Below are 213,689 nucleotides of genomic sequence, written 5' to 3'. Positions count from 1 at the left end.
GTGACCTAGAACCACCTTTTCCTAGGCTACATGCCAACTGCCAAGGGAAAACAAGCTTTCTCTTCCCCTCTCCCCATGTGCTACCCCTAGGGCGTGTGTTTTGAGGTGGCTAATTGTTGGAAATCCAGCTCCAGACAGCATCGACTTTTTGCACCAGTAACCCTAATGACCACTAGGGGCATTGAGAGTAGAGATAGTCAGTTAAAGTCTCCTTCTCTTTCCTGTTTATCTCAGCCTCTATGACCCTGCAGTGAATAGAACGTACTCAGGAACGTCCTGGGAGTGACTTCTCGGGATGTGCATGGAACTGAGCGGGGGAGGCTCGAAGGCGGGGGTGGGTGGGTTCTGCTTTAAGGGCAAGGGGTTCTGCTTTAAGGTCCACTTACCCTCTCTCCACTTTTCCACCATCGGCACTCCATGTTTTAAAAGTCCACCCAGGGTGGCAGCATACCTCCCTGCTGCCCAGTTGCCCCCTTTACCGGAAGTAGGCAGAAGTATCTGATGCGTCTGTGGGCGTGGGCGCGGGCACATCACCACAACGTGTTTGCACATGAGTCCAGTGTGCACAGGCATGTTGGATACTCCCGCCTACTTCCAATAAAGGGGGCAACGGGGCCGCAGGTACACTGCCGCCCTGGTGGACTTTTAAAACATGGAGTGCCAGCAGTGGAAAGGCAGAGGGAGGGGTAAGTGCACTCTCCCCTACCCTTAAAGCAGAACACACACTCCGCCTTTGAACTGGTGCAACTGCCCGCCATTCATACCGGTTCGGAGGGCCTCCAAACTGTTTCCGTGCACATCCTTAGTTACTTCCTTCTTTCCCCCGAAAGTTTCTATAGGTCTCTCTCTGACCACCATGTAGCTAGCAGCTAGGGTATCGGCCTTTCCTACCATCATATACTTCTAAATAAAGTAGAATAGTTTAACCTTAAATCAGTCTCCATGCTTATCATTTACAAGCTGTTGCACCAGAGAGCCTGTTAGCTTCTGCTGTAATGGGCGTAAGTTAGCTCCTGAAATATTCTGCTATGTATATATTGAAGTAGCCTGCCCATAAGCCCTTACAGGTTTGGGTGCCTCGGGCTCAAACTGTAAATATTACTTATCTCCAACACTAATGAGGAGGGTGTTATGGTGATGGTGAGGCTGGCAAAATGGGCTGGTCAGGAGGTGGGGTTATTTTCTGAACTCCGAATAAGTTCTAAGTTAATTTGAGACAAGCAGCAGAAAACTCACCCATCTCTAGCTGAAGCTACTGCTATAATGATTTGTTAATTACAACTCTTTGGAGCAAGGCTATCTGTAGGGTGCGTACTCAAGAACAAGACACAGATTAGTTACCCATTAAAACTAGGTCTTCAAGCTTTAATCGGTAGTTTAATTCACTAAAGCAGGGGTTTTCAAACTGTGTTTGAGGGAACCCTGCAGTTCCTTAGAAGCTTGTTCAAGATTCTTTGCTGAGAAGCTCAGTAATATCAGAGAAGCTTCCCTCAAAGACAGCTTTCTGGCCCTTATTGATTGTCCCTTAAATGTCCAGCCACAAGAGTGTGTCAGGTCTGAAGAATGGGCAACAGAACCAGGGGGATGAAGTCCAGGGCCAGGCCTGGAAGAGCCGGGTAGGAAGAGACAGGTTGGTAGCCCATGGGTGCCTGAGGTTTTTTTACTTGGGCTTTAACCTGGGTTAAAGGGCGTGAGTACACACTTTACCCCAGGTCTGGGATCGTGTGTATGCTCGGGCTGCACACAGCTCAAGCATACACATTGGTTTATTGGTTTTATTGTGTTTTGATAGTTTGATTTTAATTGTTAATTTGTTTTAATTGTCTTTATCATGCTGTGAACCGCCCTGAGCCATTTTGGAAGGGCGGTATATAAATCCAATAAATAAATAAATAAATAATACACAGAGTCAGGCACATAGAGCGCCCAGTTCACGGGGGAATCCCTACATGCACAGGGTGCATTTTGCGATTCCTGGAGGCATTTTCCCGGCCGCCAGAGTTCCGTGCTGCCAGGAGCAGCACGAATCGTGTGGACACACGAGTAGCGTGTCCCACACAACTGACAATACTGTCTGGGGGGAAGGTAACCTGGATCTTAAGCTGGATTCCCCGCCCACCACAGACAGTCGTGTGCATGACCTTAATATCTGTGCTTTACCCGCATAAAGGATGCAAGCCATTTATCTCTATTTAGTCTTCTGAAATTCAGGTTAACACTGCAATGTTCTGTCATTCACAAAACAGTTGCACAGAAATGCAAACCCGGTTGCATGGCATTCCTAATCTACTGGGAAGAGATTTATCCCATTGCTTTAAGTCTTAAATTGTAATTTGAGCTACAATACTTCTAATCTTCTTCTTGTACTAGAACTGTATAATATTTCAGTCTTTCTTGTTATTTTCTAGGGCAGATCTGTGGGGCACACTCCCCAAAAGGCCTGCCCTCCAAACTCTGAAGAGACATAAAGACGAAACATACCGGTTTTATTAAGGTCACCTGTCAAAATCTGATGAAATATGCAAAACAATATCAGACAGATGCTGGAAATGCTGTGGAGAAAACCTCTTCCAGCATCTTTTTACCCGCAGCTTGGGCCCTAGAAGCTAGGGCTTCTCAGGTCCCCAGATATAGTAGTGGTACAACTCCCTCCATCACCACTGTGGCTGAGGATGATGGGAGTTGTAATCCAACAACATCAGGGGCGGGGGGGGCTACCACACATGAGCAGAAAATAATTCCTAGCAGAAGAAGGCAAAGAATGAGGTGTTTCCCAAGGAAAGTGACAGATGATTCAGAGGTACCCCCACAAGTGCACACATTGTGGGGAGAATGAAGGAGTGATGGGAGGGGAATCTCAGAGAGGATGGGTGGGAGGAAAGGAAGGTGGGGGGATGGAAATATTAAAATCTCCTTTATGGAAGGAGCAGGGGTGGAATGGAAAGAGAGGCACTCTGTGTGAATGGTCCACAATGACTCACAAAAACATCTCTACTAGATCAGATTGCACAAGGCCTATCTAATCCAGCATCCTGTTTCCCACCGTGGCCCACCAAATGCCTCTGGGAAGCCCACAGGCAAAAGATAAAGACATGCCCCCCTCTCCTGTTGTGGCTGCCCTGCAACTGATATTCAGAGGCATCCTGCCTCTCGGCCTGGAGGTGGCCTATAGCCATCAAGACTAGACCTGTCCTCCATGAATTTGTCTAAGCCCCTTTTAAAGTCAACCAAGCTGGTGGCCACCACCACATCCCTCGGCAGAGAATTCCATAGCGTTATGCACTGTGTGAAAAAGTACTTCCTTTCGTTGGTCCTAAATTTCCTGGCAGTCGATATCATCGGATGACCCCTGGTTCTAGTGTTGTGTATGAGAGAGAAAATTCTCTCTCTCTGCAACATGCATCGTTGTATAGACCTCTATCATGTCTCCCCTTAGTCGCCTTCTTTTAAACTAAAAAGCCCCAGATGTTGTAACCTTGTCTCATAAGGAAGGTGCTCCAGGCCTCTGATCATCCTGGTTGCCCCCTTCTGCATTCCTATTAGCATTTATCACATTTCCTGGCACTATAAACCTCCCCATCTAGAAGACTTCATATAAGGCGAAATTTGTCTCAAATATTATGTTTTCATCGAAGTTATTGCTAAAAAAAATTGAAGACAATTCCTCTGGCACAACCCAGAGTGGGCCCGGCCTATGGTATGGAACCTATTCAGAAAGCCATCTCTGCCCAAATTCCAGCTCAGCAAAACAATTGCATATAACTTAGCACACTTCCCTTTTCCCACTGGAAGGTACTGGAAGGACCAGAGGCCAACTGGTTTTTCACTTCAGGAAACAATTAAGGGTGGCTTTATATGCCACACCAAATGTCAAGTTTGGCAGAGCTGACAGGGCCCCAGAAACATGCACCCATCCGGCTTCCAGTGTTGGGAAGGCTATGCCTACACGGAACGTGTCACCTGAATAGAACTCTTATTGTGTAGATGGTTTCTGAAAATAATTAAACTTTTGTCTGATATTCAAGCCCATAGAGACTTGAGAACAGGGAACAGAAGCTTTGTGAATGTGAACCTATTGTCTAATGAGGAAAGCAGATAGGGATAGTATGACAGGCGGGCCTTCAAACCAAAACAGAGTCGGCAAATCTACACTTTAGGCTTTGGATCAAGTACTTCTCCACATGAACATATTAAATGGCTTAAATCTACCTAAAATGATATATGGCAGACTGTTGGCCATAGCAATTAATTCTTGCTTTCATCTCATGATGTTAAATGTCAGGAATGCATTCAGAGCACTGAGGAGCACTCAAAAAGACTTGGATACTGTTTCAGATGGTGATGTCTGTCGAACCTCTCTCTCTTTCTTTTTTTCTTTTTTACCGTTTGAGCCAAGAGTAAGCTCCATCGTGGCATTAAAATTGTATGATTCTTTGTTCAAGGTCCAGTACAACTGCAGCTTGTCTTCTGATCAGCCATCTTCTTAAATTCCCCACATGCTTATCATTTCATCATCATCATCATCATCATCATCATCATCATCATCATCATCATCATTTATTCACACAGTCAGACAGGTGTTATTGACTGGTTTGTTTTATCCAGACATAGAGTCCTTCCCAAGGACCTGGGATGGCTGGATTTTACTGTCAGTGTTGCTGCTGTTGTTATAGATATCATCACAGAATATAGGCTGTTCCCAGTAAAGTTGCTTTTTGTAATTGGCTGGTGGTGATTTCTGTGGCCCCTATGGTGTTGAGGTACTCTTCAAGGTCTTTTGGAACTGCACCCAGGGCGCCAATTACCACTGGGATTATTTTGGTCTTTTTCTGTCACAGCCTTTCAATTTCAATCTGTAGATTTTTGTATTTTGTGATTTTTTTCTATTTCTTGTTCTTCTATTCTGCTATCCCCTGGTATTGCTATGTCAATTATTTTAACTTGTTTTTCTTTCTTCTCGACTAGAGTTATATCTGGTTTTTTGTGTGGCAGATGTTTGTTTGTAGTCGGAAGTCGGAAGTACCATAATATTTTTGCATCTTTATTTTCTACAACTTTTTCAATTTTATGGTCCCACCAATTTTTGGCTACAGGTAGCTTGTATTTTTTGCAGATGTTCCAGTGTATCATCCCTGCTACCTTGTCATGCCTTTGTTTGTAGTCAGTCTGTGCAATCTTTTTACAACAGCTGATTGTATCATCATCATCATCATCATCATCATCATCATTATCATTATCATTAATAATAATAATAATAATAATAATAATAATAATAATAATAATAATACATATTTTTATACCGCCCAAAACTTATGTCTCTGGGCAGTTTACAAGATAAAAACAACATTAAAACATTAGTTACATTAAAACATTAGTTCAACATTGGCATTGGATGTTTTGTTTCTCCACACACTTGCAAACCCAATACCCCATTGAGCTATAGAGAGGGATGTGCAAGTCGGCTCGCATCGTGCTGGCCCGGTTCAGGTGGTCCAAGTTCAAAACAGACTTCCCACTGTTCTGAAGAACCAGCTCGCGGGGTATACTTGTAAAGGGGAATCTAGCTAGGATTCCCCTTTACAAGTAAAGGGGGATTTCCTAGCTTAAGAAGGGGGGCAGCGAAAAGGGAATATTTACCTTTAGTTTCTCGCTGGCGGGGATGGCGGAGGCAGCTGTGGTGGCAGTGGTGACATAAGAGATGGTGGCGGGGACTCCTCCAACACCGCCCCCCTCCTCCCAAATGACAGGCCAGGCCTGCTGTGGCTCAGTCACTATGCAAGTCCTTCCTAGTTTCAGGAACCATGAATGTTCCTGTTCTGCAATCATGCAATTTTGCGATAAAAACAAGGTCGGAGGCGGAGAGCTTGATCATCTGTCAAGCCTCAGCCGGCTAGGACAATTCTTCCACCTACATCATTCAGAAACTGGGGATGGAATCTGGATATGGTGTGTTCATCCTACCCAACTGATGCTTGACAGATGATCAAGCTCCCTGCCTTCAACCTTGAAAATAGGGGGTGTGCCCAGAGCCCAAAACTGGGCAGGACTTTTCTCCTACCCAATTTATGGTCATATGAACTGCCCTTGAATGTAGTGCCTACCGTACTTAGAGAAAAAGAGAGGAGAGCTGTTCTTGTGGTAGTAAGCATGACTTGTCCCCTTAGCTAAGCAGGGTCCACCTGGTTGCATATACATGGGAGACTTGATGTGTGAGCACTGTAAGATATTCCCCTTAGGCAGGGGATGGAGCTGCTCTGGGAAGAGCAGAAGGTTCCAAGTTCCCTCCCTGGCATCTCCAAGACAGGGCTGAGAGAGATTCCTGCCTGAAACCTTGGAGAAGCTGCTGCCAGTCTGTGTAGACAATACTGAGCTAAGTGGGCCTATGGTTTGACTCAGTATATGACAATTCATGTCCAGAGGGAAGGGATACTGAGGCCCAGACCTTCCCCCCCACCTCGCCCTCTGCACTGCATAGGGATGTGCGGTTTGGTTCGGATCCGAACCGGTTCGTATCTGAACCGGTTTTGGTACGGCAGTTCGGATCCGAACCGAACCACCCCCGGTTCGGTCTGGATTCGAACCGAACCGGGGGTGGTTCATTCAAACCGGTTAGGACCAGTTTGGACACATGAAAATTGGTAGGATGGTAGCTGGCACCCAGGGGTACCTGTCACCCAAACCCCAAAGCAATCGGACACTCGTATGATTTTTTATGAATTTTTGAAAATTATTTTTTTTCTCATAGGATATAATGGGACTAGAACCAGGCCATTATTCCTTATTGTGGAGCACCCAAGGGTGCCAACAACCATGCAAACCCTGAAGCAATCAGACACCCCTATGATTTTTTATGAATATTTGAAATATTTTTAATTATTTTTCTCATAGACTATAATGGGACCCGAACCAGTCCATATCCCCTATTGTGGAGCACCTAGGGGTACAAAAGTGGGGTGGGTGTCAGACAGACAGGGGTGCCTACCACCCCAAAAATCCCAAGGCAATTGGACAGTCCTCTGATTATTGGTGAATTGTTAAAGTATTTTTGAATTCCTCATAGAGAATAATGAGGATTGCAGCAAATGTATAGCTTCACGTCGGGGGGAAAGGGGTGTCATAGAGTGGAGTGTGGTGGGTGGTAGTTCCTAGGGTGGGCAAGGAAGCTATCAGAATTATTTGAAAGGAATTGGGCAAAGGGGTGATTTTTAAGTGATTTTTAAAGTTTACTCATCTTTTTCTCCATAAAGAAGCATGGAGGTGTCAGCAAATGTATAGCTTCACGTCGGGGGGAAAGGGGTGGCCTAGAGAGGTGTGGGGTTGGTGGCAGTGCCGGGTAGGGGCAGGGAAGCTACCTGAATTTTTTCAAAGAATTTGGGCAGAGGGCTGATTTTTGGTTAATTGTTGAAGTTTATGGGTCTTTAAGGTTTCTCCTCATAATAAGTTATAATTGAGCTTTCAGCAGCCCCATAAGTGCACTTGGGGGGTGCTGGGATGGCCCAGAGCAAGTGGTGGTGTAGTGCACATAGGGTGCCAACCACCCCCATGGGTTTCTAACCCATGGGGGTACGGGGTTCTCTTGTTTCTGAGGTATTGAGTGTGGATTCTATGATAGCAAATGAGATTTTCAATGAGACACCATGAATCCACTCTAATATGCTATCATAGAATCCACACTCAATACCTCAGAAACAAGAGAACCATGTACCCCATGGGTTAGAAACCCATGGGGGTGGTTGGCACCCTATGTGCACTACACCACCACTTGCTCTGGACCACCCCAGCACCCCCCAAGTGCACTTATGGGGCTGCTGAAAGCTCCATTATAACTTATTATGAGGAAAAACCTTAAAGACGCGTAAACTTCACAATTAACCAAAAATCACCCTTTTCCCCAATTCCTTTCAAATAATTCAGGTAGCTTCCTTGCCCACCCTAGGAACTACCACCCACCACACTCCACTCTACGACACCCCTTTCCCCCCAACGTGAAGCTATACATTTGCTGCAATCCTCATTATTCTCTATGAGGAATTCAAAAATACTTTAACAATTCACCAATAATCAGAGGACTGTCCAATTGCCTTGGGATTTTTTGGGTGGTAGGCATCCCTGCCTGTCTACCACCCACCCCACTTTTGTGCCCCTAGGTGCTCCACAATAGGGGATATGGACTGGTTCGGGTCCCATTATACTCTATGAGAAAAATAATTAAAAATATTTCAAATATTCATAAAAAATCATAGGGGTGTCTGATTGCTTCAGGGTTTGCATGGTTGTTGGCACCCATGGGTGCTCCACAATAAGGAATAATGGCCTGGTTCTAGTCCCATTATATCCTATGAGAAAAAAATAAAAATATTTTTCAAAAATTCATAAAAAATCGTACGAGTGTCCGATTGCTTTGGGGTTTGGGTGACAGGTACCCCTGGGTGCCAGCTGCCATCCTAGCTACTTTTTGAGATCTGAACCAGTTCAGTTCAGATCCGAACCGAACCAGGGGGTGGTTCGGACAAAACCAAAACCGAACCACCCCCTCCTGGTTCGGACCCAGTTCGGATCTGAACTGAACTGGATGAACCAGTTTTGTGCACATCTCTAGCACTGCACTAATAGCAGCTCCTGGATTGGGGGGGAATAGATCTAGGAAATGAAGAAGGCATAAACACTCCATCTCCTAATACAGCTGCTCCAGGCAAATTTGGAGCTCCCTTGCACCTGTTTTAAAGTTTGTTTTTTTAAAAAAAGGAAATCAAAGGTTAAGAGATGCAATCACAGATGCCCTGCATTGCATGTGATCTAGCCTTAATTATCAACTGCCAAGAGACAGGTAAAGACCCCATCACAGAGTGGTCTTTTGTTTTTCTGGTTTTCATTTTTAATTTGTAGAGGTTGAAGTGCAATTGTATTTTATTAATATTGTGGGCCACTTTGGGGACTCTGAGGCGGGGAGTAGTTTCCCCCCATCCTTTAGTATTTTTAAATGGTTCAAATACAATGGCTGACAGCCAGACTAACGCTGCATGTAGTTGAGTGGATGTGCAAAGTTGCACAATCTCCAGTGGTCTTATTGCGCATGCTCAATGAGGATAGCAGGTAGCTTTGCATGATTCCCTGCAAAGTATATGGACTGAGGAAGAGGTCTCACAGCAGGAGGTATGCCACAGGTTGCGCAAGTACATCCTGTTGCATCTGTGCAACACTAGTCTGAAATTCAAGCTCAGAACTTAGTGGAACTAGGTTGCACAATATCCTTGCACAGGTGCGATATGTTTGCACGAATGCAGAATTAGCTTCTCGACACCAGCCACTATTTTCTTATAGTCAGGCCCTTTTGTTATTTAAATGTGAATGCAATATTTATTTTAGGAATAAGGACAATTCTGGGTTTACGAGTTGTAGTTGGTTTTACAGGATGTAGTCTTCACAAAACCAACATATTTTTTCAATTGCTACATTTGCTGAACTGCTAGCAGCAATGATGCTATTACTGCATTATTATAATTGCCTTTCTGTATCTTTGAAATCTGATGGTTCGCTCAACTTTGATACACACACTCACCCAGTCTACAAATCTAGTTATCATAAATTTCCCCTCCAACCACTTTCTCAGTGATCTAACTCATATAACATTCATTCTGGCAAACCATAAACACTAGGTTTCTTGAAAAAGAACAAGTCCTATGTCATGCTAAAGATTAACAATGTTATTGTGACATAAGCTTTTATGGACTTGAGCCCATTTTAGCTGTGGACTCTAGTCTATTAAAACTTAGGCTGCAATAAATTGTTTAGCCTTTAAGGGGACACAGATACTTTTCATTACAGTAGACTAACAATGCTTCCCTCTGAGATTGTTTTCTTGAGCTTTCTATGCTCCTCTAGTCTAGGGGTTCTCTACCTTGAGTCCCCAGATGTTGTTGGACTACAAGTCCCATCACACCCAGCCAGAATGGCTGGGAATGATAGGAGTTGTAGGCCAACAACAGTTGGAAACCCACAGCTGGAAACCTCTGTTCTAGCCACAGAGAATCTGTCAGCACACTCTCTGTTGGATTGTGTTCTACAGACAGTAGTACAGAACCAGATGAAAAGCAGCTGAAGAAAAGAACCTTCATCGCTTTTATTATTATTATTTCTGTTTTAACAGTCAGACAGGTGTTATTGACTGGTTTGTTTTACCCAGAAATCGAGTCCTTCCCAAGGACCTGGGATGGATGAATTTTATTGTCAGTGTTGTTGCTGTTGTTATAGATATTGTCGCAGAATATAGGCTGTTCCCAGTAAAGTTGCTTTTTGCAATTGGCTGATTGTGATTTCTGTGGCCCCTGTGGTGTTGAGGTGCTCTTCAAGTTGTTTTGGAATTGCACCTTTATTATTATTATTATTATTATTATTATTATTATTATTATTATTAGGTGGGAACAAACATAGGAACATAGGAAACTGCCATATACTGAGTCAGACCATTGGTCTATCTAGCTCAGTTTTGTCTTCACAGACTGGCAGCGGCTTCTCCAAGGTTGCAGGCAGGAATCTCTCTCAGCCTTATCTTGGAGAAGCCAGGGAAGGAACTTGAAACCTTCTGCTCTTCCCAGAGCAGCTTCATCCCCTGAGGGGCATATCTTGCAGTGGTTACACATCAAGTCTCCTATTCAGATGCAACCAGGACAGAGCCTGCTTAGCTATGGGGAAAAGTCATGCTTGCTACCACAAGACCAGCTCTCCTCTCCTCTCAAAGCTGAGGAATACACAAAAGGAGAATACTGTAGATCCCTAAGAGCCAGCTCACTGTGGCCAATGCCTCCCAAGGAGATACCTTGGAACTTGGAAGCATTCCGGGCCACTGGGCTCACAGCAAGGGCTTGCTCACATGGAGTTGCCATTTGTATACACTGGTGCCATATGGTGTTAAAAGTATCAGGCTGCCAAGTTCTCTTCCAGGCATATGTATACAGAGGAAACAATAGACGTCTTTGCCTGTCCATGCTTGGGTCCTCATGACCTATATGCTTTGATGAAGAAAAAGAGAGATGGCCTTGACATTTTATTTATTTATTTATTTGATTTCTATACCATCCTTCCAAAAATGGCTCAGGGAGGTTTACATTAAAACAACACTAAAATCAATTAACTGTTAAAATCGAAAAATGTAAAAATAACATAAAACCACAATTAAAACAGTTTTTAAAACCCTGGAAAACCAGGCCCAACTTTTACAGTTTAAAAACAGTTTAAAAACCCTGGAAGGCCAGGCCAAATAGGTAGGTCTTAAGGGCTCTCCTGAAGGCCAGTAATGAACTCAGATTACAGATTTCTGCCAGGAGTGCATTCCATAGCTCAGGAGCAGAGACAGAGAAGGCCCGCCTCTGAGTTGCCACCAGACGTATAGATTCAAAACCTTCTTCTGCAGCAGGAGAGAATACCAATATGTGTTGCAGAAGAATAACAAATGGCCCCTGTGATTGGCAGGTAGTAAGAAGCTTTGCTCCCTGGGTTGAGCCAATATCACCATGCTACATATATACTCACAACAGGTTATATCCAATATTAATCCAATAACTGTGTTGAATTAACATCAGATATGACCTGTTGTGCATATATCCCCCCACCCCACCGCCTCTGGAAAAAGTCCTGTGGATGTTCACGCTTTTGCATTTTAAGTTATGCCTTCTAGCTTAGGAAAGCTAGAACACAGAACATTAGAACATAGGAACATAAGAAACATAGGAAGCTACCATATACTAAGACATATAGTGCCATATAGTGAGCCAGCCCAATCTTGGAGAAGCCAGAGAGGGAACTTGAAACCTTCCCAGAGCAGCTCCATCCCCTAAGGAGAATATCTTACAGTGCTCCCATTCATGTGCAACAAGGGTGGACCCTGCTTAGCTAAGGGGACAAGTCATGCTTGCTACCACAAGACCAGATCTCCTCTCCCTGGCAGGGTTAAGGAAGGTAGCTTCCTCAACCCTGCCAGCTTCCAGTCCCAACTGACCTCAGGATTCTTGTAGAATGTATCCTGTTAAGCCTGAATTTGGGTCTGGCTGCCCACAATTCTAGCCTGATCCCAGGCCACAATGGCCTTTGTGACAAAGATAGGATTCAGCTCCAGTTCTCCAGTCTCTATCCACAGCATGACACTCAGGGGCGGATTAAGCTTTTTGCTGCCCATAAGCAAAAAGGCTTTTGCCACCCTTTTACCTTAAACAAAAAAGGTTTGCCTTTTTTTAATAAGGAAAAGGAGGGACTTTCTCCTCACCCACTCCACCCTTGCTGCAGTCACCGCTGCCCACAGAGAGGGGAGGCAAAATTTGCTGCTCCTCAAATTTTGCCGCCAAAGGCAAATGCCTACTCTGCCTCTCCGTTAACCCACCACCGATGACACTAGATTTACTCGCAAATCCATCTTGATTTAAATGAAACTCCTTTCCAGGTGAACCAAAACGCATTACTGTAAGCAAATTCCATTTAAACGTGTGCAAGATATTCAGGGCTAAATTTGTTTAAACACCATAAATCTGGCTAATGTATTTTTAGACATTTGCTTACATCTTTTGAAATTAACACACCAGACATCTGCTGCCAGAGGGGGAACTGCGTATCTCGGAGGACCAGTGTAATGATGACACATGAGTCTTTCATTCTGAAGCTGCTGGTTCAAATCCAGGCTAACCTGGCAGTGATTGAATGCTGTGACCATCTGACAGCTGTTAACTAGCCAATGTGAAATGAGTTAGTGCTTTCAGTCCATGGGGACAGATGTCAGCAGCACTAGAATAACCTCAGCCAACACCGTGGGAAATTCAATTAGCAGGCTTATCCAGAAAGCCAGAGATGTGCAGACTTGGCAGTGAGGGCATGTTGTATTGTATTCTATCTAGTAATCTTTTATGTTTTGTTGTTTAGAAGTTTGTCCCAGTGGGGATCCTGTAGAGACTGGGGCGGGGAGGGGGGGTAGTCAGAAAGGAAAAGGGAAGGGAAGGAGAAGGAGAAAATATAGTTGTTTCTGAATAAACTTTTAGTTAAATCTATATAAGATTACTTTGTGAGGGAAGCAGCAATAAAACAGGGCATGCCTTCTTTCTGACCCCTCTGTTGGAGGGTGCTTCTTCAGTGGGGTTAACACTCACTTATAATGTGTATGAATTATGCATATTTTCAGGAGATCTGTCCAGAATACATTTTAAAATATATTATGGAGGGAGTGGTCTTTTTGGTATGTGAAGGCAAAATTATGCCTTGGAACAGATGTCTATCACTGTGCATTCAGTTTCAAAATTATGTGGATACAAGTATGGACCTGCAACAAAGCCTTGCAGTTGGGCGTAGTTATAATTGAGTGGATAGGTTCAAAGAACCTTGGCACCCAAGCTCCTGAGGGTCCCCCAGCTCCATCCTTCCCTATTTTCTTCATTGTCTTCCTCATTCCGAGGGGCTGCTGGGGAGAAGAGTGAACATGGGCCCCCTCTCCCCTAGCAACGTCCTTGCTTGCAGTATATCTCTAACGTGAAAAGGCCCTAAGGGTAAGGTGCTAAATGCCATCTCACCATGGGGGCAGGGGTAGCTCAAGGTGCCTGAGAGGCTGCCTTGCACCACAACCCTGATGGGAGCCAGTACCCTTCCAACAGCAATTTCTCAAGCTTTGAAAATGGTGGGGGTGGGGGGCGGAGATGAGGAAGGTAACCAGCTGCCTCCTTTTCTCCCCTCATGCCTCTTGCAAGAGGAGAGATGATCCTTACAAAGCTTGCAAGAATCCGTTCAGTCCCAAAGAGCTGTTTTGATGGTTGCGGTGGTGGGCATCTTGCTGCCCTGCTGGCACCCCAATAATCTGCTGCTTAAGGCAACCGCCTCCTCCTGCCTCATGAAAGGACCGCCCCTGCCTGGCCAGCAGGGAGGGAAGGCTGATGGGAGCCCTGTCTTCTCACCCCCTGCCACTTTCAAAGCCGGAAGGTGTCAGATAAACTCCGGAAGATGTTAAAGGGCAGGTTGGGTGGCACCTGCAGGGGTGGGGCAGCAGTGCCTCCCCCCAAAACCAGCCGACCTGGGGCAAATACCTCACTGTGCTTCATAAGAGGCCCGTCCTTATGTAGAAAGTACCACATTATGAAGGCAATGAAGAAGAAAAAGCCAGCCACCCTGAATAGACACCAGGCCAAGACAATCCTGAAGCTTCTTACGCCCTGTCAATTTCAAGGGAAGAGATTTTACACATCTTGTGCTCAAGAGGCCTCTGAGGCCTGCAAACCCTCAGTGTGGGTAAGTCCCCAGACATAGAGTTCAGGTTCCCACTTCAAGCACCGGGGTCCCTGACTGAGGGCTGAAATAGGCAATATGTCTATTGCATGTTCGGGGCCTATGACTGGGCGAGGACTCGCCGAGCAGATTATATATTCTTTCTTACTTTCCCTAAACATAGATGGGCTTTTTCAAGGGCTCAGATGAATGTCCGCACTCCTGAATTATTAGCTGGGAGAGGGGTGGGGGAATGAAGTGCCGCTGCTGTTGCCACCGCGGGGAGGTGGCAGGGAAGTGGGGTGTGGTCCAGAGGGAGCTGCTTGCTGGAGGGAAAGTCTCGGAGGCAGCGAAGGGGCTTCGCCCTGCATGGCTTTTCCCACCCCCGGCTGGGAAAGGGTGCTTGATGCACACACACGCCTTTCAAGCCCCGACCGTGGATCTCAAGCCACATCTTTTCAAATGTTCAGCCTCCGCCGGCAGCGGCAGGATCTGCTCCCCTCCGCCTGGCTTGATGTCAGCGGGATCCTGCTGCTGCCCCGACAGCAGCACCCAGATAGCCGCCTTGTATTGTGAGGTGGTCTCCATCTGCAAGCCGCCCTCCTCCACCGCCCCTGCCGGCAGCAACGCCGTTTATCTGGTGCTGGTGGAAGACATGTAACTCCAAAGGAAAACCTGGTGCAGGAGCTGCGAGGATGGTGCCGGCAGCAAAGGCAGGCTCCAGCTTTTGCAAAAGAGCCCCACTCACTGCAATGGCGGCAAGGCCTTGCCAGGGGAAGCTGAATCGGTTAACAGCCAACCAAGACACCTGTTAGATTCCTTGGTGCTGAAGTGGCCAGAGGAAAAGGCAGCTTGCTTTATTTATTTATTTATTTATTCAGTTTCTATACTGCCCTTCCAAAAATGGCTTAGGACGCTTAACACAGAGAAATAACAAATAAATAAAATGGATCCCTGTCCCCAAAGGGCTCACAATCTGAAAAGAAACATAAGACAGACACCAGCAACAGTCACTGGAGGTCCTGTGCTGGGGGTGGATAGGGCCAGTTACTCTCCCCCTGCTAAATAAAGAGAATTGCCACATTAAAAGGTGCCTCTTTGCCAAGTTAGCAGAGGTAGCATTGAAACTCCTGGACCAGACCGCCTTGCACCATTTGAGTTACATCCCAGTGCACAGACAAAGAACCTCAAGATGTACCTGTTCTCCCAGGCTTTTAATTGACATTGAAATTTCAATATGTTTTTTCCTACTGAGACTGTTTTTATCTGTATTACAAAGTTTTTAACTGTTTTATATTATATTATGTTTTGACTTGTACACCACCTGGAGGTTTTTATATCAGGCAGTATAGAAATACAATTGATCGAGATACTGCCTCTGTAACTCAATGAGATCGAGTTGGCTGCACATGTGCTCTTGTGGTGTGCCTTTTACTCAGACATTAGGCGAAGGTTAATGGATCCCGTTCTAAAAAATTCCTGGGACGACTGGATGGATTTTTATGTCAAATATTTGTTAACAGACATTAATTCATCAATTACATATTCTGTTCAGAAATTCTGTTGTTCTGCAATACGAGTGCAACATACTCTGCTTGCTAATGGGGAACATAGGAAGCTGCCATATACTGAGTCAGACCATTGGTCTTTCTAGCTCAGTATTGTCTTCACAAACTGGCACTGGCTTCTCCAAGGTTGCAGGCAGGAATCTCTCTCAGCCCTATCTTGGAGAAGCCAGGGAGGGAACTTGAGACCTTCTGCTCTTCCCAGAGTGGCGGCTCCATCCCCTAAGGGGAATATCTTACAGTGCTCACACATCAAGTCTCCCATTCAAATGTAACCAGGGTGGACCCTGCTTAGCTAATGGGACAAATCATGCTTGCTACCATAAGACCAGCTCTCCTCACTCAATGTAGAATCAATGGTAGAATTAATGTATTGGTATGTAATCAGCATGCTGTGCTGTGTATCAATGTGCATATATTGCTTTAGGTGTACTGGTCAGAGACCGTAATAAAGACTGACTGTCTGATTGACATTTCTGATGTAAAACAGCAATGTGCGTGTGAGATCTGGAGTACGTCCCTGCAGTCTTCAGTGGCGTGGGGAGGCTTCATCCCTTCATTCCCCATGGCCCCAATCTGGATCAGGTCTATCCCGCTCAGCTAATATTCATCCCAGAAGAAAAGCTCATTGGCACTCATGCGAGTTTGCGTTTTCTCTTGTCAAATTGATTGAGTTTGAAGAACTGCAGTCTCTCTCACTCCTTTCCCAGCCTAGATACAAGACAGAAAGAACCACAATGGAAACAAAATCCACTAGGTGGAGCTAAAGCAAACTCTCTTGAAATATAAATTCTTCCTTTCCCCCAGATTAAGACATCCCTTCATATGGTGAAATGTAGGTCAAGAGTATTATTTTTCAGGGCAGAGCATATCGCAGACAATAAATACATAAAATATTTGGACAGCTAATGAACACGTTAATTTCCCTCAGCCTTTAGTTGTCTGCTTGTTAATTTATTGGCATGGCTGTTTTATAAATCTGTCTCCTTCTTTCACCAGGAGATAACAGTGGTTTCTCCTCCCTTGCCCTCTCCCCCATCACATACCTCCTAAATAATTGCTGCAAACAATGTCTCTGAGGGAAAATACTAGGTTTGATGGATGGTATTTAAGAGCCGGTGCTGGATGAAAGCATTTCAAGATATGAGGGTTGACATCCAATCTCTCTCTCTCTCTCTCTCTCTCTCTCCCTCTCTCTCTCTCTCTCTCTCTCACACACACACACAGAGCTGTGGAAGGGATATCTTCTGTTTGTCACAAGAATAATGTCAGAGAGCTCAAAGGCAACTCTTAAATCACCTAGCACTAGAAAATAAGGGGAGACAGCTAGGCCTCTCCATAGAAAGATCAAAGAGCAACAGAAACACAGTGGCCATTTATAGAGAGTCTCCCTTTCATCCGCTTGGTGTGTGACTAACATTAATGATCTTTGTCCCTGAGGAGGATGGTTAAATGTAAACTATCATAAACCAGGAATAATGGATTAAGGCAACAGGTTAGCCAAAGGAAAACAGAGGAGATGGAATATGGGCCGAAATGTCTGCATCACACACAAAAGTGAAAGAGGACTCAGGCTAAAGCGCTGAGATAACAGATGGTTGTGAAGGGTTGCTACTTCATAAGACACTTGTCTGAGGGCCTTGGGGACAACCCGCCATGACATTTGTTCCCCTGCAATGGGGGACGGGGCTGTCGTTCAGTGGCAGAACATCTGTTTTGCATGCATAAGGATTCAGGTTCAATCAATGGCTACTCCGGGTAGGGTAAGGAAAGACTCCTATCTGAAACCCTGGTGAGCCACTGCCAGTCAGAGTAAACAATACTACTACTAGTATTATTATTATTTATATACTTTATATTGTGATAGTAGACAATACTGAGCTAGATAGCCTAATGATTCGATGCAATATAAGGCAGCTTCCTATGTACCTATACGCTCCAGTCCACCACCACCACCACCACCACCACCACCATCATCATCATCAACAACAACAGAAATAGTTTGTTGCTTCGTAGGATGCTAATTAAAGGCCTTTTAGCTGGGAACAATCCATGGGCCCATGGAAGGGTCTAAACAAAATTCAGAAGAAAAGATGTGAGTATAGCAGAGGGGTTATCAGCCTCAGATCATCAGATGTTAGGGGGATCCCATCAACTCCCATCATCCCCACATGAAGGCCAGTGTGGCTGAGGGTGATGGGTGTTGCAGTCTGACGACATCTGGGGACCTAAGTTTGAGAATCCCGGGTATAGTACATGAAGACAGTCTAAGATTAGGTCGATTAGAGAGTCAGGGGGAAGCTGGGGTAGGGATGAAGGGAAATTACAGACTGAAAGTTAGGCATGTAGGTGGATAGGAAGGCCCAGAGGTGCACCTAGGTAATTTTGGAGCCCCCCCCCCAAATTAAGCATCATCATGCTCCTCTGGGCGACTACCCCATTTGGGACAGACTAAAGAGGATTGGGGGGCCCCCAGGGGCTGTGGAGGCCCTGGACTTCGGCCCCAAAGCCCAGGGGTAAGAGCACCTCTGGGAAGGTCTAGATACTGGAGGGCAAAGAAGCACTTACAAAGGCAAGGCCAGAGCCTGGTTGTAGCCAATGCAAAGAACCGTAGATGTCTTGGTAGGTATTGATATCTAGGGGGGAAAGGAACGGTATAATGGTTCTACCTCACTGGGCGATTCCAGTTGGTGTCGATTGGGGGTGATTGTTCTGTGCCCTGGCCCCTTTCTTGTGGGGTTCCACAGGGCTCGGTCCTTGCTCCCATTCTCTTTAACATCGATATGAAGCTGCTGGGTTTGGTCATCTGTCAGTTTGGGGTAAATTTTCATAAATATGCTGATGATACTCAGCTTTATATCTCTACCCTTGGCCCAACAGGTGATGCTGTTCATGTGCTGGCTCAGTGCCTAGAGGCTGTCAGGACCTGGATGGGCCTGGTCCCAAGCTCAGGCTCAATCCCTCCAAGACTGAGTAGCTCTTGTTCAGTTTGCGATCTGGCCAGTTGCCGCGTGTGTGAGTTTATCTCTTGACAGGGCTGCGCTTCCCTTGAGAGAGACGGTTCGTGATCTGGGGGTCCTCCTGGACTCACGGCTCCCGCTTGAACAGCAAGTGGAGGCCGTGGCCAGGGGTGCCTTTCCCAGTCTTCAGCTGGTTCGCCAATTATGGCCTTTCCTTGACTGGTAGGCTCTGGCAACAGTAACTCTGTTACCTCTTGTTTGGATTACTGTAATGCGCTCTACCTAGAGTTGCCTTTGAAAATGAGTCGGAAGCTTCAACTAGTCCAGAATGCAGCAGCCCACCTCCTCATGGTGGCTGTATTTTTGATAGTCTCACACCTCTTTTAGGTCACTGCACTGGTTGCCTGTTCGCTTCCAGGTCCAATTCAAGGTGCTGGTTCTCACCTACAAAACCCTTATGGGCTTAGCACCTGTATATCTCTGGGATCGCCTATCTCGGCCAGCTCTATCCTGGCCTGTGAGGTCTTCTCAGCTGGCCCTCCTTAGTGTCCCGGGTCCAGGTGTAGTGCGTGGTGCCTGGGCCCATAGGAGGGCCTTCTCTGTGGCTGCCCCTCTTCTTTGGAACACTCTTCACACACACCCATTCATTCAGCCCCCTCCCTGACTGCTTTTAAGGCCTTTCTTAAGATCCACCTGTTTCACCAGCTGTTTGCCCTTTAATCATTTTTTAAAAATTGGTTATTGTTGGTATTTCTGTTGTTCACCACCTAGAGTCTTTGGTGGAGGTGGTATATAAGAAGTTTCAATAAATAAATAATGGTTTATTTCTAAAAAGTCCCAAAATGGAATTCTTGCTGGACTGTGAGCCTTATTATTTTTATTGCTTTAAACTGTTGTTTGTATATTGTGTTTAATGCTAAACACAGCCTTGTGTTCAGCTGACAAAAAGCAGTTTTAAAAATATTCAGATAAATAAAATTATTAATTTCCAATGCATTAATCATAAGGACCACGCTCATGCTCTAAAGCTCCTCTCTCCACACATACACATCGCTTTCAAGAAACCCTTTTTGTTTTAATCTTCACTATTTTTCAAGCAGGGTCCACTGGGGCAAAAAACCTTCTATGTGAGAGCCATTTCCCACTGTGCTGACCCAGTGCTGTGCTTCTCTTAATGCTGGGAGGGCCTTTGAGAGAGACAGCTCCCTCTCTAAAGCACTATAGGAGGAAAGAATGGAGGTTACACTTTCCAGCATCCTGTGCACACCTTCGAAGATAGTGCAGGGGCTCAAGAGGGTTCCATTTCCCTTAAAGGAGCCTCACCAGCTCTGGGCAAAGTGCAGCACTGTATGGTGAGAATGGTCACCTCCACATGGTGTAAGGGGCACCATGCAGTAGGGATGTGCACGGAACCAGTTCAGAGACCCTTTATGGGCCTCGGAACCGGCAGTGTCTAACTTTAAGAGCCGGGGAGGGTGCACTTACCCCTCCTGCCACTTTCCTCTCCACTGGCGTCTGTTTACTTCCAAGCCCATCAGGGTGGCAGCGTACCTTCCTGCCGCAGTGCCGCCCCATTGTCCGAATATGACTGAAAGTCTCCGATGCACCTGTGCGTGCCGGCACATCGGAGACTTCCGGTCATATCTAGACAACTGGGGAGTGGGACGACATAGAGGTATACTGCCGCCCTGATGGGCTTGGATGTAAACAGACGCCGGTGGGGGGAAAGTGACGGGAGGGGTAAGTGAACCTTCCTCCGCTCTTAAAGCGGCACCCCCTCTGCCTTCGAAGCCCCCACACACACCGCGGATCCATGCACATCCCTACCGTGCAGAGCGTTCAATTTTGGCTAAAGGCAAATTGCACAGGCCCAATAAGCAATTAGGCAGCTACACTTAGGGTTGATGGGAGACGCCATTGGCTCCTGGGGCCCAACCATGAAGAAAATTGCCTTATTGAATTAAGTCGGGCTTCACAGTAAAATTGGTTGAAAGGCCTTCTTGCTTATATAATGGTTCAGTTAATACATATGACATGCCCTCATGACCCACTCGATCCAATACTGTGCCAGAGAGAAGGGAGCCTCCTCCTTCCTGCTACACATAAAAGAAGTTTGTTCATTATACTAAAGTTTTCATATAATTCCTATTGAAAAATGCAGCTCTAGGGCAGTGGTAAAAATTATCAAGGGAGAAACTTTTAAATAAATCCAAAACCAACAGTGAGATTCCTAGCTGTGTGTGGTAGGTGGGTGTGTTTACTGCCAGGAGATAATTACTAATGAAAAAACAGATTCACGATGCTTAGGCAACATCTTCATGAACAGATTTGCCAAAAATTGAAAACTTGATTCCATACTGAGTTGTGATGACATCCATCTCTGTCAACCATTGGTTGCTTATTTTAGCTGTCATTGTATCTGAAACTTTAATCCTGTTTCAAGAAGCTCCAGGAAAACAAAGTTCTTGGCAGTATATCTGCACATTGCACACTACTTTGAAAACAGTTCTGAATGTCCAATAAGGCATCTAAAAAAAACCCCAAAAAACCTTTTCCCAATCCACTCTAATGAATGATTCATAGTAGGATTCTTTGTAGCTGCTCAGAACAGCTAAGCTACAAGAAAGCATTCCAAAAACTGTGAAGGACTCCATTTGGCTTTGCTTCAGTGTATTCACAGATGCTTTGACAAAGAAGCAATCTGTTTAATGTCAGGGTGCTTCAGATGGTACTTCTCTTGTAGATGCTGGCATGATTCCCATGTCTGTATGCAGAGGAGAAAAAGATCCGTATTGGTAACAGGAAGATTTGGTGGATGAGTTTTGCTCTCCCTCATCATGTGACTGATTGCCATAATTTGAGAGCAGAAAGGAATTTTTTCACCATTCAGATTGGCTATGTCAGTCTAGAACAAGTTGTTCTGGTAAGAACTAATTTGCCTACTTTCCTTTCACTATAATCCTAATTGATAATTACCATCCTCACAAGTTAGCCCACTACAGCCTTAAATGTTCACACGTCCGCCATCTTGATTTGGGGTAGATGCTCCAGATGTTCACACATCTGCCAGCTTGAACTGGGATGGGTGACATCATTACAAACTACACCATTGAGGTGTCCCTATGTGTCCATAAAACTGTACCAAATTTGGTTAATATTGGTCCAGGCATTGCAAAGTTGGTGGGAGAGGGCATGCACATGGACACACAGAGTGGCAGGTGATCTCATAAGCTTACTTTCCTTAACGAAAGTAGGCTAAAAACTGTGAGGTCACACAACAGGACGGGGGGCTGCGGTGGCAGGGGAGGCTTTCTTTCACTCACCTTCTCCCCCGCCTAATGATTGCCAAAATGTTGGTGGGAGCACCATCCACACTCCAACACGATCTCTGTTTGGAGAGCTGGGACAACGCATCCCGGCCTCCGGGAATTCTACAATGTACTGTGTGCCAAGCACAGTCCATTGGGGGATTCTCCCAGGAGATGGGTGCTCTAAGTGCCTGTTTCTGTATGTGGCCGGGCTGGAAGCAGCCTGAGCTTGCACACGAGCAGCAAGCCTGGGTTAAGGGAGTGCTTTCTCCCTTAAGCTCAGCTAATGGCCAGGCCAGGTGGAGCTGCCCCACTGGAATCGGGCCCGATGCCGGAGGTTCTCATGCGTAGACTAACCCAAGCTGGGCTTCCCTAGCCTGGGTTTGGCTGCATGTGAAAACAGCCGCTGTGTTTTCTTATGGTTTTGTTTTTCCCTACAGCAGTGGTTTCCAAACGCTGTGCTTCCAAAGAACCTTACATTGACTTGTCTGCTGAGAAACTCTGAGCATCTACCCTGGATCCCTGCATGCTGCCTACGATTCTGAATCATGATCTAGAGTTCATGCTCAGCAAAAGCAGGGCACTGGCCAGAACTACTGGGACTGGAGTGTTTGCTCCAACACACCCAACACTTGCTTGCAGTTCCAGGTGACTACAGAAGTCTGCTAGTAATTGGGAAGCAGCCTTTCAGAGAGGTTTGCTCACCATTTCTGATCTTCTTATTAAGGATCCCTGATACATTTCTGTAGAGGTCCTGTTCCTCATAACACAGTTCAGAACTCACTATTTCCCCACACTTAGCATGGCTGACTTGCTTGAACCATCTAGTGCCGTTTTTCCAGGCCCAATCCAAGCTCCCAGATATCTGAGGCAGTATAGTGAACTGCTGCGTCCCAAAGAGCACACCACACATCAGTGCCCCCTCCCAATTTCCCCAACCCCGGACATGAACCCCGTTCCCCTTTCCAAATGGTGTCAGTAGCCGCAGCTGCTGCCTTTTCTCCACACCAGAGGCGGAGCCACCATTGAGCGAATGGGTTCAAAGAACCCGGGCCGCCAATGAAAAGAGCCGCTGGAGTCTCCATTGCGCATGACATCACGTGCAAAGGGGGCATGGCCTGATTGCCAGAAGGCCCACCTCAGCCCTCCCAATCTCATTTCCAGGCAGTGCTTGCTGCTGGATCATGTTCATTCCCTTCCTCTCGCTCACTGGGAAAAACTCACCCAGCAGCAAGCGCTGCCTGGAAATGAGCTCCAGAGAGCTCATACAGGCCTTCTCCTTTGCATGTGACATCAAAGGGGAAGGGCCCCTGCACATGACATCATGTGCAAAGGGGGGGCGCCAGCTGGGCGGAACATAGGCCGCCACTCCGCTGGCTATTATTTATTTATTTATTTATCATATTTTTATACTGCATGATATGCATATCTCTAGGTGATGTACAAAATTTAAAATATTTAAAAGTCACAAAATAAAATACATGACAATAAAAGCAATATAATAAAATTATTAAAACAAGTTTTTTAAATTATTAAAATTAATTCTAATTAAAAGCCTGAGAGAACAGGAAGGTCTTGAGGTTCTTCCTGAAAACAAACAGAGAAGGAGATGCTCTTATTTCAGCAGGAAGCTTATTCCAAAGCCCTGGGGCAGCCACAGAGAAAGCCCGGTCCTGGGTTGCCACCAAACGAGCTGGTGGCAACCGTAACCGGACCTCTCCAGAAGACTGTAACAGGCGGCAGGGATTATGACAAAGGAGGCTCTCTCCCAAATAGCCTGGACCCAAGCCGTTAAGGGCTTTATAGGTAATAACCAGAACTCTGTATTTCACCCGGAAACATATCGGCAGCCAATGCAGTTCTTTTAGAACCAGTGTTATATGATTCCTTCGTGTTGTCCCAGAGATCAATCTGGCTGCCGCATTCTGTATCAGTTGTAGTTTCTGGACTACATACAAAGGCAGCCCCACGTAGAGCGCATTACAGAAGTAAAGCCTGGAGGTTACCAGCACATGTACCACTGTTTTTAAGGTCATTCACCTCTAGAAATGGGCGTAGATGATGTATCAGCCGAAGCTGATAAAAAGCGCTCCTGGCCACCACCTCAACCTGAGAAACCAGAAAGAGCTTTGGGTCCAGGAGCACTCCCAAGCTACGTGCCTGATCTTTCATGGGGAGTGTAACCCCATCCAGAACAGGCAGATCTAAACCATCTCTTGGGTCCTGCCCCCCCCGCCCCCAATCAGTACCTCCGTCTTATTTGCATTCAACTTCAGTTTGTTATCCCTCATCCAGCCCATTCCTGCCTCCAGGCAGGCATTTAGGGAAGATATCCTGATGAGGTCAGCATGGAGAAGTACATCTGGGTTACATCAGCATATTGATAACACCCAGCACCAAAGCTTCTGATGATCTCTCCCAGGGGTTATGCCACTGCTTCTCGCACACCCTGCCTTTCCAAAAAGCAGGGGGCGGAGAACAGAGCAGAAAGAGTGTGAAGGACTCCACATTTCCACTCCATTCTTCACCCTCTGCCTTGCAGAGTGTGGACAAGTGGATGGAAGAAGATCAATGTGGCGGCAGCAGCAGAGGTACTGCCTCAGCTGCCATCACCAGGGGGGGTAGAGGGTGCCACGTGCCCACTAGTGGGGCAATTGGTGAAGCAGACAGCCAGAGCCAAAAAGCCAGCAGAAGTGGCTAATCAACCACCTCCACTAATCCGACATCTGAAGTGTCTATCTCATTGCATCTTCTTAGCGGATCTGGTGTTTTCTGCATTGAGTCTGCTTTCTGTTTGTGGCAAGCACCCAGGGTTGGTGTCAGCACAACACCTGTTGGCAGCTGCCAACAGGCCAATGCCCCAAGGGAACCCACTGCTTTTTACATCTGCCCTGGCCACCTGGAGAGGACTGGGCCAACCAGCAACCAATTTGGCCCCAGGTTGGGTGGGCCGCATCCCTTTACTGTAGTGGTGGACCTGGGTTTCTTTGATTCTTACCAGGATAGCATCAGCATTCTAGCCAGTGGCTACTCCCCACCATGTTTTTCTTTCATCAGTGGCCCATGTAGTGTTGTAATGCAAAAGAAGCAGCTCTTACTCCAATTTATTCTCTGGGAACACAGGACAAGGAATCAGAAAGCCACCTATCCTAGTCTCCTCTCTTCAGAATCCCAAACAGCTGGAGATAGATTCCAATCCCTGTAGTCCAAACTACAGCTCCTTAAGAGGGACAAATTGTTTGCTTCTCTCCTATGTCTCCACCCCATGCCACAGGAATGCAGAAAACACAGGAAGGATAATATCATGTGGGAAGTACCACACCAATGCATCCAATATTGTTGTGGTTCTTTCCATGTGATCTCATTGCATGTGGTTTCTCCATTCTTGCATCTTTGGAATGGTGTAGGATAGAGCCAATGGTTGGAGGGGGGGAGGGGCGGGGGAAGCAACCAAGCTGGTCCTCTGTGTGATAGTTTGTTTACACACCAGTGGAGTATGTGGATGGAAGCCCTCCTCCAGCAGTTCCGAATTCTTAAGGAGAGAATGGACTCCTTTCCAACAGTGTTTAGGGCAGTAGTACAAAATGGCTTAAAGCCCTAGGTAGATCAAACTAAATATTCTGGCATTAGAACTCAGACTCCCTGCACCACTTGGACAGCTCTCATGTAGAAGGGATTATTGGCTTGATGTTTGCCGCACAGCAGTGCCACCCAGATAATGGACAGAGAGGGTACTGCAGCTCATCAGCTGAAATAATCTGGGGAGACAATAGGGTTCTGTCTAGCTCCAAGTTGCTGGTGCTTCACATTTAACAACAACAACATTTATATACCACTTTTCAACAAAAGTTTCCAAAGCGGTTTACATACAGAAATTATAAATAAATACATACATACGTAAGATGGAACCCTGTCCCCAAAGGGCTCACAGTCTAAAAAGAAACATAAGATAGACATCAGCAACAGTCACTGGAGGTACTATGGATAAGGCCAGTTATTTGGCTCCAGGGTTTGAACTACAGGGTTTGAACTTAACAGGGTGGCCAGAGGGGGCCAGATCCCATGGGTTTTGTGCGGCCCCCTTAGCTACTGTTTTTAATATTTTAGATTGTGATCTAATTTAGATTAGATTGTTTTAGATTGTGAGCCCTTTGGGGACAGAGATCCATCTTATTTATTTGTTATTTCTCTATGTAAACCACCCTGAGCCATTTTTGGAAGGGTGGTATAGAAATCAAATCAAAATCAATCAATCAATCAATCAATGGCTTCAGGGGACATTATTTTGATAAACTTGGGGGACATCAGGGGGTGGGTCTTGTGGATTTCATTAACGGCCCGTTCCCTGCCCTTCCATAATTAGAGCTCTGCTGGCTCCTCAATCTAAGCAATGTGTCTTGATGAGTAGCCACACAGACAACTGGAAACTGCCTCTTGGTAGCCTGACACGGCTACTTACCTACATCTCGCCCCTCTGACTTTTGTTTACTGCTCTAGACCTTGACTTCTGCCTTTCCCTCCATGCACCTCTTGATTCTGGCCTTTCTGTCTGTCCACCTGAAGGCCCAACCTTGCAAACAGAGCCACAGAGGATATATCCATGCTCTCAAAATAAGATGCCACAGAGGATATATCCAATGCTATCACAATAAGAACTGGCCTTCATCCGAGGCTCATTCTTAGTACCCCACTTTGAACATTTGGCTCCAGGGATTGAACTACAGGGTGGCCAGAGGGGGCCAGATCCACTGCCATGCCGAGTCAGACCATTGGTCCTTCTAGCTCGATATTTTCTACACAGACTGACAGCGGCTTCTCCAAGGTTGCAGGCAGGAGCCCTGTCTTGGAGATGCCAGGGTGGGAACCTGGAGCCTTCTGCATGCAATTAAACTGTGATTAAACTTAACTGCATGCAGAATTAAACTGCAAAAGCTGACTCACTGATGTTTCTGCATTCATGTGCAGCCTTCCCACGTATGAAACAAATTTTATAATTACACAAATGGGTTAAATCACCTTAAGGCAATATAGCAGAGGTGGCCAACCTGTAGCTTGCTGGATGTTGTTGGACAACTCCCATCTCATGGGGAAATAAGGCTATAACTCAGTGGTAGAGCATCTGTTTTGCACACGGTGGGTCCCAGGTTCAATCCCTGGCATCTCCAGATAAGGCTAGGAGAGATTTCTGCCTGAAATCTTGAAGAGCTGCTGAAAGTTAATGTAAACCATCCTCAGCTAGATGGACCAATGATCTGACTTGGTATAAGGCAGCTTCCCATGTTCCTAATCTTATTTATTGAGCTTCGGGATGATGGGAATTCTCAGTGTGGCCACTTTTGTCTCACCTTCTTCCAACGGGACTAAATCAACTTAATTCCAAGTACTCTGTCTTAACTGGTTTGTCGGTTTGGATATATGTTGACTGTGAAGTCTTTTTTCACAGTGCAAAACCTTGCAAAGCCACAAAATGCACAGGAAATCCAAGTTTTGCAAAGGGCCTCTCTTTGTTTTAATTTGGCCACATGTGCAACTGCAGCAAGGCTCCCCATCTGTCATTAAATACTTTAGGGAAGCTTTTCTGCAGGTTTTGGCTTGCTTTTTATTAGCCAACTTTTCTATTGGTTAGCTAATGAGAAATAGCTATGAATGCTACGTTTATGGGCTCTTTGTCCATTATTGGGCGGTTATGGAAGCATCTGTTGCCACCTGCCTTATTCCACATGGCCATAGTTTTAAATTTCAAGACTTTCCTGAATCTCATATAGGATCAGCAAAGGGGCAAAGAGTTAGACTGCCCCTCCACATGTGCAGCTGCCCTGATCCAAATTGTTCCCCTGTGGCTGATTTTTGAGAAAGGTGGCAGCAGTTCAAATCATGGAACTCCTGCCTTGAACAGAGGAGCAGGGCCAGCGTTAGCGGTGTGCAGCACCACTTTGGATGCTTCATGTTTTGGTCTAGGATGTGCAGCACTCTTGTGTGGCACCTCCTGAAGGACTGCACCCTGTTCAGCTGCACACCCCTAAAGCCAGCCCTGGGGAAGAGACTGCTGCCCACCTCTCAAAGCTTCCACAGATGATGCCTTGACTCTCTGGAGTCCCATTCCTTATCACTCTGCAGAACATCCATCTTTTTAACCAACAGGCAACTTTTTTCACAGCGGCTTCAGGAGCAAACAAAACCGAAACATTAAGAGGATACAGACAGACTTTTAGAACATTTGTTTGCAGCAGGAAAGCAATACAGGGCATGGTAGCTATAATTGACTTGGGTGGGGGCAATGTCAGAAATGTCTCTGGACCCATGAAGGACAGCCCCCCTGTTGGCTGGGTGAAGACAGCCTGCTTTTCATTCTTCACTGCTGATGTATGAATATATGGGGTGATTGTAATAGATATATTGGTTAAAGAAATTAGGCATGTGCTGAAATATGATTTGGCCCGTGGGGCTCCAGCAAACGCATTACCAGACACCATGCTGACCATGCAAATGGCTGATGCACATGCACAGAGGCTATGTGCATGCCGGCATTATGCGCAGGGGCAGCTGGGAGATGCCCTGCCGGTGCGCGGGTATAGCGGGGGGAGCGCCATGGTGATGGCAAGTGGAGGAGCAGGTACACACCTGCTCTCCTCTGCTTTAAAGGATCTGTGTAAGCCTTCGGTTTTAAAGGGATGTGCCCAGGGATGCACCTATGATTCAGCCAACCAAATCACATTTCAGCACATCCCTAAAAGAAATGTTTCTTAGCCAGGGGAAAACACATGTGCTGTGTGTGTGTGTGTGTGTGTGTGTGTGAGAGAGAGAAAGTGTCTGTATTTCTATTATTATTATGTATGCATGGGAAGTGTGTGATATTATTTGAATAGGAGCAAGAAAAGTCATGCCAAAAATATTTTGTTTTTCACCATGCCATTACAGTTCTTCGGCAGCAAAGACATGGCAGTGAGGGAGGGGGAGAAGGCAAAGGGCCCAGGGCCCTTCACTTCTTGTTCCAAGATCCACTCCAATCTTGCTATGTGCCTGAAGCAAGGGCTGTTCCAGAAGGATGGGCAAAAGTCTTTTCAGACAAGTAGTTTGCCTCCCCCCGACCCCCCCTTTCTGTTTCAGCAATCTAATACGTGGGACGCAGCTTGCCCAGCCATAAATGCACTTTTGCCCCTTCTGTGCGCCCCCTCCCCCCAGCAGGAATATTTCTATGGTTTACCAGCAGCAGTTTTGAGTGTCTGTGAGAAAAGCAACGTAAATACTATATGTCACTATATACGCATGTGCTTTGGGCTGCCCAGCCCTGAGTACAGGAATGGCAGCCTGCGCGTCGTCAGAGGCACTCTTTCCCACGTCCCTGGGACTGAGCCCAGCTGAGACGCTCGGGTCTTTCCCCCCCCTTTTTTTTTAAAAAAATTAACATATTTGTATACGGTTAATACCGTCTTAGCGCCGCTTGTCCCTTCAGGAGAGCCGGCTGCTGCCTCAGCCCCTGGCAATCCGCTGCCTCGGCGGGCGCCGCTCCAGCGTCTGTTTACACGCCCCGAGCGAGGGGAGGGCGGTGCCTTCGCTCCTTTTGGGTCTGTCTGAGGCGCTTCTGCTAGCAAAGGGGGGCGGCCGAGGTGGCAGCATGACGAGAAGGTCGCTTGACCGCCCCCGCGGGCGGGTAAGAGCTGTCCCCCCACTGCGCGCCGACGTTGCTTAAGTCTGTGAAGGGAAACGCGCTGCGCCGAGAGTGGCGGAGCATCCCCGCTCCCAACAAGAGAGCCGTTTCCCGCACGCCTTACCCGAGGGGCACCTCGGAGCAGCGCGCCGGGAGTTTCCGAGGCGCAAAAGCGCAGCGTGAAGAAGGGCCGGCAGAAGCGCACTGCGCGGGTTAAAGGGAGCGGGGGGGGGGGCGTCATGCCCGAAAGGGTGCCCCGGGACCGCAGCTTCTCCGCGCCCCTGCCGCGTCTGCCCTGAGCGCAGCAGCAGCGCAAAGCGAGGAGGAGGAGGAGAGTATGACGCGGGCGCGGGATCCTGCCTGCCGCCGCCGGGCCTGGCTCGTCTTCGCCCTGCTCGAGGCGGCGCTGCTGCTGGGATTGACGTCGGGCCACCCGCAGTGCCTGGACTTCAAGCCGCCTTTCAAGCCGCCGCGGCCGCTCGCCTTCTGCGTGCAGTACTCGGACTTCGGCTGCTGCGACGCGGAGCGCGACTCCGCCCTGCTGGAGCGCTACTACAGCGTCAGCGGGCACCTCGACCAGGCCGCCTACGCCGCCTGCGCCAGCCACCTGCAGGACCTCTTGTGCCAGGTGAGCTGAGGCTGGAGGGGTGGCGTGGCGTGGCGGTGCTGCTTCCCGCCCGTCCACAAGCGTAGGCACCACCTCCAGTTCTCCTGGGGTAAATGGAGGGCGCTGCCCCTTCTTGTTTGCAGCCCTGTCTGTCTCATCTTCACCCTGCGCGAAAGGCATGATACCTGCTCACGTGCAGCTAGGCATATTTTGTGCAGTGTCAAAAAGCAATGTGCAGTGTGAAATGAGTTTTTGTGAAGTTGGGCATATGGGGTGGAACAGCATCTGTTTCTTAAATAAAATAGATGGGGAAAATGAACACTGTTTCCTTTCAGTCTACAAAGCCTTATACTAAGAATATAATATGGTACTAATCCAGCCCTGCAAAACATAGGCCTTGATCTGTAAAGTAAAGTTGTGCCATCAAGTCGATTTCAACTGCTGGCACCCACAGAACCCTGTGGTTTTCTTTGTTAGTATACAGGAGGGGTTTACCATTGCCTCCTCCTGCACAATGTGAGATGATGCCTTTCAGCATCTCACTATATCGCTGCTGCCTAATAATACCAGTGGGGATTTGAACCAGCAACTTTCTGCTTGTTAGTCAAGCATTTCTCTGCTGTGCCACTTGTGATCTGGACTGAACTCTATTTAAACGGCATATGCAGGTATACAACTGTTTCATGCAGTAAAAGCAAACACAGAAAAAAAGAATTTCTTATTTTCCCTTCCCTCCTTCCTGTTTTCTTTCTTTCAGTTCCAAAACAAGCAGGAAGTCCAGTGGTGAAAAAAGCTTAGGATAATCTCTGGTGGAAGTGCTGTGGGTGTCTGTGCAACACATAAGGCATTCTCTTATTAGTTCCTTTACTAGTAAGAGAATGCCATTGCTGTCCTAGATATTTCTGTATCGATTCTCTCTTTTCCTGTGTGTACATCCTTCATGCAAATAAGTGAAGGTCAGAGAAAGGGTATAGTTTTTTGAAGTAAATAACTGAAAGTTGAAGGCACTGTCCCATACCTCTGCTGCTAATTGAGCAAAGAGGCACCTTTCAAAGTAGAAAAGTCTTGGAAACCTATCTTAGAAACATAGGAAGCTGCCTTATACGGAGTCAGACCATTGATCCATCTAGCTTAGTATTGTCTACACAGACTGGCAGAGGCTTTTCCAAAGCTGCAGGCAGAAGTCTCTTGGAGATGCCAGGGAGGGAACTTGGAATCTTCTGCATGCAAGCATGCAGACACTCTTCCCTGACCAGCCACAGACTACCTTACCTATTTATTTTAGCTTAGCCCGCTCTCCCCGCAGACGATCAAGGTGGCAGCCCTGAGCGTCTGGATTGGCTGCCCACACGACTGACGACTCCATCATGGACCTGGCAGGGGCTGTGGGAATCAGGGGCCACGTGGCCCCCGAAAGTTCCAGGATGCCGAGTGCGAGCGTGTGGGGCATCCTGGAGAGACCCCCAGGGCCGGGAGGCTTGTGTCAGCCTCCCGGCAGGGGTCTCCTCATCTTACCACAGCGTGGAGCCACGCTGCAGCAATACATGATCAAATAGATGGGGTTAGCAGAGCACTCGCACCACTAACCTTGTCTAAGGGGAAGGCTACCTAAGTGGGTTACCCGCTTTGAGGACACCGGGCTCGCCTACGAGCCTGGTGGTTCTCACACTCGCCCAAAAGCAAGCTAGGCTCCCTTAGCCTGCTTTTTGGCGATCATGAGAATCGCCTCATTGTAAAGGTGTTGCTTGATTTGCAGTCTCCCTACACTTTTCTGAGGCCATCCCATGTCTCTTGCAACACTTGATGAGTGCCCAACACAAGGGAAAACAGCAGCACCCTTTATGTTCTCACTCTGTACCTTTCTGCAAAATGCTTTGGGACAAACTGTATGTTATACTAAAGGCATAGTTTGGCTCTGTGTGTTTGGGGTTTCCTATTTAAATAGCACTCATTTTAGCAGTTGCTGGAGGATCGGGCTCAGCACCACAGCATGTAGGAAGGGGGATTTTAACCCTTTGTTCTACCATTGTTTACATCTGGATTGGGCTCCTGTAGATGCTGTTTCCCCTTGAGAGAAACTCCCGTTAGTGGAGAAATAGCAACCAGAGGAAAGATCCAGATCAGGGCAACAGTGTGGCAAGGAGTTACATAGGAAGCTGCCTTATACTGAGTCAGATTCATTTGTCCATCCAGCTCAGTATTGTCTGTCCTGATGGGCAGGCTTTCAGGGAGGCTATTTCTCAGTCCTGTTTGGAGGTGTTGCCAGGAATTGAACATAGGACCTTATGCATGCAAAGCAGATACCCTTCTGCTGAGCTATTGTCCTTCCCCAAGTTGAGCTAGCAGAGAATGGCTTTGGAGAAAGGACTTTGGGAATGGCAGACAATGGTATGGGAGGAGAGCTGGTCTTGTGGTAGCAAGAATGAATTGTCTCCTTTGCTAAGCAGGGTCCACCCTAGTTGCATATGAATGAGAGACTTGATGTGTGAGCACTGTGAGATATTCCCCTCAGAGGATGGAGCCACTCTGGGAAGAATGGCTCCCTAGGAAGAAGTTCCCTCCCTAGCAGCATCTCCAAGATAGGGCTAAGAGAGTTTCCTGCCTGCAACCTTGGAGAAGCCACTGCTTCTGGGTAGACAATACTGGGTAGACAATACTGGGTATTGGGTAGACAATACTGAGGTAGACAATACTGAGCTGGGTAGACAATACTGAGCTAGATAGATCAATGGTCTGACTTGGTAAAAGGCAGCTTCCTATGTATGTTTCTATCCAGCTGGGTTATGGGCCTGGCATGCTTTTGTTGTGCCACTCTGCTTCTTGAAAAGCTGCTTCCCAACATGGGGCCCAAACTCACAACCTTGAGATTAAGAGTTTTATGCTCTAGTGACTGAGCTAGTCAGGCTCTGTTAAAGCCACCTCTCTCCATGTGTCAATTGCAATCCTGGAAACCTCTCCCCTGCCAGTCACTGCTATTTACAAGGGTAGCAGTAGGCAAACACACCCACTCAAACGGCATGCTTAGTGTAATGTGTAGTTCGGCCCCAAGTGCCAGTGATGTAGGTGCTTCTGCCTCGTTTGATCTCTACAGCACTAGGCCACTTTGGATGTATCCAACTGACCCTGCTGACAACATGATTAATGACATGAACACAATTGTCCTTCTCCTCCTCTCTATGCCCTGTTCCGTTTTTCACAGCTGCATGGGAGGCAAGCCACCCCATTCACACATAAATTAAATACTGCTTTAATTTAGTATTTAAGTTGCATGTGAGGAGTCTGTTCATACTAGGGATGAGCCCGAAGCATTTTGGCACCTCTTTGGAGAAGCTCTGAAATGCTTCGGCTCTCTGGCTCTGAAACGTTTCGGTGCAGGGTGAGGGGTTCCCTTAAGAGGAGGTGGACAGGTCCTACCTGTCCATCCTCCAAACCCCCGCCACCTTGCGCTGATGCTATTTACGTGCCAATGCCACACGAGGGATGCCAGGGATGCATTCCATCACCGTGGCACATCATTTTAAAGGGGAAAGTGGCACAAGCTGCCACTTCCACACAGGTATTTCAGTCTGAACAGTGCCGGCACAGGGCGATGGGGGTTTGGAGGATGGGCAGGCAGGACCTGCCCACCGCCTATTAAGGGAACCCCTCGCCGCCCTTGGGATGGCAACAAAGCAATTCGGTGCACATCCCTAGTTCATGCCCCCATGCAATGATGAAAAACAGAACAGCGTGCAGTAGGGATGTGCACGAACCGAGGTTTGTCCACCGAACTGGTTCGGGCCCGAACCATTTCTGCATTCTGAGGCACTGCCAGGGGGTGCGGAGCAGTGTTCCCTCTAGCAGGGATTCCCAGATGTTGGCTACAAGTTCCATAATCCCCAAGCAAGGGCTGTTGCAGCTGGGGATGCTGGGAGTTGTAGTCAACAACATCGGGGAATCCCTGTTAGACGGAACATGGGTGGGGAGCGGTGAACAGCATCTTTAAAGGGAGTGCAGGAGGTCCTAACCTGCTCTTTGCTGCTTCATGCAGCCTCTTGCTGCTGCGGCGCTCCCCCCAACAGGTGGTGCTTGGCGACGGCACAGCGCCAGCACGCACAAGGCATCTGTGCTTGTGTGGAGGCCATGTGTGTGCCGCTGTGCGTGGGCTGTTGGGCGGAATACCGCCTCCACAGGAAGCTGCATGGAGCAGCAGAGTGCAAGTAAGTAACTGCTGTACTCGCTTTTAAAGGTGCCACTTGCCACTCCACACCTGGCGGTGCCTCGGAGCGTCGAACCTGTGCATGAACCTTGGTTAGTGCACATCCCTAATGTGCAGAAGGAGAAATGGGACATGTGTGGGGTCAGTCGGACGTATCATCCACACTGGTCCACGTGTCCTATAAACTTACAGAACTGCGGGGTTGGAAGGGACCAAAACACCATCTCATCTACTCTCTCCCTTCCCATCCCAGGCAGGGATAGAGGATGTTGTTAACCATCTACAGGGTCTTAAATTATATTTTATTGTGGCCAGCGGCAGAGCGGGACCATCGGCGGCCCGTGTGTGGCCCTGCTGACCCTGCCCCCTGCATCTGATGTCAGATGCGGCACTAGCCACGGCCCCGCATCTGATGTCAGACGTGGGGGGGGTAGGGGTCTGGCTCCCGAACGGAGCCTTGAGGCTCCGTTTGGGAGCTAAACTAAGGCTGGCGTTGCGTTCGCAGTGCAGTCAGGAGCGGCTCTTCCCAGCCATAGCAGGGAAGAGCTGCTCCTGGCTGGCGGTGTGAATGCAGCGCCAGCCTTAGTTTAGCTCCCGAAGGGGCTGCGCAGCCCCCGCTCAGGAGCTAAACTAGCACCCCCGTGTCTGACATCAAAAGCGGGGGGCGTGTGGGGCTGCGAAGCGCGGCCCCTGATTGGGCGTGGCCCGGGTTCTTTGAACCCGTTCGCCCAATTTTAGCTCCACCCCTGATTGTGGCACAATAAAGCAGAATAAATTTGCTCCACACAACGCACTCTTTTCATTTAAATATCAGTTGCTGAGGACAACAGCGACTGGAAGTGGATATATGACCCCATGGCAGGCTTTTAATCTTTTGATAATTGTTAGAAGATTAACATTGTGTTTGCAGTGACTGTGAGAGTTGAGTAGCTGCAGTATGACTGTTTGGGGACAAATGAAGAGTAAAAAGGGGCATCTGTTGTAAATGGTAGATCAAAATGGATGGGTTGGTGGGTGTTTCTGAAACATCATCCTTGAGTGCATTGTTTATAGTACATTGCTTATCTTCATTGTGTGTCAAACAATGGCCACTTTGGCAAAAAAGTTAAATGTGAGAGCTATTTCCCACTGTGCTGACCTCTGCACGCAGTACTGTGCTTTTCTCAGTGCTGGGGTGGGGTACGGGACCCTTTAAGAGAGATGGAGCCCTCCCTTAAGAATGTTATGGAGAAAGCGCTGGGAAAGGACTGTACTTCCCAGCACTCTCTGTGCAGGCCTTCCACGACAGTAAGGTAAAGTGTGTCGGATCGGGGTCAACTCCTGGCGACCACATTGCCCTGCGGTTTTCTTTTGGTAGAATACAGAAGGGGTTTACCATTGCCATCAGTATGAGATGAGGCCTTTCAGCATCTTCCTAGATTGCTGCTGCCCCATATAGGTACCAGCGGGGATCCGAACTGGCAATCTCTGGCTTGCTAATCAAGTCACTTCTCGGCTGTGCCACAAGGCAGTGCAGGGTTTTTAAAGGGCTCCCTTAAAGGAGCCCTACTGACAGTGGGGAAAGTATTCCATTTCAGCTGAAGCTTCACACAGGCCAATACACAATTAGTCCTGGGGCCGCACTCAGGGTTGTTGGGGACCACTAGTGGTGCACAGGCCTTACAAAGAAGAACACTGGCTTATATAAAACTTAAGTATTCTTAGTGATGTGGCAAGCCTACAGTATGAATAGCTCTACAAGTTTTTATAGGCTCTGTAGATACGCGTAGCAAGTTGAGTTGTCTCATGTTACAAGCAGCTGCATCACTCATCCTTATGAAGAAAAACAATCTAAGTCTCACACTCTCCTCTTTTAGCCATTCATTATATTTCTGTTTTTGTGCTACTACAGATGGATAACTTGTAAGAATTCATTAGGATTGATTTAGGTCCTGCTTTTTAGACTCACAGATGGTAATTTCCCTCAAAATGTATTCATTAGTCACATTATTTTGACAAGTGACTCTGTGTATGAGATTGCAGATCCTTCCAATGTCAGCCCCTCCTATATTTAGTTGTGATTTCTTCCATCCCATTATTTCTGTTCCTGGAGTGGAATAAATATATCAGTCCCGTTCTTGGGTCTGTTTCCCTCTGCATTGCTGGCAGTAACCAAAAATAACTGTCAGGGCCTATGTTGGGGTAGCCAACCTGAGGCTCTCCAGCTGTTGTTGACTGCAACTCCCATCCAACATGATGCTTTTCAATGGAGACAGTTGACATGCTGAGCTCTGAGTTAGCAAGAGTTGAATAACAGTGTGATGTGTATGCGTGTGTGAATCAGCAGGCTTGCATGCTGAGAAAAGAAAGGGAACCTGCCTAGAATTTTATTCATTTTTTCTACATTTATTTTCTGCTCTTCCTCCAAGGAATCCAGAGTGGTGTTCGTGGTTATGATTATCCTCAGAACAACCCTGTGAGATAGGTTAGGTTGAGAGATAAAGTGACTGGCCCAGAGTCACCCAGTGAGTTTCGTGGTTGCATGGAGATTTGAACTCTGGTCTTTCTGGTCCTAGAGTCCAGCACTCTAACCACGACACCATGCTGGCTCTCTCTTTTTGTTTCCTATCTGTGTGTAACTCTCATTGATTTCAGTTAGTCTTGAATGTAGTATTGCAGCCTTGGGAAGCAATTGAGATAGTGGCTGGGTTCCAATATAATGCTAGATCATGATGAAACTATAGGCAGGTTCACACGCAGTGCTGAACCTGAGCTGCCGGAGGCCTGGGAATGTGTGTGAGCCTTACTTACAGTCTCAGGAAGGATATGCCGAGTTAGGACGTGTCATATGAACCCACCAATCTCAGCTTGCAGTGTGAATCCAACATCTGTCCCCCACTTAGAATCTTAGTTACAGGTGTTGAGTTGCCATACCTAAACCATGGTTGTGGCAGTGGCCAGAGGTGCTTTCTATCAGCTTCGGCTGATATGCCAGCTGCATCTGTTTCTTGAGATAAATGACCTCAGAACAGTGGTACGTATTCTGGTAACCTCAAGACTCTTCTTCTGCAATGCACTCTATGTGGGGCTGCCTTTGGAAAGTAGTCTGGAAACTGCAGCTGGTACAGAATGCGGCAGTCATCCAAAAGAGACCATATTTCTCCTGTACTAAAAGAGCTACACTGGCTCCCAGAAAGTTTCCAGGCAAAATGCAAGGTGCTGTTATAACCTATGAAGCTCTAAACAGCTTAGGCCCTGGGTATATTAGAGAATATCTTTTTCACTATGAGCCCCATTACCCATTGAGATCATCCAGAGAGGTTTGTCTTAAGTTGCCACCAGCTCATCTGGTGGCTACACAGGGACAGGCTTTCTCTGTTGCCGCCCCAAGACTCTGAAATGCACTCCCTGCTGAAATAAGAGCCTCCCCATCTCTGACAACTTTTAAAAAGGTCTCTAAAGACACATTTATTCACTCAAGCTTTTTAACTAGACTTGTAGTTTTAAATTGTTTTGAGGGTTTAATAGCAATAGCAATAGCACTTACATTTATATACCGCTCTATAGCCGGAGCTCTCAAAGCGGTTTACAATGATTTAGCATATTGCCCCCAACATTCTGGGTACTCATTATCTATTTTAATTTGTTTATGTTGCTGTAAACCACCCAGAGACAGAAGTTTGGGGCAATATACAAATATAATACAAAAAATAAATACCACAAGTAGGGTAGAATATGCTGAGATTGGTGGTTCGTAGGACACGCCCAGTCTTGGCATAGCCGTCCTAAGACTGGATGTAGGGATCAATCACATGCTTTCCTGGGGCTCCTGCAATTCCACTGAACTTCCGGTTTAGCACTGCTTGTGAACCTGCCCATATTTTCATCATGGTTATATTTGAATATAGCCCTGGATAGAATATGCTGAGACTGGTGGTTCATATGACATCCCAATCTTGACATATCTTCCTTGAGACTGGAAGTAAGGCTTGCACACATTCCTGAGGTTCTTGCACCTCTGCTGAAGCTGATTCAACACTTTGTGTGAACCCTTCCTATGAATGAGTGTTTCCAGTGTGAACCTTGGTCTCATGGGCTCCCTCCATTGACAAAGAGTTGCAAGAAATGGCAATAAATATTAAAGAATCTTTGATAGAAGCTCATTTCTGTCAAAAACAAAACAAAACCCATGTGTGTGTTTTTTAATCCATTTAATAAAAAATTCTCTTCCTCAGCTCTGTAACTGGAATACTTTTATAGAGATATGTGTAGAACTATGCATATTAGTCACTTAGCATATAAGATGCCTCAGCTGCATTTTCTCTCCACCCCGCAAGAATGTTCTCTTCAAAAGTTCAAATGGAGACTATTGTTCCTGGTGGTAAAGCTTGTTTATACTACATGGCAATTCCCCATTGCTGGGAGAATGTTTAAAACATGAAGTTGAACGCCACATTAGTGCTACAGAACAGCTGGGATGAGGAGGAGAATATGGTCAACCCAGGAGTTCTAACTTGGAAGCTGACAAAGAGAATGCAGGCAATAGCCCTCCCCTGCTGTTGTCTCCCCCTGCACCAGATACCGGATTCAGCTTAGACATGCTAGTTCAGCCCCATTAAGGAGGAGGGGGCTTCAGTTTGGAGGGGAAACTGGTGTTGCTGGTGTCTGTCTTATGTTTCTTTTTAGATTGTGAGCCCTTTGGGGACAGAGTACCATCATTTATTTGTTATTTCTCTGTGTGAACCACCCTGAGCCATTTTTGGAAGGGTGGTATAGAAGTCAAATCAATCAGTCAATTAAAAAAAAAGTATAGGCTGTTCCCAGTAAAGTTGCTTTTTATAATTGGCCATAGGGGCCACAGAAATCACCATCAGCCGATTACAATAAGCAACTTTGCTGGGAACAGCCTATATTCTGTGATGATATCTACAATAGCAGCAACAACATTGATAATAAAATTCAGCCATCCCAGGTCCTTGGGAAGGACTCGATGTCTGGATAAAACAAACCAGTCAATAACACCTGTCTGTTTTAAAAATAAATAATAATAATACAGGTGAAACTCGGAAAATTAGAATATCGTGCAAAAGTCCATTAATTTCAGTAATGCAAATTAAAAGGTGAAACTGATATATGAGACAGACGCATTACATGCAAAGCGAGATAAGTCAAGCCTTAATTTGTTATAATTGTGATGATCATGGCGTACAGCTCATGAAAACCCCAAATCCACAATCCCAGAAAATTAGAATATTACATGGAACCAAGAAGACAAGGATTGTAGAATAGAACAATATCGGACCTCTGAAAAGTATACAGTGTACTGTGCTTGATTGGCCAGCAAACTCGCCTGACCTGACCCCATAGAGAATCTATGGGGCATTGCCAAGAGAAGGATGAGAGACATGAGACCAAACAATTCAGAAGAGCTGAAGGCCGCTAATGAAGCATCCTGGTCTTCCATAATACCTCATCAGTGCCACAGGCTGATAGCATCCATGCCACACCGCATTGAGGCAGTAATTGCTGCAAAAGGGGCCCAAACCAAGTACTGAATACATATGCATGCTTATACTTTTCAGAGGTCCGATATTGTTCTATTCTACAATCCTTGTCTTCTTGGTTCCATGTAATATTCTAATTTTCTGGGATTGTGGATTTGGGGTTTTCATGAGCTGTACGCCATGATCATCACAATTATAACAAATTAAGGCTTGACTTATCTCGCTTTGCATGTAATGCGTCTGTCTCATATATCAGTTTCACCTTTTAATTTGCATTACTGAAATTAATGGACTTTTGCACGATATTCTAATTTTCTGAGTTTCACCTGTAATACCCTTCTCCTGGATTGGCCAGCATTGCATCAGGGATACACGGACTCTTTCCTTTGGATTCCAGAGCTGTCAATCTCTATAGGAGTGGGAAAGCCTTCCCCCTTTTTGTATCACTATAAAATAGGGGACGAGAACCAACCCCTCCATTTCATCATCAGTACAGTCTTGTGTTGCCAGCAGCTGGGCACTTTGTCACCAGCTGCTACTTGTGTCCAGAAGAGGAGATGCTGTAGGGATTAGTGGTTCATGGATTCATGGAATTGCTGACTGGGAACTCTCTTCCCTGCCTTCTCCAGCCACGAACCGCTGATGGAGGAAGGGCGACTCTGATGGGCCCCCTCCTTGGCATTGGCCCCGCCCGCTTGCATCTGATGGCAGATGCAGGGGGTGGGGCCAGTGCCCAGGGGGAGGATCTATTTGGACCCTCTCCCATCTCTCTATGTTCAGCGTTTCATTGAAACGCTGCCTGGCTGGGTGCAGGAGTGGGCAAGGGGTCCCCTGGCTGAGGATGAGGGGGTGCCTTGGTGGCCCCACCCCAGATGCTGGCGACTGGGAGACAATCATCACCCCCCTCCCCTTGCTCCATGGACCCTACTCCCCCATTTATCCTAAAGTTCCTGCCAGCTCATCCTGGGATGACCTCTGATTCTATTTTATTTATTTAAAATACATATATCCCTCTGGTCTTGTGGTAGGAAGCATGATTTGTCCCCTTAGCTAAGGAGGGGCTGCCCTGGTTGCATATGAATGGGAGACTAGAAGTGTCAGCACTGTAAGATATTCCCCTCAGGGGATGGAGCTGCTCTGAGAAGAGCATCTAGGCTCCAAGTTCCTTCCCTGGCATCTCCAAGACAGGACTGAGAGAGATTCCTGCCTGCAACCTTGGAGAAGCCACTGCCAGTCTGTGAAGACAATACTGAGCTAGATAGACCAATGGACTGACTATGGCAGTTTCCTATGTACCTCCTATTCAGTGCAAGACTGTTCAGGGTGACTCACAATAATTTTTAAAAAATATAAAATGAATAAAACCATCCTAAGATAAAATGATGGTCATTAGATCCCATTAAAATGAAATTTACAAATTAAAAACCCACTCAAACAGAAAAGAATAAAAAATTTAAAAGCCTCTCTAAAAAGATATGACTTTAAATATTCTAGTGTTGGGGAAAGAGGTAGGAAGAAAATCTTCTCTCTATCCATTGTCTCCACAACATGCATAATTTTATAAACCTCTATCATGTCTCCCTTAGTCTCCTTTTTTTCTGAACTAAAAAGCCCCAAACACTGAAGCTTTTCCTTGTAAGGAAGGCAAGTCAGACCAGTGGTCCACCTTGTTCAGTACTGTCTACACTGACTGGTAGCAGGTCCCCAAGGTTTTATTCACACCAGGGACTGAACCTTGGACCTTCTGCACGCAAAGCCCCTTGTTGGTATTGGTTGCCATCTTTTTCACATTTTACGATTCTGTAATATCCTTTTTTGAGATAAAGTGACCAGGACTGTACGCAGAACTCCAAAAATGGCTGCACTATAGATTTCTATAATGACATTACAATGTTAGCAGTTTTATTTTCAATTCCCTTCTTAATGGCCCCTTGCATGGAATTTGCCTTTTCATAGCTAAATGGAACGTCTGGCTATAAAAGTAATACACCCCTGAATACCAGAAATTAGAGACAAAATCACAGGAGCAGGCCATTAGCTTCCTGTTTGTGGTATTCTCACATCTCTGACTAGCTGCTGTTTTAAACAGAATTCTGGAATAGAGGAAACTTTGCTCTGTTCCAGCAACACAGTTCTTGTCTTAATAGGACGTCGTATGGTGTGTAGAACTAAATATTGTCCCTGCTTGCTCTGTTTACTGATATGGTCAAAACATTAGCAAATACAGTGGAAATTATTGTTTAGTGTTTGCTTATATTGCTACATTTCCTAGATGAGAATTGATAGCAATAATACTAGAGTAAGCAGAAATTATAATAGTTTTCTAAGAAATTTAAACAGAGCTACCAAACTGATACCATAGATCAGGGATTCTCAGTGTTGGGTCCCCAGATGTTTTTGGACTTCATCTCCCGTAATCCCCAGCCGCAGTGGCCTTTAGTTGTGGATTCTGGGAGTTGAAGTCCAATAACATCTGGGGACCCAACGCTGAGAATCCTTGCCATAGATAAACAAGTCACACTTCACAAAGATCAAGCCCATTTTGATTCCAGCTGCAGCAGCTCATTGCTTCAGGGAAAAAAAATCTGGAACAGAATGACCGCTGTTTTCTGGAGCATATTAACCAATCAAAGTAACTTTTTTTATTATACTGAAGCATCTCCTCCCCCCGCCTCCCCATTTCTAATCACAGTGTGGTCTTGATCTGGTGCCCGTCCAGGCAGTAGGACTCCTTCCAGTGATTTAGGTGAATCAAACTTTATTATTGCTCTGTGAGGGTTTTCAATGTTGTTGTTGTTTTAAAAGAAAATTTTACATCTTGTCCTCAGCTGGCTCAGCTGTATGTTAAATGCAGCCAACAATATGACTAAGAGCATCAAGTTACAGCCAGTAAAACAGATGTGAGTCTTCAATTGGTTGATTATAAGGAAAGAAATTTCAGAGCAAGAATTGCATACATTAGTACTTTATTATCTAATGCAGTTGTGACTGCTTGAGGACAGTGATTGCTAAGCTGTCTGCTAGTATACTGCTAAGATGAATTGAAGTGTGTCTTGAAAAATTAAGACATCTTGTTGGACAAATCCATCACTTTGTACCCTTGGAGGATCTATGCAGCATTGATTCTGTTTGCCCTCCTGGAATATGTGCACTGTCATCATGATGTCAGCATTCTTTTATTATATATCACTGGCAAATATTTGGAGACATGGCCTAAAGTAAAATTCTTGTTAATTGCTCTTGAGCTCATGGATGTATATCCTGAATTAATATCTTTCTTTTATTAAAAAGTGCCCTATATTGATGTCTGTTTCACACAGCCATCCAAATCTAGGTTTAATGTGGTCTACTGACCTTAGCATGATTATGTGAACGCACATCAAGGTGGTTTATGGCTCAAGATGAATCTGAGATTCTTGCCTTGGTGTGGGTTCACACCATTACACTAATGCTGGTAACCCACATTAAACCTAAATTTGAATGAGTGTATGAACCAGGCCAGTGTCTTTTGCAAATTCCTTATAATGTGCTTCAGGAAGGTAGCTGTGTATATCTTGGATTTCCACGTTTGTACAGAAAACAGCATGGAATGTAAAATGTGTACAAGGTTTACCATGCTGAGGGTCTCTGCTTTCTTTTTTTTCCCATTAAAAAAAAAGTATTCACATCCTTGACTGCTGGAAGTTTTAATGAGTTCTTCTCTGGCTTTGGAGATTAGACGTAGCCCTAATGTCTAATCTCCAAAGCCAGAGAAGAGCTCAGTAAAACTTCCAGTATTCATGGATGTGATTTTAGTGCCCTGAATAGCTTCATAGTCCTCCTCAAGATTATGAGAATCTGAATAAATTATGCAAAACAGGTAAAATACACACACACCTTTTATACAGGTTGCAGAATTTGGCTTTTCTTGGTGCAAATTTGGTGCATGTGTGTCTTTTGAGTACATACCACCCTAGCTGTAAGTGCTGTTTTTGAGCTTAATAGCACATCTGAAATGCAGCTTCTCTTGCTGTTTGGCATGAGCAATTGCAACTGGTTTCATTTAATTTCTTCTTGGAACATATCTGGATAACCATTTTTAAAAAGTTCATAGGAACATTGAAAGTTGTCTTATACTAAGTCAGACCATTGGTCCATCTGGCTCTGAATGGTAGCAGCTCTTCAAGATTTCAGGACAGGAGTCTCTCCCAGCCCTACCTGGAGATAGGGAACCTGGGAGTGTGCCCTTCCACTGAGCTATGGCCCTCATCCCCCAAAGGGAATATCTAACAGCACTCATATGAGTCATCTATCCAAATGCAAACCAAGGCAGACTCTGCTTAGCAAAGGGGACAATTCATGCTCCCTACCATAAGACCAGCTCTCCTCCCTGTTCATTCAGCACATTAGATCCTTATACCATTTGCAGCCTGAGTTGAGCCCACACCTCGTAGCAGAGGGAATGCTAGCACAATCACCACATTTATGTGCAGCGCTATTTCATAAGATCTCTGGCAAGGGTTCCTCCCCAGATGTTGTTGAACTACAACTTTGGCCATTGTTGCTGGGAGTGATGGGAATTGTAGTCCAGCAACATCTGGGAACCTAAGCTTGGGAACCACTGATCTAAGGTAGACCAAGATTGTCCTAGGTTGCTCCTTTTGCTAGGCCAAGCAGCATTTCATTTCTTAATGAAAATGCGGTGAGGTCCTTGTGCAGATCCACCATCTGAATTAGATCCTGAGTCTAAACATGTTCACTAATTCTGGGATGATATATACACATTCTTGAATCTTAGGAGATAGTAGTTCCATGACTGCACAGAGATTGTAAGGGAATTATTCATTATAAATCCAGTTACTGCAGACTGTTCTGGAGTCTTCAGTGGGACTACAAGTTTTTAAGTACACACTTTATTAGACTTTTCTGATTTAAGAGTATAGGTTTGTGCAACAATTGCCTTTAATTAAAACCTCAAAGAATGCTGTATGGCAGCGATTCCTAACCTGGGTTCCTCCAGATGATGCTGAACTACAGCTCCCAGCATCCCTAGCCACAATAAATTGTAGTTGGGGATGCTGGGAATTGTAGTTCAGCAACATCTGGAGGAACCCAGGTTGGGAACTACTGTTTTATAGTACCTAAACCAATCTCAGCAAAGAACCAGATCACCACATGGTATGGAAACGTTCTGAATATATGGTGTAACAATTACTAAATGAGTTCCTCTCCATATGCTTTATAGTTCTGTTTATAGCTTTGTGACTGAACAGATGACTAACGTCATCTTATTCTGCTGTGTACTTAACACTTACTTTCAGCTGTAGCTGCAAACAAATGCTGTAGAAAAATAGAACAATTAATACCCACTTCTATACCACTTTGCTTTTGCAGGCAGAAATGTAATATTATGTGCTGTCATCCATTCAGGGCATGCAGTGGCAGGGTTTTGAACGTATTTGTGTGAGAAAGTAGACGTTATGGCACACGAGGAAGATCTTTTGCACAGTTCATGTTTTAATTATGAAACATATTGAATTTTATTTATATTTATCAATAATATTTCCATGCCACTTTTCTAGAATTGCAGTTATACAAAATAGTTCACAATAAAACCTAAAACAAGAAATCCAGTCATGAAAAAGGAGAACAAAAGAACTACCAGCCAATAACAACAAAGCCTAAAAATTTTTAAGAACAGCCCTGCTGGATCAGGCCTAAGGCCCATCTAGTCCAGCATCCTGTTTCACACAGTGGCCCACCAGATGCCTCTGGGAAGCCCACAGGCAAGAGTTGAAGGCATGCCCTCTCTCCTGCAGCTGGTATTTAGAGGCATTTTGCATCTGAAGCTGGCCTATAGCCACCAGACTGGTAGTCATTGATAGACCTGCCTTCCATGAATTTGTCTGAGCCCCCTTTAAAGCCATCCAAGTTAGTGGCCATCACTACATCCCATGGCAGAGAGTTCCATAGATTAATTATGTGCTGTGTGAAAAAGTGCTTCCTTTTGTCTGTCCTAAATTTCCTGGCCTTCAGTTTCATGGAAGTTTCAATTTCATGGAAGCTTCAGTTTCATTTTCTCAATTAAAAGTTTAAATTAAAAGCTAGCTGGAACAGATGGGTTTTCAAGACCCAAACGCACAAGATCTGAAGACTCTACTCCGGTATAGAATTCCAAAAGTGCGATGCCGCTACTGAAAAAGTGGTCCCTAGAAGTCTGATGTCCCTAGAAGTGTCCGTGGTCCCTAGAAGTCTGATCTGTGACTACAATGGAGCAGAGAGCAGAGGGCTTTAAGGGTTGGTCATGTACATAAGGATGAAGATAGTAACTTGGTCCCAGTCTGTGTATGTTGGGCTTTAAAGGTAAGAGCCAACACATTGAATTGGAAAATCTTATAAAACCAAGCACATCTACTATATGGAACAGCAACTTTCAACATTTCAAACACCTTTGGCATTTTAATCTTACAACTTAGAAATAAAGTGTTTACAGTTAAACTGCTGTCCAAAGATCTAAAGCATAGAGCTATTCTGCTGCATAACCTTCATTGTTTTTATTTTGTCCTATATGTACATATAGAACGGCCTTAGACCAGATTGGTCCATCTAGCCCAGATGCTCTCCAAAGTTTCAAGCAGAGGTCTTTCTTGTTTCCTGTGACTGAACCTAGGACCTTCTGCATGCAAAGCATGTGCTTTACAACTGAGTGATGACCTCTCTTTAACTCACAGAGATAATGAAGAACTGATAGTAAATGAGGCTGTTCTTGTGAGTAGCCAAGACTGGCCTTGGCTGCCTGTAAGAACTGCCAGGAGCCACGTGGTTCCTGGTGGCTCTTCGGCGGCCAACCTGCTGAGGGAGCCTGCCAGTGTGTTAAAGATAAGGGCATGAGCCCACCCTTAGCCCAGGCTAATGGCTCGTGTGTTGGTGCTGGCTGCTCCCAGCTGGTGCTGACACAGGAGTGTGGGGTCCTGGCCATTGCCGGGGAATCTCCACAATGCACTGCACACTGGTGCTGCATTGGAGGCCTCTGCACTCCCTGGGGCAGCGGTGCGATCTGCACCCCCAGAAAGTCCTGGAGATCGTCTGTGGGGAAGGCTGTGGGTTTTTGCCGCCTTCTCTGCCACCTAGAACCGGATGGGCTCTTCCCCCTGGATGTTGGGGCCGAAGTCCAGGGCCTCCACACCCCCTGGGGCCCCCCAAATTCTCTTTAGTCTGTCCTGGATGGTGTGGTTGCCAGCCGTGCTGCTGGCCTGGGCAGCCAAGTGTGATTGTGACCTGCACCACCGGGTGCTTTAGAGACAGAGGGAGGAGTGGGGAAAGAAATGTGTGGGATATGTTAAGTTGCGTGTTGAAATGTTTCCGCTAATGCATATTTGCATCAATATACCCAGAGGCGTAACAAGGCTGGAGTGGGCCCAGAGACAAAATTTTAAAATGGGCCCCTTGCTGCTATACAGACACACACTTCACAATATATAGTCATGTGACTTGCCTCTGGGGGGGGCCTCGAGGCGTGGGGGCCCCCAGGCAGCCGCCTCCCCTTGCCTAATGGTAGTTACGCCCCTGAGTATACCTGTTTTATATTCTTACATGCTTGTGAGTTCAGTTGCTGTTTGTGCCCTCAAAAACTCGCATGTTAAAAATACTGTGTGTGTATGTAGAGGGATGATGCTTAACTTGCAGCGGGGTGGGGGCTTCATAATTACCTAGGTGCACCTCTGCCTAGGCCACTCATGGGATCGTAAGAAAGGGCTCAATGAGTGCTGTGTGCCTGCAGTTGAAGGGGGTGGGAATTGAATGCAGGTGTGGCTGCAATTGAATGCAGGGGCATTGAAATGTCCCTGCGTCTGTGAGGGAAGGAGACCTGCTTGTTGGGGGACAGCTTGTTCTCCGCTCTCCCCATTGTCCCTCTCTGAAGGAGGAAGTGGGGGAGCAGGAACCCATCTTTGCTGTTTGCCCCAGGGCTCATTCCAACTTTGCTGTGCCTCTGGCAGGATGCTTCTTCAGAAACCTGTGGGGAAATGACCTGAGCATAGAAATGAGAGAGAGGAATGACATTCTCCCTGGAGTTCAAATCAAAGACACTTTGCTGTTGTGCAACCCCTTGCTGTGAAGAAAGGTGTAACCGTATTCCTCCCTCTCTGCCTCATTTGTACTACTTGGGTCCCAGGGATGAGGGACAAAGCATTATGATCCAAACCATGTGACGATAGTTTGAAATCTTTATTCCTTCTCTAACTGATTATATTTTTAAAAGTCTCAGGTATTCCGGGGGTTATTTCACACATGTTTAAAAAGATGTACAGCTAAAATTCATAAGGGTGCACCTAAAAAAATTCAAGGTAAATTCAAATTCAAGGTTAAAAAGTACCAAACGTGATAGGAAATATAGTTATTTATTTATTTATTTATTTAATTTACATATTTTTATACCGCCCAAAACTCATGTCTCTGGGCGGTTTATCTATATATCTCCTTAGATATAACATATCTTAGATATGCACTTGTCAGGAAGCTGTGGTGGCCATTTCTGCAAGTCTGTTGCTATGTAACATGTGAAATGGAGTTAACTCTTATTGCTGATCTTTTCATTTTATGTTTTACTATTTATTTGTCAGCTGACTTAGGTCATTTTTTGGTGATAAAAAGGAAGGCTAAAAATATTGTCCAAGATCAGGTCTAACAGTTGCTCTAGCTAACTCCACTATGTCGGAAGCTTGTGTTCTAGATTAATGTGCTAGTGCAAAGATCCTTGTGCAACCTGGTGTGCAATCTCTGGTGTGCCACCTGCTGGGAAACATCTTCCTCCATTTACATTGCAGGGATCATTTGTGCAAGAGCACAACTTTGGGATTTCATGCAGCTACATAATTTTCTTCTAGTTGCACAACATTTCACAAGAGCTTCATTAGTCTGGATGTCAGCCATTTAAAAAAAAAAATGCTTATAAGACAGTCAAAGCCAGGTTTCCTGTTTTGTCTTCCTGACACAAGCTTCTTCTTTACCCATAGGAATGCTCCCCTTATGCTGCTCACCTCTACGATGCTGAAGACCCTTCTACTCCCGAGAGAACTGTTCCAGGACTTTGCCCAGATTACTGTGTACAAGTGTGGCAAAAGTGCAGGTCCATGTTCCGTCATCTCACTCCTGATAAAGAGTTGCTGGCCCTGGAAAACAACATGGCAAAATTTTGCCGCTATTTGTCCTTGGATGATGCTGACTACTGTTTCCCTCACCTCCTAGCCAATGAGAATCTTAATCAAAATCTGGGGTTAGTGACTGCTGATTCAGAAGGATGCCTGCAGTTGTGCTTAACAGAGGTCGCCAATAGGCTTAGGAATCCGGTTGCCATGGTGCATGCAAATGATGGAACTCACAGATTCTTCATTGCTGAGCAAGTTGGCTTAGTCTGGACCTACCTTCCAGATCGGTCACGGCTTGAAAAACCATTTCTGAACATCAGTGAAGCTGTACTTACCTCACCTTGGGAAGGAGATGAGAGAGGTTTTCTAGGTATTGTCTTCCATCCTAAATTCAAATTTAATGGTAAAGTGTATGTCTACTATTCAATTGAAGTTCAGTATGAAGAGAGAATCCGAATCAGTGAGTTCAGAATTTCCCCTGATGACATGAATTCTGTCGACCATGGTTCTGAAAGGTATTGTATACACCTTTATCTGTCAAACTTATTTAAGATGTTGGAGGGCAAACCTGCACTTCTAAGAATTATTAATAGCAGTGAATGAGATGTATTTGGCATGCAGCCTGAATTTATCTTGCTGTTGTCAGTGTTGCTCTGTTTTGCTGTGAGACTTCTTCTCTTGGTATGCATAGGGTTGCTGCAGCCTTGAACTTAGATTCAAACAGCAGGACCTAATTTACTACTTGTGCATGGGGGTCTCCCACTTTCGATGGTAGCTCCCTCCTCATACTCTGAGCCCCCCTCCACAGCATGCATGTTTGGAGTTGAAACCCTTTGGAATTGAATCATCAGCCTCCCTTTTGTGCAATGGAAGTATTAAATGCACATACTGGTCTCTTTTACCCTTAATCTAGTTCTTTAGCAAAGAAAAAAACCCTGAAAGAGTCCTCCTGAAAGGGAGCAGAGTAGATAGGGACAGAGGAGACGCTCAGACCTTTGCTCCATGGAAGTGCACATTTTATACTTTGGTGGGGTTCTTGAGCACTGAAGCCATTCATTCATTCATTCATTTATATACCGCCTGATATGTATATCCCTAGGCAGTGTACATAATTCAAAACAACAATTATAAAACAGAGTAAAGACCATTAAAACAATTTCACAGAATAAAAGTTAAAACAATTTCATAGGCTAAAAACAAGTAAACAGTTTAAAATTAATTTCAGTTAAAAGCCTGAGAAAACAGGAGTGTCATGAGGTTCTTTCTAAAACCAATCAGAGATGGAGATGCTCTTATTTTGACAGGGAGTATATTTGAAAGCCCCGGGGCAGCCACAAAAAAGGCCCGGTCCCAAGTTGTCTCCAAATGAGCTGGTGGCAACCATAACCGGACCTCTCTAGATCAGGGATTCTCACCGTTGGGCCCCCAGATGTTATTGGACTTCAGCTCCCATAATCCCCAACCAAAGGCCACTGGGACTGGGGATTATTGGAGTTGAAGTCCAATAACATCTGGGGGCCCAACGTTGAGAATCCCTGCTCTAGAATCTAGATGATTTTAATAGGCAGCTGGGTTCAAGATAAAGAAAGAGCTCTCTTAAGTACCTGTTACAGTATATAAAGGAATCTATACTATTCCTTTGCAACTTGCATAAACACTTCTCATAAATATACTTCTTTCTGGGCTGAGATTACAATAATATGCATCTTAGGAGGAAATACAGAATTTCTCCCCCAAACAACTGGGATTTATTTATTTACAATATTTATACTCCGCCCCTCTAGTACACTACTGTTTGGGTTGTTTCATATTGCAGACACCCATATCAATATCTGATCTTTGGTGAATGATGACATTCACATGTGAATGTTGGCAATACCATACAAATTTAGTGCATATCTAAAAACACCTGTGAATGACAGTTACCAAAATGTGCTTGCCAACACTTACTGTTGTATATCTTAACAAGTGGGGAAATATATATAAATATATACAATATCATTCATTTCCAGACATTTCCAGAAATAGTTTGGGATTGTCAGTATAATTCAACAAATTCTGTATGTGTTCCATATGTGAATGCAGTTATTGTTCTGGCTTTCCAAATCTGAATTTCATGACTGTTTTGGAAATGAAAAGGGAACACTGAATAAATGTTCTTTAGCTTTAGTGTTTTTTTCTGTTCTTTTACTGCAGGGAGAGCTTATGCTTCATTTTGGAGAAGAGACATTCATTCATAATTTTACAACCATGAAGAGCATTTGGTCGTAGAAAAAACATATTAGCTTCAGTTAACATATTGAATGGCTTTGTTTCGTGAATTAATTTTACAATGATTTGTAACAAATCTGCCAGTAATACTGAGTTTTTAATGAGGAAGATGGAGTATTGGTTTGTTGCTGAAGATAGTAGTCAGTAGAACTAATGTTCAGGAAATTGGGTCCTTGTCTTGGCAGGGAGGCCCCTTTTATGGACAGCTTTGGGCTGTGAGTGGAGGAAAAGGTGCACACACTGTGCACTTTGCCTGGGTGCCTGAGTGAGGGGGCCCCACTGACCTTGTGACAGCCTGCTCTTGCTGTCCCTCTCGTGCGCCTCTGAAGGCAGCGGTTGGCGGGGTACAGGGGTTCATCTTCACTTTTTGTCCCAGGGCCCACTCCAACCTTGCTACACCCCTGGTAGACCCATGGTAGGGGACCAAAGAGATGAGGTGCCTCCCTAGATGGGATAACATTCTGTTAACTGAACTCTATTCTGGAGTTCCCAAAGGACTATTCCCCATGGATCATATTAGTAATCCTGAGAATCTTTTTCTTTCTCTTCAGCATGTGGTTTGGTTGATTTGATTTCAGACATCTGGATGAGTTTACTAAACTGTTCAGTGTCTACAGACACCACTGGCATGGTGCCTTTTGCTTACTCCAACACTTGATGCTTTTGGCACATGATACTCTGGATAATGGGAGTTGATCTGCAGAAGAGTTAGTGTGTGCAGGCTCCACGGCCTTGATCTAGATGAGCTTCATTTTCCTTCCAGCTCTCTGATTGCATGAGTAGGGAGATCATTCAAATCACACTTGTTACAAACATTTTCAAGAGGTTGTATATTTTTGTAGAGAAGATTCGAATTGGGTCATCAGTTAGCTAAAACAAACCTCTTCAGTTAACTGAAAGTTGCCGTTCCTTTGATCATTGGCACATATATCCTTCTTGTTCTCCTCTTTACTGTGCATATGCCCAGTGAAGTTGTCACTCAAGAGGAAGGGATGATACAATACATGAGAAGTCAAACAATCATTCTACTTCCATCCCTTTGGAGAAGTATGGTAGCTTAGTGGCAGTGCCAAGGGGTTCATTCCCTGGTATCTGGTTCTCAGCTTCAATCCCTGGTATCTCCAGGCAGAGTTGGGAAATACCCCTTTCTGAAAGCCTAAAGACTCCGGATAGATCAGGGCTGCACAACTTCAGCCCTTCTGCAGATGTTGGACTGCAACTCTCATTATATCTTACTGTTTACCTCTGTGGCTGGGGATCATGGGAGTTGTAGTTCAAAAGCACTTGGAGGATTGAAGTTGTACAGCCCTGCTATAGACAAGACTGAGCTAGATGGACCAATGGTCTGACTCAATATGAAGCAGCTTATAGCAGCATTCCTCTGAATACCAGTTGTTGGGGAGCAGTAGAAAAGAGCACTGTTACCTTCATGGTCTGCTTGTGGGCTTCCCAGAGGCATCTGGTTGACTACTATGAGAAACTGAACCCTGGACTAATAGGCCTTTGGCTGGATAAAATGGGACTCTTCTTATGGAGCTGGGGTGTGGTGTAGCTGGGTGAGCAACAATACCCCTGACAATTAGATTCCCTTATAAAGGATGGATAGAAAGCGGTGGTCAACTGGCGGAGCTAGTTGGTGCTGGTGTGCAAATGAGGTTGAGCTGCAGGAGAGTCTATTGAATTTTGACAGGAGTCAGGAACTGTGGTCCACGCATATTTGCTTGGCTTTCTAGTAAAACCTGAGGGATGAAGAAGTGGTTGTCTTTTTGCTTTTGAAGAACCTCACTGCATTGCAGCTTCCTGTAAAATGCCATTGGGAACTAAGAAAAACTACCCCTTTCCCCCCTCTGTGTAGAATTGCAAGGATGAGTGCAGAAAGGAGAGGGGGTTTCTGTCCAGCAAGGAAGTAGTTGCATTAAGTGTTTGCAGGGGACACCAGTGATGAAGCTTGCTGCTGCATAGTGTGAAAACCTAATATAATGGGGAAGAGATTCTTCCCATTCTTTGTGGAGGAAAGGATGTAGTAGTTCCTCCCTTCTCATTTTGGTTTTTGCATGAAACAGCAGGGAGGCACAGCTGGCGTAACCTGTATCAATGTATGTGGAATGCAGATGGACACCTCTGCTATTTACAGTGTAAGTTAACAGAGGTGGAGGCAGCAGACAGGAACAATAACTCAGTTACATGCACAGAGGGAAAGTTCAGTTAGATGGAACTGCTACTAGGATGTGCTTGTGATTACAGGATGGAGTAGGAGCAGGAGGGATCTAGAGGATATTGAAGCTGACTTCTCTAATGAAGGACTTTTGTTATATAACTCCTGCTTGATTCTTGAATGCAAGCACCACTTGAGACATAACCGGTCTTGAAGGGAATAAACTATCTTTTCCATCCCCTCTGTTTGTGGAGCAATAGAGGGACAGGGTGTCCCCCCCCCCACCCTGAAGTCTGTATTTCTTTTGTAGAAAGTGCCAACTCTGCCTCACTGCTGTCTCCTCCACAAATCCAACAGGAAAGGGATGAGACAACGCATGAGGAAAAAAAGACACACAATTTCTTTTCATGCCAGTTGGGTGTTTGTGGAAGGCAGCAGCAGGATGCTCCTGGTGTTTTTTGTAGAATCCTACTTGCAAAAGAAAAGGGAGGTAAAGAAACATAGCTTATTACTCACAAGCAGGACCTTTGCTGGAATGGTAGGGGTGCTTGCTCGAAGTGAAGGGGCACACTAATGGAGAGATGGTGAGTAAGTTTATGGAAGCCTAGTAAGGAAGGACATTTGAAGAGATGTGTAGCTGTGGCCACTGACTAAGCCAAGATGGGCGAGCTGGAGTGCTTGGTTGCTAATGAAAACATAGATATAGTGGGCATAACAGAAACCTGGTGGAACAATGAGAACCAGCGAGGCACTGTTATTCCTGGATACAAACTCTACAGAAAGGACAGGGAGGGGAGGATTGAGGGGTGGGGGTGGAATAGCACTGTATATTAAAGAAGGGATAGAATCCAACAAGCAAGAAACCCTAGGTGGACCGGAGTCCTCCACAGAGTCATTATGGGTGACAATAGGAGGACTGAAATGAAATGTGTTACTAGGGTCGTGCTATCACCCTCCGGATCAAAACGCTGAGAGTGACCAGGAGTTGGAGAAGCAAATCAAAGAGGTGTCAAAGAGAGACAGAGCTATTATAATGGGTGACTTCCATTACCCTTACATAGACTGGGCAAATTCACATTTGGGTATTAACAGAGAGTCCAGATTTCTAGACATGCTAAATGACTGTGCCGTAGAACAGTTGGTTGTGGAACCAACTAGAGAGAAGGAGACCTTGGATTTAATCCTGAGTGGTGCCCAAGACCTTGTGCAAGATGTCAGAGTTATAGAACCACTGGGGAATAGCGACCATAGAGTGATCCAATTCAGCTTACATGCGAGTGAAGCATAATATAAGTCAAGCACTGGAACAAAAAGATGCACATCAGATCAAATAACCTTCCACCCACAAGAAGCCTCTTATATCCATCCTATCTGTGGAGGTGGGGGCGGGGGGCAGTGGCAGGTCTCCATGGCGCAAGAAGTTATTCACACATGGCTTCATGCCGTGGGGGTATCTGAAGAGCGAATCTGCTTCTCAGCAGATTCGCAGATGTTTATTCTGAGGGATTAAATGGACAGTTCACATAGGGTCGGCTCCTCTCTGCAATCCCTGCAGATCATTTTCCTGTGCGTGTTCTCACTGCTTTCTCCAGGGGTTTTTTATCCAACCAATCCCATCCCAGAGGAGGAGGCGAGAGAGCTTTTTTTGTTTTTTGTTTTTTGTTTTTGTTAGTTTGACAGTAAGCTACGGAAGGTCACAAGCCCGAGCAGCGGGTGATCAAACAGAAAGCTTAACCCTAACCCTGCCTTTGTGAGTGACTTCAGTCAGCTCAGACACAAGGGGCTCAGGTTACATCTTGCATTTAACTCAGGAATGTATCCATCCCCCTCCCCTTCTGGAGTCTCTCATTCTCTCTGTGGCCCCTCTCCCTTCCTCAGCCAGCCATTCTACTCCCCACCCCCCGTGGATGGTGTGAAATGCTGCTCATCTTCATAGCAAACCTTCCTGGCAACGTTCTGCAGACAGAGACATGTGCACCACAGCTGGGTCCACACCAGAGTACAGAAACGCTTCTGTGATTCAGCAGAGTTGAGGGTGTCTTCTGTGCTTAAAAGCATCTCCTGTGGGGAACCGTAGCCACTGTCTCACTTGCTCCTGGTTTGTGACCTCAGCACAGCACCCCTGCAGGGGCTGGAGAGGGCTTTCTCCACCCGAGGGGACAGCTGTGTGTGTATTATGTAGGCTGCCTGGCTCTAATGTAACCTGACAGAAACATGAGCTGAAAGGACCCCCTCCACAGAATTGCATCAGTCAGCCACAATCCCTCCCCCCGCCCCCAGCGCTTGCAATTGCAAATCTCCTTTGCTGACACCTGGGTGGATTTCAAGTGTGAGTTTGGAAAGAAGCCCCTCTTTCCAAAGCCCGCGTAATAGCCCACAGGGACTTCAGGGTAAATGCAGCGAGCTCATATGTGGACTGGCACACTCCATTCCAGAGTAGATTCGAACCAAAAGCCATTCATGTAAAGCTCGCTGGAGGCTGGATAAGTTCTGCAATATAAGGAACTAGCTGAACCCGCACAGAGCATCTGTGCAGCAGTCTCCTCTCCCTGCCGCCACCTTCTGCCCCAGTCTCCTCTTCCCGCCGCTGCTGCCTTCTGCCCTAGTCTCCTCTCCCCACCGCCACCGCCTTCTGCCCCAGTCTCTTCTCCCCCCACCCCCTTCTGCCAGGCACCCCATTTCCCACCGCTGCAAAGCAGGCGAACTTCGTGGCAGAGCTGCTTGCCTTTTTGCGGTCCATCAGTCTTCGTTTTGCAGTCCTTCATGTCATCACTCCCAGCCGTTCCCTCCCAGCTGCCCTCAACTGCCGAATTTCCTCCCACTCAAGGACGCTCCTTGAGACCGGGTGTCCATTGTCTCTGTGCCCTCAGGCAAGCTCCTTGGGTCTGTTTACCTCATAGAGGTCCAGTTTCCTTCTTTCTCCTTTCCCCTATAGTTTTCCTCCTTCCTCCTTTTCCCCAACTCTGCCGATGCCTTGCTAACCGCTCTCTCCTGCCTGCCTCCCTTGCTGCCGTTCGTCATCCAGACACATCCCCACATCCCCACGCCATTCCCAACGCAGCCAGCCATAAGAGAATTAAATATATAGATTCCCACCAGTGGCAGTGTTGAGCAGATACTTTGCTAACAGCAATGCTGACAACAAGTAGCATTAGGTCTTTACGTAAATTTGTACTTTGGCCAGAAGAGACTTTGGAAAATTGCATATGTGTGAAGGGGGCAGAATGAGGGATGAGTTTTTGTGTTCTGTTCCTTTTACACTGCAAGTTTGCTATACTTGCAAAAATGGCCAATGCAAAATGAAAACTTTCCTACAAAGAGAGCAACATCTGGTTTTCCAATTCTAGCAGGAGAAGAAAAGTCCCATTGAGTGACGTGTTACTTTTCTCCAAATATAACTGAACAAATATAATACAATTTTTAGGACCAAATAAAATGACACAATATAGTGATCAAGCTTTTTAGTTCCTCAGGACTGTTCTTTAGTCTTTACCTGTATTTACCCAAACGGTACAACTCTGAATTTAAGATGACCCCCTTAAAAAGTAGAGGTTAAAAATGGGTTATACCTGCATTTACTTGGAAGGAACAGGACTCTGAATTTAAGATGGCCTCCTGATTTCTAATATGAAAAAACTTGGAAAAAACCTAATCTTGGATTCAGATAAATACAGTGTGTTAAGCAAAACAAAAACAAAACAAGGCAGAGGAGGAGAAAAACAAGTTCTTGGACACAACGAAAATGCCCCCTTTGTATGGAGTGGAGAAGGTGTTATGCCAGCTTTATTAGGTGACACTGTGCTAGGAGCAAAATTGATCAGATGTTGCACAATGGACATTCTTCTTTTGAAAATATAAATGCTAGTAGTTACAGGGTTGGTATTAGGGGTCATCATTGTTGGGCATCTGCCGAGGGTCCCCAAAGGGCCCACTGCTAATTCCTGAAATTGCTTCTGTGTCCATAACCTTCTTGCAATGGGTGCAGAGCATCACTTGGCCGAGGGTGTTAATCTATTGCTGCCTTTTCTCTGCCATCCCCATTCTCCAAGATAAGCTCCATCACAAACCTTTAGGAGGATGATATGATAGGAACATAGGAAACTGCCTTATACCAAGTGAGACTATTGGTCCATCTAACTCATTGTTGTCTGCATGGACTGGCAGTGGCTGTCCAAGGTTTCAGGCAGACGTTTCTCCTAGCCCTACCTGGAAATGCCAGGGATTGAACCTGAGACCTAGGCAAGTACATAAGAACAGCCCTGCTGGATCAGGCACAAAGCCCGTCTAGTCCAGCATCCTGTTGCACACAGTGGCCCACCAGATACTCTACCACTGAGCTATGGTCACATCCCAGTGGTTAAAAAAAAACTGTCTGAGGTGGAAGTCCCCCAAGATAGCATTTTGTTCATTGTGCAATATTCTACAGACTTCTTATGCTCAGATTTCTTATGCTCTTGGCTACATTCTACAGCACTGTACTGGGAAGACAAAATGCTCCTTCAGGACATACTTGAATGCATGATTTCACAGAGTCATAATGGGTTTTGACTGAATTCTGGATGGATGTGTTTCAGGCATTGACAACTTTTCTTTGGATCTAGGAGCCCCCAAATTAGGAGCCAGACAATGGACACTTGACAAAATTACTGGGTTTAGTGACAGACTTTGTTGAGGCGGAGAGTAAATGGGTCTCTCTTTATCTCCTTTGTAAATAGCATTGTTAGAACAGAAACAGAGTTGCATGGGACAAATAAAGGTTTTATTAAAGAACTTTACCTCTGAATATCCTAGTCTAGGCACTACCATTAACTTTCTTGGCACCATGGCTCCCTGGTGCCTGGGAATTTTTCAGCCCTGATGTATTTAACCTAATACATTCAGCTGGGCTAAACTGCTCAGCAATGAGAATTCTAGACAAATGCTATATTTTGGTTTGAGCAAACTGAAGTAAATTAAATTAAATAAAGCCTTTTCTTTTGAAAGGGTCTGAAATGAATTGTGGTTTCTTGCCTTTATTTAGCACAGAGTGAAGAAAATCATAGAAGAGCTGTTCTTGTGGCAGCAAGCATGAATTGTCCCCTTTGCTAAGCAGGGTCTGCCCTGGTTTGCATTTGAATGGGAGACCACAAGTGTGAGCATTGTAAGATATTCCCCTTAGGGGATGGGGCCAGTCTGGGAAAAGCACCTGCATGCTTGCATGCAGCAGGTTCCAAGTTCCCTCCCTGGCATCTTCAAGAAAGGCTGAGAGAGACTCCTGCCTGCAACCTTGGAGAAGCTGCTGCTAGTCTTTGCAGACAGTACTGAGCTAGATGAGTCAATGGTCCAACTCGATATAAGACAGTTTCCTATGTTCCTATTTCTATTTTGTACCAAATGCAAAAGACAACTTTTATGATGTAGACGTACATTCAGTTGATCCACAATCAGTCTCAGACAGACAGTTGTTACTTTTTAAAATGGTAGTTTCTTTGTGTTAACTTTTTTGTTACTTGGATTCTTTTGTTGTCTCCTCCCCACCCCCAGAATAATTCTGGAAATAGATGAACCAGCTTCGAATCACAATGGCGGAGAACTGCTGTTTGGAGATGATGGTTATCTATATATCTTCACTGGAGATGGGGGGATGGCTGGTGATCCTTTCGGGTCATTTGGAAATGCTCAAAACAAGTAAGAATCTTAATTTCATTTAGGAGGGGGGCAAGTAGGCTGTACTCTATGTCATATAGATAAATCAGTCTAAGCTCAATAGTTGCCTGAATTCCTTCCTACTGCTTTTTTAGAGTCAGGTTGTATCTTGGACTATGCAGTGCACTAAGGTCAAATCTTCATCATGCCCTTATGTAAAAAATTACCAGGATTTTTGTGATCTCAGAAGTGTCTGCAGAATTTGGCAGTTGCTGAACAATTCATGCAAGGAAGTACTTTTGGTTCCAAATGCTGAGGCACTAGGTCATCAGTAATTGCCACCAGCAACATAACACTCTTTCGGGTAGTATTCCTCACTGTTTTTCAAGTGGGGGCCACTTGGGCAAAAAACTTTCAATGTGAGAGCCATTTCACACTGTGCTTACCTCTGCGCAGTACTGCACTTTTCTCAGTGTTGGGAGGGCCCTTTAAAGGAGCCCTCTCTTAAGACCTCTGTGGGGAAAGCTACACTTCCCAGCACTTCGTGCAAGTCTTCCAGAAAGGGACAGGGGCCCAAGATGGCTCTGTTTCCCTTAAGGAGCCCACCTCTAGGCAAAGTGAAGCACTGCACAGTGGGAATGGTCATCTCCACATGGCTCCAGGGAAACTCTGCAGAGTATGAAGCTGTGGTAGAAACTTCACACAGACCAAATAAATGATTCAAGAGTTACACTTAGGGTTGATGTGGACAACACTGGCCCCCAGGCTTACAATAAAGAACAATGGTGCATTCTTTCTGGGGTAGCTGTTGAGACCGATTTTAAAATGTCTGATTCCTATAATCGCAGATTCTGATAAACATATGAAATTGCCTTATATTGAGTCAGACAGTTGGTCTAACTATTCTATTATGGAGCATAGGGAAAGTCCAAGGAAGTTTCAGGCCTGTCCCCAAAGTTGTTAGAGACCAAAATGATAGGTTTTGGCATAACCCACTGAGATTTTCCCCTGTATGAAATAAATGAGGACTGCTCAGTATCCAAGTTTTGCAATTCTCATTCTGTTCAGTCTGATTTGCTCACAAGTTTCTGATAGATTATGCCCAGGGATTTTAGCATTCATGGTTGAGCTGTTAAATGCCCTGGTGTTCTGAACTGAACTTGCTACTTTGCTGGTAGCTTGATGCCCACTTCAGTCAATGGCCAATGAGATTTTTAATGCTCAACCACAGGTTTCAATGTGCCAGAGATGGGTGACCTCAGAAAGGCATATCCTTGGGAAAGCTGCTCAATAGTCCTTTTGAAATAAGATGGTCGTGTTCCAAGTTCTAATGTAGAAATGTCTAGAATAAGCAGACCTCAGCTTGGAAGTCTCACTAGAAAGCCAGTGATGACGTGGGCCAGTAGGCTGAACAAAATGAATGACTACCTTTTCCCAGATGTAATCCCATTCATTATCTCGAACTGCTGGTCTCTGTTGGAAGGTGTGCATTCCGTGCTACCTGTCCTTTGCATGTACAGAAAGATTTAACCTGTATTATTTTTCAACTGTGAGAAAGAAAAACTCATTTTATGTATTTCACATTTCTAGCCTGGCCCTTCTCCTGCCTACCTAGTAAGTAAGCCTACTTGTACCTACAACCTCTTAGGTAGTTTTTGCTGCAAGTACTTTCTGTTCTTACTGATATATTTTCTGCAGCTATTTCCTGGGAAGTCTGAAGAAGAACCTCTCTGTTGTTTTTAATATTGTTAAGATTTTTGGAGACAAAGTATGTTCTAATCAGAGATGTGGGCTTTCAAGAAAATTTTGGATTGGAAAATCTTCCCATGCAAATTGTCCCCTCATTTGCATAAAATTTGGATTAATTTTTCTCAAAAGAATTACTATACAAATTTTCCTGATGGCCTAAATAGATTGTGAACTGATTTGACATATTATTTGACCTATCTATACAGTGGAATTTCCTCCCACCGTATTAATTTCCCACACTGTATCTCAAAAGTTTTTCAAGTAGCCAAGCAGAAACTTTAGAAATAGAAAATTTTCCATAAAAATCTCCAACCACATTTTTCGTTCTAACAGAGTACTGTTTGTGTGTGTGTATTCTGAACATCTGTAGGTCAACGCTGCTTGGTAAAGTGCTCCGGATCAATGTCGATAACAATGACTATGGGCCTCTCTATCGAATTCCTCCGGACAATCCTTTTGTTGATGAACCAAAAGCCCGGCCTGAAGTCTATGCATATGGGGCGAGAAATATGTGGCGCTGCTCTTTTGATAGGGGCGACCCCTACACCAAAGAAGGGAAGGGACGGCTTTTCTGTGGCGATGTGGGACAGAACAAGTATGAAGAAGTTGACATTGTGGAGAAAGGGAAGAATTATGGCTGGAGAGCGAGAGAAGGCTTCAGTTGTTACGACAAAAAGCTTTGCACCAATTCCTCATTAGGTAACTTTGTGGTCTGATGAATTGAACTAGATAATGGCTTGTTTGGGAGCCAGCAGTTGATTGCTTCTTTCTCAAAAAAGGGGCTTAGAATCTGGCCTGCACAATGTGACCCACCAAACGGAACTCTGCCCACCAATTTTTGGGTGTTCACCCACAGTTTGATAAACCTCCTCCAGCCCATAACCAGGGCTGGGTTATGACATGCTGAGGCCCTAAGCCAGAGCTGCACATTTTTGGCCCTCCAACTGTTGCTGGACTACAACTCCCATTGCCCTCAGCCACAGTGGCCAGTAGTCAGGGATGATGCGAGTTGTAGTCCAGCCAGGGGCAGAGCTGTAATAGTGCACACAGGTTCCAAGGACCCATGCTGAGCTGCCTCCGGGGCCGCGCCTTCATTCCTTCTGGGGTCACCTCACTCGCTCCTCCCCGCCACAGGCAGTGGCACCCAGCGGAACCCCTCGTGGCAGCGGCAGGCTTCCTGACCCAGCAGCCTTTGGGGAGGCTGCTCTGCCACTCAGCTGGCCTTTGTGTATGCCTGGTGGCCAGCCGAATGTTGTGGGCAGGGTAACTTCTCCACGAGCTGCTGGGTCAGAGAGCCTGCCGCAGCTGTGGGTGGCTCGGGGCACCGGGCCGTGGAGAGTAGAAGGGGCGGACGAGGTGGGGAGTGTGCAGCTGTTGGGGAGGGGATGTCCATGAGGACACAGGCCGCCTATGCCCTCCCTACACCTGGAGGGCCAAAGTTGTGCAGCCCTACTTTAAGCTATGTCAAGTTTAAAAGGCCAATGAAAATAGAAATAATAAAGCTTTGTTTTTACATATATACTTGGCAGTGATGCAACAAAAAACTAACCATCTAACCAATTCAGAGGACCCTCATAATGTGAGGCCCTAAGCTGCACCTTACTTAGCTTGCGTCTCAATCCAGCACTGTCTTTCCCCCCCTGACTGTGTGAGACTACAGTAATAGGGGACAGGTTAGCAGCTCCTGGCCATATGTAGCTGAAGGACTGCCTTCAGCTTGAAGAGTCACAAGTTGCAGACTTCGCTTGGCTTGGTTTCAGGCCAGGAGTGAAGCTGTCTTGCAAAATGCATCGAAACAGAGCTGCTGCCCTTTGAATTATGCCAAGAGTAAGAAGCGGAAAATGAAACCAAGCTCTGATGGTGCTGCTGTGCCTTTTCTTAGCCAACTATGTTGCTAACGATGCCCCAGTGTGCCAGATTTTCATAGTGGTTGCTTTATGGATTGGACAAATATGCAGAAGGGGAAAAAACTCAGCTCTGCTATATAAACTATAATTTAATGAAAATCCACAAAGGCATAGATATTGCAGTCCTTCATGTTTTGATTTATCTTCATCATATATTGATGGCTTATATGTTTTTTATCATAATGAACAAAAAGAGTTTTGAAGCCCTAATCCTCCACTCATGTATTTGGAAGTAAGCTTCTTTGATTTCACTAGAAGTTGATTCCAAAATTGCTGACGCTCACAGCCTTAGGGCAACAAAACATAGTTTTTCTAAGCTATTAAATCTCTGCATAGACTAGTCATCCTGTCTGTTAAAAGCTACTTAGCTTGTTATTTTTCCTAAAGGAACACATTTATAATTTTTCTTTAAGAATTGCCATCACTTTTGCTCAATAGACAAGCCAACTGGTAGGGTGTGAAGTCTAGACTTCGGATCAGTCTGCCAGTATGCAAGTCTAGACTTCGGATCAGGCTGCCAGGAGTGTGCCAGTCTAGATTTCAGGTCGGGCTATTATCTCAGCTACAGTGGCATAGATGTGTGGATGGAAATCTGCATGGATCTACCTGGTAATGGCTAAAACTCATAACCTTTATTTATTTCATTTCATTTCATTTCATTTCATTTCTATACCACCCCAAACCAAAGTCTTAGGGCGGTTCACAACTATAAAACAACAATACAAATAAGTAAAACATTAAAAGCAGTTAAAACTCCAAAAGCTGCTTAAAACAACATCAGTTTACAATATTTAAAATTGCAAAAGTTAAAAGGTATGGTTAAAAAGACGAGTCTTCAAAGATCTTTTAAAAATCGCTAGAGATGGGGAGAGTCTTATGTCAGCGGGAAGCGCATTCCAAAGCATCGGAGCGACAACTGAGAAGGCCCATCCCTGAGCTGGAGGTAGCCATAGACAAGCCTCCCCTGACAAATTGTAGCAAATTGTAGTTTGCTTCCTTCCCTCTCATTGTAACCAAATTAAAGCATATTTAATTAAAATCCCCAATGTACAGAAATCAAAGCTAAAACAAGAAATTAAGACAGGGTTTTGTATGGGTATTCTGAAACAGAATGCCCTTTCTGCACTGCAGTCACTGAGAAAGCATTACTGCTTTTTCTGTGCAGTAGATGAAATGTTTGCTGCCTAGAAATGCAAGCTGTTGGTGACATTCCTGAAGTTTAGAAGTGCAGACCTTGTTAAGGATTAATGCATGTGTGGGGACCAGCCCTCACCCCAGATGCCCTGTTACCTGGAGGGTAACGAGGCAGGACGAGGCAGACAATCCGGGCAACAGGAGATCATTAGAGAGTCATTAGAGAGTTAGGGCCCAAGCAGCTGAAGCGACGAAACCCTGCCAGAGTTGGCGCAGCCACAAAGCAGTCTCCCGGGGTGGGCTATGTATCGAAGCTGAGAGCAGTGCTGACTGACGCTGCGGCTCGCTTTGCGTCAGAAGCAGCAGCCATGCTGGAGAACAGCCAGATGAAGGAGGAGGAGAGAGAACAGGACGCAGAGGGCTGGGCTGGAGCCTGGATGGGAACGGGAGGGAGAGGGGGCATGCAGAATAGCGGGAGGCAGAAGGGTTGGGCCAGGTTATTTGGGGAAGTGATAAAGACATAGGTCACAGGAAGGGCAGAGCTTGGATGGGCTGCAGTGGATGCTTCTCCCTATTTAAAGATGGTGGCGGCCAAGGAAGAGGTGGACAGAAGCCTGAGAGTGTGAAGCTTGGGACCTCCAGGGAAAGGCCAGGCCCAGATGAGGGCAGATGTGGCTACAAAGGCAGAAAGGTGACATAACCCACCTTGGGCCACTCTGAGACCTATACCCTTTCCACTGAAGGAAGATGGGGGGCCCCACCCTCGGTTCATCAAGGCTGGGTAGGAACCACAGCATATGTCCTTCTTCTGATGAAGGCTGTTTGTTTTCTCTTTTGCCCATTATGTCATTTTGCCTGTGATGACATTTGGGTTCTCTGGTTTATTTGCCACAATCAAAAGCTGCAGTTTTCAGACTGGCTTTCAGGCAGGCTATGGGGTTGAGACGGCCTTGGTCAGCCTGTTGGATGAGCTCCAATTAGGAATAAAGATTGGGTGAGTGTGACTCTGGGGTGTGTGACTTTGTTGATCCTTTTGGCTCTCTCGGCATGGTATCCTTCTGGGGCACTTGAAGGAGTTGGGAGTGGGAGACACGACTTTGCAGTGATTCTGCTCTTACCTCTTGAGTAGGTTCCAGATGGTGTCGTTTGGAGACTGTCGCTTTTCAAAACAAGAGCTCCGGTATGGAGCCCCTCAGGCTCCATACTGTCTCCAATGCTTTTTAACATCTACATGAAACTGCTGGGAGAGATCATCAGGGGATTTGGTGCAGGGTGTTATCAATATGCTGATGACACCCAGATCTATTTCTCCATGTCAACTTCATCAGGAAATGGCCTAACTTCCCTAAATGCCTGCCTGGAGGCAGTAATGGGCTGGATGAGGGAGGACAAACTGAGGCTGAATCCGAGCAAGACGGAGGTACTCATTGTGGGATGTCAAGACTCAGGAAGTGATTTAGATCTTCCTATTCTGGACAGGGTTGCACTCCCCTGGAAAGATCAGGTACATAGTCTGGGAGTACTCCTGGACCCAAGCCTCACTCTGATTTCTCAGGTTGAGGCAGTGGCCAGGAGTGCTTTTTATCACATTTGGCTGATTGTCCATCTACATCCATTTCTGGAGATAAATGACCATAAAACAGTGGTGTGTATGCTGGTAACATCCAGACTTGACTACTGCAATGTGCTCTAGATTGGGCTGCCTTTGTATGTAGTTCGGAAACTGCCAGATTGTCTCTGGGGTTGCCCAAAGAGATAATATTACACTCATTTTAAAAGAACTACGCTGGCTGCCAATAAGTTTCCGGGCAAAATACAAAGTGCTGGTTGTTACCTATAAAGCTCTAAATGGCTTGGGTCCGAGGTATTTAAGACAACACATTTTTCTTCATCAACCCTGCCGCCTATTAAGATAATTGGAAGAGGTCTAGTTGTGGTTGCCACCGCCTCGGTTATTGGCAACCAAAACCAGGCCTTTTCTAGAGTTGCCCCAGGACTCTGGAACACGCTTCCTAATGAAATTAAGAGTTCCCCCTTCTCTGAATGTTTTTAAGAAGGACCTGAAAACATACCTGTTCAGCCAGGCTTTTTGTTTATAGTTTTAAAGCTTTGGGTTTTAGAGTTTTTATTTGTATTTTTAAATAGTTTTCATTGTGTTTATGTTTTAATGGTTTTTGAATTATGAACTGCCCAGGGACCTTTTTGTGGGGGGAAGTATAAAAATGTAACAAACAAACAAAATGTCTCCTTTGCATCCTACAAGTATGATATTATCTTTTTCCCCTCTGCAGATGATGTGCTTCCCATATATGCTTACCCGCACAAAATGGGGAAATCAGTGACAGGAGGCTATGTCTATCGGGGTTGTGAGTCTCCAAACTTGAATGGGCTGTACATATTTGGTGATTTTATGAGTGGGTAAGTGACCACAGACTGGCCATTGGTCATTGACAGACTAGTGAACAATAACCAACTCCAGCTGGAATCCTTGGTTTGTTCTCTGTATGAGATGTGAGTGCTTATGCAGTCTAACCACTTTTGGTCTACTCCTGCTTGCTGATGCTCTGCTGGTTACCAGCTGCTGCTGCTGCGTCATTAGCTGATTCCTAGATCCCCATCGTGTTGTGTTCTTGTTTCATACAGTTGTACAGGTGACTAACACTAGGGCAAGCTTTTAATGCTGTATTATCATGATGCAACTATGCTTTGAAATTGGGCATTTCTCTTATGGATAAGTTTACGAGCAACTTCAAAACACATTGGCCAACCTCCCCCAAAGTGCTCACACAACGGATGGAGCCTAGTGGGATGCAAAGAGCTTGGAAAACTAGTTGCATTCCTTCTTTTTTCTGCAGCCCAGCAGCAGTGGAGGATGAGGGGGCAGCAATTTTTACTGCTTTCTCCTGCCTCCTAAAGCACTATTCACTCGCAGCAATGTGTCTCCAAGGGTTGTGCGACCCTCAGGGACGTATTCTTACAAATGAATAGTCATTTAGGAGGGAGCCTCAGGAGGGGAAAGCAGAGAAAATTGCCCCCACCCTGCTGCTGCTGGGCAGCAAAAGGAAGCACCCATCTGAGCTCTTTGCATCCCTACAGACACTGTTCCCTTTAAGTAAGGCGTGAGCATGTGCGCATGCTCACAAGTTTTTGGATGTCCGCTCAGTTCATTTTAGATCCCGCTCAGGTTGAATCAAGAAGGCCCCATTCTGCCTGCAGGTGCATACACACTGCCTTGATACCGAGGCCCAGAACAAAACTCATTCCTCACAGAGATGAAAAAAATTAGAGGGACCACTGCCTACAGGGCTCTTTCCGTTGTCAGAACACTGCAAGGAATGTCAGCCACACTTTGCCCCATGTAGTTTTAAATTATTATTTTTTTGTAAATAGCAGTTGTGGGGGACTCTGATCAGTATCAGTGCATGTAGGAAGGGACATTTAACCCTTTGCTGTCGTCACAATCCAGATCAGAGGTCCCAAGTCTGTTATTTACCAAAATATGTAAGGCTAAACAAAAGCCATGTCTATTGGCCACTAGCAAAGTTTTAATACCGTAGTTTATGATGGGGCAAAGTCATCACACAGTGAGGCTAGGGCAGCCCAGTCTTGGTTGGGCTGCTCATATAGAGCACCGGGATCACTCCCGATCCCGGAGCTTCTGCCCCTGCTAGCCCGACTTTTTAATCTGGTGTTTAGCTGAGGTTAAACCAGCCTGTGGTTCGTTTTACCTTGGCAGGCGATTGTGCGAACCATCTCCATCAGGTTAAAAGGCTTCCCCCTAGCCTGCCACCATTACTGGCAGAGAGCCGGGGGTGGGCGGAGGAGCAGCCGTGCTGAGCATGACAACTGTTCTAATGAGAGCAGCAGCCGCACTTGTGGTGCAGGGCACTCTGGGACGTGGGAGGGGGAAGTCCTCCCGATCCTAGCTTGGGCCTTCGCCGTGCCACCACTTGTGTAGGCACACGGCGGGGCGGAGGGAAAGACGGCTTATCTGCCGGGGAAGGTAGGTTTGCTTCTGCCTTCCCCATAGCCCTTCTGAGCAGCAGCTGGAGGTTGTGTGAACGACCTCTGTGAGTTTTCTTTGTTGCTATGCTTTGGTGAAGCGTTCGTGTAAATATGTGCCCCATGTGGTTAAATTCTTATTTAATATTTAGAGGAACTTGGGGGGGGGGGGAATGCTTCTCAGCGTTTCTTTAATGTTGCTGTAATTTCTTCACTGTCCTGTATCTCACATGTACCTTGATTTTAAAGCACCCTAAATGTTAGTATTCTTGAGCAACACAAGCTTTGTGTACGTTCCGAAGGTGATGTATTGTGGATGATGTCAAAATCCTGAGAGCCCCACCCAGTTTTTAAAAAAATAATATTTACTCTCTTGTCCTCATGTTTAAGATGGCAGAAGTGCTAAGGATCAGAAATAAGAACATTGAAATGGAAAAAATTACTATTTTTTCCGTCTTCTACAAGAAGGACTTTTTCAAAATGATATTATGCACTCACAGTCAGAGCTGCCAATTAATCTAGTTCATGACTGCATTTCAGCTGTACCCCTCCGTGCCCAACAAGCTGCCAATCCTTACATACACCCTCAATTCCCGTTGAATGTTGAGGACTTGTCGCGTTCTGCAGGAATTAAGGAAAAGACATATAAGCCCAATTGGATCAGGCAGGCTGAAAGTTGTTCTCCCAAGTTACATAATACAACATGTTGTGGTTGTTGTTTTTCTCTTTTTGCTTTACAGGCGCCTGATGTCCTTGAAGGAGAACCGTCTGACTGGGGAATGGCAGTACAATGAAATTTGTATGGGGAAAGGACAAACATGTATGTTTCCTGGACTTATCAATAACTACTATCAGTATATCATCTCTTTTGCTGAAGATGAGGCAGGTAATAATTGAATTGCTTAATGAAACGTTTGGCTCGGATCCTTGGGTTTTTGGATGAGCTTATTGGCTGACAGCCAAACTAAATTACTCATGAGTAGTCCTATTGAAATTAAGCAGTCCTTTAGAGAAGCCCCTGAATAGTATATTAAGTCAATCTAGATGCCAGCTGTTGTTTTTGTTTATTGTACCACTTCTCAACAACAAAAAATCTCCATGTGGTTTACACAAAAAAAGAAATAAGATGGTTCCTTGTCCCAAAAAGGGCTCACAGTCTAAAAAGACATCTGAGATAGATACCAACAATCACCTCTGGAGAGACACTGTGCTGGCGTTGAAGAGCGATAGTAGCTGTCCCCCTGCTAAGTATATAAGTCACTACATTAAAAGGTGCTTCTTTGCCCAATTAGCTGGGGCTGCCTTGGAGGCCATGTTCTTTGCTTTAAAGCAGGGGTGCCCAACCTGCAGACCTCCAGATGTTGCTGAACTACAACTCCCATTAGCCCCGGCCACAATAAGTTGTAGCTGGGGCTGATGGGAATTGTAGTTTGTGCAACTTCTGGAGGGCCGCAGGTTGGGGACCCTTGCTTTAAGGCAAAGGTTCTGAAACTTGAGTCTCCAGATGTTGTTGGACTACAGCTCCCATCATGCCCAACCACAATTATCCATTGTGGCTTGGCCCTGTCCATTGTGGCTAGGGATGATGAGGGCTGTAGTCCAACACAGTCTGGGGACCCAAGTTTCAGAACTCCTGCCATATTTAATTAATGGAATTCACTGCCACAAGATATAGTGAGGACCATTAGCTTAGGTGGTTTTAATGAGAATTTGGACAAATTTCATAGATAATAGGTCTATTCACAGAGGTTAGGTCAGATGTCTCTATTAGACAAATTCACAGAGGTCAGGTCTATCTAGTAGGATCAGTCTACTAATCATAATGGCTGTTGGGAACTTCCAGGTTCAGGGGCAGATACCACTGACTACCTGTTGCTGGAGAGCAACAGCAGGATGTTTTCCATACCCAGTGTTTAGGCTGCAACTCCTCCAGAATGGAGGTGTGCATTCACATATCAGCCAAATTTACTCCAAAGTCCCTGCGAGCTATCGGGGAGCACTTCACATACAATTTTGAGGGGTTTTTTTAATTGCACGTTAGAGTGTAGCTCAATTTATATCCAGGGTAAGAAAATCCACTTTTTGCCGCATGGGGGGGGGGGGGCAACTTTGGATTTTTAGTAAAGCCCTACATTGAATCCGGGGTAAAGCCTGCTGTCTGGGAAAGCTCTAGGAGAGAGCTATTACCTTCACACCCTACCTGTGGACTTCCCGGAGGCATCTGATTGGCCACTTTAGGGAAACAGGAAGCTGGACTTGATGGACTTTTAGTCTGATCCAGCAGGGCTCTTATGCATTCATCAAGAAGTATGAGGTTCGGAATCTACCCCTATTTGTTTATGTTAAATTTTATGACATGTCTCCTAATTACAAGAATTTATGAAGCAAATAGCAAATACAAAATGTACATTGAAATTTAAAAAAAAATCCAACTTCATTGGTGTGCTAGTGGTGTATTTAACTCCACTTGCTTGTAGTTATTGCTCTTAATAACATATAGTAATAATCCTGGAGCATATTATGTAGAACCAAATAAACTGGTGACATTCTGGTGAATTGGAATTATTTGTTCCATGTCTATGGAGCCTTCAAAAACAAGAGGAAGGACATGAGTGGTAGTGATGCTTGCTTGGTCAGTGTTGCTGATTACCTCGCCAGTATGGTTCATTTGAGAAGGGTGTACAAAGCAAAAATGTTTTTTTTAATCGTTTGTGGTCACAGGCAGACAAGCGTCATCACCCCACAAATGTTTAACCTTGTTACTAAGCAGCAGTGTTCCCAAATTTGCAGTTTATGAGTTTGTACTCACAGCTATTGTAGTGCAAGTCTCTTGGCATCCAGACATGGTGACTCTTTGCCAAATCCTCAAGGTTAACAAACAAAATTGTTTCCTGGACAAGCAAGCAGATGATACTTGCTGTGAACCCTGACTGAGAAGATGAAATAAAACTGGCTGGATAGAACAGTTCTTTTTGTTTTTAAAAGTGAACATCACTAAAAGAGGAAACAAATCCCAATCCTTGTTTGAGGTCGGAGTGGCTGGGTTCTCACAATCACAAGGGTCCTGGTTAAAAAGTTAATCAGGATCAGCAAGTCCCACAGACCTGGTTGTGAGAATGCAGAATTTTAGGGCAATCATGGTCAAACCACTCCAATTAACCAGCATTTTATCCAGGGTAAATAAATTCTAGTTAACTGGAGCGGTTTGACGAGGAATGCCCTGAAATTCTGTGTTCTCACAATCAGCTCTGCAGGGCTCACCGATCCTGATTACCTTTTTAACCAGGATCCTTGTGATGGTGAGAATGCAGCCAGTCCCAAGGCAGAGTGCATGCATGAGAGATCGGAGGTCTAATATTACAGGCATCTGATTAAAAACTGGTGTGTTGTGAACAGAGGCTGACATAATGTACAATGTTCCATCTGCCTTGCAGTGGAACATTGCAGAGTATGTCAGCCAGAGTTGAATTTGGGCTAAGGAAAGCCAATTCATCCCCCTGTAGAGCCATGGGGTTTTGAGATTATCTGCAGCCAGTTACACTTTCTAGGTCTAGCCCAGGGGTTCCCAGCCTGTGGTACTCCAGATGTTGATGAACTACAGCTCCCATCATCCTCAGCTACAATTTATTATTGCTGAGGATGATGGGAGCTGTAGTTCATCAACATTTGGAGTACCACAGGTTGGGAATCCCTGGTCTAGAATACTTCATAGAATAGTTGTGAGGATATAATGAGATAAACCCATGTATGCCACTGAGCTCCTTAAAGTAAGGGTTTAATGCAGATGTGATAAATATATAATATTTATAATATAAATATATAATATATATAATATCTAAAGGATTTATTTGACCAGCTTAGTGAAGATTATAACAGCACATGCACTGTTCATTACTCTGGGGTAGCCTCAGAAACCTTACTGATATGCCTGCCAGGCTGCCACATATAAAAATCACTTTCAACAATTTTTGAAGCAGTTCAGTTAAGATTATAGCTAGATACTTAGTTGTTAGCATTTTGTGGAATCTTGTAAATATAACAGCTGACATGCAGAGTAATACTGCACCAGTGCAAACATCACATTGCATTAGTGCAAGGATGTTGCACTAGCTAGCTCTAAGTTGAGAGCTTGCATTCAGACTCATGTTGCCCTAGCACTTTCAAATGTTCAAAGAGCTTCACTTGATCTTTTGTTTTGTTATCCTTACAGCAACTCTGTAGAGTAAGCAAGTATCATTATCCCCATATTGCAGCTGAGGCTGAGGGGGAGCGGCTTGCCATAGGCCACCTTGTGAGTTGTGAGGCATAGGGGAGATTTGATCCAGGCTCCTGGCTTGATCTTGCTTCAGAGCTCAGTCTCTTAGTCACTGTATTACACTGCACCAGCTCTCATAAAGATAAATTACATTAGACCTGCTTTAGAGCATTTCAGGTGCCACAGTCGTAGAGCTGTTTGCTTGGAAATGTCCCACTAAGGTTATACTGGAACTTACTTCCAAGTAGGTGTGTTTACGATTGCGGGGTAAAAGCCTGCACATTCTTAATTTGAATTAATGATCTGGTTAATGTATCAAAAGTCCCTGCACATCACTATGGAGTTTGTTTCTGGCAAATTTCATGTACTGCTTTTTGGTGCCAAGTAAGTTTGCCTGCCTCTCGGCTGCTCCACTGAGCAGATATTCATGCCTAATTTTTTGTTTCCTGAAGGAGAGCTCTATTTCATGTCAACTGGAGTACCAAGTGCCACTGCTCCGAATGGAGTCGTTTACAAAATGGTTGACACTTCACGGTAAGTTTTGGGACATGTTTGCTTCTAAAATTTTGCTACAGTGGGGGTAACTCATCCTTTTCATTTTGGTGATTTGGTGAGCTCTATTCCTTCTCACAATTGTTAACATTTCACTGGGGTGGAGGATGCTTCCTTATTATTCCTTTGTGTGTTTCTGGTTTTATCAGGAGGGCACCACCTAGGAAATGCCGTGTTGAGCCTCTACCAGTAAAAGTAAAAAGCAAGCTCATGAAGTTTGTTCCAAAGGAAAGTAAGTACTAGAGATGTTATTTTAATGAACGCTGTCTTTACTTAGGAAGTTTGTGGGGTTGAAAATTTTGGTCCATACAAAGAATTTCCTTCCTGGTTTCAAGAGGGTGAAATGAGCATATTGGATGAATATGCTTCCTGGTTTCAAGAGGGTGAAATGAATACAAACAAGCAATAACAGACAATAAAGGTTTAACCCTTGACACATGGGCTGGTTATTTGCTCGATTCACCCGCCAGGGCACTTTGCAGACTAGCTGCTCAGCAGCAGCAAAATGCCTCCGTTCGGGCAAGTCACATTCGAAATGTAAACAACAGGGGGAGCAGTCTCGCGGAAACAAAAACAGCAACTTTTTCACTGAAAAAACAGCAACTTTTTCACACTGGATATACAACGTCCTAGCTCTATATCGCAGCAATTAAATTCGAAACAAGGCATTGGAAATGTGAATGGCACCCTGCTGTCCGTGTAGGGACTGCAGTGTCACAATGTAGGAAGTGAGGAAGCACACTTCCGGGATACGTCCTGACCCCATTGGAGGGTCTAGTCTGGAAAGCACCCAGGTGAATAACATAGCTGGGGTTAACCCCAGGGTGGGCAAGACTCTGGGGTGGGGAGAGGAGAGCAGGAACGAGACACACTTGCAGCTTGTTTACTTCCACCACCTGCTCCATATCCCACCCATACTGGCTGCTACTATGCTTGTTTGTATGAACATACTGCAAATGCAGAATGAGCAAACCAAATTTAAACAAAAAGAATACCCTTTTAAGACTTTTTATAATATTATATATATAGAATAAATACTAAGAATGGAAAAAAGTTGAAATTTACTAGAAGGCTTCCACAATCATGATGGCAGATAGCAACATATTTAGAAATGAAATATTAAATGAATGTTGCGCTTGATGCCATTTTTTTACCTGGATGGTGGGGTGGGGTGGGCAGGGGGAAGTCCAAGCAAACATTGGTAGAAGTATTGTAAAGGTATTGACATTTTTGGAGCACAGCTGAATATTTAACCTTGTGATACTTCACGAAATGTGAATTCTTTTATAGTCTGTAGTGTAGAGGGAAATGAATTAAGGAAGCACTTCGCTGTTCTTAAAAACAACCAAATTGTGATATATGGTCTCTGGTCCAGACGGTCTTAGAAGAAACAGCACTGTATTGTTTGGGAAATCATTTAAAATGCAGTGCCTGAGCTGAGATTCACCCCTAGGCTGCTTGCAAATGTGCCTTTTTAAGACTGAGCACCATTTCAGGGATGGGGATGAAAAGTCTGCTTAATTTGGGGGTTGATGAATGAAGAATTAGTCTACTAGCGTTTGGAATCTGTTGTGATAAAGGAATATCTGTCCTCTTCCTATTGCCTTTCTTATTAAAAAACAAAAAGGAAAACTTCTCTTCCTCCCCCATACTCATACTCACACAGAGTGTTTTGTGTGTTGCCTTAGCAACTCTTCTCTTTTAACACACATTCCAATTACCAGAAAGAATAGGCTCTGAAAGCTCACAATTCCAGTCACCGATGAGAAAGCATCTGGTACAATAGACAAGCCAGGACCCTCACAGCTTATAACAAGCCCATCTGTAGTTGTGATGAAGATCACAGCAACTCACTCCTGCCCCCTGTTTCTGTAAAGCTGGTAGACACTGGCAGTGTAATGAATTGATTAACAATTAAACCTTGGGACTTTGATATAACAGTCATGAAAATATATAGTATTTCTGCTTGTGATGTTGGCATGATATCATTATATAGTTGCATCTCCCAGCCTAATCACTAGCATAGGAACCTGCCTTATGCCGTTGGTCCACGTAGCTCAGTATTGTCAACAGTGACTGGCAGCAACTCTACAAGGTTTCACGCAGGATTCTCTCCCAGCCCTACCTGGAGATGCCAGGGATTGAAACAGGGACCTTATGCATGCAAAGCAGATGTTCTGCCAATGAACTGTGACCTTATCCTCAAAAAGCAAGCCTTAAGCACAGATTTCTCAAGGAGGTCCAAAAGAAAACAATCTGTGGCATACCATTATCACAGGACAACATAGGAAGCTGTCTTATATCAAATCAGGCCTTTGGACCATCTGCCAAGATGACTGCCAAGAACTGAAGGCCTTGGTGTTTCAGAGGAATGTCATGCAGTGTTAGACCCTGTGATTCAGATATAATTCATGTTACTCCGGCCCTGATCATCTCTCCCTTCACTGCAAGAATTGGTGTTTCCCTGCTTCTGCCATGTGGCAGGGCATTCTGCTTTTCACAGTTGCATTTATAGAATTGCATTTTATATATGCAAACATAGAATTTAATTTAAAATAATGTTATCTGTATCCCTGTGCCAGCATTGTGACATGACACAACAACATCACACAACATGGTTATTTATGGTTTGCATCCAGTAGTGTAGTGCTACAGGGACGGGCAGGAACACAGTCCCGTTACTTTTCCCCCTCTAGGGTCTCAGGTTGGACACAAAGCCCTTGACTTTCTGCATGGAAATAATGTGCTGCTCTTGCTAATCCAACCATTTATTACCATTCTTCCTGTCTTAGAAACATAGGAAGCTGCCTTCTACTGAGTCGGACCTTTGGTCCAGCTAGCTCAGTACTGTCTACTCTGACTGGCAGTGGCTCTCCTAGATTTCAGGCAGGATTCTTTTCCAGCCCTTCCTGGAGATGCCAGGGATTGAACCTGGGATCGTCAGCATACATGTCCCATGGTGGACTAGTGTCCAGACATCCTAAAACAAATGACGGCGAATGTCCACTGAAATGCACTGGTTCCTCCAAATGCATTGAATTCCGATGGCCATTTGGAAATTCCATCCACTTGATCGGTGCCGAATGATCTCCCACAATTCTCAAATCTGCCTGTTTCTGGGGGATTCAGCACTGGGACCCTCACAAACAGCTCTGTCTTTCGTACCTTCATTATCAGTACCCATTTGGGGACTGACAGTGCCACCTCCATTGAAATTGACTACAGACATGCTCACAACACCAGCACCGTTGACTTGCTCTTTGACAGTCAACAATAAGATGCTTCCCCCTCCATTGGACATGCTGCAGCGGAAAAAGAAGTCTCATCAATCTGTTCCATCCAGTTCCACACAACCAAAGCTACCTTTACAGTCTATTACAACTAAAGCTCTTCTGCCAGTTCCCAAGATGAAAAGGCTGTCCTTGCCCCAGCTTCTGGTCCCAATGAAGGTTCTACCAACTTTACCTCGTACAATAATGAACAACTTGCCTTTGGTCCCTGTACCGAAGAGATGTACACAAGCAGAGTGCTTTGGAGAGTGAGCGGGCAGAGGCCATCATGAAAACCATGTATGGAACGTTCAGGGCAGTGATTCAAATAATGGCAGGTGGTGTCAGTTGAGGCAGTTAGGAATTAGATAGGGCCTGGTTGGGACAGAAGAAGGAGCTGAGAGCAAGAGCGCCTGTGAGAGACTGAACAAGGGAGTTTGTTCAGGGTGGTTTTGTGAGAAATCTTGGTAGTTTATTGTTCAGAGTTTGTAAGAGGCCAGTAGTGAACTGGAGCAGTACTCTGACTGTGGAGCCTGAGTAGGATTCATATGAGAGAAAGGTGTCTAGGGGCAAAACTCCCTGTTAAATAGACATGCAGTCTGGGTCATTACACCAAGTCCACAAATGACTCACCTGCCTCCTCTGTCTCAAGAGGCCATTGGACCACCCAGATGATGAGGTGCCAGGATCACGGGTGGACTTCCGCTCTAGAGATGACACTGAAGATTTTGAGGTTGCATCGGACACCTCACCACCATACTGGGTGGCAGACCCTAAGCCAGGCTCTCCTTCAGAAGACCTGATATCTATTTGGAACAAATGGCATGTATAGCACTCTTTGGGACTGGAAATACAGCAAGCCCAGAAACAATCTACAGACGCCATTTTCAGCCTCATTGAACCAACATCCAATATTCCAGTAGTCCTACCATGATATCAGCTCTTCTAGAGGTTACGTGGAATTGCTGGGACAAACCTTCTTCTGTTCCACTGGCAGCAAAGGGTTTAGAATCCTTGTACAGTGTACAAATTGACAAGTGTAAATTCCTGCAAAAGCATCCTGCCTCAAACTCTTATTGTGGTTGAAGCAGCGCAATCCAGGTCACAATCAAGCCCTGTCAGCCCCACTGGACCAGGAAGGATGCTTCCATCGGTAGGTGCATTACTCCTCCTCTGCTCTGTTACTCAAGGTAGTGAACTACCAGCACTTTGGTTTCTTTGGAAGAAACTGGCTCCTTTCTTAGATCTCCTGCTGCATGATAAGAAAGAGGCAGCCCTCACCTTTCAGAGGGAGGCATGTTATATTGCCAAGCAGCAGGCATGGCAAACACTCCACTGATCGTATAGCTTGAGCCATGGTAGGTTCTTTTGCCCTTCAACACCACGCTGGCTCCGCTCTTCTGGACTCACTCCAGGAGCCTGTTCCAGAATAGAGGACCTACCTTTCAAAGTGCTGTTTGGAGCCCAAACAAACAAAACAATGGAGAAGGCCCACAAATTGCAAACATGAGTGAGGTGAGCCTTTCCACCTCATCTTCTCAACCCAGTTGACCTGACAAGGGGACCCATTCTTCAAACTCAAAATCTTCCTTGCAGTCCCAGGTTTTGGATTGCTCCTTTCACTCCCCACCTGACAAGAAACTCAGTACACATTCCTTGTCCAAATCCTCTCAAGCTAAGCCCACACAGTCCCCTTGCAATGTGTACCCTCACAGTCCTTTTGAGTGTGAAGCCATCATGGACAAGATTGAGAATGGGCCTTGAAACCCCATATTTTCCAAGAAGCCGTTAGTTCATCCTCCTTTGGTCCACTCAGCCTGCTTTTTAGCAAATGTGCCTTTCTTTCTTGTTGCTCTTACAAATGGCTGCTTTTGGTTTTCAGCTGATACGGTTTATATACAGATATGTTTATATAAGCTGCCTTCTGAGGCATTATGCCTGAAAGGCAGGATAAGAAACTGGTTAAATAAATAACAGTTATTCCCCTTTAGGGGAGAGGCCCTAGCTTAGTGGCAGAGCCCATGCTTTGCAAGCAAAAGGTCCTAGCTTCAACCTCTGGCATATACAGGCAGGGCCAGCCCAGGATAAATAGTGCCCAGGATGAGGAGTACCATTGAGCTCCTGTCGTAAATCTGTTAGCTCGGCTAACCCAACAGGATTTACAACCCCTTTCAGCACTCCCCGGTGAGTTAACAGGAAGCGGCAGCAGAACTGCACGAGTGAAAAATAAAAGGCTCACAAAGAAAAAACAGTAAATGAATTAAGTCCCCTGAACTGAACTAGGTACCCCCCTCTAACAATAACTGAGTAATAAGTGAACAGAAAACACAGAGAAAGGAATGAAAATAGTGAAGGACAACAGAAGCAAGGAATTAACAGAACAAAGCAGGAAAGCATAAACAAGGCAAACTGGAACGCGGACAAAGTTTTGGAATTCAATAGCACACTGTCTGTGGACCAGCGAAAGTTGCAAACAGCACCTGAGCAATTGAGAGACTGCCAAATATATATGGCTCCAGAGAACCAGCAGCCAATGAGGCTTCCCTGAGTCAACACTTCGGTTTCCTCTCTAATGATCTCCTGTGCCTGCGTGACTTCCATTGAGCCTCCCTCTTGAGCCGTCTTCTCAAGACAGGTGAAATCCCAGGCTCCTTCCCATCAGAAATCATGTCTGGCAGCTGTTGTGAATCCTCAGCTCCAGAGTCTAGTCTCCCTGCCAACTCCTGTTGCTGTGCCTCTGAGCCCTCACTAGCAGGCAAATCCTCCCATTCCTGCTCTGACTCTTCTGTGTCAGAAGTCTGAGCCATGATAGCTCCCCCCACCCTCTATGCTTAGTGTTTTTCCTCCCTAGCTCATTGCAGACCTGAACATACAACAAACAATAAGCCATCAAGCTCAATTGGGTAGGTGCCCAGGTTGCCCACTCTTGAGGCCAGCCCTGTCTGCAGGCTGGGCTGGGAAAATGCCTATCAAACCTTGGAGAGCCAGTAGATGGACTAGTGGTCCGACTCTGAATAAGGCAACTTCATATCCTCACAAAAATCTTAAAGAGATTTGACTTGCCCGAAGACATTCAGTGAGCTTCATGGTTGAGCAGAGATTGGACCTGGGTTTCCCACATCGAAACTCAACTATATATGCCAACTACAGTATATATGTACTGCAATGGTTTTTGAAGAAAGGTATACACAACATCCCTACACACACTTTTGAGGCATTTCCTGATCTTATTTCTTGAGGGGCAGACTTGGGCCCAGAGGTGCCCAAGACATTTTGGTGCCAGAGGCAGAGAATCTAAATGGAACTACACAAATTAAGCTAAAAAACCCTGAGACTCTGCTGCCCTTCAGTGGTACTGAAGAGGAGAGCTGGTCTTGTGGTAGCCAGCATAACTTGTCCCCTTAAGCTAAGCAGGGTCCAATCTGGTTGCATATGAAAGGGAGACTAGAAGTGTTTGCACTGTAAGATATTCCCCTTAGGGGATGGAGCCGCTCTGGGAAGAGCATCTAGGTTCCAAGTTCCTTCCCTGGCAGCATCTCCCAGATAGGGCGGAGAGAGATTCCTGCCTGCAGCCTTGGAGAAGCCGCTGCCAGTCTGTGTAGACAATACTGAGCGAGAGTCAGACCTATAGTCTGACTCAGTATATGGCAGCTTCCTATGTTCCTATGTACCCCAAGGAGTATCTCACCCAACCCTGTCTGTGGAAGAGCAGCTTATTGTCTGAAGCTTATGGTTGGGTACTCATATATGCCTCTGCTTTTCCCCCCTCCTCTCCTGGGGGAACAGAAGATATACGGGCCTGTTGGTCAGGAGCTTTCAGTGAGCTTTTTTACACAATAGTTTGTTCCATATTTTTTCATGCTCCGCCTTACTTAGTGACTGGCTCTTTCAGAGGATCAAAATGCCTGTGTCAAGTTCTGAAGAAACCTGTTCTTCCAGAGCTCCATCCAGACACAGAGCACCTTCCTCGTGCTCTTTACTTCCCGTCTCCTTCCATGAAACACTTTAGAGTGGGGGCTTCTCTCCTCCCCATCTGGCTGGAACGCCAAAACTCACAAGGAGGCACAATGAGTTTCTTCACAACCAGATGCGGGCCCATCACTAAGTATGGCAGGAACTGGGGGTTGGAATTAGCCATTGTGTGGAAAGCTTTCCAGTGTTTCAGAAGCTTTTCAGCACATCTCAGCATTTCCCACCTAGCTTTTCACATCGGCGTCCAAGTGTCTTCCTTGGCTTTCCGTAGAGGAAGGGAGACAGTTGGGGCTGGGAGGAGGGGACTGCCTGCTGCTGGGACACTGAGCTTCAGCCATATGTGTGCCTTCATTAATCTTCCCCTGCCCCAGCTACCCGTATAAAGATAGCCAGAGAATATGGTGTGCACTCTCATGTCAGAGGGATGGCTTTTATTACACCAAACTATTTGGGCAGCCTTATCATGAGAGACACCCCCTCTTTCAGATCCCCCTCTGTATTTCCAAATATTGAGAAAAGCTTCAGTACAAATAGCTGTAGCTAAACTGAAAGTGAAATCAGTGTGGCTAGCTTTTTAAACACGACCTCCTCTCATTTTCATGTCTTGCATGCTGGTGAAGGATTCTGAGGAAGGGTTTCTCACCTGGTGTTGTGCCTTTTGTGCATCTGCTGTCATTCACAGTTCAGTACCTTCCCCAGATGGGCAATATTTGCTTCCCAAAAGACAGCAGAATGCCTGCTCATCTTGAACAGGGACGGGGGAGCGTATCTTTTAGCGTGTTCTCACCAAAATGCTTCTCGCCAAGCAGGGATGACAGTGTGTTAAAACTGAATCGTGTGTTCTCTCCTCACCTTTCTGAATGAATCATCCTGCATTTTCAGCTAAGGAGAGGTTTGAGTTCCGCCATCTACTGATGTGTTGATGTCAGGCATGAATGTGAAAAGTTGGAAATATCACAATAAGTGCTGCTTTTTCTTTAGCCTGATCTAGCTCCTGGCACTCCTTGTGGTGTATTTAACTTTGTGGATCTATGCAGATACAACACTAAACAGTGGTTGTCTAGCCAGCCTGATTCAAAAGGTTCTGAAGAATAAAAATATAATTACTATCTTCCAAAGAGCTAAGAAGGAACTAGCTTGATAAGCATCTAATAGCAGGGAGTTCCACAGTGATGGGATCCCCACCAAAAAGGCCAAGCATCTTCCTCTCCTGATCCTAGTGCCCAAGAATCTAGATTCTGCACATTCAAGTTGTATATCCAGGAAATTAGTGTTCTCCAAATATAGTTTAATTCAAGCTAAATAAATGGTACAAATCTCATTTTTCTCATAAGTGTGCCTTTAGAAGTTGCTGTATCAGGTCTATAGCCAGAAATTTCATTTTCAAACACAGGTGACCTTACATGCTGACGTTAGAAGTTAATAAATATGACTGAGCAGCATTTGGATAAGTCAATAATGATGAAGACCCATTTAAATTAATGGGATTAAATTCACCATGTCTCAGTTGTCTCATTGATTTCTGTGATGTGTAGCTAGCTAGTCTGGATGTTGCCCACTATCTTTTAGTACTTAAACAACAACAACCAATCATTCCAGTATGTTTGTATTTATTGGCCAGAGCATTAGAATTTGGAAACAGGTTTACTTCTAACTGGGCATCTGGAAAGGGTATGCCTGTATATTTTTCTTTATATTGCCATGGAATGAAAAAGACTAGAGTTGTCTTTAAAAACAAACAAAACTAAAGCTGAAAGTTTGTGGAAGGACTCCGAAAACACACGTCTAGGCCCCTTCAACCTCTTCCGCCTCTACTTCCATGTCCTATTATTGAATTTTTAATTTTTGGTGGAATGATTGAGTGACAGTGGTTGAAGCTCTGGGTTCCTGGGTGTCGCCAGAGCCAAAACTCAGATACTGAATGTAGAGCAACTTGTGAATGAGCCATTTATCCTCTAGTTCTTTTTGAACGGTATTCTTGTACGGTGTTCTTGAACGGTATTATACTGGGCAAAGAGGCACCTTTTACCGTGGTGATTCGCTTTATTTAGCAGGGGGAGAGTAACTGGCCCTATCCACCCCCAACACAGTACTTCCAGTGACTGTTGCTGGTGTGTGTCTTATGTTTCTTTTTAGAATGTGAGCCTTTTGGGGACAGGGAGCCATCTTATTTGTTATTTCTCTTTGTAAACTGCCCTGAGCCATTTTTGGAAGGGCGGTATAGAAATCAAATTAATAATAATAATTATTATTATTATTATTATTATTATTATTGTTGTTGTTGTTGTTGTTGTTGTTGTTGTAACACTCCACAGCTCAGGTTACCATCACATGTACTTGCATTTCTGCTGCCATTAACTAAACCGACTTTTTATATGGCACAGGCGGATGCAGAAAAGCACTGCCTATCCCAGTATTTGTTTCCATAGTAATGAATGCACTTCAGAGTAAGAGGAAAGATGGTAGCAAAGAAGGACAAGGGCAAAAAATCAAAATATGTGCAACAGCAAGTGCAAATACTGAATGCTTGCCTATGTTCTAAAGGTTTTGATACACAACAAAAGTTATTCATATGGGCAGCCCCACCCAGGCTTGCACAGTCCTACCCAGGTAGGGCTACTTGTGTGGAGCTGTAATGGATTCCCCTGACTCAGATGGCTAGATGATAAATTGGCTGGCCAGTGTTGGCTGGCCTTCTCGGTCACCTAGCTCATGAGGGAGACTCTTATCTGCTGAGTCACCACTCATGAGTGGTCTGAGAAGCTGCCTGGTGGTTTAAAATCTTTAACTTTCAAAAGCCCAGAAAGAAAAAAGATTCTAGTAAAACAGAGGTTCTGGTAGTTTAAATTTGCTGCCACCAAGCACTCCAAACCTTCCGAGATTGGACTGCTGGACTAGAGTGCTTTAGTCCAGGCTCTCTTGAACTGATTATTGGGCAAATATAGAAACCTGTCCCCCAAGTGTTTGCCTGCACGTGGAACTCATGATAGCTGAACTGAGCTCTTAGAGATGCTGTGCAGTAGTGGGTTCCCTCCCCCCCCCTCTGTTTGAGTTAATAACCAACTCTGAGAGGCTTAAAAAAAGAAAGGAACAAAAACAGTTTCCTGATCTGTATGAGGCTCTAGCTTTTTAGATGCACTTGAAAAATGCTTAACTTGGTTACGAGAATGTTTCAAAACACCCAGATCTTTCTTAGGTGGTATGTTTTGAAATCTTAGTTACTCAGTTACAAGAAACAGATATTCAGAAATTGCAAAAATAAAAATAATAATTAAAAAAAAAAATCCTGAGATCAAGCCCCTGCAAAACCTCTGACCCTCAGAGATTCTCCTGCAGCCTCTACCATGCAAGAGCAGTCACCATGTTGGTCACTGTCCCTCTGCACTCTCCTCACATATTTCCTGATTCTTCTCAGAAGCCCCAGAAGCTCTCTTGTCCCACCCACCTGATAGACTGATTGGTCAAAACCTGGGGGTCGCCAGCCTGTCAGTCAAGGATGAGTTCACTTCCTGTTCACTCTGTTGGGGTGGGGAGTCTGGTCCCTACAGGAGTGCAGGGATCGGGCCCAATCCCGGTGCTGCCCCTGAAGAGTTTGTTAATCTGCTATCCCAGTCCCTGGTTGTGTGCACACTCTAGTGGCCTGCAGCCTGAGCATGCACAAAGCCGGGCAGGAAGAGTGCCCGGCAGCTGGGGAATTCTCCAATGCACCACACATCCATTGTGGGATACCATAGGACTTCCTTCTCTGGCTCCTGGCTCTGCCGCTCGGTATGGCACAGCTCGTGTGCCCTATTGCCTCAGGAGGAGTAGGCCGGTAATGTGAGTGGGGAGGTAATTGAGACAGGCCAGGGTGAGTGTTTGGCTCAGGAGGGGCCAGCAATCTTTGGAAAGAAGGGTCAGGATCTGAGCCAAATCGGCTTGGAGCTTTTGTGGGAGAGATTGTGACTTTGGAATTTGCACTTCTGTATTCTTGGTGAGACAGTTAAACCTGCCTATTTAGCAGTAAAACTGAAAATCGAGCTAATGGCTATTGTGTCATATATTTCTGGCCAGCGTCTTCCGTCGAGTGAGCTTGTGACACATATGAGCAGCAGAGCTTAAAAGCTTTGATTGTGATTTAAGCAGAGATTTAAAAGCTTATTTTGATTGTGTGTGGTGAGGGAGGTGGGAGCCTGCCTCCCCGTCGGCCCTCCCAACCCTCATCATTTTCAGTTGGCCTTCGTGTTTTCTAAACTTGAGTGGTTTTTGTATTAAAGGTATTATGCAATAGAAAATAAAAGAATAGAAAGTAGTAGCTCAATAAAAAGAGGTAGCTATATCTCCTTATTAGCCACTCTCATCTTCAGAGAAGTAGCTCAGAGAACAGGGCAGAGGAGAGCACAACATTACAAATATTTGGATTGTTTGTAGTTCCTGTCCATTTCCGGTGTGACCTTGAAAACAGAGGAACAGTCATCAAGGGAATACAGGTGGACAGTTACCAAGGGATCACTTAACCACTGCATGTAACCCACATGAGTCAGCTGACTTTATTGTCCTGCCTAGTGGGTAGGGGGATTTACCACATGCCTCCTTCACTAGATTTCTAGGGCACGTGATGCAGCCATCTTGCTGAAGCTAAGCAGCTCTAGGTCTGGTCAGTACCTGGATGGGTTACTGCCTGGGAATCCCATGTGTGACACCTTGAGTTCCATCATGGAAGAAAAGTGGGGTGAAATTGAGGAAATAAGGTACAAGTGTGGTTAAATTCTCCTGCCACTTGGCGTTTATTTCTCAGAAATATTTAATTTTAATTGTGGCTTTGAATTGGTTCTATTTTAATTTCTGTTTAATTGGTTTATTTTAATTGGTTGTAAACCACCTAGATATATTACTATTATTACATATATGTGTAATAATATACACATAAATGTAACACATATTTTCGACCTGCTTTTCCACCTGAAAAAGTGGCCCTTGAGGTGGCTAACACACCATAAAACAAGATATCCTATAGCTAAAACCTGATAAAGTCAAAAAAAACAGCAAACAAACTTAATATTCAAGTGTCCACTCCATGTACATGAACTGTTGTGTTCCTTGAACTTCTATAATAGTATCCCTTCTAGAGTATGCTGTGACCTACCCTTCCCTGTGAAGTATTAAAAAGCCACCTCATTATTCATGAGTTCTGAGCATGATTTCCTAGAGATGAAGGAGCAGGAGGGAACAGTTTATGGAAAGGGATTTGAATTTTGGAAGAATTTTACAGAACCCAATAAAGAAGAAACTTTCTTGGAATTCATGCCTAAATAAAATTTAAGGAAAAAAATCACTGCCAGCTCTTTCACCATAGGAAAAGCTCCATAGTAGACTTTAATTATGGGTGCCAAAATTTTGAAACAAGGAAAAGAGTGTGGAAAAAAACACAAATTGCTTTTCTTATTCCTTGATTGGACTTCTCTGTGGTTTCCATATTCTGTTTAGAGTCTTGTCATAGACTTATCTGTCTGGCAAGTCAGAGGCCAGCATGCTATGGAATGTAGCCTTTTTGTCCACCCATGGATTGATTTTATTCTGAATATATAGAATCTATATGTCTGTAGAGCAAAAAATCAGATTTAAGTAGGTTAGGTAGGTTCACAAGCAGGAGCGTGGGGACAATTGAGCAAGTGGGGGATAACTGCCCCTCGGTTGCCAAGGCACCCTCTTGCCCCTCCGGCATCCAGCTGGCAAATGAAGCCCTCACCAGCTGGGAGGGCAAGGCGTGCCCCTCTCCTTCCCAGTCAGTGTTTCATTGAAATGCTGGAGGAGGAAGCGCAGCCAGTCAGCATTTCAACGAAACGCTGAGTGGGGAGGATGGACAATTGTGGACCCTTTCCTGGGCAGTGGCAGGGCGCCTGGCCAGTACCAGGGATGGGGCCCCTCAGACCCTATAGAGTTTCTCCAGTCAGTGATTCAATGAACTTCCCGTCCCCAGTACTGGCCACTTCCCTGCATCTGATGTCAGATGCAGGAAGCATGGCTTGGGCCAAGCACAATTAGAAATCTCAGGGAACAGGGGAGCTGCAGTGCCGGCAGGACTCCATCCTCCAGCCACAGGTGAGCTACCTACACCCCTGTTCACAAGGCCTACGTAATTTGGTATTCTAAAGTCGTTGCTGACGGGGAGCAAGTTTGGTCTTTGCCTGGAGCAGTGGTTTCCAAGAGGTCTGCCTAAGCAACCCTGGGATTTCTTGTTAGGTTATCAGTGGTTCTCCAATAACACAGTGGCAGCATGAAAACGGTGGTATTTAATCTTCCCCTGCAGTACACAACTTTTGGTCACATTCAAAGGTACCTGTACAGTTGACATGAGGAAATGGGAAGGCCCTCAGGCCTACTTGGCATGAACTGGTGGTGCATTCTGGAATACAACCCAGACCTCTAGGTACACAGGAAATTGCCTTCTACCAGGTCAGATCATTAGTCCATCTAGCTCAGTATTGTCTTCAGTGATTGGCAATGGATCGCCAAGGTTTCAGGCAGGAGTCTCTCCTAGCACTACTTGGAGATGCCAGGGGTTGAACCAGGGGCCTTCTGCATGCAAAACAAATGCTCTGCTACTGAGCTATCTCCACTTCAGCACTGTTGTGGTTCCATGGGAAGAGAGCTGGTCTTGTGGTAGCAAGCATGACTTGTCCCCTTAAGCTAAGCAGGATCCGTCCTGGTTGCATACGAAAGGGAGACTAGAAGTGTGAGCTCAGTAAGATATTCCCCTTAGGGGATGGAGCAGCTCTGGGAAGAGCATCTAGGCTCCAAGTTCCTTCCCTGGCTTCTCCAAGATAAGACTGAGAGAGATTCCTGCCTGCAACCTTGGAGAAGCCGCTGCCAGTCTGTGTAGCACTACTGAGCAAGATGGACCTATAGTCTGACTCAGTATATGGCAGCTTCCTATGTTCCTATGTGCCACTTCAGTTGAAAAGGAGAGAAATAATAGCAGAGAAAATCAGTCCTGTTTTTCCCCACAGTATTGCCTTAACACAAGGCAATAGGACTGTGCAACAGGTACTTCCTACTAGTTCATTATGCAGAATTTGCAATGTCCAAGATTCAGTTGGCCCTCTGGATCCCAAAACTGGCATGAGTAAACTCCACGCGTTCTCTCTCTGGTTGTTTAAAACACTAGTTCTTAATCTTTCAAGTAGCGCCTCTAGCTACAATTCAGTCTACCTGACCACAGAATGCTAATTTTGTCTCTGCTTTTCCGCCTCAGAGCTTATAGTGAAAACGCCAACACAACGCCCCAAACTAAGAACCACAACCCGGACCCCAGGAAGGAGCAGAGCAACTGCGGAACCACCCCCAGCCACAACTCCAGACTGGCTGCAGCAACTCTTGACCCTCTTAAGAAATCAAAACAGGGCACCAATGACCACCGTACCACCAAAAACCAAAGCTCCAAAGCCCAGGAAAGGGGGGAGGACTGGGGGAAGAAGAGGACAAAGAAGGAGAAAAAAGCCGACCCATGCTCCCCCACAGTCACGGAATGGTGCAGTCCGGATAATGGATGGTAGTGCAAAAGGGAAAGACCGGGGAAGGGTTGAAATTTTCATCAATGGAGAGTGGGGCACCGTGTGTGATGACTTGTGGACCTCAAAGGCAGCTGCAGTAGTTTGCCGCCAGTTAGGCTACGCTTTTGTGGTTAGGGCAACCAAGAAAGCAGAGTTTGGGGAGGGACATTCACTTCCCATCCTTCTTGATGATGTTCAGTGCACGGGCCAGGAGAAGACCCTGCTGGACTGCTCACATGCAGACATTGGAAAGAACAATTGTTCCCACAAAGAAGACGCAGGAGTGATATGCAGTCATGTTGATGTTACTGAGACTGAACAGTAGGAAGAAAGCACCATGGGTGGTTTATCAAACTAACACATCTTGATTTAGAAATGTATGTGTACCAAATGAACAGAAGGGATATGCTGTATGTAAAATGGCCACAACTGTGGTCAGTGATCACTTGTAATGTTTTTGCAAATGGAAGAATATATAATTAGCCAACACCTCTTATAGATATTACAATTATGTCCATTGCAAATAAAGATGATTATCATGTTGGGTACCTGGACTAAAAATTAAACACTGGGCAGACCTCTCATGCTGGTTTTGCAAATGCAATTCTTTGACATACAAATTTATATACTGTAGTCAGTTTATGTTGACAAAGAAGTCTATAAGACACATAAGCCTTATTCACACATGATGTTCATCTCTCATACAAGACCTATACACAGGTACAGTTATTTACACATTCTACTTAACACAGATGCAGCAGTACATTTCCTATCTCTACTGTGCATTTGAGGGGCCAGGTTCACTCTTGTTAACACATGATAACATTGTCAAGAGTGGTGAAAAACATCACAAAGAGAAGCGTCTGGCGAAATTTGCATTTTTGGTATGAATTAAGATGTTACATTAATAATTGTTATGTTATGGTACTGATTATGAACAGTTCCCCTATCTCCAACTGAGATTCCTAGACAGCTGGTATGAACAAGTTTATAGATCCTTGCATACCCTAATTTTTTCCGATTCTTCCTTGTATTATCATGAGATGGGCTTTACAGGGGTCAGGGGGAAAGGCTGTAGGATTTGCAAATATTGGCTGACACCATGAGACTTCTGTCACCCTAACACTTTGCCCCAAGGCTGCTGAGGAGTCCCAAAGCAGCATCATGGCTAGTCAGAGTGCGAGGGTCCTCGTTGTGCTAGCACTTGTTCTGCTTGTGCAGCTGTTTGTTTTGAGCAACCCCAACACTGCCTAGGCTTGGGACTCTTCAGCAACCCTGAGACAGAGTGTTGAGAGTGACAGAAGGCTGCACATCATGTCAACCATTGGAAAAGGTAGGATTGGGGGTAGGATTTTTTAAAAATTGTTGTTGTTGTTGTTTGCAATGGGGCCTTTCAAACATTGCTAATATGATTTCGGCATCATCTCAACAGATACGAGAACAAAAATGGGAGTTGGAGGTAGGGATATGAAATATTATCCAGTTAAATAGTTAACTAATAAGAATAAGTTTACTGGTAAAGTAAACATTTAGTTTACTCTTTTTTGGGGGGGGGGAATCCAGTTGGAAAAGGCATTACTAATTGTTTACTGAATTTTTTGCTTAAATAAAAGTAAACATTTCTTAAAGCAAAGATTTCAGTAAGCAATTAGTAATGCCTTTTCCGACTTGATCCCTGCCCCCCCCCCACAAAAAAAGATAGAATAGGGAGGAAGGAAGCATTGGGTAGCCTTTCTCAGGCATATTGGCTTACATACTGCACAGAGAATTGTAGCTCTGAAAGAGAGGTGTGTACACTGCTGTGATGCACTCCAAAGCAAGCCCACTCTGCTTGGAGGGGCAGGGCTTCTCTGTGCCTGGGCCTACTAATCAGTGCATAACTGCAGTGCTACTCCCATCATTCAGATAAATGTTTTGAAAAGAGTGTTGTGAACTATGGGTCAGATAATGGTACAGTAAGTGAGGTACAGGGGATCTTCCAATAAGCAGATCTCCCTTGTTTTCAGTTGTGTACACTGTCTTGACATCTAGGCATTAGGCGCTTTATAAATGAAAGAAATAAAATAAGATGCAATAGGGGTGCAGGCTGGGACAGGAACCAGAACTGAGACAACAGGTTTTTCCCCTTGTAAATCTGACTCCCCAAGTCATGGAAACATCCTGCCCTAGTTTATGTTAACAGGCGCATATACTTCCAACTGATTTTCCTTTTGCACTATTAGCTAGAAAATTGAAACACTATTAGCTGAAGAACCATATGTAAAGACCATTACCAACATGACTCAGCCTGAGAAAAAAGGCAGGAAATTCAGAATAAGGATTGTCAAGGCCAATATGTTTCTAATGCATCATGCAGAGAGGAAGGAAACGAGGACATCAGAACATGAGTCAAGGACGTGTTGGCCTGAAGCTTCATGTTTCCTGGATTGTTAGACCCAGAAGAAACATGATTTCAGTTAATGATGTTTGTGGTATTTTCTGCTCCACTGAATGTTTGGTGAAGCAGAAATGTTTTATGTAAGGATTAACATCATGATACTCGATTTTTCTTTGAAGTGGTTGTTTGTTTTTTGTTTGTTTTTTAAGCTCAAGGGGACTCCAGAGTCTACCTCCCTTACCACAGTCCCCAAAAAGATAATTCTTGCCATACTGGAAAAACTATCTTACTCTCAACAGTAATTCAAGTAGATAAAACTGCTTTAGACTCCTGTCATCTGTTTTTCCAAGACCATCCTCAGCCTTCTAACCGGCTAACTTCCTTGCCTTAGTACCAGATCTACTCCATACAGAGTTCAAAATCTAAAAATCTCTCTCTGTGTGTATGTATACACACACACATCTGATTGTAGAAATATGGCTTCTAAGTGGTATAGAAACCCACAGACTGAAATTAAGGTCTTTTAGTGGGACACCCCTAGTCCATAACAGCTTTTATTTGCATTGCTTGCTCTATTTTCACTGTGAGAGACTATTACATACTGGAAAACCAATATAATTCCATTAGGCCAATGCTGGAGGATGCACACTTTAAAATATTTTGGCTAGAGAATTTCCATGTTTTGTTTGAGGCCTGCTACAGTTTTAGGTTGAATTCGAGCCCTGTTTAGACATTTAAAAAACTGGGTACCGTGGCAGACGTTGATGCACACAGCTAACAGAGATGGAGTGCCTTGCAGGGCTGCTGCAGACATTGAAGCAGTGGGGCTGCTGTAGAGAATGGGCAGTAGCACTACCTGTGCTGCTGCACTTTTTCCTGTTCATAACAATGGGCAGAAATACAGCCACACTGGTAGCATGACCACCTGCTCTCAACAGCAGCGCCACTGTTCCACAGTTGGGTGTCTGTGGTAATAGCAGCTCTGCAGTTCCCTCTCCATGAGCTGTCTGCCCCATGTGAGCTGCCATGTCCAGTTTCTAGGGTCTCAAGAGGGCTCTAGCTCAACCAGAAATGATAGCAGGTCTCAAGCTAAATAGTGCATCACATCAACCAGTGTCCCCGCCTAGAGCAGGGGCGGATTAATCTTTTGGCCGCCCATAGGCAGCCCAAGATTTGCTGCCCCGGGAACAAGAGTACGGGGTCTTGCGGGGGGAGGGAAATTTATTTCTGTCTTTTACCTTTAAAAACGCTGCGGTGTAGCAGCGGAGGCTCCACCCACCTCCTAAACCATCCTAGGAGGTGAGGTTAGACACTGGAATATGGCGGCGAAAGAGGTCCTCCCTCAAGCCGGGCTTACTCGCAAATGAGACAGAGCGGGTGATTTCGGGCCTCTGTGTGCACGCAGAGGACTGAAATTGCCTGCTCTCTCTTATTTATAAAGGTTAAAAAAAGAGTTCCGCTCCAAGGTGCCGCTCCCCAAGATTTGCCACCATAGGCGGCTGCCTATACTGCCTATGCAGTGATCTGCCATTGACCTAGCGAGGGGAACAGGAGCACACTGTAAGCACTGCTGTCTCGGCTGCAAATGTGCTCTCTAGCCACACACCCTGCTCTCCCCAAGTTGGGTGCTTGTCTGCAAAGGCAAGTGCTGAGCCTAGGGAGACTTTCTCTCTGTGTGCTAGAACACCGGCTGCTCAAGATTCCAGAACACAAGGAGGAGGTCTCCCCAGATTCCGTGCCTTGCTCTGCAAACAACTACTGAACCCAAGGACAGCACAGGGCATAGCCGGATTGTGGGGCTTTGCTGACTGACAGCAAGCTTTCAGGCAGGAGTGTCTCCCAGCAATACCTGGAGATGCTGGGGACAACCTGGGACCTTCTGCATGCAAAGCAGACACTCTGCCACTGAGCTAGGGGCCCATCCCCAAGGGAGTTCCTGCAGGGCCCCTCCTGGGGTGCACAGACCTGTCAAATATGTAGCTGGGAAGGGTGGGGATGACAAGCCCCATCTTCCCCGTCTGTGAATGGTGGAGATGGTGCAAACTCCTATTTCAGGTTAGGAAAGCTCAAAAGAGAGTTGTGTGTGCATCAAATGGGGTATACTCCAATTTGAGCAGGGGACTCGCGTTCCAAGCACAGACACTTGGAATTATTGCTCCATATCTACTCTACTCCTATTACATGCCATGCCAAGTGCATATACAATCTTAATGCTGGTCTGGGACCGTAATAAAGATCTTCTCTATCTATACACTCTATACATGTACAGTCTATTCACACTTTGTTTGTTTGTTTGATTGATTTATATACCACCCCTCCAAAAATGGCTCAGAGCGGTTTACAACAAATAAAAACAATTAAAATCAATTAACAGTTAAAATCAAAACTAAACCAATTAGCCAATTAAAATCAGTTAAACATTAAAAACATTATTTTTTATCATTTAAAACCAGCATGAAAAATTTAAACCATAAATCTAATTCAAAGCCTGGGTGAAAAAAATGCATCTTCAGCACTTTTCTAAAAGTTGCCAGAGATGGGGAGGCTCTTATTTCAACAGGGAGCACATTCCAAAGTCCAGGGGCAGCAACGGGGAAGGCCCATTCCCGAGCAGCCACCAAGCAAGGTGGCGGCAACTGCAGGCGAACCTCTCTAGATGATCTCAAGAGGCAGTGGTGCTCACAGTGAAGACGACGCGCTCCTAAATACCCAGGGCCTAAGCTGTTTAGGGCTTTATAGGTAACAACCAGCACCTTGTATTTTGCCTGGAAACATATCGGCAGCCAGTGTGCTATTATGTTCAGTGCACATACACTAGTGCATTTTCTGCATCCATTTGAAGGGGCCTGTATACAGGTTCATGTTCAAAATGAATGCATGTACACAAAAACAAAAATGTGTACAGACATATGTACACACATACAACATACAGTCTGACTAGGTCTATTGCTTACAAATATTAAGACACTTTCCTGCGACTGCTTTTGAAAAATCATTCAGATGACCACTAGATGGCGAGCCAGTACTACTGTGCTTAAGTGTAGAAGGGTAACCCTGTATCTATTGCAGCAAAACCAACAAAGAGCCTCGTGGCACCTTAAAAAATAGCAGATTTATTGTGACATAACACATCTGTTAGTCTTTAAGGAGCCACAAAATTATATGTGTGTCCCCCCCATCCCCCCGCTTAAATTACAGTCATGGGCATGGGCAGAGACTACTTCAAGAGGCTGCAATAGCCACATAAGAAAATTAACTTGCTCCAGCCAAATTTGTACACGTGATCCAAAAGCATAACCTCCCAAATCCAGGGCTTAAGGACAGATGCCATCAGGACATAGAACAGAGCAATCCCCATGCTTTCAGTCTGGTACAGGGTGTAGGATGTATCCTATGTCCTACAGTGGGGCATCCCAACCTTGAGTCTCCAGATGCTGGACTACAACACCCATCACCCACTGAAACAATGGCTGTGGGTGATGGGAGTTGAGACCCAACAACATCTGAGGACCCAACTTTGGGAACTCCAGTCCTACAGAAAAGGCAGATGCCTTGAATCTTTTCAAACCAAAGAGTCAAACTACAACAAAATTCAGAACAAGTGGCCAACAGCCAGCCAGTATAAAAATGCCTATCTGCATGACTGAAAATATGCAGCTTACTAGTATTATTAATTGACATGATGATGGTTTTTAGCATGTATCTCCATGTAATCCTTGTCAGTAAAAGCCTTCCCCTCACAAATAATGTCGTATGAGCGAATACTGCATGTTTAGTCAAGAAATGCCATTCAAAATGCATTTATTTTGTTTGAGGACAGTGTTTCCAGAACTTCTCTGGATTGCTGGCTAGACACTCCAGCTATGCTTTCGACTCAGCGTGGGGAATTAGCTTGGCTCGAGGGAGCAGTTTGGCTTCACTATCGAATTTGTGCAAGTTTGGTAATTGGAAAAGATGAGGTGGCAGAAATGCAGTACAATAGTTTTTATTGGGGGTAAATGGGGATACAGGAAGGCAAAGTTAGTTAGGCAAGACAATAAATCTTAACTAATATTCTAAGCAAGCGTATAGCTGGCAGTAATTCAACTTGAAGTCCAAATTGTGGGTTGATCGGCTAGGCTAAGGTGCTTAGACCACAGCCTGGCTTAGAGCTTGCCGTGCAAAGTGCTGTAAGACAGGGAGGAAGGAAAAAGAATGGAGGGGAGGAGACTCGGAGAGGGAAGAGGTTAGTTTACTTATCCTTGGTCCGGTGGTGCACCTGTTGCACTTGCAGGTCTCCTCTCAGGAAATGGGCAGAGAGGTGAAGAAGAAAAGGCCGAGGAGCGAAAGCTACCACTCACTTTGAAAGCCTGTAGGATAGTGATCCAAAGAGATTCCAAGGCCATTTGCTTAGGCTGGGGGTAGTTATACCCTGAAACATGCCTTGAGGCAGTTTCCAAGCCATTCTACGCACCCTGAAGGTGGCAGGTTCCATAAAAGACAAAAGAGTGTATTGCTACCTGAGCTTAATCTTACTGAGTGGATTTTGCCCAGCAATGGCAGAGGAAGCTATGCAAATGCACTGGTCATGTGTAAATAAAGAACTGCTAAAGAACAGGGTGTCCTGAGGTGCATAAGATCAGAAACTTCCGATTGTGATGTGCTCATCTACCAAGTCCTTGCCAGCTTACTTGTTAATTCCAAGATGGGTTCAGGAAATGCTCTGCTTATCTATGTGACTCCCAAGGAGTACTTGACCGTTATCTTCAGTGGAAGGGAAGAGAGGATGCCCTCTTTGATTGATTCATCCTTTGAATTAGGGTCTGCTCACTTGACTCAATGCCTGAAAGAGAGGTGCGGATGCACTCCATTTGATCTTTGCTATTCTGATTTGGGGGCATGTTGCCCCACATTTTGCTCATGCTCAGTGACCAGCTGTGAGTCTTGCCAAGTGAAAAGTTCATGATCTCATGAACTGAGACATCCAAAAGGGGGCTGTGATCCCACAATCCCATGCACATTGATTGATTAATTGATTAAGTGCTGTCAAGTCAGTGTCGACTCTTAGCGACCACATAGATAGATTCTCTCCAGGATGATCTGTCTTTAATTTAGCCTTTAAGGTTTTTCAGTGGTGCTGTCATAATTGAGTCCATCCACCTTGCTGCTGGATGTCCTCTTCTTCTCTTTCCTTCAACCTTTCCCAGCATTATGGATTTCTCAAGGGAGCTGGGTTTTTGCAGAACGTGTCCGAAGTATGATAGTTTGAGCCTGGTCATTTGTGCCTCGAGTGAAAATTCTGGATTGATTTGTTCCATGATCCATTTGTTTGTTTTCCTGGCTGTCCATGGTATCCTCAAAATTCTTCTCCAGCACCAAAGTTCAAAAGCGTCAATGCTTTTTCTATTTTGCTTCTTCAAAGTCCAGCTTTTGCATCCATAGAGTGTCACGGGGAAAACCATTGTCCGAACTATTCTAATCTTTGTAGGTATAGACACGTCATAGCATCTAAATATCCTTTCCAAGGCCTTCATTGCAACCCAACAGGTGCTAGTCTACAGTATTTCTTGACTGCTAGATCCTTTACTGTTGATGGTCAATCCTAAAAGGCAGAAGCTATTCACCACTTCAATGTCTTCATTATATTATTATTATTTATTTATTTATTTACACAGTCAGACAGGTGTTATTGACTGGTTTGTTTTATCCAGACATTGAGTCCTTCCCAAGGACCTAGGATGGCTGAATTTTATTGTCAATGTTGTTGCTGTTGTTATAGATATCGTCCAAGAATATAGGCTGTTCCCAGTAAAGCTGCTTTTTGTAATTGGCTGATGGTTATTTCTGTGGCCCCTATGGTGTTGAGGTGCTCTTCAAGGTCTTTTGGAACTGCACCCAGGGCGCCAATCACCACTGGGATTATTTGGGTCTTCTTCTGCCACAGCCTTTCAATTTCAATTTGTAGATCTTTGTATTTGGTGATTTTTTCTATTTCTTTTTCTTCTATTCTGCTATCCCCTAGTATTGCTATGTCGATTATTTTCACTTGTTTTTCTTTCTTCTCGACTACAGTTATATCTGGTGTATTGTGTGGCAGATGTTTGTCTGTTTGTAGTCAGAAGTCCCATAATATTTTTACATCTTCATTTTCTTCAACTTTTTCAATTTTATGGTCCCACCAATTCTTGGCTACAGGTAGCTTGTATTTTTTGCAGATGTTCCAGTGTATCATCCCTGCTACCTTGTCATGCCTTTGTTTGTAGTCAGTCTGTGCGATCTTTTTACAACAGCTGATTAGGTGGTCTACTGTTTCATCTGCTTCTTTACAAAGGCGGCACTTGCTGTTTGTTGTTGATTTTTCAACTTTTGCTCTTATTGCATTTGTTCTTAGTGCCTGTTCTTGTGCAGCCAGTATTAAACCCTCTGTTTCTTTCTTCAAGTTGCCATTCTTAAGCCATTGCCAGGTCTTGGTGATGTCTGATTTCCCACTTATATTGTGCAAATATTGACCATGCAGTGGCTTCTGTCTCAATTTTTCTGCTCAGTTCTTGACTTGTTCTTTCTTGTAGGCCTGCTTTGTTTCATTGGTGTTGAATAGTTTCTCGTTCTTGATCATTTTAAGTGCATTTTCCTCACTGTCCCTTATATATTCTTCAAGGCTTCTTTTCTGCTCCTCTACTGTTTGATGGACTTGCAGCATTCCTCTTCCACCTGAGCTGCGAGGGAGGTATAGCCTATCAACATCACTGCCGGGGTGCAGAGCATGATTGATGGTCATGATTTTCCTGGTCTTACGATCTAGCGTCTCTAGCTCTGCCTGGGACCAGTCTATTATTCCTGCAGTGTATCTGATAACAGGTATAGCCCAGGTGTTTATGGCTTGTATGGTGTTCCCGCCATTGAGTTTGGACTTGAGGATTTTTCTAACTCTCCTGATGTATTCACTTCCAATTTTTCTTTTAACTTCAGTGTGTGCGATGTTATCAGCCTGGAGAATGCCCAAGTATTAGTAATGTTCTTTCTCTTCCAGGTTCTTGATGTTGCTTCCACTGGGTAGTTCTATTCCTTCTGTTTTTGTTATTTTTCCTCTTTTCATTATTAATGCAGCACACTTGTCTAGACCAAACTCCATTGCTCTATCGCCACTGAATATACGGACAGTGTATTATTATTATTATTATTATTATTATTATTATTATTATTATTATTATATTTATTTCACCATCTTGTGTTGTTGTTTTTTGGCTGTAAACCGCCTTGGGATTGCTTTAATGAAAGGCGGTATATAAATTTAACAATAAATAAATAAATAATATCCATTCTGAGGTTGGTTGCTGTACCCATTGTCATTAGTTTAGTCCTCTTGACTAATGCACATAGAGGGGTGCTTTCTGTGCTACCCCAAAACACAGCTTGTCTGGTAACATCAGTCTCCTATTACATCCCATTACATACGAGACAGTGTGGAAATCCCGACTTATCCACAGATGCACACAAATCTGTCCACTGCTTTTGAAAATGCAGCAGGTTGTAGAAAGTGGGAATGGATGGAACTTGCCCCTTTGTATGCAAATAAACAAACATTTTATGTTCACGGAATGACACCTTTCAATACAATCCTATAGTGAGCACTGTAAAGATATTCCCCTTAGGGGATGGGGCCGTTCTGGGAAGAGCATCTGCATACTTGCAGGCAGAAACTTCCAAATTCCCTCCCTGGTATCTCCAAGATAGGGCTGAGAGAGACTCCTGCCTGCAGCCTTGGAGAAACTGCTGCCAGTCTGTGTTGACCAGAGCAGGCCTGGACTTAGGCCCCCCAGCTGTTTTTGGACTACAATTCCCATAACCCTAGCCACAGTAGCCAGGGATTATGGGAATTGTAGGCCAACATCTGCAGGAGGGCCTAAGTTGAGAACCGCTGGTGTAGACAATACTGAGCTAGATGGACCAATGGTCTGACTCGGTATATGGCAGGTGCCTATGTTCCTACGTTTTCAGTTTTAATCAGAACAACACAATTTTTTCCCCATTCCAGCAAAATATTCTTTTCTCTTTTCCCCCCCTTTTTAATCCACTTGAAGAAATAGATAGGTTTTTAAAGTTTTTAGCTTCTTACTTTAACTTTTAACTTGAAACTTTTAAAAATTATAATAAACAAACTCTTAAAGGTGAATTAACCTTCATTCTTTTCAGATCAACATGCTCAATCTCTAGCAATTTGCAGTCTATTTCTTTTTAAGCCACTTGTACAACTGCAATTCTATTTAAAATCCACTTGCACAATTTCTGTTTTCTCTTTAACCCGTTTTCTCAGTCTCAGTTCTCTTTCAACTGTATTTGCAGTTTCTAGTTCCTTATTAGTTCACTTGCACAATTTTGGCTATCTTTCAAAACAATCTGTTAAACTTTACTCAGTCCCAACTCTTTCCATTCTACTTCCAAAGATTTTATTTCTTTTAACTCACTACTGGTTTTTTAGTCCACATATCAAATAAATAATATTAATTAATTAATTAATTAATTAATTAATTAATTAATTAATTAATAGATAATATGCTTATTAACCCACATTGTATAATAGACAGCCTACAAAGTGAATTTCAGGAGAACTCCCTTATCTACAGGGGTTCCATTCCATGGGGGGCAGCTGTGGGTAGCAAAACCACAGATGACGGAGCATTAAAGTCAATGGAAATTGAGAGATTAGGTTCCCAAACTGGGGGGGGAAATCACTGAAGATTGCCCAAAAATGTGAAAACGGGCCAAATAAAGTGCCCTACCATGCTCCACCAGCCTTAAGGATTCCAAGGATGCCCTCTACAAGTTGAAGTCACCAAAATTTGGCAGGAAATTGGTTTTTTGTTTTTGTTTTTAAAGAAGATGAGCCATAAAATGGCTCCCACACTCAACATGGAGGCCGGAAATGACCTCAGAGATCATTTCCGGCCATCCTCAACCCACGGACACTCAAGTTTAACTCCATTTTTTGCTGTCCCCGTGCCCCAATATACTGAGTTTGGGTGTCCCTTACCCAACTGTGGCTATGCAGATGGTGAGTCCATGAATATTGAGGTATCCTTGTATGTGATTTAATGCCAACCTCAGTGTTTTCCAACAGAGTCAATTTCATAAACTCAGCAGTCAATCCTTTGCAGCTGTATTATGGGTGGAGCGATAAAACAGGATTATGTCATATTATTTCATTTGCATCCTCCCACCCCATCTGGAACCTTCTGTGACTTTTCAAAGCGTTCTGTTTGTACTATTCATGCTAGAAGGGGCATTTTTACACTAGCATCAAATGCTCAATAAGTATGTCAGTTTTTATTGAATCCGTGGGGAAATGGCTAAGTTATGAGGAGTAAAAGTTGAAAAGTAGACATGAAACCTCAAGACCGCAGTTAGATTTCCCCCTGCTATCTTTATAATAGGATTTTTGTTTGTTTTGCATCCAAATAGGGAAGCAGACTGACTCAATTTCTTTGAGAGAGGTCTCTTTAGATAGTCTGTCTTGACTTCCATATGAGATCCTTTCATAGGTTAGTTGAAATAAATAGGTTTTGAATTTATACAAATTAAGGAAGAAGATGGTCTGGTAACATCAAGTTCTGACATGCTTAATGAAGTCAGAATGTCTGTGAGGAAAAATGGAGGAGGAAAGGAGTGAATAGGCAGAGATGGGAGTGGGGAGGAGAGAGTTTCTGCCCTTGTTGCCCTGGAAACAGTTATGAAAGGGGCCTCTGCCAAGGCTTGCTGGTGAAATTTCCCCCTGCTCTCAGAGGAGGAGAAATGTATTGAAAAGGTAACCATTACACTTGAATGGTTTAACTCATGTCTCTGAGGTAAATGAGAGAACAGGCTCAATCACATAGGCCTTGCTTCTTACCTCCGGCTGCTTCTGTTTTGCTTCATTTTACCTCATTTTAACACAACTTATATTGAGTATGGCACATACGGCACTACAGGCCCAGGGTCTCACTCTAATTGGACAGACGTGTTCCAAGAATACGGGCTACTCACAGTCACAATGACGGTCGTCAAGGGCCCCTCTCCTGTTGCTTGCCCCACCCCCCTCGACCTGCCAGAACTCTTGCTGCTGCTCTTGCCACCACATCCACGCTTGCTGCTGGCCCTGGTCTTGCAGCTGCTGCCAGTCCTAGTCAACATCTGGTTCACATGCCAGTAAGAAGCAGAACAGCCTCGTTCCTTGATGGAGCGAGGAAAGAAATCCTTCTTCTTACTGGCATGCAAGCCTCTTGGTGAGTGGGACTAGCAGTGGCGGCAAAAACATTCCAAAGCCTCGGGGCAGCAACAATAAATTGGTAAATTTTATGGCTCTTTTTAAATTGTTGCATTGTTTTAACTTTTATATGTGTTTTAATTGTTTTTATGTTAACCGCACAGAGACGAAAGTTTGGGCGGTATAAAAGTTTAATAAATAATAATAACTAGCTGACCCTGCACAGAGCATCTGTGCACTCGTTGGGGGCGGCAGTTACCTCTTCCCCCGCCCACCTTCTGCCCCAGTCTCCACTTCCAGACCCAGCCGCCTTTCCTCCCCACCACCACTTCTGCCCCCCCACTCCACCCCCCACGGGCCTTGCCTCCGCTGCCGGGCTGGGCCCGCTGCTGCCTCTGGCCTCCGCGGCCAGGCCTGCTGCCGCCGCGGCGACCGATCCTCTTGGGTGCGCCTCAGCCAATCAGGCCCGTCCGCCGCCCAGCCAATCAGCAGGGCTCTGGGACGCACATTCCAAGGCACACCCAGGAGAATTAATATAATAGATTATAAATAATAATAAATTGATACGTCAATTTGAACAAATTATTTGGGTTTATTAATATCCCACACACAAACACTGTACCTTAATTGCCTCAGATAAGTTTGTTGTTCATGAGGGTGAAAGCAAACCAGTTTTTAAAAAGAGTCTCATAAAACATTTATTATTCCACAAGATGGATAATGAAGCAGACCCTAGGCCTGTCTGCAGCTTCAGGCCTCAGTCTTCAAGTGCTGACCTTAAAGCTGATTGATAGCAGAAAGCTACCACCCTCTTCCTATCCCCTAAGCTCTATTCAGACGTTAGTGAGTGCAGCAGTGCTCACGGTTACAGCTGTGAAAGCAGGAAGGAAGTCCTGCCCTGGCACTGTCACTCATCCCCCTCCTACCAGGTGCTCTTGGTTATGGTGCCTCACTTGTCTGGAGGAGGAAGCGCCGTAACTATAATGGCCAGCGCTTTGGGTCCTCTAGGTTACAGCTCATGGAAGTGCAGGCCATCATGGTTATGGTGCTTCCCCCTTCAGACAATCGGCACTGTAACCAAGAGCACCCAAGTGGCAGGGTAGGACTCCCTCCCTACTTTTACAGCTGCTGCACTCACTAACGTCTGGACAGGGCTCTAGTCTCTGTCACTTCTCTGACCTTCCTGTCTAAAACACTTGATAAATGCTTTTCTCCAGAAACCCAAATGCTCCAAAAAGATCTCCTAAGGTTACCCCATGTCTGTCGGTCCCTCCCTCTCACCCACAGGTGCTCTGGTCCATAAGGATCAGGTGTCCATAAGGATCATAATATTCCCGACTCTTTTGGAGAGATAATACTGCCAGATATGGTCTGGTCTCATGACCATCTCCTTCACAGCCACAGCAGCCCGATCCTGATCAGGACTGGAGCATGCTATGAGTGGGGAGGTGAACCTTTTCAGCTTGTACTGTTTTCTGATTGAAAATTGCCCTCTGAAGCAAAGAGCCACTGGTGTGTGGAGAGGGGTTCAATGGGACAACTGTGCAAGGAGAAAGAGTTAGCCTCTCTTGCACTGTGTGCTGTCTGGTCTCCATTAGGATCAGGACACTGAGGCTGCTTCTGTGGGGAAAAGCAGCACTTCTGGGCGGAAGGATGCCTCTTAACATATTGAGGTGCAGGTTTAGTAGGATGAACCTAACTCGTAACTGACTTCAGTATTTTCCTGATCATTATAAAACATCTTTAACAAAAATGTTTCTGCTTCAAAAATAGAGTCTTTGGGGAAAAAGTCATTCTGTTTAATCATTGTGGTCTATTTTGCTGAGCCCTTTCAGTTCGGTCAAACTTTCTCAGTTATGTTATCTTGGCATCTAATTATATCATACTTAAATTATTTTATAAAATAATTATTGATTCTGGTTCAAATGCCACAAACAGCCTTTCCAGCACTATTTAGTCTATGAAATGCACTTTGAGCATTCTCCATTAGAAACTCTAACATGCAGTGGACAACATCCTACAGTCAAGGTTTCATTTAATCTCCACGGCCAGGCTGGTGGCGGGGTCTCAGTCTGCACACGACACCATCTGCTGGCCTCAGTGTCCCTGATTCCGAAATTTTAAAACTCTGTGGTGGAACCACCTGGAATTCAAACCTCTGCAGGAATTTGGCCATCACCACTTTTGCCTCCATCTGTTAAAAAAAGAGAAAAAGACATGGGTGTCGACATTTAGCCATAGGAAGAAGGAGAGCAACAGTTCTGTATAAAAAACACATAATTGATATTTTTTATGTAGCAAAGGGGTTAAAATGGAGTCAGTTAAAAAAAAAATCCTAGTAGATGCATAGAAATCAGAAGAGCTGAAAAAACCATAATTCAGATTTCTTTTTATTCTCAAATTTGGGCCCCCAGTTGTTAAATAGGAACATAGGAAGCTGCCATATACTGGGTCAGACCATTGGTCTATCTAGCTCAGTATTGTCTACACAGACTGGCAGCGGCTTCTCCAAGGTTGCAGGCAGGAATCTCTCTTAGCCCTATCTGGGAGATGCTGCCAGGGAGGGAATTGGGAACCTTCTGCTCTTCCCAGAGCAGCTCCATCCAGTGAGGGGAATACCTTACATGTTGTTGAACGACAGCTCCCATCATCAGTGGTGCTCTTACCCCTGGACTTTGGGGCTGAGGTCCAGGGCCTGCACACCCTCTGGGGTCCCCCAAACCTCTTTAGTCTGTCCTGAGTGGTGTGGTCACCTTTGGTCCACACTGTGCGGGGCGGCTGAGTGTGATTATGACTTGTGCCGGGCACTTTAGAGGCAGAGTGGAGAGTGGGGAAAGAAATACGTAGGATAAGAATAGGGGGGTGATGCCAGGGAGGGGCAAAACTGACAAAGAAGACACTCTGTCATGTGCCGAACCCCTATCTCCCTTTGAAAGTTTTTTTTAAAAAATTATTAAAACACATGTCACAGCAGAGGTGAGGTGATCTGCATGGGTTAACACAGATGATCTGCATGGGTTAAGCTAATTACCTATAAAACCTTTAACAGATTGGGGCCAAGGTATTTAAGAGAACAACTTCTTCATTATGAACACTGCTGCCTATTAAGAACTTCAGGGGAGGTTTGTCTGAGGGTGCCACCAGCTTGTCTGTAGTTGCCCCAGGGCTGTGGAACACACTTCCTGCTGAGATTAGAGCTGCTCCATCCCTGATGGCTTTTAGGAAACAACTGAAGACACATCTCTTCAGCCAAGCTTCTTAGCTCAAGTTTTTAGTTGATGTCTAGTTGAATTTTATTGATTGTTCTGTTAATCTTTTGCCGGCTGCAGCAAGCAGGACTTTAGTGTTTCCCCACAGTGGGCAGGAGAGGGTGAGGGCAATTCAAGCAAAAGAGACCATGAGAGCAATGAAGTGGGAAGGCAGCAAGCTGGAACTTCTCTTGATGACTTTGGTGTTTAAGAGAAAGCACCACCTCTGAGGGAGACCTGCCAACCTAGCAGTGTCAGCCTTACCTGTGCAAAAATCTGCCCAATACAGGAACGAGGTCCCAGGGAAAATGGGAAATAAGAAAAGGAGGGCCTAAAAAGAAAAAGAAATAAAGGTAAAGGAAGACATCAATCACTTAGGATAGTTTTGTCCAAATTAGAAGCACTTCAGCTGCTTAGGAATTGTGTTTTACAGAACACATCTCGTCTCCAAAGTTATGCTCCATTTTCCCTTTCTGTACTATGGGAACAACAGTATTTATGTTTCCATTTCTCCAGGAGCTGAGTATAATCTATGTTCTACATATGTGTTAGGACTGTCAACATTTTCTACTGTATCTTTTAACAGCAACTTAATTAGTCATTAGGAAGTAAAAACAGGTTGCTTACCTGAAACAGGTGATCTATGTTCATTCACAAAATGGGCCTGTGCCTGCACAGTAACCACCGCAGAAGAATTCCTTAGCTCCATAAGGTGCTCTTCAGCTCCGCCAAATCGCATGTGTGGTGCGACCGTTATTTTTGGTGGGAGAGTGCCTTCTCCTTAGTTCCTGATCAGCCAGTGCAATGAGTGAAGAATGCGGATGGGTGAAGTCCGGCAAGTCATTATTACTGTGGAAGTATCCTAGTAGTGGAGATGGCCGGGCGGGTGTTGTGAGTGAACATAGATCACCAGAAAGATCACCTGTAAGCAACCTATTTGAGGTGATCCATATTCCCTCACAAGATGTGTGATTAGTGAGCTCACTTGGATGGTAGATAAAGCTAGAGCACCTTTCTAAGAACCGCCCAGCCAAAGTTGGGTGGTGCTTAACTGCCCAGAGACGCAAGTTTTGGGCGGTATAAAATATGTTAAATAAAAATAAAGTTGGCCTCTGTCACTGAACAGATGTCTACAGCATAATGTTTCATAAAGAGAAGATCTGAGGACCACGTAGCTGTTTTACAAACGTCTGTCACGCTTATGTCCAACAAGTGGAATGCTGGTGTGGCCATAGCTCTAGATGAATGTGCCTTGACTCTGGAAGAAGGCTTGGCACCATGAAGATCGGCTCCATGAGCCAGTGCGAAAGTCTCTGTCTTGAGATAGGCAAACCCTTATTCTCTTCCCTATAGGACAAGAATAGTTTATTGGACTTTCTGGATGGCTTTGTTCTGTCAATATAATAAAGAAGAGTCCTCCTAATGTCAAGGAGTGCATGGACTTCTCCAGAGGAGTAGATGGGTTCATGAAGAAAGAGGGTAGGGCTATGTCTTGGTTTAGATGGAATTCATAGACTATTTTGGGTTCCATCTGAAAGATGGATACATCCTTAGAACAACTTTGTCTTGAAAAAAATTGGTGTAAGGGGAGTCAGCTCTTAGAGCTGTTAGTTCACTGACTCTCCATGCCAATGTAATGGCAACCAAGAACACAGACTTTAAAGATATTGAGGGAGGAGGAGGCTAGTAGTTCACCTCCATAATAGTGGAGAGGACTAACAACAGACTCCATGGTTCAATGGGTGGAAAGAGTTCAAGACTGGTGGAAAGAGTTTACTGATCCTCTTAAGGAATATTTTTGAGTCAGGGTGGTAGAATACAGTATGTGTGTCCCACCCAGGATATTTTGTTGAGAGTACGGCCATATCAACTTTGATGCAGGCACCGGAGAGTCCTGGGTTCTTTAGTCTCGTTAGGTATAAGAGGACTTGATATAGTGAGGCCTTGTAAAGATTAAAACCTTTAGTGGTATCATGTGTGGACCTCTTCCATTTGCATTTATAGTTTCTTCTAGTTGACTCTTGTCTTTCATTTAGAAGAATGCCATCCAGAGGTTTGGCCTCCAGGTTCAATACCTCAAGGTTGTGGTGCAAGATGTAGCCTGATCCCTGCGAGAAGAGATTTTGGTGATGTGGGAGACGAAAATGTTGACCCTGTGACAGACACAGCAGCATAGGACACCATGGCTGTCTGGCCCACTAAGGGGTGAGTAGAATGCACAGATGGTCTCTCCTGTAAGATTTTGTTCACAGTTTTCAAGAGCAGGGGGAAAGGAGGAAACAGATAATACAGGTCCTTCTTCCATGGCATCTGGAAGGCATATCCCACTGAGTCTTTCCCCAGGCTTGCCCTTGAGCAGGAGAGGTTGCATTTTGTTGCCGTGGGTAGCAAATAGGTCTATTAGTAGAGTTCCCCAGCTTTGAAAGATGTTGCAAAAAATCCCTAGGTTCATCTCCCACTTGTTGGGAGAAGTTCAGATCTCTGCTAAGGGCATCTGCTAAGGTGTTGTCCACTCCTTTGCACACCATAGTAAGACTACTGGATGCACACCATGGTGTATGCTCCACTCCTACAACTGTAGTGCCAGGCTGCAGAGGGATCAAGAGACTGTCCCTCCTTGGCGATTGAAATATACAATCGCTGTTGTGTTGTCCAGCAGAACCTGGTCCCACCTGGTTTTTTTAGGTAGGTACCTAAAAAAGGTAGAAATGCTTTCAGGGCGTGTAAGACTGCTAGCAATTCCAGAAAGTTTCTGTGTAGGGATTACTGTTGCAGTGTCCATTTCCCTTGAGCATGAAACCCTGCACAGTGGGCGCCTCATTTAGGGAGGCATCAGTTGTCATTTATGGGGTTGGAAGATCAAAGGGCACCACCCAAAGAGAGAATCCACCACTGCAGACACTTTATGACAGATGGTGGAAGAGTCAGCCACATAGCCTGGTGGTCTAAATTCGGTCTGAATAACAACAGAAACCAGCTTTGGAGCCAGTGCATCCTGAGCCTTTTGTAAGTTACAGTGGCTGTGCAAGAGGCCATCAGACCTCACATTCTTTGCATGGTGCACACACTTTGTCTCAGATTGAGTGTTGTTGAGATCAGTTGTATGATCTGTTCCTTTCTGTCCTCTGGGAGGTAAACTCTTTTTGTTTTCAAGTTTACTGTATTCATTTTTGTAGTTGTAGGTCTGATTTTTTCCAGTTCACTTTCATTCCCAGGTCTACGATGTACTGAACATAGGAAATCAGAGTATCTTTGGATTCTGAAGTCACTAGCCAGACGTCTAGAAATATGAATAGGCCCTGTGTCCTTAGGTGTGTTATTACTGTGCTTATGCACTTCATAAAGACATGGGGTGCTGTTTAAAGGCTGGAGGGTAGAACTGTGTACTGGAAGATTCTTGATCCAAGAGTGAATCTCAAGTACTTCCTGTGTTTGGGCCTTATCCCTACATGGAAGTAGGCATCCTTTAGGTCTAGTGTCACAAACCATTCTTCCCTTGCTAGTAGAGGATGCCTTGTAAGGCTATCATGTGGAATCTGTTCACTTTCACATATTTGTTCAAGTGGCGTAAATCCATGATAGGAAGGAGGCCTCCGTCTTGTTTGGGAATTTGGAAATATCTTGAGTAGAAGCCTTTCCCTTGTTCCTTTGGAGGAACCAGTTCTATTGCTCCTTTTTGTAGTAAATAAAGAACTTCTTCCAAGGTAGGAGTTGAGTGAGTGAGTGAATTTTATTCCTGAAGAAATAGGGAGGTTGGTAAATTCTATGGCATATCCTGTTGTTATAATGCTCAACACCCATGCACCCAAAGTTATGAGACGCCAAACATGGTAAATGGGTGCAAAATGGATGGGAGAAGGGGAGAATACTCAAGATACTCCCTCTGTTAAAGTGTCAGAGTCTGCTTTGATAGATCTTGTGTCTTGGATCTTTGTTGCTGTCTTTGTCTTTGGTTATACATCTTTTTTACATTCTTATAGTCTCTCCTGTCAGACTGTTGGTATTGGAAACTTTGACTATAAGTTTTGAACTTATGTGAGTAGGCTTGTTGCAATGGATTGAAGCTGAAAGTCCTAGCTGTGTAGTAGGGCCTTTTCATCTTCTCCATTGTTTTGTCAGTCTGAGCGCAGAAGAGACCATCTCCCTCAAATGGTAGGTTTTCAGTCTTCTCCTTCATGCCAGATAGAAGGGAAGTCGATCTAAGCCAAGCGTGTTTCCTTAGGGACACAGCATCTGTGATGGCACAAGACTCTGTCTCTATCAGGTGCTTGGCTATACTTAGGTGCTGCCTCATAATGTCAGCAGATTTGTTGAGGGGTATCTTGAATTTTTCACGAAACTCTCCTGGCACATCTTTGAGATCGTTCTTCAAACTGTCCCAGACAGGGTAGTGGTACTTAGCCATGCAATCCTTGTAGCTGGCTATCATGATTGATAAACAAGAAGTTGAATAAAATCTATATCCCATGACATCTAACTTTCTGTCTTCCTTATCCACTGGGGCTGAGTATGTCTTGCCCAATTTGTTACTAATGGCACAATCAACCACCAATGAATTTGGTGGTGGATGTTTAAAGAGGAAGGGAGATGAATCTTCCTGGATTCTGTATAGGCTCTCTAACCTTCTTGATATAAGCATTAATCTTTGAGGTGATCCATGTTCCCTCACAAAATGGGTTCTGTGCCTGTGCAGTAACACCCACCCACCCAAGAATTCCATAGCTCCATGTGGCACTCTTCAGCTCTGCTGAATTGTTGTGCGGCTGTTATTTTCGGCAGGAGACCCCCTTCTCCTCAGTTCCTTCTCAACCGCTGCGCCACTCGCATCATGAAATATTTGCTCCATTTGTAACCTGGTTTTGTGAGGGGGGGAAGTGTTTTGTTCTGGCTTTGACCTATGGACTGTTTCTCAGCTTTCCCTTTGCATTTCGCTTCAAATTTGTTCCATCAGTGGAATTTCTGGCTTTTGGACAACAGACTATTTTCAGGTTTCTCTTTCTCTTTATACTTTGGCTGCCGGTCTAATGGACTCTAACACTTATCTCTGTGCTGTGAAAAGCTCTACCTGCCTTTCTACAGATCAAACTGTTAAGGCACAGGAATGATTCAGGCCACTAATAAGTATTAGAATTTGGTCAATATTAACATTTACTGGAAATTTTTAAGATATCACGAAAACCAGAGGGAAATGTCAGAACAACTGGACATTTAGCAATAAATCTTAAAGCCGATTAGAAGCTTACAATAAATGACCAAATGCCCTCCTCATTCCTGTCACTAACTGTTAAACCACATTTAAACAATACAGAGAATGCTGCTTCCCCCACTGGCAGGTGCACCTGGGCTTCCAGAAGAAGCTCTGCTTGTGGAAGAGAAACCCTATCTCTGTCTCTTCCTTTAAGTCTTTCTGTAGAGGTGCTGCTGTTACTTCCTGAAAAAGCCAGTACATGCTACATTGGTGGCCATGTTCCCTGTGGCAAGGGCTCTGCGCCACACTGCCCCTTGTAGTGACTTGCTACACTGCAGCAGCTTTTGAGATTCCAAGCTTTATGTTGGCTCCACCCTGAGAGGACCTATTATTGGCTTCCCTGCAAACAGGAAAAGTATAAGAGGCTTCCTGTCTAACTACCCTTACCTCAGTATCCCCTTGTTCTGATGTGGTTTTCTTTGCCTATCTACTTGGTTTGGCCCTTGGTTTGTTTTGGACTCCTGATTTCCAGCTTGATTCTCAGTGACTATTGACTACTTACTTGGCTTGAACCATTTGTTATGGAGTGACTAACAAAGTTGTTGATTAATTAATCATCATCATCATCATCATCATCATCATCATCATCATCGATCCTGAGCATCATCTTCATCATCATCAATCCTGAGCTTGTTCTTGGGTCCTGGGTCCTGCCTAGACCCTCCAGCTCCTGAATAGCTACCTGGCTTGATCCCTGGTGCTCTTGTGGCACTCCCATTCCCAGCTTTGGACTTGTGCCACTAGGGCTAGTGACCACTGCCCATGTCTCTGCTTCCTGACAATTGGACTACAACTAATCCTTTAGTCTATGGAAAACGTGGGGATAGGGAAGGAAGAGTGCTCTTTCCTTCTCCTTCCTGCACATGGAACCTAGCACATGGGAGAAATGCCACTCACTTCATGAGGAGGACGTTTGCAGAAAGTCCCAACAGTGCTTTTTTGTTGCTGCTGCCTCCCACAAATACCCAACAGAAAGGGAGAGAAGTCACTCTTCCTTGAAAGAATTGTTGGAGGTTGTAATTTTTATCCCCCAGTTATTGGTGAAGTATACTTTCGATAGGAAAGACCTAATCCTAATCTAAAGAGCTACATAATGAATAGGTAGGGAGAGAGGAAGATGTTTCCATCTGCTCCCTAAGAGGAAAGAAAGGGATTCTGACTCATCACAGGAAATACCTGAAGAGTCATATCAGGGGTCATAGAGTGGAGACAGGTAGAACAGCTAAGGAGACCCTTACTCACTATCTCTACTCCCAATGCCCCTAGTGGTCATTCAGATAGTTGGTGCTAAAGGTCGATGCACTCAAACTCCAAAAAGAATTGCTGGTTTTTCTTCCCTTTCTAGGGCTGTTTTTTTTTTTTAAAGGAGGTAATAACAGTAAGTCACTTGCTGCACTTTCTCTAAATGCCTAACACAAGGGGAAATGCCCCTCCCTTGCATAGGTTCTCTATACTTATGCAAGGGAGGGGGATACTATACAAGAGTTGGGGATGGGAGGAGTCAGTGGTGACGACAGATCATTTCCTGACTAGTAAGCCGAACTGACATTTATGGACCCCATGTTGCTCATGGTACAAACGTTTCTGACGTTTTCTATTGGGGCTCTGAACATTTTGTAAACATTCATCAAATGTCTGACATTTACCATAAAATATTGATTTTGTTGAAACAAAATAAACTTTAAAGACAAGTTTCTTAATGAAGATGGATAATTTTCACTCACCTTGGTTGGTCTTTGCTAAATCGGTCAGGATCAAAGGTCAGTGGATCCTTGAAAAACCTTTCCATGCGCCCCATGAGGTATGTGTTGAACTGCAAAGGGAAGAGAGGCATGTACATTGTCGTTAGTGACTATCACTATTTTTTAAACGGGGGCCACTTTGGCAGAAAATGTGAGAGCCATCTTCAATCTGAGAGCCATTTCCCATTGAACTGACCTTGGCAGAATATTGTGCTTTTTCAGTGCTGGGGGGGCACTTTAAGAGAGACAGAGCCCTCTCTTAAGAGCTCCAGGAAGAAAGCACTGCAGAGGGCTACACTTCTTAGTACTCTGTGCATAGCTTCTAAGATGGTGTAGTGGCCTGAAAGTGTTCTTTTGTCCTTAAAAGAACTCCCTGGCCCTGGGCAATGCACAGCATTGTGAGGTGCCAGGGGAATGCGCAAAATATTTAGTTTTGGCCAAAGCTTCATGAGGCTCAATAAATAACTAGTCAAGGAGCTGCACTCAGGGTTGATGGAGGCCACCACTGGTCCCCCCCCGGGTCTTACAACGAACAGGAACATGAAGAATATTTATATCTTGTATTGGTTTTCAACGAAAGTTCCCAAAGTGGTTTACATAGATATAAATAATTTATTTATTTTTAAATGGCTCCCTGTTTCCAAAGGGCTCACGATCTAAAAAAAGAAATGTAAGACAGACACCAGCAACAGCCACTGGTGATAGATAAGGCCTTTACCTTTGCTGTAAAGCTAAAGTTGTGCCATCGAGTCGGTGTTGACTCCTTGGCGACCACAGAGCCCTGTGGTTGTCTTTGGCAGAATACAGGAGGGGCTTACCATTGCCATCTCCCGTAGGGATGTGCACGAACCGGTCCGAAGGCCATGCAAGAGGCCTGTTTACCGGTCCGTGCAGGTGCCAGTTTGAAGTTCGACGCTGACGGGTGGTCTCCCTTTAATGGGGGGGGGCTGCACGTACCCCTCCTGCCGCTTTTCCCCCACCGGCGCTCCATTAAAAAAAAATGTTTTTGGGGTGGCAGCGTTCCTCCCTGCCACCCCTGCTCCCGTTGTTGCCTGGAAATACCTTTTAAAGGTTTTAAAAACCTTTTTTAAAAACGGAGTGCCGGCGGGGGAAAAGCGGTGGGAGGGTTAAGTGCAACCCCCCCCTTAAAGGGAGACCCCCGCCGGCGTCAAACCGTGCCTCCGCGGTTCCATGCACATCACTAATCTCCCGCGCAGTATGAGATGATGCCTTTCAGCATCTTCCTATATCACTGCTGCCCAATATAGGTGTTTCCCATAGTCTGGGAAACATACCAGCGGGGATTCGAACCGTCAACCTCTTGCTCCCTAGGCAAATTACTTCTCCACTGAGCCATTAAGTGGCTTCCAGTTGCTGTACTCCTGCTAAATAAAGAGAATAACCACTTTTTAAAAGATGCCTCTTTTCTTCAGTCAGTGAAGACTGAAGAGCACTGGACTATGTGAAGTAAGAATCAAACACACTGGACGTTTGCAGCAAGAGGCAAATGCATATTTAACCACATTGTTCTCATGAAATCCTGATTTCTTTCCCCAGTTAGTTCTGCACAAGCTCTTGCTGCGTGGAACACACCTATTGCATCATATATTAGTTCCACTGTGGCAAAATGTTTTGAGAGAAACATATATGGCAATCCACTAAAAGGACTCACAATCAGGGTGGTGTTTGCTGGAATTTTGACTCCTTCAATGACATTTTCCTTTGCTGTCCAACGGATAGTGCCTGAAACTGGTGGATATAATCGCAATACTTCTTTGAGCACCTGAAACAATGAAGGTGGATTTTAACACACCATTTCTTTCTTTAACATGATGGGGCAGGAAGGAAGGATGGATTTTAAATCTGGGACACCTTCCTAAAAAGGGCTAGCTTATCATGAATTTACGGGGTGCCCCAGCAGTGAACTAATCTCACATGGCTGCTGCTGAAGAAGCATCTTCCAATCTTGAGGAACAGTGAGCGACAGAGCCAGAAGAGTCAGACCCTGATTTAGTCCCAGCCCCCCAGGTCCTGAAGCCAGGCTGGAGCCTGCATCTGTCACAGTTGGGAGACCCCAGAACCAGAAACCTTGGAGCCAGTAGTTGTTGATCCGGAGCCTGAACCCCCAACCAAAAGGTCTTTTCCACGCCAAGTATCTTGCACTCTCCAAGCCTGCTTTCTAGCACCAGGAACAGGTCAAGGGGGACTTGATGGAGAGGAGAAGAAATGCTTGGCTCCAGGCTACAAGGCTGCCCTTAAGGCCTCATTGCAGCTCTGCCCTTTGTGGGAGTAAGTTGTTCACTTGAAGCTCTCTAGGATTCTGCAGACCTGACTACTCAGCCTCACTGAATTCTTGGGTTCTTGACTGCAAGGCATGACATCAAGAAATAGCAGTTTCCCCACATGGGTTTTTTCCCCATGACCAGATAAAGTGTGGCGTATCTGCATTTTAAGAGAATGTCTTCTTTGCTATGAACCACACCACCCATTGAGATCATCAGGAGAGGTTTGTCTGCAGTTGCCACCGGCTCATGTGGTGGCTACTCGGGGACGGGGCCTTCTCCATTGCTGCCTCGAGGCTTTGGAATGTGCTCCCTGCTGAAATAAGGGCCTCTCCATCTCTTACAACTTTTTAAAAGGCAGTCAAGACACATTTGTTCACCCAGGCTTTTAATTAGCTGTACTGTTTTAATAGTTTGATGGTTTTTAATAGTTTTAATGTTGTTTTAAACTTTAAATTGTTGCAATGTTTTAACCTTTTTACTTGTTTCTATTGTTTTCTTGTAAACCACCCAGAGACTTGCATTTTGGGCGGCATGCAAATATGTTAAATAAATAAATAAATAAATGTTTAGCTTTGCCTGGTTGTCCCACAAGCCCTGAATCAGCAACAACGGTCCAATAGCTTCCATTCGCTTAGTGGATACACAAGGCATAGCAACTTCGGTGGGCCCTGAAGTTGATAAAAGTTAAATTGTGTGGCTCTGCAGAGGAAGAAGTATGTTGTATCTTTTATCTCCGAGGTTGAAAACATCCTAGGAAATATGCAGTGGGTGCCCAGGACACACAACATCCATAACAGCAACATGTGTGTCATCTGGGGAAAGGTATTACATTCCCCCCAACTTCAAAACACTGTCCTTGGAATGCTTGGAAAATAATGAGCACTGTCTCATGAACTGTGAGAAAGGGCTTGATGGGGCAGGGGAGAAAGCCTCAATAAACTTACTTCCCTCGCAGATTATCCTCTCTGTTGGTCTGGGCATAGAGATTATGTGTCCAGATGTGCAACTGCCTTCTCTGGCAGTATGGAGGGTCAGGGTGCCAGGAGGAGTCACCCCGCCCCGCCCCCTGAATACCTGAGGGACTGCCTGCTCCCAAGCGTTGCTGCCCGCTTGACGAGGTCATCTGAGGGGGCTCTGCTCTGGGTGCCGACAATGAGGGAGGCTCGGTTGTCATGCATGCGGGACAGGGCCTTCTCTGTTGCTGCCCACAGACTCTGGAATGCTCTCCTGGTGGCTATTCGCTCCTCGATCTCCATCACAGCTTTTAGAAAGAGAGTAAAATCTTGGCTTTTTGCCCAGGCTTTTATTTGATTGTCTCTGCTGCTGCTCTTTGTGCTCTGTATTGCTTTTATGCTTTTGTTTTAAATTTTTAATCAGATTTGTTTTATATTTTTAGCTTAATACTTTAATTGTTTCTTTTTTACAATCTTGATTTTAAATTTTGCTGTAAACCGCCTTGGGATTGTTTGAATGAGAGGCGGTATATAAATTTAACAAGCAAGCAAGCAAGCAAGCAATCAAGCAAGTAACGCACGAGTGCACGGTGCATTATGGAGATTACCCTGATGCTGGCTGGTAGCACTGTAGTCTCCCAGCCCCAGCTGCAGGTGGCCGGGGCTGGGAGGTGATAAAAAATGGGGTCAAGAGAGCACTTGCTCTCTTAACCCCATTTAAGAAGGTTGCTGGCTTGACACGCTTCCCACCAAGGCACCGCTGGAATCAGGTGCGATTTTGCTGATTCTCACGTGCAGACAAGACCGGGCTTGGCTTTGTTAGCCTGGTTTTGCTGTGCATGAGAACAGGCTCAGTATTAGGGATGTGCAATTCAGATTTTCGGTGTTTCGATTCGGATCTGAACCGAAACACCCCTGTTCTGTTTTGTATCCGAATATGGCCCATCCGAATCACCGCGATTCGATTCGGATCCGAATTAATCTGAATCCGAATCGATTCGGATTAGAAAAATGGTTCCTGGGGGCAAAATAGTGGGGTGGGGTGGTAGTGCCCAATGGGTGGAGGCTACCACCCAAATTGCAGAGGGATTGGGCAAAGGGCTGGTTTTTGGTGATTTTTTTGAAGTTTTAGTGTCTTTGGGGCAGATTGGGGGCATAATGTGGGATCTGGGCCAAAAGAGTGGGGTGGGGTGGTAGCGCCTAATGGGTGGAGGCTACCACCCCCATTGCAGAGTGATTGGGCAGAGGGCTAATTTTTGGTGAATTTCTGAAGTTTACGCATTTTTAAGGTTTCCCCCCATTAGGTATAATGAAGGGTGTATCGCTTCACGTCAGGGGGAAAGGGGTGGCCTAGAGCGGTGTGGGGTTGGTGGTAGTGCTGGGTAGGGACAAGGAAGGTACCTGAATTTTTTCAAAGGATTTGGGCAGAGGGTTGGATCCATGGTGTCTCATTGAAAATCTCATTTGCTATCATAGAATCCACACTCAGAATACCTCAGAAACAACAGAACCCTGTACCCCATGGGTTAGAAACCCATGGGGGTGGTTGGCACCCTATGTGAACTACACCACCACTCGCTCTGGGCCACCCCAGCACCCCTCAAGTGCACTTATGGGGCTGCTGAAAGCTCCATTATACCACCTTATGAGGAAAAACCTTAAAGACGCGTAAACTTCAACAATTCACCAAAAGTCAGCCCTCTGCCCAAATCCTTTGAAAAAATTCAGGTAGCTTCCTTGCCCCTACCCGGCACTACCACCAACCCCACACCGCTCTAGGCTACCCCTTTCCCCCCGACGTGAAGTGATACACCCTTCATTATACCTAATGGGGGAAAACCTTAAAAACGCGTAAACTTCAGAAATGCACCAAAAATCACCTTCTGCCCAATCACTCTGCAATTGGGGTGGTAGCCTCCACACATTAGGCACTACCACCCCACCCTACTCTTTTGGCCCATATCCCACGTTATGCCCCCAATCTGCCCCAAAGACAGTAAAACTTCAAAAATTCACCAAAAATGAGGCCCTTTGCCCAATCCCTCTGCAATTGGGGTAGTAGCCTCCACCCTTTAGGCACTACCACCCCACCACACTATTTTGCCCCTGGGACCCAAAATTTGAGCAGACATCACATCAGACCTTTTTGCATTGAAGTCAATGGGATGCAAAAAGGCAGGAAATTCAAATAGACGTCATTGCTCAAACTGGAGGGGGGGGAAGAAGGCCACAAAATGGAGCTCCAAAACATCCGAAAAAAATTCGGATCCGAAACAGGGGTGATTCATTTGGGATCCGAAATTATTCGGATTTCTCTCAGGGTGATTCGGTTCGGCTCCGAATCACCCAAAACTCACTGTTTCGGGTACAGATCGTTCTGTACCCGAAACGTTTCGCACATCCCTACTCAATATATCTGACAACAGAACCAAGACATGGCAGAAAGATGTTGGGCTGTGCACAAGAAATGCAACAAAGGTACATTTATTGCACTAAACCCAAAGAAAGACCTGCAATGTAATACGAAGGCAAAGCTTCTCAAACTTGGGACCCAAGATGATGCTGGACTACAACTCTCATCATCCCCAGCCTTCTGCCTTTGTGGCTGGAGATGATGGGACTTGTAGTCCAACAACATCTGGAGACCCAAGTTTGAGAACCCCTGCGCTAACTGATTTTGCAGTTATGATGGCAAAGCGGCTAGTCGTGGTTTTCTGAGCCATCCTATTATTACATAAGGATGGAGTAAACAGAATTAGAATTTACTCTAATTCTGCTTATTCCATCACTACGTGAAAGTAGGACAGAATGTCCAGCATACTGAACAATAAAACATATCATTTCACTGTGTCTGTTGTCTTATCTGGTTAGTGTGGTTGCTAAGATTTCATGAAATAGTCACAAATTCTTATGAGGTTTCAGCACAAGAATCTTAGAAGATCATTCTTATGATCCTTTTAATACGGTAGAGCTAAGGAGTTTTGATACACTCTTCGCTTACAATTATACCAAGCATTATGTTTCAGGTTTCATATGCGAACTTAATTATTGCTCTACAGCACAGCAAGGAAGCTTCAGAGCAGCTCAGGGTTACCGGTCACCTTATTCTTCAAGTGTACCTGTGATAAGTACTGGAGTTTCCCAAGATCTTCATAGGTAATGTCCCTCCTCACACCGACAACTTCATCTACTTCAGCCTGAAGTCTAAGAAGCAGAGTCAAGAGAAGGTTCAGTCAAACGACCCCTGACCATTTTATATTAGCAGGTAGACTTCTACACTTGGAAAGATCAGGATTTACTTTCTTAGGACTAAGCTCACCATAACTCACCTATCCTACTTCATAGGATTGTTATGAGGACAAAGTGGAGGTACCCCATGTATAGCGCTCTCACTTTGGAGAAAGGTCGAAATATAAATGCAAAATAATATAAAGAATAAATTACACAGACAAAATGATCAGGGATGCTACTCTAACAGGACAGAGATATAGGTAGAAAGAATACATTTTCTTTAGAAATTATGGGCTGATTTGGACAATTGCCAGCCAGCGCACATGATAAGGTCGGGGATGCGTCAAGAGTGTGCTCACCCTGATATCACAAGGACGTCTCAATGCGCGTTCAGGACGTATCTTAATTGCATGGGAGGCAGTTAATCTGAATGGCCCCATAACATGTGCTCTCAAGACCTATTTAAACAGGGTTTTGGAGCACGTGTAGAGGAGCAATTCAGATGAATACCCCCTCACACAATTAAGGGATGTCCTGTTAATCCACAGGAGGATTAAGGGATGTTCTCCTGTGGTGTCATGTGGGAATGCTCTCGGCATGTCCTTGACCTTATCGCATGTACCAGCTGATGATCATCTGAACTATGTCTGTCTGTCTTAATAGTTTAAACCTGATTCTAAACTTCACTCTTAAGGCCACTGGAATTAATGGGCTTTTTCTCTGTGCTGGATTGTGATCAGTGTGTACAGGGCCTTAGGCCAGCTGACACAATCCTTCTATGTACACACAAGCAGCCCTAATGTCCTTGGGTCATGTGCATCATTCTAGTGTGTGATTCAGGCTGCCCCAAATAGTCAATAGCAGGTGCTGGGATTCCACCACTTGGAAAAGTACCACTGCAATCCTAATGATTGACTATAGGCTTTATTGACCAATTTATATATTATGTTTGTCCATATGAATGTGCCCAAATATGGTCAGGACCATTTGTGTGTACTAACCGTGTAATCACAAACTGTAGAAAGGTGGACAACCCATTGAAAGTTATAAACACCTAAAACTAAAGAAAAGAATGTAGGCCCAGTTTACCTACTTCATCACAATCTCAGGTTGCCGTGCCAGCTCCATTACGGTGAAAGATAACTGATTGGCAGTGGTTTCATGACCTGTAGGAGCAGTGGTGAAATGATTTGATTATCAAGCCAGAGGTTGCTGGTTCAAATCCCTGCTGGTATGTTTTTCAGACTTTGGGAGAGATCTATATCGGGCAGCAGCGATATAGGAAGATCAGATGCTGAAAGGCATCATATTGTGAAGGAGGAGGCAATGGTAAACCCTTCCTGTATTCTACCAAAGACAACCACAGGGTGGTCTCCAGGAGTCAACACCAACTCAACGGCACACTTTACCTTTAGAAGATAATCTAATTAGATCAGGAAGGGGAATAGGAGCAAAACCTGGGATTAAATTTCACCATTTTGAAAAAGAAAGCTAAAAATACTTCCAGTGTAGTGACAGAAAATTTATGTTGCTTTGATAACAGACGCCCAAAGCAAAACTGAACTTAGTAAACTTAAATACAATTTTCTTCCCAAACAGTGGGTAGGATCCAGCCTACGTTGGTCATGATGAGAATCATTGTCTGACATCCAGACTAACTTGGGGAACAGTACTACTCAGGAGTTATTCTAAAAGACTACTGAATTTCAGTGGGACCACTCAGGAGTAATTTACTATGAATGTCAGCCATTGAAAGTAATAGGACTACTACTACTATGAAAATGTATATACCGCTTTTCAACAGTTCTCCAAGCAGTTTACATAGAATAATAAATAAGATGGTTTCCTGTCCCAAAAGGACTCACAAACTAAAGAGAGATACAAGGTAGACACCAGCAAGAGCCATTGGAAGGATGCTGTGCTAGAGCTGGATAGGGCCAGTTGCTCTCCCTCTGCTAAAGGGTAAACAAATAAAGGTAAGAGAATCCCACTTCAGAAGCTACCTCTTGCTCAGTTAGCCAAGATTCGCTTAAGGGACTTAAGTTAATCATGTCTCATTTATTTCAAATGGTGCTTAGTCATGACCAACATAGCCTAGATCCTGCTCCTGATGCCAGCAATGAAATAGATATTTTGCTGGTGGCTACTTACAACTATCCCAATTCAGCCTGGCTAGCCACAGTTTTCAGGGACCTGTCCATGAAAACATCTCAGCCTCCAGTTGTCTTAATTTTAAGTTATTTTTTCTTTCTTAGAACATAACATAACATAAGAGCAGCCCTGCTGGATCGGGCCCAAGGCCCATCTAGTCCAACATCTTGTTTCACATACTGGCCCACCAAATGCCCCTGGAAGCCTACGGCAGGAGTTGAGGGCATGCCCTCTCTCCTGCTGTTACTCCCCTGCCACTGCTACTCAGAGGCATCCTGCCTCTGAGGCTGGAGGTGGCCTATAGCCCTCCGACTAGTAGCCGTTGATAGACCTCTCCTCCATGAAGTTATCCAAACCCCGCTTAAAGCCATCCAAGTTGTTGGCTGTCACCACATCTTTTGGCAGAGAATTCCACAAGCTGATTACATGTTGTGTGAAAAAATACTTCCATTTGCTGGTCCTAAATTTCCCGGCAATCAATTTCATGGGATGATCCCTGGTCCTAGTATTATGTGAGAGGGAGAAGAATTCCTCTCTATCCACTTTCTCCACTCCATGCATGATTTTATAGACCTCTATCATGTCTCCCCACAGTATTTATTAAATTTATTTATTTATTAAATTTATACCCGGCCCAAACTTACATCTCTGGGTGGCTAGTAGTAGTCTATAAGGTCGTTCTGATGACCAGCACTACCCAGGCTAGGACAGCCCTACCTGGGTAGAGCCGGTTGTGAGAAGCGCAAGGATTGGTCCCAATCCTGGTGCTTTGAGACTGGGTAGCCTGGGATTTTTACCTGGGGTAATAGTGGGGTAGAAGGGTGCAAGCACACTCTACTACCCCGCTCCCCCAGAGCCAGGTGGCAAGAGCTCCTGGCAGGATGTATTGTGGGATGCCAGAGGACGTCCTCCTCTGGCTCTCAGCTCTGCCTCTCACTGCAGCGCAGCTTGTGTGCCGTGGTGAGCAGCAGGGCTTAGAGAATCCAGCAAGAGTGTGTGGGGAAGCAGGTAGGAGCCTGCCTCCCCATCAGCTCTCCCCGGCTCCAAGCAGGTGGGTCGTGTGAACAACCTTTATGGCTACTAAAGACTCAGGGTAGCATCACAAATTATCGGCTTACCAAAGCTGTATATAAGTATCTGAATTCTTGATATTTGTTGCATTATGCTGATGCCAATAACAGCTGTTCATATAATTATAAGTTCCCACTAAGGCAAGGTATATTTATATTTCCTTTAGATGGTAAGTCCTTTTGGGACAGGGAACCGTCTTATTTATTTTTCTATGTAAACCACTTTGAGCACTTAAGTTGAAAAGCAAGATATAAATATTTGTAGTAATATATTTACCTGAATCCAAGACTAGGTTTTTTCCAAGTTCTTTGATGTTATTAGAAATGGGAGGTCATCTTAAATTCAGAATCCTCTTTGGTAAATACAGGTATAACCTTTTTTAAAGGAGTCAGGTATATAGAGGTGTAACCTTTTAAAACTCTGGGTGCATTCCTCTGGAATGTGCTCCCTGCTGAAAAAAGAGCCTCCCCATCAACTTTTTAAAAGTTCCTAAAGACTCATTTTTTCACCCAAGCTTTCTAATTTGACTATGGTTTTAAATTATTTTAAGGTTTTCATTTTAATTTGTTTTATGTTGGTGTAAACTGCCCAGAGACAGAAGTTTCATGTGGTTTTCAAAATTCGATAAATAAACAAATCTTAAATTCAGAGTCATCTTCTTTTTTGATAAAATGGCAGTAGCAGCAGCAAGTAAAGACACCAGCATAAAAAATATTCTTTTAAAGTCACTTGCTAATATTTTCTCTCTCTGTACTTTCGTCCCCAAAGCCTCAGTGTAAAATGCTACTACTAAAAACACTTCTAGGAAGGAAATTCTGAAAGTGGGTATCAGCCTAGATACTCCCTAACCATTGCTGAACTGCTCTTCCAAAAGTTAATTTAACCTTAATTCACCCTACTATAATTTAAGCTTTATTTCTCATTTACTTGTCCATCTCCACTCAGGGTCTTTAGTGAATTCCAGCAGAACTGGAACCCACGTTCAATACTGCAATCCTGTGCACACTTCCCTGGAAGTAAATCCCCTTGAATTCAGTGGGGACAATAATTCTTGGTAAACAATTGCAATTTAAGTAACTTTAATCCAGGTCTAGCCATACTGAACAGATATTGACCCTAGATGGAGATGGGCATTTCATCCATATCAAAATATGAATCCAGCCAGTTAACTGAGTCCAGTTAAACATCTCAGTGTGGATGGAGATGCAACTCTCAGTGTAAACTGGAAGTCTGTTTCTGTCTGTAGATCAGAGTAATTGTGGGTATGAAGAGTAACTGATCTACAAACCTGCAACAAAGAAAGTGACGAAGTTATCCAGCATATTTTCATCATCATAGTCCCCTTCTTGTGCTGAAAAGACAGAAACAAACAGCAAAGGTGACATATCTTCCAATGGGACATGAGGGCAAAATTCTGGGGAATTCTAAACATACAATACAGCAATTTTGCTAAATGCCAAAGGAACAGAAAGAGAGGAGAAGCTAGAATCATGATTTGCTCACGATTTGAAAGGACAGTCCGGGCATCTTTAAGAGCGAGGACAGCAGGTCTGTAACTGCTCCTGCACCGCTAGCCATGGCGTCCTGCTGCAGAATCGCACTCCCCAGCACCCCTCATCTAGTGCCATGCACATGGCCACTGTGCACACGTGGAAGCCACTTGGACTTGGACAGGGAAACATTCTTCTCCCTCTCTAGAACCAGAGGTAATCCCAAGAAATGGGTTGCTAGGAAATTTAGGACTGACAAAAGAAAATACTTTTTCACAAAGTGCATAATTCATCTGTGGAATTCATTGCCATGGCATGTGGTGATGGCCACTAGCTTGGATGGCTTTACGAGTAAAAGGGGCTAACACAAATTCATAGAGGACAGGTCTATCAATGGCTACCAGCAGGGGTGTATCCAGGGTGGGGCAGGCAGGGCATGTGCCCTGGGTGCCAGCCACTTGAAGGGGCGCACCATTTTTAAAATTATTTTTTTAAAAAAATGGCCGCCGAAAACCAAATGGCCACTGCACATGCTCAAATGGCTTCTGTGAGGCCCTAGGCCATGCCAGGCCTCGCAGAGGCCATTTGAGCATGCACGGTGGCCATTTTGTTTTCAGCGGCCATTTTTTAAAACAAAAATTATTTTTAAAAATGGCCACCGCACATGCTCAGATGATCCCTGCGAGGCCCTAGAGGCCAGCGGAGGGAGAGGGAACCTTTGCAGACCTCCCCCCCATGGCCTTTAGGAAGCCCCCCAAAGGGGCTACAGGTAATTTTTAAAAATATAATATAATATAATATAATATAATATAATATAATATAATATAATATATAAAATCACTGTACACATATTTAGTTTGGCACTATGTACAGAGAATCAGGACTTGTGAATACTGAGTTGAAGCTTATGAGCTAGGATTATATTCATTTGCTCTTACTTTGCTTCTTATAATAAGTGAGTTAAATGTGATGTCTTAATAATATGGTTATTAATGATGAATTTGTCTTTGAATCAGTGTGAAGCATCATTAGGACTAAATAAGGGCTATAAAGCACTTTGCCCTCTTAAAGCTGTACATAAAGGGACAGAGACAAATGGTCAATCTTCCTTCCACAAGGAGTCCCTGTAGTGGATTGTGGATAGTGGAAAATTTCCTTTCCTGACTCAAGTCAGTTAATGAATCAACTAGCTGAACTGGTTTTAACCAGCTCTTAGCAGCCTTCACAGTCACCTATCTCAGGAATGACTCCTATCAGTGACGAGTCATTTCCGCAGTGTGCTCAGAGAAGCTGCCAAAACCCAGAAAGAAAGAAAAATAAAATATTCTGGTAGGTTAATCTCGCTGCCACTAAGCACTCTAATGCTTTCCAAGGTCTGACTGTTGGACTAGAGTGCTTTAGTCCAGAGTCTCTCTGTAACTGGTATTGGGCAAATACCAAAAATATACTCCCCATTGCTAACAGGCAAGGATAAAGAAGAACAAAAACCTTTTTATGCCATGTGTTTGCCTGCATGTGGAGTTAATTATAAATTTGGTCAAGCTCTATTTGTGACGCATTCTGCACCACAGAAAATACCCCTCCTCCTGCTGGGTTAATGACCATCCATCTGAGGCTTATAAAAAAGAACAGAGAAAAACATTTTATTCAGGTACTACAGACTGGTTCCATCTGAGGCTTTTTAGCTTTTTAGATACACTTAAAAATACTTAACTTGGTTACAAGAATGCTTCAATACGCCTTGCTGGTTCTGAGGCAGCACATGTTGAAATCTTAATTACTCAATTGCACAGAACAGATATTTAGGAATATGCAAAACAACACACACAAAGAAATATAAATTCCTAATGCGAAGTCTGACTAAACAAACTTTTCCTTACACTAAATTCCCGAAGCCATAAACCCTGGCTTCTTCCCTTGAACTCACCAGATGAGAATCAAGCTTCCTGCAGATCTCTCCCCCTGAAAGATTATCCTGCCGCCACCGACCTCATGCTAGTCTGCACTCTCTGCACAGACTTCCTTTCTTGTTCCCAGAATCCCCGTGCAGTTCTCATGTCCCACCCACATAGTGGACTGATTGGTCGAGCCCTGCAGGTCACCAGCCTCAAGACAGGGGTTCAATTCCTGTTAACTCTCTAGAGGGAGGGGAGACTGGTCACTACAGTCCCTTACCTGCATTCTTCAATATCTGAGTGAGAATATCCAGTGGTGCCTCTTCTCCGTTCTGGATGATTCTGCATCTCTCTTCAATACACTCCTTCCCAAAATTACGCAGAAACCTCATGCTTTCCTGAATTTCTTTTACGGATTTTCTGTTCCAAGGCATGTACTAAACAGATAAATGGGTATTGTTGTGAGTCAGTCAGCCCAAAACCAAAACACTGCAATGGAGGGTGAAGCTGTCAGCCAGCCTTCCTGCTATGACAGGGTTGGGCAGGAAATAGGCTGTGGACGAATGGCAAATTCCTAATGGACCACCTAAGCAAATGCTGTTATTGGAGATTCCAGCAAACATTTCCAGGCTAGATGGATTTGGATGTGATTCTGCAAGGTACTTCTTATCTTTTAAAGTCAGCCTAGATAATCACGATCCCTTCAAATAGATGCCTTGTTCGTTAAGAGATCCTGAAGATGTACTTTTGCTTTCTAAATTTAAAAGATCAGTGGACCACTAGGATCCTAGTAAGAAAAAAAGTAAGCCATATAAGACTGAAGTCAGTATATCCATATGCTATGAAGTACAGCTAGCTAGTGATATCCCCTATTACAGAACTCCCTTGCCAGGGGGAATTGCTAGACCTGCTTGCGTATCTCACTTTAAAAGGTTGCTAAAAGTCTAAAAAGACAATTCTGGATGGGCAAATACTTAAATTTAGGGGTTTTCAAACGTGGGTCCCCCACTACAACTACCATCACCCCCCATTTCAGATCCAAGTCTGGTACAGAGAATTAACATTCCTGAGTCCCATTACTGACTACCTGGTTCAAAACCCATGGCAATTGCAAGCACTACCACAAAAGAGGCCCAGTTACTGGATTTTGCAGACCACGTGTGTAAGTTTGACAAATAATAATGTCAGCTTGGGATAGAGAGAGAGAGAGAGAGAGAGAGAGAATTCACTTGAGGAGAGCCTGCACTGACCTTGAACAAAGGTTTGCGTGTCTCTGCCGTCCCTTTCATGACCATGGACACTGCATGTGGAAAAGGTGTCTGGTCATCATGCAGGGTATTCAATTCTAGGCCAAATGCCACCTGGTGATATTGAGAAAAAGAAGAAGATTGGTCAAATATCTGGGAGGAGAGGTGGCCATATAAATACATATTAATTCCTAGATGAGCTGGTCATTACATATTGCTTGTAGTTGTGCAACAGTTATGCCATACAGAACACAGAGAGGCTATTCTCACGATCGCCCAAAAGTGGACGAAGGAAGCCTAGCCCGATTTTGGGCGACCGTGTGCTGCAATGGGAGCCGCGTGGCTCCTGGCAGCAAACCTCCATAAATACCCCTCCCCTTAGACGAGGTTAACAGAGCGAGCGCTCCGTTGACCTCATGTTTTTGCTTGTGTGTTGCTGCAATGCGTGGCAACACACAAGTAGACCCCAGACCGGGAGGCTCGGGGTTCTTTCCAGGATGCCCCGCGCACTTGCACGGGGCATCCTGGAACTTCCAGGGGCCAAGTGGCCCCCGATCCCTGCAGCACCCACCAGTTCTGTCACAGAGCCGGCAATTGTGTGGGTGGCCAATCTGGCCTCCCAGGGCTTCCTTTGCATCGTCTGCGGGAGAGCGGGCTAAGCCCGCTCTCCCCACAAACCCCCTTATGGCTCTTCACACTGATTGTGTGAAAAGCCTCAGAATCTAATGGGCAATCTGGGTTTTTTTAAGTGTTTAATTTGAAAAAGTAAAAGTTTCTAGCCCTCAGTATTCTGGAGGAAAGCTTGCAAATACTGTTTGCTGAAAGAGGGTAGCAGTTCAGTGGCAGAACATGCATTCTACATACAGAAGGTCCTACTCCTTAGAATCTCCAGGTATGACTGGGAAACAGATCCATCTGAAATGCTGGAGAACTGCTCCCAGTCACTGTTAGATAGACTAATGGACATTTTCTGATAAGATTGCTTCATGTGGTATTTACTTTGCACTGGTGTGAAAAGCTGCAGATTCTGCTAGTGGAAAATGAGAGAGATGATGCCAGAGGTCAGCAGCCTTTGGCATGTATGTCGAAAGGATATATGTGTCTGTGTCTGTGTGTGTACACACTGTTTTTGTTCTTGCTACTGATGTATTGCATGCATATCTGTGTATAGGCTTGTGGAAGTGTTTAGAATGTTCTTATCAGTCATCAGTTCTGTACTCTGACTGGTCAGTTTGTATTTCTCTTACTCGAAGCCTGAGACTTATTTTTCTGTTAGGATGGTCTTTCACTCAGAGTAGGACTGTTTACAATAGGTAATACAGAAGAACCTCATTAATTGCAGACTCAACATCTGTGGTTTCACATATCTGTAGTTGGGTAATACCTGACCTCGGTATACGTGGGGGGGAAAGGAAATTAAAGGATTAAGACTCAAATATGCACAGGTCGGGGATGGGTGGAAATAACCTCAGAGATAATTTCCGCCCACCATTTTGAGGACAGGATCCATTTTGTGGCTCATTTTTTATAAAAAGAAGAAACAAGGTGTTTTTTCACCCCAAAAAAACCCCACATGATTTTTTTTTAAACTTTTTGGGCGCATTGCTTGACAACTGGGGACACACAGAGCATGGTAGGACACTTCCCCCCAATTTCAATCAATTTCCCATCCCATGTTCACCCTTTGCCCTGCTGCTTCAGGAACCTAAATGCCCCCCCCATTGCCCTAATGTCCCATTATCTGTAGTTTCACTATCCAACCCCCCCTCCCATGGAACAGAACCCCCGCAGATAACGGGGTTCTCCTGTAGTCAAGTAAGAAACGTTAGTAACTTTGTTCAAGAAGCTTAACAAGCCTCAGTTTCTACTCTGCTAAACTCCACTACAGAAAGTGGCACACAAAATAATTTTGAGAGGCACTCACACTGACCCCTGAGAGGAGGCTGGCTGCACCATTGCATTTAGTAGGAGCCAGTTCCTCTGTGCTAGAAAATCTTTTTTTTACCCCATGTCCAGAAAGTGTCACTGGAATTTCTCCACATCTATATCCAGGGATGGACATTACTAGAGTTTCTCAGAAATGCTGCTTGTCCAAGAACAACGAAACTAGTAAACTGCTAAGAATTTAATTTTTATTCATTAAGCTTATTAAGCATTAAAAAAAAACATTATTTACATACAACAACAGTTTAGTTATATATGTAGTGAGAGACCTTCTACGTTAAAATGTATTAGGTAAAGGTAAGGTGTGGCGTCAAGTCGATTTCGACTCCTGGCACCCACAGAGCCCTGTGGTTTTCTTTGGTAGAATACAGGAGAGGTTTACCATTGCCTCCTCCAGTGTAGTGTGAGATGATGCCTTTCAGCATCTTCCTATATCACTGCTGCCCAATATAGTATCAGCAGGGTTTTGAACTGGCAACCTTCTGCTTGTTAGTCAAGCATTTCCCCGCTGCACCACTTAAGGTGCTGAAAATGTATTACTGGCACTTAAATTAGAGTGAATAAATGAAGACGTGGCACACCACTTCTAAAAGGCTGCCGGCCCCTGGATTATGCATTTGAAATTGATAAGGAGCTATCACCAAGAGCAGAATAATAATAATAATAATTTTAAAAGCACCACACCCTGGACAGTTGTATGTGGTTCTATTTTCACAGTGCCTTTTCACACATTCTGCATGGCAAACTTGGCTTTGCCACTGAAACAACAATTAAAACTGAAACACCAACCATTCTGGATCCCTAATGAGGGTATCTGCAGGATACATGTCAATACACGTCTGCCATGTATTTATTTATACATTGTACTTTATTTATCACATTTTTATCTTGCACTTCCAAGGAACTCAGGGGGGCATACATGGTCCCACTCACCTCCCACGTTTTATCCTAACAATAACAACACTAAGTTAGGTGAGACTGAAGGAAGTGATTGGCCAAGTCACACTGAGAGTTTCATGCCTGAGTGGGGATTTGAATTTGTGTCTCCTAAGTCCTCACCTGACACACTAACCACGACACCACACTGGCTCTCAATTACTTACTCACCCACTAATGGTGCAATCAACTTCTCAAGGCAGTTCCTTAGGAAGGAATGCATCTATCACAGAGGTGAGGTAAAGTGTGCCGTTGAGTCAGTGTCGACTCCTGGCCCCCACAGCGCCCTGAGGTTGTCTTTGCTAGAATACAGGAGGGGTTTACCATTGCCTCCTCCCGCACATTATGAGATGATGCCTTCCAGCATCTTCCTATATCACTGCTGCCCGATATAGTACCAGCGGGGATTCAAACCGGCAACCTTCTGTTTGTTAGTCAAGCATTTCCCCGCTGTGCCACTTAAGGTGGTACTGGTACAGAAGAGGTAGAGAAATGTAGCCTGAGGGTACCTTTGCGATGATATCCAGCGTCACTCGTCTCAGGAGGTTCATCACATCCACTTCCGTTTCTCCATCTGCTTTTTCCTCCATTTCCTTCATAAGCTCTTCTGCTTTGTCATTAAAGGTACCCATCAAGCCAATCAGGTAACTGGATAATTAATAAAAGTCACCAAGGACAGAGTATTGTAATTAACAAGAAACAGTCTTATGTATGAAAACAGGGATTTATAAGCAATGCAAGCACAGGATCCCTATTTGAATGTTCTCTAAAAAGACAGTACACATGATTATACTGCCTATTACTGCTGATGGGTACAGAAGTCCTGCCTCAGCCTGTCATTCACCCCCACCCCCCACCCCCAATCACCATGCCACTTGCCATTTGGGTGGCATTCCTCTGAAGAGGGAAACACTGTTACACTGATACCAGGTGCTTCCATGATCTTCAGCCTGGACCGTGAGTGGTACAGTGAGGGTGGTCAGTGATAGGCCAGGGTGAGACTCCTGGACTCACTTTTGACAGTGTAATCATGTACACCATCTTTTTGGATAACGCGTGTGTGTGTGTGTGTGTGTGTGTGTGTGTGTGTGTGTGTGTGTGTGTGTAATCAGGGGAGTGAAGGAGGTCTGGGAATGCAAGGACTTAGTTTTCAAGAGTTCACACTCAAAGATTCGTCCAAAAGGGTTTTCGTTGGCACCACCAGCTGTTTAAAGGCAGGCTGGCTGCCTTTAACCCCCAACTCACATGCAAGCTGATTCAAATGTGTTAATGTGGGCAATTTCCCTGGAGTCTAAGGGTAGACTTCCAAACTGCAGAGACTTTCAGTAGCAAAATGGCCCAAGCAGGCATAGGTAGGGCTTAATGTACTATGAATTTAGCACAGGCCAGAGTTAACAATAAAAAAGTTTTTAAATAGTTTATTGCAGTAAAATAAAAGGAACAGATTGCAGGCAATTAAAATGGAAAGAAGATGTTCAAAAGGCCTGAAGCTTTCTACTAATGTCCTAGCCTAGATGCTAGTTAGCCAAGAGGTTAAAAGTCTAAGCTGCAATAAGATGGATGCAAGGCTCCAAAGCAAGGTTGTAGCAGCATTTATCCCAGCTAGGACAAAAGATATATGCTCAGTCTTAGGAGCTCTGGAGCACCCAGAGAGAGCTCTGAACAGGAGCGGCCTTTCTCCCCCTTTAATTTTAAGAGCAAAACGTCACATAGAAAAGTGCCTCCATGAGTCTGGCACCACTGAGATTGGGATTAGGGATGTGCACGAATCAAAAAAATAAAGATATAAATGGTGGTTTCTTTATTCTGAACTATTTTTTGTTACACACTCCCCCATCTTTTCACTATACATTATGTATTGACTGCTTTATTAAAACATATTTTAAGCCACCCTTGAGGAGCAAGTTAAATGTGGATTGAAAACCACGTAATCTCTTTTTTAAAAACCAGCCTAGTTCAAAATATCTATTTTTGCCTTACGTTCTACTGAAAGCTGGATCCATAATTCTCCGCTGCTTGTGCCAATGGTCATAGTCGCGATCAGTGACCAAGCCATTCCCTAAAAATCTGAAAAAGGTGGAGAAAAAATTGTATTATTATAGGCCCCATTGAGATGTCATTTTCTGATCCACCAAATCATGAGGGCTGTTCTCACAGCTGTTAACTGGGTAGGACAAGTGTCCTACTCAGCTTGAGGAGGTGTACGTGCTCCCGATTTCCAGTTGCATGTGAGTTAAAGCTAGGCCGGAGGAGGAGAAAGTGATCATGTGGGAAGCAGGCACAGGCTCCAATGGCATCTTCTTACCCAGGCACATTTACCCACAATATTACCAAGGGAGGAGGAAATACCACCAGAATCTGTGCCCGCCTGCTGCACAATCACTTTCCCCTTCTCCGACCTAGCGTTCAGCTCACATATGTCTGGAAATCGGGAGCACACACAGCTCCCAAAGTTGGGTAGGACTCTTGTCCTATCCAGTAAACAGTCATGAGAACAGCCCCATGATCTGGACGCAGGGATTCGCAATGTTGGGTCCCCAGATGTTATTGGACTTCAACTGCCATAATCCCCAGCCTCAGTGGCCTTTGCTTGGGGATTATGGGAGCTGAAGTCCAATAACATCTGGGGACCCAACATTGAAAATCCCTCATCTGGAGGATCAGGAGTATGCCAAGGATTTATAATTTCCCTTCTCATGCTCTGACCCTCTTCTCCATTTCCCAGGTTCTTCTGATCGTAGTTTGAAATGATGTCCCAGCTGGGCAAATTAAAGTTAGCGCTAACTTCCAGCTATGTGAAACCTTAGTTTTAATTAGTTTTGCAACCCAATGACTGAAGACAATTCTAATTAGTGCTAACCACAGTTTGCCTGAATCGGAGGTCACAGCAAATTACAAAACCAGACCTTGGTGCTGCTGCAGCCATCCTTGGAAAAGCCCTGGAGCCTGGTGCCTTTCAGCGAGGCTCTTGTCCTGTTCCCAGAACCTGCTCCATTGTCTCCCAAACCCCAGCAGCAGGGGCGTAACTATAATAGGGCAAGGGGAGACAGTTGTCTGGGGGTCCACTGCCTTGGGGGGGGGCAGAGGCAAGTCACATGCCTAACTCCCCCAGCCACGCACCCGCCCGGGCTTCCTTCAGTTGTATTCATCTTCCAAAACTGATGTGAGTGTTAAGACCTGGCGCTACCAGAACAGCATGTCTTTCTCTAGTACCATTAAATGACTTGCATCGTACACAATTTACAAAACCTTTAATTTAGGATGATGTTCTGCTGTGGCACAGAGGTGTGTGTGTGTGTGTGTGTGTGTGTGTGTGTGTGTGTGTGTGTATATATAAACTATGCTTTTTCAGTGTGTGTGTGTGGGGGGGGGATTTTAAAATCTTGTCTCTGGGCCCACTCCAACCTTCCTATGCCCAGCAGCATAGGAGACCCAGGGCCAGGGCCAAACTCCAACACTGGAGGCAAAGCATTCACCTGGCTCCTAAAGGTCTTCTTGCGAAGGGGCCTGCTTGGGAGGAGAGAGTGGCTGGCTCAGGCACCTGTTTTGGATCTGGGTCAGCCTGGCCTCCAGGCTCCTATTTGACCAGTCCATTTGCAGCCAGGCCAGCCTGTGCTGATTCAACAGCAGCTTCTTTGAGCTTTGGCCAGGAAGCAGACGAGAATGCATAACCAATGCTCAACTTTCCCCAGCTGCAGAAAATAAGCTTCTGAGAAACCTACTGAGGAAAAGCAGAGGAGGAGAGCAAGGGTTTAGAGCAGAGTCTTCCACCAAAATCTAGTCTGGCTCATTAACTGCAAGGTAAGTATTCGCTAAGCTGGTGGAAAGAGGAAGAATTAATTTTTGTGCTCCCAACCTTTGAGCTACATTGATAATTATGCAAACAGATAGTTTTCAAAAGTGGTGGTTCTCTTATACTCCATAGCCGGAGAGCACCTCTCCCTATTCAGTCCAGCAGAGCAACTGTCCAGTGGCTCTTGCTGGTGCCTCTTTTGTTTTAGGTTGTGAGGCCTTTTGAGATATGGAACAAATTTCTCAGACCCTTTGCTATGAAACCACTTGAGAACTTTTACTGAAAAGTAGATGTGAAGGAATGACTCCCTCCCGTTATGTTTTGTTACCCTGTTTTATATTTCTCGTGTTTTAAATTGTGTACGCCACTGAGTGATACCCATATCAGGTGGTATATAAATATGATCGATAAATAAGTGCTTTGTACATTATTTTATTTAAATTGGTTTGTTTGGCTTGTGCACGTGCACCAGACGCTTCTGGTCCGACGTGCACTGGGGCAGCAAGCAGGTATGCTGCCACCCCGCGGGACTGTTTTTTAAGATAGTGCCAGTGGGGGAAATGCGGCGGCGGCTGCAGCGGTGGGGGCGGGTGGGTGGGTCGGTGGGGGAGAGCACGCTCCCTGCTCCTTAAAGGTAACATCCCCCCACACCCTCCGTCGAACCAGCCATCGCTAGCAGGATGAGAACACATCCCTAGCAGGGGGTAAAAAGTTGCAGCCTTTGATTGACAGCCAATCTGAGGTAAAAAGTTGTTTTACTAATACAGATACAATGAATATTTATACACAATAAATATTTATATACTACTTTTCAACAAAAGTTCCCAAAGCAGTTTACATAGATATAAATAAATAAAATGGCTCCCTGTCCCCAGAGGGCTCACAATCTAAAAAAGAAACATAAGATAGACACCAGCTATAGCCACTGGAGGGATGGATAGGGCCAGTTGCTCTCCTCCTACTAAACAAAGAGAAGCACTATTTCAAAAAGATGCCACTTTGCTCAGTTAAAGTAAAGTTATGAAGTCAGGTTGGTGCCGATGCCTGGCAACCACAGAGCCCTGTGGTTTTCTTTGGTAGAATACAGGAGGGGTTTACCATTGCCATCTCCCACGCAATATGAGATGATGCCTTTCAGCATCTTCCTATATCACTGCTGCCTGATACAGGTGTTTCCCATAGTCTGGGAAACATACCAGCGGGGATTCGAACCAGTAACCTCTTGCTTACTAGGCAAGTTATTTCCCTGCTGCACCATTAGATGGCCCTTTCCTCAGCAGGGCACAATTTTGCTGCTGGGTTTTGGAGGGAATGTATTGAAGTGATCTGGTTGATTGTCTCCAGGCAGAGACGGAAGGTTCTGGTTGCCTGAGATAGGAATAACCCCGATTGTTCTGTGTACACCTTTGCGAGGAGGTGGGGAAGAAGTGAATAAAAAGAGAGAGTTGGAAAAGAGGAAGGAGCAGACTGTTGTGTGAGCTGAGAGGCTGGAAGACTAGCTGAGTAGGGCAGGCTGAAGCTGCTGGGGAATTAGCAGTGACTAAAGAGTTGAGCCTACTGGAACCCGCTAGGCCTTAGATTAGAAGGCTAGCAAGCTTGTTTGTCCTATAATTTTAAATTGTACTCTCACAACTGAATTTTTCCCTGTTTGTTCCTGTACTGTTTTGGGGTTTTTTTTTGAAGATTTTATTACAATAAATATTTTCTTGGTTTTCATCATTCTACCATGCCTCTGTCTGTTGTTTTGTTCCCACCCTACACCTACTTGCCCTTTTGATTTACCACACGGCCGAGTTTTTATTATTTTTGAGAGACAGAGGTTTCAATGACTCCGAGTGGAACCAGTCAAAAAAGCTAAAAATCCTAAACTGGTGGTAGCGGGTATTTAGACTGAGGGCTAGTCTAGTGTTTCACACCTGGTTTGCACAGTATTTTCCACATAAAAATATTTTCAACATAGGAATTTTACCGAATCTGAAGTATCTGTTTAGCACTCTTGAGAAATACAAACTCTTTCTGAAAACTGACAGCTTTGGTGAATCTTTGCAGAATCTTTTTATCGAACTCTTCATGAACAGCTTAGCTTTATATTAACCTACCGTACACCAAACATATAAGAAACACGTTCATATACTATTCGGTCCTTTGGGTAATGTGGTGACATCAGGTACTCCTGAAATTAAATTATTTTGGTCAGTCCATGTTCAAATACATTCCAAGTTATCACAAAAAATATCAACCACAATCACCTAGACTATCATTCTGGATAGATTTAAAAATCTGTATGAAAACCCTCTAGAATGAGTGCTGGGTTCCATCCTTCTGTCTTGACCAGCTGCTGGTACCCATAGAAATCAGCTTGGGGGTTGGTACTGTATAGGGAGTTTTTACAATCGGTCTCTGCTTCAAAGATCTTTGCACAGTACATTTTCTGGTGCTGGGTGGGGGGCGGCGGTGGCAAGTGGGTCAAAATGAGCAACAAAACACTGATTCAGAAAAGCATCATATTTGTTAAGCTGGGAGCACGTTTGGTACTCAAGACAGGCTTTATTAAATAAATTACCAGACATGTTTTAAATTTACCCCACAAGCTAAACAGCATAGTTTAATATTTTAAGAAATGGTGTAAAGGGGCAGGGGAATGGCTGCTAATTTATTAGCAGAACCAACAATATTTCTTGCAAAAACGCCACCGACGAATTTTATATACCGCTCTTCAACCAAAGTTCTCAAAGCAGTTTACATAGAAAGAGAAACAATACATCAATAAGATGGTCCCCTGTTCCCAAAGGGCTCACAATCTAAAAGAAACATAAGGTTGAAACCAGAAATGGCCACTGGAGGGATACTGTGCTGGGGTCGGTTAGGGCAAATTGCTCTCCCCCTGCTAAATATAAGAGAATCGCCACTTTTAAAAGTTCCTCTTTGCTCAGCTACCAGGGGTTGCTAACTGGAAAACGGAGAAATGGAGAAAGGGGTTGCTAGCTGGAAAATGGAGAAATGGAGTTTTGGAAAAACTCCAAAAACAATGGAGTTGGCACAAAAAGCCAATACTGGGAAATGGTACAAGAAAAGATAGAATATAATGATAATGTTGTTGTTTTTTAAAGTGCCAATATTGGAAAATGGTGTAAGAAAAGATGGAATATACTGATAGTGTGTATACTAGCTGCTACTGTATTATGAAAATTGGAAAGGGTAGTGAAAATAGATTATGATTTGTTTGGTTGGATCCCACATAGTACTTCTACGAACTGAAGATGTCTTGTTTGTGCAAGGGGAAGGTTAATTTTTGTGTGATCCCTGCTTCTTTCTGCTCCTCTCCTCTAACCTCTAACCCCTGAAAATCCACTCCTGAAGGTCCTCCCAATCCTCAGGCACACATTTCTTTATTATTGTTTTGTTTTTTAAATCACATATTGAAAGACAAATAATCCTCATGGAAATATAAGCCAACAAACAATTGAAGAAGCTAGCCATGAATAATTGATTAATATCTTTTTAATCATTTCTAAAATTCTGTTTAAATTGTGCAAAAATAAGGTGTTTTGTTTTTTTTAAGTTTGAAGCAGAAGCCTGGTATCCACAGAGTTGATTGGCTCTTCCATATGACATCATCAAAAATCTTCCATTCCCCAAAGCAGTTTTAAATTTTAAAATAAAAATTTCCTTTAAAAATGGGTAAGGGATAAACCAAGAGAAACATATGAACCATCATGTTGCACATACAAACAGTTTTTAGAAAAGTAGACAATCTTCCTGAAGCATAGAGAGAAAAGGTTAAGCCAGCATTTGGTATGCCATTCTGCAAAACTGTAAGGAAACTGTTCATTAGGTCTCACTTTGCTGCTAAAGGATGCAGAGGGGCTCTTCTTTTCCTAATATAGCAATCTTCATCCTCAGAGGGAGCATTTTTTTTAATAACATACCTTTACTCCTTCAGGACTTAATACCAATAATGAGACTCTGTGAAAGGCATTAAAACGTACAATTGGTCCATATTCCTCAGCCCTGGGAAGAAAAAATTGATTGAAAAAGTATTTTTAACATAAAACCAAAAAACCCCAAACATCTGTAAGGAAACAAAGAAAGAACAGGGGCGAATAAACCCTGCAGTCATATTCAATAAAGACTGTAATAAGAATTTTTTTAATTTCTGAGTTCATGGTTCAAGGTTCTTCTCCACTATAATAATGCAGCCTTCCCCTTGTGGCAGTAGGCTTGCATATCTCACTCCCCGTGCCGCCTCGCCACTGCTCCTGCCGCCCACCCGCTTGCTTGCCAGGGCTCTCAGATCAATCCTGCTTCCATCGGGCCCAGGAGCTTGCTGGGAATGAGGCCATGTGTGTGCACCCTCATTCCCAGCAGGCTCCTGGACCTCCCTGAAGCTCCCTGACTTGGGAGCCAGGGTGAGCCACCGGTGACAGCAGTGGTGGTGTTCAAGGTTCTTTTCCACTACAACAATAATAATAACTAGCTGACCCTGCACAGAGCATCTGTGCGCTCTTTGGGGCTGGTGGTTACCTCTTCTCCCCCCCACCACCAACTTCTGCCCCAGTCTCCACTTCCAGACCCAGCCGCCTCTCCTCCCCACCTCCACTTCTGCCCCCCCCCCGCTTTCTTTCCCCCCTCCTGGGCCTTGCCTCCATGTTCGGGCCGGGCCCGCCTCCACCTCTGGCCTCCGCGGCCAGGCCCGCCACCGCCGCGGCAACCAATCCTCCTGGGTGCGCCTCAGCCAATCAGGCCTGTCTGCCGCCCAGCCAATCAGCTGGGTGCTGGGACGCACATTCCAAGGCACACCCAGGAGAATTATATAGAGAGATAATAGTTCCCTTTGGGACCAAAAAAACCCCATAAGAATGTTTCATCACAACAGATCTGATAGACTCCAAAACATTCAGCAATATTTTCTACCTGGATGGGTGGTAATGCAGGCAATGGATAAGAGGAAGGGTTATGCAATATAGCCATCTTGCATCTTCAGACATTATTTGAAGAGATGCTGCTCTCACATGCAGCGTCTCAAAGCAAGTCCGGAAGTCCCATATACCCACCAATCAATTTCAGTAGCACTCTGCTCACGGTTACAAGGCATACACTGTAACCCTGATGACCGCTGTTTCTGTGACTGGCAGCCATCCCAGTTACAGCATGTCCCTTGGCAGTCAAACTCTGGGACTAACGGGTGGGCAGGACTTCTGGACTCATTTTGAGACTCTGTACACAAGAACAATGTCTCTGCTAATAATGTCTGAGGAATGTCTGAGTTTATGCATAATGCATAAACATGCTTGTGCACTAGTGTCAAATTATATCTATATCCATATAGAGATTAAATTTCCAGAGACTCATAAAATGGTCTTGAACCATTGAGAATGGGAATAGTAGTACATGTGTGAGCGCACATGAACAACATTTTAATGAAATAATCTAGTGATGGATTCATCGCTTGCACTGAAGGATTTGCATGTAGTGTTGGGGTATATCCCATCCGACTGGGGACTAAAATCCAATTCTAAACAATGGCTATGGAGGATCTTACTGGTAGCCAAGAGATTAATACTGAGGCAATGGAAATCTTCCAATCCTCCTAGGGGTGAGGACTGGGTGCATGACATGCTTGAGGTAGCGGCACATGAAAAATAGGCCCTCTTAAAAGTAAATAAATTGGATAAATGGTCAGAAATCTGGGACAACTTCCTTGAACTATTTTTAGAATAAAGACCCCTCTGATCTACTCACACCTACTGGTGCAACAGTGAGTATCCTTCCTCCTCTTCCCTCCTTCCCCTTCTCCCTCTTTCCCTTTCCATCTCTCCTTTCTTTTCTCATCTCCCCTCAACCAGTGCTGAATGAGGAAGGGATGCTTGGGTTTGAGGGCAGGGTGGAGCGGGGGGCGGGGGGACTGGGAAAGATGTTTGTAAAATACAAAATGTCAAAAAACATTAAATAAAAAAACATCTTCAAAATCCCACCAAAAGATAAAATAGGAACAAGGATACCAAAATTGGGAATTGTTCTAGGTATATATGTAGGATAGTTAGAATGTACAGAAAATATTCCAGAGAACATTATTCTAATTTAAAGTAGTAGGTCATTGGACTGAAATAGACCTTTGCTACTCTACCCTTGGAACAGTCAAGCAGCAGAACACACTGCTAACAGAAAGTAATTCATTTACAGATTATACCCTACCGCCTGTCCTTTACTAGGAACCTCAAGACAGATAACAAAGACCTGCATACTGAGATACCCCAAGGGTTCTCAAACTGGAGTCCGCAATGTTGTTAGACTACAACTCCCATTGTCCCCAGCCACAATGGACAGAGGAGCTGTAGTCCATCAACGTCTGGGGACCCAAGTTTGAGAACCCCTGGGGTAGCTTGAAAATCTACAGAAGTCCAATGCAAAAACTTAGAGCAAATGTGCACAAACCTTCCAATCAGTTTCCCATTCTTCAATCATTACATTAACAGATCACACTCAAAATGTCTGTATCTCCAAAAAGTTAAACTTTGACATTTATTCTATACTTCCTCCGATGTATCTAGCCAGAATTTTTTGTTGTTGTTTTTTGATAATGAATGTTGGTCTATACTAGCGTGGTAGTTCACTACCTTTTTTCCCACTTCAAGGTGTCTGAAAATTTAAAAATAACTTACCACTGCAGGAAAAGATCAAGCAGCAGTTCCTGGTTTTTCATCATTTTCCAGATAATTGGTAGGTGACCAAAGAAAAAGCTGCAAAATTAAAACAAAACAAAATAGAGCTCTATAAAACACTGCAAGTTACATCATACACTCTGTCGGTAGGAATCAAATGACAATACAGGGGAGGCCAAAGCAAGAAGGTGTTCCTATGCGATTCCAGACATCTATATCACATTAAAATGCATCACCTGCAAAAGGAAACAGAGGGTGTGTCACAGCCCCATAGAAGAGGAGCTACATGCACGCAAAACTGCTTGGAAGGGAACCTCTGGAAAGAACATGCAGCCCCAGGAGGAAGTAGCAAGCAACAAGTTACAGCGAGCATCATATAGGAACATAGGAAGCTGCCATATACTGATTCAGACCATTGGTCCATCTAGCTCAGTGTTGTCTTCACAGACTGGCAGCGGCTTCTCCAAGGTTGCAGGCAGGAATCTCTCTCAGCCCTGTCTTGGAGATGCCAGGGTGGGAACTTGGAACCTTCTGCTCTTCCCAGAGCGGCTCCATCCTCTAAGGGGAATATCTTACAGTGCTCACACATGTAGTCTCCCATTCATATGCAACCAGGGCAGACCCTGCTTAGCAAAGGGGACAATTCAAGCTTGCTAGCACAATTAGATTTGTATTTTTGTATTTCAATTTAGTATTTTTATTGTGTAACTGTTTTACAGTTTTATATCCTTTTAAAGATTTTGTAAACTGTCTTGAGACGGTTTTAATGAAAGGCGATATAAAAATCTAATAGTAAATAAAATTAAATAAATAAATAAATATGGTGCACATGAAGCAAGGACATCATGGCTACTATTCAGAGGGCTATCGGCTACCTCCAGCCTCAAAGGCAGGATGCCTCTGAGTAGCAGTTGCAGGGGAGTAACAGCAGGAGAGAGGGCATGCCCTCAACTCCTGCCTGTGGCTCCCAGTGGCATCTGGTGGGCCACTGTGCAAAACAGGATGCTGGACTAGATGGGCCTTGGGCCTCATCCAGCAGGGCTGTTCTTATGACATGAGTTTCACAATATGGTTTGATTCATATGGAACCCCATGCGAATCAGCAAGACCCAAATGCTGATGAGTAGCATACCCCTTACAAGACCTCAGAAAACTGTAAGAACCCACAACTTAATAAATAAATAAATAAATTACTGCATTATTTTGCTTTTTGCTTGTTTTACTTACATTCTACATGGAACAGAGAGAGGTTGGCTTACTACGAAATTTACCCAGAAAAACCCTTTAAAAATACAATGCACTTGACTCACTTTCCTTATTTCTTTATCTGCACAGTAATCTTCCAACTGTGAAGCTGGGCAACCATGTGATCAGCACTCAGCATAAAGTCTTTATTAGCCCGGCCAGCTGAGGCTCTACAAACACGCTCTTACTCCTGGACTTCCAGGCTGAAGTCCAGGGCCTCCACACCTCCTCCCCCCCCCCAATTCTCTTTAGTCTGAGGTGTGGTCGCCACACTGCTGGCCCACACTGCACCAGGCAGCCAGGAGCGACTGCTACCTACACCGAGCATGACCTCTGCTTTAGCAACAGAAGGGGGAGTGGAGAAAGAAATATGTGGGTTGGGAATATGTTGTGTGTTGAAATGTTTCTGCTAATGCATATTTGAACATAGGAACATAGGAAACTGCCATATACTGAGTCAGACCATTGGTCTATCTAGCTCAGTATTGTCTTCACAGACTGGCAGCAGTTCCTCCAAGGTTGCAGGCAGGAATCTCTCTCAGCCCTATCTTAGAGATGCCAGGGAGGGAACTTGAAACCTTTTGCTCTTCCCAGAGCGGCTTCATCCCCTGAGGGGAAGATCTTGCAGTGCTCACACATCAAGTCTCCCATTCAGATGCAACCAGGTCGGACCCTGCTTAGCTAAGGGGACAAGTCATGCTTGCTACCACAAGACCAGCTCTCCTCTTGTAGGAGCTCCTCTTGCCCCTCTCCTCTTTATATATTTGCATAAATATATAGCTGTTTTATATCCTTACATTCTTGTGAATTCAGTTGCTTTTTGCCCTTAAGAACCCACATGTTAAATATACTGTGTGTTTCACACTATTAATTTTTATTTTATTTAACATATTTTAATACTGCCCAAAACTTACCTCTCTGGGTGGTTTACTATGTGTGTTGTGCAGGGGGATGAGGCTTAACTTGCAGGATGGGGGCAGGGGGTAGGCTCCAAAATTACCTAAGTGCACCTCTGACCGCCGAGAGAAATCAGCTGAGACTATTTCTTTATGCACAGTATGAACTCTATCGCCAGTCTAAAGACCTTAGATGCTTAGGAAACTTGGACTTTTAGGGGGATTCTGACTTCAAGGTGTTCAGTCATAATCCCACTGGCAGCTCAGCCAAGCACATAGATCTCTATGATCTACTGGAAGCGATCCCTGGACAATCAGCTCTCTACTACTAAAAACTATCGACCAATTCTTTCTGCCCAGCAGCTTCCGGGGGGCGGGACTGAGAGTGGAAGTTTGTGATACATTGTCTATGCAGTGCCATCTCCCCCCCATCGGGGCTTGTCAGCCCTGCCAGCCCCTTACCTGGCCCTCGGGGCGCCGGGGATGTAATCATATTTCACGTGGATGTATGTTAGGTAGCAGCAGTACAGGCCGAAAGCCAAGAGCGCCCCCGCGAGCAAGAGGAGCAGCAGGATCCAGATCGCCTCCAGCGCTTCCATTGCGCCCAGCCGAGAGCGCCTCTCCGGCTGGGAGCGGTCGCGATGCCAGGTTCTGCCGCTCTCTGCCCGCTGACTCCTTTCCGCTCTTGCCTAGGAAAAGTCGGAGCGGTGGAAGTGAAATTGCTAGTTAAAGCTTTGCCTCAAGCAAGGAAAACTCTGGGAGGAGCCTGCTGTGTCGGACAAAGGTCGAACCTGCGCTTAAAGAGACAGTGCGCTCCTGGCCGAAATCCAACGCGCCGAACCTAAATCAATTGGAAAAACCCCGCAGAATCAGATGATCAGCCGTTGCATCAAAAATGAGATGAATTTCCCTTTTCTTCGCCCAGTTTGTCAACTGCACCTCAACTTGATGTGGGGTCAGTTCCCCACACCGACACCCCCCCCCCAACTGGGCAAAGAAGAGGCACATTTTTAAAGTGGCGATTCTCTTTATTTAGCAAGGGGAGAGTAAATTTTTAAAATATATGTCTATCCCGCTCCGCTCTTCGTCCAAGGAGCCCAGAGAGGTGTACTATAGATACTTAAGTTTCTGGTCACAACAACCCTGTGAAGTTGAAGTAGGTTAGGCTGAGAGAGAAGTGACTGGGCCAGAGTCACCCAGCACGTCTCATGGCTGAATGGGGCTCCATCCCCAGCACAGCATCCCTCCAGTGGCTGTTGTTGGTGTCTATCTTATATTTCTTTTTAGACTGTGAGTCCTCTGGGGACAGGGAGACATCTTCTTCTTTCTTATTTCTCTGTGTAAACCGCTTTGGAAACTTTTTTTTTTTTTGAAAAGCGGTATATAGATATTTGTTGTTTTAATGGGAATAATAATTACGAATGCAAGGCTTTCTGGGTAGGAAGCTGTCCCCACCTAATTTGGGGTTTTTGCTCCTTGCTTTAGAAATTGCTTGGGCAAGAAAAGCCCTTTTTACTGGAAGGGGGGGCGGGAGTCCGGCTGAGAGACAACTCGTGCAATTTACATTCTTGCGCTCAAACCGCGCGGCAACGGACCTTGGAGAGAGCTCGCTCAGCCGGCCAGTGCGCAAACTGCGCGCACTCACGAGACGCAGCCAAGGCCCCGCCCACTCCGTCCAGCCTCCCAGCCTAAAAGGGCTTTCTTGCCCAAAGAAAAGTCATTATCAGGAGCTCTGCTCCGATCCTACTACAGGGAAGGAAGAGAGCGCATCGCGGCCGAGGAAAGCGGTTTGGGCATCGCAGGGTCCACCTGAAGTGGCTCCTGACCTGAGTCCTGGCCCGGCGTCATGTTAACGTGGGAGCTGATCTGCGCCTTGCTGCGCCACCTGTTCGTGGCCTTCCTCGCGGTGTTGGTCTTTTTCTTCTGCTACATCAAAGCAGTCCACATGAGATATGATCACATCCCCGGCGCCCCGAGACCGAGGTAAGAGCTCGGCAGGGCTGCGAAGCCCCATGGGAGGAGACGGCCCGGCACACGCGTTTCGCTCTGTCCCATCGCCCGAGGCTTGCCGGTGCTACCTGGTGGCCCGAAGTGGGCAATACCGGCTGAGTGTCAAGTTGGGAACCAATAAATATCTGCTGTGTTTCAGGGGTTGGGCTTTTAAAATATATATGAGTAAACCGCGGTGACTAAATCTGTCGGGAGAGTCCTTAGGCTGATGCTAAGAGAAAGCATATGTAGTCAAGGGTGTAACTATAATAGGGCAAGGGGAGACAGTTGTCTGGGGCCCCCCTGCCTTGGGGGGCCCCAGAGGCAAGTCACATGACTGACTCCCCCAGCCGCACACACCCGGGCTTCCTTCAGTTGTATTCATCCTCAGGAACTTGCATCATCCACAACTTACAAAACCTTTTAAAATATAATTTAGGATGATGTTCTATTGTGGCACATAGGTGTGTGTGTGTGTGTGTGTATATATATATATATATATATATACATATACATACATATATATATATATATATATATATATATATATATGCTTTTTGTTACCACTATTCAGCCTCATTTAAGATTTCTTTACTTCATGAGCTGAGTTTCAGTGGGGGGGGGGCATTTTAAAATCTTGTCTCTGGGCCCACTCCCACCTTGCTACGCCCCTGTATATAGTGTCGACTAAAAAAAACAGACTCGGGTTTTCAGCTGCAAAGTCTAAAGTTAAAGATCCCAAACAGAAAGTCTATTTTTACAGAATGTTTGCACATGACTCCGCTGGGCAGCTGCAGTGCAAGGTTATTGTGAAATAGGCAAGGAAAGGTTGTGCTGTCCAGTCCGTTTCGACTCCTGACGACCACAGAGCCCTGCTGTTGTCTTTGGTAGAATACAGGACGGATTTAGCATTGGCTTCTCCTGCGGAGTATGAGATGATGCCTTTCAGCACCTTCCTGTATCACTGCTGCCGGATATAGGTTTTTCCCATATTCTGGGAAGCACCAGCTAGGATTTGAACCAACAGCCTCCTGCTCTCTAGGCAGGTTGCCTAGAATCTCAGCAACCAAAAGATGCTAGGAGGTCACCAGAAGCTAGTCCTCTGGGAGGACTGTGTGCTCCCTTCTGCACACTGCTCGTTCAGATTACCCCTTCTTCCCCTATTAACTGAGCAAAGTGGCACCTTTAACAAGGGGTGATTCTCTTCATTCAGCAGGGGGGAGCAACTGACCCTATTCATCCCCAGCACAGCATCCCTCCATCTTAGGTTTCTTTTTTAGATTATGAGCGTTTTGGGGGAAGGGAGCCATTTTATTTGCATCTTTGTGCTTTGGGAACTTCCGTTGAATAGTGGTAGATAAATAGCCATCATATTCATATTATCAGTGTGGATCACTTGAGTTTCTTATGCCAAAAGCATATCTATGCATGGATAACAGCATGTGATAATTGCACACATGTATAATACCAGGAAATGGTCCTCATGTGTGATTATAAAGGTTTGACATGATTTTTGACATAGAAGTACTTTCCACATAAAGTAAAGTTGTGCCGTAGAGTTGGTGTCAACTCCTGGTGCCCACAGAGCCCTATGGTTTTCTTTGGTAGACTACAGGAGGGGTTTCCCATTGCCTTCTCCCACGCAGTATGAGATGATGCCTTTCAGCATCTTCCTATATCACTGCTGCCTGATATAGGTTTTGGGAAACATATCAGCGGGGATTCAAACCGGCAGCCTCTTGTTCCCTAGGCAAGTTACTTCCCCACTGCGCCATTAGGTGGCAGACAAACCATGTAAAATGATCAAAATGAGTTAGAAAGCGGAATCAACTGCCATCAATATCAGGGAGTAAAAATGGGCAAACATTCAGGGCAGAAAAAGAACATTATGTTATGGTTAGGAAAATATATTTCTATATTGTTCTTCAACACCCCCCACCCCCCAAAAAAGTTCTCACAGTGGTTTACAGAGCAGAAGGAATGAGAAAATGGCCCCCTGTCCCCAAAGGACTCACAATCTATGTAAAGAAACACAAGGGAGACACCAGCAACATACAGACATGGGAAGGACACTATGCTGGGACAGAAACACAACCAGTGGCGTTACACTGAGTCAGACCACTGGTCCCACTAGCTTAGTATTCTCCACACTGACTGGCAGCGGCTCTCCAAAGTTTCAGGCAGGAGTCTTTCTCAGCTCTACCTGGAGATGCTGCCAGGGCTTGAACCTGGGACCATCTGCATACAAACTGTGGACTCTATCAGTGAGGCAGCCCCATCCCTAAGGAATGGAGGCGGGGGCTGAATTCCCTGCCCTGCTAAATAAAAGAGAGAGACATCACTTTTAAAAGTGCCCCTTGGCCAGGGCTGAACAACTCCGGTCCTCCAGCTGTGCTTGGACTACAGTTCCCATAATCCCCAACCACAGCAGGGTTGGGGATTATGTCTTCAGTCTACCAAAGACAATTGTCTTCAATCTACCAAAGACAACAGCAGGGTCACCAGGAGTCGAAACACCTGTGTGTTCCTCAGAAGGAATGTGTAATCAGGATCATTTAACACAGATTAATTATTCTTGCAGATGGGACTATAATTCCCAGCATCCCTGGATACTGGGCATTGTGATACTGGCCAGTGATGGGAATTGTAGTCCAACCCAAACTGGAGGGTCACCATTAAGTCCTAAGCAATTTTGAGTATGTACTCTTGAATTTTACATTTGAAAAACAATTAGTGGACCGTCAATTTTTTTAATTTTTTTTTGAAGGTGTTTCATAAAAGATTGAAATCAGCCCACTCCGGGTGTAAGAGAGGGATTTTGCTTCTGATGGGAGATGTTCCCAGTTCCATTAAAATAAAAAACAAAACCCTGTGACCCATGTGAATGATACAAATAGACTAGGGACACAGGAAGCTGCAGTCTATTGGTCCATCAAGCAGTCAGGGGGTGGCAGCCATGGCTTTCCAGGAAGTGGAATCGCGAGGGCATAGGAAGCCCGTGTTCTGATGGATGCCCTACCTACCTGCCAGGGGTGGTGTGCTCCCTAGTTTGGCAGTGAAGGCATTCCCACTCCAGAAGTGACACTCCAAGGGGGGCGGTGAGGGTGGAAATACACAGTTGTCCCTTGTCAACCGTGGGTTTGCCAATCGCAGATTTGAGTATCCACAACTGGCAAATTGTCACCCCCTTCACCAACCGTGACTTGAGTATTTGCGGTTGGCACCATTTTTTTACATTTATGGCTGTTTTCCTGGCTGATTTCTGGGGTCATGGGGTCAATCCAAGTGTCAGGGATTCATTTACGGAGGCGATTCCGGGGGTGGTCAGCATGGTCACTGCACCACCATAGCACCAGGCCTGCTGAGGGGAGCACTGCCACAGCAGGAAACTGCGTGGAGTGGCAGAGGAGCAGGTAAGGCTGAATCTTTTAAGGGTGCTGAATCTGTGCAGTGATTCTCGATTTGTGCATCGGACCTGCTGAATCTCGATTCTCAATTTGTGCATTGGACCTGCTGAATCTTGATTCATGCACATCCCTATTAAATGTGCTCTAGGATTCTCATGTGCACTGCTGCTTTGTGTCTGGGCCTGGTCGTAGTACTGGGCAAAACACAAAAGAATGGTCATACTTCTGTTGCCACCATCCCTATAACATTATTAGAATGCAGAGCAAGTGAAGGGAGGGGCATAAATATTGGGAAAGAGCAGGAGTGGAAAGTCAGTTGGTGACAGTTGGAGCGGAAGGAGAAATAGAGCAGAGGAAGACAATGGTTTCCTGAACCTTTTTTTTTTTTTTTAGGCAATTTTCCCATTTCAAAACAGGCATTGTTTCATAAAAGATCTTGGTAACAATGAGCAATTAGCAATATTAGGCAAGCCTGGAAACTTCAATGCTGTAAATAATGTTTTTCATGTAATTATCACTACAAAGTGTGTAGAGAGGCCATTTATGTGTTATTAATTTGTAAACAAGGGAGTAACGTGGTTTGCTTTTTGGTAAATATATAGGTTAAATAACATGGCAAATCAGATCACAATCAGAAAAAATTGCATAGTAAAAATTTCTGAGAATTTCCCCATGTAATTTTTATGCAAATAAGGAAAAAATTGCATGGGAAAATGTTCTAGAAAATATTCCAATTCCAGAAATCCCACATCTTTGAAAGGATAGCCCACGCCAGAGAGAAGAGCTGAGTTTTAAACAGGCCAATACATCCAGCTGAGACTGGTCTGATCTTCCCTTGCTGGTGTTCTGCCTACTGCTAAAGCTACCCAGCTGCCATTGGTCATCTTGACAGGTGACAAAGGCACACTTGACCGATCCAGAGGTTGGTGACACTTAGAGAGTGGGTGGGAGCTAAAGAGTTGTGGGTCTGGGTCTCACACTGGACATTTCGTGGATAGTTCAAGAACTTTATTGAGACGTTGAGGTGACCCCAAGACATTGAGGTGACTCCGTGGTGGTAAAAATGTAATCGCTGGTGGTTTGCTGCTATTTGATGGCAGCTGAGGTGTGTCTCCTGACCTTGCCCAATGGTAGGACCAACATTCTTTCTCTCTAGCAGGTATACATAGTGGTTAAGAATGTGAGCTATGAGCTCAGAAGTCCCTCAGCCACACACACAGTAGGTGAGTGAAAGCCATCCATTGTTCTCTGAGGCTCAGCTTCATATTAGCAATATGAGGTTGATGGCCTACCTTACATGTCTGTCATAAGGATTACTGAGGTAAGATAATGTATGTGAAACACAATGCATGCTGTAGCACGTGCATAAACAGCCCATGTTCACTAGCTGTGAGAAAAAGATCTGTCTGCTCCACTTTCCCTCTGATTCTCATGCAATTTGATGCTTTTGTGGCCTCTGGGAACACAAATCATTAGTCCTATTCAGACACTAAGTTCAACACTTATACCATGAGTGTACAGTGTACACAGTATTTTATTTATTTTATTTATGTATTCATTTAATTTCTATACCACCCTTCCAAAAATGGCTCAGGGTGGTTTACGCAGAGAAGCTTTGTACACAGGAACAATTATTACGAATACGACAAATATTTATATACCGCTTTTCAACAAAAGTCCCCAAAGCAGTTACATAAATATAAATAAATGAAATGGCTCCCTGCCCCCAAAGGGCTTACAAACTAAAAAAGAAACTAAAATAGACACCAGCAACAGCCACTGGAGGGATGCTGTGCTAGGGATGGATACGGCCAGTTGCTCTCGCCTGCTCTATACAGAGAATCACCACTTTTAAAGCTGCCTCTTTTCTTAGTTAGCAGGGGACCGATTATTCACACGTTATGTTGAACACAAGTACAGCAGTGTACTTCCTATCTGTACCATATATTTGAGGGGCTTATACCCAGATTCACTTTGAAAAGGAAAGCAGGTACAGTCATTCACACAGACACATGTACGAATGTACAGACATCTGTGTACTTGTACGATATGTCTGAAAAGGGCTATTGTTTCCCTTATCCTGTATGCATGGTATTTTTTGTAGCAGGTTGTTTGCCTCCTTTTCCTGGGAAAGCATCCTCTTTTCTGAGGTTCCTTGTCATTCAATACTGCATGCATGCATTCCTTCACTGCCATGTGCCCTGGGACTGGATCATGCCCTATGTTTCCAGCTATGAGTAATGGCTTTCCCCATGAACTTTTCTACTGTGTTGTCTTAAAGATAAATCCCTACTTTCTTTGATATTCTCTACATTGTACTCCTACAAAGTCTACTTCATAACCCAAAGGGTTTCATAAAGGTTGCTTTTCTTTTTTTTTTACTTTGCAGTTTTTTATTTGGTCACTTGCCAATCATGTGGAAAATGCTTAAAAACCAGGAACTCTATTTTGATGTCTTTGTGCAGTGGTAAGTCATTTTTAATTATTCAGACTGCTTGCTGTAAGAGGCTATTTTAATCTAATCATCTATACAGACAAGAATATTTTATCTGGTAGGATCAGAGGAAATATAAAAGAAATTTCAAATTTTTCACCTTTTGGATAAACTGAAGTTTGAATGTGATTTGGGTTCAGTGTTTACATGATAGAACACGAATAGGAAAGTTGGCATATATGGAAGTCTGCTTTGAGTATTCCCTTCAGACTGGCTTATATTATTCACCCTCAAAAATGTATATATCTCTTAGTTATTTTGAACTTCCTAGTCTCTTTCTCCTTCTTCTCAAAAAGTTTACATAGTAAAGACACAAGATGATGGTTCCTGTCCCAGGTAGTATACAGTTCAAGGGTGCAGATCCTCCCCTAAACAATTGAGGAGTCCCATCACCCTGCATTTTACTGCACTCCCCTTTACCCCTCCAAACCTACTAACCCATATCTTCCTGCTGACCCAAAACATATTTTCTTCCCCTACCAAAAAATTGAAGAGTTGTTCCTCAGACTTTCCTTTTGCTGCACCTCTGAACTACACAGAAACACAAGGGTGACACCAGCAACTAGAGATGTGCAATTTGATTTGTGCGTGAATCGATTCGTGCTGAATTGGGGTGAGTCACAAATTCAACCTTGAATCGAATCACCTCAAAAAAAGAAGAGCCTGATTCAAGGTCAAGTTGAATCAGCCCCACTTCAATGTGAATTGATTTGACTGTTTCTCTTTAAGGGCACCATCTTGTTTCTGTGTTTTCTCCTTGCTGATTGACTTTCTGGCACTGGATCCTGTTTGTCTAAATATATATATTATTTTTTTAAAACAGGCTATTAAAAAATTGTTTTAACCTAAACAGCCATATGATCTATATTTGGGGGATGGGGGCTGATCACCCACTTGCCCATTTCTTTTGTGGGTTGGGTGGTAGGTAGTACCCATCATGCCCTATCATCCAACACACTTTGGTGTCCCTAGGACCTACCCATGGAGAACAATGGGGTGATTTGAGTACCCCATTGTTCCCTATGGGTGAATCATGCATTTTTTCCAAATTTTTGATTCAATTCTTTGAACCGGCCAGCAATGGCCAGCTGTTTTAATGAATCAAATCGAGTTTTTGTGATTTGATTCGAGGTAGAATCGAATCACAAAAACCCGATTTGTACACATATCTACCAGCAACAGCCACTGGAGGAACACTATATTGGGATGAATACAGACCATTGCACTTCCCCTGCTAAATATTGGAGCCACCACTTTAAAAGGTGCCCAGTTAGCAGGGATCTCTGTATTCTACTTTGTCACCCTTGGTGGTGCCAAAATCTGCCATTGGAGACGGTCTCTTCCCCTTGCATCCTGATCAGATGACCTCTGATTTTCCTTGCTTTTGATGTGTGTTTCCCAGAAGGAGTAAATTATCCACTTTGCTACTCTTCATACAGATGAATCCTTCTGTCTCATACAGATGAATCCTTCTATTTTCCTTCTGTTTCTTCCTTTCCTCCTTCTGTCTCTTTCCTTTGCTTCTTTCCCCATCTCCTTATGTCTCTTCTCCTTCTCTTGAGCGACCATTGGCCTCTCTGAATTTCTGCCCAACTCCCCCACCCACCCCACCACCCCAGTCTCCTGCCCTTCTGAGCATTTCAAACTTTTATTTGTTCGGTTATAGTCCCTGCTTCTGTCTCCCACCCCCCCTTCTCTTTTCTTTAAAAACCAGGCACATACTGGCTGAAGCCAAGCAAGCTGGTTACCCAGACATGAACTCAAGCACAAACAGAATAGAAGTTCTTATTCCAGTCTCTGCTAAATTGACTGCAACAGGTTTTTAAAAGGGTTTTATTGATTAAAACTTCAGAACTCAGCACCCTAAAACATAAGAGGAAAAACCAAGAGAGATTATTTTTACGTCTCCATTAGAAAACTCCTCTTTTCCACCACCCCCATGCCTTGCCTTTATCAAGGATAAAACTATAACAAGAAAAGCGTTTTGTTGCACATCGAAGTAATGGTAAACCTATATAGTGTTTGACTACATGACAAAAGACACATTATATGGTAAGATGCATACTTCATGTTAGGAATTAGTTTTCAGCTGCTAGTAGGATCATTTAACATGACTGCAGCATTTTTATACTATGTTCTTCTTTTGTTTCCTGTAGTGTCATGGGTATATATATATATATATATATATATATATATATATATATATATATCCCTTTTTATCTTCACAGGGCTGAGAAATATGGACCAATTGTGCGTGTAAACGCCTTTCACAAAATTGCATTACTGATATTCAGTCCTGAAGGAATAAAGGTATGTTATTGAAACATTATATTCCTGGGGGGGAAAGGGAGATGCAATCTTTAAAAAGAAAGGTCTTATTTTTAGTTGCAGCCAAATTTACTGCAGCCAGGCAGAGGCAAAGAAGTGCTCCACCCATACAAGTATAGTTTGAAAAATTTGGGAAGTGTTAGTGCAAGATAAACTTCCCTTCCAGGTTAAAGCATCTCTTAAAGACCCATGATACAAAGACGATTGTTTTTTGGAACTGTGGTTGACTTTCCTTTTTATTGACTCTACCCATTCATCATATCTACACCCTGAAACAAGAGTTCTCAACCCTGGGTCCCCAGATGTTGAACTTCAGACCCTATCATCTCCGGTCACAATGGGGCCCATTGTGAAGGCCATTGTGGCTGGGAATGATGGGTTCTGTAGTCCAACAACATCTGCAGACCAAGGTTGGGAACTAAAGCCCAAAAGAGTTAGGGTCAATGTTTATTTTACAACGCAGTCTACACGATCAAGTTTTTTAGCACATGTAGTTCATGGGCCAGGATACACAGCAGCCATGCCTTTCCTCCTGCAAATGTGTCCTTCAGTTGATTGTGGAACCAGCTATGATGAACCACTGCATTGTTGTAGATTTTATTTTGTGGGACTACTTTTTATTGTTACCTTGATTGGAAATAACACTTTTTTAAAAAAAGAAAAGAGCTCACAAAGCCCAAGCTCACAACTGAGATGATAGATATGTATACTAGATAATCAAATGCTGATGCTTCAGTCAGGCTGCCCACTGGAAGATCAGCAAAAATTGTTCCCCCATCCATGTATGAGCCCCCATGCTTCAGAAGTGGGATGCTATCAATGTACAGTGCAGGTGCCTTTTTGGGATGCATACACACAGCTTTAGTTAAGTGTTCTACTAGTGAAGAAAATAGCTGGCCCATCCAGGCTTGCTTCCAGCTATATACATCCAAGGCTTCTCCTAGTCAACACTTGCTACTTCTTTTATCACATACTGTAGACCTGTGACCTTTCCTCTCCCTGCCCTCCAAAGCAAAGGAGTGTGCTATGCAAAGATCTTAAAAGCTTAAAGAAAACTTTATTCTGCCACTTACTTGGTAACCCCTATCAAGCTCATTTCTTTGGGTCCCATCAGGTCAAGGCAGAAAGAGGGAGTCCATTAGCTCCTGCCCCATATAGGTGTACCCTAGAACTGAGCCCAGCACTCTGACATTGGAGGGAGTTTTCCGGATCTTTTTGAAAATCTGTATCCTCTTCAATATTATAGTCTAGGCGATAATACTTGATATTTTTTGGTGACACCATAATGTGTATTTGGATATGTTCTGACATATGCTTCATTTTAGGAGTTCTTGATGTCACCTCAATACCCAAAGGACCCAATTGTGTATGGCAGTCTTTATTATATATGTGGTGAAAGGTAGGTTAACATAAAGCAAGGTTATATAAGGCATGTGGATAGATTAATACGACTGACCAAGCCTCTGAATATGTGTTTCTCCAGGCTATTAGGCAGGTGTAATTGATCAAAGATAAAGTAAAGGTAATTTCCATCAAGTCGATTTCAACTCCTGGCACCCACAGAGCTCTGTGGTTTTCTTTGGTAGAATACAGGAGGGGTTTACCATTGCCTCCTCCTGCGCAGTATGAGATGATGCCTTTCAGCATCTTCCTATATTGCTCCTGCCTGATATAGTATCAGCGGGGATTCGAACTAGCAACCTTCTGCTTGTTTGTCAAGCATTTCCCCACTGTGAAACTTAAGGTGGATAACTGAGCAAAGAGGCTTTGTTCTTGCCACTGATGTGATGTATGTATAACCTTGGGCCCCCAGATGTTGTTGGACTACAACTCTCATCATCTCCAGACTTGACCTTTGTAGCTGAGGATGATGGGGGTTGTAGTCCAACAACGTCTGGGGGCTCAAGGTTAAGAAACCCTCGGGCAGAGTTCATAATGTTCGTGTCAGTCATCAGTTCTGTAGACAAATTGGTCAGTTTGTATTTCTTACTGGACACTTGAGATGGTTATTTTTCTGTTGGGATGATCTTTCACTCAGAGTACAACTGTTGTTTATTATTTGGTAATAAGTAATAAGCCTTATTAACTTTGTTCAGTAAACTTAACGAGCCTCAGTATCCACTCTGTTACACACCACTACATGGGAAACCATGATTGGCAGCAGTGTCTTAAATTAGTGCATGCCTGCTGCACGTTCACACCGTGAAACGCAAAAAATGTGCAACTATAACTTGATGATGTACATGCAGGCAGAGAGACATCCAGTTGTAACCCGGCAGGCGCATGCTGCCTCGTACCCCAGGGGTAGGCCATGTTGGCTCGCCAGCTGTTGTTGAATAAATTGTGTCTGAGGCTGATGGGAATTGTAGTTCAACAATGGCTGGAGAGCCGAGGTTGCTTATCCCTGATCCTAAACAAATTTGTTTTCTGCATAATAATTTTGTCACAGCTGAAGTAGCAGTTGCAGCCCAGTCCTGTGACTTCTTATGTGTGCTTTTGTCAGTAGAAATTTCTTGAGAATATGTTACTCAGGAATGATGTGCAGCATTGCAGCTCTGTGATGTTGCACTTGGGGCTGCAGTGAACTCATAAAGCAACCTTGATACAGTGAAGAATGAACACCGACACTGTCAAGCAATGGGGGGAAACTGCAGAAGTGCTGCTTGCACTACTGCTGATTCTTAACAGCGTTGGGGCTGTGCTGTGAATCTGCAGCAGCCCCAGAACTCAGCACTAGGGAGCTGTAATGCTGCACATCATCTCAGCCAGGGTGCCTAGAATTATATCGCTCCTAAGTGACGCAGCAGGGAAATACTTGACTAACAAGCAGAAGATTGCCGGTTCGAATCCCTGCCGGTATGTCCAGACTATGGGAAACACCTATATTGGGCAACAGCGATATAGGAAGATGCTCAAAGGCCTCATCTCATACTGCATGGGAGATGGTAATGGCAAACCCCTCCTGTATTCTACCAAAGACAACCACAGGGCTCTGTGGGTGCCCGGAGTCAAAATCGACTTGACAGCACACTTTACCTAATTTTGTAGGGCTGTGAGAAGCATGCTCTTGTGCCCTGCCTCATATTTTTGGAGATAAGGTCATGATTCAATTCATGCAGAAAGTCCCAGGTTCAGTCTGTTCATGGCACTGGAACATAGGAAGCTGCCATATACCGAGTCAGACCATTGGTCCATCTAGCTCAGTATTGTCTACACAGACTGGCAGTGGCTTCTCCAAGGTTGCAGGCAGGAATCTCTCTCAGCCCTATCTTGGAGATGCCAGGGAGGGAACTTGGGAGTGGGACCTTCTGCTTGCAAGCATGCAGGTGCTCTTCCCAGAGCAGCCCCATCCCCTTAGCGGAATATCTTATAGTGCTTACCATTCCCTAAAAGGAATATCTTACAATGTTCCTCTTACAGAGGAATATCTTACAGATATTTCTTACACGTTGTCTCCCATTCAAATGCAAACCAGGGTGGACCCTGCTTAACAAAGAGGACAATTCATGCTTGCTACCACAAGACCAGCTCTCCAATGGATCCCAGATAGCAAGAATGGGAAGGGTATTCTAGCTTCTGTGTCCTCACCCATGAAGAAGCCCAAGTTATAGGAACACGGAACTGTGCAAATTTAATAAATCTGTATTGTTATTGTTTGTGTTGTGCACCATGTGTACTGTTGCCATAATTTAACTTCTCATGCATGGTGAATCAGAGGGAAGGTCATGGAAGTTAGTTGGTTAGAGAAGAGCACAAAAGAGGGCTAGATAAAGCTATGCTAGGCACATAAATCAGGGGGTTGTCAAATAACTGTCAGGTCACCATACACGGCTGGTGGGCCGCATTTGGTTTGTTGGGTCACAACTTGACATAGACATACTTGAGCAGTAGAAATGCGTCATTATGTTTTGGGCTGCAGACTGCAGTGACATTAAAATAATGTTGTTCAAATAGAAACATAAATAGCAAAACTGTTTAAGCATGGATGCAAAACTGTTTAACCATGGATGCCATAAATTAGGCTATCCGCTGAAATATCACAGTTGCACCATATAAAATTTAAGTAGTTTGAATTATGTTCAAGGAAAACCTCATTGTAACGAAAGGATTGATAGGTGCAGTTTATGTGCCTCAGTTCAAATTATCTGCCAACCCAAGATTTGGGGTGTCTGTAACATTCCTCAGGCTCGTACACTCCAAGAACCAGCCTGCCCACTAGGCTGTCCTAGGCAGTTGCCTGGGGCACAAACCTGGGGGGGGGCGTGCTGTTGCACCCTTGGGTGCCCATGCTCTTGTTGCCCACTACTTGCCACACTTGCTCTCCTGGCTCCCGCCGCCACCACCTCCTCCCTAGCTGACGGCTGCCTCTCCTGCAGCTGGTCTGATATGGTGCATTATGATGATGTCATGGTATGATGTGGTAACATCATCATAACATGCTGTAGCAGGCCGGATGCAGCAGAAGAGGAGGCAGGGGTGGTAGACAGCAGATGAGAGTGAGCAAGTGAGTGGGCACCAGGAGGTGCCAAAGACAGGCTTTGCCTGGGGCACCAAAAATCCTTGGGCTGGCCCTGTGTGCTCCTCCTCCCCTTAAGAACATAACAACAGCCCAGCTGGATCAGGCCAAAGGCCTATCTAGTCCAGCATCCTGTTTCACACAGTGGCCCACCAGATGCCACTGAGAAGCCCAAAGGCAAGAAGTTAGGGCATGTCCTCTCTCTTGCTGTTGCTCCCTTGTAACTGCAATTTAGAAGCATCTTGCCTCTGAGGCTGGAGGTGGTCTATAGCCACCAGACTAGTAGCCACAGATAGACCTGTCCTCCGTGACATCTTTCTGGCATGCCAATTTTCTCCTGGTTCCACAGCTGAATCTGGCAAACTATTGTCAAAGCTAACCAGATTTTCCTCCAAAGCAATGGTTTTAAATGCAAATCATGATTTAGGGGTTAGCACAAACTCTAGTTTGCCCAAGGGCTTCATCAGACTGTGATTAGACGTTCTTAGACCTCCAAGCCAATATTTGGAGATTCAAAATATAACCTCTGATCTTTTACTGTTTGTCCCATTGGGATGCAGTCTGTTAATTTTACAGATTTGCTGTTTGTAAATCTTAATTTTACTGTTTGTCCCATTGGGCCATTATGTCAAACTATGTTTAGAGGAAAAGGAAAACAAAGAGGGAACCAAAGCACGAGATGGAAAGAGGGAGGAAGAAACGTATGAGTCCATGGCCTATTCCTGGCCCTTTTAGATCATCATTTGAAGGCTCAGAATATAACATCTGAATCAAGCACAAAATAATGCAGTTGTTTTCCACCTTTTTCAGATTCTTAGGAAATGGCTTGACAGCTACTCTGGATTATGAACATTGGCACAAGCAGCGGAGAATTATGGATCCAGCTTTCAGTCGAACGTGAGACAAAAATAGATATTTGAAATTGGCAATTTTCCTTAAAAGATGATGTTGGTTTTAGTCTACATTGGTGAACTTGCACTCCATTCTAAATGTGCTTATTTGAAAGTAAATCCCACTCATGTCAATGTTATTTATTTCTTGAAATTATGTGTCCATGATCGAATTGTTTGCAAAGCTGGAAGATAGCTGCAGGTGCTTGCAGCAGGGTGGAGTTCCCTATTGTGCCCCCAACACAATGTTGGACGCCTGGACAACAGGCTCAAAAGAGGCCTTGGGCAATTGGGGCAGCAGTGCTGGAAATGTGGCCCCTTTGCTATGACTACAGGGATGTGGCTCTTCAGCCAACATGGCCTGGATATCTCATGGTAGGAGGAGTCAGTGCAAGAGGATGGAGAAGCTTGCTGGCAGACTTTTAGACTATGCAGGCTTGAGTTTGGGTTAGGGAAGTTTTCTTTGCTGCTCCAGCTGACCACCAAAAACATGAGGAAGAAGAGAAGTCTAATGGCTGATTTTGTTTGTTTGTCTGTTTGTTTATTACATTTATATCCCGCTCTTCTTCCAAGGAGCCCAGAGCGGTGTACGTGGTTATGTTTATCCTCACAACAACCCTGTGAGGTAGGTTAGGCTGAGAGATGCGTGACTGGCCCAGAGTCACCCATTGAGTTTCTTGGCTGAGTGGGGATTTGGTTTAGCCCCCTTGCCTCTGGATCTGAGACCCTCTGGGGATCTGTAGAGGACCAGCCCCTGGACACCAGGGCCCACACAAGGCCATATGGCATGGTGCCACCTTTGCAGTCCCCAAAGTACCATCCCGCTTAAGTTTGCCAGCTTGAAATATAAAAGGTTTCTGACTTTTAAATTTCTGTATCATGAGATGGAATAACAGGTGTGGGGTGGAGTTGACTAAAGCAAAGGGCAAATGAAAGCCTTTATTTTTTATTTTATTTTATTTTATTTTATTTACATTTTATATCAAATGGACTTCCTGCCTGCAAAGCCTTTACCAGCAAATAGAATTCATAAATAATTGGACACCCACTCAGGCAATAAGACTGTAAGCCCTCTGGGGACAGAAGTGTGAGCAGTTCAACCAACTGGTATAAGCTACTCTGAGCCCATAGAATCGAGCCATGTGTACATCAAATGTAAACCTCTATGGGAACTTTTGTTGAAAAGCAGTATATAAATATTTGTCATATTTATATAAATGCAAACGTCTCACTTGTTCACTGGGTATTTTCCATTTGAGACCTTATTTCCTGCTGTATTACAGGTGAATACCAGCAGTATAATAAATCTCTCCAGTGACTACAAAGTGTTGAAAGTATAGTATATACTGTATGGCAGGGCTAGGCAACCTTGGCTCTCCAGCTGTTGTTGAACTACACCTCCCATCATCCCCAGTCATAATAAATTGTGGCTGGGGATGATGGGAGTTGTAGTTCATCAACAACTGGAGAGCCAAGGTTGCCTACCCTTGATATATGCTATGGCATGACGTAAAGAATCCACACCTACTTTTCCCTGATAAGAACTGAAGAGGCAGGTTGCAAATCGTGCTGGCTCTGACTGTTTACTGAATAATGTTTCAGAGATGTAACTTTTCAGTTAATGTTGTGTTGTATAAATGTACAAAGATTTCTGTTAGTTATGTTTTGTGTGCAGACGTCTGTGTAACTTGAGTCTCTCTTGGCTGGACAGTTCCCTGTAACACACACACTAGTTCAGGGAGGAGGAACAGTTATCTCTTTAAGCAGAATAAGATCAATCGGCTGACACATTCCGCACAGAGCAGTTCCTCTCTGCCCGGATGAAATATGGATCGTGTGGAATAAATATATAACTACATAAACTGTATCTCTATTTAATTTATTTATCCTATTTTTATACCTCCTGATATGTACATCTCTAGGCGATGTACAAAATTTAAAACACAATATAAAAAAGAGTAAAAACAGTTTCTCAATTATTTGAGAATATCAGTGTTTTAAAACTCTCTGTTCTTTCTTCTGAGGGCACGAACTCTTTAACAAACATTCTGCTCCTTGTGGTTCTTGCACCCATGCTTGCAGGCTTCTTGTCTCTGCTAGTCTGTATGTCTTCTTCCATGAAGCTTGAGCCTCAGGATATTCTACCCCTATACTCACCCACCAACTCTGACAAAAGAACTTACCAAGTGATCAGTTTTAATACTTTGTGAGCCTGTTCTCACAACCACAGATTCCCAGGGTAGGGCAGGTGGTTGTCCTGGGACCCAGCTGACCCAGCTGCTCTAAACCTGGGTAGCCCAGATCCGCTACCCAGGTTAAAAGGGAGGTAGGAGTCAAAGAGAGCCTTCCCACCTTTCTTTTTGGGTTGTCTGTGTAGCTGACGCAATTTAAACTCTTCCGGGGCTGCCAGCAGCTGTGTTAACCATCTTGTTGGGTAGAAAACGGGGCCAGGGAGAGGAGACCTGTTCCTGTACTGTCTCTCTGCTGCTTGCCAATGAATTGTGGTATAGCTGGAGGCCTCAGCTTCCAATTTCAGCTATGGAGAATGCTGCTGAGCGTTGGTGTGGGCACATGAGCTGCAGAATCAAATGGAGGCCCTGGCCGTCTCTGAGCAGGAAGGTAGGATCCTGCCTTCCCTCCAGCCCACCCCTATTTGGTTGTGAGATCAGGCTCAGTGACTGCCACCTAGACTAATGCAACGCTGGTACATTAACACTGCTAGATGAGAGGGGTAAATCTCCCCTTCCCTCGGAAGCCCACTGTGCCTGCCAAAAATATGTTCTTGAGAGTCATGCTTCAGAGCAGGACTGGTGCTACCATTAGGCCCACTAGGCAGCCGCCTAGGGAGCAGACCTCAGAGGAGCGTAGAGCGTCAATGTGTTTGCCTAGGGTGCAAGATAGTCTGGCACCGGCCCTGCTTCAGAGGGAAGGGCAGATCAGCAAAAATTGCCCCCCTCCTGCCTAGCACCAGTGCAGCATTGGAAACACTGGTGCTGTGTTAATCTGTATGTCAGCCAGTGGCTGTTGCTCCCTGCTCATATGGCGATCAGGAGCAGGCTGTGGGCTTACACACTTCCCCTCCACAATTCTTCTCATGAAGTAAGTCTAGCAATTTAAAATGTTTCTATTAAGTGGCAGGCAAGCATCTAGAACTTTGGTGCAATGGTGAACATAAGAACAGCCCTGCTGGATCAGGCCCAAGGCTCAGCCAGTCCAACATCCTGTTTCACACTGTGGCCCTCCAGGTGCTCCATTGATGGAACCTCCTCCCATGAACAAAAGGAGAATTCCACTTGTACCCCTTGCACAGTCACACCTTGCCTTCCATTCACAAAAGGAGCTTTTGTTGACTGCACACTCCTGCACCAAGGGTCTGTTGCAGGAGTGTGTTGTCATATTCCAATTGGGAATGTGTGTGTATGTGTGCACATGCACGTTGTAGTGTGAGTAAGTGAGTGAAGGTGAGAAAGAGAGTGTGTTCCATTTTGTCCACTGATGTAGCGGGCATCCTGACTCATGAAACGCGTGTGGAAGGATATTATGCTGGTGCGAAGCTGTTGTGCTAGCTGCTTGTGTTCCAGACCAATGCTGTACTGCCACAAGCATTCTTGCTTTCGCGCCACTGCGGCACAATCTTCTTGCACTAGCCCATTTTGCTCATTATGCAAGTACTTGGTTAATCAGGACGTTAGCAACTAGATGGTAATTCTGCCCCTCCCACTAGTGACTGCATAATTTATAAACTCTGATTTTAACACATGGAACAGCTTATTGTCCAACCACAAAGTGCCTTTCCTCAGTGACTTTTATTAATTGTCCAGTTACCTGATGGGCTTGTTGGGAATCTTTAATGACAAAGCAGAAGAACTTATGAAAGAGCTGGCGAAGAAAGCAGATGGGAAAACAGAAGTGAATGTGATGAGCCTCCTGGAGAAAGTGACACTGGACATCATTGCAAAGGTACTGAAGAGATGCTTTATGTCAACATTTGCTATCACTTTTTTGCAAGGGGGAACAAACAGTTTGCGTAATAAATATTTGTGATTGTAAAAATTCATTGTATGCAATTAGAAGTGCTCCCTCTGATTTGTTTCTCCAGTATGAGGAGGAATAATTCTCTATTTTGTGTAACCAAGGGGTTCTCAGATTTGGGTCCCACATGGTGTTGGACTACAATAATCCCTTCAGCCAATGTGTCTGGGGGTGATGGGAATTGTAGTCTAACGACATCTGGGGGCCCCAGTTTGAGAGCCCCTTTTGTAACCCAAACATTCTAGCAAAATACTCATCTTTGAATACATATTGACAGTGATGTGGTCACAAATTCAGAATTGCAGGCACTCTCCAAGACACCTCCTGTAGCCACACCCACCGTGACAGCCACGCCCCATAGCCACACCAACCCCAGTGGCCAGATTAACATTTAGATATATGCAATTTGTGGGGTTCTGTTACAAGAAGTCAAGGATTATGTTGACCCTAGGGAATGTACAAAAATGAAGGACAGGAAATGCCCTCTGAAATCCACTAGTTCCTTCCAAACGGCCATAGAATGCATGGAATTTCCAAATGGCTGTTGGCCATTCAGAAATTCAATGCATTCCATGGCCATTTGGACAGAACCAGTGCATGTCAGTGGGCATTCCCTGTCATTCTTCTTGGGATGTATTGACACTAGTCCACTATAGAATTTTCATTCTGACGGTCCCAGGTTCAATCCCTGGCAGCAGCTCTAGGCAGGACTGGGAAAGACTCCTGCCGGAAACCTTGGAGAGCCACTGCCAGTCAATGTAGACCAGAGATTCTCAACGTTGGGTCCCCAGATGTTATTGGACTTCAACTCCCATAATCCCTAACCAAAGGCCACTAGGGCTGGGGATTATGGAAGTTGAAGTCCAATAACATCTGGGGACCCAACATTGAGAATCCCTGATGTAGACAATAATGAGCTAGATGGACCAATGTTCTGGCTCAGTTTAAGGCAGCTTCTTGTGTTCCTAAGGCAGGAAGAATGGCAATAAAATCAACTGTAGACCGATATTTAATTATGCAACAAGATGCAAGAGCAGCACATTGTTTCCATTGAGAAAGCAAAGTGTTTTGCATCCCTGCCTAGACTCGGGGGGGTGGGGGGGAGTACAAGGTCTGTGTCCCTGCCCGTCTCTGCAGCACTACACCACTGCATATTAACAGTGGTCACTTTGCTTGCCCTTAAAATATTTGGGAGTGTCCCAGGGAACACTATACCCTGGAAAATGTCAAGTGTGAAGTACAAGGAAGAGCAAAGTTTGTGTTTATTAATACATGTATCATATAGTAGACTCATTAGGGAGCCAGGATTTATTGTTGGTGTACTTTTAATGGCAAATCCAGGTTTGTCCAGCATAGGTTTATCCTAACTGGGCAAAGAGACATCTTTGAAAGTAGTGTCTCTCCTGAATCTAGCAGTGGGATAGCAGCTGACCATCAGGTGTGCCGATGTCATGGGAGTGTGCCCCTTGTGTGGACTGGCTCCTTCCACAGCGAGTCCATGTGGGGACAACATTGGCATGCTACCCTGTGATCAGAGCATGCCGGTAGTGTTGCTATGGATGCTGGGGGGATGGCTAGGGTTATGGCTAGGGAGGTCACCACATCTAAAAAAGGACATTGTAGAACTGGAAAAGGTGCAGAAGAGGGCAACCAAGATGATCAGGGGCCTAGAGCACCTTTCTTAGGAGGCAAGACTACCACACCTGGGACATTTTAGTTTAGAAAAAAGACGACTGCGGGAAGACACGATAGAGGTCTATAAAATCATGCATGGTGTGGAGAAAGTGGATAGAGAGAAATTCTTCTCCCTCTCACATTACACTAGAACCAGGGGTCATCCCATGAAATGGATTGCCAGGAAATCTAGGACCAGCAAACGGAAGTACTTTTTCACACAACGCATAATCAACTTGTGGAACTCTCTGCCACAAGATGTGGTGACAGCCAACAACCTGGATGGCTTTAAGAGGGGCTTGGATAACTTCATGGAGGAGAGGTCTATCAACGGCTACTAGTCGGAGGTCTATAGGCCACCTCCAGCCTCAAAGGCAGGATGCCTCTGAGTACCAGTTGCAGGGGAGTAACAGCAGGAGAGAGGGCATGCCCTCAACTCATGCCTGTGGCTTCCAGTGGCATCTGGTGGGTGCAAAACAGGATGCTGGACTAGATGGGCCTTGGTCCTGATCCAGCAGGGCTGCTCTTATATGTTTGCTCCTCTCTGGTATTCCATAAGTTCTTCTCCAAACCCTTTTGTTCTGGACAGGTATAGGATCCCAACAATGTGGTTTGTGATAGCTTTAGATCAGTGTTCCAGAGATTTTGGTGTAAGTGGCGTATAGCATTGTCCAGCCCATGTGGACTGCATGCTGGCATAAACAATGGTAGAGCCTGTTCATAACAAGTGAGATGTTTGGCGTCTTCTGCATGATCAACGAACAGCTGCCATGGGCACAGAGGAAAAGTGCTTGCCAGAGATAGATGTAGCATGTCTCCTTCCAGATGCTCAGATCTTTGACCCATCTTCTCAATATTACCAGGCAGCTTTTGGCATGGACCTGAACACCCTGCAGGATGACCAGGCTCCTTTCCCCCGTGCTGTGGCCATGGTCATGATAGGAATGAGCAATAAGCGCATGCCTTTATTTGAGGTTGGTGTGAGTTTTTCTTTTGCAGACCCTCTTCCTGTCCAGTCTGAATGTACTGCTTGTCAAGCTTATTTGCGGGGGGAGAGGGGTGGTGCCTGAAAAATCTTGGAATGAGCCACTCTTGCAGGAGTGATTAAGTCCCAGGGATCTCAGACCAGGGACTAGTGTTGGGACCAGTGTTCCCTCTAACAGGGATTCCAAGACGTTGTTAACTACAACTCCCAGAATCCCCAGCTGCAATGGCTTTTGCTTGGGGATTCTGGGAGTTGTTGTCAACAACATCTGGGAATCCTTTGTTAGAAGGAACACTGGTTGGGATCAAAGACCTTGGCGAGCAGCATCATGGTGGCAGTTTGCCAGAGGAAGGCTTGGCTAGTCTCCTCTCTGCTGTGCTGTGGGGCAGACAACCAATGGATGGCATTGCCTCTATCAACACAGCTAGGGTCAAATGATACATGGGGTCGCTATGTTGCCATCGTCATATAAACCTTAGCTGATTCTGGCTAGGCTCCTCAGTCTGAGTAAGTCGGGGTCCTCAGACTGGGGGCCCCAGATATTGTTGGTTTACAACTCCCACCATCTCCTACAGCCACCATGGCTGGGGATGATGGGCATTGTAGTTCAACAGCATCTGAGGACTCAAGTTCGAGAATCCCTGAATTAAGTCACTGCTCAACTACAGACTGGGATAGCTGTGGACTCTCTATGCCCGTTCCCATGTACCTTTCCTCTAGAGTCCACCAGCCCTGACAACAATGTTAACAGACTTCTCTTGCAGCATTCCTGCTGGAGTAACAAGCCCTGTTGCAGACATTCTTGTGCTGGATCTTGGGCACTCATCCACAAAGGAAGGAAGGAAGGAAGGAAGGAAGGAAGGAAGGAAGGAAGGAAGGAAGGAATTCCAAATCAAAGGGGAGGGGTAAAGAGGCAAACATCATATGCTGCTGCTCTCCCCCAAAATAAAACTACTGATTCAAGATAGAAATTATGGCCTCTGATAAAGATAACTTGCCACCCTGTCTGTGCTTCTAGCAAAGGCAGAAGACGCTCCATGTGAATGATGCACAGTGTCATTGCTGCTGTGCCTGACTCCTACTGAGGATTCTGGGAATTCTGGGAATTGCTGTGCCTGACTCCTAAGAATTCTGGGAATTCTCTCCTATTGAGAATGATCCTGTAGGTCACACAGAGCCTCTTCTGCCTTTGCTAGAAGCATGGACAGAAGGCTCATATCCCTCTTGGGTGCATGGTTCACTGTGCTGTATGTAAGCTACAACATCCAGGAAGAATTTATAGGCTCAGCTTGGTCACTTCTTATTTTTATTTCTGTGAAAACCACTTTAAGACCTTTGTGTTGCTAAGCAGTACATAAATAATAGGTGTTGTTGTTGGTTTCTTTATTTGTTGGTTTGTTTCCCAGCCCCATGTATGGTATGTTTGGTTATTTAAATACATTTTGATTCTGGTTCATTCAGCCAAATGGTTCCTCATTTCAGTTGTGTGTTTTTAAGGACAATTAACATCAGTTGTGACTGGGGATGGTGGGAGTTGTAGTACACCATCTGGAAACCCAAGGTTGGGAACCTGTGGGATGGATAGTATCTTAGAAGGAAGGCTATGCCTGACAGCCACACCCTCCATTGCCATGTTTTAGTTTTATGCTGCCATCCTCATTATCTGTTTAGTATATTAAAATATCCATTATCTGTTTAGTATCTGCCATGGAACAGAAAACAGGTGAAAGAAATTCGGGAAAGTGTGAGGTTGCTGCGTCGCACCGGGAGGGAGTGTTTTGAACGGAGGCGCAAACTTATCCAGAATGGAGAGGACCCCCCACAGGATATTCTCACTCAGATATTGAAGAATTCAGGTAGGAGACTTTTTGTGGAGGGTTGATCATTTGTATATACATGTGCCTATGGGAATGATGGGGTTGGGTTCCTTCCTTGGTACATAAAGTACTATAAATTACAAAACAAAAAACAAACAAAAAAACCACACAACAACAACCACACACACATACATAACCACCAGGAGAAACCAGAAATAAGAGAGGAGTGCAGCACTGTATCTTGGCCACTTTAGCTCTCCAACTCCTCCAGTAATGCCCCCACAAACAAAAACAGAACAATTCTACAAATTCAACAAAAACACATCCCAACACGGCTCCACACTGCCTCCAGAAGTGCGTCCAAGCTGCCACCAAAAGTGTGAAATGCATGCACAGGAACTGCAAATGGCCAAAATTCATCCTTATGATAATAGAATCCGGGTATATTTAGCGGAAAGCCACCTAATAGCGCAGCGGGGAAGTAACTTGCCTAGCAAGCAAGAGGTCGCCAGTTCGAATCCCCATGGGTATGTTTCCCAGACTATGGAAACACCAATATAGGCAGCAGCGATATAGGAAGATGCTGAAAGGCATCATCTCATACTGCACGGGAGATGGCAGTGGTAAACCCCTCCTGTATTCTCCCAAAGAAAAGCACATGGCTCTGTGGTCACCAGGAGTCGACACCGACTCGATGGCACAACTTTACTTTATATATAGCTGAAATCACAAAGCATAACCCATGATATTTGAGGACTGGATTCACTTCACGTACAGCTTCATAGACTCTAGACTCCAACCATCCCTGTTTGCAAGGAACAGTCCCTATATTCTGGAATCTGTCCCTGGTAAATCACTGTCTCTGTTTTGCCCCTATTTTTCTCTCTTGGGGATGCCTCTCTCCATCCCACCCCCCCAGAAAAATTGCTAGACTTGTCATACATCAGGATTCATCTTCCTCCCCAGAGTCTCTAGAAATTAAATGAGTGGGTGGAAGTACTGTGTCTCCAGCACCCCTGTATGTAAATACTGTAGGTGCCCAGCATGAAGTCATGTTGAAGTGCTCAACATGTAATAGATGGAATCCAGTCTTCGGCAATGCATAGTAGTGGGTTGGGAGACAGGGTAGTAATCCTGGGTATGAGGATTGGTGGTTACAAGTATATCCCTGTTTTCCTCTATGAAATGTTAATAGATTGCCACAACGTGTTCTGCATGCTTTCCATTTGAGAGATGTTTGTAGTCAGAACTGTATGCAATGCCACCCAGATTGCTTGGCCATGCCCCTACAAATTCACAGGCATGCTGAGCAACGAGTGTATGGTGCATTGTTGTACTGTACCTTGTTGATCAGCCTTCTGTCATAGCCTCAGCAGGCTGTACACACAATGCTCACAAGGTAGCCTTGGGCTGACTGGATGGTCATTCATCCAGTCAGGGAAATGAAAGGAAAGCAGAGGGGTCCATCTTCACTTCGGCTGCATTTGCACATAACATGGAACCAGAGTTTAAGGGGGCAGAGGTTATCTCACGGTGTCGTCCGAATGTGTGCGTTCCGCAAGGCGACCCACCCAAGGTTTGGATTTTGAAACTGCAATCTGAACCCTTGGGCTGTAGTGAGTTTCATTGCCCCAACCCAAGGTTACACACAGCCTGCATGTCATCCAAATTTGGAACTGCAGGCTGCATTTACTGTGACCAAAGTTGAGGGAGGAAGCTCCTCCCTCCCTCCCTCCCTCCCTCCCTCTGTGATTGACTATGTGGGCTGTCCTTCATGCCAGAAGGAAGCCCGCACAGCCAGTTCTTCCTACTCTCTGCAATCTCACTGACTGCAGAGAGAGTGCTCTCCGTGACGTCTGAATTTGGACAGGAGAGTGCGGGGAGGGGAGCAGAATTGTGGGTCCATTGCACCTGCAGTTCTGTGATACATGTGAATGCAGCCTTCTTGTCCCAGGGCCCACTTCAACCGTGCTACTCCTCAGCTTCCTGCAGTTCCATGTGGGTTGAAGAAGGAGGCCCTCCCATCCTCTCAAGGGCACACCCGGAAGCAGCCTTTTGAATGAATGAATGAGGCATTTGTTTGCCAAGGAAGAAGGTGGGGTGGTGGTGGCAGGGAGGAGGCATGAGTTCATGGAGCAGCGGAAAGTAGTTCATGGAACAACTCAAAAAGGCAAAAGAAACAGCTTGGCATTTTGAGTGTGGAGTCAAAGACTCTTCTCAGGGGCAAGTATGTTGTGTGTGTGTGTATGTGTGTGTATGTGTGTATGTATGTATATGTATATGTATATGTATGTATGTGTATATGTGTATATGTGTATATATAGATATATATCCTAAAAAGTGCTGCATGAGATTTAAAAGCAAAAGGAGCGTGTGTCTCAGGCAGTTACTTTTTGGAAGTGTTTTCAGAGTTGTCCCCGATTAAGAGTCTTGGCCTCAGAATGTATTGAAGCCTGAGTAAATGAGGCTGTTGTGTGCACTTTGGGGGTTTCTTCCCTCTTTGGCATTTGCATGACCAGCAAGGTCACATCTTCACAGCTGTATTGTATCAATCAATCAATCAATCTCTATTTTGGTCAATAGGTAGCCAGACTGGTCTCTGGGATAACCTGGAGAGACCATATTATGCCTGTTTTAAAACAGTTGCACTGGCTGCCGATATGTATCCGAGTGAAATAGAAAATACTCGTTATTACCTTTAAAGCTCTGAACAGCTTGGGTCCGGGCTACCTTAGAGAGCGCCTTCTTCAGTATGATCCCCATCGCTCACTGAGGTCATCTTTAGAGGTCTGTCTCCAGTTACCGTCGGTACATCTGGTGGTGACTCGGAACCGGGCCTTTTCTGTAGCTGCTCCTGGCCTATGGAATGCACTCCCGGCAGATATCCGCAGTTTAGGCTTGCTGTCGGCCTTTAAGAGAACCCTAAAAATTTACTTGTTTGGCCTGGCCTTCCAAGGTTTTAAAATTGTTTTTAAAGTATTTCAATTGGTTTTAAATGGTTTTGAATTGTTTTTGACCTGTTTTAATATTGTTTTTAGCACTGTGTGTTAAATGGTGTATGTTTTTTAATTTGTTGTACACCGCCCAGAGCCTTTGGATGAGGTGGTTTATAAATGTAATATATAAATAATAAATAACTAGCTGACCCCGCACAGAGCATCTGTGCAGTTGTGCACTGAGCCTGTGGCATCCCCCCCCGCAGCGCCCTCGCTCGCTCCCCCCCGCAGCGCCCTCGCTCGCTCCCCCCCGCAGCGCCCTCGCTCGCTCCCCTCTCGCTCGCTCTCCCCCCGCAGCGCCCTCGCTCGCTCTTCCCCACAGCGCCCTCCCCCCGCAGCGCCCTCCCCCCGCAGCGCCCTCCCCCCGCAGCACTCCCCCCCGCAGCGCCCTCCCCCCGCAGCACTCCCCCCCGCAGCACTCCCCCCCGCAGCGCTCTCCCCCGCAGCGCTCTCCCCCGCAGCGCTCTCCCCCGCAGCTCCCCCCCGCAGCTCCCCCCCGCAGCGCTCTCCCCCGCAGCTCCCCCCCGCAGCGCTCTCCCCCGCAGCTCCCCCCCGCAGCTCCCCCCCGCAGCGCTCTCCCCCGCAGCGCTCCCCCGCAGCGCTCTCCCCCGCAGCTCCCCCCCGCAGCGCTCTCCCCCGCAGCTCCCCCCCGCAGCGCTCCCCCCTGCAGCTCCCCCCCGCAGCTCCCCCCTGCAGCTCCCCCCCGCAGCGCTCTCCCCCGCAGCTCTCCCCCGCAGCTCTCCCCCGCAGCGCTCTCCCCCGCAGCGCTCCCCCCGCAGCTCCCCCCCGCAGCGCTCTCCCCCGCAGCTCCCCCCCGCAGCGCTCCCCCCGCAGCGCTCTCCCCCGCAGCTCCCCCCGCAGCGCTCTCCCCCGCAGCTCCCCCCGCAGCGCTCTCCCCCGCAGCTCCCCCCGCAGCGCTCTCCCCCGCAGCTCCCCCCGCAGCGCTCTCCCCCGCAGCTCCCCCCGCAGCGCTCTCCCCCGCAGCTCCCCCCGCAGCGCTCTCCCCCGCTCTCCCCCCGCAGCGCTCTCGCCCGTTCTCCCCCCGCAGCGCTCTCGCTCGCTCTCCCCATTGGGCGGGCCAGGCCATCCCACCGCTGCCTCCCACCACCTCCTCCCGTCTGGTAGGGCTTTGCCCGCCTCCTGCCCACCTCCTCGCTGCCGCCATTATTTCTCCCCACCATTGCGTCCTCTTCCTGGCCGGTGGGGCTTCGCCCACCATCCACCCACCTCTTCTGGCCGGAGGGGCTTCGCCTGCCGGCCCTCCACCTTTGCATTCTGACCGCCGCCATTATTTCTCTCCACTTCTATTAGGGGTGTGCACGGAACCGCGGAGCTGCGGTCTGGCACTGGGGTGGGGGGTTCCATTAAGGGCAGGGGGGGCTTTACTTACCCCTCCCGCGCTTTCCACATTCTGCCGCCGTAATTATTGAAAAAATTGCTCCTCCAATGGCTCCTCCTCCGATGGCTGCTCCGTTAAAAAAAATGGCTGCCCCCTTGAAGCCCCGGCCCCCTGCTGCTGCCCTCTTGAAGCCCCCTCCCGCCTCCTTAAATCTCGCCCGGGCCCCGAGATAACTCTTCAGAAGCGGGCGGCGGGGAGATGTCCTCCCGCCCCCTTCCCTGCCGGGCTCAGGCTGCAAAAGTCTTTAGGAAGGCTTCTGCGCATTGCATTCCAACTGACCTTAACCATCACAGGCTCCTCCTCCTTATCTGCATAGGGAATCCCCACTGCCCAATCACCATGGTGCTTCTGCTCTCACAGGCTCCTCCTCCCTATCTGCATATGGAATCCCCACTGCCCAATCACCATGGTGCTTCTGCTCTCACAGGCTCCTTCTCCCTATCTGCATATGTAATCCCCACTGCCCAATCAGGTGCTTCTGCTTGCAAATTCTGTCAGCCAATCACCTCCTTTCTACCACGTCCCCACGCCTGGCCTGTCTTGGAGAATTAATAATATATAGATTAATAAATGATCAGGAACAAAAAGAAAATAGACAGCTGTATTGTATGTTCAGAATCCTCCAGAACTTGCCCTTACATCCCTTCAGAGAGAGATGTCAACCTTGTATGTTTTCTGTCTTGACAGCACAGGCAGGGGACTGCGATGAAGAAAACATGCTGGACAATTTCGTCAACTTCTTCGTTGCGGGTGTGTATTCAATTACTCTTTTAATACACAATTGCTCTGAAACGCCAAGGAAGATTTGAAGGCAGAAACAACTTCTGCGCATACAGCCAATGGACATGCAGTTACAGATGTTCAGATTTGTTACAACACATGGGCAAGACATGCAGGGGGGTAGCAAGGTTGGAGTGGGCCCAGAGACAAGATTTTAAAATGCCCCCCCCCGCCCACTGAAGCTCAGCTCATGAAGCAAAGAAATCTTAAATGAGGCTGAATAGTGGTAACAAAAAGCACAGTAAAGTCTGTCTGTCTGTCTGTCTGTCTGCTATGTGCCACAATAGAACATCATCCTAAATTATTTTTAGAAAGGTTTTGTAAATTGTGGACGGTGCAAGTCATTTAATGGTCCTAGAGAAAGACATGCTGTTCTGGTAGCTCCAGGTCTTAACACCCACATCAATTTGGGAGGATGAATACAACTGAAGGAAGCCCGGGTGGGTGCACGGCTGGGGGAGTCAGTCATGTGACTTGCCTCTGGGGGCCCCCCAAGGCAGTGGGCCCCCAGACAACTGTCTCCCCTCGCCCTATTATAGTTACGCCCCTGAAGACATGTATGTCTTGATTGGAATCTTTACACCATGTGCTAACCTCGTACTGAATGAGGAACCAATACAAATGGGGTGAGAGAAGCTACTAATGAACAAAACCCTCAAATTTCTTAACAGATATTTAGTTAGTTAGTGTATTTTATACCACCAATATATATATCTCTGGGCAGTTTATACACTAAACTAATTAGCAAAATAATAGGGGTGTGCATGGACTGCAGTCCGAGCTGCAGTCCAGCAAATTGGTTCAGCCTGGTTTGGATGAACCATGGACCAGTCCGGTGATTTGAGGCAGTGGTGGCGAGCAGCACCTTTAAAAGTAAAGTCGCAGGTACTTACCAGTGTGACTGCTGCTCCGGGGCAGTTTTGTGCTGCGGTGGCACTCCCCCCGCAGCCCATGTCATCCACCCCAATTCAAGTTGGTAGACACATAAACTTTTGAGGCGCAAGTGGGCTTACTTGTGAACTGCTTAACCAATTTAAACAAAATTTGCTGCAGCTGTAGGGACACATAGGGACACCTCAGTGGCGTAGTTTGTGATGATGTCATCCACCCCAATTCAAGTTGGTGGACACATAAACTTTTGAGGTGCAAGTGCACTAACTTGTGAACTGCTTAACTGATTTGAACCAAATTTGCTACAGCTGTATGAACACATAATGATGCCTCAGTGGTGTCGTTTGTGATGATGTCTTCCAACCTGATCCAAGATGGTGGTTGCATGAATGTCTGAGGCACAAGCCGGCTAATTTGTGGACTGTCTAATCCACTTGAACCAAATTGGGGACAGTTGGAGTGAGTGACACAAAGGGACACCTCAGTGGCATCATTTGTGATGATGTCATCCACACCGGTTCAAGATGGTGGACACATAAACTTTTGAGGCACAAGTGGGCTTACTTGTGAACCACTTAACCAATTTAAACAAAATTTGCTGCAGCTGCAGGGACACACAGGGACACCTCAGTGGCATAGTTTGTGATGATGTCATCCACCCCGATTCAAGTTGGTGGACACATAAACTTTTGAGGTGCAAGTGCACTAACTTGTGAACTGCTTAACTGATTTGAACCAAATTTGCTACAGCTGTATGAATACATAATGATGCCTCAGTGGTGTCGTTTGTGGAGATGTCATCCACCCCGATCCAAGATGGTGGACGTGTGAACTTTTGAGGTGGAAGTGTACTAACTTGAGGACTGTCTAGCCAATCTCAACTAAATTTGATACAGTTGTAGTGAGTGACACACAGGGACACCTCAATGGTGTAGTTTGTGATGATGTAATCCACCCAATGCATGAACATTTGAGGTGCAAGAGATCTAACTTGTGGAGCTCAATTTGGACCAACTTTAGTCCAGTTGTAGAGACAGTGAAAGGAAAGTAGGCTGATTAGTTCTTACTAGAACAACTTTTCCTTTTTGTTGTTGTTGGCTTGTTTAGTTCTTTCTTTGCTGTGGTGTTAAGATAGTCTGTTTCTGTCTCCCCTTCTTGAAAGCCTGAAAATAATAAATATACGCTTAGCAAATAAGCAGCCCACAGGAGCTCTTTATGCAGGGACCTTCTTCATCAGGCCTCTGGATCCTCTGAGGAGGATTGCATCTTTTTAACCATATATTGATAGTGCCTATTCAATTTGCAGCCCGCTACTGGACAAGCCTATATCCAGGGCTGACCATAGGGCTGGGCGACCAGGGCCATCGTCCCGAGCCCTGCGCTGGGGCAGGCCCCGCACTGGAGCAGCCTGCCCTGCAGAAATTTATCTTTCTCCCCCAGCCCAGGCAACCAGTAATGCTCCGGACAGGCTTGCCTGCTCTCTAGGCTCCCTGCAGGCTGCTACAGCTCCTAGGAGTGTGCCCGGACCAGTTCGGAGGGATCCACATCCCTAACAGCTCCCTCTCCACCAGGAGGACTATCAGCTGTTTGGTGGTGGGCGGGGCTTCCAGAAAGGAAGGCCGTCCTAAAGCGCTTCAGTGCAGAAGCTCTCCCCGCCCTAAGGTCGGCCCTGGGTGGCAGAGTCCCATCTCCAGGCCCTTGAAAAGAACAGCAGCCCAAGTCATAGCTGTGCAAAGGGAAGAATGGCACAGCATGGAGGAAGCGAGTGAGGGCTCTGTGCTATAGGCAGTTCATGGGCTGTGGTGGCTCCTGTTGGTTTTCCTCCGCCTCCAGTAATCCAGCCTTTCACAGGCTGGGGGGAAACCCTGGATTTCCATGGGAGGGAGGAGGATGGGAGCGGGGAGCCGTGAAAGCACCAGGGTGCTGGCGGGGAGTTTGGAGCAAGCAGGGAACTGGTGGGGTGCGAGGGAAGACCGCTTGTCCTTTATGCACCTAAGGGTTTCTGAGAACTCTGCTGCAGCTAGAGGTTCCTAATCTGCAGAACTGGATTTTTCCGCCTGTCCTTCTCCCCTGTCTCTCTTTTCAAATCCAGCCTTTTGCAAGTGCAGTCCCTCCTGCACAGAGCAGTGAGGGCTTAAGAAAAAGCTTGTCATAGCAACGCCACTGCCTAGCCCTGCCAGACCTACCCCCATTCCCAGTCCCTGAAGCTCCCCAGGAGGGGGATGGCCAGTGCTGGCTGCCCACCAGAGCATTGTGCTGTGCAAACTCTGTGCCCTGCTCTGCAGGCAGCCCTCCTCACAGTCCTTCTCACAGCCAGCAGGGGAAGGTATGTGATTTCCCTTTTTCCATCTCCCCCCACTCCTGTATATTTATGGAATGGCTTGATATAGGGCTTTGATATCAGGCACAGGGGTGTGTGTGTGAACGCACTATGCCCAAGTTGCTTGGCTGTCCAGAAAGTCTGAGTGAGAACTGTGAAGCAAGGGGCTTGTGTTGTGCTTTTAACTTTCCCCCTTACAAATGTATTATATGTCCAAGCTGGTTGGACTTGTCCAAAAGCCTCACCTACACTATTTACTCAGTATATCATCAGGCAGTATGATTCTGTAATCAAATGAAATGTTAAGGAGGCCCCTCACATGCTGATTCGCCACCAGCTCCCCACACACACACCCCGCTAGGGACTGCCTTGCCTATATCACTTGATGTTTTAACCCTTAACCCCTGCTAAATGGGCAAAGAGGCACCTTTTACCATGGTGATTCTCTTTATTTAGCAGGGGGAGAGTAACTGGCCCTATCCACCCCCAGCACAGTACTTCCAGTGACTGTTGCTGGTGTCTATCTGATGTTTCTTTTTAGAATGTGAGCCCTTTAGGGACAGGGAGCCATCTTATTTGTTTTATTTCTCTTTGTAAACCGCCCTGAGCCATTTTTGGAAGGGCGGTATAGAAATCGAATTAATAATAATAATAATAATAATAATAATAAGAGCAGGGGTTACACCAGCACTGAGAAAAGTACAGAACAGTGGGGAATGGCTATTGCATTGAAAATTATTGATTTTTTGCCAGTGGCCTCTGCTTGAAAAATAGTGAAGATTACCAGTGTAGTGGGTGAAACAGGCCTTAGTAGTTTGTGACAGTTTGGCAAGGCCTGTGTTATTTCCTCCCACTCAGGCTCAGCCTCTCATTGGTGGGAAGGCCTTGCCATCTTAGCTGATGGAGGAAGGAGAGAATGGAACTTCTCACACAGCTAGGTAAAGGTAAAGTGTGCCGTCAAGTCGATTCCGACTCCTGGCGCCCACAGAGCCCTGTGGTTGTCTTTGGAAGAATACAGGAGGGGTTTACCATTGCCTCCCATGCAGTAGGAGATGATGCCTTTCAGCATCTTCCTATATCGCTGCTGCCCAATATAGTACCAGCAGGGATTTGAACCGGCAACCTTCTGCTTGTTAGTCAAGCATTTCCCCACTGCACCACTTAAAGTGATCTCACACAGCTAGTACAGGGCAAACTAGCTAGCTTTCTCACTGAAACCACCAACATATGCCATCTCTAGGAATCAGTTGCCGACATCTAGACTGAATTACCCTTTACATGAGATTCTAATAACTCCCAAATAGTAAAGGTAAAGTGTGCCATCAAGTCGGTGTCGATTCCTGGCGACCACAGAGCCCTGTGGTTGTCTTTGGTAGAATACAGGAGGGGTTTACCATTGCCTCCTCCCACACAGTGTGAGATGATGCCTTTCAGCATCTTCCTAGATCACTGCTGCCCGATATAGGTATTTCCCGTAATCTGAGAAACATAGTCCATAGTCTGGGAAACATACCAGCGGGGATTCGAACCAGCAACCTCTGGCTTCCTGATCAAGTCATTTCCCTGCTGTGCCATTAGGTAGCTTCCTAAATAGTACTATTACTGAGTAAATCAGTGTGGATGTCAGCCAGTGTCTGGAAAAATATATATGTTGCTTGCCGTGATGAGGAAAATTACTCAAAACAGTCCCATTTCCTCCTCATATAATCCACTAAATTTCCTAAGATCATTATTCTTGTTGGCTTCCGTTCCCAAAGGCAGCTTAAATTTTAATTTGGACTATCTATCTATCTATCTATCTATCTAATTAACATATTTCAAAACTCGCGTCTCTGGGCGGCTTACAACAAACAAACAAAATGTTAAAACAGTAGTTAAAACAAAATAAATGATATAGTAAAAGTTAAAACATTACAATGATTTAAATTTTAAAACAACATTTTAAAAAGGTTTTAAAATATCGTTAAAACAATATTTAATTAAAAGCCTGGGTGAACAGATGCATCTTTAAAGACTTTTTAAAAGTTGTCAGAGATGGGGAGGCTCTTATTTCAGCAGGGAGTGTGTTCTAAAGCTTTGGGGCAGCAGCAGACTTCTTTCTTTTACAAATGGGTTAAATCCAATCTCTAGTTATATTTCTAGAACCCTCCTCCACCTAAACAGATTTTCTATCCTGCAGGTCGAGAAACGTCTGCCAATCAGATGTCTTTTGCCGTAATGGAGCTGGGGAGGCACCCTGAGATAGTTGCAAAGTAGGTAAACTGTGCTACCCACTTACTCCCTTTATTTAATTTTATCTATCTGTCTATCTAGCCACCTTAAGTGGTGCAGTGGGGAAATGCTTGACTAACAAGCAGAAGGTTGCTGGTTCAAATCCCTGCTGGTACTATCGATTAATCATATTTCTATACTGCCTGATATGTACATCTCTAGGTGGTGAATATTTAAAAGTTGCAGATTAAAATACATGGCAATAAAAACAATTGAATAAAATAGATATTAAAACAAGTTTTAAAAATTATTAAATTAATTATAATTAAAAGCCTGTGAAAACAGGAGAGTCTTCAGGTTCTTCCTAAAAACAAACAGAGGAGGAGATGCTCTTATTTCAGTAGGGAGCATATCCCAAAGCCCTGGGGCAGCCATAGATAAAGCCCGGTTACATATTTTCCCCCTTAACTTCCTCATAGGAAGCTGCCTTATACCAAGTCAAACCATTGGTGCATCTAGCTGAGGCAGTGGCTTCCCCAAGGTTTCAGGCAGGAGTCTCTTCCAGCCCTATCTGCAGATGCCAGGGACTAAACCTGGAAACTGCATGCAAGCAGATGCTCTACCACTGAGCTATGGCCCCATCTCCTAAGGGCAATATCTTACACTAGCTGGGCCAGCCGCCAGGCCTGCTTCTCCTGTCCCACTCCCACCCAGCTGGCCAGCCGGCTTTCAAACCAGCCCGTCCCCTCCTCCTGCCCGCTGCAGCCTGCTCCCTGAGGCCAGGCCGGTCTGCCACCGCCTCCTCATCTCAGCAGCTGTTTTCTCCCCTTCACTAGTCCAGCAGCTGCTTGCAAACTCTCGTGAGAGCTGCCACACATGGAATTCGCGACAGGTACGCCTAGGAGAAATAAATATATAGATGGTTACTCACCCAAATGCAAATGCAAACCAAGGCAGACTCTATTTTGCAAAGGGGTCACTTCATGCACACTACTGCAAGACCAGCTCTCATTATTGTAGATTCTGGAGGCTGCCTTTGTAACTTTTTTTGGTGAAATTACCGAACATTTTGCATATGTAAGGAAATTATGGTGATGCTTATCTTAGGAAGATAAGATAACAGAAATCTTTTCAGATAACAGAAATCTTTTAGCATGAAAGATGAGTGAACACTTGACTGAAACATCTCCTGATTCTGATTCTTAGACTTCAGGCTGAAGTGGATGAAGTCCTTGGTGCCAGGGAAGATGTTGCCTATGAAGATCTTGGAAAGCTCAAATATTTATCACAGGTACAATTGTTGGGGAACTAATACTGAGGGTGACTTATGTTTGCTGAAAACCGCCCAGACCAGTAAATTCATGGCTGAGTTGGAGTCTTAATCAGATGCTCCAGATGCAAGTGCATCCCTTCTGTTTGCCAAATGAGAGAGAGAGAGAGAGAGAGAGAGAGGGAGAGAGAGGGAGAGAGAGAGAGAGAATTCTTCTGGTTCTAAATTCATAAATTCACCTTCACTGTCTCAGGTTCTCAAAGAAACTCTCAGGTTGTACCCACCGGCTGCAGCCACTCTACGCAGGCCAAAAAAGGACACCATCATTGAAGGGATCAACATTCCAAAAAACACCACCTTGATTGTGAGTCTGTTGCATGAACTGCCATGTGCAGTTTTCTCGAACATATTGAGCTGATTCAGATGATACAGCCTATCTTAATTTCATGAGGAAGGAACATGGGGAAACTACGCTTTCCCCTCACCCCCGTGTAGCAACACACAGATACCAAATCATGTGGGGAGAGTGGTTCCGCCAAACAATGTTATTTTAATATTGGAAGTAACTGGTTTTCCTCACCTCTTGATAATATTATTTGAAACTACTTACCTATGAGTATACTTACTTTAGTGACACACCTTTATTTCAGATGGTGATCCTTTAGTACAGGGTGTCTTAACCTTGGGTCCCCAGATGTTGTTGGACTACCACTCCCATCATCCCCAGCCACAAAGGGCCATGGCTGGGGTGATGGGAGTTGTAGTCCAACATCTGGGGACCCAAGGCTAAGAAACCCTGCTTTAGGAGGACCATACCAGCCATTTTTTTTACACCTTTTTACAATTAATATTGCTTGGGCCAGTTCAGATTATACTTTGTCTGCCTGGCCCACCACACGTGATAAAGGCATACATGTGCCATGAGTGCACAGATCGTCTTTGTGCCTAATTGTGTGCAGGGGCAGTTTGTATAAAGGGTTCCTCTTCACATGCTAGAAACAGCAGCGTAGTTGGGACAGAGGGGGCCTGTCTTCGCCCTTCTTGCCACACCACCACTGCTCCTCCAGCCGCCCGCTCCTGCTTGCCTCTCTCCTCCCTGCTTCCAAGCAGATCTGGAACCGGATGGGAATGGAGAGAGCACATTCACCCTGACGCCGAGAGAGCACACTCTCCATTCCCATCCAGTTCTGGGGCTGCTTGAAAGCACAGAGGAGAGAGAGAGACAGAAAGGGGCCTCCCTGCTTCCAAGTGTGCCCAAGCCTGACGGCAAGTGGTGGGTGGCAGGAAGTGGCAGGAGCCATAGTAGTTGGAGAGGGTGGGGAAGTGGCAAGTGGCCAAAGGGCCCTTAGTGGCCCCATCCCTCTGGCAGCCTGCGTTGTTTGAACCGGGAGCTCTGCCCCTGGCTAGAAATACGAGTTTAAATTAATATTTCGAGTGTGAACTGCCCACCCCCCCAATGCAATTAGGGAGAGAGCCGGATGGGGGAAAGGATGAGCATGGCACATTCATGCCTGTTAAGATTAGTTATACAGTTATAACTATTTAATTTCATTGTCTTATGAATGGAAGAACCACCGTGTATTGCGAACTGCCCTCGGCTATTTTGGATAGGCAAGATATAAATAAACTAAATATAAATATAATATATTTCGCCTTAGATACCTCTCTAGAAAGTCATTTAACAAAGGCCATTATAACTCTGAAGGAAGTGTTGTATGTATTTGGTATAAATTGCATATACCAAGAGTGAAATGGAGCTTTCACTTCTGTGTTTGTAATTGTTTGGAGTTTGACTGATACACAAAGGAACCTGAGTGATACACTGGAATACCAAATGCCTTCTGAGAGCAGAATAATCTCTTGAATTAAATGAAGTAAAAAGGCCTGCAACAAATGCTGAAATAAGTGTACAGGAGGCCCATGTTATCCACGGTTGAGGGTGTGCACGAACCGAGGTTTGAGCACTGGTTTGGTGCCACAGGGAGGGGAGCAGGAGCTTTAAGAAACAGGAGAGCAGGTTCTTACTTGCTCTCTGCTGCCCCATGCAGCTTCCTACTGGGGTGGCGTTTGTCCCAGGTATCCACACTTGGTGCCAGCACGCACATGGCAACCGCCATGTGGGTTTCTTTATTCACGGTGCGTTTTAAGGTGGGTTTCTTTATTCACGGTTTCTGTATTCACGCCTGTAGGCGAGAACGGAACCCCCACAAATAAAGAGGGCCTCTTGTATTGTACAGGATTGACTGGGAAAATACATCAGGCTTTAAAAAAAAAAGACAATGTGGTCAAAACATGCAGTTGCCTCTTGATCAGTGTTTTTGCAGCTGAAGTCATAATTCAAATGTAAATACATTTCTTCTGTTGGCAGTTCAGCACATATGTTATGGGTCGTCTGGAGAAATTCTTCAAAGACCCACTTGTGTTCAATCCTGACCGATTTAGAAAAGACCAACCAAGGTGAGTGTGTTTACTGTAGGATAGAAAAAAAGGTATTCTAAAGAGGCTTTTTAAAAAAATTTAACAAAAGGCATAAGTTCTAGTAAATGTCAGAAATCTGACAAATGCTTAAGCTTGATTGCTAATTCGTTGAATTTTAGGAAGCCCAATAAGGGAACTTCGTAAACATTTGTGACATGAGGGCTTGTTTAAATGTCCTTACTGGTCAGTGATGGAAATGAGGAAGCATTGGGACACAGAGGTATCTACAAATCCACTTGCCAGCTTCCTAGTGGCGAGTGCCCACAGCCCTCTGGCAAGCAGGACATCCAGCACCACCCAGAGCTCCTCACCAGGGTTCTCATTTCCCCTGCCATTTTTTAGAAGGTAATAAACAGCAGGAATCCTTTCTGTGCAGTTTGAGGGGGCTCCCACCATTTCTTACCATCTTCGTATCCCAGTGCAAATGGCAGAGGATCTGCTTCTGACCTAAGCACTCTGCCTGTGTTCCAGAAAATAATCTGAGGGAAGAGAACAGATTGGTGGCAACCACAAATATTAGCAGGTTGTGAGTTTAGCCTCAATTTGTGGATTCCTGGACATCTACTGGAAGTGTCCAGTTGGCATCAAATGTACTTCTAAGTGTCAGACCAGGAGCATTTCCAGACAGCAGGCTTTACTGTGGGTTTACTGCAAGGATTTCCTGCAAGTTCGAATTTGCCCAAAAAACCTGAGGGGGAAAGTGGATTTTTTAAATCCCTGACTTAAATTGGACTACGTTCCAATGTGTAATGAAAAACCAGAATCATGTGTGGACTGCTCCCCAATAGCTCACAAGGACTTCGGGATAAATCTGGCCAATATGTGAGCACACACTGTCCATTCCAGAGGAGAAGTGAGCTAAAAGTCCCATCTGGAAATGCTCTTGTCCAACATTTCCCCCTTGGATCTCTTAATATCTTTAGAATTACTGGTAAATGTCAACATTCACCAAATTCTGACACTTAACTGGGATTGCCCACAAGGAGTATACCCTGACCTGCTTTTATGACTTTTTAACAACAGCTTGATTTGCAGCAGGTGAAGCATTTCACAACTTAGTAATAAGCTCTGCCACTCACCAATGTTTCAGCTTGAAGTTGTTGTTAAAGGCACAGGAGCCTGAGCCAATGAGAAACGTTTGCAATCTTAACACCCAGGCTATATAGGATGTAGGTTATGCTCAGCTCTTGGAAAAATGAGAAGCAGAATAATAAATATCAGTATTCTCATTGTACAGAAAGGGAAAACAAGGCTCAAAACTGAAGCGAAGATGAGTTCTGTAAAACAAAAACGCTATCTGCTGCAGCAGTCATCAGGGTTGCAATGCGACAGTTGCATAGTGTATCTTATTTGGACAAAAGCATCTAATTGATTGCTGTCTTCCTTTAATGATTCTTTAGGCCATACTTTTCCTATTTCCCATTTTCCCTGGGACCTCGTAACTGTATTGGGCAAAAATTTGCAAAGGTAAGTAAGACAGTTATCCTTAGTTCTCCTGTGGAGAGAGTGCCTGTCACTATAAAATCTGAGGCACTGTGAGATAGGACTGCTACAGGGCGTTCCCTTCATGAGGCCAGGTGAGCTGACTGCCTTGGGTGGAGGAATATTGGGGTGCCATCAGTGTGACTGCCATTTAAGGAGCTTGGCAGAATCGATCTGACCTTTTCACATTTTGCAAGGAGTGAAGAGGAACCTCATGCTTCTTGCTAAGCTTGCAAGAAGTACAAAGAGGCTGCTGGCAACCTTCCCTGCTCACTATCCCTGCACCACTTTCAAAGCTTGTAAGGATCATATTTGGAAGTGGGGTGGACTGGTGTTCCCTGTAACAGGGATTCCCAGATATTGTGGACTACAACTCCCATTGTCCCCAAACAAAGGCATTGCAGCTCAGGATGATGGGAGTTGTAGTCAACATCACCTGGGAATCCCTGTTACAGAGAACACTGGGAGGAATGCAGTTCCTTAGACCGCCCCAGGTCTGCTGCACCTCCCACTGAGCCTCTCCAGTAGTTCCTTTTCTTGATTGGTCCATGTTGATCTTGTGCCGGCTATAGGGCAAAACTAGTCCTGTTTGTTATGGCAAGCAGAAGAGGGCAGGTAAAGGGACGGAAATACAGATATAGCAGGGAAAAGAAGGCAGCAAAGTGGATTTTAAAAAAAAAAGATGGACTAGTTCTCTCTCTATATTTTTATATTACAATTGAGACCATGAATGAGTGTGTGCACTTTATCCAGAGTTACTGTTTGGATCTCTTCCTGTGTCCAAATCACTACAACCAGCTCACCATTTCATTTTGTTTTGTTTCTGTAACAGATCGAGGCGAAAGTGGTGATGGCCAAATTTCTTCAGAGATTTGAATTCCAGCTGGTTCAGCCACAGAGTTTTAAAGTTTTGGACAAGGGAACATTGAGGCCATTAGATGGCGTAGTGTGCAGACTGAAACCACGCCATCAGTCGGATTGAGAAGAAGCTTAATGGAATTGTTGACTGCAAGGTTTTGTTCACTAAATTTTGCAGTTCCTACTGGAATGTGTTAAGGTGCATTTTTTAAATTTGCATTACTTTAAAAATCTATATGTAAAATGTGCCATCAAGTCGATTTTGACTCCTGGCGCCCACAGAGCCCTGTGTTTGTCTTTTGGTAGAATACAGGAGGGGTTTATCATTGCCTCCTCCTGTGCAGTATGAGATGATGCCTTTCAGCATCTTCCTATATCGCTGCTGCCTGATGTAGTAGCAGCGGCGATTTGAACCGTCAACCTTCTGCTTGTTAGCTAAGCATTTTCCTGCTGTGCCACTTGAGGGTGTGTGTGTGTGTGTGTGTGTGTGTGTGTGTGTGTGTGTGTGTGTGTGTGTATGGAAGACAGAGATGCTTCACAAAACATTTTAAACCTCTGTAACGGAAATTATATAAGTCAAGTTTAAATATTTACAGCCCAGTTCTATGCATATTTGCTGCCACCTAATGCTGCAGCGGAGAAATGACTTGATTAGCAAGCCAGAGGTTGCCGGTTCAAATCCCCACGGGTATGTTTCCCAGACTATGGGAAACACCTATATTGGGCAGCAGCGATATAGGAAGGTGCTGAAAGGCATCATCTCATACTGCACAGGAGGAAGCAACGGTAAACCCCTCCTGTATTCTACCAAAGACAACCACAGGGCCCTGTGGTCACCAGGAACCACACCAACTCGACAGCACACTTTACATTTGGATTTTTAAAGTAATGCAAATTTAAAAATGCACTTCAACACATTCCAGTAGGAACTGCAAAATGTAGTGAACAAAACCTTGCAGTCAACAATTCCATTGTTGACTGGAGGAAGGAGGCAATGGTAAACCCCTCCTGTATTCTACCAAAGACAACCACAAGGCTCAGTGGGCACAAGAGTCAACACTGACTCGAGGGCACACTTTACTTTTCTATGCATATTTACTCAGTGATCAGTCTTGCTGAGTTCAAAAGGGATTTATTCACAGCGGAGTGTACCTATGGTTGCCATTTTAATCTGTGCAAAAATCAGCAAGGAAACATTTGTCATAAATGTAGCAGGAGCTCTTATACAGGACTGAGCCAACCAACTCTATTATGCATTAGCTGAAGTTGAGTTCAGGGGATTGGGACATGTTTGCCAGTGTCTGGCAGCAACCAGCAAATTTAATATTGTTTTATGCAATTTTGTATTTACCACATGTTGTAAAGGAAACAAAAATGGGCCTTATGGGACTGAAATATTTAGGATCTCATTCTCCAAAAGTTGTGAACTTTCCTACAGTTTTACCATCTGGAGAAGAACCAAGCTCTCTCATCCATAGATGTCAACTCCTGATTTATTAATTTGTTTTCTCTCCAGAGGCATTAATGCCACAGGGTAGCCATTTTATAACCATTTTCTCTTGGCTCTCTGAGAATTGAGAACCTTTCTTGATAAGAAAGACCAAACTTCAAATGGAATCTTCCTCTCCTCCGGAAGTACTTAACCTGATAATGCCCCCTACCCCGTGGCATCTTTGTTTGAAATACTTTTCCCTCAGTTGTCCAGTTCCGCTGTTTCATACTCTGTCCCCATTTGTGAATTGAGTCAGTAGAACACAGCCACAGAACCTCCATATACTATACAACAATTTCAAAAATTTTCACACAATGCCATACACTGATTAGACTATTTAATAGGTGCCCATTGTTGTCTGTGTTCTTTATATTCTCATAAATCAGCTCATGAACTCTCTAGCCGATTAGGATGATCTGGGGAGGTCCCAGGCTTTTAATTAAATACTGTTTTAATCATTTTAACATTGTTTTAAAGTATTGTTTTAAGGTTTTAAATTCTTGTAATCTTTTAACTTTTTGCTTATTTTTAACCAAGGTTTTAATTTCTCTGTTGTCATTATTTGTTTTAACTTTTCTGTTTTTTTGTAAACCACCCAGAGATGTAATTTTGGACGGTATAAAAATATGTTAAATAAAAATAAAATTATTACTGTTGCCACCGGCTCATTTAGTGGCTACTCAGGATCCGTCTTTCTCTGTGGCTGCCCAGGACTCTCTGTCAAAATAAGAGCTTCGTCTCTGGCTATTTTTTAAAAGACCCATAACGCACACCTGTTTTCTCTGGCTTTTACTTAACTAATTAATTTTAAATTGCTTTTTTTTTATTTCATAAAATTGTTTTAATCTTTTTATCCGGTTTTATATTTGTTGTATTTTAAATACTGTACTCTGCCTAGGGATACACATATCAGGCAGTATATAGATATGATAAATAAATACATAAAATAAATAAGTACAGGCTTACCTCACTGTCTGCAGACTCACCATCCCGACCTCGGCATGTGCAGGTGGGGTGGGGTGGGCTGAGTGGCCAAGAAGGGGTTAATTCTGCATATCCGCAGGTTGGGGTGTGGCAGGAAATTATCTTGGTGATCATTTCCAGCTGCCATTTTGTGGAGGGAAGCCATACTTATTTGATTTCCCACAAAGTTTTGGAGTCTTTTGGGCTTCTGGTGGGGCATCCCTAGACTGCTGAAGACCTGTTAAGCATGGTAGGGCATTTTATTTGGCCAATTTTCATGGTGATCTTTTGCCGGGGGCGGGGTTGAGTCTGGAAAGTTAACCTAAACCCTGCAATCCCATAGACTCAATAACTCTTTATCCATGGTTTCATTTCCCGCTGTAATCTGCAGGAACGGAAGCCCCGTGGATAATGAGGTACTCCTGCACAAAGCGTAGTTAAAGCCTTGCCACCAGTACTTTTAAAGATGTTTCCCATTTAGGATTGGTAAGTAAATAAGTGTGAGTGGTCTTTAGTTCAACCAAATGGTGTATTAAAGTTTTCTGTGATTCACTGTATCCACCTCATATCTCCAGTTGAGACTATACTTGGTCCAGCCAGCCCACCACACATGAAAAGGAAATGTACACACCATGAGCGCGCATGTCTTTCTCCCAACTGCCACCCCTGACACATTGGGGTGTCTTTCTCTAATTGTGTGGGATAGGTTCATCGAAACTCCCCTACAACATATGTGAGAAATACTAGTATTCCTAGCATGTGTAGAGAGGTGGCTTGGTGCACTGGACTGAGAGTGGGGAGCTTACTTTTAAAGAACATCCAGCATTCCTTTTCCCAGCCAGGGATTGAACCTGAGTCTGCTGCATGCAAAGCAATTGCCATTAAAACAAAGATAGGTGAGGCAGGTTGGTAAGTGACCTGTTCCAGGTAGGGCTGAGTCCTGCCATTTAAACAGCAGCATGAAAGACAGAATGAGGACTTCAGCATTTCCAGAGAACAGACATTCACACGGGTAACAACCTCTCAATCCCAGTCTTCCCAGTTCCAGACTGGCAGCTGTATATGGGAACTGGCTCTTTTGAAAAGCATTGTTGTTGGAAAGTGATATGGAAGTTCTCCCTCTGGTGTGAGATACAGGACATGCCACTATTACTAGTTATTTTAATACGAGGTATGTAGCATCATCAATGGCCTGGCCTTTGATGTTGCACTAATTGTCAAGGAAAGTACTTCTTTACACAACGTGTAATTGAATAATGAATTTGCTGCTGTCAGATGTGGGGATGGCCAGCAATCTAAAGGTAAAGGTAAAGTGTGCCGTCAAGTCGATTTTGACTCCTGGTGCCCACAGAGCCCTGTGGTTTTCTTTGGTAGAATACAGGCGGGGTTTACCATTGCCTCCTCCCGTGCAGTATGAGATGATGCCTTTTCAGCATCTTCCCAGGGTCGTAAATATAATAGGGCAAGAGGAGAAAGCTGTCTGGGGGCCCACTGCCTTTGGGGGGCCGCCAGAGGCAAGTCAGTTGTATTCATCCTCCAAAACTGATGTGATTGTTAAGACCTGGAGCTACCAGAACAGCATGTCTTTCTCGAGTACCATTAAATGACTTGCATCGTCCATAATAATTTAGGATGATGTTCTATTGTGGCACAAGGGTTTATATATATGTGTGTGTGTGTATATTCTTTCACTTCATGAGCTGAGCTTCAGTGGGTGGGGGGGCATTTTAAAATCTTGTCTCTGAGCCAACCTTGCTATGCCCCTGCAACTTCCTATATAGCTGCTGCACGATATAGTACCAGCAGGGATTTGAACCGGCAACCTTCTGCTTGTTAGTCAAGCATTTCCCCGCTGCGTCAATCTAGAGGGTTTTAAAAAGAGATTGGACAAATTCATGGAGGATAGAACCATCCTAGGGCAACCAAGATGATCAGGGGCCTGGAGCACCTTCCTTATGAGGCTAGGCTACAGCATCTGGGGCTCTTTACCTTGGAAAAGAGGTGACTAAGGGGAGACATGATTGAGGTTTGTAAACTTATGCATAGAGTATAGAGAGTGGACAGATAAAAGTTTTTCTCCTCCTCTCACAACACTAGAACCAGGGGGTATCCCATGAAACTGAAGGTCGGGAAATTTAGGACCGACAAGAGGAAGTACTTTTTCACACAGTGCATAATTAGTCTATGGAATTCTTTGCCATAGTTTGTGGTGTCGGTCACCAGCTTTGGTGGCTTTAAAAGGGGCTTAGACAGATTCATGGAAGACTGTTCTTTCAATGGCTACTAGTCTGATGGCTGTGGGCCATCTCCTGCCTCAGAGGCACAATGCTTCTCAATACCAGTTGCAGGGGAGCAACCGCAGGAGAGGGGGCATGGAGCAGGAGAGAGGGCATGCACATACCTCTTGCCTATGGGCTCCCCAGAGGCATCTGGTGGGCCACTGTGAGAAACAGGATGCTGGACACAGGATGCTCCACTGTGTGAAACAGAAGAAGAGACCTGATCTTAGGAGAGGAGAGCTGGTCTTATGGTAGCAAGCATGACTTGTCCCCCTAGCTAAGCAGGGTCTGCCCTGGTTACATTTGAATGGGAGACCACATATGAGCACTGTAAGTTATTTCCCTCAGGGGATGGGGCCACTCTGGGAAGAGCAGAAGCAGGGGCGTAACTATAATAGGGCAAGGGTAGACAGTTGTCTGGGAGCCCATGGCCTTGGGGGGCCCTCCAGAGGCAAGTCACATGACTGATTCCTCCAGCCGTGCACCCGCCCAGGCTTCCTTCAGTTGTATTCATCCTCCGAAATTGATGTGAGTGTTAAGACCTGGAGCTACCAGAACAGCATGTCTTTCTCTAGTACCATTAAATGACTTGCATCATCCACAGTTTACAAACCCTTTAAAAATAATAATTTGTTCTATTGTGGCACATAGGTTTATACACACACACACACACACATTACTATGATTTTTGTTACCACTATTCAGCCTCATTTAAGATTTCTTTACTTCATGAGCCGAGCTTCGGGGGGGGGGCATTTTAAAATCTTGTTTCTGGGCCCGCTCCAACTTTGCTATGCCCCTGAAGGTTTCAAGTTCCCTCTCTGGCTTCTCAAAGATAGGGCTGAAAAATATTCCTGCCTGCAATCTTGGATAAGCCGCTGCCAGTCTGTGTAGACAATACTGAGCTAGATAGATCAATGGTCTGACTCAGTATACGGGAGCTTCCCATGTTCCTATGACTAGACAGGCCTTGGACCTGATCCAGCAGGGCTGTTCTTATGTTCATCAATGGCTACTAGCCTCCAGCTATATTTAGTAGCTGTATATTTCCATCAGGATCAGAGGAGGAACGCTCCTGAACTCCAGGTGCTAGTAGGGAACACCGTCGGGAGTGGGTGGTTGCCCTCTTTCCCCTGCTTGCATGCTTCCCTGATGTACCCAGATGGCCACTGCATCAATCAGAGGCTGACTAGATGGGCCTTTGGCCTGATCCAGCAGGGCTTTTCTTATGATAAACAGGAACAAGCAACTTTAGCTCTCAAACTGTTGTGGACTACAAATCCCCATTCCGTCACGAAACTCGCTGGTAATTCTGGGCCAGCCCCTTCTCTCTCAGCCTAACCTACCTCACAGGGATGTTGTGAGGATAAACATCGCTCTGGGCTGCTTGGAGGAAGAGTAGAGTATACAGATAAATAAATGATGGGAGTTGTTCAACAGCAGCTGGAGAGCCAAGGTTGCCTACGCCTAATTTTGCCTGCGTCTAATGAGTCTCAGAGCTGAACTGGGAGTGGAACGTTTGTTGAACCGGCGGCTCACTCCAACGCTTCGAGGCTGGCATGTGGGTCTTCTGTTCCCAAGATTTTTGCTTTCTTGACCTTCCCGTATTGAGAAAGCCACAGGGCTCTGTGGGCGCCAGGAGCCGAAACCGACTGGACGGCACACTTTCCTTGTACTGGAGAGAGCAGGAGGAACTCCAGGACACAACCAAGGAACTGGGCGGGATCTCGGCAGGGCCCCGCCTCCCGAGACGTAACCCGGGCTCCCTTCCCCAGCTAGACTTAAGCAAAGCGCAGGCGAGTCGGTCGCTGGCTGGCGAGTCCTGCCGTGTGTTCTCGCTCCTCTATCACCATGCCGGGGCCCGGGGCGCCCTTTGCGCTCTTGGCCGCTGCTGTCCTGCTAGCGGTGGCCCTTGTCCTCTCGGGCCCCGGGAGGCCGCCGCCCACTCAGCTGCCGCCAAGCCTGCTGCAGGAGCTGGAGCAGCGGCGACGGGATCTGAGCCGCTTGGCCGCCGCCTCGTCGGTCCAGGAGGGCGCTTTTTCTACTCCGGATCCTCCAGGACGCGCCGCGGCTGCCGACGCCTTGGGTTGCGCGGATCTGAACGGCATAACGGGCGTGGGCTTGGTGGGCTCCGGCATCACCAAGCTGGTGCTGCGAGCTTCTCTGCCGCCCGGGGGCGAGGAGGTCGCCCTGAAATCCGTGCACTGGGCCGGCGGCGACGTGAGCCGCTGCGTGCAACGCTACGGACACCCGGCAGGTTGCCACCAACTCGCCACTTACAAACTGCTCAAAGAGATGGCCCTGCTGCAGCGCCTGCATCACCCTGGCATTATCAAGGCACGTACAAGCTACCGGCCTCGGGCAGGGGAGAGCTGGGCAGGCACCCGCCCAACTCCAGTTGGCAGCCCCAGTCTCTGCAGCTTTGTTAAACTGATTTGTGTGGGCGCAACCTAGGGCGCTTTTTGCGCACTGGAATCAGCTGGCGTTGGGCCGTAATTAAATGTCTAAGTGTGGGGTCGTCTAAGCGTACAGGGAAGTCAGACGTTACGCTTCTGCTCTAGTAACTTCTCCAGCAGTTCATAGGATTGCAGCGTTAAGGTACGATCCTGTGCGCGCGCGCTTGGGAATAGTCTTATTGAACTCGGTGAGTTTTAGAGAAGGTGCCTAACTTCGGGCTGCGTGGAATATACTGTATTGAATCGTATTTTGCTGCGGTGGATTCTTGCATTTAGGCTCTTGCCAACTTAACTGCAGCTAGATCCTAAATAAGCTTAGCTAGAAGTAAGTTCCTTCCTCATACTTAATACCTAAGTCAATGTGCTGGAGATCACAGGTTGAATTGGTGGGAAATAAACCCTGGCATGATTTGTGGGGTTTTGACTGACCATGAGATAGAAGCGGGCAAGATGTACTTGCCCTATGAGGGCTTTTGATGATATTTAAGCTGGTGAGTTCAGGTCAGGTATTTTCTTGTTTTTTCTCTCTTAAGTTCGATCTGCCACTGATAACTGCTTATGGCAGTGATGAAAGCAAACTGCATCCTGTCACCCCCTTGTTCTGTTCAGCACTCTTTTCTTTGCTTATAAATGTATAAAGCTGCCTGCCTTCTACTGAATTGGACCATTGATCCAACTAGCTCAGTATTGCCTTTACAGAGGTTCCCAACTTTGGGTTTTTGTAGGACTACAACTCTCATCATCCTTTGGCCACAGTGACCGGTGGCCACAGTGACTGGTGGAGTCCAACAACATCTGGTGACCAAGTCTCCAGCCTACAGTGACTAACAATATCTCTCTGGTGTTTCGGGCAGGGGTCTTTCCCCTTTTCCTTTCTGGAGATGCCAGAGATTGAACCTGGGACCTTCTGCATCTGGGGGATTGGGAATACCTGTGGGGAAGTTCTCACTCTCTGGAACTATTTGCCCTCCACTGTTGGCTCTATTTGCATCCTATCCATCCTCAACTTTCCTGTTCTTTTCTTTAAATCACTGTTGTATCACTTGTTATTTCTAGAGGGCTTGACATGTATTGGTTACTTGACAGAAAATTTAAAAACTCTCAGTGATCCCTGCCTGTAAACTTAATTAATATTTTTAAGCCTCTTAAATGCTGTTGACCCTCTTAATTCAGCCTCGGGCAGCCTTATTTAACTATTTCAGCCTCTGTAAATTGAAAGGGAGAGTAGCTTATTTCATATGACTAATACTGAGTGAATCAATACTATAAAAATATACTCTTTTAGAAGAAATGTTTCCTAGGAACAGCACTGTCTTCCTCACTCTGATCCATGGCCCTCTTTATCCACTGCTCCTTCAGTGAGGGGTAAAGTGGTATCTGTATTAGTGTGTAGATTTAGAAATCTAGTAAGCTGCTATATGTTGAGTCAGACCATTGAGTCCTCTAGCTCAGTATTGTCTGACTAGCCGCGGCTCTCCCAAGGTTTCAGGCAGGAGTGTCTTCCAGCCCTACCTGGAGATGCCAGGCAGGAAGGGAACGTGGGACCTTCTGCATGCAAAGAAAATGCTCTACCACTGACCTACAGCCTTTCCGTGACACATCATGTACCCAACCAAGGTGTTTGCAGCCAAGTCACACAACAGGGAATCTTTGTGGATGCCTGCACCATGGCAGGATGGTGCTGGTGCCAATCATCCTGCATGCACTTCCTAACTGAGCCAGTCTCTTCCTACAGAGCCAGCATGGTGTAGTGGCTAGAGTGCTGGACTAGGACCGGGGAGACCCGAGTTCAAATCCCCATTCAGCCATGTTACTAGCTGGGTGACTCTGGGCCAGTCACTTCTCTCTCAGCCTAACCTACTTCACAGGGTTGTTGTGAGGAGAAACCTAAGTATGTAGTACAGCACTCTGGGCTCCTTGGAGGAAGAGCGGGATATAAATGCAAAATAATAATAATAATAATATAATAATAATATAATAAAAATAACTGAAGTATTGTCTACATAGAGGCTCCTACACCATGACCTTAAACTAGATTAACAGTCATGCCCCTTCCTTAGGGAAGCATTGTTCTGTGAGGGGGCTACGGATCTCTAACAGACTTCTAGTGTTATTGCCAATCTACAGAAAATCATGACAGCTGAGTTGATCTAAAACTGACACAAGACTGCAGTGTCAAGATAAGAACAGCCCTGCTGGATCAGGCCCATGGCCTATCTAGTCCAGCATCCTGTTTCACACAGTGGCCCACCAGATGCCTCTGAGAAGCCCACAGGCAAGAGCTGAGGGCATGCCTTCTTTCCTGCTGTTGCTCCCCTGCAACTGGTATTGAGAAGCATCGTGCCTCTGAGGCTGGAGGTGGCCTCTAGACACCAGACCCATTAGCCATTGATAGACCTGTCCTCCATGACTTTGTCTAAGCCCCTTTTTAAAGCCATCCAAACTAGTGGCCATCACCACATCCTGTGGCAGAGAAATGTATGGGTTAATTATGCGCTATGTGGGGAAAGTACTTCCTTTTGTCGGTCTTGAATTTCCCAACCTTCAGTTCCATGGGATGAAACTGAAAGTTGCCTTGGGAGCTTCCAGGTACCAGCTTTTGCAAATGTGGTGGATTGTCTGATCCCCGTGGGACAACTGCTAGTCCAAATGAACCAGCAGGTATCCCAGCTGCAGATCAGCGCCACCACCCTTTGCTAATTGGTATGCCTTTTGAGAGACACTTTCCCCTCTTTTCTCTTCCCAGTGTGCTTATTAGAAGGTACAACAGCCTGCTTGACTGCATCCTTATAATAAGCAAACCGGGGCCTAATTTAAACACCACACTGGGTGGACATGAAAGTGTGGTTTAAACCAGGTTATCTTGCCTGTGTGCAGTCTTAGCACTCCAGAAATCTGTAGCCCAAGCAGGCACTGCTCCATTGTATCATACATGAAAATGCTGGGCTCATGTGCCACATTTATAATTCTTTGTCTGGATGGCAGCATGTTTAAAGCAAGCCTGCCTGGGAATGAACTGCATATATTACTTCTGGATTGTGTCTTACACTCTTACCGATCCAAAGGTCAAGAAATGTTGGCTCAGTTCACTAGCCAGACAAAATATTGTACTTGTTAGATGGTTCCTCGAGCTATATTGGTACATTACTTGTCAGGATTTTTTCACTCATTGGGCATCATTTTTCACTCATCACAGACAAGTAGACTAGTGGATTTCCTGAGCCCTGCCTAAACATGCTTACCTAAAAAGCAAGTCCTACTTGGGCTTACACCCAAGTAAGTGTGCAGAGGACTACAGCCTTGATTGGTTTACTTGATAGATTAATTGGTTTTTCACTGGGTCCTGTTTTAGTTCACTTTTATTGTTTTATGTGTTTTACTAAGTGTTGTGAGCTGCCCCAGGCTGATTATAATGGAAGGGCAGGATATATATATTTTTAAATAAAATAAATCTTCATTCAGTCATTAGGGCTGCAAATGAAGGGCAAATTTATTATTTTTAGGGATTTTCTTCTGGAGTGTTTTGCTGTAATAGGGCATGAAAAAGGGAACATTAAAAATGGTCCTTTCTTAAGAATTAGTGGTAGATTTTATGTATTCTGTTTCTCATTTATTCCTGACTGCGTTAAAAAGGTTTGTATTTATGTCAAGATTTTTGACAGGCTTTGATCAGCCTCGTGTTGTTTTAAACAGATCCAATCAGTGGCAGTGTCGATTTTTTACTAATTCTTAGTCAGCCCTGCTGGAGTGGGCAGTGCAGATATGAGATAAAATGTCAAAAGACTGCTGTTGCCAAGTGTCTTTTTACATTAATACATACCTTAATACATAATATAATATAATATAATACCTTAATACATATTTGTATAAAATAAAGGGGAGTACCATGCTTGTCCACAGCTTTGCTGACCTAACTTAACTGGGGAATGTTTAATTGCAAACATCAAGTGCAGCGAGGCGAATCATAAGGTAAGCAGATGGGAGAAATCTTTACATCTGCATCCTGTAAACAAAATCTGAAGGCTCTCTTTCTTTCTTTTCTTTTGCATTTTGAGGCTCTCTCTTTCTTGAGTTAATTATTGTTAATGATCTGATGGAACTCCTAAGAGGGTGGGGGAAAGCCACAGAAATCTGATTGCTGTACTCCTTAGCAAGAAAATTACTCTTGCCTGGGTTAATGGTAAATAAAGATCAATCTGGATGTAATGTTCTCAGGGCAGTATATACACTTAACTTCAAAATACAGAGTAATTAACTTTATGGTTTTATCTAGTGCTGGCATGCTTGGAATAAAAACTGATAGGTAGTATATTCTTGCCGAAATGAAATTCCAAAGGCCGAGCCTACTATAAATCACTCAGCCTTTTCCCTTCCCTGCCAAGTACTTAACTATACCTTTTAGGAAGCTAATTCCTGCTTTGTCATATTAATACAAATGCAAATCTGGTGCATTTTCTCTTGACAGTTGCGTGGTCAATGCTATGATAGCAGCTTAGATCCTGAAATGAAGGTCACCACTATATTGGAGTTGGGAACTCCCTTGGAGATGATTCAGCTTCTGCAGACCTCCTGGGAAGAGAGATTTAAAGTAAGAAAACAAAAGTAGGAGTCTTTATCAGTAGCTTTCAGACCACCGATGGAAGCAATGCAAAGATCACACTCTGGCTGCCAGAGCAAATGGGTTTTTCTTGTTGATATTTTGTGTTTGCTTATGCAAAGTGGGTTGTTTTTTTTTTTTAAAAAAAAACTTCTTCTGATTCCTTTTGAAATTGCATTTTAAAAAATACAACTCCATTACTGATAATGGTTGAAAGGCATAAATGTTTTGGAAACATGAGGATTGGCTCTTTGATCTTTACAGTGCAAGGAGGGATCAATGGGGTATATGAATATGATGAATATTTATATACCACTTTTCAACCCAAGTTCCCAAAGTGGTTTACATAGCTATAAGCCCTGGGAAGGAAGCTATTTGGGAGATGGATAGGGCCAGTTGCTCTCCCCCTGCTAATTAAAGAGAACCACCACTTTAAAAAGTGATATAACAAGCATTTGCCAATCATCCAGAGCAAAAATGCCTCATGGAATTAACTGCCAGGGGATACTGATCTGTTTTCTAGATGGCTTCAGGGAAAGGAAAAAAGAAAAAGACAGGACATCTTCGCTGAAGTTGAGACCGCTATCCTATTTACGGAGTAAGCCCTACTGAATTTGGTGACTGACATCCAGAGTGGCCTTCCTGTAACATGGCAGGAAGATGCACCCATGTGAGAGAGAGCTTCCCCTGTATAAGCCCAGCTGTGTAGCTTCAGACAGTGTTACATGTCCACTCGAAGAAAAATGCTCCATTTCAATCCTGCTTAGGGAAGAGTTCTTTGAAATAAGGAGCAGGTGGCAAGCCTATTTTGAAGATAAAATGATAGAGCCCCATGTCATGTGTATTTTGTCTTTCCTAAAGGGTGAGATGCAAATAAATAAGACAAAGAGCAGGCTAATTGGGTGTTTCCATAAAGGTCTTTTAAAGGAGAAAGTAGCTCATTAGGGGCTGGCACTGACTATGGGAAAATGTTGAGGGTGGCAAAATCCACCAAGGCAATCAAGTTGCATGCAGCTATGCCCTGGGGTCTGAATTGATAGGAAGTGTCATATACAGGAACTTCTATCCATCCTCAGATAGTATACCTCGGGTCACTGGAGTAAAATAGCCTATACTTTATGAAGCTGAATCCTCTGTGTTCTGCAAGAGTCCATACTCAGAGACCAGTAAAGCATCAGACATGCATGCATCTTGCATAATTGGAAACAGTGATACTTTTGGATTCCAGTATATATGTCAAAATGGAACATGAGAAGTCTAGCTTTGATGCTATAGATCAGTGTCACATGAGCACGGGGGTCTCTTCTTTGGGTTTGTTTGTTTTTCAAATTTGTACACCGCCCCAAACTTTCATCTCTGGGTGGTTAACAATAGCATAAAACAAGTTAAAAACATATACAAAAAACTTAAAACAATTTAACAATTTAAAAATAAACCAGAGATTAAAACCTTAAAAAAAAAATTAGGAAGCTGAGGAAGCTTGGGCGAAAAGATGGGTTTTCAGGTGTGTGTGTGTGTGTTTTTTTTTTTTTTAAAGTTGCCAGAGATGGGAAGGATGGTATCTCAGCAGGGAGCACATTCCACAATCTCGAGGCAGCGACCAAGAAGACCCATCTCTGTGTAACCACCAAACGCGTTGGTGGTAACTGGAGACGGACCTCCTCAGATGACCTCAATGGGCGGTGGGGCTCGTAGTGAAGAAGATGCTCTGCATCTGGCTATGCATCCAAGAGACAGGTTGCCAGAGCTGAAATTTGGGTGCATATAGACTTTTGGGTTTATGACTTTTGATATTGCAGCTGCAACTTTATCATCATCATCATCATCGTTAGCCGTACCTTACCAAATTGTTTTCTGAGTGGCTCACAACACTGCATTAAAATCAAGGAAAAACACATAACACATGAAATCACAACACACACACAAAACAACTTTAACACTTTTAAAGTCAGTTTTAAAAATCAAATTTAAAAATAAAAAAATTAAATTTAGAAGCCCTGAGTGAACAGAAAGGTCTTTACCTGGAGTCTAAAAGAACAAAGTGACAAAGCTAGGTGAACCTCACTGGGGAGGCTATTCCATAAACAGGGTGCAACCACCAAAAAGGCCCTCTCCCTAGTAGCCGCCCACCTTACTTCATTTGGTGAGTCTCCTTCTAAAGAGATTGGGTAAATGAAGACACTTTAATAATGGACAAACTTGCATTTCTAACTTTGATTGTTTCTGGTAGGATATTGAGGGTAAGGGACCAGGAATAGACACCACTGAAAGAGGGACAGAAAACTGACCATCCATATCCTCACAATATTCAACCAGTGTCACTATATTATTCAGCTTCACCCCTTCTCTGTTGTTCAATTACTAATGCTTCTAATCAGCCAGTATTTCTCTTTCAGATTTGTCTAGATCTAGTTCAGCTGCTCTACTATTTGGCAAATTCTCCTCTGGGCTCTTGTGCCCTTCTGGATTTCCAGCCCAGGCAATTTGTTCTGGTGGATGGGATCCTGAAAGTTACAGACCTGGACGACGTGAGCACTGAAGAATTGTCCTGCAGGAGGGATGATGACTGCACGCTCGAATTCCCCACAAGAAGCTTTTTTCTCAAATGTACCACAGATGGGAAATGTGAAGGGATAAATGAAAAAAGGAATCTCTTCAATGCATACCGGTATGTTGGAGAACAATAAATAAATACCAGTGAAAGAACAATGTTGTGCATATCATAGTGTAACATGACCTAATTATATCGGGCATTCTATTTCACACACTCCTACTTGCTAAATTGTTGTTTTAACCATTTATATACTATGTTATGTCCTGGAATCTAAGATCTCTGTCTGTATGCAAAGATGCATTCATGTACTCATCAAGGCATCCTCCAGATTATCTGAAAACAGCTCCATCGGAGGTTGCATTGAGAGATCCCCCATGGTTAGGAGCAGCTTAGTAGACAAGGCAGGTGGCCATGGCTCGATGTGGGGGAGCAATGCTGAATATTTCCCCATCTGAAGGAGAGTGTTGATTCCCTGCTCTGGACTCATTCTTATGTTTTTAAAAAAGACTTGCCTATGCATGTTGCTTTGAATGTGTGAGTTCTAAGATCATATATGTAAGGGGCTATATTCAGTACAGATCAAATGTTTGAAAATTAAGGTTGTAATTCTAAAGCACACTTGCACTGGAATGTAAGCCCTCCTACATTTCTTATCCTTTTATATGGAGAGCTAGTCTTCTGTCCTATTTTAAACTGTTAATTGCTTTGGGAAGATTTTTTTAAAGCAGTATACAAATAAATTAAATTGGGGGGGCGGGTATGAGTAACAGAAATGAAGATTAGAGGCAGGCAATTCTCTTTCTCTAGCACAGGGCAGCACAGCTTTGGCCCTCCAGCTGTTTTTGGACTAGAACTCTGCTACTACAACAAATATTTATATACTGCTTTTCAACAAAAGCTTCCAAAGCAGTTGAGATAGACAGATAGATAGGATGGCTCCCTGTCCCCAAAGGGCTCACAATCTAATTTCACAAATTTCCAATTTGATGAATCGATTCAATTTTTTTGCAATTCAATTCAAGGTTGAATCTAATTGCAAGAAAATCAGCAACTGTCACTGGAGGGATTCTGTGGTGCTCGTGGGTAGGGCCAGTTGCTTTCCCTCTGCTAAATAAAGAGAATCACCACTTCTAAAAAGTACCTCTTTGCCCTGTTGTTGTTACATTTATATCCCGCTCTTCCTCCAAGGAGCCCAGAGCGGTGTACTACATACTTGAGTTTCTCTTTCACAACAACCCTGTGAAGCAGGTTAGGCTGAAAGAGAAGTGACTGGCCCAGAGTCACCCAGCTAGTATCACAGTGACTAATAGTCATCTCCAGCCACAGTAGCCAATAGTCAGGGATGAAGGGAGTTGCAAGAGGGCCGAAGTTGTGCAGCCATGCTAAGGAATCCCAAGTCATTAAGGCAGAAGTTCTCAAACTTGGGTCCCCAGATGTTGTTGTACTATAACTCAAATCCTCCCCAGCCACAGTGGCCTTCACAAAGATGGGAGTTGTAGTTCAACATCATTTGGGGATCCAAGTTTCAGAGCCCCTGTATTAAGGACACTTAATTGTGCTTGGAAACTGACATGTGACCAGTGCAGTTGCCTCAATCCTGCAAGATGTGTTCTGCTGAACCAGTCCGAGGCAGAATTGAAAAGTTGTAGAGACCTCTGGGAGCATCCTCTCAATTAGCACTTGGGAAGGCACCCGCCAACATGGAAACCTAGCCTGATCAGTGGGGTTGCCTGATCAAAGCCTCTTGAGGAGCTGTGAAGATCAGAAAAGCTGCTTCCAGAGTGGGAAAACTGGCAGGGGGTGAGGAACTGAGGGAAGGGATGTATGCAGCTTGCAGGCTACCAGTTGGAGGACCTTGCTTTCTTTTCTGTCCAAAGGCGCATTTAGTTCCTGCAAAGGAAATCTCATCTAGTTTGATCACAACAGAAGCTCTCAATCATGAGATACACTTAGAAATTGTGAGATTCGAGACCATAACAAATGCCATAGCAACAATATTTTAAACAATATATTTGCTTTTTAAGCTGTACTAGCAGTTAAGTCCAAAGAAACAATTGTCACATCTCTTAAGATGAAAATATTTTTGTAGGTATTTTTTCACGTACCTCTTGCCACACACTGCACCCTTTGCTTTGCAACCCATTCTGAAGGACATCCTGAATGCAACAGGTATGAGCTAATATGGAATTTTACATTAATTTCAACAGAGGCTGCTTTTAAAGCATCTTTCTCCCTAAACCACTTTCCCTTTCCATACATGTAGGTGACTTACGATATGGAGCAAATGAAACCCTGATTGCTTTTCAGAAAGTTTTGCATTTATACAAGTCTGGATTTTATCTGCAGAAAAAACGGTTTCATTTAAAAGGTACAGATTTCACATAATTCTTTAAAGCTTTAATGATTTAATCATGGCAAGGAACAGCAGATTTCATGCTGGGGACCCCAGTATACACCCAGTCCATAGTTTCTTACAGTTAAATCCCACTGAAATTCATGGGAGAAATTAATCATGGCTAACTTAACTCCCACTAATTTCAATGAGAGTTCAACACTGTAAACTTTCCCTGGATTGTGGCCAGGGATGGTATAATTGGTATTTGAGTCTCAAGACAAGTGCAACTTCTTAATTTGATGTGTAATGTGATCCACCTTAAAAGGGTGTAGCACCTATATATGGTAAGATTGGTTTTTTCTTTTTTCTTTTTTTGGTGCTGCTTAGAAACATTCAGAGTAAGGTTGGAGATGTAGTCAAATTCCAGATCCATCAGAATGGGAAAACGTAATCCGCTCTTGAGATAAAGGTTGTCCACAAAGAGAACAACTAAATATTGTGGGCTGCCTTTCATTTCAGAAGCCTCCGAAGTGTCCCAGTGCAGTTTAGGACATGACTGTGTGCGTGTGGGAGAGATAAGATGTGCAATTGGTTTCAGCGGCAGAGCCACCATTGGGTAAATGAGTTCAAGGAAACGGGCCGCCCCCCCACCAGGGGCCATGCCTCGCAGCCCCAGACACCCCTCCATGTCCGACATCAGACATGGGTGTGTGTGTGTGTTGTTTAGCTCCCAAACGGGTCCACGCGGCCCCGTTTGGGACCGAAATTGGCCTGCACTGCATTGGCAGCACAGCCGGAGTGACTCTCCTTGCCTTTTTAAAGGTAGGGAGAGTTGCTCTGGCCCACACTGCCCAATGCAGTGTGGCCGATCTCCCTCCCATATGGGGCCATGTAGCCCTGTTTGGGAGGGAGACCACGCCCCAGTGTCTGACGTCAGGTGCGGGGGTATGGCTAGCCGCCCCCCTGCATCTGATGCCAGGCATGGGGCCACAGTGGCGGCTGAACATGGGCTGCCACCAGCCACTATTTGGCTTGCATAGTTTTACCAGAGGAGGCCTCTCAAGAGGTGAAGAAAAGGAAGCACAATCAAGTTCTCTTCTGTTTCCCCTGAGAAGAAGGGCCTTCTAACGGAAGTACTATAGCTCAGAGGTAAAGCATCACTTTTGCCTGCAGAAGGTCCCAGGTTCAGTCCCTGGCATCTCCAGGTGGGGCTGGGAAATGACCCTCTGGAACCCTGAAGCCTTCTGGTCCATGTAGACACACTGAGCTATTGGACCAGTAGTCTGACTTGGTATAAGGCCACTTCCTATGTAATCCTGCTTATTGTCATGTCTGAAATGGCTCTTGGATTCTAGCCACAGACTTATTTAGTTTGTGTCTCTTACCCCCAGAATACATTGCCTTAAAGGGATTCTATAGTGCGGATACAGAGGACTATAAATGCTGGCTCTCTTACAGCAATTTGGGATGCGTGTTGTCTGTTCACAATGCAGAAGAAGCTGCAGCTATTTGCAGTTCCCACCCACAATGCCGGCATTTTATCATCACTCCACGGAGGACATGGACAGGTGAGAGAATATGACTTGATGCTGCCATCAAACACGACTCTAGTTTTTCCTTCTAGAGAGGCGGTGGGAGTGGGGGAGGGAGTGGGGTTTTTTTTAAGGGTGTACTCTTTTGCTTTTCTACCTCTTTCAGGTGACACATTCACGTAAAAGCAGGTGGGTGACCTGTAACATCCTTTTAGCTACCTGCTACATTAGGGACATAGGAAGCTGCCCTATACCTAGTCAGACCACTGGTCCATCTAGCTCAGTCTTGTCTACACAGACTGGCAGTGGTTTCTCGGAACTTGGAACTTCTGCAGGCAGATACTCTTCCCAGAGTAGCTTCATCCCCTAAGGGGTGTTCACATGTAGTCTCCCATTCAAATGACAACTGGGGCTGACCCTGCTTAGCAAAGGGGACGGTGCATGCTTGATACCACAAGACCAGCTCTCCTACATTCACTTCACCATTCATGCAATTGCCCAAGTTAACAGAAGAGAGCTGGTCTTGTGGTAGCAAGCATGACTTGTCCCCTTAGCTAAGCAGGATCTGCCCTGGTTGCATATGAATGGGACACTAGAAGTGTGAGCATTGTAAGATATTCGCCTTGGGATGGAGCCGCTCTGGGAAGAGCAGAAGGTTTCAAGTTTCAACTCCCTGTCTTCTCCAAGATAGGGCTGAGAGAGATTCCTGCCTGCAACCTTGGAGAAGCCGCTGCCAGTCTAAGACAATATTGAGCTAGATAGACACAGATTTATGTTTAAAGAACCTGGAGGATATTGACATGAGAGATCCAGAGTAAAAGTGAGTGGGAGCTGCACTTATTTATTTTTATTTAGCACATTTATATACCACCCTACACAAAAAAAGGTCTCTGGGCAGTTCACAATATAATTAAAAGAACAATACTTAGGATATCCTTTATCAACTCAGATCCCCAAACCAACAAGTTCTGCAAATACCCTGTAATTAGCACTGATTACAGCCTTTTTCATTCAGGTAACTAATGTGTGCATTTTTTTTTTTAAAGTATACCACCAATTATTCTATTTTAGCTGACACTTCTACCACCATCTGATGTGAGTAACAAGAAATGCAGATTAACACTAATATTCATTTCTGTTAAGGATAATCTGATGTACAGTAACTTTCAAGTGGAACTCATGGCTTCCCTCTTCCTCTCTCCCCCCCTGCCCCCCCCAAGATATTTTCATACTGACCTTTTTTGCAAATATATTCATGAAAATGCCATAGGGATTATTTTGCTAGCATAAGAAGGCAATTTGATACTAGAAAACTGGATTATATTTAAGGATAAGAACTGCCCTGCTGGATCAGGCCCAAGGCCTATCTAGTCCAGCATCCTGTTTCACACAGTGGCCCACCAGATGCCTCCAAGAAGCCAGCAGACAAGGACTCTCTCCTGCTGTTACTCCCCTGCAACTGGTATTGAGAGGCATCATGCCTCTGAGGCTGGAGGTGGCCCACAGCCACCAGACTAGTAGCCATTGATAGACCTCCATTACTTTGTCTAAGCCTCTTTTAAAGCCATCCAAGCTGGTGGCCATCGCCACATCCCATAACTAGAATGTCATCTAGATAAACTTGATTGATTCATCATGTGAATTTTAGTTGAGTTAATTGATTAAACTTATATTTAAGTTATATATATTTTGTGTTTAGCTTCTGCACACATAGTAGGCATAGTTTTAACAGATCCACTTCTCTTGTATAAAGGAGGAAAATATCAGCAAATGCTGCTTCAGGCCTGTCTGTCTTGGTTTTTCTCCACCCACTCACATCCTCACTTGCCAATAGTGCAGCTGCTGCCTCCTTTCCTTGCTGGAGAAAGTTAACAAAACATCCCACACTTGGATGCCTCCAAAAGAAGAGGTTCTGCAACCAGTGGTGGGGTGTTTTATTTAGCAGTGGGAGCAAGTGAGAAAACAAACTGAGAAGGGCGAAACTGATCGGCTTGAGCCAGTGCTGGATTTGCTGATTTGTTCATGCAGCATTTCAGTTGTGAAAGCAGCATGGTTGAAGAACATGTTGTGAGTCTTCCTTTTCTTCATCGGTCTTTGTCATTTAAATGCTCACATAAGGAGGGCAAGTTCCAATCTGTGTTAAAGCTGCCAACACTCACTCTGAGCCCTTTGAATAGGGTGGGATATGCATTGGAAACTGAGCTCCTGAGGCCATGAAGGGGGGAAAGAGATTGGGGCTGCCGCTATTTCAAGGGGAAACCTTGTCAAGCAATTTCAGAACTATGTACCACTTAGTTAGCTGCCATCAGTTGTCTTGAGACATTATAAACTCACTAACGTGCTTAGAAGTCACGCCTCCTCACTGTTCACAACTACAGCATTTGTCTGAAGGAACAAACACTACTTGTGGTCAGATGTTTCCTTTGATACAGAATGCTGGGGGCGCTTGAATATTCTGCACCACAGGAAGAATCTGGCCATCAGTACAGTGTTTGCCTCCTTGAACACTGCAACCATGGACAGTGAGGAGGTAAGGATTCAGAGGGCCTTCTTGGGGTGTTGTACCCATGCTCAGCATCCTTGTTGTTTATGATGTCTGGAGAGGACTATCCTCCATATGTATTGCTCCCAGGAATGCGCTTTGCAGTTGTGGAGACGCCTAACATGATGGTGGCATTTGTGGAGGCTCTTAACATGCTGTGGTCAGGATGTCCACATTTCTTGGCCTGGACAGGGATTACCCAGCATGGGAAACAACTTTGGCCCTTATTATGGGTGTCCCTTTAAGGAAGCACAAGGAATGTTGGGAAACATGATTACTGATATACACAAGGGCCTGATTCACAGAGTAGTTCAAATCTATATTTAATATGAGTTACTGACACTAGCATGGTGGTGTGAATCCTTATCAAGGTGGTTTATGATCTGAGATTCCTGTCTTGGCATGGGTTCACACAATCACACTAATACTGGTAACTCACATTAAACCTAGAGAGGAGAGCTGGTCTTGTGGTAGCAAGCATTACTTGTCCCCCTAGCTAAGCAGGGTCTGCCCTGGTTGCATTTGAATGGGAGACCACATGTGAGTACTGTAAGATATTCCCCTCAGGCTCGAACACACTCTGGGAAGAGCAGAAGGTTTCAAGTCCCCTCTCTGGCTTCTCCAAGATAGGGCTGAGAGAGATTCCTGCCTGTAACTTTGGAGAAGCCGCTTCTGGTCTGTGTAGACAATAGTGAGCTAGATAGACCAATGGTCTGACTCAGTATACAGCAGCGTTCCTATGTTCCTAGATTCGAATGATTGTGTGAACCAGGCCAGAATGTTTTTTATTTTCACTTTCCTAAGTGCTTTTATGTTTCCAGTGACTCCCTTTTTAATCACAGCCTGTGTTACAAAGCTCATCTTAACCAACTCTTTCTGATCTTCTTTTCACCCCATCCCAATTATTTCCCCCCCTCTAGGACGTCCTCTTGCTTTGTTTCAGAGCAACTTGACTGACTTAATTTCAGGCGGTAACATGGTGGCTTATGTCAAACGGTCTGCAGCCTCGAAGGAAAGTCTCTACCCAGAAGCCTGAAGAGTATCTAGCTGTTGGAGAAGGAATCATTGGGACTAATTTCACCTGCCCAAAGGGATGACATACTCCTTTAAAAATTTCTGCTTCAGGATGTTGCTCTGTGCCAGCTTCACTGAGTCAATCTGTACCATCTCCCTGATCAAAGCAAACTTTCCCCATGTAATATGCCACCACTCCCAGAACAATCTTGCCTGGTGGTTTATCTGTTTCCAAGCTTGGTGGTTTCTTAGCAATGTTGCACCATTTGATTTCAAACAGTGCTAAAACCTTGCAAAGGAACCACTGTAGCAAGAGAAGCCAGAAATCAGCTCACTAGCCAAGGAATGTAGAGCATCATAAGAGCGCACCAAAAATGGCTAATTGGCGCTATTGTCAATTATCTGACTCTGGCTACAGGTTCTGTAAGCTGGGCATGCTTATAATTGGAGCAAGGCTTGTCCTTTTAAAAAAAAAAAACACACACACACACGGTTACAACTGCACCCCTCCCAGATCAGAATCTGCGCAGAAGCAATTCATTATAAAAAAAAATCTGGGGCAGAGTTTACCCAAACCAGGGGTTTGAATGCACACGATGCCGTCATCGAAGTCTATTCAGTGCCTGAACAGGTGGCTGCCTGGGAACCACATACATGCTACCTTGAGATCCATCATCATCATCATCATTATTTTTACATTTATATCCTGCTCTTCCTCCAAGGAGCCCAGAGCGGTGTACTACATACTTGAGTTTTTCCTCACAACAACCCTGTGAAGTAGGTTGGGCTGAGAAAGAAGTGACTGGCCCAGAGTCACCCAGCTAGTTTCCTGGCTGAATTGGGGATTTGAACTCTGGTCTCCCCGATCCTAGTCCAGTACTCTAACCACTACACCACACTGGCAAGATACAGAAGTAATGCATAGCTAAATATTGCTAAGCCTCATTAATTTCAGTGGGTGGGTTAAGCAAGTGTTTTAATTCTCTCCCACTGAAATCGTAGGGACTTTAAACAACTTCTTCCTTTCCCGGTATAAATAAGCAGTGTGGATTCAGGTATGCTGCTGGCAGAACACAGCTGGAGCTAGTCTGCCTCTCTGAAAGCAATAGTGGAACATAGGAAGCTGCCATATACTGAGCCAGACAATAGGTCTATCTAGCTCAGTATTGCCTAGCCCGATTGGCAGTAGGGATGTGCATGAACCGGTCCGGAAGCCTTTGTAGAGGCCTCTGAACTGGTTCGATGCCGGGGTGGGTTCTTTAGGGGCGGGGGAGGGTGCACTCCCCCCCCCCCGGCACTTGTCTTTTTTGCAAAAAAAACCAACCAGGTTTTGATTTAAAAAACCAGCGCTCAGTTTTTTGCAAAGTGCCCTTGCTGGCACTTGGTTGGTTTTTTGCAATGTTTTTAACATTGCCAGCAAGGGAAGTGTGGGCAGGGGGCGGCGTAATTGCACCCTCTCCCGCCCTTAAAGAACGACACACACACACACACGGCATTGAACTCCGCAGTTCCGTGCACACTACTAACTGGCAGCGGATTCTTTAAGGTTGCAGCCAGGAATCTCTCTCAGCCCTATCTTGGAGATGCCAGGGAAGGAACTTGAACCTAGATGCTCTTCCCATAGTGGCTCCATCTCCTGAGGGGAATATCTTACAATGCTCACACTTCTAGTGTCCCTTTCATATGCAACCAGGGCGGACCTTGCTTAGTTAAGGGGACAAGTTATATTTGCTACCACACCATCAGCTCTCCTCCACAAGATCAGCTCTCCTCTGGTCTTGTGATGCAGCTATGGAGAAATTAGGCAGGTGAGCTGCTTATCTTGAGGCTGCTGAAAGATCTCACTAATATTGCATAACGCTATAATATAGTATATAATATATACTACATTGTATAAAGCATCTTTTAATTGATAATGAACTTTGCAGCAATTCAGTTCCAGAAGTATGTATTGGAGTATTTGCAGTGGGACTGGGAAAGTAATGCGCTATATGCCAGGAGTTGTCAAACTCGAGTCTCCAGATGTTGGACTACAATTCCCATCATCCCCAGCCACAATGACCAAAGATTATGATGGCTGAGAATAATGGGATAGTCCAGCATTATCTGGAGACCCAAGAAATAACCAAGATCCAATATGGCTGGGAATAATGGGAGTTGTAGTCCAAACATCATCTGGGGACCCAAGTGTGAAAACCCCTGGAGCCAGAGTACTGGAGATATCTTTAATCTGTGGTTGTTGTAGAACAGCTAGTAAAGCAAATAGGGAAGGAAGACTTGTGTTGGGGTACTATATCCAGGTTACTGCCTTGATGTTTGAGTTTGACACATATGGCTCTTTGAAAGTCTAGTATCAACCTTGGAGGGTTTTCAGTGTTACTTTCAGTGAAAGAAATTCTGCTGAGCAAAATGTTCAAATTATTTATATGTGAAACCTTGTTCTGTAAGTATATGGATTGTTCCACTCTAAAAATTGATTGTAGTTGCTTTTTAAAAATTGGAATTTTATTTTATTTTTATTTTTTTTTTGCTGACTGCTAAAATGTACTATAAATTGTTGACTTGAAAGCCTTTTCTTACCACTTGTTGGCTGACTTGCTGTGATGTCATGGACATTTTCATTTTCTAGACTGCTTTTCCATCCAGAAGTGCTCAGTGGTTCACAGCTATTTACATTCTAAAGCCTGCAGTTCAGGTCAACAACTATAAAATAATAGTCATGATACAATGCAACATATTGCCCATGGAAGAGGGACATGCGTACACACCTTCTACCCCAGCCAAGAGCTTGTCTTCACAGTGAGGTGTGTGTAATTGGTGCACCACTGTTACTGTCATTATTCCCATTTGTATAAAGTTATGACTAGCCATGAACCTCAAGACTTATACACTGAATTATAGGTAAGATTTAGGTTGGCAGGTTCTCTGGGTGAGAGACGGAGAGGTGTAAGTGGATATGGATGATAGAAGGAAATTCCTGCAGCTGTGTGGGTCACCTGGGAAAGAAAGAGCGAAAGGGGGATAGCATCTGGTAGAAGGCTGAAATTTAAAATGGGTGATATGGTGGGGGTGGATCTATAAAATACCATGAGCCCTAGAGAGAGGGTGGATTCAGCACCTACATTGTTAATTTAAAAATGGTGACAAATCCAACATCTGGGGTGGCACATGTGCTGGTTAGTGGGGCAAGAGGCCACGAGCTACCTCGGCCAGCATTCCCCAGTGGCTCTGATGGGGCTTTACTTTGGGACAGAAGATCCATCTAGTCCAGCGTCCTGCTTCCTACTGTGTTCAACCAGATGCCTCTGGGAAGCACACAAGCAGCTTATGAAGGCGACAAGACAAAGTGGAGACATATATATATATTATAATATTCAACTTCAGCATCAATTATAGAAAGAGCCAGACTGCTAAATAAAGCTCAGTATCTTATCCATGGCTACATCTTTACATGTTGATTTTCTTTTTAGGGAGGAGTGGTTCCATAACCTGTCTCTTAAGTGTGGGAATGATCATTTAGCCTTTGGGTGGGGCAGGGGGCTGCTGCAGCCAGACGGGTGGGATCCATGCGCAGCCCCAAAATGTACCTAAATACCTCTGCTGGAGAAATGCGTTGCTTCTCTCCCTTTTTTTATTTAACAAAAAATTTAAGGGGGAATTTTGGTTGGGGGGAGTACATATGCACCTCTCTGCAGCATTATGGTATACTTGTACACCTGGTCCTGTTCAAAATTATTTTTAAAATTATTTTGTCCCAGATCTCCCCCACTAAAACACAGTAAACCATAGCATAATTATCACCTACAGCATGGTTTGCCTGCCCTACAATTATAAGGGAGGTGCATGGAACTGGTGGGGGTCGGTTCGATGGAGGGGGTGGATGGCTTTAAGGGTCGAGGTGTATGCACCCCCCGCACGCACAAGTCCTTGAAAGCCCATTTGGGCAGCAGCATACCTCCCTGCCACCCTGTGCTGATGTTTACCGGATGTACCCGGAAGGAACTGCGACTGCGTACATCATGCACCCGACGCGCATGTGCATGAGTGTGACATGTGCATGCATGAGTGACATGCGCAGTCATAGTTCCTACTTCTGGGTACATCCGATAAACATTGTCAGGGGGCAGCAGGGAAGTACACTGCTGCCCTGACGGGCTTTTAAGGACTCATGTGCCGGGGCGGGGAATTGCCCCAACCCTTAAAGCCACCCCCCTCCTCAGCTGTTGTACCTTCTTCAAGCCGGCCAGGGTTTGAACCGGTTTGGAGGCCTGTAAAAGGGCCTCCGAACTGGTTCATGCACATCCCTAGCAATTCTATCTGCTTTAAAACAGTATTTTGGACTTTTCAAGGTGCTTTGCATACATTATCTCAGTGCTTGAGAGGGGGGAATGACCAGAGGTGGCCTCCACTGCTCTTCTAATAAGAACACACTCCCTCTCTACACTGAACTTATCCAACAACATTTGCATCCTTCCACAGTTGCTCAACCTCACAATAATCTATTTTTAAAATTATTATTATTGTTGTTATATTTATATCCCGCTCTTCCTCCAAGGAGCCCAGAGCGGTGTACTACATACTTGAGTTTCTTTTTCACAACAACCCTGTGAAGTAGGTTAGGTTGAGAGAGAAGTGATTGGCCCAGAGTCACCCAGCTAGTATCATGGCTGAATGGGGATTTGAACTTGGGTCTCCCCGGTCCTAGTCCAGCACCACTACATCACGCTGGCTCTGAAAATAGATTATTGTCAGCTGTGTGATGTCTAGTTTTACCTTGGGGCTATCCAGTAAGTTTATTACTGAGGTTAAATTTGAACCCAGGACTTCCAAACCCACACTTTTAGCTTTTGTGCTACACCACTCTGGTACTTAATTGACCTGTTAGTATTAGTATAATGGTAATGGCGCAGGAGGGAAATGACTTGATTATCAAGCCAGATGTTGCCAGTTCAAATCCCCACTGGTATGTTTCCAAGAATATGGGAAACACCTATATCAGGCAGCAGCAATATAGGAAGATGCTGAAAGGCATCATCTCATACTGTGTGGGAGATGGCAATGGTATCTCCCTCCTGGATTCTACCAAATAAAAACCAGGTCACCAGGAGTCGACACTGACCTGACAGCACACTTTACCTTTAAGAGAGAATAATGTTCTCTCCCCGCCCCCCACCACCACACCTGCCAGTCATCTTCTGGAAAGACCTTAAAATGGTATCCTTTGGAGGCTATCTCCTGTTTCAACAATGCCTTGTTTGGACAGAGCACTTAAATATTTGCCCCTCTGCTGACTAATGCAAATGAACTTCTCTTGTCTGATGTGGGCTCATTAGCACACAGCTATGCTCTAATCTCTTGCAATTGTTATGCAGTTAGCCTCATCTTAAATGCAGAGGTGGGAAGGGGACCCCTGATTGTCTTGAGGAACAATCAATTAATGAAAATATCCTATTTAACACAACAACATAACTGGCTTAATAGCAAGGCATTCCTTATAATGGTGACCTCTTATGTCTGGCTTTGTGATGGAAACTTTTCCTAAATGAAGAGCAAAAGAGAGTTCTTTCACCTCCAGCTTCAGAGGCAAGATGTCTCCAAATGACAGTTGCAGGGAAGCAACAGCAAGAGAGAGGGCATGCCCTTGTCTCTTGCCTCTTGCCTGTGGGGTTCCTTCCCAGGGGCATCTGGTGAGTCACTGTGTGAAACAGGATGCTGGACTAGATGGGCCTTGGGCCTGATCCAACAGGACTGTTCTTATGTTCTTAATGTGATGGTCCTGTCAGATGGAGAGAAAATATCCCATCGGCGCTTTGGACTGTTTTGTGCATTAGTGCCATCAACTAGAGACTATCAGCTATTTGGTGCCTGCTGCTCCAGATTAGGAAAAAATAATGGATTATCATCTTCCACACCTCTCAGCCCAGAGAGATTAAAAAATAAGAACAATATGCTCTTAAACCAGGCAATATGAGAGGTCAAATGGGGGCAGGGGATGAAACCTAATGCTAGATCTGAGCTAAACACATTTATAGATTATAAATGCCTCCAATTTCAGTGGCTGACATGATGCAGAAAATTACTTAAAGCAATCTCTTTGAAATTAAAAGAACATGTCAGGCATCGCCTAACTTTTTGTATCCTGCTCTTCCTCCAAGGAGCCCAGAGCAGTGTACATGGTTACATTTATCCTCACAACAACCCTGTGAGATAGGTTAGGCTGAGAGATAAGTGACTGGGCCAGAATCACCCAGTGAGTTTCATGGTCCTGCTCCTGGTCCAACCTTCTAACCACTACACCACGATGGCTCTCAATGGGACTACTTTGGGTAATTTTCCTCATCATGTCAGCCACTGAATTGATGTCCAAGTAAGCATAGGGACATAGGAAGTGCAATATACCATTGGCATTGCCATATAACATTAATATTGTCTACACAAACTGGCAGTGGCTTCTCTAAGGTTGCAGGCAGGAATCTCTCTCAGCCCTATCTTAGAGATGCCAGGGAGGGAACTTGGAACCTTCTGTATGCAAGCATTCAGGTGCTCTTCCCAGAGCAGCCCCATCCCTAAGGGGAAGATCTTACCCTGCTCACACATTGTCTCCCATTCAAATGCAAACCATGGCAGACCTTGCTTAGAAAAGAGGACAATTCATGCTTGGTACCACAAGGTCAGCTCTCATGTCTTGAGTATGGCAACCTTATTACGGTATTATTATTATTACATTTATATCCTGCTCTTCCTCCAAGGAGCCCAGAGCGGTGATACTACATACTTGAGTTTCTCCTCACAACAACCCTGTGAAGTAGGTTAGGCTGAGAGAGAAGTGACTGGCCCAGAGTCACCCAGCTAGTCACCCATGGCTGAATGGGGATTTGAACTCGGGTCTCCCCGGTCCTAGTCCAGCACTCTAACCACTACACCACGCTGGCTCTTCAAAACAGTGTTTGCGTCTTAGAGACTTAAACAACATTTCCTAGTCCTGATTTTGAATTTTAGCTCTCAGATGCCTATTTATAGCCTTTTTTGTCTAACGTTTTGTTGGTCATGTCTTAAGAATGATCTGCTATTTATAACAGTGTTTTCCTCTCATGACAGCTGGGGAAGTCTACTGGCTGTGGTGGGCAAGGCTTCAGATTTCTATTCTGTCATTATCTCTTCATAAGAACATAAGAGCCCTGCTGGATCAGACCAAAGGCCTATCTAGTCCAGCATCATGTTTCTCATTCTCACAGTAGCCAATGCATCTGGGAAGTTCACAAGATAGGCAATGCCCCTCTTCTGCCATTCCTCCCTCCCCAGCAATTGCTATTCAGGGGCCTACCGTCTAGTATATGGTCATCAAAAATAGGAACCATTAGTAGACTTGACCTCCATCACTCTAATCCACTTTTAAAGCCATCTAAGCTAGTGGCCATCACCACATCTTGTGTCATTGGCAGTGATTCAAGAAGAATATTTGAGCAGAGAAACAGTGATGGCATCTTCCTCCTAGACCTAGTTATGGGATAGTTGTGTGGACTGTAGAGAGAAGGGCAGCTGCTTGCTGAGTGCAAGCAGAGAGGCTTGTGTCACGGGGCTGATATAATCAACTCATTAAATTATTGGAGGCCTCCATCCATACCCTGCCAGCAAAATCTGGGAACGTTCCCAAGTTGTGTTAGGCCTTGAAATGAAGGGGAAGACAAGACATCAGAACAGAGAACAAAGAAATCTCAAAGGTGCACAACAGCCAATTAAGGCCCAAATTACATGTTAAGTTAAAAGATTCTTTCTCAAGGGCAACTAGTTTCAATAGAGCAACACTGCTTACACAGTTTTACACTCTATCAGAAAAACCAGTTTAATAGTTTGTCCATTTAAACTGTGGATCTGTCTTCCTTTGAGCAAGAGTGTTTTGTGGTTTTTTTTACTGGAAATGTGTTGAGCCTTTCTGTGCGCCCGCCTCTTAGATTTTCTCTTTTCTTTGCTTAGTCTTGCCAGACCTTTGTTCCCCACTGAACTGATAATGCTTTTTTCCTCAGAGGTGGTTCGGACGGGCGCCACCTGGCAGACCCAAAAAGTCAGAGGACAGGCCAAGAGCGCTGATGGAGAGAACACCACAAGCCCTGAAGGGGTCCTACAGTATAGGGTTACTAACAGTACGTTATTAGCAGGGACGTCCTTTATTTCAGCCCAAAATTGTCTGTCCCTTGTGAGATAACATTTGTCCCTTATCTTCAACTAATAAGAAGAACCTAGGGCTCAGATCAAACCAATTATTTTCACTAACAAAGAAATAATTAATGAGCTTCAACATCCTTCCCTTCTCCCTCCCTACCAGAGTACTCTGTGGTTCTGGTGGGCTGCAGGTTTAGGGTTGCCAACAGTGTTCCCAATATGGGACACTAACAACATGAACATTACCAACCATCGATGAATGGCTAACTTAGTGTTATCCAGGTATTTGTTGTTGTAGTTGTATCAGGATCATGAAAATCATGTAAGTGATTACTATAGAGCTCATGTGTGAAACCTACTTTTACTGGCTAACAATGCTTCTCTTTCTAGAAAACAAAGTTACATCACACCCAGTTTGGCTAACCGTGGCTGTATCAATAAGCAGAGGAGAAGCAATCTAAGGCGTATCTAGGGAAAATAGCGCCTAGGGCAAGCACTGAAATTGCACCCCCTGTCCAAACATCTGACACCCATCTTTCAGATAACTTTACCATAATATCAGCTGAAAAATACAAGTCAAGCTTGTTAATCTTTTAATATTTCAAAAACTATTTAGCAGTGGACATAGCCAGACCAAAAAATGCTGGAAAACTACAAATTTCAGTATGCTGGGGCTCATGAAATACCCAAATACTATGTGGAGGTGTACTTGGAAAACTAAACAGAAGTGCCTGTCTAGTTCTCTGCTATGCATTGTAGCATTACTATTATATAAGTCTTAAAAATTTGAGAATTTAACTTTTCCCAGATACTCTGAAAATAATTAAAGGATATGCAGAGTAAACTTTGTCACTGCTTGGAATATATTCTAGTATTTCAGAAAGACAGTTAAAATGAGAGAAAGAGAGCAAGAAATTCCCAGTGGGCCTTAATACTAAGGATTTCACACTGATTCCAAGACAAACTCACCATTAATAGCCATATTATTAAGACATCACATTTAACTCACTTATCACAGGAAGCAAAGTAAGAGCAAATGAATACAATCCTAGCTCATAAGCTTCAGCTCAGTATTTACAAGCCCTGATTCTCTGTACATAGTGCCAAACTGAATATGTGTACAGTGACTTATATTAAATTAAAAAAATATATCTGTAGCCCCTTTGGGGGGCTTCCTAAAGGCCGGGAGGGGGGTCTGCAAAGGTTCCCCCTCCCCCCGATGGCCTCTAGGGCCTCGCAGGGACCATTTAAGCATGTTTGTTGGCCATTTTTTAAAATAGTTTTTTTTAAATGGCCACTGAAAACAAAATGGCCACCACACATGCTCAAATGGCCTCTGCGAGGCCTGGCATGGCCTAAGGCCTTACAGAGGCCATTTGAATATGCACGGTGGCCATTTTGTTTTTGTCTGCCTTTACAAAAAAAAATTAATTTTAAAAAATGGCGCTCCCTTCATCAAGTGGCACCTGGGGCACGTGCCCTGCCTGCCCTACCTTAGATAAGCCCATGCTAAGTTGTAACTTATACCATAGTTTAAGTTGAAAACACACAGAGCACTCAGGATCAGAATTACTCCTGCAATACTCCCTACCTTGTGTCCCTTATTTGGGGAGTGGAATGTTGGCAACCCTACTACAGTGACAGCAACTTCAGGGGCCCTGAAGTGACAGCAACAGGCTGCCCTCCATTTACCCTTTCCCTCTTGCTTTCCCTTAGGAGGAACATAAGAACAGCCCTGCTGGATTAGGCACAAGGCCCATCTAGTCCAGCATTCTGTTTCACACAGTGAATCATTTTGTAACGATTAATGTCATATGCTGTTATCATTTTCATAATATATAGCACTCTAGCACTACATCCATGCAAAGTACTATTTGTATAGAGAAGAATGTTTCATTGTGTAGTCTGAAGGCACGTGAATTATTATTTATTATTTTATTTATTCTATTTCTATACTGCCCTTCCAAAAATGGCTCAGCGCTGTTTACACAGAGAAATAATAAATAAATAAGATGGATCCCTCTCCCCAAAGGGTTCACAATCTAAAAGAAACATAAGATAGACACCAGCAACAGTCACTGGAGGTACTGTGCTGGGGGTGAATAGGGCCAGTTACTTTCCCCCTGCTAAATAAAGAGAATCACCACCTTAAAAGGTGCCTCTTTGCCAAGTTAGCAGGGGTTATGATGCAGCAACCTTGCTGAAGCCAAGCAAGTCTGGGAAGTGTCTTGAAATCTTCAGATTCGGACTGCAAATAAAATTATTGCAATAAATTGTTATTTATTTAATATTTATTTATCCTTTTATTTATTTACTATTTAATTTAATTTTAAATTTTAATTTAATTTAATTTAATTATTTATTATTTAATTTATTTAATAAATTATTATTTTATTTTACTGCAAATAAAATAATAAAATAATTTCTGAAGCCTGAGACTCATCATTGGCCCCAACATACAAGAAGGGACTAACTTTTAAGTTTTTTGTATCTTTTTCTTTATTTTTATCTTCTCTCTCTTTCCTTCATCCTTTCTTTCCTCTTACTAATACAAACTATGCTATGTATATTTATATACCACTTTTCAACAAAGTTCTCAAAGCAGTTTTTGTAGAAAAATAAGTAATAATTGAAGGGCTCACTCACAATCTAAAAAGAAGCATAAGGTAGACACCAGCAACAGCCACTGGAGAGACATTGTGACTGGGTTGGATTTCCTAATTTCTTCTTCTATAACCCCCTTTCACACAATAACACCTAACATAC

General features: G+C 44.9%; 5 protein-coding genes and 1 long non-coding RNA gene across 10 annotated transcripts; 3 read left to right on the top strand and 3 right to left on the bottom strand.

Moving 5' to 3' along the window:
* Window positions 1-11,036: 11,036 nt before the first annotated feature.
* On the bottom strand, window positions 11,037-20,258 carry LOC128339287 (uncharacterized). The gene is made up of 2 exons (XR_008312946.1): window positions 18,467-20,258; window positions 11,037-16,508 (listed from the first exon to the last, which is right to left on the bottom strand). It is a non-coding gene; the product is annotated as an uncharacterized LOC128339287 (long non-coding RNA).
* A 726-nt stretch (window positions 20,259-20,984) lies between these two features.
* Window positions 20,985-30,500, bottom strand: LOC128339286 (uncharacterized). The gene is made up of 2 exons (XM_053282913.1): window positions 29,493-30,500; window positions 20,985-21,521 (listed from the first exon to the last, which is right to left on the bottom strand). The coding sequence occupies exons 1-2, from the start codon at window positions 30,498-30,500 to the stop codon at window positions 21,432-21,434; spliced, it is 1,098 nt and encodes a 365-aa protein (XP_053138888.1). The 3' UTR covers window positions 20,985-21,431.
* HHIPL1 (HHIP like 1) lies at window positions 30,051-88,133 on the top strand. 2 transcript variants are annotated; one of them, XM_053282911.1, is made up of 9 exons: window positions 30,051-30,341; window positions 48,995-49,641; window positions 59,076-59,219; window positions 61,297-61,625; window positions 66,259-66,385; window positions 68,710-68,855; window positions 72,677-72,758; window positions 72,926-73,008; window positions 87,252-88,133. In XM_053282911.1, exons 1-9 carry the CDS (start codon window positions 30,051-30,053, stop codon window positions 87,872-87,874), a joined length of 2,472 nt encoding a protein of 823 aa, XP_053138886.1. In that variant the 3' UTR covers window positions 87,875-88,133. The 2 variants fall into 2 exon arrangements, with proteins under 2 accessions (XP_053138886.1, XP_053138887.1); XM_053282912.1 differs by having other exon boundaries at window positions 68,710-68,851; window positions 87,252-87,388.
* Window positions 88,134-100,717: 12,584 nt separating this feature from the next.
* Window positions 100,718-140,917, bottom strand: LOC128336795 (cholesterol 24-hydroxylase-like). 2 transcript variants are annotated; one of them, XM_053276964.1, is made up of 15 exons: window positions 140,645-140,917; window positions 138,042-138,119; window positions 135,309-135,390; window positions 133,479-133,552; window positions 129,567-129,653; window positions 128,096-128,234; window positions 124,710-124,820; window positions 123,740-123,896; window positions 121,363-121,425; window positions 117,946-118,018; window positions 116,741-116,825; window positions 112,056-112,166; window positions 110,366-110,454; window positions 103,658-103,724; window positions 100,718-102,339 (listed from the first exon to the last, which is right to left on the bottom strand). In XM_053276964.1, exons 1-15 carry the CDS (start codon window positions 140,779-140,781, stop codon window positions 102,181-102,183), a joined length of 1,512 nt encoding a protein of 503 aa, XP_053132939.1. In that variant the 5' UTR covers window positions 140,782-140,917; the 3' UTR covers window positions 100,718-102,180. The 2 variants fall into 2 exon arrangements, with proteins under 2 accessions (XP_053132939.1, XP_053132947.1); XM_053276972.1 differs by lacking the exons at window positions 138,042-138,119; window positions 140,645-140,917 and adding an exon at window positions 136,023-136,095.
* A 985-nt stretch (window positions 140,918-141,902) lies between these two features.
* On the top strand, window positions 141,903-181,277 carry LOC128336801 (cholesterol 24-hydroxylase-like). 3 transcript variants are annotated; one of them, XR_008312098.1, is made up of 15 exons: window positions 141,903-142,165; window positions 147,968-148,045; window positions 150,301-150,382; window positions 151,726-151,799; window positions 155,727-155,813; window positions 159,628-159,766; window positions 162,376-162,486; window positions 164,197-164,353; window positions 169,397-169,459; window positions 174,880-174,952; window positions 176,118-176,202; window positions 176,435-176,545; window positions 178,550-178,638; window positions 178,779-180,126; window positions 180,974-181,055. XR_008312098.1 is itself a non-coding variant. In XM_053276983.1 (15 exons), exons 1-15 carry the CDS (start codon window positions 142,029-142,031, stop codon window positions 181,121-181,123), a joined length of 1,503 nt encoding a protein of 500 aa, XP_053132958.1. In that variant the 5' UTR covers window positions 141,903-142,028; the 3' UTR covers window positions 181,124-181,277. The 3 variants fall into 3 exon arrangements, 2 of the variants coding, with proteins under 2 accessions (XP_053132958.1, XP_053132971.1); XM_053276983.1 differs by having other exon boundaries at window positions 180,060-180,126; window positions 180,974-181,277; XM_053276996.1 differs by lacking the exon at window positions 180,974-181,055 and having other exon boundaries at window positions 178,779-180,174.
* Window positions 181,278-187,534: 6,257 nt separating this feature from the next.
* Window positions 187,535-204,006, top strand: LOC128339648 (extracellular tyrosine-protein kinase PKDCC-like). Its single transcript, XM_053283923.1, has 7 exons — window positions 187,535-188,070; window positions 192,655-192,777; window positions 195,183-195,454; window positions 197,430-197,509; window positions 197,604-197,708; window positions 199,067-199,243; window positions 202,670-204,006. The coding sequence occupies exons 1-7, from the start codon at window positions 187,585-187,587 to the stop codon at window positions 202,783-202,785; spliced, it is 1,359 nt and encodes a 452-aa protein (XP_053139898.1). The 5' UTR covers window positions 187,535-187,584; the 3' UTR covers window positions 202,786-204,006.
* Window positions 204,007-213,689: the final 9,683 nt, after the last annotated feature.

This window comes from Hemicordylus capensis, chromosome 1 (genome assembly GCF_027244095.1).
Source record: "Hemicordylus capensis ecotype Gifberg chromosome 1, rHemCap1.1.pri, whole genome shotgun sequence".
Taxonomy (NCBI): Eukaryota; Metazoa; Chordata; class Lepidosauria; order Squamata; family Cordylidae; genus Hemicordylus; species Hemicordylus capensis.
Note: the sequence above shows the minus strand (reverse complement) of the source record. Positions and strands in the feature narration are given on the sequence as shown.

What these genes read in the sequence shown, in the direction of transcription:
- LOC128336795 (XM_053276964.1), bottom strand. Translation starts at nt 140,781, where the DNA reads ATGGAAGCGCTGGAGGCGATCTGGATCCTGCTGCTCCTCTTGCTCGCG. An exon ending in CCCGGCGCCCCGAGGGCCAG is followed by an intron (nt 138,120 to 140,644) that starts GTAAGGGGCTGG and finishes TTAATTTTGCAG; the next exon opens with CTTTTTCTTTGGTCACCTAC. An exon ending in CACGCAAACCTTTGTTCAAG is followed by an intron (nt 123,897 to 124,709) that starts GTCAGTGCAGGC and finishes TTATCTGTTTAG; the next exon opens with TACATGCCTTGGAACAGAAA.
- LOC128339286 (XM_053282913.1), bottom strand. Translation starts at nt 30,500, where the DNA reads ATGCCTTTCGCGCAGGGTGAAGATGAGACAGACAGGGCTGCAAACAAG. An exon ending in GGACAAGCGGCGCTAAGACG is followed by an intron (nt 21,522 to 29,492) that starts GTATTAACCGTA and finishes CTCTGCATACAG; the next exon opens with ACATGGGAATCATGCCAGCA.
- LOC128336801 (XM_053276983.1), top strand. Translation starts at nt 142,029, where the DNA reads ATGTTAACGTGGGAGCTGATCTGCGCCTTGCTGCGCCACCTGTTCGTG. An exon ending in GATCCAGCTTTCAGTCGAAC is followed by an intron (nt 155,814 to 159,627) that starts GTGAGACAAAAA and finishes TTAATTGTCCAG; the next exon opens with TTACCTGATGGGCTTGTTGG. An exon ending in CACTGGACATCATTGCAAAG is followed by an intron (nt 159,767 to 162,375) that starts GTACTGAAGAGA and finishes CAATATTACCAG; the next exon opens with GCAGCTTTTGGCATGGACCT.
- LOC128339648 (XM_053283923.1), top strand. Translation starts at nt 187,585, where the DNA reads ATGCCGGGGCCCGGGGCGCCCTTTGCGCTCTTGGCCGCTGCTGTCCTG. An exon ending in ATCACCCTGGCATTATCAAG is followed by an intron (nt 188,071 to 192,654) that starts GCACGTACAAGC and finishes TTCTCTTGACAG; the next exon opens with TTGCGTGGTCAATGCTATGA. An exon ending in AATCTCTTCAATGCATACCG is followed by an intron (nt 195,455 to 197,429) that starts GTATGTTGGAGA and finishes ATATTTTTGTAG; the next exon opens with GTATTTTTTCACGTACCTCT.
- HHIPL1 (XM_053282911.1), top strand. Translation starts at nt 30,051, where the DNA reads ATGACGCGGGCGCGGGATCCTGCCTGCCGCCGCCGGGCCTGGCTCGTC. An exon ending in TTGCACCAATTCCTCATTAG is followed by an intron (nt 61,626 to 66,258) that starts GTAACTTTGTGG and finishes TCCCCTCTGCAG; the next exon opens with ATGATGTGCTTCCCATATAT. An exon ending in TTTGGTGATTTTATGAGTGG is followed by an intron (nt 66,386 to 68,709) that starts GTAAGTGACCAC and finishes TTTGCTTTACAG; the next exon opens with GCGCCTGATGTCCTTGAAGG.